Source organism: Pinus tabuliformis, chromosome Q (genome assembly GCF_031772625.1).
Source record: "Pinus tabuliformis cultivar Carrire ecotype Pingquan chromosome Q, CPIR1, whole genome shotgun sequence".
In the NCBI taxonomy this organism is placed as follows: Eukaryota; Viridiplantae; Streptophyta; class Pinopsida; order Pinales; family Pinaceae; genus Pinus; species Pinus tabuliformis.
Genome location: NC_142296.1, coordinates 1224882148 through 1225170505, shown reverse-complemented (window position 1 = coordinate 1225170505; position 288358 = coordinate 1224882148). Strand labels below are relative to the sequence as shown.

Below are 288358 nucleotides of genomic sequence, written 5' to 3'. Positions count from 1 at the left end.
CTTTTTGAAAAACGGGCTCTAATATCACCTGTCACGCCCCTATCCTGGCGATAGTTTTTCAACCACTCATAGGCAGGTGTGACACCGTTGTACTTTTTCTTTTCACCAATACTCAAGCACACAGACTACGCCTACTTCAACACTTAACCAATTTCTTCACTAAGTGTTATCACAATGCAGCAGAAATAACATTATCATTCATCTTCTTCAATTATCTTCAATTACACATATGCAGCAGAATCAAATAACACAAGTATACATGCATTTAACTTGGGATGGGCAACTCTCAGTTAAGTCTGCCCAACAATATATAAAATCTTGAAATAATGTACAAGTACAATATTTTACAAGTTTTCCCATGTCCGTGCAACCATCTACACACCTTGCCAAATTCACCCAACAATCGTGCCCCAGGTCGTGCAACACTGCCACCCGTCCACACTATCTCTATGGGAAACCCCAAAATTGTCTTGCCCAAAATGGTCGTGCAACACCCTAGCGTTCAGACTTTCCCAACTCTCCCGTTCAATCGTGCCCAACCCATCGTTCAACATCGCTCAGGCATTGTCGTTCAACTCGCCGATGCTTTCATTCAGTTGTGCCAAAGTCCGCCCATTTACTGTCATGCAGCACTACCACATTGGAACATGTTTTTCCCGACTCTGCTCAGTTCACCATGCAGCCTTGCCCATCGGGCATGCACATTTCCCAGGCCAGTGCCTGTGACACTGCCTGCCTGCACCCCTGCTTACCTAAGTTGCATGCGAAATTGACTCCTGATCCAACCTGCGACCTGACTTATGTCCTTCGCCTTCAATTTTGTTCTTCCCTTGCTCTTTGATTTGTTTTATGTTATGTGGAGCGAGTTGCTTGGATGCCTAACTCCTCCAACTCATCTCTAATATATACGCTTCTCTCTGAACACACTTCACCCAAAAGACATCTCGTTTTGGCTGCCCATGGGTCGGCCCGCCCATCTCTATGTTCGGTCAACCTATCCACCCATTACAATACGTCCATTATGCTATGAACCGTCGTGTCCATGGGTTGGCTCGCCCACCGTGAAACCAACCTTACCACGTCGGACATCGCTCAACTCGTTCATCGCACTTGCACACCGGTCGCCCACCGCTCGACTCGCCTCACCGGTCACCCGTCGCATGTTTTTTCACCAGTCGCCCATCGCACAACTCGCTCATCGGTCACCCATCGCATGACTCGCCCACCGGTCACTCGAACACGGTCGCTTGTCACAATGGGTGGGCACTTTCCCAACACGGGTGCCCCCGCTATACAATTTTTTTCACCCATCGCACTTAATCGAATGCCACTCCAATTCGTCTGCAACGTGCGCGCTCCACCTGAGTCGATCCAACACAGGCGCCCATCACACACGGATGCGCCCGCTACAACCCAGTCACACGATTCTCGACTCGTAGTCTTGGCACTAGGCGTGTTGACATCAATGACAAAGGGGGAGATTGTTGAATATGTTGTCATTAGTGTCAAAGTGAGAGCAGGTGTTGGATGTCGAGGAGGTGTAGGATGTTAAGTTTGTGTAGGATGTTGAGGAGGTGTAGGATGTTGAGCAGGTACATGATGTCATCTTTGATGTACTCAGTATGCTAGTTGTTGTAGATGAAATGATGCAGTGATCAAACCCTATCTCTAAGGTTTGGTTTCCTTGGACGATGGACATACCCCACACTTGTTGATGATTTTTAATTAGCAGATCATTGAATTTATCTTAGAAACCCTTTCCATCAAATTCCCCTTATCATGTTTATTCCATTAATGTGTGGGTCGTCTCACGTGCCTTCACCATTTGAAAGATATGCATGGTCAAAGTTGGAGCACCCTAATTATGGTAAAAAAACCCATAGTGTGATGACATGATAATACATCATTAGTTCATGGACTCAGAGGAATATCACCTTGGTTGAAGGAATAATTATTGAAAGGATTTTCATTATGTTTTAAGCATAAAGTGTGGACGGTATCAAATTATTAAAACCGTGAAGGGTTTTGGCTCGAAATTTAAATATTTTGAAATTCAAATTAAAGTTAAAATTTCAAATATTCCCTCCTAACTTGGAAGTCGGCCTCACAAAAACACTCTCCACGAATCTTTATAAAAGCCTTGTCTCTCTCTCAAATCAAATAAGCAAAAATGCTTATCTAAAGTAAGAAGCACTGAAATAATTATGCGGCCAATGGAGTTCTGATTTGATTCTCTGGCTAATATTTGATATAGGTCTTTTGGTTTATATTCTTAAACTGGGGATTTGTTGGGATAAATTTGAAAATTTTCGGCTCTTTGAAGACTAACTTGAAGTCAAATTCTCAAGCAGTTTATTTTTTGTGGCTTTGTGGAAGAAGGGACTACACACCATAAGTATCTCTGCGGCTAGGGCATCTTGAGAACATATGAACTCAAATTTGTGGAACCCCTCCAAGACATTTTTCTTCTACGTCATTTTCTGGGCTAGATCTCTGATCTGAAGCCATTTTGGGCATCATAACGTCTAAAAATTAAGGTCAACATTTTGGGCTCTTCGAACTAATGATCTGAACCTATGGCATATTACAAATCCAAACTACCTATTCTTCTCATCAAGGAGTTGATTTCCTGAAGTCGGGCTCCGCTCCATAGGAAATACATTGAACGCAAACCTTAAAGCAAGTAAAATTCGTTGATTAACAATGATACTATATATATATCCTTAATCTAGAACGTGTTTGTTTTCTTGAGGGCTTGTGTGCATGGTTTCGTTGGATATTTTGTGGCAATGTTGCGGCCCTGTTTAAGCTGGAAGTATTGAATGAATATTTTGTGGGTTCCATCTCTAAAATGAATTACAGTTGTGTGAAATTGAAAGATTTAATCACGCGAGTGCACCATGTCGTGGTTGGGGCAGTTGGCTTTTGCACCCTAGCCACATTCGATTCCTGCCAAAGGTCATTTGTTTCGGTGATGCTCTTCACGCTTCGGCGATGTTATATCTGCTGGCTTCGGCCACATATGTTGTATGTTGATGATGCTTTTCACGCTTCGGCGATATGTATATTTGCTGGCTTCGGCCTCATATATTGTATGTTGATTCTTCAGCGGGGATTCTCTCCCCCACTAAAAAAGAAATTGAAAGATTTAAAGTGAATACATTTTCGGAATATGAAGATGTTGATTTTCAGGTATTTTTGTGTGCTTTTTATTAGTATTCTATTATTTATCGGAGTTATATGTTATGGTATTATTGAACTAATGGGACTAAGAGTCATGAGCGACTGGGATGGTCATTTATTTATGGATTTTTCTGAGTTGTCTAATGTAGCTTATGAAATGTAAAAACTTTTATCTAATACAAGTATTGGTTTTTTTCTTCTGGAAAAAAACAAAAACAAAAAACCACAACTCTAGAAGGGCACTGAAGAAGTATCTCAGACTTATTGAAAACCTTTGCACAGTTAAAAATTTGGTTAAGAAATTTTATTCTGCAATAATTATTTTACTCTGAATGATTGATATGATTGCACGTAATATGGTAAACAAGTAATGTGTAGAAACCTGAATTGAACACATACCTGTAGCTGTAATAAAGTATGGTGATTCATAGCAGAAGTTTGAGGATAGTCTGGAACTGATCTCACCTTGGTAAAACTCTGTTTGACAATGAACTATTATGGATTTGACAGTGATCTCCATAGACATGTCTGTATGATTGATTTTCTTGCATAACAATGATATACTTGACAACAACATTAATTCTATATGGAAAATGACAGTGACCTTTATGTATTGTGTGACCCATGGCTAGGTAATGAGAGACCGCCAGTGACAGTAGTGTGCAAAAACTAGGGTGGTTGTATGATGCAGTAATATTTATGCATTACCGTGAAATGTATATTGTTGAAGGTTGTTGTCAACATCTTATGTTAGGTGCAGTGACCTTGAAATAACCTTGATGACAGTCTATGGCAGAGTGTTCACATTATGATAGTGTGTACTGTAGCCCTTAAATAATAGATTGCTTGGATTCATAAGTCCTAGCCTTGAGATTGAGAAGAATTGAGTTGGTATTAGAACACTAAAGATGGTGGTATTGTTATCTTTGTTTGATGACAAATAAGCTACAGAGGCATGCATATGTTGAGAAGTATGTTATGACAGAGATAATCAAGATTTTAGAGGAGTCATCTTGAACATCAGTATGAAGCAGCCTTGAAAGGACCAATGAGAAAGATGTATAGTCAACATTGTCAAGACAGAGGTACTTTGTGGCCTACAACTGTGTAGTAAAGTAGCATTGAATGTATCATCGTGTTGATGGTGTTGGACCCGCCAACATGTCAAGGGGATCTCCCTAGTAAGAAGTCCCAATTAGACCTCAGACCGTTCAGTGTAGGAGTCCCAACACTAGGTCGTAAGGTAATGCCTTGACCGTGATGTCGCACAGAGGCAAGTAAGATAACTCTGTCAGTAGCAAGGGTGTGACCACTGCAGTGAATCAAATAAGATGAATGAGAGGTTCTAACACATGGGGGGGAGATGAGTGCGCCCCTTAGCAACCTGTAGCAGTACTTAGCTGAGAAGGGGACACACAAGCGAAGATGCATCACAAGCTGGAAAGAATATCAATCGACAATCCAAAGTGATGGTTAAACCAATACCACATTTGCAACAAGGTTCATATAATTGCACACGAAGCAGTTCATACACAAATATGTAAGTTAAACAACATATATTGCTAAGCAACCAGAGCATCCAACTGCAATAACAACATATGCATGAAAATGTGTTGGCTCTTTTTTTATTAGAGATTTTTCGGCGAAAATCACATGGAATACCATTTGTCGACGCGTTTCGAACCAACTAGTGTTGGCTCTTATTATATAAAGAAGTGTAAGTCCCAATCATACAATATATCTATTTAAACCTACTAGCCCCAACATTGAAGCGTTATAGCCACGTCCGCCTGCTCCTCCAAAGAGATGAACTAGCTTCGTGCAGTGGAGAAGCCAAGGCATGTTACAATATTGTCCAAGCTTTCTCTAAGATAGTCTTATCAGAAGCTTGGTTGACCAAAATTCTATACAATGAGTTATGAGGGACTATTTATAGAAAAGGGTGGGGTGGCCCTCAGTGTTTTTAAAACCGGAACTGGTGACCGGACCGGTCCACCTAATGAACCGGTTTAACCACCAGAATCGGTCTAATCGCAACTGGTTTGGTCTAAACGAACCAATTTTAGAAAAATACATTAAATAATTAATTTTTAATGAAAAAACTATTTTTAAGATTTAAAACCATGATTCCAAGCCAATAGAGACAAAATATGCAAAGATTTCTCATTTATATACCATATAAAGGTGAATATATCAAAATGGCACCGAGTGCAATACATATCATCAACAAAATACATAAGCAATGAGGCTCTAAATGGCCTCTAGAGTGCAAAAACAAAGCCTACAAACTATGGGGCCAGTGGCCTACTACAAGACTCAAGTCTACATATATGATAATACTATAATAGTGATCAACATTATCACTTGAAACTTCCTATGAGTCATCATGATCAAACTCAGTTGGTTGAGTCTCGACTCCCAAACTTTGCAGTTACAAACTTCTCTATTGGTTCAGTGACTTGAGTCTCAAACTTCTGAAGGTATTCTGCCCTAATATGCCCTATTATTTCATTTGGTGCTCCACATGGCCTTACATGGCCTCCTATCCCAGCCAAGTGTTACTTGAACCTGTTAATACCTCCTCCTTGAATGGATTTTTGGCAATATTTGCAAATCATTTTGCCATCAATCATATCACAATGAGCCCACGTAGTATCTCTGGCTTTTGGAGGCATGATGACTACTACTTAGCTTAAACTTTGATGTTCCACTACTCCAGTAAAAACTCAACACTCTCCAAGCTCCCAAGCAAACTCACCATTACAATGCATATGTACCCATGTGAACGCAATGGCTTGAGCAAGCCAAACTAGACATCACTCTGACTTAGACAACTATAGAAGTCCAACTACTCAACATCCTCATGTTGATAAATAGTAACATATTGATGCCAAGCTCTATAGTCTATGATAGTGTCTGTGTGTTCCGTAGTGACATCCATCTGAAAACTGACCTTCACCTCCATAGAATATGGGTACACTGCTCAGGCTCCTCTGTCTAACTCATCTGAAAGCATGCGCATCATTGTCTTCAATGTGGTTGGACCAGCAACATACTTGTGCATGATGTCTGCACTAATAGGCAAGTTTGGGCTGGTGGCGATGCGCATCAACTCATTGAAGTACGAGTCAAGCTCTAGTCAGACCTTCTTCTTGGTCTTCGCCTGGGTGAGAGTCCCAAGTGATGGGATCGCATGTGTGTGCACCACAACATCCATGCTCTTGAATACTCGTGCATGGGAAGCCTATATGCTAGTGATGAGTTGTGGGAGGTCCTCATAGTTCCAGATCTAACTCTAGATATGTGATTTCAGCTTGACCACATTTGGTCTCATCATATTTGGCAAGTGAAGTGGGGCTCCCTTGTACTTCATTGTCCATTTTTGCATGTCATCAACAGCAGCATGTATGTTCATCAAGATGTGTGCTCTCCTAGCACATCGTTGCTTCCATCTGTTGAGATGGACAACTGCCTTGTGCACGGTACCAAACTTGGAGTACAATGCTTGCATAATGGTGTCAAGGGACAATATTTCATCTAGTATTGCCTTATTCAATTCATCTCGAGCAGACATTGTCACCAAGTCTCCTTGCTTGACCATCTGTAGTTCCTTCGCCATTCGCTCATTATCAGCTATAAGAAAATGAACACTTGAGCTAGTGGCTTCGGCATACACTCTGGTTGCATCGGCCAAAGCAGTTGGATGCTTGCACACATGAGTCGTGATCACTCGTTCTTTAACTTGTGCAGGAGATGTTTGATCCTCCGGAGTTGACACTCTATGAGACTGCACAACTCTATGTTGGGATTCATCAAACGAGATGTTGTGCATCTCTTCTTCCGACTGATCACCAAGGATCTCAATGCCTCCTTGGTCATCTGAGACTTGTTCTTCTTCTAGATGCATTAAAGCGGGTGATTCGACCTCTTTGTGGTGAGGCATGAGGTCGGTGTCCTATTCCAACTCCTGCTACTCCATGTCTGCATCCAACTGTTGAGGTGCATGTTCTATGTCATAAGCAAAGTCTTGACCCTAAGACGGTTCACCCTATTTGCATGATGCCAGCTGTTTAGATGAATCAATTACTTGTATGGGAATTGCTTCGTCTGTTTGCACATGATGTGCCCCTGCTGTATCTGTTGCTTCTGCGCTTCCCTCTCTTGTTTGCGCAGCTCTTGTTCCTTTCGGAGTTTCTCTATCAGCGCATTCAACTCCTTCTCTGCTTCTTCCATTCTCTTCTTTTCCTTCTTCCTTTGTGTGATTCGCTTGTCACGTTGCTGCCTCTTTTCCTCTATAGCCATAGCTACTTTCTCTACAAGTGGATCTGCTCGAAACTTGCAGCTTTGCTCCTCCTCCATGCGATCAACAATCTTCCTCTTCCCTTTGTCACACAATGGTATGCTTGGTTCTGTTGTCACCGTTGCAACTGCTGGTGCTCTCCGTGATGCTGCTTCACATTGCTTTGCTAACCACTCCACAACGAATCTGACCTGTTCATTAGGACTGGAGAAATTGTAACAATATCTCCATGGGTCCTCCTCGGCCCAATGAAATGCCCCGTAGATCCAGTTGAATTGAACTCTTGTGCAGTGATCCTTCACAATGCAATGTGGGTCATACGGATTGTAGCTTCGGAGGTCGAATGGGTACTTCTTCATTAGTTCTGCGTCGACATCCACTTGTTTGATACTTCAGATCTCATATAACCCAATCCACAACGGAAGAGTGGGCCAAAGTGCCTTCTTCTTTCGCTGCAATCTAGCTGTCAATCTTGTTGAGATGTGATAGGCTACTTCCTGCATGACAAGTACGTCCAAAGCAAACTTTGGTAGAACATGCGGAGGCTTCTCCGCACTGAACATTCAAATGAAAGTGTCAGACGATGAGGCATACCAATCTGCAATACTTATCAATGCCTTCATTGCTTCCTCTAACATGCAGGGTGGATCTTGTTCGAATATCATCTTGTACAAAGGGACAAGAAAATGATCAGACAACCGTGTGATTACTCCTTTGAAGCTACATTCGAACAACAACTTGAAATATGTGTTCACAACAGTCTCCACCGATGACCATGCCCACTCCAAGCCCAGGAACTCATGTCGGGCACAGACTACATCTAGGATGTAGGCGGACATGTAAATCTCTACATGCATACCTCTGGGTGACTGTCGAGCCTTCATGACTTGCTCCTTCAGCTGATGAGCCAGTATGCCAGACCAATTACATGGTCTTCTTTCTCTAGCCACTTGGTCCAGTGCAAATACCCAACTTTGTGGGAAGGTTTTCGTGCTTGCTTATCCATACAATCGACAAGGAACTATGATCAAGTATTGGTACGCCTTCTTCAATATCTTTGTCTTGTAGGTTTGATTGGGTGTCATCCTCAAACGAGCTAGGTCCTTTACCCAATCCTTCAAAATGTCTCTGGAGTTAGCACTGTTGTTGGGTAAGTTGAATGGAGTTTCCATGATAGTCACGAGCTTTGACATCTGATACATCTCATCATAATCTTGTTCCTAGAAGGTCACAAGCTTCATCCCACTAACACTACTCAAGGTCATTGTCTCGGGATCAGTGTGAGAGATGATCTAGTGTATCATGTTGGCGCATGGGAACACGAGATATTTGCATGCAATTCGGTACAAGCCGGACTTGTGAATGTTCACGTACACTTGAAGGTTTTTGAGGTCTTCCCCAAAAGTTCTTGCAAATGTTTCATTGACTTCTTGCCACTTCAGTTTGATCTCCTTGTCTAGATACAACTTTGTATCTTCATAGAAAGACAGACTAGAGGACATTTGCTCAGCTACTGCTCCAACTGCATTTCCATCAGTGTCCTGGCATCCTGTCCTCTTGGAAGCCATTGAGATAGATGAACACCTGAAATATCTAGAGACAAGAAACATGCATGGTAAGAAATTTGTGAGCGAAAACAAAGAAAATTCCAGGGAATGACACAACACATACCTGGTAAACTAATGAGCAAGATTGGACAATTTATTTTGGGAGGCTAGGTGAATGGCTACCAGAACTACACAAAAGGAAGTTTGGGTTGTCTGGGAGGCGTGACTAGCTGCTAGATATGCGTAATCTAGACTGGTTGCTGGCTATTGGGATTGCGCAATGTGTAATTCCAGCTGGGAAGGACTGCAGGCCGAGGGACTAATTTGCGCAATTTCTTAGGCCAGCAATCACTGTCCTCCAGAAATGCGCAAAACAGTCTTGGAGGCTAGTGCTGGGAAAAAATGCACATTTTTTGAGAGGAAGGCAAAGCCTTCCTTCCCCAGATTGCGCAATGCAATCTCAGTGAGGCAGACTTTGGGCTAAGGTTGGCCCGACTCGCCAATGGGAAACTGAAAGAAAATAAGACAGTGAATGCATGGCGACACTAAGTGATAGAAAAATTGATTGAAAGTGCATTCAAAACATGAATGAAAGATTCAGCAAACAGATCAACATGCATGTGGGTGAAGCAGTTTTCCAGTTGGGCGAACGTTCATGCAAAACAGTTTCATGCATGCGACAGTAGTGAGATAGCAACGAAAACTAAAACAGAGTTAGGACAAGCTAGTACACATGTAACCGACAGCAAGCATTCAAATAAATCAAGAAAACAACACTCATACAAGCGAATACACAAAAAGCAACAAAAATGCTGAAAAAGACAAGTTGAGATCACTTACTCGTGAATAGCTGAGCCGGATGTGTCGAAGAGTCTTGGATGTGTTGTGGGATTTCAGAGCTCCAAGATCGATGTGAAAGAATGAGCTTTGATGCATTGAATAAATAAGTTTGGGCTCATGACGTGCATGCCACAAATCTAGGAAAAAGCAACACTTGGAGGGAAACTTCTAAAACAACTTTGCATGTAACCCCCGGCTGCTAAAAATAGCTCCCTGAATCATGGGATTCCTTTTGCATGTTGCCTTTTTCTATTCTAGGAAGAAAAAGTCATGCATGCATGCATGTCAAGTTTCCTTGGTCCCGGGTGGAACTGGTCAACTGGACTGCTCATGCATGCATCTACTCAACTACTTGACGAAAATGCGCATTTCTGGCTGGGAGCTAGGCTGAATTCCCAGGAGGTTTGCACAATTTCTAGGTAGAGCAGTTGACTGCTGCCCAGATTTGCACAAATTCTGGGCTAAGCAACACTGCTGGGGAAATTTGTGCAATTTTTGTTGGGAGCGTTAGCTGGCAGAATTGCGCAATTATGGAGCCCAGCAGGCTTCCAGAGAGAATTGCACAATTTCTTGAGGGAAGGTTGTTTGCCCTCCAGAAATGCGCAATTTTCATTGGGAATTTTCTCAGCCTGCAGCTGGACCAAGTCTGGGTGAACAGCCTGTGAGGGGAATGCATTCAGTTGTGCTCAACAGGCTACCTTTGTGCATGAAAAGCATTAAAGCTTGTGTACTAGACGAAGCAAGACAAAGTGTTATGAAATGTTGGTAGGGAGGATCCAAAACGGGCTAAGGCAAAATTTTGGAGGGTGGTTGTAGACGCTACAACACATCGCCATAAGTTTACATCAACACATTTGTCAAGTATTTCATCTTCCAGTAAGAATTTATTCTACAAAGGTTGGAGCAGTACTAAAAAGGGTTAATAATTTGAAAAGGGAGTAAGGTACTTACGTGTTGTCACCTTTTATAATATGGAAAAAGCACTTTTCATGATGGTTTGAAGATAGGGTTTTATAGGAAACTTCATTGAGCATTCAAAAACTATAACATGCAATGACATCAACATTTTGGAGACTTAATAGTGTGATATGACAACAAACCCTATTCTATAGCAGTGATCTATATAATAGTGAAGCAAATCACAAAATATAGTTGTTGCAGTGATACCAATGACAACATTCCTGATGCATGGCTAGGGTGTGTTGACAGTGCTGGACCCACCAACATTTAGGGGATCTCCTATGAAGTCCCAACTAGACCTCATGTCGTTTGGTGTAGGAGTCCCATCCAGTATGATGGTCTGGTTGCCATTATCTTAAAGGTTTGCCTTAGCCCTTCCTTGTCAGCACATGAGAGTGGTCTTCTTTGTCTTTGAACAGCGAGGTTCACGTGCCTGGTGAGTGCTTAGTGTTACTTGTGTCAAGGTTCTTTCACCGCAGAGGGAGAGGGTGAATGTGAGTCTCAAGCCGAAAGGGAATAGTCCTAAGTTTATCAGAGACACACAACACAACAGGACATGCGCAGCTTTTGGTGGAGTAGTCCACACGGATGCAGTAGTCACAAACACACAGTGAATGGATAGCATGTACAACACCCAACAGAGTAGTCCACACAAGTGTGATGGTTATTATAACAATTTTTGGGAATGGTTATGTCGAGTGTCTATCGGGATAGCCCACACGGGCGAGACAATGTTAACAATTTATACAACACATTTTTGTAAGCATATGTATTAGAACAACCAAAATAGTTCAATTGTTTTAACATAGGTTAAAGAAACATGAATTATAAGTGTCCAAAGAATAGTCTTACAAACAAATACAATACATGTGTGAAAACATGCTGGCATGTTATCAAGTTTCTGAATTAAGCCAAAGTTCGAAAACACATCGATACACCATACATCACTAACCTTGATAGCGGGGCATTGGAGCCACTGTTCACTCCTAAAAGAAAAGACTACAGACTCTCAAGGCTATGTGGGAGGAGCCAAGGTGAAAAGTATTTTGCATGTACAAATGAGGGGTATTTATAGCCAAGGGTAAAACTGGCCCTTATGATTGTTCAACTTCCCTCATGACTGTTTGATTTACATGAGTCTTCAAATTTACATGACTCTTCATATTTACATGTGGGTCTCTTAGACTTCCACGTTACATTCCATTGATTACAACAGTGTGGCCCACAACAGTGATGTGGTTGAGATGACTCATGACATGACTTGACACGACAGAGCTAGTATGTTCATGTTGTTGTTGGTGTGCATGTTGAGTTGCAGTGTTGCTAAGTGATGGATGTGCTCTTGGTGTATCATAGCTTCACCTCTGCATGGCAAGGTGTGCGAAGGATTCGATGGTCTTGGTTTTCGCTTGATGTTGCATTTGCACGTCGCTCCTTCGCTTATACTTTGGCATGCTCCATGCATTCATCCATTCGCAAATAAATCTCCTCCCATGAATTCCTTTTTCATCCGTTCGTGAAACAATCTCCTCGCATGCACTCCTTGTTCATTTTGTCCATCGTCGCGTCATGTCTCATCCATGTACCTGTATCTAAATCACTCATGACGAGACGACATCAAATCCAGAAATCTCCTAGTCTACCATGATGCATTTTCGTTCACTTTCGGATATAGGTGACTGGGAGAGTGGACAAGGATCTGAAACTGCGCAAGACAGATTTCAAGACAGGAAGCGGGCTCCAAGCACTGTTCATGAAAATTGTGCAGAGGTCACTAGGAGGCTAAGATGGGCAATCTGGATCGACAGTGATTGTCCACAGGATCTGAATCGGCTGGAGGGAAGATCTACGCAATTTTTTGAGGGAGACAGTGTAGGCAGCAGAGGGAGACTGGCAGTGAAAACTACACAATTTCTCCAGGAAGTTGGCAGCGGGTTGCAGGAGGCTGCTTGGAAAAATTGCACAATTTTTCTAGGGAGCTGGTAGCAGCCTACGGGAGGCTGATGGAAAAAAATGTGCAATGATGGGAGGCTAGCCTGCTGGACATCCTTGCACAGTTTCTGAGTTCAGCGGGATGCTGGGCAGTTGGGGGACTGGCCATGAAAATTGTGTAATTTTCTAGGTGAGCAGCAGGTCGACTGACTAGGTGATTGGCTAGAAAAAATGGAAATTTTTTAGGGCAGTGCAGTGACGGACATAGGATGTCTATCCGGCATGTCTATGCAGTTTCTTCAGTTAGTTGAAGGGGGCATGTTTGGCAGCTTCTACGCAATTTTTTGGAGTGAGGCCCGGGGTCACTGCCTGGTCAAACTCTCTGGCTGACCAGCTGGAGGATCAGTTGATGTGCTTGTGGGCAGCGCAGATTGAAATGGCTTGCTAGGAAACTTTTGCACTGTTTTGGGTGACAGTTGGTCGAGTCAATTCTAGGATTGCGCTGTGCAGACTGCCTGGTAGGTAGCCTCAAGATTTGCGCAATTCTAGACAACAGTACATTATCACTCAGAGATGAAACTGCGCAATGCAGCTCAGCGGATGTTTGGCTGTTGGAGGATGGTATGGTCAATAGAGTTTCAACAAAATGGCCAAGTGTGTGAACGAGTGACTTTGTACATGCATGACCTTGCGAACACACACTCAACATAACTTGACGACAAGACACCTCGAACCATCAAGACAACATACACTCAGTGTGATTGACCAATGGTGTGAGTGACAAGCGCAACACTTGTGATAGATCATTGAATGAAAACGATGATGCTTGCGCGATAGTGCATACAACTTCGTGTGTGAGTGTGATGAATGTTTACATAGTGGACACAACTTGTACACATGAAGGTGGACCTTATGCATGGCCAGAACATGATTGCAAGATTGATATTGTGACCAATATGTAAAAAGATGTCTGATGAATGGTAAAGAGAGGAGGGTGCAAAGACTCAACATGGACTCACGAGATGAGCCCAAGTGCTTGCAAACATCAAGAAAAAACCCAAGGAAGGCTCTGAAATTGGATGCAGGCCAAAAGTTTGGAGGGTGTTGCAGCCGCTACAACAGGGTGATACATAACAATGAAAATAAGTATATTTTGGTTATAGAGTAATTTTGTTGAAAACTTGGCAGGGCACTGTTAAGATGCTATGAGTCATATTATTGTAGTGGTACAATAGTAATGCTTTGAGCATATGACAATGCTATATTGTAAACAATGATCTTGCATTTGCAGAGGACCCATGTACATGTGCAGAGTTTGTGGCTGAGTGATCCATGACAGTGACACATTGTGTACAACAGTGACCCTTGGTATATGATAGCCACGTGACATAACACTAACCTTGATGATAACAGTAAACAATGGTGAAATACAGTAAGTGTGGACAATGGCAACAACAATAGCAATAATGAGTGTGGATAGTGATAGCAATAACAACGACAATAGTGAATGTGAACTATAGTAGCAACAATAGTGCTGGATGGTAGCAATGGTGGCAACAACAATAATGGTGGACAACAATAGTAGCAGTGGACAACAATAGCATTGAAGTGCAGTGACCGAAGGTGTAGCTCGATTGTAGTTGGGACATTATCCCTAGTAGGGGATCCCAAACCATAGTAGGGATCATATGCTTCCTTCTACATTTTCCTGTAAAACCCTTGGGGAGTCTTGTACTTCCTTCCAGATTTATATGGTAAATTTGTATGCACATCATATACAACACAAAATTTGGTTGAGATAAATCTTTTGGGTATTGTCTATTGATGTGATAATGACTTGTATGTTTATTTTATTTCTCTCGATGTTTAAAAGGTTAAACAATTGTGAAAAATAAGGGAAATATTGATTCACCCCCTTCTCAATATTTCCAACAAATATATTGAGGCATTCTTGCTATTTCTGTTGATTTCGTTGAATATCATTTAGGAAAGAAATGATGTCATTCATGTCTTCATGTTTTTCTCTTAAAACTCTTCTTAACAGGGTCTTTATCGGTCAATGGAGAGTTACATAACGCATGTACTTGTTCCTTCTTCCCTTGGTGTGGGTAGGGTTAGGAAGCCAACAAGTGTAACAACGCTGGTGAAAATTCCATATAAAAATATATAAATACCATGGATGATGGGACTCGTATTCCAAGCTGAATGTTGGGAAAGACATCCTAGGGGTGTTCATTTGGTTTTTTATGGCTAAGGAAATTGGAAAATGTAATGGCTAAGGCTTTGGAAAGGAAAAATGGGTTTTAGCACATTTATTTATGAAAATAATGGAAATTAGGAGAAAAATGAGGTGAAAGGTCAAAGGTTGCATGTGAGGAGGAAATTGAAGGAAAATAATGGAAAATTAAGGAAATAAGGGCCTCGATAATAAAAAGGCTTCTGAGGATCAGTTGGCAAGCTTGGTCAGTGAGGCTTGATCAGTTTAACTTTGGAGCTCTCTCATTATTCTCTCTCTCTCTCTCATACTCTTGGACACTTAGATTTTTCTTGGAGCACTTTGGCATTGGAGCAAGAAAGGAAAAGAAGGAAAGAGGAAGCAAAGTTCAAGCAGGCAAAGGTAGGATCAAGCAGCTACAATAGGCTTCATTGCAGGTATCGATTTCCATGTGTATTTTCCTTGCTATATTTGGCATGCATGGGATTGCATGTGTTTCTTTTCTACCATGTCATGGGTTTTTCCAGGTGTTGCATGGGATAGCATGTGTTTCTTTTCTACCATGGCATGGGTTTTGCCAGGTGTGAGTATTTTTAGCCTAGCCTTGACATTTCCTGATAGCTTTGATGAGATGGGTTTTCTCATGCCGTTTATGTGGGATGGTCGAATTGGATTTGAAGTTGAGTGGGGTGGATCTTCGAATTGAAAAACACATGGTGGTAGTGGTCCCTGAACCAGACTGAGGATGCACGAAGCCACTGGCCTAGTAACCCCAGAACTAGATTGAGGATGCACGAAGCCACTGACCTAGTAACCCATGAACCAGACTAAGGATGCACAAAGACACTGACCTAGTAACCCCTGAACCAGACTGTGGGTTGCGGTAAAGCCAAATTGTGTGCCTAGGAATCCTTGTCGGTGAATGGCAGGATATACGGTAAAACTAAGAGGTGGGTTTTCTCTCCTTTGGGCCTAGTGATTCTGGGATGGAATGCATGATAAAGCTTGGAGAGTATGTCTCGGTGGAGGGCCTGGTGATCATTGGATCAGACTGCGGATGCATGGTAAAGTCTGAGATACTAGGAGGCACTCAAATTCCTCATGGTGTAGGCGGAGAACTCCGATGGCATCCAGATTGATTGGCGTTTTTTATGTGTTCTATGAGTCCCACATTCATGCTTAGAATATGGCACAGGGGTGATTGGTTGAAGAGAGACTTGGCTCAGCGAATATATGGTCGGGTGGAACATGGTAGTCCCATCACTAGTTGGTTCATTGCATTGATTAATTAGAAATTCATTCCATTGATTTTCATGTGTAAATTTATTGGTGTATATATGGATTTTGATGGTTGATATGTTTATTGTATTTTTGTTCCTATTGTGTTGGTTATATGCACATTTTATGACAACAACTACGTATGGATCTAAAAAAAAATTTCCTTGTATATGAATGGATAATGTGTCTATGGCCTAATAGATGAATATGCAGCAAATGACATGAGGGAACAATAGCTTATGGCGATTCTCATATAAGTATGAGATCTCTACACTTAATTTCTTTTGTTTACACCTGTAGGTTACATGTCGATGATATGTTTGACAAAATGTCTGACATGGTTAGTAGGGGTTTGCTTAAGGTCTTGTTGATCTTATTGCTTTTCATCATTGTTTCCCTATACTTTTATTGATTTCAATCTTTCATTCCATTCTAGGTAGTGGCCTGGGCTCTAGGCCTGAGAAAGTGGCTTAAATCTCGGGGTCGCTGGCACAAAACTGGAAAGTTTGGTCCACAGTCGTTGGTATGAAATCCTATGAGAGCGTCTTTAGGTCTCTGGTCGCTCCCTTGCCTATAGCATGAGAGCAACTATGGCCTCAGAGGTCCAGAACAATAGTGGGACCTAGGGTCATAATGTCTGAGTGGTTGACTTGTCTCCTGAGGGTTCTGTTGATGACTGTGTGTGATGTTTCTTCGATTCCACTTCCTTAAGGTCACATAGGAGGTTGAATATGATCATAGTAGCCTCTTGTCTCATGTTTACCCCGGTTGGCATAGTTACTTGGGTGGATGTAGGAGGAGGGTGTTACAAAGTGGTATCAGAGCATGGCTCAACTCTCAGACTGAATGGGTTGAATGTGTTAGTCATGCATGCATGTTAGTTGCATGTGTGTCTCCTACGCTTGCATTTCATGTGCTTGTTGCATTTGCTTTATGGTTGATTAGGGTTCTAGAAGAATTTGATATTTATTTCATGAAATGTATTTGTCATGAGTACGTGACTAATTGCATATGGTTATATGTCACTTATAGGTTGATTTTATGTTGCCTACTTACATCCTTGTATGTTAGGTTACATTCTTGAATATTTGGATTGCATGTATCAGTGTTGTAGGTTGATTACAAGATGGGAACGGTAATCAAGAAAATGTAAGGTAAATGGATCTAAGGTGTCAGATGCCTTGGCTATGTTGGGACTGTTGTTCTCAATATTGCACAGGTGTTGCATGAATAAAGGAAGTTCTCTTAACCTTGACCTTATAATATCTGGAAATTTTTTTGAGGTCATGATTATGTTTATGTTTATATATGAATACATGTAGGTATGTATGTATGTCATGTCTAACAGGGTCGTCATGGATCATGGTGGTTTAATGCTAATGTTTATATGCATATCATTGTCTACCAGGATCATGATTCTTTTATGCTAATGCTTATATGTACATATGAATGTATGTATGACATTGAATGACAAGATCATTATTATTTTAGGATGTATGTATGTGTACATGTATCTATGTCACTGTCTGACAGGTCATTAGGAATCATTGTCGTGGAGGAATGATTTCTTATACAAGAGAATGGCATGACAAGGTTCTTGGTCTTATGGGAATCAAATGGGAAGAGTAGTCATGAGAAGTATATGAGGACAATATCATGTGAATATGAACTTGTATTGTATGCTTGTATTATGCCTATGTTTATGTTATGAAAGGTAATTTGGAAGGATACATCAGCGAAATGAAAGCAGTGTGGTCTGCAGCATGTTGGATAAGCATGAATAAGACACTGGAAGCAAGGTTTCTTGGTAAGGACAGTGTGGTTTCAAATGTGTGGTATTATTGTTGAGCATATGTTGTACATGTTGTACATGTCGTACATGTTGCATCTGTGATGACTGTGTGCATGCGGTATGGTGCATATGTAGTGTGTGTACATGTTGATTATGTAATGTTATGTACATGGTGTAGTACATATAGTGTTGTATGAATGTTGCATATTTAGTGTTGGGCATAGATGGTGCTATGTACATTTTGGATATGCGGTATTGTGTACACATTGTATTGTGTGCATGATGGATATGCGGTGTTGTGTGCATATGTTGTTCTTCACATGTTGGATATGGAGTGATGTGTACAGATGATGCTATGTACATGTTGGAAATGTAGTGCTATGTAAAAGTGGTGTTGCGATCATGTTGTACATGTGGTGCTATGTACATATGGTGTGGTGTGCATGATTTTACAAGTGGTGTTGTGTGCATGTGGTGTTGTGTACATGTTGTACAAGTGGTGTTGTGTGCAGGTAGTGCTGTGTACAAGTTTTGCATGTGGTGGTGTGTACATGTGGTGTCGCATGCATATTGTGTGTGTGGTACTATGTACATGTGGTATTGTGTACACGTTGTATAGTGGTGCAGTGTACATATGGCATTTTGTACACATTATGCAGGTGTCATTTACATGTGATGTTGTGCACACGTTATGCAGGTGGTGCTTGGTACATCTGGTACTAATGTACGTGTAGGATTGAGTGCATGTCATACATGTTGTGTTGCAGGCATACAGTACTATGTATGTCCATTGTGTAGTCATGGTATTGTGACATATGCATTCCTTGTGTTTCACTCTAGACACGTATTTGTGTTATGTTTTACATCAAGTGCAGGTGCATGTATTATGTTGTACACCAGATGTAGGCATATGTATTTTGTTGTGTTGTACATTGGGTGTAGGTGTATGAGTTTTGTTGTATACCGGGTGTACGTGTGTGCATTTTGTGGCGTCACACGTTGTGTGCAGATGAATGTCTTATGATGTACATTGTGCACATATACTTATATACACTAGGTGTAGGTGTATGTGTTGTATGTCAGGTATAGGTGCACATGTTGCATGGTGTGTGTGGTTGTATGTATGTGATGCACATTATGCGTATGTGCACCTAGTGGAGGAGAAGGCACTGGTGTTTGTTGGGTATGACAACCGATACAGTGTGTGTACAAAAGAAAAAAGGTAGAAGTAAGGATCGATGAAGGATACGTATCGGTATTGTATTTTAGTTTTACTATACATATGATTTATGATTATGATATATGATGATTACATGTGAATTATGATTTTGGTTTATGGTGGTTACATGTGATTTATGATTTTGATCTATGATGGTTATGTTTTGAGCTAACTTGATGTGATGTTTTATACATGATGCTAGTTTGACTTGTCATGACAGGAAGTAAACAAGATTGCAAGTGTACCTTATTGACGAGCTACCAATGAGGTATGATTTGAAGTTATTTCAATTTATTTTGAATCTAATGGAAGTTATGTGCTTGGTATAGGAATAATGGAAATGCCTGGTTGAGTGGTTAAAATCAACTGCAAGAATCAGCAGCAACAATGAAAAGAATTGGAATATGCAGCAGTATGTTGGTAAAGCACTTCAAGAATAGGGCCATTGTGGGACACTGGTACCCAATTGTGTCCATTGATTTCCATGAGCATGCTATGACCGGTATGATGGTTTTGATGCAGGTATATGCCTTGGTTTTTGTATCTTGTGATGCGAGGAAGTCTTGCCAAGGGATTGACTACCCGGGATAGGGGTGCCAACGGAGCTTGGAAGGTGAGTGACTGCATGGAAGGGTTGATCGGATTGTCCGAGGGACTATGTAGCAGAGAAGGGAAGGTCAGGAATGGATTTGTTTTAGTCATAAGCATTTCCATCTGGAATCAGATGCACATTGGGAATGCGCCCTGGAACAATGAGCCGATAACTGTTCACTGAGAGGACAAGTGGCACAGGTTTGCAACGCTATACATTGGATGCATCTTTCAATATGGAAGTAGATTCTAGACTTCCTAGGAATGAGGTGAATTCTAGTACTACTTTGAGGGTGGAGATGTGAGCCTATGGATTCCCTTGTTGATTGATATGAGCATCGTATCCTTTATTTGCTGGTTTAGAAAATGTGTGTTGGTACCATCCCATGACCTCCTTTTTCCTCCTAAAACATATCATTTGCCTACTTCTTTTCATCATATATCTCTTAGATTCCTTGAAAATTGATTAGTTAATAGTCCTATAGTTATTAAAATGCATTGAAATTGATTTAGGAGTTTTATGTTAAAGAATTAGAAGTTTTTGGTAAAATGGTTACAGGAAGTTCCAACATCCTGTAATTGGCTCATTGTTTGACATGTGGCACAACAGCTAGGCTAGAGCGAAAGGTAGGGATGAAAAGTAGAATGTCCAAGCATGGACGAATACCTATCCTACAGCAGAATCGACCCTCCTACATGCGCGGTCAACACAGGTCAAAGTATGGCATACTGGCGACAAAGGCAACAACAACAGAGCATTCTAAATTGATTTAGTTTTTGTTCCTTTTTGAAATCAGTTTAGGATGGAAACATTTTAAAAATCTCGACATGGTAAAAGCGGCAACAGCCATATCATGAATGTACATTCGTTTTCGAAATGTAAGGGTTGTAAAAAAACATATGTAAATACAGTCCTGTGTAATCAATATATGGGTAATCGTTGTATCATTTGAAACAGAGTTTGAACTTAATATCAAGAACACAGTTACAGTCACGATCCTTGTCTTGTTGCGTTGATTTGATAACCGGTTGAACACAGTCCAGTATACCTCTGGAACGCGGACGGGCCCTGCGTTAAACTGGTATACTGTCATTTCCTTTTTATTCGCAACTTAGGGTATTACATGACATGCACAGTAATTAAGATTGGTTTCCGATTTCAATAGTTAAGATTGGTTGTTGATTTCAATCGAATGCATATGGTTTGTGTTTGTGATAATGCTTGAACAGTCCATCACTGAGATCGTGAATCGTATCCTGTAAGGGATTCGATCCCTTTGTTGTCTTTTAAAGCAATGTCATGAACTTTGTTTTCATTTCAAAATCTGTTTATGATCTCTGTATATTTTTATCTTGTATGAATATTAGTGAATGCTGAGTATTTGCTAAACAAGGGTTTTATGTATAATGTCTCTGTAAGGAGATTGAAATCTTGGTTTGCAGTGATACACAGTGTTTAATTTGGTAAATGAATTTAATGACAGTGTTTGTAATAAGGTATATTAGCAGAGTGACATAAGTGTTTGGATGATAGGTAACATACCCCAATCTTCCGTAAAGAAGTTCTGTGACCTACATCATAACCACTTAGCTAATAATCCTTTATGTCTATATACTTTAGACGCATGCCTCTAAGCTTACGCATCCTGGTCGATAATAAATATGGTCTAGTCTAGTACCCTAGATAGAACACTACATTTTGGCGCCGTTGCTGGGGTGGCGTACTTAAAGGATTCAAAAAAAAAAATTCAATACACAAAAATAAACAAAAACACAGTTAGAAATCATGTTCATTTATGCCTAGATTTAGAGACAGTCAGGGTAGATTTGTAAAAACCCCCCACCATCTAAAAGCTAACCCATCATCATCAGGAGCAGACTCTCTAGGGAATACAACACCAGCTGAGGAAGTCATCCAAGCATTAGAAGAAAAACAAAAGTCACGACAGAGACTTACCCTCATTGAAAGGCAAACTTTATTCACACATAAATCGCAGAAGAAGCACTTTCCTAGATCTTCCACACAAGGAGAAAGTAGCACAGTGACCGAACAATCTTTCTTTAATCTCCTCTATCAAACAAGTGACACTGACACAGAGAGACCTATTAGAATGGCTGAGGAAGGAGCTGGATCAGTACCACATCAAGGACAGGGAGATGAAGAGGAGTCAACTTTTAAGTTTCCTATACATGAACCACAGGAAGATGATGAGATCAAAATGAAAAACATACCCCCATCCGTGCTACCAAACTTCTATGGTATGGCTTCAGAAGATCCAGACTCATTCTTGTTTGAGTTTGACATTGTATGTCGAACATATGGCTATATAGATGATGCTCATAGGCTTAGACTATTCCCAGCGACATTAAAGGCATCAGCCTTAAGATGGTTCATGAGGCTTGGTGAGCATGCTATAGTTGATTGGGATGGCATGAGGAGAATATTTCTAAGGAAATATCAGCCTTATTGCAGATCCAAAGATTCTAAAGATGATATCTTTAGAATGAGCCAGCAAGAGGATGAAACCTTAGAGGAATATTTAGAACGGTTTGTCTACAACTTACAAAATCTAAACACCGAACTATGCCTCTTGATCTGATCCGCACAATATTCTTGAAAGGTATCCGAGAGGAATACATGGATGATCTTAACTTGATGGGAAAAGGTGACATTTCTGCCTTACCCTTTGAAGAAATCGTTGAGTTGTGCGAAAATTATTCAAGGAGTAAAGTTAAAATGGGAAAGAGAACCCTGTCATCCAAAGTCACAAAATCTGCCTCTGCAAGTGTCACAAGGGCTGAAATAGGGAATCTTTTAGAAGAGTTTAAAATAGATCTGTTAAGCACCCTAGGGAACCAAATTGACACTTTAAAAGCTAAGAAGAAACAAGAAGATGAAGATCAGATAATGGCTATCTTCTGCCCAAAATGCCGGAAGAAACATGCATTAAAAGACTGCCCTCTAGAAAACATCCAAGTTTGTGCTTTCTGTACTGAACATCATGATATGTTTAACTGTCCTAAAGTTAAGGTTTTGCAGAACTGTAATATGGCAGCCAATATAGAGATGGAAAACGTGTATTACATGGGCACAAAGCGACCATGGCAGCCAAGGCCAGCACCTCAAGGTATGTTTCCAAATCAAAATTTTCAATTTCCTATAAATGATCAAATGTATGCACAAAACTCATGGAATGTACCCATGCCATGGCAGCACCAAAACCAACCACAACACCAATGGAGACCATCTCAACAGTACTCTCAATCTTATCATACATATCCTCAATCATACCCACCATACTCACAACCATATCAACAATACCAATAGCCGTATTCATCACATTCTCAACCATATCAGCAGTATCCTCAGCAAGTTGTTTATCAGCCCCAGCCTCCTCAACAAGCACTGCCTGCTCCTCCACCAATAAATCCACCACGACTGCAATTTCCAGCTAACTCACAACCTACCAGACCCACTCAAATTCCTGCTCAAACTGTCCCAAATCCAAATAATAGAGCAGAGAGGCCAGCCTACAATGTAGAAGAGGGAACCTCATATTCCACACTGCCTTTGCAAAATATTAACTTGAGGTCTGGTAGGGTACTCCACAAAGATTCTCCAATAACAGATAAGCAAGAAGAAAACACAGAAAATGAAAATGAAATGACAAATCAAAGAAAACCAAACAATGATACCAAAGATAAACAGATGCAACCACTGCATCCACCTTTTCCAGACCGATTGGTCCAAATAAAACCTCCACTGTCTATACCACAGTTTGATGTCTTAGATGAACTCAAGAATGTCTACATAAAAATTCCACTGCTGCAAGCTATAAAAGACATTCCCATCTATACTAAGGCCATCAAAGACATATGTCTCAAGAAGCCTGCTAGAAAAAGGATTGATCCTCAAACCATTCATGTCATAGGACATTTAGCAGGCCTTATGACCAATACCATCTCCATGGAAAAGTATGTTGATCCTGGCATTCCCAAAGTGACCACCATCATTAACAACATACAAATTCCAAACACTTTGATAGATCTTGGGGCCGCAATCAATGTCATGACTCTTGAAACCATGAGAACACTCCAGCTCATAAATTTGCAACATACAACGATTGTTCTAGAACTAGCTGATAGGTCTAAAGTGATTCCTGAAGGGATTTTGGAGGACATAATTGTCTCACTGGACTCTTGGGAGTATCCAGTGGATTTCTTAGTTCTTCAACCCAAATCCAATTTAGGAGGGCACCCTATCATCCTTGGTAGACCATGGTTAGTGACTGCTGATGCATTCATAGGATGTCAATCGGACAACATGATCATTTCAAGAGGGACCGAAAGAAAACAACTCACCCTTTATCCATCGGCACAATCACCAGCAGTAACACACAATTTGTGGCTTGATGATAAATTTAATGATAAAGAAGAAGTACAAACTGTTTTTAGCATTGACCAAATCTATGATTTCCAAGAACAAGACAATAATGATTTGGTAGAATTATTCCTTTCTCAACCTGATATGTCCGAAAATTTGAGAAATGAACATATCATGCTGTAGATGTACTTTTGGCCCAAAACTTTCAGGAAACATGCACCATTCAATCTTTGAAAACCACATTTCACGACATTTTTCCAGTTCAATCCATCACCAACACACAGAGTCAGATCATAGAGATTAGTCCAGGGAAAACTCTGAACATAGGCAATCACCTAGACTCATCTCAGCAAGAGAAATTGATTCGACTCTTGAGAAAATAACAAAAAGCCTTTGCTTGGGACTACACCGATATGCATGGGATTCACCCCGACACATGCACTCACCATATCTATACAGATAGCATCGTTAAACCAGTGAGGCAACCACAGAGAAGAATGAACCCCATGCTCCAAGATATTGTCAGAGAAGAATTTCAAAAACTTTTGAGAGTTAATTTTATATATCCTATTTCTGACAGTCAGTGGGTATCCCCATTGGTTATAGTGCCCAAGAAAAATGGTAAGTGGTGCATTTGTGTTGATTACAGACAGTTGAACAAAGCAACGCTCAAAGATTATTTCCCACTACCATTTATTGACCAAGTGTTAGACACCCTAGCTGGCAAATCATCATTTTCTTTTCTTGATGGTTTCAGTGGCTACAACCAGATCAGGATAGCCTCCGAAGACCAGGACAAAACCACATTCACCTGTCCTTGGGGCACTTATGCTTACAATGTTTTTCCATTTGGACTTTGCAACGCTCCAGCTACATTTCAGAGAGCTGTGTTAGCTATTTTCGCTGATTTAATTCATGATTGTGTTGAAGTTTACATGGATGATTTTTCAGTATATGGCAATTCATTTGAACATGCATTAGAAAACCTTGAGAGAGTTTTGAAAAGATGTATTGAAGCTAATCTGTCCCTCAGCAATGAAAAGTGCTTTATGATGTTAAACGAAGGGATAGTGTTAGGCCACTATATTTCTTTTCAAGGCATCAAGGTTGACCCAGCAAAGATCCAGATCATTGCTGATTTGCCAATTCCACAGAATCAGAGAGAGGTAAGAAGTTTCCTTGGGTATGCAAGCTATTACAGAAGATTTATTGAACATTTTAGTAAAATAGCTTTACCTTTGTTTAAACTTCTAACCAAAGATGTACTTTTCAACTGGAATGAGAACTGTCAACAAGCATTCGAACAACTCAAAAAGAAGTTATCAACCGCACCAGTCTTGAGAGGGCCTAATTGGAGCCTACCATTTCATATCTTCACAGATGCATCTAACACCGCAGTGGGTGCCTCATTAGGCCAAAAAGAGGAATCTTGTAATTATGCCATTTATTTCATTAGCAAAAATCTAACACCTGCAGAGTTAAACTACACAGTCACAGAAAAGGAAACACTTGCTATCATATATGCTGTGAATAAATTCCGACATTACATAACTGGTTATGAAGTCTTTGTACATACTGATCATTCTGCCATTAGACATTTAATGAATAAACCAATAACTAGTGGCAGAGTTACCAGATGGTTATTATTGTTACAGGAATTTAACATCACAGTGTTAGATAGACCAGACAAAGAGAACCAGGTGGCCGATTTTCTTTCTAGACTGCAAAATCCAGGTGAGGTTGTTCCGGTTGAAGATTCTTTTCCAGATGAAAATCTATTTGCAATTTCCATAGTAACTCCTTGGTATGCTGATTTGGCCAATTATTTGTCTACAGGAAGGACACCTCCACACTTTACTGCAAAGGAAAAGAAGAGACTAGTCAAACAAAGTGCTAGATATTCATGGCTTAATGGCGATTTATTTTACACTGGTTATGATATGATCATTAGAATATGTGTAAGAAATGATGAGGTAATTGATATTTTAAAATCTTGCCATGATGAACCGTGTGGTGGGCATTTTGCAGCTAAGCGGACAACATTCAAAGTTCTTACTCTTGGATACTACTGGCCATCCATTTTCAAGGATGCCAAGAAGTATGTAAAGAGTTGTGACAGCTGCCAAAGAATGGGCAGGCCAACAGCTACAGATGAGATGCCCCTTCAGCCCCAAGTTCACCTAGAGCCATTTGACAAATGGGCTCTAGACTTTATAGGACCCATTAACCCAACCTCCAATGGTAAGAAGTACATCTTAGTATGTACTGATTACGTCACAAAGTGGGCTGAAGCAAAAGCACTGGTTAGAGCCACCGAACACGCAGTAGTAAATTTCCTTTTTGAAGAGATTTTTGTGAGGTATGGAGTACCAAGGGAAATTGTGACTGATCAAGGTACTCAATTCACCTCAAAGCCAGTGAAGGACATCATAGACAAATACCAAATCAAGCATAGGAAAAGTACCCCTTACCATCCACAGGCCAATGGGCAGGTGGAATCCACAAACAAAACCTTGGAAGGGATCATTACTAAAACTGTTGCAATGAACAGGAAGAATTGGGAAGAGAAGCTCAAAGATGCACTCTGGGCTTACAGAATTACGTGGAAAGATACTACAGGATTTACACCATATCAATTGGTGTACGGCAAAGAGGTAATGCTTCCTATTGAGTTTCAAATACATACTTTTAAACTGGCTGCAGATTTGCAAATTGACTTGGACCAAGCACAACAAGAAAGAATTCAGCAGTTGAACCAGCTAGATGAAATGAGGCAGCAAGCAGAGGAAACCACAATCCTCATGCAAAAACAAAGGAAGCAGTGGCATGATGCACATATCAAGAAGAAGCAGTTCAAGGAAGGTGACTAGGCTTTACTTTTTGACTCTAAATTCAGAGATCATAAAGCCAAGTTTACCACCCATTGGATGGGCCCATACCAAATTGTTCAGGCTTACGACAATGGTTCAGTCAAGCTCAAAACTATTGATGGAGAAGGCCATTCCTTTACTGTCAATGGTCATCGCCTGAAACTATACACTAAGCCCATCAGCAAGCAAGATTTTCTCCAAACAATATCTCAACAAAGAGAGGTTGAGATACTGCAGCCCTCAGCTGCAATATCACTGCCTTAGTTCATTTCCTTTCAATTTCAGAGTCAAAAAGAAAAAAAATAAAATAATAATAATAATAATAATAATATAAAATAAAAACTAAAAAAATATATATATATAAATAAATAAAAACATATAAAAACTTATGGGTTAGATGTGAAAACCAGCCTCTGGCACACTCTAACCCCGAATTCTTACTTGAAAACCAATTCATTGGCGGGTAAGAATTCTCTTTCTTTTGTTCACTGTTTGATTTATCAACTCAATAATGACTTGAGGACAAGTCAAAACTTTAGTGGGGGAGAGCAGCATCAGCATTTTGTTCTTTTATCTCTCCATTGTAAATTCTTAAAGATTTCTTATCCTATCTCTTCACTGTAAATTTCCAAAGCAGCTTGTTCCAGCATTCCAGACTTCAATAAATAAGTTGTTTTGTCATTGTTTTATCTCAGAGGGACCTGGTTATAAACATTATGCAGGGGGACCTGTTCTGTCCAGAAGACCATGCTATCAACACCAGCAGTAATGGGACCTGTTTAAGACACATCAAAGGGACCTGTTAAGAAAATGTTACTTCAGGGTTACTTCAACAAAGCTTCATTCACAGGTTGTTGGGCACTAAGACTCCATCAAATACCCAGGCTCAAGGAACCTGTATACATATAAGGAGCTACATGAACATCTTCAAATCTTTCTCAAGGGACCTGTTGCATTCAATCTTTCTCAAGGGACCTGTTGCATTCAATCTTTCTCAGGGGACCTGTTACAACAAGCAAAAGAATAGTCAAAAGAGACTAGTCCTACTCAGCATGTCAATACAACAACAACCAACAAAAGAGTAATATGTTTCTTATTCTTAACATTTAATTTCTTAGATTAATTTTTAATGTAAATTTAATGACTATGACTGTTATGATCGATTTCAAGGACACCTACATTTTCCATCATCCCTTATCCCACTGATTCTTATCATTTTTCATACTTCAACCTATTCATACCTCTAAACCCATTACCAACACATCAACCTTGTTATGCTAAATGCATCCTACAGCCATACCAACATCTTCCATTTGACCGAATGCCAACCGAAACAGGACACGTGGTGGATTGTGTTTTTAAAAAATAAAGGGGAAAGAAACAAATGTAAAGCGGCCTATTCATTGTATTCCACACGGCCGAATTATGACTCCACCACCCGACGTAGCCAAATGATTCAGAGGACTCCCTGAAATCATACCCCAGTATTGCATATACGCCTTCAGCGCTCCTATGATGACATCTATACAAGCGGTACAACACTCCTCTGTTCTAAAAGAATGAATACGCTATGAAGTAAGTGCAGTGGTTATTCCACCATCATTCTCAGTTATTTCACGCTGGCAGTTAACTCCCGTGACTTCCACAGTAAGGATTGAAAGCAGTAAGCGCCACAAGAGAGAAATATAGCCATTTGGGTTCGACTTACACAGTGAGGATTGAAAGCAGTGAGCGCCACAAAAAGGGAAATATAACCATTCGGTTTCGACTCCCACCAAAGTCACAAGACAGTCAACCGAGCATCATATTGGAGCGACACCACCAGGTAACAAATTGAAATTTCTTTGTTGAAATTGCAAGACATAAACAGAGAAGAGTTAGGGCACGACCCTCTGCCAAGATGACTAATAGGGTCGAACCGAGCATGTTTGACAACTCTCAATATCATGAAGATTGCATTTCCATTCTCAGAGAGATACAGTGGTTACCCTTTTTAGAAAAATTTCATGGAAGTAATGAAGAGGTTACCAAACAATTTGCTTTCACATTCAATGGAGAGAAAGCCCTGATAGGTAACTTCTCATTCAGGGTTTCAGAAGACACTATAGCCCAGTCAATAGGGATTAGCCCAGAAGGGGAGAAGTACTTTAAAACAAAGCAATTTAAAGAGAAATCGTGGACGCAGTTTATGTCTAGATCCAGAGTCTCATCAGTTAACTGGAAGAAAGGTGTTCCAAGAAGTTGGTTGATGCATCCCTGGGATGAGATGGTCTATATCCTTCAAAAATTCATAACCTGCGAAGGCCGTTACAGTATTGTCTATCTATACCATATTAAATTACTGCTCCACTTGAAAAGACAATGTGTTATCAGTCTACCATATTTTCTATTACAAAGCCTAACTAAGATGTCGAAGACCATTCAAAAGCAGAAGGGAAATGAAGACAAGAGCCTATACCACTTTGGCTTAATTAAAATTCTTATTGAGCATGAATTGCAGAGAAGAGGGAAAATGTGGAAGGAGTTCTTAGCTGCTAACCAAATTAGAGATGAGGAAGACAAAGAAGAATTGCAGGAGGACTCAGGGTTCATGAAGGATATTGATGAAGAAATCCCAGTATCCAAAGCCAGCAAGGCACCTCTACCTGTGAGCAGCATAAGGACTAGGAAAATGAGAAAGGAAGATGCTAAGAGGGCAGAACAAGATAAAATTTTCACCACTTACTCACGAAGAACAAGGAGGACACCAAAAGCCCAGTTACAAGAAGACCAGCTTGAATCCAATGCACCTATACCAATGGATGTTGAGAGTGGTGACCACTCACCACCAGGGCCAGGAGTTGATATAGAGGTAGAAAGCAATAACAGGCAGGAAAAAGGTTCACCACCTCCCATTAAGAGACAGAAGAAATTGGAGAAACAAATTGAAAAATTAAAGGAAGAGCTCATGGAGGCTAATATGCTAGAAAAAGTTATCAAGAAAGAAAATGAAATGCTCCGAGCGCAGAGTAAAGAAACTCAAAAGAAGAATGAAAAGTTAAGGGAGAGAATCAGTGAACTGGAGGCTGAGCAAACGGATATTTGTAATTGGGCCACTAAGTGGTACAATCAGAAGAAGACCCTCAAAGAAAAATACAAAAGATTAAAGCAGGAGCTCAAGGGTCAGAAAGATACCCAGGTGAAAAAGAATGTGGACACATTGCTAAAGGCAGCAGAGATCCAGGCAGGGACAGAGTTCAAGGGAAGCACTTCGGGGTTAGCATGAGGACATGCTAATTCCTTAAGTCGGGGAGAGATGTTGGTACCATCCCATGACCTCCTTTTTCCTCCTAAAACATATCATTTGCCTACTTCTTTTCATCATATATCTCTTAGATTCCTTGAAAATTGATTAGTTAATAGTCCTATAGTTATTAAAATGCATTGAAATTGATTTAGGGTTTTATGTTAAAGAATTAGAAGTTTTTGGTAAAATGGTTACAGGAAGTTCCAACATCCTGTAATTGGCTCATTGTTTGACATGTGGCACAACAGTTAGGCTAGAGCGAAAGGTAGGGATGAAAAGTAGAATGTCCAAGCATGGACGAATACCTATCCTACAGCAGAATCGACCCTCCTACATGCGCGGTCAACACAGGTCAAAGTATGGCATATTGGCGACAAAGGCAGTAACAGCAGAGCATTTTAAATTGATTTAGTTTTTGTTCCTTTTTGAAATCAGTTTAGGATGGAAACATTTTAAAAATCTCGACATGGTAAAAGCGGCAACAGCCATATCATGAATGTACATTCGTTTTCGAAATGTAAGGGTTGTAAAAAAACATATGTAAATACAGTCTTGTGTAATCAATATATGGGTAATCGTTGTATCATTTGAAACAGAGTTTGAACTTAATATCAAGAACACAGTTACAGTCACGATCCTTGTCTTGTTGCATTGATTTAATAACCGGTTGAACACAGTCCAGTATACCTCTGGAACGTGGACGGGCCCTGCGTTAAACTGGTATACTGTCATTTCCTTTTTATTCGCAACTTAGGGTATTAAATGACATGCACAGTAATTAAGATTGGTTTCCGATTTCAATAGTTAAGATTGGTTGTTGATTTCAATCGAATGCATATGGTTTGTGTTTGTGATAATGCTTGAACAGTCCATCACTGAGATCGTGAATCGTATCCTGTAAGGGATTCGATCCCTTTGTTGTCTTTTAAAGCAATGTCATGAACTTTGTTTTCATTTCAAAATCTGTTTATGATCTCTGTATATTTTTATCTTGTATGAATATTAGTGAATGCTGAGTATTTGCTAAACAAGGGTTTTATGTATAATGTCTCTGTAAGGAGATTGAAATCTTGGTTTGCAGTGATACACAGTGTTTAATTTGGTAAATGAATTTAATGACAGTGTTGTAATCAGGTATATTAGCAGAGTGACCTAAGTGTTTGGATGATAGGTAACATACCCCAATCTTCCGTAAAGAAGTTCTGTGACCTACATCATAACCACTTAGCTAATAATCCTTTATGTCTATATACTTTAGACGCATGCCTCTAAGCTTACGCATCCTGGTCGATAATAAATATGGTCTAGTCTAGTACCCTAGATAGAACACTACAATGTGTATATGTGATTATTGTAAATATTGTAATGAGTTGTTATAAAGCTCCACTATGTGGTATGTTGTCATGTTGTCATGATGTTTTGTTTTAGCAAATGGTCATTGTAAATACTACAACGAGCTATGTTATAAAACTCCATGGGAAATATGTTTTGTTTTCGGCAATCTTGTTGGTTATAGGTGTCATTGAAAACCAAGGACAGTGTTCCCCCAAGGGGGAGGGTTCTGTAACAACCCTCGTGAAAATTCCATGTAAAAATATATAAATATAATGGATGATGGGACACGTATTCCAAGTTGAATAGTGGACAATACATCCTAGTGGGTGTTCATTTGGTTGTTTATGGCCAAGGAAATTGGCAAAGGCAATGGCTAAGGCTTTGGAAAGGAAAAATGGCATTTTTGGCACATTTATTTATGAATATAGTGAAAATTAGGAGAAAAAGGAGGTGAAAGGTCATAGACTGCATGTGAGGAGGAAATTGAAGGAAAATAATGGAAAATGAAGGAAATATGGGCCTCATTAATAAAAAGGATTATGAGGATCATTTGGAAAGCTTGGTCAGTGAGGCTTGATCAATTTATCTTTGGAGCTCTCTCATTATTCTCTCTCTCTCATACTCTTGGACACTTAGAGTTTTCTTGGAGGACTTTGGCATTGGAGCAAGAAAGGAAAAGAAGGCAAGAGGAAGAAAAGTTCAAGTAGGGAAAGGCATGATCAAGAACCTACAATAGGCTTTATTGTAGGTATCGACTTGCATGCGTATTTTCCTTTCTAGATTTGGCATGCATGGGATTGCATGTGTTTCTTTTCTACCATGGCATGGGTTTTTCTAGGTGTGATAGTATTTTCAGCGTAGCCTTGTCATTTCCTGATAGCTTTGATGAGATGGGTTCTCTCATGCGTTTTATGTGGGATGGTCAGATTGGATTCCAGGTTGAGTGGGGTGGATCTACGAATTGAAAAACACATGATGGTAGTGGTCCCTGAAGTGGATAGAGGATGCACGAAACCACTGTCCTAGTAACCCCTGAACTGGACTATGGGTTATGGTAAAGCCAAATTGTGTGCCTCGGTGGGCCTAGGAATCCTTACCGGTGAATGGTGGGATATACGATAAACCCAACAGGTGAATTTTATCTCCGTTGGGCCTAGTGATTCTAGGATGGAATGCACGGTAAAGTTTGAGAGACTATGAGGCACTCAAATTCCTCGGTGAGGCTTGATCAGTTTAGCTTTGGAGCTCTCTCATTATTCTCTCTCTCTCTCATACTCTTGGACACTTAGAGTTTTCTTGGAGCACTTTGGCATTGGAGCAAGAAAGGTAAAGAAGGAAAGAGGAAGCAAAGTTCAAGCAAGGAAAGGAAGGATCAAGAAGCTACAATAGGCTTCATTGCAGGTATCAACTTGCATGCATATTTTCCTTGCTAGATTTGGCATGCATGGGATTGCATGTGTTTCTTTTCTACCATGGAATGGGTTTTGCCAGGTGTTGCATGGGATAGCATGTGTTTGTTTCTACCATGGCATGGGTTTTGCCGGGTGTGAGTATTTTCAGCCTAGCCTTGCCATTTCCTAATAGCTTTGATGAGATGGGTTCTCTTATGTGGTTTATGTGGGATGGCGGGATTGGATTTGAAGTTGAGTGGGGTGGATCTCCGAATTGATAAACACATGGTGGTAGTAGTCCCTGAACCGGATTGAGGATGCATGAAGCCACTTGATTAGTAACCCCTGAACCAGACTGTGGTTGCAATAAAGCCAGATTTTGTGCCTCGGTGGGCCTAGGAATCCTTGTTGGTGAATGGCGAGATATACAATAAAGCCAAGAGGTGCATTTTCTCTCCATTCGGCCTAGTGATTCCAGGATCGAATGCACGGTAAATCTTGGAGAGTATGTCTCACTGTAGGGCCTAATGATCCTTGGATTGGACTGCGGATGCATTATAAAGCCTAAAAGACTAGGAGGCACTCAAATTCCTCACGGTGTAGGCGGAGAACTCCGGCGGCATCCACATTGATTGGTGTTTTTGATGTGTTCTATGAGTCCCACGTTCATGCTTGGAATATGGAAAGGGGGTGATTGGCTGAAGAGAGACTTGGCTCAACTAATCTATGGTTGGGTGGGACATGGTAGTCCCATCACCGATTGGTTCATTGCATTGATTAATGAGAAATTCATTCCATTGATTTTCATGTGTAAATTTACTAGTGTATATATGGATTTTGATGGCTGATATGTTTATTGTATTTTTGTTCCTATTATGCTAGTTATATACACATTTTATGACAAAAACTATGTATGGCTCTCAGCATGTTTTCCTTGTATATGAATGGATAATGTGTCTATGACCTAATATATGAATATGAAACAAATGACATGAGGGAACAATATCTAATAGCGATTCTCAGATAAGTATGGGATCCCTAGACTTAATTAGGTTGTTTACACCTATAGGTTACATGTCGATGATATGTTTGACAAAATGCCTGTCATGGCTAGTAGGGGTCTGGTTAAGGTCTTGTTGAGCTTATTGCTTTTGCATCATTTTTTCCCTGTAATTTGATTGATTTCAAGCTTTCATTCCATTCTGGGGAGTGGCCAGGGCTCTAGGCCTGAGAAAGTGGCTTAAATCTCTGGGTCGTTGGCATAGAATTGGCAAGTTTGGTCCACAGTTGTTGTGTTCGCTCCCTTACCCATGGCATGCGAGCAATTATGGCCTTAGAGGTCCAGAACAATAGTGGGACCCAGGGACAAGTTGTCTGAGTGGTTGACTTGTCTCCTGAGGGTTTTATTGATGATTGCATGGCTGTGTGTAATGTTCGTCGATTCCACTTCCTTAAGGTCACATAGGAGGTCGAATCTGATCATAGTAGCCTCTTGTCTCATGTTTACCTCAATTGGCATAGTTACTTGGGTGGATGTGGGAGGAGGGTGTTACAACAAGAAACCTCCTCCAGTAGCTAAAAATATGAGTAACCCTATCGTTCTTAGGAAACATGATTGTCAAGCCTCTAAATATCCCCTCGAGTACTTGGAGAGGTAGATGGATAGTAAGTAGGTTCAAGCTCTTGGATCTATGATTGGACCCGTCAACGACTTTTCTAGCCACTATCACCAGCCCCACAACGCCCATGCATCCTTTGATGTGACATGAGGTCAACACTGAACATTGAAGAAATACAAATCCATAAACAATAAATCCTCTAACTTCCACAACCCCAATCAGAGGTCGACCCCTCATAAATTAACAACAAAGTAAAATAAAAGGGATAGACTAATTCCCTCAGGAGCACCTTTGACTAAAGATCAATTACACCTTAGAGGTTTCCACATGGACTCAAAGAAAGACAACATAATGTTGGACGGTAGCAAGCTAGCCCACCAAATAAGTCACCAGGAGGGAGCACCCAATGCCCATTTGGGAGGACATAAATCCTTGAAAATGAAACAAATCCCCCAGACTTAAATGGTAAGACCAACAATGAGCACCTTAAAAAATCTTATACCAAAGCCCATGATGAACCAGGATGAGATAGACACCAAGGGGATTAATACATAAGGCCCAGAGAAAAATGTTATCATTTTAATGCAGGGAAGAGGAACCATGGTTGGGACAATTAGAGACCTCAAGTCTGAATTATGTCCTGCGCAACCTAACTAACCATCAAAGAGCTTTCCACAAAATCTATCTTCCAAATTTCTACCATGACCTACTACTTGACTTACAACTTCCCCCACTTCCCAGAGAACCAGGGAACTATCAATACAATTCTTCACCCTCTCAGCAAGATCTTTAACATATGAATTTAAAACAAGAAAGTCACCCTCTACCTTTTGAATCTTGGATTGCTTGTTAGAATGGCACAAGGCTACAAGACACTGAAAGAGAGAGGAAAATCCCACCCTCATTATGGAAAAAAGAAACATAGGGCTTAAAAGGCCGCCTCTCTGTTAGGAAACCACAGATGAATAATCCGGAGTTCGGCTAGCCATTGCAAACAATATAATCCTTCACAAGTTCCATGCATGGGGTCGTAGGCCACACCACTCCCTCTTAAATGTCTTGAAAGTGGTTGGTGTGGAAAGCGCCCCACTTCCTATCACATTTACCACCTATCTAGCCACCTCCCATTAGGGAAAATTTAAAAATAAGATTTAAAAAATATCTAAGTAATCTTTATCTTTTTTAAAATCCAATTAACCAATTATAAATTTAAAAATAATGTAAATCATCATCACCAAAATTTTCTTTCATATGTATAAACATTTTTATTTCAATTCATATATGCTAGCATAGATCCATCTTAAACCATGATCTACTTAGTGCCGAGAAATATATGATCTCTTAAGACGCAAACCTCTTTTTGAATTCAAAACTAGAGGAAATGTTTGCACAGTGCATATTGAGAAATTTGGTTCTTGTCAATACTTAGCAATCCATAATTAAGATGGATCTATTTTGGTTTTTAATAATATTATCTATTATACCTGCCGCAAGCATGTTATTACACATTCAATTTTTCCTTTGACTATCTATTAGTTTGTCTTTGACCAACAATTTATGCCACTTATCCATATTTTAACATTGAGAATTCATTTTTTGATATTTTTTTATTATTATTTAAATTATTTATTTGTAAGGTGATTGGTTGATGTCTTATTATGGGCTCTTTAGTAACTTCCATTTCTTTTAGTTACTAATTTTTTATTTTTTGTTTTATTTCTTTCTATTTATTTATTTTTTTCATTTTTCTATTATTTCCATGAATTATAGTTTTTTTAGATGACAATCTAGAAAAATATGTTTAAAAAACTTTTTCTAATAATAATTGTTTTTAGTTTTATTACTTTTTAATTTGCCTTGTATTATTTTTTTGTCTTTTTCTATGATTTTTTTAAGATGAAAAATTTTAAAGTGGAAAAAATAATTAAAAAATATTTTCCCAATATTTTTTTAGTTTTCTTACTTTTTAATTTGACTTATATTTTTTTTTGTCTTTTTCTATTTTTTTTTATCTATTTTCAATTCCAATTACATTAATCATATAAATATTTAAAAAATAAATAAATAAATCTTGTTTACACATAGCTTTTATAATTAATAACTAATTATCAAGGTTTTAGAATGTTGTGAACATTTCTTTCCTAAGCTTTTATAATTAATAACTAATTATCAAGGTTTTAGAATGTTGTGAACATTTCTTTCCTAATTTTATTAAGAAAGTTTTATTGATATATAGTTACTAATTTTTAAGATCTCGTGAGCATTTTATTCCAAAATTTGTTTTATTTAAACATAGTTTTTATATTTTTTTCCTCCAAGTATATAAAAATCTGAAGAAATTGATCTTATAACAAAAAATTGAATTCAATAAGTTTTTTGTTTTTTGTTTTTTTGTTTTTTTGTTTTTTGTTTTTTTCAGTGTCTGTGATTAATGTCTATTATTTTCATAGGTCAAAGGATTTGAAACTGGAGCTGAGATATTATTAGGATCCCACTTTAAAGTTCCATATTCATGTCGTTGGAGATTGTTCAACATTTATTGGGAGGTTAGTGTTCAATTTCTCATCTGCTTGTTAAAGTTGTTTTATCTTCTTCCCTCGAATCAAATGCAGAGGATTGGTCACAGTGACCATGCAAAAGTTTAATGTGTGAATTTTGTTAAAGTGGTTTAATCTACTGCAACTTTATTCCTGATTTTATTCAAAGTGACTCGCAAATTCAATCAATTTAGTACTAAATCACAAATCGTAAACAAACTTATAATATTTAGAAAAAAATTAAAAATGGCTAATGATATATTTTTATTTAAACAATTATTATTACGAATTATTCATAAATATTAATTAGCATGTATTTACAATTTAATTTAATACAAAATCACAATTTATAAATCATCTCAACTCAATTTTTCTCCGCAAAAGAAAGAGACATAATATGGGTGATAATAATAAAAAATGTTAGGATATTCCCACGTCTTCACTACCACAAACACAATTGCATTCAACTCTATATCAATCATGCTCAATTTCCATAAATTTTGTGGGAGACAATTGGTTGTACAAAACTAGTTTCTTGTAATTGACATCTCATTGAGTAGAAATTAAGTTTCTCCATATCAATTTGAACCAAACACTGCCAAAAAAATAAAGTCATAAAACTTCATTACTACCAATGAGGTAGGGCGCTCACCAAAAAGCGACATGTTAGCACAACATTTTCAGTTTCATTTCTATTTTTTTTTATGAAGTCTTTAATTGATCATCTCACACTATGTGAGCAGTTCATACTCCAATTAGTTATATTTAAAATAAGTGGTAGGTACTAGCTATTACATAGCACTTGTATTTATTTCATGTGATATGTAAAGCATTGATGATATAAATAGATAGATAAATATATAAATTAGACCAAAAGAAAGTTTATTATAAATATTGATTTTTTTATAAATTTATTAATTTAATTTAATTTTAAGTTTATGAAATATAATAGTTGTTAATATGAATCATAATTTTAATTTATATGGCCAAATGAATCTTAATTTATAGCTATTATTTATAATATATATATATATATATATATATATATATATATATATTTCACATTTTTATATTTAAAATTATTTTTATTTTTAGTTGTGTTTATTAATTTTATTTTACTTTATTTTATTTATTTTTTATTGTGGTTCACGAACATTGAGTGGCCGCTACATCCACGAGAAAATCTGGATTGATCAACCTAAAGAGATCTATCTATCCGCCGACCAAACTAGCAAGGCCTAACCCAAAGGGCGTCGAGGAGATTTGACCCCATGACCTCTTGATTGGCAACGTACTTAGCAATAGAAAATCGACAAACTAAGCTATCCCTTGGGACTAGTTTATTAATTAAATTTATTAAGTTTTTATATGTATATTTATTATTTGTTCTGAAATATTATAGTTATGAACTAAGTCATTGGGTTAGGCAAATGAAATTGATTACATTTGGAGTTTGCCTAATTTCATTTCTAGGCAAATTTATTAGATGAGGCTTGCAAATCTCAAGTCGGGCATTCTATTGAAACTTGTTTCAATTTCATTATGAAATCACAAGAAATTCAGGCTAAAACTTACTCGCTTTAAAAAAATCCAAGTTGCCTTCACTAATTAAATGTTGTCTCTCAATGTCAAACTTGACAACGAGGGAGAGACCAGTACAGGTTAAGTTAGTTTCGAGAGGATGTTGAGAGTCGTGTTGTTAATTTACATAAAACACATTTTTTTAATAATATTTTTCATTTCTATTTGTTTATCTTTATCTTCACAATTTTGATATGTTAATTTTTTATTTATACCATACACACTTAAATTATATAAATTTATATATTTATAAATAGTTATAATAGAAGTGTAATATTTCAATAAAATATAAAAGTTAAATATCTAAAAGGAACATATTCAAATTAAAAAAATATTTTAGTCTTTAATTTTTGTCATTTATTATTATTATTTGTAATTAAAACTTTTTATATTATCAAAATAGCTCAAAGATACATGGTTGTTACATCTATCCATCTAAGTGGATCTATATTTTCTCGAGCGAATATAAGAGTACCCATAGCCCAAAATTCTCTGTTAACCCCAAATAGCAAGAAAGCACAAATCATCTAACTAGTCCATATTACAAAAAAAGTCATTTTTGTTGGGCTGCCAAAGCTAGTAACAAGAATAATAGGAAGCATAAACATCATTCCAAATCATAGGAGGAGATGGAAGCAGGGTCCTTGGCACTCGATCACAAGGGATGTGTCCTTCCACGTGCCAACCTTTCATCCATCATGTCCAAAGTTAAGCGTTGGTTCCTCAACATCCTATTGATGTCCTCCAAAGAAGTGAACACATTATATTATTCCACTTGTTTGTCCTTTAGGACTATGCTAAGCATCTCCTTCATTTTCTAGTGAATGGCTACTAAGTTTAAGTACTGATTTTTTCGTCCTCTGGTATGACCACAATCTAGAACCCAAGTAGAAACCTCATCCAGAATCTCACAGTTCGAGTGGGATTGTCTTTCTTCCCCTGCTAGTGTTTCCAGTTTTCTGCTTTCCCTCCATATCTCAAGAGGAACAATGTTAAAATAGTTGGCAACGGAGTCCTGAGTGAAGAGCCTGGCACTTAGTTGGCCTTGTGGGATGCTTCTCCCACCCTTACTCCTGCAATGCATTAACTGTTTGGAAGGTATGGTTGCCAAATGGGGGTCACACCTACACCAATAGGTGAAGCGTCCATGGCCTAGAAAGGAGCAAGAGAAAAAAATAGATGATGCACTAGTGGGAATCGACCCACAAAAACATAATCATATGTAACACCCCTCTGTTGTATGTAAAACTCTGCTGCTATCATGTTAGACCTAAGCTAAGACTTATTTGTAATACAAAATCTAGGTATGAGGTGTAACAATGAAAGTAAATAATTTAGTATTAAATAAATAAAGGTAAATTAATCACTTGGAAAACAAGACACCAAGAGATGAGATTCTTGCCAAAATCCCATTGGTGAATGGGAATGGATAATTCTTTCATGATAAGACTTCTATATAGATTCTAGATAATCTTAATGGATGGTAGATAAATATCCATTAACTTACTTAGTTGGAGAAAGATTCTAAGTTTAAGAAAAACATAAAAGCCTTGCGGGAGAGAAAGGCAAGCTTTTATGGGAAAAGCCTCGCGAGAGAGAAAGGCGATCTTTTCTGGAAAAAACCTAAGAAAATGGATAAAAATATCCACTTAAAAGAGGGACACCGCTAAAGGAAACCATATCATGAAAGAGGGTATTAAATACCCATTGAAGAGATCAACAAGAGGTAGTTGATCCATGGCAAGAACTCTCAGCTCGGGGTGAACTGGAGGAAGTCAGTTCTAGGTTGGGTGGTGGTGCTTGATTTTCCAAGTGACATTCTTTCAATTACTTTGGTCTGATTCAATTGCATGGGATGTATTGTATGTTTTCTCCTCACTCTTTATGTTGTCAAATCTCTCAGCATGTGTATATTTTCATGTGTTATCTTGTTTATGAGAATGATTGAATACTTATGCATGTGACCACTATTGAATATAAATTAAATCAAAGTGTAAATTTAGTAATGGGAGCATAATAGGTGGTTATTAATATTGGGTCAAGGAGGTATGTGACAAATGGTATTGGAGCTCTAAGTTCAAACATTGCGGCCTATGAGCCAATCCACCTCTGTAAGATATGAATGAGTTGTAGGTCCTAAACTAGGTCCTACACAAATAAGAAGTTTCAATGAAGGGTTCAGTTATAAATTGCTATAAGAAAAACATTCCAGAATCCATAAAGGTTGAAATTAAATCTTAAAATGATTTATTGGAGGAGGACGTTGAAGAAATAACATATATATATATATATATATATATATATATATATATATATATATACATTGATTACTTGCAATCAAAGGTAATTTTAAACTATTGAAATTATGGATTTTGAAAGAGCTAATTTAAGGTTGATATTTTAATGAGGAGTGAAATCTTCTATATTGCTTGTCAAGCATGTAACTAATTGTTTTTCCAATTGCATAAAGGGATCAATTAAAAACAAAGCAGTCCATCGGATCATTAGATATTTAATTAGAAGGGAATAACTAAACAATTAGAAGGGAGGAGGACGTTGAAGAAATAACATATATATATATATATATATATATATATATATATATATTGATTACTTGCAATCAAAGGTAATTTTGAACTACTAAAATTATGGATTTTGAAAGAGCTAAAGGTTGATATTTTAATGAGGAGTGAAATCTTCTATATTGCTTGTCAAGCATGTAACTAATTGTTTTTCCAATTGCATAAAGGGATCAATTAAAAACAAAGTAGTCCATCAGATCACTAGATATTTAATTAGAAGGGAATAACTAACCCTAGCCATTGTGTCATGAAGGCTACAAGTTCAATGATCTTTGTGGTTTTCATTCTTCATATGGCATCGCTATGCTCAAAGAAAAATATGTGACTCGCTTTATGGGTTGTAATTATGTCTTTAAGGTTTGCAATGGTATAGTCGGTGGCTCATGTTATCTATGCTACACATTATGCATCGTGGGTTGAATTCCATCCACTGAGGCTCGTTTTAGCTATGATACATATTATTCACTATGTGTCATGTTGCATAAGATATATGTCAGTAATATTATTGATTATGATAGTAGAACTACAATCATGATATATGGAAGTACTAGCTACAGGGTAGCTATGATAACATAAGCATGGTTTGGGTGATTATATGATAGACACTTGGAAGTGATATTGTTATGACTTGATTGGTTATATTTTCCTCGACCCAAATCTTAGGACTTGATCTTGAAAAGAGCGGAACTGATCTCACTTCCCCTAGGATGGACGGGGTAATTTGTCCAAGAGGATTCACCAAGAAAAGAGGAGTTATTAAGGGTAGTAGTATTTTACCTCTTGATCTTGAAATTGGCTCCATCTACTCGCTGTGAGAAAACAAACAACTTTCTTTATTAAGCTAGGTCACTAGTTGGAATTCTCTTTATTGGTACTTCATGGTAGCAGGGGAGGATGGGTTCCATAATACTTTTCTTTAATTCTCAAGAAGTAAGAGCGTGAGTCACAGGCTATATACAAGTTGCAAGTAGAATGTAAGTAGTGATAGAACGCGCTACAAAGGAAATTGATACAATTTTGACATTCGCCTTAAGCTTTATTTTTCAATCTTCATGCTCAGTCTTCCTTTACTTAAGTTATCTTCTACGCATAAGTATTTGTGGGTGGTAAGGCATTTGAAATGGAGACAAAGCCTCAACAAAGCCTGATTGATTCGCCTCGCAGGTTTCAAGTCATTTTATACTTCCACCAATTTTCTTTTAAGAGATCGTGTTTCAAGTGATTATGTATTGTCACCAATCCTCATTCACCTATAATAAATTGAGTGAATGACTCTGAGCGGTAAGCCTTGCCAAAACCCAACACCATTGAGCTCGGAGGCACGCTCAGTTAGGACAACCTTAGGAAGCAGGTGTTTTTATAGATTTAAAACATAACAACACCTTCCCAATTGGAATTGACAGAGAAAAGAACTTAAGGATTGTTGTTTCCTTTCGATCTGCAAGGTCAACTGCTGGCTTCGTTTCATGTTGACTACTGCTCAATTTGAAATGTCATTATTTTGCATGCTTATCCGTTGATATGGAGGTTTATCGAGTTACGCATCAGAGTAGACCCATTTCAAAAACAAATCAAGGCTACAAAGTCTTCTAGGGATGCATTTCGTGGATAACACTTATCCTTACATACACGTGGATAACACTTATTCTTATCCTTACTTGACGTTTATCCTTATCGATTGGTAGTTCTCAATATATCTCTGCATGGTCATGATGTCAGCGTTGTGCTTCTTTTAGGATGTTTCTGGGTAGTTCCATTCTTAAGAACAATTCAATTGCAGTAAGTATCCAGCAACATTCCAGGGAGGTTGATGTGTCATGGTGGATCCTTAATAGCTGCCAAGGAGATTTTACTCACCTGGCAATACATTTTTTTAAATTTAACGAAGTCAAAGGTTTATGTTGATGAGAAACTATTCTGATGGTTTTCCCCTACTTCCAAACTATGAATTATGTTCTTTATACAATTGCATGCATTGTGATTTTTCTGCAATCAACTTCACCACAAGATGTGGCAGGCATGTATACACAAATCGACATTTTTTGGCATGGAAATAATGGTGGGAGTCCTCGACCAGGATATCCAGTCGCTCGCCAGCAGTACAGATGCTACAAACCAATGGTTCAACACCAACATTCAACCACACTATCCCCTAACGTAAAACGCATACATCTCATTAGGCAACGATATTATGTACGATGATCTGATTAGTGGTTTGTTACTCTTACTTGCCATACAAAATTTGTATGTTGCCATTCAAGAAGCTAGTTTGGACAACCAAATTAGTATGACTTTCCTTAGCACTTCTTACCCTCCCTCTGTCGGTGCTATGATGACCCCTGGGTGTGGTGTCAGGGATGTCGAACTGCATGGTTAGTTTTCAATAACATTCCATAATAGATAATAAGGACATGGAGCTTTGACCTCGAGCCCAACAAGTTGTATTGAGAATAGTTTCCTCATGGATAGTTAAACCCGCAAAGGCTTAAGCAACTATGATAGTGTATGCGTAGAAAGGCCAGCATAACTCACAGCCTAGGTTGGGAAAGCATTTGTAAAGTTCTAAGAGGCCTCAGTTGACGAGAAATAGCACAGTACCGAAAAGGGGATAATTTTCAATGAAAATATGCCCATTGAATCTGGTAAGACTCTCTCAGAGGTTATTCATGACCAGGTTTGTGGTTATTTAGTTACATAAATACAATGATGTACACATTTTATTCTCTCCGTAATAAATAACAGTGCAGGTCAAAACATTCATAGCTTGTTGAATATATGTATGCCACAATTGATATTGGTAGTTTTAGGTGCACAATCATTCAATTATTGTATGTATTGATGAGGACTGCGCTGCACATATCTCATTTTGTACACATTAATGTGTGGGAAACATTAAAACATGTAGAAATTGAGTGACATATATACTAAGGGTTGTTGCAATACTGTTATATTGAATTTGCATCTACGGATAAACACATTTTCCCTAGGTGGATAGCTACACCTAGAATAACAGAAAGAAAGAGTTTAACCTTTTCCTAAGATATATAGATAAGACAAGAGACCTACTTGTTATCTTTCGCTTCCCTTTGTCTCCTTTGAATTGTTCCCGTCGCTCATTCTTGAACTGAATCCGTTCGATCAGTACCTCCATTCATAAACAGAGGACAAAAAACCAATCAAAACAAACAATCTATCTATTATAAGCAAATGTAATCAAAAGCATTTACACATATAATCATCATACATAAAGACAATAATATGGGAAAAGGTGTAAACAAATTTATTAAAAGTAGAAGGAAGAGTTACAACTAAAGAAGTTTGATCCCATGTCACTCATCCAGCTTGAGTTCCATCCTTCATCACATCAAAAGCACACCACTCCAGTAGCATAACATTACTTGATTATGATCTCAAACCTCAAACCAGTAGTATTTCCTTACAATAGTCAAAGTCCAACCCCTGATCACTATGATGAGTGCTCAATTTATAGGGAAATGGAGGTGTTTTTGTCATAAATGAGGGTATTGAATGGCCTTCCAAAATTGGAGTTCGTTTCCATGAAGCGAGGGATGAGAGGATAGGAGGTTAATTGATCCATAGCCTATCCAAATTCGACCTCATAGGATGAGATAAGAGTTGGGCATCCTTCTAGAATGCTCTAGAATTAGAGAATATTCCCAGAATCTAACATGAATTTCACTCATTCTCACCCAATGTAGGTCAAAGAGGACCTAAGTGCACTACAGTGTAGGCCTAAATGGGCCTACCTGCATTGTAGCACAGTTACCCCTGACCAAGGCTACGCTGATCTCCCAAGAAGGCATTTCAGGAGGGTTTCAAGCCAAGAAACTTTCATGAATAGAAGGATTCAATGTGCTGACTTGTCTAGGGCATGTAACAACTGAATTAGGGTTTGATGAGCCCTAATTGTACTGATCTGAATGTCAGGAGTGATGTGCCCAAATAGACCTGTAATAGTTGCCCCCTAAAGCATGAAGTCGAAAATGATAATGTCGAGTGATATGCTTTACGATGTGATGGGGAGGATCTGAAGTGGACGGTGACCTGCATCGATTACAATACATAATATCATGATATTTTGGATTTTTCATGAATTGTTGAGGGAAGGCATACCCATTCTTAGCATATAAACTTTTCATTAGATGTACATAAATTAGATAGTCATCTATAGATATAGATCCATGATAGGATGACCATCTGTGTAAAGCCATCGTACAAATGATTTAGTACTTTCCTGAAATCGCAACCCGGATGGATGAAACTAGATCTGGGGTCTTCTATCTCGTCCATTCGTTCACTAAAGTACAAGCCTAACCATGTGAATATGTGATCTGAAGTCAAATATGGGAAGACATCGTCTGGTTACCAGCCAATGATGTAAGCTGTTAACACACGCGAGAGAAATCACCAATAATGATAATGATCCTCAAGGTATTGCAGTACATTTTGCATGGTGTGAATAGATGTTTTGATGTCGAACACCATACAAAGTCTTTCGTTCGAAGGCCAATGTTGTCAACCTATCGCCGGAAGTGAGAAACTTGCCATTGATGTATGCAAGCCCTAAGGTACTAAAAGGGTGTTTCTAAGTCTACTTCTTGGATAATGTGTTGATACCAACAAGAAGTGACTCATCGCATGAGGGCCTTGATGTATACCACATCAATGAAATGAAATGAGTGTAATGATGTTGGAGACAGAATGTGACTGACGACACAAGGTTCAGGAATGGCGGTCATGAAAATGAAGGTTTATGAGTATTTCAAAGGATGAGTTTTACTGAATGACTTCTCTTGAACATGTCAGCGACACTAAATGAATTGGCAGCGTTAACCCAAAACCAAAGTGATGGATGGTATGATAACCATCAAGCAAATAACCTAACCCAAATAGTCACAGAGATGAAGTGAAAGTGTCATGTTCAACAGAGACTTGTTACCATAAAATGATTTATCCCTTTTCCCATTTTCCCCAGTCGTTGTTGACCAGTACCTCTTTATTTTTTAACAAGCTTGAGGAGGATAACATATGCTTATTGTATAATTCCACCCTTCGGGTCAATTCATCGCTATGTGATGTTTTAACAAGTCTAGCGAAGGTGAAACTTGGTCTTGTCATGATGGAAAAGTTTGTTGCTATTTGATATTTTAACGAGTTTAACGACAATGAGAACTCAGTGCTTTTCATGTTTAGAGAGTTTGAAAAAGGACAAAAAGAAAACTCCACAAGTTCTTTTTCATAAGTTTGTCTCTCAAGTCTGAAAAAGCATAAAATAATACAAGAGAGAACCTATTGACCATGTTCGATCAACGTATTCCTTTTTTGTAAGTAATCTATCTCAGTCTGGAAAAGGGTTAAACTTATACTGAGTAGATGTTGTTTCCAATCTGTTAATGAGCTGAAAAGGACAAGCGCTCGACAATCTTTTCATATTTCGAGAGTCTAAAAAGAGCTTAAAGAGGACTCCGCTTTGAGGAACGAGTGGTGTTTAGGATAGCAACTGGTTCCAGTGATGTTGGAACTTCTCAAAACATGTTGATTTATGTGAAGAGGCTGGCTAATAAGACCACTCATTGCAACTGTTCCTCAAAAATGGTAAAACAACCAAGTGAAAGTGTATGATCGACCAAGCAGATAGTGATGATGGAAGGAGGAAAACCAAGGCTCATCTGATGGAAGAGGCTGGTAGAATGGCAATCACGAGGGTTAAAATGGAGATGGGCTCATTTTTTACACAAGCTTGAACCATAGGGAACTATGCTTGGATTCAGTTTCATGTTTACACAAGCTTGAAACGAAAAAATATGCTTGGATTCAGTTTACATGCCCCAGCATGATGACTCGATTCTAGGTGAATGCCCCCCAAGCTTCATTACATTCTCCTAAGTAGACTAATCATGGCTATCAGGTGGATGGAATGAAGGTTCATTTACGAGATCAAGCGAAAGACTCAATTGGGATTTTACGAGATCTAATCAAAGACTCAAATTGGAACTTTTCTCCAGGGGACCTTATTTCATTTTTTAATGAGCTTGACACAAGACAAGGAACTCTGCTCCGATTCCTTGTTTAATTTTTTAACAAGCTTGACACAAGACAAGGAACTCTGCTCTGGGACTTGTTTCATTTTTTAATGAGGCTGACACAGTAAAAGAACTATCCCCATGTTCCATGTTTCATTTTTTTTAACGAGCTTGACACAATACAAGGAACTACGCTCATGCTCTTTGTTTCATTTTTTAACGCGGTTGACACAAGACCATGAACTATCCTCATACCCTTTGTTTCATTTTTTAACGAGTTTGACACAAGACCAGGAACTATCCTCATATTCCTTGTTCACAACCCATAAGAAGTCATGGCTTCCAATAGGTTCTCATCGGATGGGGGAACAATGCTCTGGAAGGGATACCTAGCAAGGAATCCATCAAAGAGATCTGGTTCCAATGCCCCCAATACATGATGCACAACATCACATAATTCATCGTCATTTGATGTAGGCATGGAGCGGGTTGCCACATAATTGACCCGTGGCAGGGAAGATACCATTGGGACAAAAATACCATTAAGGGAATATCGTTGACTGGAATCCATATTTGGGTCAGGAAATGAAAGCTGGTCAATGGTGACAAATTTTGCCTTCATGCGGGAAACAGATCACTCGAAAGAGTGTTGAAACAATAGCTCCCATGTCATAAACATAGTCGTGCCCAAGAAGTAAATTGTAATCTAAAGGGCTTGGGACTACCATCACATTGAGATAAACAATTTTTCCTCCCAAAGTAATAGGCAACTGAGGAAGGATCCCTAATGGTTGACTGGTTCCTCTGTTAAAAGCCAACAGATTTTGGGTAACAAGCACAAGTGGTGGCGAACCGAGCGCTTGCCAAGCAGTGGAGGAAAGGATACTCACAGATGCACCTTCATCTATAATAGTGCCAGATACAATCATATTATAAACCTATACTATGATCTGGAAAGGCACATAAGAAGGAATACGACATCTTGCCAATCGATTCTAATCAAAGGAAGTGACCAGACTACTTGGAGGGGGTACCGTAAGAATGGGATAATTACCCCCTTGAGTTACGAGAATGGGAGGATTTTCCTCCTGTCTTGATGGAACAAGAGGGTTGCCCCCAAGCTCATTGGAATCTGAAGAAATGAAAAGAACCTGAGTGGTATCATACTCACTCTCTATGGGAAAGGTACGATTAATTGAAGGTGAAATTGGGTCAACTGTTTCCTCGACCTATGATTGGTCAGGTATAGACACATAGGATTCACATTCAGAGAGTGGGTTTGACTGACGGTTGATTTGGGTCAGTCACTTTATCAACTAGTGAAGGATTAAGGGAGAGTCTCCTGTAACCAGATGGAAGTTGCTGCGGAGAAGTAGGACGGTTATCCAACACTTTTTGGGCTTCATCTAGATAGGGACAAAGGTGAATGGGGTGATTCCCTTCGCATAACCTACAGGGAAACTTAACTTTACCGTCATTTCCATGAACTTTACTACCACTAGTTGATGATGTGTCACCAGCATGATCTCCAGAAGTTGATGACACAAGATGATGTGAACGAGAAGACCATTCTTCTAAGATCTGAGGAATACTAGAACAATTTCGAAGAAGATGGTCTCCCGTACAAAGTTTGCAAGGATATCAAAGTTTGTGAGGCTTATTGGACAATTTCTCATCAAAAATTGCATTCGAAGCAATGGTTGCTTGGTTCGCCCCTGTTGAATTTTCTTCTTCTTCTTCTTCTTCTTCTTCCCTTCCTTCTTCTTCTTATCCACCTGGTTACTAGTGTCAATACTTTAACCAAGCGAAGAGGAAGAAGGGGAGGAAGAAACAACTGATGAAGAAGGTAAAGGGTCAACTTTAGGATCAACTGGAGGTTGATTTTGTCCAGGTGGAGGAATATTTGGTTGCGGGGCCAAGGAGGTTGAGAAAAACCATACTGGGAAGCCTATGGTAAGTCCCGGAAGGGACAATGTAGCCATATAAGGAGCACCAATATTTCCAAAAGGAGGAAAAGGACTAAGATTCCCATCAAAAGGAATTCCTTGATCGATGGCCTCCGGGGTTGTTGCCATATGTCTCAACCTAAGATCAACTAAGGAGTGACGTGGAGGATGTTATCCATGATCAATTAATTTATTTTAATCAAAATAACATAACAAAACAAAATAAAAGAGGGATAATATAGGAAAAAGGATTACCAAGTAACTGTGAATTGTAATATACTACCTCAGTAAACCAAGGACTTAACATATGTGCAGGAAATCTCCCCGAATGTTGTGTTCGGTGTATCATAGTGTACAAGGTGGCCGACTTGGTTACCTAAGGATGGATAGCAACCTAATGCAGTCCTCCCATATATACCTGAAATTACGTGGAGGCTCAATCCGTGTTAGCATTGTCTAATGCGAAACTGCACAGTGAGAGCATTCCTTTATACTTTTCGTACTATAACATTGTCGTATATACTTGAAGTTACGTGGATGAGCTACGATATACTTACGTACGTTGAATGAGGTATCACACTTGGAATGTATCACAGACAAGTTAGTGATAATTGCTATGTTTTACGACATCGGAACACGTCTCTAGCCTAGACCTCTAAATGTTATGTGTTAAGTTACAATGCTCCATTAGGTTAATTTAGATAAATTTTAAGTTGATATTCTTAAGAATTTGCCTTTCAAGGTTCACCATGTGATGTATGTTTGCAATTCCTAGAATGCAACTAACATGAGAAACATTATTTCATTCAATTAACAATGAAAACCGTAGCTAGTAAGGGATAGAGAAATCAGATCTTTGACAAAGAGCAAAGAGCACACCTAATGCAATTTCCCTAGCTATTCCTATCAAGCATTCACAAACTAAAATATGCACAATTCAAGTTTTTCTTTTCAGTCACTTTAGTGTTTAGATGAAAAAAAAGGAACTATATGCACAAACAATCAACCAATACTTTTCATAAGAAACGAAGATTTTATGATAGTTTCTTTTTCAAAGAAATGAAGACTTTACGACACTTCCTTTTTAGAAAATACTAATCGATATAAAATAACCTTGAAAATGAATTGATAATGATAAAGAAATCCCATAAGAAACACTAAACAATCAAGTTCAAAGTAGGGCTAGGAGAGAAACTTCAAATTGGTGTCAGAACCATAGAGAACATTGGTCTTTCAACAAACAAAAATAGAAGCAACTTTGGAAGAATCAAACCAAAGGTGGGTTTTTTAGCCGAAGAGGGATCAACACAGACCAAAGTGGGAGAGATTGCACTGTAGAGAACTGTATCTAAGCCAAGGGTGCACCGCAGTGCACTGTCCCCTGACCAAGACTTGCACTGGTGCTAGAGAGTCAAATCAAGAGACATCTAAGCACAATGTTTTGACTAAAAGCACTTCAAAATGACTAAAATAGATCAATAAAGTGAAGAAAAGTATACTAGGGTGTAATATGATGAGGATAAGCCACCAGAAATGATAGTCGCTTCCCACTATGGTCGCCAATTTGTTATATGGAATTTGCATCTACGAATAAACACATTTTCCTAGGTGGGTAGCTACACTTAGAACAATAGAAAGAAATAGTTTAACCTTTTCCTATGATAGATAGATAAGACACGAGACCTATTTTTTATCTTTCACTTCCCTTTGTCTCTTTGAATTGTTCTCATCACTCCTTCTCAAACTAAATCCGCTCGATCACTACCTGCAATCATAAACAAGGACAAAACCAATCAAAGAAAACAATCTATCTACTATAAGAAAATGGAATCGAAAGCATTTACACATATAATCATCATACATAAAGACAAGAATATGGGAAAAGGTGTAAACAACTTTATTAAAAGTAGAAGGAAGAGTTACAACCAAAGAAGTCTGATCCCATGTCACTCATCCAGCTTGAGTTCCATCCTTCATCACACCAAAATCACACCACTCCAGCAACATAACATTACTTGATTATGATCTCAAACCTCAAACCAACAGTATTTCCTTACAATATTCAAAGTCCAACCCCTGATCACTATGATGAGTGCTCAATTTATAGGGAAATGGAGGTGGTTTTGTCATAAATGAGGGTATTGAATGGCCTTCCAAAATTGGAGTTAGTTTCCATGGAGCAAGGGATGAGAGGATAGGAGGTTAATTGATCCATAGCCTATCCAAAGTCAACCTCATAGGATGAGATAAGAGCTGGGCATCCTTCTAGAATTCTCTAGAATCATATAATATTCCCAAAATCCAATGTGAATTTCGCTCATTCTCACCTAGCACAGGTCAAAGAGGGCCCAAGGGCACTACATTGCAGGCCTGAATGGACCTACCTGCATTGCAGCGCAGTTACCCCTGACCAAGGCTGCACTTATCTCCCAAGAAGGCATTTCAGGAGGGTTTCAGGCCAGGAAACTTTCATGAATGGAAGGATTTAATGTGATGACTTGTCTAGGGCATGTAACAACTGAATTTGAGTTTGATAAGCCCTAATTGTACTGATCTGAATGTTAGGAGTGATGTGCCCAAATAGACCTGTAACAAATAATTAATTACAATTTCTTTGATGGCAACGATATTGTTTTCAGATTATTCTGCATGATAATTTTAAGCATTCATTACGTAGAAATGAGATTAAATGAGGGATGTACAAAATGTGAATAAACGAACTCCATAGACGAGTGAGTATAGCTATGTGAGCTATTTTCTTTTTATGCATAAAGCATCTCATAAGTATATGAGTACTTTCTCCTTGGAGTTAATAATTTACATTATGCTTGAAGGATGTATGTTTATCCTTCATGTTGCATACGATGAGTGGATACTATCCCAAACTCATGATGTGATTACATGCATGTGCTTACATATATGTATGGCTCGCATGTATGGCTCATTTGTGTGGTTATAATGAGCTGCATTTGTATGCTTACCTACATGGATGGCTCAAAATTCTCACTAATTACCATGATTTAAAAATTAAAGATACTCGAACTTGATGGTTATAGTCAAGTGTGGTGAATGAACAAATTGGATTTAATCCTTGCACTTTAACTTGAATTTCTCAAGTCTAAGTATGGTATTTCATACACCATGGTGGATAGCTATAGTAGCATTGTGGGGAGGAGAAAACCGAAAAAGTTATATGGGAATAAATAATTTTGCAATATGGTTAAATAACATAAAACCTTGCAGTGTTGTAATGCAAAGAAATAACAAACAATTAACATGTTGATTATTTTTAATAAGTAGAAATGGTTAACCATCAATTGGTCACTTTTTTATTGTGCCTACTTATTGAGTGATATGAAGATTAAATTTTTTATATGTTGTGGAAGTTTTTCCAAAACTTAAACTATTGTTGAATGCTCTTGTGAGGGCACAAAGACTCTATACCATGATTTAAAATTGTTTTAAGATACTTACACATGATAGACCTAGTTTTATATGTTCATAGTAGAGTGGAAGGAATGAACAAATGTGTAATAATTGTAAAGTATGGTTATTGCAATGAAAGTTTTGATGATGGGTTTTTGTGGTGGGGTCATCATGGTTTATAAATATGAATGTAAGTGTTGAAAGGAGTAATGGTGGATAAAGAAGGTTGAATACTATGTTTAATTGTGTGCCAATAGGTCTCTTTTTCCATACTATCATCATATTACTTTACTCATATTAAAATTAAATTATTAGTTGTATGATTGCTAAGAAAGGACATAGCTTAATAAAATACAAACTAATGTTGGTAAGGATAGTACAGTCAATGACATAACTTAATGGAATAAAGTTTATTCTTATAGAGATCCTAAGAAAGGATGAAAAATGAAGGGAAAAAATGTTGAACTATTATGAGGTAACTGGCAAACAAAAATAGATAAAATAGACAACACGAGGAAAGATTAAAATAAAAGTATATAGATGGAATCTATATAAGTCATAGGAAATAAGTTCATGACATTCTATCAAAAGTATCTGAAATCGATGGTTAATTAATGGGTTTCCAACCTAGAACAGATTCTGAAGGTTTTATGTACATGAAATTCCCATGAAATATCATTAAGCTCATGAAAGACAGGTCTCTGTATGTGGTATGAGACTATGGATTTTTTAAAATTGTCTTTCAATTTAATATTTTGTGCATCTACATGTAATGATGCAGTTCATTTTGATGTGGTTGTGGCCACTGGTTGAACCGTTAACTCACCCTTATGGGGAAAATGCTTCAAATATACACTACTGAAAGAAACTAAACCTTAGCAGGTCATTATTCAGACATTCAGTAGCAACATGCATAATTAATTAGACATGCATAGTTTGGAACCTACAGGTTTCTTTTGAGTAAATCAATTTCTCAATAATTGTAGCTAAGAGGCATCTAGATTGAACTAGGGTCAAAGTTGTGAAGTATATGCACACATGAATACAACTCACTGTATACATGTTGAAGAAGACATTATACATTAATAATTTTATGACCTTCATAAGTAGGTCAATGGGATTGGCACCCAAAATTACATCTAGTGTAAATACATAATAGGAGTGTAAAAGAAGCTCCTAGTGCTTCTCGATTAATAGTAGTAAGACAATATTAAATACAAGCTCAAGGGAACATTTTCAAGTTCACTCAAATTCCAATATGTAAATTATTGCAACTCAAAGTTCACAATCTTGATGTGCATATCCATCTAGATATAGATGGGGTTCTATTAATATCACACAAATAGGAACCTTTCAAATCTACAACAAGAAGAAGATGCTTCCAATAGAATGATTATAGATCTTACAAATGTACTTCTTGTGGGAAGTGATAAGATAAAAATGATTTGTGCTTCTACTATATATATATATATATATATATATATATATATCTAAAGTATACATGCTTTACGAAAATAGAAATGACAAACATATTAGATATGGTGGTTCTCAATGCATTTCAAGTAGAAATAGAGCAATTCAGAGCAGCCTAATGAATAACAAGAATTGTACACTAGATTCGGAACAAGTTTGTCTGAATTAATACACAAATTCTTGGTAAACCCAAAAGGTTTCGCATTAATACAACTTATGATGATCTAAGGATCTTATGCTAGTAGTAAAATAATACATGCACCAAGTAAGGTGTGACATATAAAAGGTTCTAGAAGAGAGGGAATAACAAACCATGCAACAACTCATGGTTAAATCAATAGGATGCTTTAACCATATTGGATGGCTAAGTGGTACTAGTAAGCGAAATGGTTGTGTACAAAGATAATTGGTTTCAATAAAATGATATCTAGCAACCTATTCAAATTAATTGACAATCGTACAATCTGAGATGCATATTTTACCATTATTTCCTATCAAGCAATTTTGGAGAAGTCTGCCTGTCAGATTGCATTGATAGTGTTGTCTAGTTCTGAATATGACAACATAAGCCTAAAATCTAACATAACTTCCCTGTACGGAGGGGAAACATGGAAGGAGATCTGTCTTCTCAAAATCCTGAGGACAAAAATTGAAAGGAGAATTGTGGACCTGCAATTTCTAGTATTTATTTTCAGGTCGCAATTCTCTTCTCTCTATTCTTTCTGATTTGCCCTGATGATGGACCCCCTTTGGGGTTTGAAACGTTGGCAGAATGAACTGAAAACTGTGGATAATCCGGATCATGAATCAAAAAACTTCCACAGAAGCCTAAAATCTAACATAACTTCCCTGTACGGAGGGGAAACATGGAAGGAGATCTGTCTTCTCGAAATCCTGAGGACAAAAATTGAAAGGAGAATTGCGGACCTGCAATTTCCAGTATTTATTTTCAGGTCGCAATTCTCTTCTCTCTATTCTTTCTGATTTGTCCTGATGATGGACCCCCTTTGGGGTTTGAAACGTTGGCAGAATGAACTGAAAACTGTGGATAATCCGGATCATGAATCAAAAAACTTCCACAGAAGCCTAAAATCTAACATAACAATGATTGCATAAACTATTTATTTTAATGAAATTGATAATTGATAAATGAGTAATATTCTCTTGTTTTACAAGGGTGATTTAATGTTTAAGGTGAGGTGTAAAAATGTAAATGACCTAGATTCACCCCCTTGTACACTTAGTGCCTAAAAACTTAGAGGGCATGGCATTGAAAGCATTGTAACCCTCATTCATGACTCACGTATAGGAGGCATATGTACTTGCATATTGATTATTCGATTGAATTCGGATATACACTAAATTATTCGTGGTCAACAAGTGCTCATATGGCATAATTATATTATGTGTGGTGTACTTTGAAATACCAAACAATTATTTTCTTGGCTAAAGACAAGGTTAAGGTTGATAAACTTCAAATAACACATTGAAGTCCACACTAGACTAACTATCATAGTCAATAGTCTATTTTATGATTAAGCGGAGGTCATATTCCATTGTTAGTAAAACCTTGTCTAAGGGACAAATTCAATCCCAAAATCTCAAAGTTATTGGTATCGTAAATTTGTATTATGCATAATTAGACAATGTGGTTTTATTAGACAAAGCCTTGCAACAGCTCTCAAATCCCCGCCCAGGGCCAGAAAGCCCTAGGCCAAAGCAGGCCAGGCGAACAGCATATATAATCCTACTCAAAATTGTACCACTAGACTTTTGAAAACCAAACCTGACTAACATGACTAACATTGGACTACACCCTAAAATCTAGCTAACAGCTAACGTCTAACTTAAACGGATGTTATCGAAGTTTCGTGTTAAGACACCGTTTGTTTATGAACGTTATCCGTTAATTTTATTTCCCATTAACTGAAAATTTCTTGCAACCACAAGATACATGTAGAGGATTAGCTAAATAAAAGCACTTGAATACTTTGAAATAAAAAATTCCAGTTATGCTCTGGTTGCAAAAGTTGAACAGGTCCATGAATTCCTTACTTTCCAAGCTGCAAACCAAGCATGGTTTGATTGGACTTGCTTAAAGGTAGTGTGAATAAATAAATGAAATTTTTACATTGACCTGATGTTATGATAATAATACTAACATTGTTGAAAATATGTGGATCATGTATATGTCGTGCATATGAGGCTATGGACATTGAGTATTGTGTACACATTGTACAGGTAGTACTGTGTACATGTGGTACAGATGGTACTAGTGTGGATGCAAGTATTGCATGATGTTGGATGACATGGATAGTTGTATGTGTGTAATGCACACTATGTGTGTGATGTACATATGGTTGAGGAGAAGGCACTGGGTGATTGCTTGGTGGGGAAACCGATCCAGAATGCGTATAGAGGCAAGACAAAGGTGGAAACTAAGGATTGATTAAAGGATAAGTATCGGTATTTTGTTTCAGTTCTAGTATACATGTGATTTATGATTCTAATCTATAATGATTGCATGTGATCTATGATTGGGGTTATGATGGTTACATATGGTTTATGATGTTGATGGTTATGTTTTGAGCTAACCAGATGTGATATTTTATACATGTTGATTGGTCAAATGTGCTAGTTTGACTTGTTGCAACTAATGCAGGGAAACTGCAGGAAGCAAGTGTTCGACAAGAACAAAAATGCATTGGAAGAGCATGCATTTCTTCCTATTATTTAAATACAATGAAAATGAGGAATCATAGTTAACTAGCGGGAAACATTAACCCGTAGTTACTCATATAGTAGTACTGTTATATCAAGTTATGATACTAACTTTGGTAACAAAATTGAGTTTTTTTCATCTGAAGTCTCTCACAAAATTGATTGAAACAAATGTTACAGGTAGCAATGGAAGGAGATTTACTAGTAGAACTCCTTTGTAACCTATATATCGAAAGATCTGATTCAGGTGGCAAGGCCACGAGAACCTGTAAATTTAGAAATATCTACCTGAGAATGAGGAAATAAATTGTAAGATGTAGTACTACACCGAGGACGGTGTAAATTTAAGGGGGGAAGTATGTAACACCCCTCCGTTGTATGTAACACTTTGTTGCTATCATGTCGGACCTAAGCTAAGACTGAGTTGTAATAGAAAAGCTAGGTCTGAGGTGTAACAATGAAAGTAAATAATTTAGTATTAAATAAATAAAGGTAAATTAATCACTTGGAAAACGAGACACCAAGAGATGAGATTCTTGCCAAAATCCCATTGGTGAATGGGAATGGATAATTCTTTCATGATAATACTTCTAGATAAAATTATAGATAAGATTAATGGATGGGAGATAAATATCCATTAGGTTAATTAGTTGGAGAAATATGTTAAGTTTAAGAAAAACATAAAAGTGTTGCGGGAGAGAAAGGCAAGCTTTTATGGGAAAAGCCTCGCGGGAGAGAAAGGTGAGATTTTCTGGAAAAGACCTAGGCAAATGGATAAAAATAACCACTTAAAAGAGGGACGTCGCTAAAGGAAACCATATCTTGAAAGAGGGTATTAAATACCCATTAAAGAGATCAACAATCGAAGAAACTCTCGGCTCGAGGGTGAACTAGAGGAAGACAATTCTAGGTTGGGTAGCGGTGCTCGATTTTCCAAGTGACATTCTTTCAGTTACTTTGGTCTGATTCAATTGCATGGCATGTACTGTATGTTTGCTCCTCACTCCTTATGTTGTCGAATCTCTCAGCATATGTTATAGTTGCATGTGTTATCTTGTTTATGAGAATGATTGAATATGTATGCATGTGACCACTATTGAATATAAATTAGATCAAAGTGTAAATTTAGTGATGGGAGCATAATAGGTGGTTATTAATATTGGGTCAAAGAGGTGTGTGACATCATCACTATACCACATATGCCAAACCAAACTATGTGAGAGAACCCCACACTCAGACAACATAGAGCCCGCTTCACTCGAAATAGAAACCCTCGTCCCTAGAAAATTTAACTAGATACAAAGACACAAACCAACTAGAAAACCAATATTACCAAATTTACACAGACCCAAATTAGACCAGGAGGGTGGGAGAGAATTAATCCAATTGCATATACTCATCATGAGAGACCACCAGACAAAAATGTGGCAAGATGGGGGTCTGCATGCAGATGCATGTTGGGGGTGGCACGTGCCCCCTACTCATTAATTCACATCATGTCACAAGGTGGTGGGCTCAACCCCCAACACACCCTCTTGAACATTGTGTACACACGTCGAGGAGCCATTTATTATTTTTAATATATATATGTATATATGTGTGTGTGTGTGTGTGTGTGTGTTTTATTTATTCAATAAAATATAAAAATTAAATATATAAATGAAATATATGTAAATTAAAACAATATTTAAATCTTTAGATTTTGTTGTCATTCATTATTTTTGAATATATATATATATGCTAATTTTTTATAGCTTTGAGGGTTAGTTCAATTGTTGAGTCCTCGTCATTAAATAACATTTTCTATTGATAAGTCACATGTTCAATTCTCTTGACACTCTCAGGGTTAGGATCTGTGGTTGAGTCAGTAGGAAGTGATCCCTTCAAGTGGATTTGTCTCGTACAAATATTCCATGGATGTAGTGGTCACCAATCTTCGATATCCGTGAACCACATAGGAATATATAAATATGTGTGTGTGTGTGTGTGTTATTTTTTATTTATACCATACATACTTAAAACACATAAATTTATATATTTATAATAGTTATAATAGAAATGTAATATTTCAATAAAATATAAAAATTAATTATATTAAAGAAACATATGTATATTAAAAATATATTTTAGTCTTTCAATTTTGTTGTCATTTATTATTTTTGAATATATGTGTGTTAATTTTTAATTATACCATATAAACTTAAATCACATAAATTTATGTATTTATAAACAATTATAATAGAAGTGTAATATTTCAATAAAATATAAAAATTAAATATATAAAAAAACATATGAAACTTAGAAAAATATTTTAATGTTTAAATTTTGTTGTCATTTTCCTCGATCAGGGTGCTTGAACACATGTAAAAAGGGATTGGGAAAGGTGCCCACCACCCCATCACCTCTCGTTGCAATTAAGAGAGGGGGAGTGGGGGGTGGCATGTCCTGCCCCTCCCATGTAGGTTGTTGTTGATGGTGTTAGAACCGCCAACATTCAGGGGATCTCCCCGGTATGAATTCCAAACTAGCTCTCACACTATTTGGTGTAGGAGTCCCATCCGGTATGATGGCATGGTTGTCATTATCTTAGAGATTTACCTTAGCTCTTGTTGTTCAGCACATGAGAGTGTTATGCTTGTCTTCAAAAAATGAGGTGAGTATGCCTGGTAAGTGTGTAATGTAACTTGTGTCTGGGTTCTCTTACTATAAAGGGGAGAGAGTAAAGTGAGCCTCTAGATGAGAGGTAGTAGTACTACCTAGGGAGAGACACATGCAAACCAACAAGGGTCTCTCCAGCATCCAGCGGAGTAGTCCACAGCAGACGTGACAGTCGTTAAAACCAAAGTACAAAGGAAAACATGTACACCATCTAACAGAGTAGTCCACATGGAGAGCACTGTCATTATAACCAATAAACAAGAATGGATTGTCTAATGTCCAGCAGAGTAGTCCACACGAATGAGACAATAGTGATAAATAATACAACACATCTTCAACAATGTAAGTACTAAAATAACCAAAGTAGTTCAACTATCTTAGTACAGGTTAAGCAAACATGCATTACAAATGTTTAAAGAGTAGTCTTACAAACATCTACAAAACATGTGTGAAAACGTGTTGGCCTTAACAGGCTTCTGAATTAAGCAAAAGTCCCAAGACACATTTGTACACCATACATCACTAGTCCTAGTAGTGGGACATTGGAGCCACTCCTCACTCCTCAAAGAACATACTACAAACTCTCAAGGCTATGTGGGAGGAGCTAAGGTGAAAATTCCTTGCTCATACAATGGGAGGGGTATATATAGCCAAGGGTGATGCTTGACCCTTATGACTCTTGGACTACCCTCATGATTTTTCAAATTCCCATGACTTTTCAACTGACATGACTCTTCGACTTCTTTTGTGTGTCCATTTGAATTCACTTTACATTACATTCAGTTACAATGGATATGGCCCATAATGTGATGTAGCCAAGACAACTCATGACACAACTCGACACGAAACTACTGACATGTATTGGCTAACTGTGGTGTCCATGTCAAGATATTATGTTATTGAGTGATGGATGTACTCTTGGTGTGATTTGTCTTCTCCTCCACATGGCATAGTGTTGCGAGGTCTTCGATGGTATTAGTCATGCTTGATGATTCAATGCATGTGTTCCTTTCACTTGTTGCTTAATATACATGGTACGTCGGTCCAACTGCAAGCAAGTCTTCTAGCATGTGGGCTCCTTCTTCATCCTATTCGTCGTATCACCATGATCTGCCAGTGTACCTGTTCCTGTAATTCACTCATGATGGGACGACATCAAATCCAAAACCTCCTAGTCTAGCATGATGCATTGTTCTCGTGTTTTGGGTGATAGGGAGGGAGGACAACTCATTGAGACATCGCAAAGCGCAGCTCAAGCTGGAATGAGGAATTTCAGGAGGATAGCTTGCACTGTTAGGAAAAACTGTGCAGTGACCATCGGGAGGCATATTTGCATAGTGAAAGTCACCAGTGTCAGCTGCAAGGTGGGACCCTGAGGGGGGAGACCTCTACACAGTTTCTAGAGGGAAGACAGAGCGGGGCTGCAAAGGGAAAATTGGGCAGTTCTGCACAGTTTCTAAGAGTAGTGCATGATAAGGCTGCAAGGGACCTGTTGAGCCTGACTACACAGCCTTGGAGAACAGTGTAGGACAGGTAGTAGGGGAACTTCTAAACATGTTTGTGCAATTTTTGAAGGCAGTGCAGAGCAAGGTAGCAGAGGGTCAACTGGACAGTTTTGCGCAATTTCTGAGAACAGTGTAGAGCAAGGCAGCAGAGGACCAGTTGGGCATGTCTGTGCAATTTTGGAGAATAGTGCAGACCCAGGTCTCAGAACAGTGTAGGCTTCTGGAAGGTAAGAAGGAGGCATGATAATGTGCTTGAGAAATGCGTAGTTCAATTTGGTCATGGAGGCAGACATGCTTCTCACCTTCGTGATTGCACAATGTAGCTGACCTCAGGGAAAACCTCAAGCATTGCATAGTTCCAAGGAGTAGAGTAGGGTCACTAAGGGCTGATACTACACATTGTAGCTCAGTCGGGGTCCGGTGGAAGAGGATTGTCTGGTCGGACAGATTTTCAGGAAAATGGCTAAGTGTCGAAAGTAAGTGAACTTGTGTGGACTTGACATTGTGATCATAGACTTAGCATACTTGATGACATGACAACATGTACCACTAGGACAATAAGACAAAACATGCCTTCGGTGAGACTATCTTACTGCTAAGAGTGACAAGCGCGACACTTGAGATAGACCTTCGGATGACCATGACGACACTTGCACGACAATGCTTACAACTTTGTGTGTGAGTGTGATGGGTGTTCACATAGTGAAGATAACCCAAACACACAAATACAAACCTTCAAACTTGCAATAACAAGATCACAAGCATGACAAAGAAATCAACATGCTAAAAGACGACCGCTGGTCAAACAAGCAAAAGTTGAAAAAGACTGCACAAGAGCTCATGGGGTGAGCTCGAGCATTTGCAACCATAAATGTAAAAACCAAGGAAGGCTCTAAACTTTGGATGCAAGCCAAAATTTTGGAGGATGTTGCAGTCGCTACTACCGACACACTGGTTGGATACTAGCTTCTCTATTTTGGTTTACTGATCCAGGTGGATGTTGGTGGCCACCCACCTATCCCATTTGGACCCCCACAACTGTCTCTTTTAGTTTTTTTTAGTTTCCTTAATTATAGCGCAGTTTACTATTTTTAGCAGTTTTTCGGGTCCTAAACTTTCGGAGCCGTTTTGAGGCCCTAAACGACATTTTTTTGGGGAAATCTACCTTCGTGATTTTTTGGATAAAAAATTGCCTTTTTCGTCGTAGTCCTCAGAGAGATCTTTCCAACGAGCTATCATGCGCGTCAAACGGAGATCGTATGCCAAAGTTACGACCCCGGGAAGTTGATGTACCAATTTACCCAAACAGGGCCCATAGTTTGGCGTTTCATCTTCTAGGGTTAGGTTTTGGAATGTTAAGGGTTTTCCATTGTTTCTCAATAATAAATAGGCCTTCGAGCCTCATTATAACACAGTTCGAAACAGTTCAGAGGCATGTAGCCGACACATCTCTTCTCAGAGATAAGCTACCATCGCCCTAGCTGGGTTATTTATATTTGTAAGCATATTTCAGTATTCTCCATTAATGAAATGAAGTATTATTTCTGCTGCATCTCTGTTTTTATGGTTATCACATCTCTGTATTTATGGTTATCTCTGTAATCTATTGCGTTCCTGCTTAAATCCGAATCAGTGGTATCAGAGCAGTCTACTTTTTCTCTGTTTTTCTTTGCATGTCCCCAACGAGGTCGGGATATAAGGAGTTAGGGCTTGAATTGGTCGAACCTTTGCAAGACCAGCCTCGCAAATCTCGACGACCTCCCATGGAGGATGAGAAGAAATACGAGGGGGCAGGAGATCCTATCAGAATCTTGCTCGAAGAAGCCCTCGAGCGGCAAAGGAACGCGATGATGGATAGCTTTGTGCAGATCCTTCAGCGGCTACCCAGAGGCAACGCATCGGCTTCCAACAGCTACTCTGGAAACGCCACACCGTTTAAGGTACAAGTTAATTTTGAAATCCCCATCTTCGAGGGTCAAATAGACGCAGATGCCGTAGATAAATGGTTAAATCTGCTAGATGGGTATTTTTCTGTTCATGAATTTTCAAGTCAGGAAAAGATTGTTTTCACTCTTCTCAAAGCAGCCCCCCACGTCAAGGACTGGTGGGAACATAGTGCGAGTAGAAGGATGAAAGTACAGGCTCACTATTTTCAGCCGCCCCCACTTGGAATGACTTCCAGGATGCCATCAAGGAGCAGTACTACCCTGTCAAAAGCTATGAGGACAAATACATCAAATGGACCACACTGCGGCAGGGACGAGACCAAGATGTACCAGAGTTCACAAATATTTTTCATACCCTTCGCACACAGTTGGGTATCAAAGATTTTGAGCTGCATCTGGTACTCAAATACCGCGGCTGCCTACACAGATACATCCAGGAAGAGATGGAGTTCTTGAACATCTTCTCACTCGGCACAGCATACCGATACGCTGTCAAAATCGAGCAAAAGTTCAAACAGAAGAAGCGAGACTTTGGATCTGCAAATCCGAATCCCAAAGGACAAAGCCAAGGCAGGGTGACCCAAGACAACCCCTCTAAGCTGCAAGAAAAGAATAACACCACGAAGCCGAAGAAGGACATAGGAAAGTGGTGTGAGTTCCACAAGAGTCCCACTCATAACACAAGTGAGTGTCGGACCAAGCAGTCGCTGGTGGCCGAGTTGAAGGCTTTCGAATCAGATGCATGTTCTGACTCTGAGCCGGAACCCGGCAAGGGCGATGGCAAAGGGAAGCAAATCATTGATGCGGATCCTAGTGCCACTGTTGCCACTGCCAAGATCCAGAAGAATGAGCCCGAAGAGCCAGAGGAGGGGGAACGTCTTTTCCACTCACAAATGTGGGTGAAGGGTTCGCCGCTACAATTCATTGTCGATAGTGGCAGCCAAAAGAACCTTGTTTCAGCAGAGGTCGTGAAGCGGTTGGGCCTACCAACTACGCCACACCCACAACCGTACAGTATCGGGTGGCTTCATGAAGGACGAGATCTCAAATTTCACCAGCAGTGCCGCCTTCCCTACAACATCAAGCCCTTCATAGATGAGGTATTGTGTGATGTTACACCTCTAGATGTTTGTGATGTACTATTAGGCCAGCCATACTTGTGGAGGCGACATGCTGTGTATGAGTCAAGGCCTCGCGCTGTCATTATTTCTTTGGATAATTCATTATACAGGATACCAGAGGTAGCTCCACCTACCACCACCTCTTTGATCACTGCTAAGAAAGGCAGCAAGCTCATCTCACAGACTAGGAAATTTATTTTATGTCTGGTTCGCTCCCAAAGTAAGGGGAAGATCGTTGCTACATCCATGACCCCCGCAAAGGGTTCCTCCACGCAGCAGCAACAACATAGGGATACAGTCATGACAGAACACAGAAACAACTTCTCCTTACCCAGAGGGGTACCACACAAGTTTCAGGTGGGCGAAAAAGTTTGGTTACATTTGCAGAGAGAACGCCTTATGAGAACCCATCAGAAACTCAGACCGCTTCGACATGGTCCTTACACCAGTAACAAGGCTGTGAGCAACAATGCTTTGAAGCACAACATTCCTCCATTCCTTTGCTTGCACCGATTGTTCAATGTGGACCATCGCCGACCATGCTTCCCACCATTTCTGGACACATCAGAGATTGCATAACAGCTCACTGGAGACCCAGCTCAGCAGAAGCTTCCTCATCTCAAGGAGGAACTCAACGCAATGGGGACCATTGCTTCCTAAGGGGGGAGGAATGATCCAGGTGAATTTTTGTGGCCACCCACCTATCCCATTTGGACCCCCACAACTATCTCTTTCAGTTTTTTTCAGTTTCCTTAATTATAGCGCAGTTTACTATTTTTAGCAGTTTTTCGAGTCCTAAACTTCCGGAGCCGTTTTGAGGCCCTAAACGACGTTTTTTGGGAAATTTACCTTCGCGATATTTTAGGTAAAAAATCGTATTTTCCGTCGTAGTCCTCGGAGAGATCTTTCCAACGGGCTATCATACGCGTCAAACGGAGATGGTATGCCAAAGTCATGACCCCGGGAAGTTGATGTAACAATTTACCCAAACGGGGCCCATAGTTTGGTGTTTCATCTTCTAGGGTTAGGTTTTGGAATGTTAAGGGTTTTCCATTGTTTCTCAATAATAAATAGGCCTTTGAGCCTCATTGTAAACACAGTTCGAAACAGTTCAGAGGCATGTAGCCGACACATCTCTTCTCAGAGATAAGCTACCATTGCCCTAGCTGGGTTATTTCTATTTGTAAGCATATTTCAGTATTCTCCATTAATGAAATGAAGTATTATTTCCATTGCATCTTTGTTTTTATGGTTATCGCATCTCTGTATTTATGGTTATCTCTGTAATCTATTGCGTTCCTACTTAAATCCGGATCATTTACTTTTAGTGTAGGGCCTTGGCCTTTTGGGGAGTATTGATTCGTTGTGTAGATCACTTCAGCTTCCCCGCTAACCCCATAGACAGACATGATTCACCTTGTACCAACTCAGTTGAACACAACATAAAATTTAGCCAGATCACAATGTTTCAAATCGGGAAGGGTAATTTGAATTGCGAGCTTAAGATTTTCAGAGTATAGTTTTTCATCTCTTGTGTTGCTCCACTACCAGCAGGCCTGGACAGTACCCCGACAGAGTCACGCAGGAACACAAGCATTTATCCACTACTAACGAGCTTGGATAGTACCCCGGTGGAGTTGCTTGCTTCACCTCTCTGTGTAGGAAGCCTTTCTCTTCTTTCGCCTTTGTTATTTTTTGAAAGAGGACTGTGCATAGGCACTTATTTATTTTTGGGGCAGAAGAGGGATCCCGACTTATTAAGAGTATAAGAGGTTGTTCCTTCAGAGAAGCATGTAAAGACCTCTAATTCAGGTTTTCTCGTTTAGATTTTCCCCTTCTCCATTTCTACTAGTTGGATAAGATTGAACACACAGAGCAAAAAACTGAGTATAGGCATGAGGTTTCCTAGACTGGACACAGGTTCATGGTTTGACCAAAAATTTCCTTACAAACAGATCGTATTTTCCATCAAGACTTCATCGGCCAAAAGTTACAACCAAGCACAAAGAAGATGGACACAAGACTGGCCAAGCGCTGCAGTGTCACAAGAATCTTTGAACTTCAGCCACATACACATTCAGAAGCTAGAATGTAGTGCGAAACATCACTTATTTACAAAACAAAGCAAAGAACAAAACAACAAAGCAAAGAAAAATAGCAAAGCAAAGAACATAAGAGCAATGAAAGGAGTATGTACATAGTGTGGTTCACGACCTTAGATAATTGAAAATAATATTTTAAGTCTTCACCATTGAGAGGGAGAGTGCCAATCTTCCCATCAAGTGATTGTAAATGATATGTGTGTTGGCCAAGATTCTCGTGAATAGTGAATGGGCCAATCCACAGGGACTGAAACTTCATGTGTTTGCCTTTGTCTTCGTGGGGTTTATCCCACTTCAAGACTAAGTCACCCACAGTGAAGTTGGTACTCCCTGTAGACTTTCTATTGAACCATCTCTTGATACAGTTCTAGTGAAGTGTAAACTTTTCTTTTTATTTCACCCTTTCTTCTTGTAGCTTGTGTAATGTGTCCATCCTACATTGAACTAATAGACACGACTTGCCTTGGGATTCTTGGGACAACTGGAGAGTAGGCAAGTAGATATTTGGCAGGAGGATGGCTTCTTTTCCGTATACCAGGAAGTAGGGGGAGGTATTCAGAGAGGGTTTGGGTGTGACTTGGTCATCCCATAGAGCATTCACCATAGCAAAATTCTAGTTCCGTTGTTCAAAGTAAATGGCCTTTTTTATGATGTGGATAAGATTTTTGTTTGTGGACTTGGCAAGACCATTTCCCTATGGGTAGTAGTTAGCAGAATGCTTTAACACAATACCATTTTGCAATGCAAAGTCATAAAGCTTTAACGAAGAAAAGTACGTTTCATTGTCAAAAACAAGTGATACAGGAATTCCAAACCTCGAGATGATGTTCTGCCTTAGGAAGCTAATGAATTCTGGTCATTCACTTGTTTTAACGAAATTGCTTCTGTCCACCGCATAAAGTAATTTGTGGAAGTTATGATGTAGCGGTGTTGTGACGAATGTGGGAAAATCTCCCCAATGATGTCCAAACCCCACCGTTGGAATGGTTCATCCACTGCAACAGGCTGTAGCAGGGCTGCTGACCTTCGTTTTCTACCAGCACATCTCTGACAGACCAAACACTTGCGGGCATAGGCATGTGCATCTTTGAATAATATAGGCCAGTAGAAACCGGCCTGCATGACCTTGTGCATTATTGTGTTTCCCATGAAGTGACCCCCGGCTAGTCCATCATGGAGATCACGTAACACCCTTTCTGAATCTTGTGTGTCCAGGCACCTAAGAAAAATGTCATTGTGATGCTTTCTGTAAATCACTCCATGCACCAATTAGTAAGATAAATATTTGGGTCGGAGTGCCCTCTTCTACCGCATAGAGAAGTGAGAGGGCATGGTGCCATGCTCAAGGTATTAACGCACATCTACATACCAAGAGTTTTCGTGCAAAGTGGGAGAGGCTCGCTGAACATTATACATTTAAATTTCTTTCTCCCAACTGACGAGCTCTTCTGCTTCCTCTTGTGCATGTACTACTTTCTCTCTTTGTCTGCAAAGACCGTGACCCTTTATGGTGTGAACTGGCTTGATGTCAAGATCATATTCTTGTAATCCTGTCATCCAATTCGCCCTTCTCTCACCAACTCTTGCTGAACGAGCAGTGATCTAACTACTGGGTGTGGCACAAAGACAATGCAATGATTTTCAAGAAGTACGGTTTGAAGTGTTTAACCGCCTTGTATACTACGTATGCTTGATTGTCCACGACGGGATAATTTAGTTCAGGTCCTTGCAAGATCGCACTAATGAAAGATATGGGTTGTTCATTGTTTAGATCGTCTTTCTGAGTAAGTACATTAGCGAGTGAAGTTTCAGAAGCAAACGTGTAGAGCAAGAAATCCTTGTTGAAGTTTGGGTTGTACAGTGCAGGCGCCTTTGCTATAGCTTGCTTAATCTAGGCGAATTCTTCCTTTTCCCTTTCCCCCCAACTGTACATTGTGTCCTTCTTGGTCATATCTTGAATGGGTTTGACAATATGCGCATAATAAGAGATGAACTTTCTGAGGAAGTTGATCTTCCTCGTGAAGGACTGCATAGCTTTCTTGTTTACGAGGTAAGGAATCTTCATGATGATTCAAACTTTCTCCAGATCTTCCTTGATCCCACTCTTGGTAATGATGTGCTTAAGGAGTTTACCCTCAGACACTGCTAAGACACTCTTCTTGGGATTCAAGGATATCATGTACTTCCGACATCGCTCAAATATTTTCTTAAGATGGTGCAAGTGGTCTAACAGTTGTCTAGAGAAGATCGTCACGTCGTCAAGGTATACCACTACGTTAAGTCTGATGAGGCCGTGGAAATCAATTTCCATTGCACGCCTACATTTACCAACCCAAACAACATATTACAGTAAGCAAATGTAGCTCACTTGGTAAGGAATGTTGTCTTCAGTCTGTCAGGCTCTCCTACCAGAACCTGATTATATCCTGAGAAACTATCTAGCAAAGAGAACATCTTTGCTCCAGATACTATCTACAATATGTGTTCCATTGGCGACACTAGGTAGCTATCTTTGTCCGAGGGATGGTTAATATTTCAGAAATCAATGCACAGGTGTATCTCCCAGAATTATTTTTTGATAGGGACTAAATTTGAAACCCACGTGGAATGACAAACCTTGTAAATGATCCGAGCATCCAATAACTTAGTCAATTATTTTTGTATGAGGAGCTCAAGTGATGGATGCACTTTCCTTAGCTTCTGCTAAAAAGGCTTAGCTCCTTCTTTGATTGGAATGGCGTGCTAGATTATTCACGTGTCATATGTTTTCAAGTCATCGTATGTCCATGCGAACACATCACGGTACTATCTGAATAGGCAGAAAAAAGCTTGCCGCTCTTGTGGTGTGCATGTATTGAGATTCACAAACTTTGGATATTTGTCTGTTCGAAGATTGATCTGTTTGTACAACATTGTTGAATTGTGGGTTTTGGCTTTCACAGGCCCCTGAAAGCGGTTTTGCGGGTCATACAGCTTTTTGAGTGATACCACACCCTTGGGGATGAGGTTTCCTTTACGACCTGTGCTCTTCAGAGACTTCTCATGCTCATCTTCATCTATCGTTGTGTCTTTGAAGATGTCAATGTTAGCCATGAAATGAAGTATTTGTTGGTCATCATAAAAAACACGTAAATTAGTGATGTTATCAGGGACAAATGGCTTATACAAAATTTCAACTGAAAATCTATCCCTCAATGGTGTCATCCTAGCAGCTGCATTCGCCAGAGCATCTGCAACTACGTTACACATTCTTGGTACATAAATAATATTGAAATCTTGGAAGTTAGAGATAAGTCACCATACCTCTTGTTGATAACTCTTAAGACAGGGTGACACACAGTGTATAGTGTTATGTACCTAATGCACCACAATCTCTGAGTCACCTACCACTTTTAGCACAACAACGTTGAGGCTGATGGCTTTTTGTAAGCCCAAAACGAGTGCTTCATACTCGGCGGTGTTGTTTGTGCACTCGAACTCCAAGCGGCTAGAGACTAAATGTTTCCTTTGCAATGAGTCTGTCAAAACACAACCGGCTCCAAAGCCCTCCTGTGTCTTGGATCTGTCAAAGTATAAGGTCCACATATTATCTATACAAGGACCACTTGCCACACTAGTACTACTATCTCTACTGCTATTACTGTTACAATCTACTGTACAGGTTTCATTTTTTCCAGTTGGGAAAGGAAGGAGACCCAACTATGTGTCTAGTGGGGTGGGGGCTGGCTGTGCAAGATAACACCCCAACTATGTTTCCAGAAAGCAATTGTCGAACATGAGTTCTGCGAAAGCCAACGGTTCATTTTGACCATCCAAGGGAGTCACGTTGTGTTTCATGTATCTTTCCGACAACACCCAGATCTAGTTGTTTCTGCCCTTGTGCAAAATCCATAAGTGTGACCAATCCATAACAAAGTATCCTTGCAGTTTGCTACACCAGTCTCTGCTGAAAAGTAAGCCATATGCTTCTGGGATGTCCACAATCACAATATTAATGCATTGATGAACTCGTCTGTCGAACGATAACCTGATGATCACATCCCAGAGTTCATCAATGGCCGGCACACATGTTCTGTCAAGATGGATGATCTGCGCAGTTGTGCTACTCCATTGAGAATTGATTCTCTTAGCAATAGAGAGTGGCATGACATTGACCGACGCGCTAGAATCAATTGAACAGTTGTGGACATTGAAGTTGAATATTTTGAATGACAACAAAAATGGTGGGCAGAGTGAATTCGCTTCCTCCATACAGAGCATGTTAAGCATGGATACGAGTGAGTCAAGAGACTTACTTGGTCCCTTGCTTGAAGAGTCCACATTGCCTGTGGCGGTTTTCCCCAGTGTGCGCAAAAGAATATCTCGCTGACCCGTAATCTTAGTTAACTCATACAGAGATATGTTGGCACGAGTCTTTTTCATGTCTTCAACAATGTTGTAGTCCAAAGTGGGAAGATTCACTGAGATGTCCAGGGATAGACTTGTGTTCATGTTGTCTGGTGGGTTGCTCTTGTCTTTGCTACTCACGGACATACATTTTGATGTGGTTGAATTCCCAGACTTGCCATGAGTTTTTTGTGTTGAGTTGACTGATGGATCAACTACTCTGAGAAGATGTTGTCTTATTTCTTCTTTAGGTATCTCAAACACAGTGGGCTCCCCTAAAGTTCTCAAGTTGTATCGATTGTTTTTATTTGGGGTTGGACGGTCGCTCAGAGGCTCCTTCTCAGTGGTCGTCTATTTGGGCAGTGCAAGCGCATTGATACATGTTGATTACATGCCCAACACTTGGAGCTTCATTAGATGCAACAACTTCTTCTTCATCTTCATCCTTAGGTTGAGCCTACTCACTGGCCACGAATTGGTCAGTCAACTGTGTAGCCAGAGTGCTCATTCCTTGGTTCCATCCTGGGCAAGTCTTCTCTGAATGTCATTCGCTATGGAACTTATAGTAATGATCTATCGTGATCGCATCTAGATTGAGCACAAGGTTAGAGCTCTGCGCAGATTTGTTCGGGTGGCTACTGCTGTTGCCTGAAGTCATATTCTTCCTCTGAACGAACTTGGGAGGGAAATTGTTCACGATTGTCTTGCTCATCCATTGTTTGAGTTTCAAAACTTCGGTTGTTAAGGATTTGACGAGATGAGTAAGGCTCTCAATTTCACTTGCTTCCTTTTCCTTCACCTTACTCACAATGGTCTGATACCTCCTGACTGTATCTTTGGAGTCCTTAGATGATTCATCATCTAAAATGACTCTGATATCGTTTATGTATTTATCCACAACAATTGCTTCTTGGAAATTTTCCAATAGTGTTGGTTTCACAGCTCGCTTAATGAACTGCGCAATGTTGGTTGGCAGTGCAGATGTGTAGTAGTCAATAGTGATGGAGTCGTGAGGTTTGGTGTCTGTTGTGAACTTGTTCAAGATACGGTTAAACCTCTGGTTGAAATCTTTTACTTTTTCTTTCTAGTCCATCTTGAGACTACCCAACTCTTTTAGCAACATGGCGCAGGTTTTATCTTCAACAAACTTCTCAAGGAAAATTCTCTTAAACACCCCCTAGTTCTGAATGGAGTTCACAGGAAGGTTGTGGTACCATACAACTACTTTTCCATCCAAGGTACATGGAAATAGTCTACATGCAACGTCGTCATAACATACCTCGAGTGTTTGCAGATGTAGGTAAAATGTGTCTAAGTGATCTTCTGCCTTCACTGTCTTGTCAAGGTCATACTTTGTTAACAACTTCTCTATGTTTCTTGGCATCTTGTGCAAGACACCTGGGAATGATAATGGGCCCTCGGTCATCCATTCCACATTTTGGTTAACCATGTTGTCCTCTTATTCATCATCCTCCTCTTCTTTTGAATCTGACAATTCTACCTCTGAATTTGTTGGTTCGTCTTCGCCTCCGACTCCTCCACTGCCTCCCCCTCCGCCTCCTCCACCAGAACTTGAGCCCAAGAGTAAAATGTTATCTTCTTCTCCCTCTCAGAAGACTAGAGGTTCTTCTTCATTTTCAACATATTTTGCTAGCTCTTCAAGAGTGGTGAGGATTGCTTCTTCCACAGATGAGACAACCACTCTTATGGGGGTAGTCTTTTTCTTCTTTTCCAAATAGGGCAGAGTGTGCACTCCTGGAATCAATCCAACAACTTTATCAAACTGACGAGTGATGGGAAGAACAACGCGAATGTGCTGATACGAGATTTCTTGTTCAAGTCTGGGAGGTGAGGAATAACCAACTTCAAAGTTGTGCGTAGGGGAGAGGGAGTGCATGTTACTGCCTTGACCAGATGATAGATGAGTAGGGTTGGTAGGACATTCAGCCATAAACTATTGGCAACCCTCCTTCTAGCGCCATAAATGTTGACGGTGCTGAACCTGCCAACATTCAGGGGATCTCCCATGTACGAAGTCCTAACTAGACCTCACACCATTTGGTGTAGGAGTCCCATTTGGTACAATGGCCCGGTTGCCATTATCTTAGAGATTTGTCTTAGCTCTTGTTGTTCAGCACATGAGAGTGTTATGCTTGTATCTTCAAAAAGTGAGGTGACTATGCCTGCTGAGTGTGTAATGTAACTTGTGTCCAGGTTATTTTATTGTAAAGGGGAGAGATTAAACTGAGCCTCTAGACGAGAGGTAGTAGTACCACCCAGGGAGAAAGAGACACAAACCAACAAGGCTCTATCCAACATCCATCGAAGTATTCCAAAACAGATGTGGCAGTCATTAAAACCAAAGTGCAAGGGAAAACACGTACACCATCTAGTAGAGTAGTCCACACGAAGGTGACCATCGTTAAAACCAATAAACAAGAATGGTTTGTCTAATGTCCAACAGAGTAGTCCACACAGACAAGCCAATAGCGATAAACAATACAACACATCTTCAACAATGTAAGTACTAAAATAACCAAAGTAGTTCAACTATCTTAGTACAGGTTAAGAAAACATGGATTACAAATGTTTAAAGAGTAGTCTTACAGGCTTCCAAATTAAGCAAAAGTCCCAAGACACATCTATACACCATACATCACTAGTCCCAGTAGTGGGACATTGGAGCCACTCCTCACTCCTCAAAGAACATACTATAGAATCTCAAGGCTATGCGGGAAGAGCCAAGGTGAAAAGTCCTTGCTCATACAATGGGAGGGGTATATATAGCCAAGGGTGATGCTTGACCCTTGTGACTCTTGGACGACCCTCGTGACTGTTCAAATTCCCATGACTTTTCAATTGACATGACTCTTCAACTTCTGGTGTGTGTCCATTGAACTTCACTTTATATTACATTCAGTTACAATGGATATGGCCCATAATGGTGATGTCACCAAGACGGCCAATGACACAACTCGACATGACATTGTTGACATGTACTGGCTGACTGTGGTGTCCATGTCAAGATGATGTGCTGCTGAGTGATGGATGTACTCAAGGTGTGCTTTTTCTTCTCCTTCGCATGGCATAGTGTTGCGGGGTCTTTGATGGTCATGGTCTTGGTCTTGCTTGATGGTTCAATGCATGTGTTCCTTTCGCTTGTTGCTTGATATGCTTGGTACATTTGTCCAGATGCAAGCAAGTCTTCTAGCATGTGCGCTAATTCTTCATCCTGTTCATCGTCTCGCCATGATCTACCAGTGTACTTGTTCCTGCAATTCACTCATGGAGGGACAAAATCAAATCCAAAACCTCCTAGTCTAGCATGATGCATTGTTCTCGTGTTCCAGGTGATAGGGAGGGAGGAAAACTCACTGAGACAATGCAGAGTGCAACTCAGGCTGGGATGAGGAATTCCAGGAGGACAACCTGCACTATGAGGAAAAATTGTGCAGTGACCACTGGGAGGTAGAATTGCGCAGTGGAAGTTTCCAATGTCAACAGCGAGGTGGGACCTTTAGAGGGGCACCTTTGCGCAGTTTCTAGAGGGAAGACACAACGAGGTTGCAAAGGGACAACTAGGCAGTTCTGTGCAGTTTCTAAGAGAAGTGTTGGACAGGGATGCAAGGGACCTGCTAAGCCTGACTGCGCAGTCTTGGAGAATAGTGCAGCACAGGGAGTAGGGGAAGTGCTAAACATGTCTAAGAAATTTTTAAAGGCAGCGTAGAGCAAGGAATCAGAGGATCAGTTGGGTAGTTCTGCACAATTTTTGAGAACAATGCAGAGTAAGGCAGCGGAGGACCAACTGGGAATGTCTGCACAGTTTTGGAGAACAGTGTAGACCCAGGTCTCAAAGTAGTGCAGGCTTCCAATAGGCTAGAACGAGGCATGATGACTGTGCTTGAGAAATGTGCAGTTTAGTTTGGTCATGGAGGCAGTTTCTGCGCAATTCTGGGAGGCAGACAAGTTGCTCACCTTCGAGATTTTGTAGTGTAGCTGACCTGGGGGACAACCTCAAGCACTGTGTAGTTCCTAGTAGCTAAGCAGGGTCAGTGAGGGCTGAGACTACGTAGTGCAGCTCAGTCGGGGTTCGGTGGAAGAGGGTTGTCTGATTGGACAGATTTTCAAGAAAATGGCTAAGTGTTGAAAGCAAGTGAACTTATGCGGGCTTTACATTGTGATCATACACTTAGAATACTTGACGACAAGACAACACGAACCACTAGGACAACAAGGCAAAACATGCCTTCGGTGAGACTATCTTAGATATGAAAGTGACAAATGCGACACTTGAGATAGACCTTCGAATGAATGTGACGACACTTGCGCGACAATGCTTAAAACTTTGTGTGTGACTGCGATGGGCGTTCACATAGCAAAGAAAACCTAAACACACAAAGACAAACCTTCAAACTCGCTAGAATAAGATCACAACCATGACAAAGCAATCAACATGCTGAAAGACGACCGCTGGTCAAACAAGCAAAAGTTGAAAAAGACTTCACAAGAGCTCATGGGGTGAGCTCGAGCATTTTCAACCATCAAAGGAAAAACCAAGGAAGGCTCTGAAATTTGGATGCAAGCCAAAATTTTGGAGGGGGTTGCAACCGCTATTTTTTTTCTCAATACGCCTTAGCTTGCAATGATCATGAGTGGAGTTGGTAATTTATGTTCTAGTGGGAGTGCACTCCCACCACAAGTGGGAATGAATTTCCCTTTGGCCTTCTCTGAAGAGTTTGATGGTTGGAATATGGAGTGACATGATTTTTCCTAGCGGGAGCGTCGCTTTCCTCTAGAGTTGTAGAGGCAATGACCCAGGCTGGTCTTTTGCTTTCTCCACTTCTAGAGTCAGAGACTGAATGCCAAGTGTTTGGAGTTGTAGATAGGCATGTTGTATGTGTGTCTAGAATGCTAAAGGAATTGTTAAGGGGGTTAGTATGGAGGTTTTTGTCTATCTCTAGGGACTGCATCAACGCCTTTACTCCACTATATGGTCATGGTTTTCGTTGACTCCGGGTTTCTTATGCAGCGTTAGGCAGGTAACAATTTTTTCCTACTCCTTGATTTCTATGGGGTTTTACTCATTGTTGCTCTGGTTACTTTTGTTTTGGCTCCTACTTTATCCTCATTGCTTTCTTGTTAATTGTGACTCCTAATTCGTGTTATGTTAGTATCTCCTGTACTAAATTCTAAGTATGGTTTTGTCCCTTTCTTAAGAGATGTATTGTCGCTTTTGTATCTTTGCCCCTCAACCTGGCTTGGATAAGTTTCCCTCCTTCTGCTGCTACATGGTTACTTGGGGTCTAGTCCAAGTTGACTCTCAGGGTGTTTGTTATTGTTTGTTTTGTCACGACTTTTGGGGGAACTTGGTGCATCTACAGGAATTTCTGTTGTCGATTTGTTGTTGACTGGGCATTGATTACTTGGATCTTTCTTGGAAGTGTTGGTAGTGGCCTCAAATGCTGCATTTGGTGGTGTCCACTTTCGGTCATAATTCTTAGATAAAGGATGTGTAGCCACAAAGTGACTGGTGGGCATGGCTAGCAAGGTCATTAGGGCACTTAGTCTTAAGCCCAAGAAGTGGCAACAATTTATAATTTTGTGATATCTCCTAGCATTCATAAGGAGTTTCATCATCTTGAGACAAATGTTAATAATGATCATCAAGCCTATTCAAATACAAAAATCTTGACGAAGGTCTCCCATTAGCTTGCTGACCCTAGTCATACCAGGGGAAGGAATCAATACATGCAATCCAATACCTTGCATTTGTAGTTGAAGACCCTGTTAGGCTGAGTACTAAAGGAGAAGCATGAAGACAGGAATGATATCATTTCATTCTTGAATGATATCTCGAGGATACATCACCACTAGAGGTATTGCTTAGAGAGATTGGATGCTCCCTTCGCCCACCTAGGGAGTCATCTCCAATGTGAATCTAAGCCTTCTGCACTAGCTGGAACAAGTGCAAGGACCCTTCTCCTGTGATATAAGTTGACTCCTGAGTTTATTATGATGTTTTTTCTGTATGTTTTCTAGTAGTTGGTTTGTGATAAGACATCGCTTTGAGCAACAACAATACTTTATTATGGTTACTCTATTTAGTTTGACATCAACCAATAAATCTGGTTTCCCCTATGGCAGATTGAGGTATTTTTTTGACACTTGGTTATCATAACATATTAGTGATGTAATTTGAAATAGAAAGGTAATATAAAAAATCAATTTTAAAAAAATTATTATAATTTATTATTTATCATTTTTGAATATATATGTTAATTTTTTATTTATATCATACTATTGAAATTATATAAGTTTATATATTTTTTAAAAAGTGTAGTATTTCAATAAAATAAAAAATAAATAATATATAAACTGAATATATGTAAACTAAAAAAATATTTTAATCTTTAAATTTTACTATCATTTAATATATATAAACAATTATACGAGAAGTACAATATTTAAATATAATATAAAAGTTAAAAGTTAAATATATAAAACAACATATGTATATTAAAAAAATCTTTTAAGGTTTAAATTTTTGTTATTATTTATTACTTTTGAATATATATATATATATATATATATATATATATATATATGTTAATTTTTTATTTAAATTATATAAGAATTTAAATTCATATATTTATAAACCATTATAATAAAAATATAATATTTTAATTATATATATTTGCAAAGAAGAAAAAAATGACGATAATTCTTTGCTTTATGTATAAAAGAGAATATTTTTTAGTTTATATATATATATATATAATAACAATTTTCAGTATATTAAATTTAATATCCAATTTTATTTTTAAAATTTCAACTATTAATTTTTTTTTTTTTCTTCCAACTTTAAAATTATCCAATTTAAACAAGATGATTTAAATTATAGATATGAATTATTATTATTTGAATTTATTATATATTATAATTTTTCTTTTAATCATTTTTATATAATTTTATTAATAAAAATAAAATAAAATTGATTTATTATTATTTTTAATTAAATTAATATTATATTATATTATTATTTGTTTTAATATTTTATTTTATATATACTATATTTCATATTAAATAGATATTTAAATATTTATACTCATTTATTAATACAATATCTCTTTCTATTTAACTATAAAAAAAACCTCTCAACATAATAATTAATATATAATAATTTTTATTTTATTTTACCATTTTATTACTCTAATAAATTCTTTAACTTGAAGCACATTTACAATACAATATCTCTTTCTATTAAACTATAAAAAAACCCTCTCAACATAATAATTAATATATAATAATTTTTATTTTATTTTACCCTTTTATTACTCTAATAAATTCTTTAACCTGAAGCACATTTACAATAATTAATATATAATAAAATTTATTTTATTTTACCATTTTATTACTCTAATAAATTCTTTAACCTGAAGCACATTTACAATAGGTTTAGTTTATTCAAAATATGCAAAGTCCAACCTTCCATAAACGTATCGTTTTGCGTGTGAAGTTTTTTGGTTTTGTTTTTATTTTTATTTTTTTCTCAAACAAAACAACAATAACTCTACAACTTTTTAAAATTATACATCATTAGAAATATGGTTTTAAAATATTAAATATTTCTTAAAATATTAACTCTACTGATCTTAAAGTATCCGAGGACATAGTTTGGGTCAATCTGAGCACAAAATCGAACGGAAGATGAAAAAAACTACGAGGAACCAAAAGTATATGGAAGTCAAAAGTGAAGATATCCTCACATCGCAGGAACATTGGTGGGCTTTCCAAATTCCTAAATTGATAATGTTTTCGAAGCGAATGTCTAGCGCCTTGTGAATCTCTATCTGCACATCCGGAGGAACAAAACGGGGGGTCGCTCGTTTTGGCGAAAACACCAAGATTTTCTGGATGCCATGCACCCCTAAGACTATGCATCAGCCTTGCTGTTACTATTTTAAAGCAGTGGGCAACGAGCAAAGACTGATCCGTACTCTGTTGAGTTCTGCATTTATTACAGACAATGGAGATCCATTGGCAGATGCTGGTGTTGCTACTGGTGGCGACTCGAACTCTTGCCATCGTTGACCTGCGGAGGCAAAAGGAGGTCTCTACTTCAGCAGCTCAAGCAACCACAGACGAGGTAAATCTGTCTCGCTCTCAAGACAATCCATTGATATTTTTTGAGGTTACAAAACCCGTTGAGCTTCCCAAGGAGAAGCCATGCTCTGTCCAACTGGTACACCACGATTTTGGGTTCACGTATGGTCTGCCTCCAGTTTTAGTAGAGTATACGCCACCCCCAAATTGTCAGAAGAATTGGACGAAAGTGGTGATGGAGTGGAAGGCAACGTGTAAGGGGAGGCAGTTTGACCGTATTGCAGGCGTGTGGTTGGGTGGAGTGGAGATCCTCCGCACTTGTACAGCAGAACCCACTAAGAATGGAATTGAATGGATCATTCAGAAGGATATTACTAAGTTTTCTTCATTGTTAGATAAGCCTCAAATCCTTAAAGTCCAGCTTAATAACGTAGTTGATAAGACTTATACTGGGGTTTATCATGTCAATATAACATTTCATTTTTACGGAGATGATGGGAAAAAAGGGTTAGATAACCCAGGGTTTGCAGATCTGATTCTGCCCATTTCGCTTCCTAGTTCTCAGATTGGGGGATCCTGGTTTCAGATAGAAAATGCGTCTGATGTGCAGTCGAAGTCGTTGCAACTACCGCCTAACGCTTACAAGGCAGTTTTGGAGATTTTTGTTTCATTCCATCAAGATGATGAGTTCTGGTACTCCAATCCCCCCAATGTGTATATTGAGGCAAATAATTTGACTGGTATAGCTGGTAATGGGTCTTTTAGGGAAGTGGTGGCCTTTATCGATGCGATCCTTGTAGGTGCTGTGTGGCCTTTTCCTGTGGTTCATACAGGAGGGATCAATCCACTGTTCTGGCGTCCTGTTACTGGTATTGGGTCATTTGATCTGCCCAGCTATGAGATTGAGGTTACACCCTTTTTGGGGAAACTGTTGGATGGAAAAGAGCACACATTCGGTTTCCTCGTGACCGATGCTCTGGATGTTTGGTTTGTAGATGCGAATTTGCACCTGTGGCTTGATAAGAACTCTAGCAGTGCAATCAGAGGGCAATTGATTGGATACGAGGAGCCGAATTTGGAGTTTTCTCTTGTGTCAAACTTCCAAGGGTTGAATGGATCATTTCACACATCTGCGAATAGGAGAATCTCTTCCTCTGGTTGGGTAGAATCCTCTCATGGAAAGCTCACTACTCATACTTCGCAAGAGTTCAAGTATGATAATTTAATGACTTTTAAAAGAAATGGAGATGTACAGATTGTGCAGCAAACAATAACAACCAATAGGAAGGTTATTGTAGAGGCAGCCACAGGAATAGTATTATCCTCTAAAGTTGATGCCTCTTTCCCCTTATATTTGAATTCTGCATATGTGAACGAAGGAAATGACACTTCTATGGTGATAGCAAATATTTCAAATGCATTTAATAAAGATGTATCCATTGTTGCCCCTACTGGTAGCTCCTTCAGCTCTCTGAATAATACTCAAAATGCAGGGGGCTATATGATCATCAAGAACAACCTAGTCCAAAGTGGGTTAGGAAGCACACAAGAGATGTATAATTATATAAGCACTGAAGGTTGCTATTCCAGGGAAGTTAGTGTAACCAACTATACATTTCGTTCAGACTCAGCAGACACTTTCTGTGGCAACAAATCCTAATCTTGTGAGAGATGGTTTGTTTCTTCCAACATCATGCCACATGCAAATTAGTTTCCTTTTCTTCTACTATTTTATTCAAGTGCAAATGGTAATTGATTGTCACAGTTTATAAACTAGCATTAGTTTTCTTACTTACATTCTATCCATCTTATAATATGTTAAGACCACTTTATTTCTATGAGAAATCTCGGAAGGAGAAACATCGAATAATATTGACTCTTAACATTTACATTTTTATGCTTTTGTCTCTGAAATTGGTGGATAAAACTGAAATAGTATAAATATTTTAAATTTGAATCACCATTTAGATCAGAATGCAAGGAGTTCATTTTCCGAAACATCGAATAATATTGACTCTTAACATTTACATCTTTATGCTTTTGCCTCTGAAATTGGTGGATAAAACTGAAATAGTATAATATTATAAATTTGAATCACCATTTAGATCAGAATTCAAGGAGTTCATTATGACTGATAATGATGATAGTACAAATTCATGGTAGAGTTCAACATGTACATAATGTTGAATTTATTAACTCCTTGCTTTATAGAGTATTTATTCACACAAGAAGGTTATGGTTTGTTATTGTTTTGGTCATTATATTGTTGAGTGTGTCTCCGTACAAATGATTTTCTTGTATGTTTTAGGAGGTTGTCGGATCCTAGTTGAATGACATATTTTCTTTAACAAGATTTTTCTCAATTTGAGTTGTTGAAAGGTTGAAAGAATTTCTTGACCTCTCTCTCTTTAGTTAGAAAGTGGTTTTTGATATGATGTTATATAAAATATGTAATATTGTTTGGTGAATAGATGACGCAGACTCAGTTTGGTCAGAAACAACGTCTTCTGTTTTGTTAGTTAACATGGTATAAAAGCCAATATGTGTTTGATTCTCTCACGAGAGAAGGTTGTGATCATGGCTTTTCATGATTGTAGATTTTGGGAGGTGTGGTAGGCCTAGAAACTTGAAGTTTTCTGTACATTTAGGAAGAGTTCATCAAGAAGTTGAATTTGCTTCCTCCATACGGAGCGCATTGAGCGCAAATGCGAGTGAGTCGGGAGACTTACCTGGTCCATTGCTAGAAGAGGCAACATTGCCTGTGGAGTTTGCCCCAGTGTGCACAAAAGAATATCCCATTGAACCGTGATATTAGTTAACTCATACAAAGATATGTTCGGACGGGTCTTTTTCATGTCTTCAACAATGTTATAGTCCAGAGCGGGAAGACTCAACGAGATTTCTGAGGGTAGACTTGTGTTTGTGTTATCTAGTGGGATGCTCTTGTCTTTGTTGCTCACAGACATACCTTTTGACGTAGCTATCTTCCCGGACTTGCTCTGAGTTTTTTGTGTTGAGTTGAACGACGGATCAACTACTCTGAGCAGATGTTTTCTTATTTTTTATTTTGGTATGTCAAACACAGTGGGCCCCCCTGAACTTCTCAAGTTGCATCGATTGTTTTTCTTTGGGGTCGGACGATCGCTCTGAGGCTCCTTCTCGGTGGTTGTCTGCTGGGCAGTGTGAATGCATTGATACATATTGATTACATGCCCAACACTTGGAGTTTCATCAGATGCAACAACTTCTTCTTCATCTTCATCCTCAAACCGAGCCTGCTCATTGGTCGTGAATTGGTCGGTCAACTGTGTAGCCAGAGCGCTCATTCCTTGGTTCCATCCTGGGCAAGTCTTCTTTGAATGTCGTTCGCAATGGAACTTGCCGTAATAAACTGTCATGATCGCATCCAGATTGAGCACAAGATTAGATCTCTGCACAGATTTGGCCGAGTGGCTACTACAGCTGCCTGAAGTCATATTCTTCCTCTACGCGAACTTGGGAGGCCTACTGCTCACGATTGTCTCGCTCATCTATTGTTTGAGTTAGGAAACTTTGGTTGTTAAGGATTTGATGAGATGAGTAAGGCTCTCAATTTCACTTGCTTCCTTTTCCTTCGCTTTATTCACAATGGTTTGAGACCCCCTGACTGTGTCTTTGGAGTCCTTAGCTGATTCGTCATCTACAATGACTCCGATAACGTGTAGGTCTTTCTCCACAACAATTGCCTCTTAGTGATTTTCTAATATTGTTGGTTTCGCAACTCGCTTGACGAACTGCGCAATGTTGGTCGACAATGAACACGTGTAGTAGTCAATAGTGATGGAGTTGTGAGGTTTGGTGTTTGTTGTGAACTTGTTCAAGATACGGTTAAACCTCTGGTTGAAATCTTTGACTTTTTCTTTCTGCTCCATCTTGAGACTACCCAACTCTTTTAGCAACATGGCGGGGGTTTTGTCTTCAACAAACTTCTCAAGGAAAATTCTCTTGAACACCCCCCAATTTTGAATGGAGTTCATAGGAAGGCTATGGTACCATACAACTGCTCTGCCATCCAAGGTACATGGAAACAATCTACATGCAACGTTGCCATAATGTACCTCAAGTGTTTGCAGATGTAGGTAAAACATGTCTAAATGATCTTCCGCCTTCACTGTATTGAAAGGGTCATACTTCGTTAAAAATTTCTCTGCGTGTCTTGGCATATTGTGTAAGACACTTGGGAATGGCAATGGGCCCTAGGTCATCCATTCCAAATTTTGGTCAGCCATGTTGTCCTCTTCTTCATCCTCCTCCTCTTCTTCTGAATCTGATGGTTCTACCTCTGAATCTGTTGGTTCATCTCCACCTCTGCATCCTATGATGCCTTCCCCTCTGCCTCCTTTGTCGAAACCTGAGCCCAAGAGTAAAATGTTATCTTCTTCTCCCTCTTGGAAGACTGGAGGTTCCTCTTCGTTTTCAACATCTTTTTCCAACTCTTCAAGAGTGGCGATGATTGCTTCTTCCACAAATGAGACTACCACTCCTATGGGGGTAGTATTTTGCTTCTTTTGCGATTAGGGAAGAGTGTGCACTCCTGGAATCAGTCCAAAAGCTTTAGAAAACTAACAGGTGATGGGACAAACAACGTGGATGTGTTGATATGAGATTTCTTGTTCGGGTATGGGAGGTGAGGAATAACCAACTTCAAAGTTGCAAGTAGGGGAGAAGGAGTGTGTGTTACTACCTTGAACAGATGATAGATGAGTGGGGTTGGTAGGAAATTCAACCATAAACTATTGGTGACCCCTCTTCTAGCACCAGAAATGTTGACGATGTTGGATCCACTAACATTTAGGGGGTCTCCCTGGTATGAAGTCCCAACTAGACCTCATACCGTTTGGTCTAGGAGTCCCATTTGGTATGATGGCCCGATTTCCATTATCTTAGAGATTTGCCTTAGCTCTTGTTGTTCAACACATGAGAGTGTTATGCTTGTATCTTCAAAAAGCGAGGTGAGTATACCTGGTGAGTGCGTAATGTAACTTGTGTCCGGGTTCTCTTACTGTAAAGGGGAGAGAGTAAAGTGAGCCTCTAGATGAGAGGTAGTAGTACCACCCAAGGAGAGATAGACACGAACCAAAAAGGGTCTGTCCAACATCTAGCGGAGTAGTCCACAATGGATGTGGCAATCGTTAAAACCAAAGTGCAAGGGAAAACACGTACACCATCCAGTAGACTAGTCCACGCAGAGGTGACGGTTGTTATAACCAATAAACAAGAATGGTTTGTCGAATGTCCAACAAAGTATTCCACACGGACGAGACAACATTGATAAACAATACAACACATCTTCAACAATGTAAGTACTAAAATAATTAAAGTAGTTCAACTATCTTAGTACAGTTTAAGCAAACATGCATTACAAATGTTTAAGGAATAGTCTTACAAACATCTACAAAACATGTGTGAAAACGTGCTTGCCTTAACAGGCTTTTGAATTAAGCAAAAGTCCCAAGACACATCTATACACCATACATCACTAGTCCCAATAGTGGGACATTAGAGCCACTCCTCGCTCCTCAACAAATAGACTACAGATTCTCAAGGCTATGTGGGAGGAGCCAAGGTGAAAATTCCTTGCTCATACAATGGGGGGGGGTATATATAGCCAAGGGTGATGCTTGACCCTTGCGACTCTTAGCCTACCCTCGTGGCTATTCAACTTCCCATGGCTTTTCAACTAACATGACTCTTCGACTTCTTGTGTGTGTCCATTGGACTTCACTTTACATTACATTCAATTACAATAGATATGGCCCATAATGGTGATGTGGCCAAGACAACTCATGACTCATTATCTTGGTGTGCTTTGTCTTCTCCTCCGCATGGCATAGTGCTGCGGGGTCTTCGATGGTCTTGGTCTTGCTTGATAGTTCAATGCAAGTGCTCCTTTCACTTGTTGCTTGATATGCTTGGTACATGTAATAAAAGTTGATAAAGGAAAAATAAGACCATGGTTAAGGGACACTTATTCCAAGTTGAATGTTAGGCAAAGATATCCTAGTGGGCATCATTGGATGTGTGTTTTGGCTAAGGAAAATTGGCAAAGGCATTAAAAGGAAAAAAGGCATTTTGGCACATTTATTTATGAAAATAAAGGAATTAGGAGAAAAGGAAGGTAAAAGGTCACAGGTTGCATGTGAGGAGGGAATTGAAGGAAAATAATGGAAAATGAAGAAATTAGAGGCCTCATGCATAAAAAGGATTTTGAGAACCAGTTCATGGCTTTTGTCAAGTTCAAGTTTGGAGCTCTCTCATTATTCTCTCTCTCTCACTCTCTTGGTCACTTAGATTTTTCTTAGAGAACTCTAGTTTGGAGCAAAGGAAAGGGAAAGCAAGCAAAGGAAAGGAAAATCAAGGAAAGGAAAGCAGGATCAAGCAGCTTCGACAGGAATACTTGCAGGTAACCTTTTGTATGTGTGATTTCCTAGCTAGTTTGGACATGCATGGCTTTACATGTTAGTGTATGGTTCTCTTGCTATTGGTGGCATGGTTTTTTCGGGTATGACAGTGGATTTCAGCCTAGCCTAGCCTTTTTATAGATGCCATGGTATGTTGGGATGTTTATTTCGGTTTTTGAGCTTCGGTTTGCTAGATGGAATTCAGAATATGGGGCAGAGGTGGTCTCAAAGTTCGTTCCCAAAGGCCTAGGAATCTCTTGACTAGTTTTGGTGGGATACACAATAAAGCTTGAGGGAGAAGTCTCGGTTTAGGGCCTAGTGATCCGGGTTTGGATTGCAGTAAAGCTTGAGAGACAAGGAGACGAAAATTTCCTCAAGAATAGTGTTGGATTTCAGATGGCATTCCAATTTTTGTTTGGTTGTGATTGGAGCACCGGTTTTGGTGTGATCACGGTTTAATGAGGGTGGATGTGGTTTAACCTCTGGATTCCCTTGGTTGTTCTTGGATTGGTTGTTCTATTAGATCCCACATTCATGCTTGGAATATAGCACGAGGGTGACTGGCTGAAAGAGAGATTTGGTTCAACCATGTCTATGGTCAGGTGGTACATGGAAGTCCCAAACTTGGTCGGATTTGCAAATGATTAATAAAATCTAAGTTCTCTTACTCTTGCACTGATTTATATGTGGATTTAATGGCTGCCATATCTCTGATATTTATATGGTTTTATGCTGGTTATAAGCATGGTTGAATGACTGGTTTATGTCATGGTTATTTCATGTATTTACTTGTATATGTTAAATGGATGGATGAAAGACCTAATTGATGATGTAGTAGTTCAATGGAGAAGGGAGTGGTTCTTCTGGTTATGTTTCATAAGTTGTTTAAGTCGTTTATGCTCTGTCTTGTATCTTAAACCTGTAGGTTGCATTGATGCCAAGTGTTTGACATAATGTCAGTCCTGGTTGGGGATGCTCGGGCCTAGTCTCAAGGGTTATTTTTGATTGATCAACATTGTTATTATGTCTTTGATGAATTCCAGAAGTTACAACAAGTTCTAGGCAAAGGCCAAGATTTTGGGCTAGAAAAGTGGCTTAAATCCTGAGGTCGCTGGCACATAAATGTCAATTCTGGTCACAGTCACTGGCAAGCAGGCCTGTGAGAGCGACTTTAGGTTGCTGGCCCCTCCCTTGCCCATAGCATGAGAGTGACTATGGCCTAAGAGTTGAAGAATAATAGTGGGACCCAGGGACATGCTGTCTGAGTGGCTGATTCTCTTGAGGGTTCTATTGATGATGTTGGATGACTATATGTGATGTTCCGTCAATTCCACTTCCTTAAGGTGAAATAGGAGGTCAAATCTGATTGTAGTAGCATCTCTCCTCATGTTTACCCCAGTTGGCATGGTTACTTTGGGTAGACCGGTGAGGGGTTGTTACAAAGCAAGTCCTCTAGCATGTGCGCTCCTTCTTCATCTCGTTCATCATCTCGCCATGATCTACTAGTGTACATGTTCCTGCAATTCACTCATGACAGGATGACATCAAATCTAAAACCTCCTAGTCTAGCATGATGCATTGTTCTCGTGTTTCGGGTGACAGGGAGGGAGGACAACTCACTGAGACAACACAGAGTGCAACTCAGGATGGAATGAGGAATTCCGGGAGGATAGCCTACACTGTCGGGACAAACTGTGCAGTGATCACTGGGAGGCAAAACTGCGTAGTGAAAGTCACCAATGTCACCTGCAAGGTGGGACCCTGAGGGGGGACACCTCTTGTAGTTTTTAAAGGGAAGATAGAGTGGGGCTGTAGAGGGACAACTGTGCAGTTCTGCACACTTTCTAAGAGCAGCGCAGGACCGGGTTGCAAGGGACCTGCTGAGCCTAACTGCGCAGTCTTGGAGAACAATGCAATATAGGCAGCATGGGAACTGCTAAACATGTTTGTGCAATTTCTGAAGGTAGTGCAAAGCAAGGCAACAGAGGGTCAGCTGGGTAGTTCTACGCAATTTCTGAGAACAATGTAGAGCAAGGCAACAGAGGACTAGCTAGGCATGTTTGTGCATTTTTGGAGAATAGTGCAGACCCAGGTCTCAGAGAAGTGCAGGCTTTCGACATGCAAGAAAGAGGCATGATGGTTGTTCTTGAGAAATGCGTAGTTTAGTTTGGTCATGGAGTCAGTTTCTGTGCAATTATGGGAGGTAGACATGCTGCTCACCTTCGGGATTGCACAGTGCAACTGCCCTGGGGAACAACCTCAAACAATGCGCAGTTCCAGGCAGCAGATCAAGGTCACTGAGGGATGAGACTGCGCAATACAACTCAGTTGGGGTTCAGTGGAAGAGGGTTGCCTGGTCAGATAAATTTTCAAGAAAATGGCTAAGTGTCGAAAGGAAGTGAACTTGTGCGAACTTGACATTGTGATAATACACTTAACATACTTGACGACGAGACAACACAGCCCACTAGGACAAGAAGACAAAACATGCCTTCAGTGAGACTATCTTAGCTTTGAGAGCGACGCGCGTGACACTTGAGATAGACCTTTGAACGACCCTGACGACACTTGCGTGATAGTGCTTACAATTTTGTGTGTGAGTGCGACGGGTGTTCACATAGCGAAGACAACTCAAACACACAAAGAAAAACCTTCAAACTCGCCATAATAAGATCACAAGCATGACAAAGCAATCAACATGCCGAAAGATGACTGTTGGCCAAATAAGCAAAATTTGAAAAAGACTTCACAAGAGCTCATGGGGTGAGCTTGAGTGTTTGCAACCATCAAAGAAAAAACCAAGGAAGGCTTCAAAATTTGGATGCAAGCCAAAATTTTGGAGTGTGTTGCAGCCGCTACAACAATTGTATGTAAAATTTACTCTTCCATGGTTTGACAATCTGTTTTCTTAATACGCCTCAACTTGCAATGATCCTGAGTGGAGTTGGTTATTTATGTTCCAGTGGGAGTGCACTCCCACCACATGTGGAATGAATTCCCCTCTGGCCTTCTCTGAAGAGTTTGATGACTGGAATATGGAGTGACACATGATTTTTCCTAGTGGGAGGGCTTCTTGCCTCTAGAGTTGTAGAGGCAATGACCCAGGATGGACTTTTGCTTCCTTTGCTTCTGGAGTCAGACACTGAGTGTCAGGTGTTTGGAGTTATAGATGGGAATGTTGTATGTGTGCCTAGAATGATAAATGAATTTCTAAGGAGGTTAGCATGGAGGTTTCAGTCTATCTCTAGGGTTTGCATCAATGCCTTTACTCTACTATATGGTCATGGTTTTCGTTGACTTCGGGTTTCTTATGCAGTGTTAGGCGGGAACAAATTTTTCCTACTCCTTGATTTCTATGGGGTTTTACTCATTGGTGCTCTGGTTACTTTTGTTGTGGCTCCTACTTTATCCTCATTGCTTTCTTGTTAATCATGGCCCCTAATTCGTGTTATGCTAGTATCTCTTGGACTAAATTCTAAGTATGGTTTTGTCCCTTCCTTGAGAGATGTATTGCGGCTTTTGTATCTCTGTTCTTTCACCCCTCAACCTGGCTTGGATAAATGTCCCTCCTGCTGCTGCTACATGGTTACTTGGGGTCTAATCTAGGTTGAATCTCTGGGTGTTTGTTATTGTTTGCTTTGTCACGACTTTTAGGGGAACTTGGTGCATCTACATGAATTTTTGTTGTCGCTTTGTTGTTGATTGGGCATTGATTACTTGGGTATTTCGTGGAAGTGTTGGTAGTGGCCTCAAACGCTGCATTTGGCGGTGTCCACTTCCGATCATAATGCTCAGGTAAAGGATGTGTAGCCACTGAGGGATTGGTGGGCATGGCTAGCAAGGTCATTAGGTCACTTACTCCTAGGCCCAAGAAGTGGCAACGATTTATAATTTTGTGATATCTCCTAGCATTAAAAGGAGATTCATCAACTTGAGACAAATGTTAATCATGATCATCAGGGCTATTAAGATACAAAAATCTTGACAGAGGTCTCCCATTGGCTTGCTGACCCTAGTCATACCAGGGGAAGGAACCAATACATGCACTCCAATTCCTTGCATTTGTAGTTGAAGACCCTGTTCGGTCGAGTACTAAAGGAGAAGCATGAAGACATGAATGCTATCATTTCATTCTTGAATGATATCTCGAGGATACGACACCACTAGAGGTATTTCTTGGAGAGATTAGATGTTCCCTTGGCCCACCTAGGGAGTCATCTCCAATGTGAATCTAAGCCTTCTGCACTAGCTGGAACAAGTGCAAGGACCCTGCTCCTGTGATATAATTTGACTCCTGAGTTTATTATGATGTTTTTTCTGTATGCTTTCTAGTAGTTGGTTTGTGATAGGACACCACTTTGACCAACAACAATACTTTATTGTGGTTGCTCTATTTAGTTTGACATCGACCAATAAATTTGGTTTCCCCTATGGATTGAGGTCTTTTTTAACACTTGGTTATCTTAACATATTAGTGATGTAATTTGAAATATAAAGGTAATACAAAAAAAACAATTAAAAAAAATTATTGTCATTTATTATTTTTGAATATATATATATATATATATATGTTAATTTTTTATTTATATCATACATATTTAAATTACATATATTTATGTATTTTTAAAGAAAGGTAATGTTTCAATAAAAGTATAAAAATTAATATATGTAAATTAAAAAATATTTTAATCTTTAAATTTCAAATTTTATTGTCATATATATATATAAGCGTTATAAGGGTTATTGTAGAAGTATAATATTTCAATAAAATATATAAAATAACATATGTACATTAAAAAATTCTTTTAATGTTTAAATTTATGTTGTTATTTATTACTTTTGAATATATGTGTTAATTTTTTATTTATATTATTTAAATTTAAATTATATAAATTTATATATTTATAAACAATTATAATAAAATATATATATATATATATATGTTGGGTCCCTATAATACTAGTAATTACCCCATTACTATTGTAGTTGCATCCCTTATTAATATTGTTGTGCCCCTATTATCCCTATATTGTTATTACTGTGCCCCATAGAATCTCTCTATTGTTATTTTTGTGGCTTTATATTATTATTGTTAGGTCGACTGGGTTATATTATGACTCCTTAGACTCCTATATATAGAAAGGAGGTTTTGTCATTTGAATCGTAGAAGAATTGTTCATTTATGTAATGTAAAGGAGGTTGCCCCCTCGAAGAGACTGAATTCTAAGGCGTTGATCTATCTTTTCTATCTTTTCTTGAGCTGGTTTCATAACATTTGGTATCAGAGCTTTGGATTCTAGGGTTTCGCTGCTCCAAACAGGTCATCGTGGCATTTTCGCTATAACTTTTTTTTTGCGACGTTTCAGAAGTTGCAAAAAAAACCATTTGAGAAGAAATCGCGCTGAACCTCGGGTCCGAATTTCAGAGTTTTTCGCACTATATTTGCGGAGATATGATCTGAGGAAGTTGGTTTTTTTTGCAGACTCCTAAATTACATTCCAAACAGGTGACCTGGGGAAAATAGTCATAACTTTCTCTCTGGGGATCAGATTGAAATTTCGTAAGAAGGTACAGAAAGATGACGGACTGTAGTTTCTTGTATGCATTTTTCAGATCCAAAGGTCGAAACAGTGACTCGTGGCACATCGTACAAGTTCGCTCTACTGAACTAGTATATAATCAAGTCACTGTGGGAGATTTTACATAACTCTTCCTTGGAGAATCCAATTTGGGTCAGACTTGAGGCATTGGAAAGAGGACACAGAGGGCTACTGCAAGTCACAAATTTAGAACTAGATGATCGAAAAGTACAAAGATACATCAGAGACAATATCGAGCTCCCACAAAGTGAAAAATGTGTGTAGATTTTCTTAAATTTTTGCTTAAGCTTGGTTTGAAAATTTATTTTGAAGGAATTCAAAGGGCATAGTAGAGCATTATTATCGGTAACTGATGCCTCGAGGAAAGAAAATGCAAACACCTAGTAAGGAACCTGAAAGCTCTAACATGACTTATGAAGAAGAGGAAAAAATGCTACATGATATATCAAAATTACAAGAACAAGTGCAACAAATGTTACTATCACAAAAGCTAATAGAAGCTAAGATAAATGGCATGGAAGCTAGGATGGACAACTTGAAGATAGATTTGAACACAAATTTGAAGACATGCATGGCATATTTGAAGACAGATTTGACAAATTTTCTACAGGAAATACTTACCAATGGTGAAAAGGTAGTAAAGGAAACTCATGATGCGAACAAAAGAAATGTTAATCATGATTTCTTAGACTCTAATGTGGGATCGAAAACCCACCATATTCCAAAAATCGATATGAGGAAGTTTGATGGCAAAGATCCCGCAACATGGATATTACAAATGGAGCAATTTTTCGATCTCAATAATGTGAAAAACACACAAAAGGTACGTATGACAACTTTATATTTGGAACCAAATCAGTTTGTATGGTATCAATGGCTTTGCTCTCGTAAACAATTTATCACTTGGGAAATTTTTACGGAAGAATTGATAGCACATTATGAGGATACAAAAAACAACACTTTTTTTAGCCAATTGATAAGTCTCAAACAGAAGGGTTCAATAATGGAGCACATTGAGGAGTTCCAAAAATTGAACATAAGGGTAAAAGATATTCCAGAGGAGCATAGGATTGATGTGTTCATAGGGTCTTTAAAGGATAATATCCAACATGATGTTTGCCTTTGGGAACCTGATTCATTAGATAAGGCATTCAGGTTAGCAAGAAAAATGGAAAGCAAAATTATGGCAACCAAGAAGCATACCACTCTCAACTATAAAGATGGAAGTGTGGTTGCTCCTAGTCTTCCACAACCTATAAGGTTGACACCACAACAATTGGAAGAAAAAAGAGCAAAAGGGCTTTGTTACAGTTGTGATAGCAAATACACTAAAGGTCATAAGTGTGCTGAGAAGAAATTATTCTACATAGATTGTGAAGAGGAAGAAGAAAAAGAGCAAGAAAGGTCAAAAGAAGAGGATATACTCCAGGAACAAAGCCTAGATAAAAAAGAAATGAATCCGACCATATCTTGTAATGCATTGGCGGGAATTACCACTCCTCAAACCATCAAGATAGAATGACAAATCAAGAAGAAAAAGGTACTAGTGTTGATTGATTCAGGAAGTACCCACAATTTTATTCATTGTAAGGTAGCAAAAGAATTGAATTGCTTCTTATACCCAGCACCAGAGTGTCAAGTGATGGTTGCAAATGGAGGAAAAATAAATTGCTCTGGAAAGTGCCATAATATCAAGCTATTGATGGGAGAATATGTATTGACTAGCCCAATGCTTTCCATTCCAATGGGAGGTGCTGATGTTGTACTAGGAGTACAATGGCTACAATCCTTGGGTACAATAGCTTTCAATTTTCAAGAACTTTTCATGAAATTTTCCATGGAAGGAAAGGAAGTTGAATTAAGGGGTATTGCAGGGAAACCGAGAAAGATAATTAGCTCTAATGGTATGACAAAGCTTCTAAAAAAAGAACAAAGGGGTGTAATTGCACAATTATGTTCGCTAGATGTTTCCACATTGCAATCATCTATTTCTCCAGATCTCCAAAAAGTCTTGGACAATCATTCCAAGGTATTTGAGACTCCCAAAGGTCTCCCACCTATTCGTGATCATGATCATGCTATTCATTTGATTCCAGGAAGTGTTCCTCCAAACATCAGGCCGTACAGATATCCCTATGCCCAAAAGAGTGAAATTGAACGTATGGTTGCAGAAATGCTAGAGGCTGGTATAATTCAACCGAGTCAAAGTTCTTTCTCTGCTCCAGTAGTATTAGTGCACAAGAAGGATGGATCATGGCGCATGTTTCCGGATTAAAGATAAGTTTCCCATTCCCGTCATTGATGAATTACTGGATGAATTGCATGGATCAATTTACTTCACCAAGTTGGATCTTCGTTCAGGATATCATCAAATTAGAATGAAGACTGAAGACATTACGAAAACAACATTTAGAACTCATGAGGGTCATTATGAATTTTTGGTCATGCCTTTTGGCCTTACCAATGCACCTTCAACATTTCAAGGTTTGATGAATTCCATTTTCAAACCATTCCTTAGAAAATTTGTGTTAGTATTTTTTGATGATATACTAATCTACAACAAGTCTTGGAAGGATCATGTTGAACATGTTGACAGGGTGCTACAACTATTGGAGGAGAAACAATTATATGCAAAAAGATCCAAATGTTTCTTTGGAATGCAAGAGGTGGAATATCTGGGTCATATTGTATCTCATGAAGGAGTTAAGGTAGACCCTAGCAAAATTAAAGCCATTAAGGAATGGAAAATCCCCACATCCATAAAGCATCTGCGAGGATTTCTCGGGTTGACAGGGTATTATCGCAAGTTTGTTAAGAATTATGGGAGAATAGCAGCACCTCTAACAACATTATTGAAGAAAGATGCATTTTCATGGACTCCAGAAGCAACAAAGGCCTTCGAACATCTTAAAGAGGCAATGTGCCAAGCACCGGTCTTAGCTACACTGGACTTCACAAAAACCTTTATTGTGGAATGCAATGCTTCAGGAAATGGAATTGGTGTTGTTTTAATGCAAGATGAAAGACCCATTGCTTTTGAAAGTCGTCCAATCAAGGGAAAGTTTTTACACAAAGCTATTTATGAGAAGGAAATGTTGGCAATACTCCATGCACTTAAGAAATGACGACCCTACCTAATGGGAAGACACTTCAAGGTAAAAACGGATCATGATAGCCTTAAATACTTTTTAGAACAAAGATTATCCTCTGAAGAGCAACAAAAGTGGGTCACAAAGATGTTGGGTTATGACTTTGAAATCATCTACAAAAAAGGGAAGCAAAATGTGGTGGCAGATGCACTCTCAAGAAAGGATGAGGATGTGGAAGCATTGTTGTGCGCCATTTCTATTATCCAACCAGATTGGATAAACGAAGCAAGGGAGGAATGGAAGAATGACGAAGAAGTATGGGCACTTATTTGAAAGTTACAACAAGATTCCAGTACGTCTGATACATTTAGCTGGCAAAATGATTCTTTATGGTACAAAGATCGCTTATACCTCTGTAAGAATTCCCAACTAAAACAAAAGATTCTTATGGAATTGCACACTTCTCCCTTAGGAGGGCACTCAGGATTTTTAAAAACTTACCACAGGGTTAAGAAGGAATTTTTTTGGGATGGCCTTAAATTGGATATTCAAAAATTTGTGGCGAAATGTTTGGTTTGCCAACAAAATAAAGTTGAAACAATTAAGACACCGGGTCTATTACAACCTTTATCCATTCCAAGCCAACATTGGGAGGAGGTTTCAATGGATTTTATCACAGGTTTACCCAAGTCTGAGGGAAAGAGTGTCATCATGGTGGTAGTTGACAGACTTACCAAGTATGCACACTTTTGTGCATTATCACATCCATTTAAAGCCAGTACGGTTTCTACTGCATTTATGGAAACAATTCAAAAGCTACATGGAAACCCAAAGATTATTGTAAGTGACAGAGATCCCATTTTCACTGGACATTTTTGGACAGAATTATTTTCTTGTCTTGGTACTCAGTTAGCTCATAGCTCATCTTATCATCCTCAATCTGATGGGCAAACTGAGATAGTAAACAAATGTTTGGAAGGATATCTTCGTTGCTTTGTATCTGATAAATAGACACAATGGGTCAAATGGTTGCCTCTGGCTGAATGGTGGTATAACACTTCCTTCTATACAGCAACAAAAATGACCCCATTTATGGCACTTTATGGATATCAGCCACCATCCATCACATCATATTTAAGAGAAAATCCTAAGGTTCAAGCAGTGGAACATCACATCGAACATCAACAAGTCCTCCAACTCTTAAAGGATAACCTCGTGTTGGCACAGAATAGAATGAAACAACAGGCAGATCAACATCGCAGCGAAAGAAGTTTTGATGTAGGTGATTGGGTATTCCTACGGCTACAACCATATAAGCAAATGTCCCTCAAGCAAGCTAAGAAGGATAATAAATTATCACCAAAGTATTATGGTCCGTACAAGGTGTTGCAAAAGATTGGTACTATGGCATACAAATTGGAGCTTCCTGCAGCTTCTCGATTGCACCCAGTTTTCCATGTTTCATGTTTAAATAAGGTTATAGGCGACAAGCTCCCAGTTCAAACAATATTGCCAGAACTTGACGAGGAAGGAAAAATTATATTGGAACCGGAAGCAGTCACAGAAACAAGAACTCGACAGCTACGAAATCGATCAATTTCAGAGTATCTTATCAAGTGGAAGAACTTATCCGCCGAAGATTCCACATGGGAGGATGAGAATTTTATACAGAAGCATCCAGAACTACTCAAGTGTTGAGGACAACACTTTTTTTGAAGGAGAGGGGCATGTTGGGTCCCTATAATACTAGTAATTACCCCATTACTATTGTAGTTGCATCCCTTATTAATATTGTTGTGCCCCTATTATCCCCATATTGTTATTACTGTGCCCCATAGAATCCCTCTATTGTTATTTTTGTGGCTTTATATTATTATTGTTAGGTCGGCTGGGTTATATTGTGACTCCTTAGACTCCTATATATAGAAATGAGGTTTTGTCATTTGAATCATAGAAGAATTGTTCATTTATGTAATGTAAAGGAGGTTGCCCCCTCGAAGAGGCTGAATTCTAAGGCGTTGATCTATCTTTTCTTGAGCTGGTTTCATAACAATATATATATATATATATATATATATATATATATATATTAACAATTCTCAATTTTTGAATTTAGACTTCTTGAAGTGGCTAGGCCCATTGCTAGGATTGACCCTTTTCATCATCGTAAATTTAGGATTGAAAAGAGGCCTGTTAATTTGAATAGGAACGATCGCTGGAGTATCAGCATATACTGGATTCCTACTCTTTCTTCCTCTATATATATATATATATATATATTGCTCCTAATTTTTTTTTTCTAAGTAAAGGCTAATTCTATTAATAAAAGGAAAATATAGTTACATGGAGGTCAAGACCTCATAGGAAGCCGACGCTGTCCAACAGAACTGACAAACTATCCCCGGGTTGAGATAACTAGATACAAAAGACCTAGAAGCCATACATACAAAAACACTGGCCATAATGGTAAACAACAGTACAGATCAGAGGAGAGCTGTAGCCATAATATTTTCTGTGCTGCCCGGATAACCATATGCAAAACTGAAAGACCAAAGGCCTGATAAACTTGCCGAGCCAAGACCTGATAAAAAGCATATTGACAGAATATCTGATAAACTTGCCGAGCCAAGACCTGATACAAAACACATTAACAAAAGCCAGAATAACACAACACATAGGATAAAAGAACCAGAAGGGAAACTGCGACATCGGACGAGGTCCCGGAGGCATCAAGCATCTGTCAGAGGGTCCTGAGCATCCTTCTCCACCCGGCAAGGAATGCCCATCCACGAGTCATCAACATTGTCCTCAGCACCTGTACCGCTGCCACCTGGAGGAGCTGCCAAGCGCTGATTGCCATCGGGGGGGTTCGCCGGATTAACAGAAGCCGAAATATCCTGAGTATTGTCTTCTGGAGGCTTGAGGACATCAGGGACACTCCCCTCAGCCTGCAACTCACCACAATCGAACACAATGCCCACATCTTCTCCCTGGAGCTCGCTATCATCCTGAGACTGCGAAGTTGAGGTATGCACAGAGACACTAGGCCTAGCTTCTTCCTCAGCCAAAATTACAGTGATGCTGGCCGAGAGAACCGGTCTGTTGAGACGACTATGGAATTTGAAGCGGGTGGTTTGGAACGAATTGTGCGGGAAAGGCTTGCCATGATCAGAGGGTGGGGAAGCCGAAGCCAAAGGGATAATATTCTGGGGAGCAGGCTGAGAACGCCCACGGTTTCCACTGCTGCCTCCACGGCGAGAGCAACCACGGCGATGCACCATTGTCAAGGGAACGAAGTAACCTAAAGGAGATGAAGAACAAGGCCAGACAGAGCAGGTTCGAAGGTAAGAAAGCCAAATAAAGGTCTTACACCAGACATGCAACCAAGCTACCAGAGCGATACGAGGATGCAGGGACAGAGACAAGTTGATGAAGGGAGACCCGATGGGAATGACAGCTGATACAACCAACGAAGCCATAAATAAAACAACCTGCGAAGAGTCTCGAACAGGGAGCGCATTCAATTCCGAATGCTTGATGATCTGCAGGTACCATATATAATCCATTTTCATCCGCGGGAGGATTTTGGAGGCTGTGCGGATTTGCCAGCTGCAGGTCCAGATGCTGGCTTGACATAAACCTTCATTGATTATGACTTTAAAGCACCCGCATCTGGGTATATATTGCTCCTAATTATTTAATTTATAATATTCTAATTATTAGTTAATATTTAGGTCTGAACCTATTAATACTAATAGTTATGAAGATATTATATATAATAATAAGGTTATAAGGGGATGAATTTTTTTTTTCAACATTATTATTTTTAATATATATATTTTTTTAATTTTACTATTTAATATTATTACTAATTATTTTTAAAATAATATTTATCCTCTTAATTATTTAATTTATAATAATTCAAAATTTAGTTATTCATTAATATTTAGGCCTAAACCTATTATTATTAATAATTATGAAGATATTATATACAATAATTAGGTTATAAGGGGATATAAATAAAAATTAATTCATTTATTTATTTATTATTATTATTATATTTTTTTAAACTGCTTGGTTTATTATATTATTTTATTAGAATCCCAATTAATATTATTTGAGATTTTTTTTTTAATAAGAGTTTAATTCAATAAATTCCCTTAATGGAAACAGGTGATTACTCCCCCAAAGAAGGATACAAGTTTATCCAATCTAGGAAAGGATGGGCAAATCCAGAGTGGTGGGCCAAACATATTTGGAAGCTAAAATGCCCTGCTAAGGCTAGACTCTTTCTCTGGTGTCTCCTTAGAAGGAAAGTTCCTACTTGGGACATCATCCAGGCTAGATTCATGTATGGCCCGGGAAGGTGCTCCCTCTGTAAAGCAGCAGAGGATTCTATAACCCATCTGTTCTTACAATGTCCGGAAACTGTAAAAATCTGGAGGGAGGTTGAAAAGCTGATGAACAAAAAGTTTCAATGGGGAAATGGGAATCTGGATGAGGCCTGGTCAAACTGGTGGCAGCACTATCCGGACGGGAACCTAAGGAATCTCCCACCCATCATTTGCTGGGGAGTCTGGCTTGCTAGAAACAGATCTATTTTTCAAGACAAGGATACACAGGCCTCCATCATAGCCATCCAAGCAGTATCCATTTACGCTTCCATCCCAGAACCTGAAGAAAAAAGACCTCAAAACCATGCCAAAATTGTCCAAATCAAAGAAGGTATTCCTTGGGCGTTCTTTGATGGTGCTTCCCAAAATAACTCAGCAGGTGCAGGCATTGTTATTCACATCAATGCTCATCACACCCTCAAAGCTTCTATCGGTCTGGGGTCTGGTACAAATAACTTCGCCGAACTTTCAGCCTTAAGACTGCTCCTATGTTGGCTCATCCAAAGGAACACCTTCACTATTCAGATCTTTGGAGACTCTCTCAACGTTATTAACTGGGTCAATGGAAAAAGTACTTGCAAAAATCTATTATTGAAACCCATGCTTCAGGAAATACAGGTTTTAAAATCATCCTTTAACACTTTCTCCATATGCCATATCTACAGGGACAGCAATGATGACGCGGACAAGCTTTCTAAGGAAGGTTTGCAGCAAGTTCTGGGAGGGTGGAAAATAGTTGAAGTCTGTCAAGGACAGACAGTTACATCAGTTGTGCCGCCATATAATTAACTTTTCAGCTGCTGTTTTTGCTTTATGTTTATTAGCCTTTATATATTTTTTGCATAGACTTCATCACACAGACTTTTTACTTTTACAAAACTCGTTTACATATATTTTTTTTGTGGGTTGTTTTCCTCACTGTTGAGGAGGCTCAAAGGTTGATCGGAATGTCTGTATACTCTGCTGTTTTGATCTGTCTCTCAAGACGAGTTCATCATGGGTTAGCTGTTGCAACAGCTGTCTTTTATAGCAAATCTGCTCTGATTTCTGTGTTTCATCAAACAGAAAGGAGACTTTTTGTGTTTTGTATGCTTGGTTCAGCAAGCAGCTACTTACGGAAATGCTCAGCATCTGCAATGTAACTTTTTATTCTCTTAATAAAAAGTTCGCTTTTTCTTCGGAAAAAAAATAAAATAAATTCCCTTAATCTTCTTTTTCAAAACCTAATTTCTAATTTCTAACTTTAGTCAAACTAGCTGTTACTCCCTAACGGCTAGTTAGCAACTCTTTACATCTATTTATTACAATGCCTCGATCTAGTTCCTCATCTTGTCCTGAAAATAAACCACACTGGCTCGTTCGAAATACTTGGACGAGAATATCTCTTATGTGATTTTTAGCGAAAGATACTGTTAAAGTTCTCAATTTTTTTAGTATGTCAAACTTAATATCAAATTTTATTTTCAAAATTTCAACTATTAAATTTATTTTTTTCTTTCTATTTTTAAAGTTATCTAAATTAAAGATGATATAAATTATAGATATGAATTATTATTATTTAAATTTATTTTAATGTAATATATATATATATATATATTATAATTTTTCCAAAAAAATAGTTTATAATTTTATTAATAAAAACAAAATCAAATTGATTTATTATTATTTTTAATTAAACTAATATTTAATTTTATTATTGTTATTAAATTTAATATTTCATTTTATAAAAAACCTCTCCACATAATAATTAATATATAATAATTTTTATTTTATTTTACCATTTTATTAATCTAATAAATAAATTCAAGTTATTTTACCATTTTATTAATCTAATAAATATAATAATTTTTATTTTATTTTACCATTTTATTAATCTAATAAATAAATTCTTTTAACTTGAAACACATTTACAATGTGTTTCTTTTATTCAAAATCATGCAAAGTCCAACCTTCCATAAACCTTCGGTAAAGATATCGTTTTCTGTGTAAAATGGTATTTTTTCCTATCAAAACAACTATAACTTTACAACTTTTGAAAATTATACATCATTAAAATTATGGTTTAAAAAATCGAATATTTCTTAAAATTTAAACTCTACTCATCTAAAAGTATCCGAGGACATAGTTTGGGTCAATCTGAGCACAAAATCGAACAGAAAATGAAAAAAGCTCCCAGGAACCAAAAGTATATTGAAGTCAAAAGTGAAGATATCCTCACATCGCAGGAACATTTATGGGCCTTCCAAATTCCTAAACTAGTAATGTTTTCGAAGCGAATGTTAGTGCCCGTGTGAACCTCGATCTGCAGATCCGAGGAACAAAACGGGGGGTCGCTTGTTTTGGCGAAAACGCCAAGATTTTCTGAATGCCATGCACCCCTAAGACTGCATTTATTATAGACAATGGAGATCCATTGGCAGATGCTGGTGTTGCTACTGGTGGCGACTCGAACTCTTGCCATCGTTGACCTGCGGAGGCAAAAGGAGGTCTCTACTTCAGCAACTCAAGCACCCACAGACGAGGTAAATCTGTCTCGCTCTCAAGACAATCCATTGATATTTTTTGAGGTTACAAAACCCATTGAGCTTCCCAAGGCGAAACCATGCTCTGTCCAACTGTTACACCACGATTTTGGGTTCACGTATGGTCTGCCTCCAGTTTTAGTAGAGTATACGCCACCCCCAAATTGTCAGAAGAATTGGACGAAAGTGGTGATGGAGTGGAAGGCAACGTGTAAGGGGAGGCAGTATGACCGAATTGCAGGCGTGTGGTTGGGAGGAGTGGAGATCCTCCGCACTTGTACAGCAGAACCCACTAAGAATGGGATTGAATGGATCATTCACAAGGATATTACTAAATTTTCTTCATTGTTAGATAATCCTCAAATCCTTGAAGTCCAGCTTAATAACGTAGTTGATAAGACTTATACTGGAGTTTATCATGTCAATATAACATTTCATTTTTATGGAGATGATGGGAAAAAAGGGTTAGATAACCCAGGGTTTGCAGATCTGATTCTGCCCATTTCGCTTCCTAGTTCTCAGATTGGGGGATCCTGGTTTCAGATAGAAAATGCGTCTGATGTGCAGTCGAAGTCGTTGCAACTACCGCCTAACGCTTACAAGGCAGTTTTGGAGATTTTTGTTTCATTCCATCAAGATGATGAGTTCTGGTACTCCAATCCCCCCAATGTGTATCTTGAGGCAAATAATTTGACTGGTACAGCTGGTAATGGGCCTTTTAGGGAAGTGGTGGCCTTTATCGATGGGATCCTTGTAGGTGCTGTGTGGCCTTTTCCTGTGGTTCATACAGGAGGGATCAATCCACTGTTCTGGCGTCCTGTTACTGGTATTGGGTCATTTGATCTGCCCAGCTATGAGATTGAGGTTACACCCTTTTTGGGGAAACTGTTGGATGGAAAAGAGCACACATTCGGTTTCCGCGTGACCGATGCTCTGGATGTTTGGTTTGTAGATGCGAATTTGCACCTGTGGCTTGATGAGAACTCTAGCAGTGCAATCAGAGGGCAATTGATTGGACACGAGGAGCCGAATTTGGAGTTTTCTCTTGTGTCAAACTTCGAAGGGTTAGATGGATCATTTCGCACATCTGCGAATAGGAGAATCTCTTCCTCTGGTTGGGTAGAATCCTCTCATGGAAAGCTCACTACTCATACTTCGCAAGAGTTCAAGTATGATAATTTAATGACTTTTAAAAGAAATGGAGATGTACAGATTGTGCAGCAAACAATAGCAACCAATAGGAAGGTTATTGTAGAGGCAGCCACAGGAATAGTATTATCCTGTAAAGTTGATGCCTTTTTCCCCTTATATTTGAATTCTGCAGATGTGAACGAAGGAAATGACACTACTATGGCGATAGCAAATATTTCAAATGCATTTAATAAAGATGTATCCATTGTTGCCCCTACTGGTAGCTTCTTCAGCTCTCTGAATAATACTCAAAATGCAGGGGGCTATATGATCATCAAGGACAACCTAGTCCAAAGTGGGTTAGGAAGCACTCAAGAGACGTACAATTATATAAGCACTGAAGGTTGCTATTCCAGGGAAGTTAGTGTAAGCAACTATACATTTCTTTCAGACTCAGCAGACACTTTCTGTGGCAACACATCCTAATCTTGTGAGAGATAGTTTGTTTCTTCCAACATCATGCCACATGCAAATTCGTTTCCTTTTCTTCTACTATTTTATTCAAGTGCAAATGGTAATTGATTGTCACAGTTTATAAACTAGCATTAGTTTTCTTCGGCAACATTAACTTACATTCTATCCATCGTATAATATGTTAAGATCACTTTATTTCTATGAGAAATCTCGGAAGGAGAAACATCGAATAATATTGACTCTTAACATTTACATTTTTATGCTTTTGTCTCTGAAATTGGTGGATAAAACTGAAATAGTATAAATATTTTAAATTTGAATCACCATTTAGATCAGAATTCAAGGAGTTCATTTTCCGAAACATCTAATAATATTGACTCTTAACATTTACATCTTTATGCTTTTGTCTCTGAAATTGGTGGATAAAACTGAAATAGTATAAATATTTTAAATTTGAATCACCATTTAGATCAGAGTTCAAGGAGTTCATGATTCATAATGATGATAGTACAAATTCATGGTAGAGTTCAACATGTACATAATGTTGAATTTATTAACTCCTTGTTTTATGGAGTATTTATTCATACTAGAAGGTTATGGTTTGTTATTATGTTTGTCATTATAATGTTGAGTATGTCTCTATACAAATAATTTTCTTGTATGTTTTAGGAGGTTGTCGGATCTTAGTTGGATGACATATTTTTTCTAACAAGATTTTTCGCAACTTGAGTTGTTGAAAGAATTTCTCTCTCTCTCTCTCTCTCTCTTTTTGTTAAGCTTGGCAGGTCCATCCATTTTCTATTATATATTAGGCAAATTTACACCACACAGATTGACCGGGTGGCCTCAACTTGCCCCGAGGGAAAACCAAGTCTGTTGGCCACCGGTCAGCGTTATAACTTATAAGCCATCCAAAAACAAAATTGCTTCAATCTTTCTAGCCAAGCTAGATAAGTCTCAATCTCATGTCCAAATACTACATAACTGTAAAAACTAGCATATGCAACAGGAAACTTAAAAGCTAACTGCATAAACAAAAACTATGCATGAAGAGTCTAGTCTTTCTACTCTTTCTGCTCATCTGAGACAGAGGCTACAGGAGCAAGATCTTCAGCAGTCGCCCCTGGCATTCCATACAGCTCCAGGATGCAAGGGATGTGGCAGTCGATTCGATCCATCCTGATGTCCTGTTTGTGCAACTGGAAGAGGATTTTTTCCATGTCTTTTTTATAGTTTGGCAAGCCCTGCACTGTTACCGCCATCCCCACAGAGATTTGTTCCATCGCTTTTCCAAGAAGACTTTTCATTAAGAAATACAAATAAAGGGTGTGTTTAAACTAAGTAATTCTACCACGGTATTCCCTGGATCTGGGACCAACGTCCTCCAATTGTTGATCTCTTCCTCTGATTCACTTTCCTGCTTAATCTCCGCTTCCCAGTCTTCAATCAACTTCCGAATTCCTGCATCCGTCTCATCTCGGTATGCCGTTGTTGCCTCTGCTATGAGGTGCTCGACAGGCTTATGACCCCTACGAGCTTCCGACGTGCTCGACCCCTTGTTTGCCCAGTGGGCCGGGCCTCTCCTACGACGTCCTCTCCCTACTCGAGCCATAACCTGTGCAGTGACGCCTTGTGAATAGCCAAACGAAGTTAGGTTCGTCAAACCTTGCTCATCATCCCATCTTTGCTGTTCATACAATGCCTCTCTTCCATACTTCTCCACCTGAGAGTTAAGGTAGCCCAGAGCCCGTAGGTGGCCAAGGGAATTGGGTTTCTGACTCTTCTCCCGAGGCTCCTCATAGTACCCCTCCCCCTTGCTATGGTTCAATTGCTGGTCGTCCCGTTGCATCTGGAACCAAGCCCTCAGGCCCGTCTAGAGCCTAGCACGACACCTGCATTTATACCTGCTTTCTGCACCCTCAGCCAGCAGATGCCAGCCATGGCTTTGCTTGCCCCTCTGCCCAGAATGCCACCTAGGATCCCTAGCTTTGCCCTCAATACCATGCAGGTGCCCAGTTTCCCAAGGGTTTCTTGGCGTCCTACTGCCATGGCTGAATTCCCTGCCCCCTGCCCTCAACTCTTTCGTTCCTCTCTCTTCAGCTCCTAGCCCCTCAGGAATGGCAAACCCACTATCCCCTATTCCCCTGGTCTGAGAAACTAGAAATGGGCCCGCGTATCTTCTTAGCTCACAATTGCCAATTCCGCTACCAAGGTTTTGGTTCGATTGGGATAGAAACAGAAAGCAGAACCAGGCCATGGCACACCCTTTCCTCCTCCAGTGCATCCCATACAAAGCAACTCCCTATTGAGATGGTCGCTTGCCCCTCCCTTTCCCCAACAGAACCCCAACCAGATCATGGAATTGATACAAGAGCGGGACCAAATTACATATCGGGAATCCGTTTCTTGTCCGCAACCAAGGTTCCTTGCTTGCCTTCGCCCCTCCCCAGCTCTGAGTCACCTCCCATCTCCACAGCTGCTCTCTCTTACCCTGCACGTCGAATGCCTTAACCTTCTCCGCCACCCTTCCTTATTCCTTCCTTCACCACCTTGCCAACTCACTGTCCATGCATTCATACTGAAGGACACCGCACCCCTTGCCTTGAGCATGTGGGGGACGGCGGTTGTTATGACCTTCATACTGCCCATATCACATCCCAGCCCGGCTTCTCTAACGTCGACCCGCATCCCGATCGGGAGCTTGACCTCTCTCTCTTTAGTTAGAAAGTGGGTTTTGATATGATGTTGTATAAAATATGTAATACTGTTTGATAAATAGATGAGGCAGACTCAGTTTCGTCGGAAACAATGTCTTCTGTTCTGTTAGTTAACATGGTATAAAAGCCAATATGTGCTTGATTCTCTCACGAGAGAAGGCTGTGATCATGGCTTTTCATGATTGTAGATTTTGGGAGGTGCGGTAGGCCTAGAAACTTGAAGTTTTCTGTACATTTGGGTAGAGTTCATCAAGAAGTTGAATAAACCATGTACTTGAAGGAGATGCTACTAGATTGATAATTACAATGGTTAGGTAATCATGTATTCTGGTGGATGGTTGTTTTTTATATAGATACCGACAATTTGATCATATCTACATGATTAATGTACGAGATGCAAATCCTTGGTTGGACCAGATATAAAACTTGTTGAGGAGGAAGTTTTTCCATTCATGGTGGAACATTTGTTGCAGAGGACTAGATGATGATCATGAGAATTTTAGGAGGTTGTTGGATCTCAGTTGGATAAGATTGTTTCTAACCGGATAATGAATGGTGGGAGCTTTGACAGAATTTCTAAACCTCTCTCTTTAGTTAAGAAATGGTTTGATATGATGTTGTATAAATTTGTAATATTATTTCTCCTATATTATATAATCTGAAGTAGGCATATGCAAACATTACTGTATACCTGCTCCACTGACCAGTATGAGCCTTTTTTCCTTTTTACCATAAAACCGAGCTCTATCCTACAGCATACTTCCCTTTAACTGGAACCGTGGAAACATTTGTCCACAAAAACTGCAGCAAAATAACGGAGGTAGATATATAGGGGTGTTCTATGAGGTATATAGCGGTTGCTTATTGATTATTTCCCTTGAGAGTAACAAGGCAAACATGGTTTATTTTAAAATTTCCTACTCAAGAATTTGCCTTCTATCATGTTCTAATTTCTTTGCTAAATGATACTTTTTACAGCTTTAAGAACAGCAAAGATCTTGCTGGCAAAGCTTAAATCCAGTTTTGGTGGGCGAGGAAATGCAAATTTGCACACTAAATAAATATTTCTTTCTGCAAAAGTTGTTTACCAGTAAGAGGAATGCGTAACCAAGCTATCTATACAAAAGAAAGATTGCAGAAATAGCTATCTACTACTCCTTTTCATCTTTATCCATTCAAACACAGCAGTATGGGCTGAAGATAATACCATTATACCACCAATCTGGAAGGCATAATTGATTTCCTTTGGATCGTTTCTGCATTATCACCCCTTCATATTGATTGGTAATTTTAATCAGAAAGTACAACTTTTTTTTTTCATTTCGATGTTCGACTCTTTCGACACAATTTGTTAGCACGAACTTAATATGAATGATTTAGATTATCAAAACAATATAGCAAGTTATAGTACCCACATAGCTGATTTAAACTTTTACGAGAGAGTACGTATAGTTCGTTTGTCATTATAGCTTTCATTCATTCTTCATTACTGCAGAGTAGCCATTATTTTCATTACAACTACCAGAAATTATCGGCATATACTAGACAAAGGACACTGGATAAGACTTTAAAATTGGGTAGAAAAATCTCATCGATTCATAAAGTTAGAAAATAACTTTCCGTCCTTGCACATCTCATTTTTTCATCAATTCACTAGCGCACATCAACATGTTCAATGCTGCTGCTAATGAAATGAGTAATGCCCTGCTAAAAACTAATTACTAAATCATCGTCACATAATGTCAGCTTTGTAACTGCTCAGCTACATTATAGATGGATCTTGGAGGACAATAACCCTGGAGAATGGATAGAACAGAAATATACTGGCAAACTCGGGAGCAGGAACCTATATTGGGGAGGATTAGTATATATAAAGGGGCACAATTAACCTTTAAAGTCTGTTGCTCATCCATTCATGAAGAGCTAGCACATGTAGGCGTATTGTGTCACGAGTGAAACGTTGCAACAATGCAGATTGATGATAATTTAGAAGAAATTTGTTGTCTCAGTAATTTATAACATTCATTGAATTCTCATGAGGTTGTCAATGTTTGCATGCCTGAATGTAATACTCTTTAAATCCATTACATCGGTATCAATGCCCAGGTTTTAAAAGCCAAGTAGTTACTATAAAATTCATTTCGCCCAAGCTGACTGGACAATCTTACAAATGTAGAGGCACAAGAGAGTGACATGTTTTTGTAACTGTTTGCACAAATTGTACAAGACGATATAGAGGAAAAGAAGGAAAAAAAAAGGAAAGAATATTATCAGACGAGTAAGGGATTACAGATGTGGAGCTGGTAAGGATCGGGTATTGAGGTTGCAGAACTATGCCATAAAGCTCTTATGTGAACTCTGCTATAATTCATCATATATTAAAGTTAAGAGAGTTTCAGCTACAACACTAGTAAATGCATCCGATAGATCTAAATGAGAACTGTCATTAGGAAGAATGAAATATAAGCTCTCTCACCAAATTTTAGTATCTTGGCTTTTGCTGAATCTATATTTAAATATTTGTTAAAATAGAGAAATCAAATTTTAGTATCTTGGCTTTTGCTGAATCTATATTTAAATATTTGTTAAAATAGAGAAATCAAAATCTAGTAAAAGGTAAACACGTGCAGCCAAGAGGTAAATGAAAAGTGTGGTCACTTATATAGTGGAAATAAAGAAATTTGTAATGATTTGTTTTGTCCAAGAAAAAAGGTTTTGGATGTTGACAGTTTCACCGGTGGAGATGATCTTCACATAGCAAAATTGGAACTTAGGTTCACAGAACATCTCATATTTAATAATTGTCCAGAAAAATAGTTATATGATAAGTGTGCTTCTTGCAAACTATTTAACATTATTACTGTCATCATTAACCAACTGACAGTCATCATTAACCAACTGTGGGGTTGCAGGGGTGGTTGTGCTTTTATGTACCAGGTAAAAAACCTAACACCACGTTAATTGATGGCTCTACTAGGAATCACAAAGTTTTCAAGTAGTTCACTTAAAGTTTGGATGGAAAGAGGTTTTAAAACCTTTACAACTCAATTATTTCAGAGATATTTCAAGATAAAGCTATTTTTTTGGATTTTCAATGTGATTTTAGATCTGGGGTAAACACTATATTTGTATTTGCAGCCATAGGTTTTACAAAATTGCTATAAGATGTTATGAAGCTGAAATTACATAATTGACCAAAAAAATTATAATTATTTCATTACAATTTTTAATTATAAAATAATTTTATAATTGAGTGAAAAGTTCATAATGGATTGATGAAAGCTCATATTTCAGCATGGAACTTGAGCAAAAGAATCATTATGAGTTGGAAAAAAATTGTATTTAAGCATGAAACTTGTGCATGCCTTGTAATTGCTTAAGCTCACATGTGATCAAATTTATCTCAATCTCCTCAAAGATTATATAAAAGGGAGCCAACCTAAGGGAAGAGGGCATCACATGGAAAAACATCTCTATGTTGTTAATTGGAGCATGATCACTTGGTCTTGAGTTGCTATAGATTGTTGAGTGTTGGGCATCAATATAGTGTGACTAAAGCCTAGGTGTGAGCTTTCCCTACCTTCTTATTATGATACATGGATTGGTCATGCTTGTTCAACAGGTTGAGCTCGTGGCTAAGGAGAATAGTTCCAAGCCTTAGATCTAGAAGTACGATAACAAATCTCAATGCAACAATCATCTATTGATGTTATCTCAATTCCTTTAATAAAAATCTACACTCTTTTCCCCGAAAAATCTCCTATGTTCTTAGATTTAATTTGTATCTTGAATATGATTTTGTGGATCAAAATAGGTTTGAGCCATTAGAGTAGAACTTAATCATGCAATATTTCATTTGTAATGTTATAAGGCCATGAGAAAGGTGCTTCTTGTCTTATTATTGTGTAGGTGACTGAGTGGAGCATCATCATTAGAATTGGATCGAGAAGAGTTTAGTGGATAAGTTGGCCAATTGTTGGATCTAAGGTATGTTTCCCTTTCATCTCTAATTTGCTTACGAAATTATGTGATTAGCTTGATGAGAAAAGTAGTGATCTATTTTGTTGTCTATCATTGGCTTGTATCTAGCCAATAAGGGGACTTGTTTATCCATAATATCGTTGGCGTATATCCAGCCAATGAGTGGATTTGTTTATCCATAGATGAATCTCTACAACATAATTGACAACTTCATTGGGGATAACCAAAGATTAGATAGTCAAAATTTGAAACTCTCTATGAAGAAATTTGTTGTAGACTCGAGTTCCTCTTGAAAAAATAGGAAGTTCAAAAACACAAATTGTCCAAATCGAAGTTTGAGATGTGGATTATATCATTGATTTAAAATTAGATGTGAAAACTTTATCTTGTGGACTTGTATACACTTTTCCCTTACAGATAAAGTGTGTACATGTTTCTTTTCCTCGCAATAACTGCGTGTACACACTTCTTGGCTTCATAGAAGGAGCATGTATTTTGCATACCTTTATTTTGCATTTTCCCCCTTCTTTCTTGCCTTTTAGTTTGTTTTTTTTTACATACATTTGAGAGGTTAATATCTACATTGAGTTTCCATCCTTTTGTCCTTTATCGATTACATTTAGGATAAATTCTAAGAAAAAAGGGTAAAAAACTTCATTTTGTTTTTCTCTTTTCCTCTGCATTTGTGATTTCTTATTAAAGTTGTAATATTGAAATTGGTTTGAGATCTAAAATTTCATGAGGAATTTGATTTGGTGGTTTTCATCTGTGAAGTAATTGTTGCATTAATTGTTTCAATTTGTGTATAATTTCTAAGAAAAAAGGGTAAAAAACCTCATTTTGTTTTTCTCTTTTCCTCTGCATTTGTGATTTCTTATTGAAGTTGCAATATTGAAATTGGTTTGAGATCTAAAATTTCAAGAGGAATTTGATTTGGTGGTTTTCATTTGTGAAGTAATTGTTGCATTAATTGTTTCAATTTGTGAAAAATAGGAAAATACCTTCTAGCTCCCTTCCATGGTTAGAATTCATTGAAAGGAAATGAAATTGCATTTTTGTGTATCTTTAGTGTCTTGCTTAATTCTTTGGATTGAAAGAGTCAAGAACATCATGATGTCCACTTCATAACTTTGAGTAAACACCAAACCTAAAAAGAAGCGTCGATTTAAAATGAAGTATACATTTTCGTTCGAGGAAATGCACATTAGTTTACGGTCTAGGGCCTTAGTGTGGGATTGGAGAGTAAACTCTCTAAGGCCACAAAATTGAAGTAGGAAATGACTAAAGAGAGATAACTCTATTAGTAGCAAGGAATTATTGTGGGTAAATCATATCTTGCACATGTCAAGTAATATGGTCAAGTTGAGCAAGTGGAACATGTTACCCCTCTTCGCTTGTTTGGTAGAACTGTTGCATGTATGGGGGTTTTGGATTAAAGTGGCAAGTCCTTGCGATGACACCATTTTTCTCGAAAGCTTTGTGTTGAAGAACAATCTTGACCATTACTGTATCGTATGCCCATATGCATAGTCTTTGACCCACTACTATTCCCTCCAAATTTTGATTGTGAAATGGTAAACTTAGTGGCTTTTCCTAGGGCATCACACAAGTGATTGCATGTGGGAAGTACTAATGATACCTGGCACATACACATAATCTACATTTTAGCTCCCTTGGAGGTTGGTTGTCTTCACTAAGATACTCACAACTTGAGTGCTTGTTGTTGGAAGGTTAACATAACTATCTCTCACACCTCTGCTAGTAGTCTTGGGCCCTCATCATCCCAGATTAGTTTTTTAGAAGGTTCATTTCACCACTAGTGGATAGTCTACTAGAGCTTGTATATTTGCTAGGGTGTGCTCTATGTTTGGTTATGTCTAGTTGGCCTTAGGTTGTTGTTTTCTTTTGTTAAAACACATCTTTCATTATGGCTGACCAACGTCTTTCCTGTTTTCATAGACAATAGTATTTGAGACTCACTCATCAGATTCAAAGGAGACTAAAATGTGGATATTGAAGTTGTTGAAAAGAGTCCTCCAACCAATTTCACCCCTCTTTTGACTGAGACTTTAGACCCTTTACTTGTTAGGTTGAGTAGACCTCATTTTGGTGATCATTTTTCATTGTTTAGTACTTCTTACATGATGTCATCTAGTATGGGAGGACTTATTTGCACATCCCTAATGTGATTGGAGGAGTTAATGACCACCTCCATTTCGCTAGTTAATGGGACAACTATTTCCACTTCTATGCCTCAAACATCAGGTGCTCCCATCTGGGGAATGTTGTTGGTCATATCACTTCCTTCCACAAGATTGCCAATCTTTAGTATGCCCATTGTTAACATATTAATGATTGTATTTGGATGGAATTTTCATCTTGGGTTTAGTCTTGTAGTTAGCTTTTCTGCCAATCCTGGGTGTAGGAATATCCCTAGGGGTAGTAGTATGGGGGGGTCTATGATTCCATCAAAACCACAAGGTCCGTCTTTAATGCCATAGGATCTATTTTCCAATGCAAAGTTACTTTTCTTGGTGAATTTGAATTCACTGAATCTATTTAGGCTGAAAAATGACCCCATTAAGCACAAACTCATATGGCTAAAATTACCCACGAAATTCCCAATTGACATACCCAATTTTGATGGAAAGTCTGGGGAAGATCCTTCCATGCATGTCATGACCTACCATTTACAGTGTTCAACTAACTCATTGGTGGACAATAGAATTAGGTTGTCTTTACTAGAAAATCTTGATAGGTAACATCATGGAGTGGTGCTTTCAATAATTGGGTGCTTCATTCAATGATTTTTCATCTTTGGTGATGTCAGTTTTGATACATTTCCAACTTGCAATATGATATGAGATTTTAATATAGCTTTTGATGTCTTCACATTAGAGTATTTCCACACATATCCTTGATCATATCCATGAATGGAAACAATGACCTAGATCTATCAGAGTTGATATTTTGGATCAAGTCCTAGGGGATTGGCTAGTGAAGTCACTATTACCTCCAATTGCCAAGGATTTGGTTATGTCAAGGGTTGTAATTGAAGGCAGGTGACTCTGCATGCTCAATATTTATATTTGTTTTATTTTCAATTTGGCAGGTTATATAATATAATCCTACATGATCCTAGGCTGTCAATGGACTCATCCAAACCTACGTCACAACCACTTGCCAATAGCATGGTTGGCTCCACTTTCCATGCTTCTATTGGTCAATTAATATGTCAAATGGGTCAAATGACCATATTCTCTAATGTACCTTCAACCATGTTTGTATCACAAAATGCCACAATCCCTACTTAGACCTTGGACATTCATTTGTGCAATCCACAGATTTGAAGAATGATTAACAACTTGGAGGAGAAAAGAAAAGTGCAAAGAATAATTCTAATCCTAGGCAAGGGACTAACCCTAATCAAAATGTTGAGGTGAGAGACATTAAATAGAAGAATAAACTAAAGTTTCTATGCAATCTTAGCAATGGAGACCATATTACTTTTCAATGTCCTCAGATGGAAGATATTAATTGATACTTATCCTAATAGGGAGTCCAACATCAACTACCATTCCAACAAATTCTTTTCCTTGTAGCAACAACAAGCCGTTCATCTTCATAAGGGGGGCACATAGGCCAATCCCTCGCAAAGGGGGATTGTCACGAATGCCAATGTATACATGTCTGACCAAGGAGTCAATAGTTAGATTAGAGCTTGTAATTAAGAGATTTCTAAGAGTGGCCCCACTAATAGGTTTTTATCTTCATCTCAGTGTGGTTTTCCTCTGGAAATAGTTCTTAACTTCTTTTCCCACCCAAGGGTGTTTTATGAAGGTCTATGCATAACTTGAATGTCCGAGCTAGTCACAATTATACTATTGTTGAGGATATAGTTCAAGCACCATGTGTTATGTCTCCCTTGAGGTCTTTCAAAACCATCTGATGTAGCATAAAGCATTGTTGACTACAATTGGTGCATTTGATCTTGCAAATATATGTTTAATTACATTTGGCATTGACCAAAGTTTCTCTAGGTTCCTCCACCTGACAACTTTCCATATACAAGTATATTCATAGGGGACAACGATCTTTAACTGTGTTGTTAATGAAGGAGCCTCCACTTGCATTATGTTTTTGTCATGTTGGAGAGCTTTAGGTTCTCTAGAGATTGTCTAATCAAACACCATGTTGAAAGTGTTTTACTACTATATTTTTGAGTTCCATGTAATCATTTCCCCCTTTCTTGTTGAGTTAGGTGGAAATACTATATGAAATGAAGTAGTTGATATCCCTTTGACTATAATATTTTGTTAGGGCATAGTTGGTTTTATGTGATGCCCACCATTGTGTTCTTGGTATTTGGAGTCCTTTGCTTTCTTCATGAAGGAAAAATGGTCAGTATTGATCAATTAGCCTATAATATGCCAAATTCCAGAAGTATCATTGGTATGGGCATTCCATTCAATAGTGGTTCCATGGGTGCTTACAATAGTATGATGCGAGTATGTTTAAATACTCATCGTTGATGGGTACACTCCCCATACCTCCACCCTTCATTGCTTCCAACTTTGCTCCTATCTATATGATGACTTTGGGTGGTATTAAATCATAAGGTTTTTCCTCAACTTCTAGTGTGGTTTCATCTAACTTCTTAGTTGTCAATTAGGACCCTTGGGCAGTGCCTCATCCTTAAGAAGTAGAATCATTTGGATTGAGCATGTTGTTGAGTGTGGAAGAGATTTCTTATTGCGCAATACAGTTGGCAACAACCAATGCTGATTAAAATATCCGTCATGATATGAGATATGATCAGTTCACAGTGCCCATTCCTGCCCTCAACCCTCCTAGTTACGTGATTTGTTGGATATCGAGTTTCCTTCAAATCCATGACTATGGTTGATAAAGACGATGGGAATATATGCATCATTTCCCACCCTTTCTTCTCGAGTTGGAATAGTTAGAGGTTGACATGAAAAGCATTATTTGATGTAGAGATTTCTAGTGGTACCAATGCCGCATCTTTGCACATGATGGGTATGCAGGAAGTATTTTGGTGAACATTGGTGAACATGTTGAATAATATACCTCTTGAACTCTCCTTGAAACTTGTCCCTTTTGATCACCCTTTGATTAGAGCAAGTTTTTTTTTTTTTTGCTCTTCTGTTATAAAATTCAACCTTTATAGTGCTCATTTGAAAGACTTTTCAGATGCATTTTCTTGGGCATCAAGTGAAATGCTAATACTTAACCTGCATGTGGCTAGGATTCCTTTTTTGGAATTCATCATTAAATTTTCCATTCTATTCCATGCTAAAGATGAATGCCTTGTATCTTTAGCCTGTCTTGATGGGCATTAACGAGGAGTTGCAATGACTCTTATTCTAACCATGTTTTTCCTCTAGTTGTTTTTGACAGTAATTTGGTTCTAGTTCATGACCATAATCATGTTATGATCAAAACATGAAATTGAAACTTGCATGACATGGTGTGCCATATGATGCCAACAAGGACCACGAGTTCATTGATTATGAAAATAATCCTTGGCTCGATTCTTGCAAGGGGTTCTACCTAAAGAAGTATTATGCGTAAGCAATTCAATGTTTTTCTTTGTACCATATTCTATTTTTAGGGTTTTTGTTTTTAAAACTTTGTATTGCTGAGCATGTGATGTTATTAGAGGTTTATGTTAGATTTGTTAACTTTTGGACTACGATTGTCAATCATGTGTACAAGGATTTGGATACATTCTTTTTACTATTTTCTATGCGATCTTCCGTGAACGTTGAGGTATGCGTTTCATTTAGAATATAGTGATAAGTATTTCCTCACATTCAAATCTTGCATTATTAGCCATCATTTGTGCGAACATTATGCCTTAGGTTCAACCCTACTAAGATATGGTGTTGGCCCTCTTTTTTGTTGCACATCGTAGCTTGTGTGGTAGTGTCTACTCTTCATGGGATGCCTTAGTTAGCATACTTATCTTGCAATTTGGTACCCATGCTACATTGTAAGTACTAGAAGCCCTGTTTTGCTTTTCCATGACTTAAAAGTTGAAACTTCCTGCTTCTCCCTTTTTTATTTGGCCATCTCCTCAAGGGATTCTCATTAACTTTTTTGGTTTATGGTTTCATGTGTTGGAAATATTATCGTCGATAATGTCAAAGACAAAGGGAGACTACTTATGTCCAAGATAAAGATTGTTGGAAATATTGTTTTTAGACTTTTGATGCCCCATTTGGATACCCTACCTTTGAAGGAATTTATATTCTAATTACTTAGCTTGAATGCCAGCATAGGATATATGGTTGGATATTTTTTTTCTAATATCTTTCCAATGTTATATGGTACTCCCTCTAATTCAATAGAAATGAATAGATATGAAATATTTTGTGTGGATGACCCAACCAAAGTACAAGTAGGGCGACCCAACCAGTTTTACAAGTCACCTCATAAGTGGATATAAAACATTATAAATAAAAAGGCATGTGAGTGCATTTGAATATAATCCAAGTAAGAAGAGAGGTTATGTCACAAAAGGAGGTGAGGAATAATTTTTGGGGTGATTCTTGGAGTCTAAAAGTGGAAGAAAAAATGTGATTGATGGTGTGAACGAGCCATCTTGGAGTTTTCGCTACAAATTTTTCTTCTGGGATGTTTCAGAATTTGAAACTTGGAGGATATAGATAGAAGATCTTCATGTACTTGTGGTTCAAATTTCAGAACCTAGTTTGCTATAATTTCAAAGATATGGACTAAGGAAGTTAGGCTTCCTAAATGCTCATCAAATAGCCCAGCTTGGCATTTTCTCTGTAACATTTCTTTTGGGATGTTTTGGAACGTGAAACTTGGAGGATACAAAGAGAAGATCATCAAGTAATTGTGATTAAAATTTCAGATCTTGGTTTGCTATGACTTCAGAGATATCCTTTAAGGACGTTAGGCCTCTTTAATGCTTCTAAAATTTAAATCGGCTAGTTTGGTATTTTCACTATAATTTTTCTTTTGAGATGTTTCAGAGCGCGAATCTTGGAGAATACATATAGAAGATATTCATGTACATGCAACTAAAATTTCATACCTCGGTTTGCTATAATTTTGGAGATATTGTCCAAGGAAGTTAGGCTTTTTGAATGCTCATAAAATCTACTTCAAACAAGTCAGCTTGGTATTTTCGCTATAACTTTCTTTCTATGATGTTTCAAAATTTGAAATTTGAAGGAGACAAGGAAGAGATCTCAGGGTACTTGTAGTATAACTTTAAGACGTTGTTTCATTATAATTTTGGAGATATGATCTAAGAAAATTAGTGTTCTTGAATGTTCCTAAATCAATCTTCAAATGAGTCAAGTTGACCTTTCGCTATAAGTTTTTTTTGAGATGTTTCAGAGTGTGAAATCTGGAGGGGTCAAAGAAGATATATCCAGGTACATGTGGTAGAAATTCCATAACCAAATTTGGAACATTGGATATGTGGCATGTTATGTAAGTTCATTTTTGGGAAGAAGCCAAGAGCAACAAGTTTTGGGAAAAGTTGACTCGATGAAGGAAGAAGCAACATGTATACCTGATGAAGGTAGAAGCAGTAGGAAGACTTGGTGAAAGCAAAAGAAGATAACAGACATTGTGAAGAAGCAAGTATATTCGATGAAGTAGGTTGGTATCTACAAATATTTGCAGCAGTGGGAATTGATGTCTCATGTAAGTTGGTGCCTATAAATCTTGCAACAATGGAGATTGGTGTCTCTTGTAGGTTGGTGCCTACATAGTAACAGAGGGGATTAATGTCTCTTGTAGGTTGATGCTTACAAAACAACAAATGGGATTGGTGTTTTTTGTAGGTTGGTGTCGTTAAAGCACAAGAGAGGATTAGTGTCTCCTATAGTTTGGTGCCTACAAAACAAAAGAGGGGATTGGTGTTTCATGTAGATTGGTGCCTACAAAACTACAAAGGGGATTGGTGTTTCCTGTAGGTTGGTGTCTTTAAAGCACAAGAGAGGATTGGTGTCTCATATAGGTTGGTGTGTAAAAAAAAAATATAAAATTGGATTTTCATGTAGATTGGTGTCTACAAAACTACAGAGGGGATTGATGTCTCATGTAGGTTGGTGCCTACAAGATCTTTCATATAATGAAAGTTTGTGTTTTTCTCCTATAAGGGTTTCCACGTATATCTTGAATTACTTGTTCAGTTTATGAGCTTGATGTTTTATGATGTTTGAATAGATTTAAATAAGTAAAAATTGTCATTATATTAATTGAACCCTCCTTTTAGTATGATCATGAATCAAACATTTGGTACCAGATCAGGTCCCTTCAGAAGTAATCTAGCTGCTGGAAGGAATATCTCAGAGGGACCATGGCTATTCATGAAGGTTCAATTAAAGCTTCTATGTTTGATGGATCAAACTATGCCTTCTGGAAGATAAGTATGAAGGCATATCTGATGACTCTTGATGTTGATGTCTGAAAATCTATAGTAGATGATAGGAAGAATGATAAGCATAATGCAAAGGTCATGAGTGCCATCTTGAGTGGCCTATCAAAATCATACTTTGCAGGGTGATTCATTGTAATACAACAAAAGAGATATGGTATAAGTTGCAAAACACCTATGAAGTTTTAAAATTGGCAACTAGGGACAAATCCCACTTTGGACAACTCATTTGATGAAGATGATGATTGCATTGAATTCCTCTTTTCGAGAGGATCAAAATCGACCTAAAGATCATCAAATTTGGACAAGGAAAAGTATATTTTTGAATTCTAAGCCCACATGTGTATATTTGATCAGGTCGACCCTAAAGCAAGTTGGACACCCTTGGAAGGCTATAAATACAAGTGACATCAACCTCATTTGGACATCATTATGAGACATTCTTCTATTCTCTTTCTTGTTTTTGTCTCGCATAGGTCTGAGGCAAATCCACAGAAGAATGGTTTCGCAGGAAAGTGAAATTGCAAGGTTCGAAGATCACATCACTATTTTAGGGTTTTCAGCCTCGACCACAGACATGTCACAGAGAGATCTCGGCTACACTTTCTCGCTGACCGACTCATCTGTGCAACTAAAGCTTTTCAGTCACTCGCACAACGTGTTCTCCATGCGATTGGAAGCTAGGGTTTGGTTTTTCAGTTGTCCGAAGTTTTCGCTTGTTGACCACAATGTTTGATAGTTGACTATAGACAGTGATAGTTCATTATAGGCTTTTGAATCAGGGCTTTGAGTATGAACATGGTTAGGTTCATCTCATGGATGTTGTTTAGTTGATTTTGATGGTTAGGTTTATGGTTGAAGATATGGATCATTGTACTCTCTTTTGCTAAATCATTCAATGACAATCTATTAAGAAGAAGAATTTGAAAGGGTTTTCCCCATAGTGGGTTTTTCCCATAGTGGGTTTTTCCCTGGTCTTCAACCAATCTTGGTGTCTCTATGTGTAAATGATTTTCTTCTATTCTTCCTTTATGTTCCACTTAATTGATGATGATGATATTGCTCTTTCTACATAGTTTCATATGTTATTGAATAATGATGTAAATCAGAATAATGTTATGATGTTATGGGGTGAATTTAATGTGTAAATGACGAATTGCAATGATCAAAGCAAGGAACAATATAGCTCTAAGAAAAACTAACATGGTATCAGATTTGGGTTGAAGAAAATTCATGAAGATCACCCTTATGATGACACCATTGATGGAAGCAAGAGAGGATGGAGGAGACCTAAAATAATTCTAGGGTTTGAAGTGTTAGCCTCCTGCTGCAGCAGGTTAATCATCTTTCATGATCGACATTTTTACATGCCAAATATGTCATACTTTGCTTGCTGCAATGCTCCATATTTGATACAGATGGCCAGAGAAGTATCCGTGAAAGTGAGCTAATCTAAATGCCACTGCTTTGTTCCAGTCCTGATGAGTAATCCATTTTGATCAGTTTTCAAGCATGGGAAGGCCAAACAGCTTAATCTTGGCCTCCCTAGTTTTGCTCCTTAACCATCCTCCCAATGCTTTGGACCCCTTCCAAAGCATAAAATCCTTCTTCCTATGCATTCAACCCTCCATCACCCATGTTTTAACCTTTTCAAGGCTCAAAACCCTCATTCATACTTTCGGACCCCTTCCGAAGTATTAGAAATCCCTCATTTTCCCCATAAAACCCTTTTCCCATATATAAAAACCCCCTCCGATTTGATATTCCCCATCTCCGATGCATAATATCCTTCCTCCAATCGGAGAAGCCATCTTCCGATCACATTATGCCTTGGCCGAATCATAAAATATGCTTCCGATCCCATGTTCCTCCCCTCCGACGCGAAATCGCTGTCGAAGGTCGCAGCAACCATGAATTGGCCCTTTTATAGCCTCCCCGACGCGATGTAGCGATTAGATCGCAACCGTCCAATCTAATCGCTCATCCGACGGTCCATATGAAGTCGCTTGCCCCCATATATCGCATCGCTTATAAACAATATCGCAGCGCCCATTCCTCCTCCGATCGCCGATGCGATATCGGCGATCGCGCCATCGCAATCCACATACGCATATAGCCCTCCGCCCCGCCGATAGCGATATCCTCGACATAACCCCAGCCGTCCGATCGCCCCGCCAATCTAACGGTCCAGATCACGTCGCAGCCTTCGTTTATCGCTGATCATATATATATGTATGACCCCTCGCTCCCCCACCGATGCGATATTGCGACTTCGTCGCAGCCGTTGGATCTGCCTTCGCGCGATCCAACGGCCCGCGTTCAATCTTCCCTATTTTCTTCAATATTGGTCGCTCCCACCTGGAAAAGCAGCCATTCCCTGTGTAAAGTGGTTTTTGCCCACCTATGAGGTTAAAAAGGCTTTTTCTTCATATTTTTGATTCGGCGCCCGCTCGCACTTCAGCAGCAAAGGTACCAGGTCATTTTCTTCATCGATTTTCATCGCCTCCATGCGGAAAAGCTCCAGACATCAAGTTTAAGGCCTCAAGCACAGTTATCATTGTGCGGATCTTCCGCCATTTTTGCAATATTCCTCATTTTTTATGATATTTGGATCGGCCAAGCGCCGAAACACTTCTAAAGCCCGCGGAAAAGCAACAAAAGCGCAGCAGCAGTTATATTTTGCCTTTTTAGTGATAAAGCAAGGGTGATTAGCCGAATAAGGAGTATCAGTGGAGAAAAGTCCATCAATTCAGCGTTAAAGTGTATTAGTCCAGTTAAAGTGTATCGGTTCAAGCAAAACATTAAAGTGTATCAGTGGAGCAGTAAAGCCACAACAAAGGAGCATTTAAGAGGATCCAACAAAGTCAAAGAGTATCAGAGCAGGAGTTAAAGCCATTAAAGGCCAAATCTGATCACAGTTAAGGAAAGCAGAGCCGAATAAAAGCAGCAGTTCAGGAATAAAGAGCAGTCATTGTAAAATGGACAGCACAGAGCCTAAAGGACGCCCATAGTCTCATGTTTTGAATGCTGCTGCCTCATGCGCAGCCTTAGATGGATATTTTGAGATGCCAGCTGGCCCAGCGCAGCTGTTAGATAGATATTTTATTGCATTTATGTTCAGTAGAAGGTAGCTAGATCATAGTTATTGCCACAAATCTTCCCTGAGATCTGTTTTGTAGATATTTTTGGATATTTTCTCTATTTAAACCACCCTCTATTATGAAAAAAGGGTTGGTTGGTTGTTTTTCTCATTCTAGACTTGCGCTGTAAGCCTGAGAGTTTCTATAATCAAAGATTGCTGGAATATTTGCTTCTGAACTGGCTGGTTGTGGTTTTAATGGCTGAAGAGCTTAATATGGAATTCTCGTGCTTCCTCATGGTTCAATAAGTCTTTCTTATCTCTGTTTTCAGTTTCTATGTGTCTATATCATCTATGTATCATGACCTAAGTTGCAGAAAGAAAGAATAGCTCAGATGTTACTTAACCGTACTCTGTGCTCAATTTCTGTGATTCTTTTATGTTTTCTTCTGAATTAGTGATGAATATGCATACTTAATTGATCATGTTTAAGCTATTTCTCTCATTTCTGAATGCTGTCTAGGAATTCTTCATTGCTCCTATTTAGCCTTCATCCACTTTCCCTCTTTGGCTGGATGAGAGATCCTTAATTGCCTCTCATCCCCTAACCTCCATTTCATCCTTGTTCCAGCATTTAACATTGTGCCATGTGTAGCTATCCTGCTCTGTATTCCCCTCTTCTGCCAAATAAAACACACCCTTCAGTTCACATTCATTGACTCCATGCCCAATGGTCTGAATTTCTCATCCTTTGCATGCCAACTCTGTCTGAAGCATCAACCATCCCACCAAATTTAAAACAAACTCATGCACTCATATCTAGCCTAAAATCACCCCTAAACAAAGCTAAATCATAAAGAGAGAGCCCTCTCTGACTGCAGGTAGGCTAGGACCTGCAGTCCAAAGATTGGTTTGTGGTTACCTCGGCCGTATTCCATTAGGAGTCAAAGGGAACAACCTGAGTGATAACATGAAGGAAACCCTAAGGAATTTGGTTATTAGGGTTTGATGGATACTACAAGGTTAGGGTTTGGAAGAAACCTTGGTTTATGGAAAATATTTGAGATATGAAATTTAGAAACCCTAGCATGACTAATGTGAAGATGTTCAAGCACTTGTGTCAGATTTGATGAAGCCCTAGATGGGATAGTCTCTATTAGGCTTGGTTGCTGATAAAGTTGGTTGAAATATTGAAGGCAACATTATTATATAGACAATGGATAGTGATGGCTCTTGAACACTGGTTCAAGAGGGAGATGACCATCTCTCATTGAAGATAAGTACCTTTCGATTTGTGGTGATCCTTTATGTCTTTACTTTTGTTTTTACTTATGGATCTAATTATTGTTACTTTCTGCATTTATATTTGAGTATTTGGATGCTTCTAACCTCCTGATGAGTTGTGATAAGTGGATCCTTCTTGAGGATCATGGCTAGTGCAGGAAGAGAAGAGCTAGCATCGGAAAAAGTAAAGAGGCACTTGATAAAAATGTGACAAAATTCTACAGTTGCTGATGTAAAATAAGAAGGTGCACAAGTATCTAAACACTACAAGGTATGGTGTTGTTTTAATGTTATGTTTCAGTTGCAATATTGATGGCAAGGTAAGCCCTAAGACATGATGAGTATATCTCCTTCACAAATGGATCTTGTATACATATGGAAGGAAGTTTGATTTATGATACCTATGATGAAATGATGCACTTGGTAGTGAACAAGTATCTTATCTTAGACATGATGAATTTTTTGATTCTAACAATTTACTTAATATTGATCTTTGATATATTGGTATACTTGATGTTTGGCTAATATCAATCATTTTGGATATCTTGATCCCATAAAGAAGGCTTGCACATTGATTTTTATATATGGCAACTTGATTCTATTGATAATGTTTGTGATAAGCATGATAACGATGATGATAGAAATGCAACAATGAGATTGATATTCAAGATCTTTTGTTGACCGTGGTTGAGTTTTGATGTGCCTAGTAATTATGACATATGATCAAATTGAATGCCTTGACTTGATGGATTGAGTTATGTGACAAAGAAGTAATGTTATGATCATGATTCTTGAAGTATACTCTTATTAGCTATTTGACACTAACCCTTGATGAAAGATTGATGTCATGATGTAATGGTGAAGTAGCTGATGCTAACATGATATGGCCATGATAAATATGGGATATAGTCCATGAAGGGCCTTAAAAATCCACAAGGAAGGGATAATGATAATGACAAGATTGTGGTTCTTAAGGTGGCTAAAGGAGGAGCCACTGTTGTTTTGAATAAAGATGATTACATTCATAAAATGAATGAGCATCTAAATTGTGGTAGTTATAAGAGACTTAACTCCAACCCCATTCCCAAGGTTATAAAAGAGGTCAAGAAAGAAATTTTGGAGTCCAATCTTGATGATAAAATAAAAAAGAGGTTAATTCCTTCCTGTGAGGTTATCCCTAGAATTTATGGGTTGCCAAAAATCCACAAGGAAGGGGTCCCTCTTAGACCAATAGTCAACACCATTGGGTCCCCCACTTATGAATTAGCTAAATATGTTGCTAAGATCCTTAAACCTCTTGTTGGAAACACATATTCTTTTATTAAAGACTCCAATGATTTTGTAAAGCTTATAAAAAATGAGAGGGTTGATAAAGATGACATTCTTGTGAGTTTTGACGTAGTGTCCTTATTTACTAAGATTCCCTTGGATGAGGTTTTTTATGTTATAAAAGAAGTCACTGATCCAGAAACAATGAAACTTGCAGAGATTTGTTTGCGTTCCACTTTTTTCAGTTTCCAAGGAGGTTATTATGAGCAGATATCTGGGGTTGCAATGGGATCACCCCTCTCACCAATTGTCGCTAATTTATACATGGAGTACTTTGAGAAGAAAACGCTTGACTCATACCCTTTGAAACCAGCTTGGTGGAAGAGATTTGTTGATGACACCAACATAAAGTGGACTCATGGTAGGGTAGAGCTTGAGAAGTTTTTCAATCATCTTAACTCTATCTCATTTGAAATTAAGTTTACTATGGAGCTTGAAGAAAACAATAACATTTCTTTTTTAGATGTCCTTGTTATTATAAAGGAGGATGGTACTTTAGGACATCAAGTCTTTAGGAAGAAAACCCACATTGAAAGCTATCTTCATGCTGAATCTTACCACCATCCAACCCAAAAATTTGGTGTCCTTAACACTCTTGCTGTTAGGGCCCTTAGAATATCTGACTCTGATCACCTTAATGAAGAAATTGAGCACTTGACCTCTGTATTTAAGAGTATAGGATACAAGGATAAGGATATTAAGAAAGTTATAAAGAGAGATGAAGGAAAGGTCCTCTCTAAGGGCCCTCAAGCTAAATGTGGTAAAGTATTCCTTCCTTTCATTCAAGGAGTTACAGATAAGATCACAAAGATTTTAGGAAAGAAGGACATATTCACTCAGTTTACAACATCTGGAACGATTAAGCAAAGAATGAGGTCTGTTAAGGATTGCATTGATCATCAACAGCTTAAGGGAGTTTATAAGATTGATTGTTCTTGTGGCAGAAGTTATATTGGAGAGACCAAATGCTCTTTAAAACAAGACTAAAAGAGCACGAAGCCGACATTAAGAATGGAAGATCGCACACCTCAGCCCTTGCTGAACACTCCTCAAAGACCAAGCATCATGTTTGTCTAGAAAATGCCAAAATTATCGCTAGGGAGGAGCACTATCAAAGGAGGAAAATCAGAGAAGCCCTTGAAATTATGAAATATCCACACAATCTAAACAAAGATGGTGGGAGTGAGATCAATGGAAATTGGCTTCCCCTGATTAGACATATCAGCTCTTCAAGGTCTGCTTCAGAGATATAGTATCCCAGGTATAACTTTCTTTCCTTTCCTTATCTTGAATTTCTTAAAAAAATTTAGCTCCTTCATTAGCATCATTAACACTATTTATATAAAAACTTTATCTCCTTCATTAACATCATTAACACTATTTATATAAAAAATTGAGCTTTAGTTTCTTATTAATTTATTAGCTAGTTGTTTATTTATTTTATTTATGATTAATAATTATTTATTCATAATAATAATTATTTATTTATTACAAATAAATAATTAATTATTATTAATGGGTGAATTAAGTAATTATTAATGGTATGTTATTATTTGTTTCTAATTCTTGTTTATTGTTTATGATCTTTTAACCTTAATCATTTTATTAAATGTTTTATTAGTAAATAAATAAATAAATGTAAATGAATATAAATGAATGAATGAATTATTAGTTATTATTATTAATTATTTATAATAGTCCATTTGGGGTAGTTCAAATTTTGTGCTATCCCCTAATTGCAGTGAGAAATTGGACATGATGAAGATATAGTCCTACCAAACTTACAAAATAAAAATTTATAATAAAAGTTATGTATTTATTTCATAAATAAATAATTATTCATAAATACATAAATCATTTATTATTAATAATAGTTAATTATTATTACTTATTTATTTGATTGATATTATTAAGCTATTTATTTCATTTGTTATGAATTAATTTAGGTTTTTGTAATTGTGTAATTTTAGCATTTTAGTTGGTTTTTTTAATAATTTATGTTCATTCATTATTTATTCAGTAGGCATTTATGAAAGTTTTAGAAGCGATATCGAGGTCAAGCAAGGTTGCCCACTGTCTCCTACCCTTTTTGGTTTATATATTGACAAGCCTGAGGAGTGGTTAAATTCACAAGGGGGTGATGGTATCTATTTGTGCACGTTTGTTATAAGGCTTTTTTTGTATGCAAATGACCTTATTCTGAGTGCTAAATCGGCTCTTGGTTTGCAAGAGATCTTACTATCCCTTGAGAATTTTTGTAGAAGTGTGGGGATGCAAGTCAATATCAACAAAACAAAAGTAGTGGTCTTCTCTAAGAAAAGAAAACATAACCAGCGTAAGTTCTACTTTGAAGGCAACATTTTGAAAGAAGTTGCGGATTACAAATACCTCGGAATTGATTTCAACAAAAATCTAAGCTGGAATGATTGTAGAAAGAAAAGAACTTTGGGGGGTTGGAAAACATTTTATGCTTTTCAAAATAGGTGTAGAGAGGCAAAGTTATGGGACTGGAAGACCACTCAAACTCTTTTTGGGCTTCTAGTGATTCCGGTGATTCTCTATGGTTGTGAACTGTGGGCTAGCAGTACCTCCGACATGCAGTGGAGACAAATTGAGAAAATTCAGAAGCATTTGATTACAAACAAATTTAAGATTAAAAGTGCAGTTCCTTATGATATCTTGTTAAGTGAAATAGGGACTGCTCTTATTGAAGCAATTGCTATGGTGTGAGTCATAAGGTATTTAAAAAAAATTGAGCAAATGGAAGAGGGTAGATGGCCTAACGTTGTCTTTAATGATAGATTGTGCAAGAGCAAAAAAAATTGGATGCAGTAAAATAACAAATGGTTTAGTAAATGGGGTATTTGCTTGAACGCGTGTCCCATAAACAACAAAGAGATAAAAGCTTTTGTTATGGAAAAGTTCCACAAACGTACTTGAGATAAGGAACTAGGAAGAAAGAAAAATTACTATATTGAAGTGTTTAATCCACTCATAATCATCAACCAAAAGCATACATAGAGGCCAATATCTCTTGGAGAGCCAAAATTCTTATTGCTCAGTTAAGGACTAATTCTCATCAACTCCGTTGTGAAAGAGGGTGCTGGAAAAGGCCAAAGGAAGTGTGGGAGGAAAGGGTATGCATTTTTTGTTCTTCCAGAAAAGTGGAAACAGAAAAACATTTCATTTTAGAATGTGAGGCCTTCAAAGACAACAGGGAAAGTTATGCAAATAGGATGCCAGCTAGCTCTTGGGATAATCTATTTAACGAGTGGTTTGTCAAGAAGCTGGGAGAATTTGTTGTGAAGATTCATAGAAAAAGGGCCAAATACATCAAGCAGAATCTGTCCCATAGGCTATCTGTCAGGCCAGGTTAGCTCAGAAATTAATGAGCGCAAGAAAACAACTGGATGATTTTATTCATTAGACTATTATTATTTATACATTTACAAAATGGATCAGTTCATCTTCTAGATGACTGTCCGGCTTCACCTCATCCGTTTCGGATTAGGTGTCAACATTCCCCCCTTAATCTGAAGGGATGTTGGTGAGTCCAAGCATCGTTCTGAATCTTTCAAGCTTTTCTCTTCCAAGCGCTTTGGTGAAGATGTCTGCAATTTGCTCGTTAGTGGAACAATGACGGAGATGGATTGTTTTGGCCTCAACATGATGTCGGATCAGATGATATTTAGTATTGATGTGTTTAGTACGATCATGCAACTTTGGGTTCTTGGCCAACTTTATTGCAGAGGTGTTATCAATCATGAGTGGAGTAGATTGTATTTGTTTTACTTGCAAATCTTCAAGAATTTTCCTGAGCCACACAATTTCTTTCGTTGCTTCAGCTGCTGCCACGTATTCTGCTTCTGTTGTGGAATCTGCTGGTACTGATTGTTTGCGTGATCTCCAGGAGACAGCTCCCGATCCAAGACTCATAACATATCCTGAAGTAGATACCCCAGTTTCTTTGTCTCCATCGAAGTCTGAATCAGAGTATCCAATCAAGTTGAAGTCGTCCACCTGTGTATACTTGATTCCAAGGTCTTGAGTTCCCTTCAAGTACCTTAGAACTCTTTTTGCAGCAGACCAATGTCCCTCACAAGGCTTTTGCATAAACCTGGAGAGGATTCCAACAGCAAATGAAATGTCTGGTCTGGTAGTAGTGAGGTAGATGAGACTTCCTACAAGCTGTCTATACTTTGTTGCATCCTCAAATTCCTTTCCTTCAATAGATGTGAGCTTCAAGTTTTGTTCCATTGGAGTAGAAAGGGGATTGCACTCTGTCATGCCAAATCTGTTTAACAAATCTCCAATGTATTTCTTTTGAGAAAGAAATATGGACTTTGGATGTTGGGTTACTTCAATGCCAAGATAGTAATGAACATAGCCCAAATCAGTCATTTCAAAAATTTTTCCTAATTCTTTCTTTATGGATGCAATATAGCTTTCATTGTTCCCTGTCATTAAGAGATCATCTACATATACCACAAGATATACAACTGTTTTGCCAACTTTCTTGACAAATAAAGTTGCATCATCAAGATCAAAATGTTTGAAGTTGAGTTTCAGAAGATGCTCAGATAGTTTTTCATACCAGGCTCGTGGTGCTTGTTTGAGGCCATACAAGGACTTCACAAGTTTGCATACTTTGTGTTCATGTCCTTTCACAACAAATCCTTCAGGCTGGGACATAAAAACATTCTCTTTTAGATCTCCATTCAAGAATGCAGTTTTTACATCCATTTGATGGACTTTCCAACCGTTCTGAGCAGCTAGTGCAAAGAGTGTCCGGATGGTGGCCCATTTTGCTGTGGGAGCAAAAGTTTCCTCATAATCGACCCCTTCCTTCTGTGCAAAACCTTTTGCCACAAGCCTGGCTTTGTGCTTGTCAAGTGAGCCATCAGCTTTGTACTTGTTCTTGTAGACCCACTTGCAGCCAATTGGTTTGGTTCCAAATGGAGGATCAACCAGCTTCCAAGTGCCATTCTTTATGAGGGCATCATACTCCTTCTGCATCACTTCTTTCCATTCATCATGAGAAGCAGCTTCTTTGAAGGAAGTTGGTTCAAAATCTGTAGACAAGTTCAATTCACAATCATAAGTAACATCCATATCAACAGGTGAAATAGAGTTATCTACATCACCTCCATCTTGTCGGTTTGAATTTCTGGTTCCTGTTTTTCCAATTTCATCAGGATGAACACTTTCAAGTGTCTTTGTCAGCCACTTTGGGGGACCTTTCTGAGATGGTCCAGGCTGTTCTGTTGATTGAGTTGGGTCTGAATCAAGATTGAGTCTCCCAATTCTATCAATTACATCACTTAAAGCATCATCCGTTGTTGGAGTGTCATGCAGGGGAGATTGTTGTTCAGAAGGAGATTCCACATGTTGATCTAGTATAGGAATCCCCCTTCAAGATGTGGAATCTGATTATCAAACTCTTGGAATGATTTCGGTTTTGTGAATCTATCCAAGCGATCAAGTTGCCGCTCAACAACACTGTCAGATTTGGATGATTCAAGAAAAATGACATCTCTAGATAAAACAAACTTTTTATTTACTTCATCATAAAGGCGGTATGCTTTAGATGTGTTTGAATACCCCAGGAAGATACACTTACGACTTCTAGCACCAAGTTTGTTTCTATGTACCTTTGGTATTAAAGCATAACAGGTGGAACCAAATATCCTGAGATGTTTTACCGAAGGAACATGTCCATACCACAATTCATAAGGAGTCTTGTTTCTTATAGCACTAGATGGACATCTATTCTTTATATATGCAGCACATAGAACAGCATCAGCCCAAAACATTGTCTTTACATTTTTGAAGAAAAGCATGGATCGTACCATATTCAAAATTGTTCTGTTCATTCTTTCAGCTACACCATTCTGTTGAGGATTATAAGGCACAGTTGTTTGATGTTTAATCCCATGTTGGCGAAGATAGTGTTCAAATTCATTTGATGTATATTCTTTTCCATTATCAGTGCGAATAGACCCAATATGAGATTGTGCATCATTTTCAATCCACTTATGAAAATTCTTGAATGTTTGAAAAGCATCAGATCTGTTCTTCAATAAGTAAACCCAACACATTCTGGTGTAATCATCAATAAATGTCATGATATATTTATTTCCATTTGCAGAAGAAACAGGCATTGGACCACATAAATCTGAATGAATAAGTTCAAGCTTCCTATGTGCTCTTGAATGTGAATCATGAAAAGACTGTTTGCTGTGCTTTCCTAGAATGCAAGCATCACATTGTTTATGTTTTCTAGGAATTGTAGGCAAACCAGCAACACCATTTTTCTTCAACAAGCGGAGACTATCATAGTTTAAATGTCCAAATCTAGCATGCCATAATAAACTTGATGGAAGTGCACCTTCTTCATGATGAGAAATATATGAGAAATGTTGTGCATGAGCAGAGGTTCCTTGCAGTTTAAGGAGTCTTTCTTCTTCTATACCCCTCATGACAAGTGAGTGGTCAGATGCCTTTCTTACCTCAAGCTTGCCATCAAACATGTGAATGGAGTGACCTTGCTGGCGGATGTGGACCAGGGACAACAAGTTTCTCTTCAGCTGTGGGAGATATAGAACATGATCCAGAAGAAAGTCTGGAAGACCAGGCAGTTTAAGCCTGATTGTGCCAAGCCCTGATGGCTTGATTTTTGACTGATCTGCAAAGTATACTGCTCCATCAACATTGTCAGTGAAATCTTCAAAGAAATCTCTCCTATAAGTCATATGACAGGTTGCTCCTGAATCAAGCAACCAGTCATTTTTCGAAGAAGCAAGTGAAGCATTAAACAAATCTTCATTTACTCCAATGTTACATTGTGCCTCAATATAGTGAGCGGATTCAGGTGCTTTACCTTTGTCTGAGTCATCAGTTTTACCTTTCTGCTGGTTTCTTCTCTGCTCAACCTTGTCCCATGGTAGCTTGCATGTAGAAGCATCATGTGATCCATTTCGTTTGCAGCGAATGCAATGCAGATCTGCCTTTTCTGCTTGGGAATGTCTGCCCCCCCTGCCTCTGAAGTATCTTCCTCTTCCTCTTCGTCCACCTCTTCCTCTTGTAGAATCTTGAGCAGGATGCTTTTCTTTATGAGCAAGGCAAACAGTCTCTTCAGAAGATTCAGGGACTGTTTTCTTTCCAAAGGCTTTCTCTCTTTCAGCAAACTTTTTCACAAGAGTGTCAAAGGTTATATCTTTAAGATTTCCATTTGCTTGTAAAGACTCAAGATAGTTAGAGTAGGTAGGATAGAGTGCTTTGAGAAAGGCAATAAGAGAGATATCCAGCTCAACCTTAGTGGATTTAATATCATGCACTATAGACTTTATTTCAGATGCAAGAGAAAGAGGATCATTATTTTTCAGTTCAAGAGTGAAGAGTTTAATCATGAGCTGAACAACTTCAAGTGCAGAATGTGTATCATAGAGTTCTTTCAGCTTTTGTAAAGCTTCAAAGGCAGTGGAATAGGATGAAATATGATGACTTACTTCCTCACTTACGGATGCTGCGATCAATGCAAAGGCTTTGCTGTTCTTGTTTTCCCAAATGGCGAGTTCTTTGTCTGATGTGGGCTGCACAGGGTCTCTGTCTTCTTCTCCGACACACACACCTTTCCACAACTCATTGTAGATGAGGGTGTGTTTTACCATCCGAGACCATTCAGAATAGTTCTCCTTGCCAGTGAGAACTATTCCGACCATTGAAATGATTGAATGCATTCTGTAAAAATATCTCTGCCAAAAAAACTTGTGTTGATAGAAAAAAAAAATTCTGCTGAGAAAAAAAATCCTTATGTGATAGCCTTATGCATTTTATTTTTCTTCTAACATTTCATCAGCATATATATATCAGTGTTCAACATATATCACTGTTCAACAGAGAAAAAGAAAGCGCTCATATGTATCTTCAACATATATCACTGTTCAACAGAGAAAAAGAGAGCGCTCATATGTATCTTCAACATATATCACTGTTCAACAGAGAAAAAGAAAGCGCTCATATGTATCTTCAACATATATCACTGTTCAACAGAGAAAAAGAGAGCGCTCATATGTATCTCTGTTTTGAAAAAAAAAAGAGAGGGCACTCCAAGAAGAAAGTCGTCACCACAGGCACTCCACTGATGAAAACAAGTACAAAATATAAAAATGAGATGGCGACTGCATTATCATTATCAGCCACGTTATAGTGCCACGGCAGAGACTCATTATTACAGCGAGCACAATGCAAAGCATGGTCATTGTCACTGCATTATTTCTCACAAAATGTCTAGAAACTTTTTGACTTCAATCACAGAGAATGCTCCAAAATTTACCGTAAACAAAAAGCCTGGAATGCTACAATATCAACATATACCAAATAAGAATTGTTCTCAGCTGGATGCCCCCACCGAATACATGTTCCAACGCCAAGATAAGACTTGTGTGTAACCAGATATCCCACCGAACGCAATTTCAACCAAGACTGAAGTGAGTGCTCTGAATCGAAGACGCTGTGAAGCAAAAAGGCGGATAAACAACTCAGAAAATCTTACGTGCAAACCCAACATCCGAGGGATACACTGAACGTGGACTCTATATATAGAAAACCTCGGAGCCGTGTACGAGTATAGACTGGTAATCTATTTGCAGTAGCAATTAGGATTGGCCTCAGGCCTCGCTAATTTGAATTTGGGAAATTTGACGTGGTCTCAATGAAACGAAAACTCGCTATACTGCTACTGCTTCTAAATCGACTGAGGATTTTTACTTTGAACAAGTTTAATATTCCTTTAAAATCTGTTTCGAATAATTCAAATACATTCAGAATGCCACACAGGTATGGACATGCTACAGGGTGTATAATCATGTAAATGGGAGCAATGTAAAGAAGATGCTACAGAAAATGGAGCTTCAACGCAGCGTTCCAGGGAATACATGAACGCATCAACTCAGGTAAAAAAAAACGCACATCAATTACTCATAGTCTGAGAGCGCAGTACTCATGGTCTGAGGGCGCAGTCTCTGGCAGTCAGAGAGCGCAGCGAATTCAGGTAAAGGCAGAGGCAGAGCCAGGGAATCACGCCAGAGCAGCTCTCAAGACAGGAGTTACTCTATTTCTGGAGCCTGGGACCTGTGCTCTGGTACCATGTCAGGCCAGGTTAGCTCAGAAATTAATGAGCGCAAGAAAACAACTGGATGATTTTATTCATTAGACTATTATTATTTATACATTTACAAAACGGATCAGTTCATCTTCTAGATGACTGTCCGGCTTCACCTCATCCGTTTCGGATTAGGTGTCAACACTATCTTTAGCCTTGTGGGTGTTAAAATAATTTCTTTCTTTCTTTTTTAGCTGGTTTGACTCTTTTTTCAATCACTCATTTTTATCTTGAAAATGGATTTTTTTTGAAATTGGAAACGTCAATAAAATATATACAATTCTGTGAATAATCCTAACAATCTTTTTCCAAAAAATTTTACTAGAATTGATTTATTATTTTTTAATTAAACTAATATTATGTTTTATTATTATTATTTGATTTAATGTTTCATTTTATATATGCTACTTTTCATATTAAACTAATATTTAAATGTTTATACTCATTTAACAATACAATATCTCCTTCCTATTAAACTATAATTTTTTTTCAACATAATAATTAATATATAATAATTTTTATTTTATTTTAAGATTTTTTTAATCCAATAAATTCGTTAACTGAACACATTTACAATATGTTTCTTTTATTCAAAATCGTGCAAAGTCCAACCTTCAATAAATATGTCATTTTCTGTGTAGAGATATATTTTTTTCCAATGAAAGAAGCTATAACTCTACAATTCTTAAAATTATACATCATTTACACATTTACAATATGTTTTTTTTATTGAAAATCTTGGTAAGTCCAACCTTCAATATCGTTTTCTGTGTAGAGATATATTTTTTCCAAGGAAAGAAATTATGACTTTATAATTTTTTAAAATTATACATCATTTTTTTTAAACGGCGCAGTATTCAATATCATCTAATTAGGATGAGGTTCAAATTATAATTTTACAATTTTTAAAATTATGCATTATTTTTTGTTTAATATATTACGGTGATTGGGATGAGGAATTAAACTAAATGTCTTAACAAAATACCAAATCACCATTTATCCAAAACTCAAAAAACTAAAATTACACCTCATTAAAATTATAATTTTAAAAAATTAAATATTTTTTGAAATTTAAACTCTACTGATCGAAAAGAAAATGAAAAAGCCTACGAGGAACCAAGAGCATACTGAAGTGAGTGATAAGGAAAAGTGTAAAAAAAATGAAAAAGCCTACGAGGAACCAAGAGCATACTGAAGTCAGTGATAAGGAAAAGTGTAAAAATATGACTGTTACTCTAAAGTGAAAATATCCTCACATCGCAGGAACGTTGGTGGGCATTCCAAATTCCTAAATTGGTAATGTCTTCGAAGCGAATGTCTAGTGCCCTTGTGAACCTCTCTCTGCACATCCCGGAGGAACGAAACGGCGGTTGCTCGGTTGGGCGAAAACGCCAAGATTTTCTAGATGCCATGCACCCCTAAGGCTATGCATCAGCCTTGCTGTGTCTATGTTAAAGCAGTGGGCAAGGAGCAAAAACTGATCCGTACTCTGTTGAGTTCTGCATTTATTACAGACAATGGAGATCCATTGGCAGATGCTGATGCTGCTACTGGTGGCGACTCGAACTCTTGCCATCGTTGACCTGCGGAGGCTAAAGGAGGTCTCTACTTCAGCAGCTCAAGCACCCACAGGCGAGGTAAATCTGTCTCGCTCTCAAGACAATCCATTGCTATTTTTTGAGGTTACAAAACCCATTGAGCTTCCCAAGGAGAAGCCATGCTCTGTCCAACTGTTACACCACGATTTTGGGTTCACGTATGGTCTGCCTCCAGTTTTAGTAGAGTATACGCCACCCCCAAATTGTCAGAAGAATTGGACGAAAGTGGTGATGGAGTGGAAAGCAACGTGTAAGGGGACGCAGTATGACCGAATTGCAGGCGTGTGGTTGAGTGGAGTGGAGATCCTCCGCACTTGTACAGCAGAACCCACTAAGAATGGGATTGAATGGATCATTCAGAAGGATATTACTAAGTTTTCTTCATTGTTAGATAAGCCTCAAATCCTTGAAGTCCAGCTTAATAACGTAGTTGATAAGACTTATACTGGGGTTTATCATGTCAATATAACATTTCATTTTTATGGAGATTATGGGAAAAACGGGTTAGATAACCCAGGGTTTGCAGATCTGATTCTGCCCATTTCGCTTCCTAGTTCTCAGATTGGGGGGTCCTGGTTTCAGATAGAAAATGCGTCTGATGTGCAGTCGAAGTCGTTGCAACTACCGCCTAACGCTTACAAGGCAGTTTTGGAGATTTTTGTTTCATTCCATCAACATGATGAGTTCTGGTACTCCAATCCCCCCAATGTGTATATTGAGGCAAATAATTTGACTGGTACAGCTGGTAATGGGCCTTTTAGGGAAGTGGTGGCCTTTATCGATGGGGTCCTTGTAGGTGCTGTGTGGCCTTTTCCTGTGGTTTATACAGGAGGGATCAATCCACTGTTCTGGCGTCCTGTTACTGGTATTGGGTCATTTGATCTACCCAGCTATGAGATTGAGGTTACACCCTTTTTGGGGAAACTGTTGGATGGAAAAGAGCACATATTCGGTTTCCGCGTTACCGATGCTCTGGATGTTTGGTTTGTAGATGCGAATTTGCACCTGTGGCTTGATGAGAACTCTAGCAGTGCAACCAGAGGGCAATTGATTGTACACGAGGAGCCAAATTTGGAGTTTTCCCTTGTGTCAAACTTCGAAGGGTTGGATGGATCATTTCGCACATCTGCGATTAGGAGAATCCTTTCCTCTGGTTGGGTAGAATCTTCTCATGGAAAGCTCACTACTCATACTTCGCAAGAGTTCAAGTATGATAATTTAATGACTTTTCAAAGAAATGGAGATGTACAGATTGTGCAGCAAACAATAGCAACCAATAGAAAGGTTATTGTAGAGGCAGCCACAGGAATAGTATTATCCTCTATAGTTGATGCCTTTTTCCCCTTATATTTCAATTCTGCAGATGTGAACGAAGGAAATGACACTTCTATGGCGATAGCGAATATTTCAAATGCATTTAATAAAGATGTATCGATTGTTGCCCCTTCTGGTAGCTTCTTCAGCTCTCTGAATAATACTCAAAATGCGGCGGGCTATATGATCATCAAGAACAACCTAGTTCAAAGTGGGTTAGGAAGCACTCAAGAGGTGTACATTTATCAAAGCACTGAAGGTTGCTATTCCAGGGAAGTTAGTGTAAGCAACTATACATTTCTTTCAGACTCAGCAGACACTTTCTGTGGCAACACATCCTAATCTTGTGAGAGATGGTTTGCTTCTTCCAACATCTTGCCACATGCAAATTAGTTTCCTTTTCTTTTACTATTTTATTCAAGTGCAAATGGTAATTGATTGTCACAGTTTATAAACTAGCATTAGTTTTCTTCGGCAACATTAACTTACATTCTATCCATCATATAATATGTTAAGATCACTTTATTTCTATGAGAAATCTAGTAAGGAGAAACATCGAATAATATTGACTCTTAACATTTACATTTTTATGCTTTTGTCTCCGAAATTGGTGGATAAAACTGAAATAGTATAAATATTTTAAATTTGAATCACCATTTAGATCAGAATTCAAGGAGTTCATTTTCCAAAACATCGAATAATATTGACTCTTAACATTTACATCTTTATGCTTTTGTCTCTGAAATCGGTGGATAAAACTGAAATCGTATAAATATTTTAAAAATCAGAATTCAATGAGCTCATGACTCATAATGATGATAGTACAAATTCATGATAGAGTTCAACATGTACATAATGTTGAATTTATTAACTCGTTTTATGGAGTATTTATTCATACAAGAAGGTTATGGTTTGTTATTGTTTTGGTCATTATAATGTTGAGTGTGTTTCCATACAAATGATTTTCTTGTATGTTTTAGGAGGTTGTCGGATCTTAGTTGGATGACATATTTTCTTTAAGAAGATTTTTCCCAACTTGAGTTGTTGAAAGGTTGAAAGAATTTCTTGACCTTTCTCTCCTTAGTTAGAAAGTGGTTTTTGATATGATGTTGTATAAAATATGTAATATTGTTTGATGAATAGATGAGGCAGACTCAGTTTGACCTCTACCTCTTTAGTTAGAAAGTGATTTTTGATATGATGTTGTATAAAATATGTAATATTGTTTGATGAATAGATGAGGCAGACTCAGTTTGGTCGGAAACAATGTCTTCTGTTCTGTTAGTTAACATGGTATAAAAGTCAATATGTGCTTGATTCTCTCACGAGAGAAGGCTGTGATCATGGCTTTTCATGATTGTAGATTTCGGGAGGTGTGGTAGGCCTAGAAAGTTGAAGTTTTCTGTATATTTAGGTAGAGTTCATCAAGAAATTGAATAAACCATGTACTTGAAAGACATGCTGCTAGATTGACAATTATAATGGTTAGGTAACATGTACAAGTACATGCTGCTAGATTGACAATTATAATGGTTAGGTAACATGTACAAGTACATGCTGCTAGATTGACAATTATAATGGTTAGGTAACATGTATTTTGGTGGATGGTTGTTTTTTTAATATAGATACCGACAATTTAATGATATCTTCAAGATTAAGGTACGAGATGCAAATCCTTGGTTGGACTAGATATAACACTAGTTGAGCAGGAAGTTTTTCCATTCATGATGGAATATTTGTTGCAGAGCAGTAGATGATGACCATGAGAATTTTAAGAGGTTGTTGGATCTCAGTTCGATAAGATTGTTTCTAACCGGAGGATGAATGGTCGGAGGTTTGACAGAATTTCTAAACCTCTCTCTTTAGTTAAGAAATGGTTTGAACTTTGATATGATGTTGTATAAATTTGTAATATTATTTCTCCTATTTTATAGAATCTGAAGTAGGCATATGCAACCATTACTGGATACCTGGTCCACTGACAATTATGAGCCTTTTTTCCTTTTTACTATAAAACCGATCTCTATCCTACAGCATACTTCTCTTTAACTGGAACCGTGGAAACGTTTGTCCACAAAAACTGCAGCAAAATAACGGAGGTAGATATAAGGGGTGTTCTGTGAGGTCTATAGCGGTTGCTTATTGATTATTTCCATTGAGAGTAAGAAGGCAAACATGGTTAATTTTTTCAAATTTTCTTCTCAAGAATTTGCCTACTATTATGTTCTAATTTCTTTGCTAAATGATACTTTTTACAGATTTAAGAACAGCAAAAATCTTGCTGGCAATGCTGAAATCCAGTTTTTGTGGGCGAGGAAATGCAAATTTGCACTCTAAATAAATATTTCTTTCTGCAAAAGTTGTTTACCAGTAAGAGGAATGCATAACCAAGCTATCTATACAAAAGAAAGATTGCAGAAATAGCTATCTACTACTCCTTTTCATCTTTTTCCATTCAAACACAGCAGTATGGGCTGAAGATAATACCATTATACTACCAATCCGGAAGGCATAATTGATTCACTTTGGATCGTTTTCTGCATTAGCACCCCTTCATATTGATTGGTATTTTAATCAGAAAGTACAACTATTTTTTCATTTCGATGCTCGACTCTTTCAAGAAAATTTGTTAGCACGAACTTAATATGAATTATTTAGATTTTCAAACCAAGATAGCTAAGTTATATAGTGCACACATAACTGATTTAAGCTTTTACGAGAGTGAGTAGGTATAGTTCATTTGTCATTATAGCTTTCATTCATTCTTCCTTACTGCAGAGTAGCCATTATTTTCATTACAACTACCAGAAATAAGCATCATATACTAGACAAAGGACACTGTGATAAGACTCTAATGTTGGGTAGAAAAACCTCATCGATTTGTAAAGTTAGAAAACAATTTTCTATCCTTGCACATCTCATTTTTTATCAATTCACTAGCGCACATCTATATGATCAGTGCTGCTGCTAATGAAATGAGTAATGGCTTGCTCAAAACTAAGTACTAAATCATTGTCACATAATGGCAGCTTTGCAACTGCTCAGCTACATTATAGATGTATCGTGGAGGACAATAGGCCTTGGAGAATGTATAGTAACAGAAATATACTGGCACACTCGGGAGCAGAACCTATATTGGGGAGGATTAGTATATATAAAGGGGCACAATTAACCTTTAAAGTTTGTTGCTCATCCATTCATGAAGAGCTAGCACATGTAAGCGTATTGTGTCACGAGTGAAGCGCTGCAACAATGCAGATTGATGATAATTTAAGAAATTTGTTGTCTCAGTAATTTATAACATTCATTAAATTCCCTTGAGGTTGTCAATGTTTGCATGCCTGAATGTAATACTCTTTAAATCCATTACATCGGTATCAATGCCCAGGTTTTAAAAGGCAAGTAGTAACTTATAAAATTCATTTCGCCCAAGTTGACTGGACAATCTCACAAATGTAGAAGCACAAGAGAGTAACATGTTTTTGTAACTGTTTGCACAAATTGTACAAGACAAGATAGAGGAAAAGAAGGAAAAAAAAGTGAAGGATGATCTCAGACGAGTAAGGGATTACAGATGTGGAGCCGGTAACGATCGGTATTGGGGTTGTAGAACCATGCCATAAAACTCTTATGTGAATTCTGCTATAAATCATCATATATTAAAGCTAAGAGATAGTTTCATCTACAACACCAGTAAATGCATCCTATAGATTTAAATGAGAAGGGTCATTAGCAAGAATGGAATATCAACTCTTTTACTAAATTTAGTATCATGGCTTTTGCTGCTTGAACCTGTATTTAAATATTTGTCAAAATAGAGAAATCAAAATCAAAATCCAGTAAGAGGTATACACATGCAGCCAAGAGGTAAATAAAAAGTGTGGTCAATTATATAGTGGAAATAAAGGAACTTTTAATGATTTGTTTTGTCCAAGAAAAAAAGGTTTTGGATGTTGAAAGTTTCACCAGTGCAGATGATCTTCACATAACAAAATTGGGACTTAAGTTCACAGAGCATCTCATATTTAAATAATTGTCCAGAAAAATAGTTATCGGACAAGTATGCTTCTTGCAAACTATTTAACATTATCCATGTCATCATTAACCAACTGTGGGGTTGCAGGGGTGGTTGTGCTTTTATGTGCAATGAGAAAGAAACCCTGACACCACGTTAATTGATGGCTCTACTAGGAATCACAAAGTTTTCAAGTAGTTCACATAATAATTTGGATGGAAAGAGGTTTGAAAACCTTTACAGCTCAATTATTTCAAAGATATTTCAAGATAAATCTTCTTCTTCCTTTTTTTTTTTTTTGGCTTTTCAATGTGATTTTAGATTGGGGGATAATCATTATATTTGTATCTGTGGCCGTAGGTTTTACAAAGTTGGTATAAGATGTTATGAAGCTGAAATTATATAATTGAGTATAATAGGTTTTACAAAGTTGGTATAAGATGTTATGAAGCTGAAATTACATAATTGAGTAAAAAATTCATAATTATTTCAACACAATTTTATAATTATAAAATAATTTCATAAATGAGCAAAAAGTTCATAATGGGTTGGCCAAAGCTCATATTTGAGGAGCAAAAGAATCGTTGTGAGTTGGAAAAAACTTGTATTTGAGCATGAAACTTGTAGGTTTTACAAAGTTGTTATAAGATGTTATGAACTTGAAATTACATAATTGAGTAAAAAATTCATAATTATTTCATCACAATTTTATTATAAAATAATTTCATAAATGAGCAAAAAGTTCATAATGGGTTGGCCAGAGCTCATATTTGAGCATGGAACTTGAGCAAAACAATCGTTGTGAGTTGGAAAAAACTTGTATTTGAGCATGAAACTTGTGCATGGCCTGTAATTGCTTAGCTCACATGTGATGAAGCTTATCTCAACCTCCTCAAAGATTATATAAGATGGAGGCAAGCTAAGGGAAGATGGCATCACAAGGAAAAACATCTCAATGCTGGTAATTGGAGTATGATCACTTGGTCTTGAGTTGCTGCAGATTGTCGAGCGTTGGGCATCAATATAGTGTGACTAAAGCCTAGGCGTGATCTTTCCCTACCTTCTTATAATGATACATGGATTGGTCATGCTTGTTCAACAGGTTGAGCTTGTGGCTAAGGAGAATAGTTCCAAGCCTTAGATCTAGGAGTATGATAACAAATCTCAAGACAACAATCATCTATTGATGTGATCTCAATTCCTTTAATATAAATCTACACTCTTTTCCCCAAAAAATCTCCTATGTTCCTAGATTTAGTTTGTATATGGAATATAATTTTGTGGATCAAAATAGGTTTGATCTATTAGAGTAGAACTTAATCATGCAATATTTCATTTGTAATGTTATAAGGGCATGAGAAAGGTGCTTCTTGTCTTATTGTTATGTAGGTGATTGAGTGGAGCATCATCGTTAGAGTTGGAATAGAAGAGTTTAGTGGATAAGTTGGACAATTGTTGGATCTAAGGTATGTTTCCCATTCATCTCTAATTTGGTTATGAAATTATGTGATCAGCTTGAGGAGAAAAGGAGTGATCTATATTGTTGTCTATCATTGGTTTGTATCTAGCCAATAAGGGGATTTGTTTATCCATAATATCATTGGCTTAAATCTAGCCAATGAGTGGATTTGTTCATCCATAGATGAATCTCTACAACATAATTTACAACTTCAGTAGGGATAACCAAAGATTAGATAGTCAAAATTTGAAACTCTCTATGAAGAAATTCATTGTAGATTTGTGTTCCTCTTGAAAAATTAGCTAAGTTAAAAAACATAGATTGTCCAAATCAAAGTTTGAGATGTGGATTTTATCATTGATTTAAAATTAGATGTGAAAACTTTACTTTCTATAGGACTTGTATACACTTTTCCCTTACAGATAAAGTGTGTACATGTTCCTTCTCCTCACAATAACTGCATGTGCACACTTCTTGGCTTCACAGAAGGAGCATGTACTTCTTGTAGTTCTCTATTTTGCATTTCCCCCCCTTCTTTCCTGCCTTTCAGTTTGTTTTTTTTCCTACATTCAAGAGCTTAACGTCTACATTGAGTAGAGTTTCCATCCTTTTGTCCTTTATCAATTGCATTTAGGATAATTTCTAAGAAAAAAGGGTAAAAAACATCATTTTGTTTTTCTCTTTTCCTTTGCATTTGTGATTTCTTATGAAAGTTGCATTGTTGAAATTGGTTTGAGATCTAAAATTTCATGAGCAATTTGATTTGGTAATCTTCATTTGTGAAGTAATTGTTGCATCAATTGTTTCAATTTGTGAAAAATAAGAAAAGACCCTCTATCTCCCTTCCATGGTTAGAATTCATTGAAAGGAAATGAAAATGCATTTTTGTGTATCTTTAGTTTCTTGCTTAATTATTTGGATTGAAAGAGTCAAGAACATCATGAAGTCCACTTCATAGCTTTGAGTAAACACCAAACATAAAAAGAAGAATTGATTTAAAATGAAGTATACATTTTCTTTTGAGGAAACACACATTAGTTTAGGGCCTTGGTGTGGGATTGGAGAGTAAACTCTCTAAGGCCACAAAATTGAAGTAGGAAATGACTAAAGAGAGATAACTCTATTAGTAGCAAGGAATGATTGTGGGTTAAGCACATCTTGCACATGTCAAACAATATGGTTAAGATGAGCAAGTGGAACATATTTCCCCTCTTCACTTGTTTAGTAGAACGGTTGCATGTGTTGAATTTTTGAGCAACTAGGGAGAAATTTCTCCCTAGAAATCACTTTATGTGGTTAACCCCTTTCACCCTTGAAGCGAATTATTTCTCAAGAGAAAATTATTTAAAAAATGTTTTATAAAGCAATTAGACATGTGCAAAATGAAATCACTTAAGTTATCTAATTCGAATGGGTCACTGTTAATTTTAGATAACAATGGTATGTTCTATGCTTTAACACAATTTACTTCAATGTTCCTCATCAACCCAATGACAATTTCCAATTATTTCCAGTAGCAATCACATTAACTTAAACACATTGATAATAAATGTGGATATAACATAAAAACATTAGCAGAAGATAAGCCAAGACAAGAGGACACAAGATTTGGCAGATGCCAGGGAAAATCCCCAATGTGGGGAAAACGCTTTGATCAAATCTTCTTATTATTATTCAATAGTTCAGCAGAGAGAGAGAGAGAGTACACATATCAAATTTACTTGCCCAAAACAACCTTGTCAAAATCAACAGTCAACAACAATCAACTGCAACCCTAACCAGAAAGTCAATGTTGGTCAAAGCAGCTCCAAAATGTCCTCCAAGCAGCTCGGTTAACAATAGTCCAATTCGGCCTTTTAGGAGAGTCAAAGTTAGCCCAAAATAGTTTGGTCAAACCCAGTCAAAGGAGAGAGAAATATAGTTGTAATTTCTGCGATCAAATATGAAGTCAATGCTGGTCAAACTATCCCAAACTCTTTGATTTCTGTGCCAATAAATGCGGCCTCCAAAGATCGAAATTTTGCCTTGAAAACTGAAGTCAATGGAGGTCAAATGAGCCCTAGTCAACACTGGTATGTTTTCTTGAAATTTGGCCCGTTCTGTTCCAAAATAATTAGACCTTCTGCCACACGTGCAAAGAAGAGAGAGGCTCTCCAGGCTATAGAAACCAATCAAGAGAAGAGAGAGATGTGCGATGTGATAATTGATGTCCAAATGAGGAGAGAGGCCACTCCTATTTATACAATTCGTTGAGGGTGTGGAGACACATTTATTGGGCTTTATTTGACTGAGGTCGACCTTGACAATTTGTGCATGAGAGAGAATAAATTCAAAATTCCATTTTTGCTTGTTAGAATGAGATGATCTTTATATCAAAATTGGACCACTCGAAAAGAGGAATCCAATGCAATAATCATCTCCATCATATGAGTTGTCATAAGGTGGAATTTGTCCCTAGTTGCCAATTTTAATACTCCCTCTCAACTAGTGAGAATTCCACCTGCCAATCCATCTATCATCATCATGCCATCCTGTCATCATGAACCATATCTGTCATCACTGTTATGCTCTACTCTGTTTTGCTGAACCATTAAGTAATAATGAAGAAGAAGTGATCGAGAGTGAATCATAAGATCATACCACTCTCCACTGACAAAAGTCAGTCCTTAATCCCAGATCAAGTTGTTGAACACCGTGTATCCTAGTCATAGGGAGTGCGACAGTACACGATGTGTCCATCGGTAGTGCTATGGTCCCTAACCATCTTTTCCAAACTTATTGGCCAGATGAGAGGTACTTCCCATGAGTCCCAGACTCCATGGGTAGGATGTGTGCTGGGGCATTGACAGGAGAAGGTGAACCACTCATCTTGCTCATATGCCATAAGAGAAGGTGAACCACTCATCCTATGCATATGTCAATCATAGGGGAAGGTGAATCACTCACCGTACATTCATGTGTTCGCAATGGTAGGGGAAGGTGAACCACTCATCCTACACACATGTCAACCATCATGGGGTATCATAGGGGAAGATGAACCACTCACCCTGTATCTAGCGCACCACTAGGGGAAGGTGAACCACTCACCCTATGGTCACTCATAGCTCCAAGAAGTACCCCAAACCCCCAGGAGCTCCTAGAGCTCAGTGTCCAACTCATACGGGACCCTCATAGGAGAGTTGTTCCACAACTCCAAGTCTCTCTCGGAAGGTTAAGAATTTGACATTTCTCAAAGGCTTCGTGAGAATGTTTGCGACCTGCTCATCTGTTTTAATGTGTTGGAGCCTTATTTCTCCCTGTTGTACCATATCCCAGATAAAGTGGTGCCTGATATCAATGTGCTTGGAGCAGCCGTGAAACACATGATTCTCTGCTAGGCGAATCCCACTCTGATTTGTCACAAAAGATCATGGTGGTATCCAGTACGTGCTCAAATAGGTCATTGAAGAGCTTCCTCAACCAAATAACTTCAAAACAGGCCATACTTGTAGTAATGTATTAAACCTCGGTGGTGCTTAAAGCAACCAATTTCTGCTTCCTGCTCATCCAATATATTGAAGCAGGCTCCAAAGAGAAGCAACACCTAAACGTGCTCTTATGATCCACCACACTACCAACTCAGTGAACATCTAAATATCCATATAGCCTCAAGTTCCGGATATTGTATCTCAATCCATAGTGGATTGTGCCCCGGAGATATATCAAGAGATTCTTAGCAACAATCCAACGAATGTGATGAGGTTCGACCATAAATTGACCCAACGCATTCACAACGAAGCATATGTCAGGATGGGAGTTGACCAAGAACACCAGGGCCCCCACAAGTTGACGATACTTAGAAGGGTTCGCTAATCCGGGCCCAACAACACTTCCACATAGCTTCTTGAAGTTGAGTTCCATCTGGGTAGATACAGACTTGCAGTCCACCATTCCACATCTCTCAAGTAGCTTCACAATGTATTTTCCTTGGGAAAGCAAAATCTCACCTGGCTTTTGCCAGACCTCCAGCCCTAGGAAGTAGTACATCATTCCTAGATCCTTCATCTTGAATTTGGAAGCCAACTCCCTCTTGCATTGATGAATGAGAGGGTCATCACCTGTCAAAAAGTGTTCATCCACATAAAGGACCAAAATGAGAGTCTTTTCCTTTTCAACCTTGAAGTATAGGTTCGGGTTAGCATCGCTCCTTGTAAATCCCATCTTCATAAGATAACTATCAATCCTCTCATACCAAGCCCTAGAGCCTTACTTCAACCCATAGAGGGCTTTCCTCAACCTGCATACATGTGTCTTTCGATCTTTAACTTCGAACCCCTTGGGTTGTTCTACATAGACTTCGTCCTTAAGCGAGCCATGCAAGAAGGCATTTTTGACATCCATTTGGTGAAGTCTCCATCCTTGCGAGGCAACAAGGGCTATGATTGAAGAAATGGTGGTATATCGGGAAACCGGTGCAAATATCTCATCATAGTCTACTACTTCCTTTTGAAAGAAGCCTTGAGCAACAAATCTGGCTTTGAAATTTTTAGCACTCCCGCTCCACGTTTGATTTTGTAGAGCCATTTTGAAGTGACCACTGACTTGTCCTTGGGTCTAGGAACCACGTCTCAGACATCATTCTTCATGATGGGGTCATACTCCTCGTTAATCGCATCCTTCCAAACTTGGTGTTTCACGACTTCTTCGAATGTACAAGGCTCAGATTGTACAATGGTACTCATGATAGCTAAGTACCCTTGGTACTTGTTCGACATCTTGCTTTCACGAAATGTCCCCCTCGGTGCAATATGTTTCTCAACATCTTCAAGAGTATCTCTGAGCTACAAAGGTCTTTTTCTTGAAGCAGCAGGCTCACTAGGAGGTGGATAAATGGGATCCATCAGACCTTCAACATCGGACATCAGATCATTAATCGGAGGTTCATCCTGCTTTCCTCCATCATCATCATTATTGTCCTTCCTAGGGATAGGAAGATCTCAGACTTTCCTAAGGGCATAATCTTCAACTGGGTCATTAGCATCATCAACCGGCACATTCACGGGTTTTCCCACTCGATCTGCTCGAACTGACTCAGATGCAGCTAGCATTGCCGTTGGTGGTTATCGAAATGAAGTGGGCTCTGCTACTACTCCTCGAAGGGACGGATGCAGGGACTCCAACGGGTGGAAGTGACCTCATGACTTATCTCCACTTCCCTTTGACCAGCCACATAAATTCTATATGCCTTTGAAGTTTCATTGTAGCCCACAAACAATCCTTTCTTCCCAGATGCATCTAGTTTGTTTATTCTCTTTCGACACACGAAGATATATGGGACAACCAAAAATTCTAAAATGAGAAACATCTAGTTTCTTACCGGTGAAAACTTCTTCGGGTGTCTTGAAGTCCAATGCTTGATGTGGGCATCTATTTTGAACATACACAACGGTGTTGGCAACTTCTCCCCATAAGAACTTTGGTAGGCCTTGGTTATGAAGCATGACACCTGTGGCTTCTATGATAGTTCGATTTTTCCTTTTGGAAACACCATTTTGTTCAGGAGTATATGCAGTAGTGGTCTCCCTCTTAATGCCAGCTTTTCTACAATAGTCATTGAATTCATTTGACTCATATTTGATCCCATTATCGGTCTTCAATATTTTGATTTTCTTCCCTGTTTGATTCTCAACCAAGGCTTTGAAAGGGCAAAACCATTTGAACACTTCGTCCTTCTTCTTTAAGAAATAGATCCACGTTTTGCGAGAGAAGTCATCAATAAAAATAACATAGTACAAATATCCACCCAAAGATGTCACGAGAAACATACTTGATATATCAGAATGAACCAATTGAAGATTTTCGGTAGAGAGTTTCACTTGAAGGGAATAGTCCCCTTGTATGTTTTCCAACTTCACAACTCTGACAAATACCTTCATGATCTAAGTTAAATTCGGGCATACCTGTGACCATCTTCCTTACATAAGGTAAGGCTTTGAAATGAAGGTGAGAAAATCTCCGGTGCCATAATTTGGATTGAAGAGGAGTATCACAAGTGATTGCTCCCAACGGACTTCCTCCAACCTAATAGAGACCTTCAACTTAGAATCCAAGAGTGAATGCATATCTTGGGTACCTTGCCAAACATGAACCTTTACATCAATGAATGTCACCTTGAAACCTTTATCTTCCATTGCAAAAATAGAGACCATATTATTTTTTCAAATTAGGTACATACAACAATTCTTGTAAATGAAGGATTTGACCTTGATTTAAGTGAAGTCTTCTAATAAAAATCGAATGGGCCCTGTCTCCTCCAAAATTAGCCCCCAAAATGTAGAAATTAATCATGTTCCAAAATAATTTAGGAAGGGACATTACAAATTTTGTCTTATTTGTGCCCTCACCACCGCCTCTTTTCCGGATACATTAGATCATTGGTTGATTGATAGTGGTTCCTCAAGGAACTTCACAGGGTACAAAGAAGCTCTCTCAAACTTGATTGAAAAGAAACAAATATTGAGATTATACTTGGGGACAATGCCACTTATCCCGTGAAAGGAACTGGAGATTGGGCACACGTGGGTAGTGGAGACTCAACCATTGGAACTATTCCTTGCTGGGAGAAATAAGGAAAGTGTTATTGGAGGTGATTGCTAATTTCTAGATTGTTTTAGCAGGATTTTGTTGGTGTATTGACAAGCAGTGTGCTTCAACAGTTTTGGAGGGTGTAGGGATTTTTGGGGGTCGATTTTGGAAGATCAAAACCATTTTTGGGTTTTGCCGGAGGAGACTATAAATAATTTTGCAAAATTTTCTGAGCACTAGAGGTGGGGTATTCAACCATATCTTTGCAGCAGACAATGCAAAATTGTTGGGGACTGCGTAGTGAAACAATTGGTCAGTTGATTGTAGCTCCAGATTGGCATTGCTTTACCTGGGCTTTGCTCCGCTTTCCTTTGAGGCAAGCCCATGTGCATTCCTTCCATATTTTGTACTCTTGCACTGGTTTATAATAAAATGGCTTAGTTGCTTCCATATTTTATGATTGTTATGGGTTTGTTCTAATTGTTTTGAAATTTCTGTGGTGAAAAATTGTTATTTGCTTGCATATTATTGTTTTTCCTATTTTGGAACATTACAGTGGTATTAGATCTCAGATCTTGGCTCAGCCGTGGGGGAATTTCCTATGAGTGAGGAGGACAGACAAAATATTACCTACAGGAGGCAAAGGCACTAGAGCAGGGAGAGGGAGCTAGAGATCACTCTAGACACGGACGACCATGGGAAGGCAGTGATAGGAAAAGGCATGGGGGAGCCCAAGAGCAGAGAGGAAATTTCCTTTGACAGTCTCTTGAAGGCCTTAAGTGATTTGGCAAAGGGGTAGAAGGATATGTTAGATGAGACTGAAATGCAGAATCGTGAGCGAAGCACTCACCGAGATTTCCTATTTGGAGAGACTTTGGGAGCCTCTCAACAGTTTGACCACCCTTCACCTGCTGTGCAACCACCATCCTCTAGTGGACCAACTAGCGCCATGATACCTTCTTTCCTATCTTTGGCAATAGGTGAACTAGGAGGAGTTGATGATCAATCGCTTATGGGAGAGCATTTCAGGGAGTGGCAGTCCATGGGAGCAGACTTCAGAGAAGCACTATCTTTTAGAGATTTTTGCCATCACAAGCAAAATGATAAGGGGAGGAGCTATGGAGGCCATGTCATGTAGAACTATGAGTTGCAGCGCACCATTGGGAAGATGTACTTCCCCACATATGATGGCACCATCAAGTGCACAACACATGTTTGGGTGGAGAAGTTGGACACCTATTTCCAGCTCAACAAGATGACAGAGGTACAGGCCATTAAAATGACCACTTTGCATTTGGAGGGGGAGGTCCACGACTAGTGATTTCATGGCTTTTCCACTCTAGGGCATGCCATCATGACCTCTTATGAGGATTTCACATGGAGAGTAGTGAAGCGTTTCGATCGGAGGGATCCGAAGGCTCACTTTAGGGAGTTGACCCAGCTCAGGTAGGCATGACATCCAGAGCATTATATTTTGGAGTTCTTGAGGGTCTTGGTCATGGTACTGGATTTTTCAGATGCTAGGCGAGTATACACATTTGTAGAGGGGATGATGGAGCCACTGCATGAACTGGTGAAGTCACACAGATCCTCTAATCTACTGGAAGTTGTGACTTTTACGAGAGATTTGCAGGGGGCCATCCCCAAGACCCGGGCACCCTTTCCACCACGCACTCCCTACCCTCAAAAGGTAAGTGACACTGGACCACCCCCATCATAGAGAGCAGCCCAAGGGCGAGGGCAGCTAGACGATGAGACCAGGAGAGACCTCAGGAGGAGGAAGTTGTGTTTTATATGTCAGGAGCCATGGGCACCAGGCCATCGGTGGACAATGGGAAAGGCCCACTATATCTAGGTCTTCTCAGACAGTGATCAAGAGGACGAGGTGGAGTTGGAGTATGGTGGGGGAGACAACGAGGGTCCGACATAGATGGGACCACCACCACCATCACCACATGATGGAGCACATTTTGCAGCATTCGGGGGGTCCTAGCCTCTTTGTGCAGGGTTCCCAATTTTTTTACCATGAGGATCAGAGGCACAATGCAGGGGCAACGTGTCTTAGTCTTGGTAGACACTGGGGAAACCCATAATTTTATTGATGCTCAAATGGTCCAAAGGAGAGGCATCACCACTGCAGAGTTTGAGGGGTTCTCAGTTCTGGTACTAGGAGACAAAACTATGCAGTGCACTCGATATGTCCCCGCTTTGATAGTGATCATAGGGAACTATACGATGACTGAGCATTTCTTCATGGTGGATGTACTAGACACTAATGTGGTGATGGGTGTCCAACGGTTGTATTCCCTTGGCCGAGTTACCACTGACTCGAGGAAGCTAGAGATAGAGTTTACCAGACTGAATGGTAAACTAGTAGTTCTTCGGGGCATGCATTCATATCCTCCACAGGAACTCTCGACCCACAGGATGGAGGTTGATTTGAGGCATGGGGATAGACATGCTGTGACATCCATACATATAGGCTATACGGGACATATATCCGGAAGTTTTTAGAGATATACCACCAGGGCAACCACCTAATAGGGGGTTTGAGAACACTATAGAGTTGGACCCTGGTGTGTAGGCAGTCATTACTACACCCTATAGGCATCCCAAAGCATATAAGGATGAGATTGAGAGGGCCATCAGGGAGTTATTGGTGTTGGGCCACATCAGACTGAGTTCCAGTCCATTTGCTTCTTTAATCGTGATGGTGAAGAGGGATGGGACACTATGCATGTGCATTGACTACAAGGCACTCAACAAGAAGACATTGAAGAATCAATATCCCATTCCGCATATTGATGAGTTGATGGATGAGCTTAGAGGAGCCAAATACTTCTCTAAGATAGATTTGTGGTATGGGTATCATCAGATTCAGATGAGGGAGCAAGATATCCCGAAGACAACTTTTAGGTGTCATTATAGGCATTTCGAGTTCTTGGCCATGCCCTTTGGGTTGACCAATGCACTTGCTACCTTTCAGTCATGCATGAACAATGTGTTTAGAGGTTAACTGAGGATATTTGTGTTGGTATTCTTTGATGATATCTTGATCTACAACAGGATGTGGGAGGAGCACTTGCAACATCTAGAGGCGGTGTTACGTATCTTGGAGGAGGAGCAGTTCTATGCCAAGATGTCCAAGTGCGAGTGTGGGCCAACGAAGATGCTCTACTTGGAACACATCATAGGCAAAGATGGGGTCAAGGTGCATGAGGAGAAGATCAGGGCCATTCGGGATTGGCCAGTGCCTAGAGATGTGACAACACTGAGAGGGTTCTTGGGCATCTGAACTTTTTATCGAAAGTTCGTTAAGGGCTTCTCATAGTTGGTAGCACCCCTCACTAATCTGACTATGAAGGGGGATTTTGCGTGGACAGATGGAGGTCAAACAACATTTGATCGCCTCAAGGAGGTGATGAGTTGTTGCACAGTATTAACACTCCCAGAATTCACACAACCCTTCACATTGGAGTGTGATGCATCGGGTGAGGGGATTAGGGAAGTTTTGTCCCAAGGTGGGCACCCCATTGCTTTCGAGAGCCGAAAGCTCCTACCTCATGAGAAGTCGTATTCCATATATGACACAGATGTTGGCCATAATGCGTGCATTGGCCAAGTTTTGGTAGTACCTGGTGGGTAGCGGGTTTCGAGTGAAGACATATCACAACCGTCTTTGCCACTTCATGGGGAAACAAGGCCTCAATGATAGACAACAGAGATGGGTCAGCAAGGTGCAGGTCTATGATTTTGATATTGAGTATGTGTAGGGGAAGCACAATGTGGTAGCCGATGCACTATCTAGGAGACCCGCAGGACTTTCACTCATGAGCATTTGCCATGACTGGAAGGCACAACTATTAGTGGAGTACTCCAAGGATCGTCGGGCATGCAAGATCTTGGAGGTCAGTTATACAGATGAGCGGTACCAGGTGATGGACAAGGTTATATACTACAAGGGACACATATTTTTGGTTCCAGGGTCATAGTTGAGAGAGTGTATTCTTCATGCAGCTCATGATTCCCCTTTGTTTAGGCACTAGGGATTCAAGAAGACCTACATGGCAGTGAGAGAGCACTTCACTTGGAAGGGCCTCAAGGGGGACGTATTGAGATATGTGCAGGAGTGTGAGGCTTGTCAGAGGAACAAGGGGGAGTTGACCCATCCAACAAGATTGTTGCAACCTCTCCCATTCCTGAGGGGAAATGGGAGAGTATCTCTATGGACTTCATCATGGGGTTTTCCTCGGTCCAGGGGAAGGATTGAATTTTTGTGGTGGTCGATCGACTGACCAAGTATGCACATTTCTTTGCCATTTTGACGTAATGTTCAACTTCTCAGGTGGCAGATTTGTTCTTTATTGAGGGATTTCGCCTGCATGGACTCCCTGAGACTATAGTCAGTGACTAAGACAACTGATTTATGGGGGGGTTCTGGTAGGATCTTTTCAGGTTAGTGGGCATAGAGCTCACCCTGAGCACCAATTACCATCCACAGACCGACGACCAGATGGAGAGGGTAAGCAAATGGCTAGAGGGTTATCTTAGGAACTATGTGACAGGGCAGGAGAGGGCATGGATTCGATGGTTGTACTTGGGGGAGTACTGCTACAACACCACAAATAATATGTTCATTGGTATGTCTCCTTTCCGTGCTCTATATGGCTATGCTGCTTTATCTTTTGCTGACATCATTTCTGGATACATTCGGGCCCTAAGGCCAAAGACTGGATCCTAGAGAGCCAAGACATCCTCAAGGCTCTTAAGGATAATTTGCTGACAACCCATAATCAAAAGAAGATATATGCTGACAGGCATCGGGTTGAGAGGCATTTTGAGGAGGGGGACTTGGTGTACCTTCGATTGCAACCATACCGACAGTCCACTTTGAAACAGAAGAGGGCCGAAAAACTGCAACCACAATTTTATGGGTCCTACAGGGTGATTAGGAGGGTGGGAGAGGTAGCTTATGAGTTGGAGCTACCACCCAGGAGCAATATCCATAATATTTTCCATGTTTCGTGCCTTAAGAGGGTGTTGGGGCAGCAAGTTACAACAGTTGTGGATTTGCCTCCAATTGATGATGAGGGGCATTCAATTTTGGAACCGGAAGCCATCTTGGAGACCAGGGAAAGGAAGCTCAGAAGCAGGACAATCAGATAATACTTGGTGCGTTGGAAGAGCTTATCGGATGAGGATGCTACTTGGGAGGACGAGCATATACTTAAGCATCCAACACTGAAGTTGCTTGGGGAAAAGCAACATTTGGGAGGGGAGGACTGTAATGTCCGTTCCTAAATTATTTTGGAACACGATTAATTTCTACATTTTGGGGGCCAATTTTGGAGGAGATGGGGCCCATTTGATTTTTATTAGAAGACTTTGGAGTTAGAAGTAAGTTATTTTGGTTTTGTTATTAACACTTGGGGCCACCCACACAAGGAAATACGCACTCCCTAAGCCAATGGTTCGAAATGAATGAGAGGGAAAGTTAAAGGCTTATTGAGGGACCCATGAAGGAGGGAAAAAAGAAGGAAAAAGGCTCTGTGAAATCTATAAAAGGAAGGCAACACTCTTCATTTGACATCTTTGGTATATCCAATTTTTTCTTAGTTGCTCGAGCTGCTTAGCCTAATCACTCACTCTTTAGCACGAGTTCTCCAAGAGGAGAACTCACCCTTTCTTCGGGGGACTTCGAGTGCCACCCTAGAGAGGTTCATCCATAATCTTCCGGAGGTGATTTTCAGTGTGGTTTCCAACATTTGTGTTCAATGTCTCTAGGTGGTGCATATTTTTGGAGGACGCAGTGGGAGAAACCCAGTTGAGATATTTTGTATTCTTCAGGGGATCTATTGTTGAGAGAAATTTCGGAAGAGAATATCTGGTGATTTGTTGCCATTTGGGTGAGTTTTTGGGCTGGAGGATAGAGCTTTCTTCAGTGGGGATTTCACAGTTCCTGGGGCCAGCGCAGAAGGAAGAGATTGGGCACATGTGGGTAGTGGAGACTCAACCATTGTAGCTGTTCCAAACTGGGAGAAATAACGAAAGTGTTAGTGGAGGTGATTGTTACTTTTTTGAAGTGTTTGAGGAGGATTTTGCTGGTGTATTAAGAAGCAATGTGCTTCAACAATTTTGGAGGGCGTAGGGATTTTTGGGGGTCGATTTTGTAAGGTCAAAATCAGGCCAAACCATTTATGGGTTTGTGTTGGTTTTTCCCGAGGAGCCTAGACATAATTTTGCAGAATTTTCTGAGCATCAGAGGTGGGGTTTTCAACCATATCTTTGATGCAGACAATGCAAAATTGTTGGGGACTACATAGTGCAGTGGTTGGTCAGTTGATTGTAGCTTGAGATTGTCATTGCTTCACCTGGGCTTTGCTCTGCTTTCTTTTGAGGCAAGCCCATGTGCATTCCTTCCATATATTGTACTCTTCCACCAGTTTATAATAAAATGGCTCAACTAATTCCATATTTTATGATTGTTATGGGTGTGTTCTAATTGTTTTGAAATTTCTGTGGTGAAAAATTGTTATTTGCTTGCATACCACTATTTTTCCTAGTATGGAACATTACAAAATTCCTTTTGTTTTTCGCCAACGTTAACTTCTTCATACCTAGACTTTCTCGAGTGCTTGGGAGGACGACCATTTCCATTTCGAGCAGTGGGAGCATTCCTCTTTCCTATGTTGTTGAACTTGTTGTTCCTTTGATTGGCATTTCCGTTGAAGTTGTTATTATGGTTGTCATCATCTCTTGGAGTATCCTTCTCGTGAGGACACTCTCTAGCAAAGTGGCCAAACTTGTTACAATTGAAGCATCTTCCTTTTCTTCCTTCTTTGAATTCCGACTTGAACCCTAGACCTTGTTTTCTAGGACCAACATTGTTCTTCTTCTTAGCATGAGTGGAGAAAGCGGTAGGATTGTTTCCATTGGAGGGCTTGTTTTTTTCCATCATCCTTATTTCTTCTTGAGTGCATCTAGCCAATAATTCATCAAACCTTGGAATCCTGCCATTTTTGAGGATGGTAGTGTTGAACACATCCCATTCTCTTGTAAGGCCTCCATGTGCAATAAGAGTGAGCTCACTGTCACCAATGACTTCTCCAATAGATAGGAGATCATTCTTGATCTCGGTAATCCTCATGAAGTAGGGTTGAATGGATTCACCTATATCCATCTTGATGTCTTTCAACTTGTTCTTGAGAAAGAAAACTTAATTTGCATTATTTACTTTGAAAATCCCAACTAGCTTGTCATAAATTTCTTTAGATGTTTCCAAATCAGAAATATAAGCAACCAAAGGCTTGTGAATAGAATCAACAATAATTTCTTAACTTTAACCTCACATTTCTTGTACTTTGTTTGTGTAGTTGCATATGCATTTGAAGGAGGCTCCACTACTCTTCCTTTGACATAGTCCATGGCATCATTTTCTTCCAATGTCAAATCTAGAGATATCTTCTATGCATGGTAGTCGGATTTGTCCTTAAGCTTGTCCTCTGATTTGAATTAATATGTAGTCTTCATTGGGACTTGTTCCAAGTTCTTGTCCAACAAATTCCCTTAGTGATTGCTTTTCCTCACTCTTGCTTGGGCTTTGTCTTCACCCGAGCTCTGATACCATGTTAATTTTAGATAACAATGGTATGTTCTATGCTTTAGCACAATTTACTTCAATGTTCCTTATCAACCCACAGACAATTTCCAATTATTTCCAATAGAAATCACGTTAACTTAAACACATTGATAGTAAATGCAGATAGAATATAAAAACATGTTCAAAAGACAAGCCAAGATAAGAGGACACAAGATTTGGTGGATGCCAGAGAAAAACTCCAGTGTGGAGAACCCTTTGATCAAATCTTCTTATTATTATTCAATAGTTCAGCAGAGAGAGAGAGAGAGTGCAAATATCAAATTTACTTGCCCAAAACAACCCTGTCAAAATCAACAGTCAACTACAGCCCTAACCAAAAATTCAATGCTAGTCAAAGCAACACCAAAATGTCCTCCAAGCAGATCGATCCACAACAGTCCAATTCAGCCTTCTAAGAGAGTCAAAGTCAGCTCAAAACAGTTCGGTCAAACCCAGTCAAAGGAGAGAGAAATACTAGCCAAATCTGAAGTCAACCTAAAGTCAATGTTGGTCAAACTCCTCGATTTATGTGCCAATAAATGTGGCCTCTAAAGATCAAAATTTTGCCTTGAAAACCAAAGTCAACTGAGGTCAAATGAACCCAGTCAACATTGGTCTGTTTATCTAAAATTCGGCTTGTTTTGTCCTACTAGAAGAATTTGACACCCTGCCACATGCGCGAATAAGAGAGAGGTTGTCTCCAAGTTGTACAAACCAATCAAGAGAGGAGAGAGAGATGTGTGATGTGATGATTGATGTCCAAATGAGGAGAGATGCCACTCCTATTTATACATTTCGTTGAGGGTATGGAGACACATCTATTGGCCTTTCTTTCACTGACGCTGAGCTTGACAATTTGTGCATGAGAGAGAATAAATCCAAATTTCCATTTTTGTGTGTCAGAATGAGATGATCTTTATATCAAACTTGGACCTCTCGAAAAGAGGAAGCCAATGCAATAATCATCTCCATCATATGATATTTCATAAGGTGGAATTTGGCCCTAGTTGCCAATTTTAATAATTACTCTAGGAGCTTCCAAAACACTTAATTTGAGGAAGGGATTTTGCCTCAAAGATTTCTATATATTGAAGAGAAGCCTTTATTTGCAACACATCTAGTTCTCTCTCTCTCACTTTGGTGATCTAGCTCTCACATTGATGATCAAGCCTTCACATTTGTAATTCATCTCTCTTATTATCAATAGTAGATCTATTACAGATTTGCAGATCTCTTATCATCATTGGCAGATCTCTTATTAGCAGTAATAGATCTATTGCAAATCCCTTATCATCATTGGAAGATCTCTTATTATCAATAGCAAATATATTGCATATTTGCATATCTATTATCATCATTGACAAATATCTTATTATCAATTGCAAAACTCTTATTATCATTGGGAGATTTCTTATTATCAGTAGTGGATATCTTATTATCAATAGGAGATCTATTGCAGATTTGTAGATCTCTAATCATTATTGGAAAATATATTGTTTGGCAGATCTATTGTTTGACAAATCTATTATCTGGTAGATCTATTGTTTGGAAAATCTATTATCTCGCAGATCTATTGTTTGGCAATTCTATTATCTGGTAGATCTATCGTTTGGCAGATCTATTGACAAATCTTAGAACTCTCGTTCAGCTCTCACACCAATGGTTTCTGATTTTGTTATTTGTTGTTGTTAACGCTCTCACTCCAAAGAAGTATTATTACAGTTGGTATTTCTCTCACACCAGAAGTATTTAGCTCTTGTATCGATCTCCCTCCAGAGATATTCTATTCTTGATATTTCTTTCGCACTAGAGTTTGATTGTTGGTATATTTCCCTCACTTCAGTAGCATTTTGATCTTGCATTTGGAGAATATTGCTCTTAGTATTTAGCTCTCGTACGTGTGCACTTTGTTCACACACTTGTGTCTACTGCTCTTGCTTTGGAAGCCTTTGGAGGCTTGTGGTGGTATTTTGAAGCTGTCATATTAAAAAGGGTTGTTACTACTATTATTTGCAAAAGGGATTTTTTACTCTGAATCTCTATTGAACATTTGAAGAAGATCTACTAGAAGAGAATTTTAAAAAGGGTTTTCCCCCATAGTGGAGTTTTCCCCTTGTCTTGGACCAAATCCCGTGTCTTGCTATTTATTCATTGTCTTCTATGGTTTATGATATCAGAAATAAAATTTTAAATCTACAAAATTTAACATGGTATTAGAGTTGTGGTGAAGATATGATCAAGAACAGTAAGCTTAAGGCAATTATCTGCTGAAAGACCTTATTTGCTGCTCAAAATACAACAATAGATTAATTCAGATGGCTACATCCTTCTTCAACGACAACGGAAATTTGATAGGGGCTTCAAATTATGCTGCTTGGAAACTCATACTAGACACCAACTTGGATGGAGAAGATGTTCTAGAGTATGCCTAAGGACGTGTACCCCAACCTCCTGAACAGGTCCTATTGCTGCTAAAGCAAGATATAATAAAGGTGAAATCAAAGGCTGCAAAATTATCATTGATTCTTCGAAAGACCATTTTCTTACCTGTATCTCCAAACTGAAGACATATAAGGAAACACATGACAAGATTGTTGGCATGTTTGAAGCCCAAAATATGAATCACATCCTTTACCTGAAGAAACAACTCAAATATATCAATCTAAATAAGGGAGAATCTATTCAGTCTTATTTGATAAGGATTGCTGAAATCAAGGACCAAATTTTGTCTGCTGGCGAGCCCTTGTCTGATAAGGAATTGGTACACATAACCCTTGATGGACTTCCTACAACTTAGGAAGTATTCATTACTACTATCAACAATAACAATGTTCTTCCAACTTTTGATGAATTGATCGAAAGATGCAAGTAGGAAGAATCAAGGATGATTTCAAGGGGAGGAATTCAAAGATATGAAGAAGGAGAACCATCTGCCCTCGCTGCACAAGAAAAGAAGAAGAAAGGAAAGGGAAAATCTTCTAATCCAAAGTCCAAACCCAAGTTTTTTGAGAAGAGCATGAGGAATGTTGAATGCTTCAACTATAACAAGCATGGGAACTATGCTTGAGATTTTCCAAAAATAAGATCCTCTTATAATCATAGGATTAACAACAACTAAAATAATCAGTGTCCTGATTGAAAAATGATGAATTATGGAGGAAGAAGATATGAAGGAAGAAGCAATGCTCGTAAAGATTGTTATCAAGAGCCTCGACCTCAAAAGAGATACAAAAATACAAGGTATGAAAATAATGCTGCTGCTTCTCAATTTGAGTACTTTTCGATTTCAACTTTGTTTAGTGCTTCTCCTCCAAATTCTTTAGATCACTGGTTAGTGGATAGTGGTGCCTCTAGGCACTTCTTTGGTTATAAAGAAGTCCTCTCTAATTTGGTTGTGAGGGAGTCTGGTTTAAACATTATCCTTGGAGATAACACTACATACCTTGTAAATGCGTTTGGTTTAGTTTCTTTTCATTTGGATATTGGAGAAACTATTCATCTTCAAGATGTTTTATATGTACCTGGTCTAAAGAAAAACCTTGTATCTATATATGCTCTAGAAGACAGAGGAATGAAGGTGGCTTTTATAAAAGGAAAGGTGTTAACCTATCCAGAGCAAACAAACATGAAAAATGATTTTACCCTTGGATCGAGAGTCGAAGGGCTTTACAAGGTAAATGGGAGACCTATTAAAGCTATGGCTGAAGAATGAAATTTCAACTATATCAAGTTATGGCACCGCATATTTTCTCATCTTCATTATAAGGCACTGCCTAAAATCAAGAAGATGGTTTATGGAATGCCATAAATCCAATCAAAACATTATGGTGTTTTCCCTGGTTGTGAAATTGGAAAGAAAACGAGAGGGCCTTTTCCCTATAGTAGTACCAAATCTCATGACATCCTGCATCGAATTCATTCAGATTTGTGTGGACCTACGTCAGTGACATTCATAGGTGGATATTTATATTATATCCCCTTTGTGGATGATTTCTCTAGAAAAACATGGATATACTTTATAAAGCACAAAGATGAAGCCTTCGATATGTTTAAAAATTTCAAAGCATTGATTGAAAACCAAACTAGAAATAAAATCAAAGTCTTCAGATTAGATAATGGAGGAGAATTCATTTCAAATGAATTCATTGACTTTTGTAGAGAATCCGATATCAATAAAGAGATCATTGTACCATATAATCCTAAATAGAATGGTGTGGCGGAAAGAAAGAATAGAACTATCATGGAGGTTTCTCGTGCCATGCTACATGATTAGAATGTGCCAAAGTTCCTATGTGGAGAAGCTATCAACACTGCTGTATATGTATAGAACATGACTCCTCGTCGAGCATTATATGACAAGATTCTTGAAGAAGTATTCACAGGCAAGAAACTTGATGTTAGTCATTTAAGGATCTTTGGTTGTCCTGTTTATTTTCATGTACCAAAATAAAAAAGGAACAAGCTTGAGGCTTCAGGTGAGAAAGTATGTTTGTGGGCTATTGTGAAGATTCTAAAGCATTTAGAATTTATATACTTGGTCAAAGAACAATAGACTTCAACAAAGATGTAACATTTGATAAAGATGAAACTCTTGAAAAAGTAAGAATTAGCCCTCCTTCTATCTCTTCTAAAGAAAAAAATGATGATGCAGATCCCTCTACGCATGAACCTGATCTTGAGGACCTAGATGAATCTGTTGAGCCTATGGATCCATTAAATCCTCCTTCTTATATGAAAAGGCCTCTATGGCTTCATGATACTCTATAGGATGCTAAAACACATTGTTAATTTTAGGCAAAATGGTATGTTCTATGCTTTAGAGCAATTTTACTTCAATTTCTTTAATAGCCCAATATCAATATTCAGATTTGGAATCACATCAACATGATAGTAAAATGCAGATAGAACATAAATATAAACATTAGAAGACAAGAGGACACAAGATATGGCACCAGTTAGGGACAAACCCCAATGTGGGGAAAGCCTTGATCAAATATTCTTATAGTCTTCAATAGTTCAACAGAGAGAGATAGTACAATTTACACATTTGATATTTTGTAACAATAGTAAGAGAGCCCTAACCAAAATGGTCAACGTTGGTCAACATGGAAGATTTGACCCTCAATAATTTGGTCAACTTCAGTCAACTTTGGCCTCCAAACAACAAGATGAATCAACCCTAAAAACAACCCAAAACAGTCTAGTCAAACTTGGTCAAACAACCAACTCTATGGTCATCCCTAGCTGTAGTCAACACTGGTCAAAGTCAACATTTGACCTCGATTTTGGTGCCTAGAAATGCAGCCTTCCAAACAGAAATATCTCACCCAAAAACGTAGTCAAACATGTCAACGCTGCTGGCCAATGCATGGTCAAACTGTCCAAAAATTCGGTCTCTTGAAATTTCATGCTGCGTGGAGAGAGAGAGGCCCAGAAATCCATACCCAATCAATGAGGAGAGAGAGAGAGAGAAGTGTGAAGATGAGTGTGTCCAAATGAGGCTAAGGCATCATGTATTTATAGCAAACATTAAGGATGAATAGACATGACTGTTGGGCTTCTAAGCCTACATAAGTTTGCTAGTCGACCTTGACAATTTGTCCATATTAGATATCAATTTTGGGATTCAATTGCGTTAAGTAGGTCATTCACGTATGACCATTTCCATGAGAGGTAATCATAACTTACTAATTTCTCATGATATTTGAATATTTCACTTAGCACTCATTGCATCGGGTGATGCACACAGGGTTGAAGAAGTGGGATTGAAACTAGTGAAATGAATCACATAGCGTCAATCATCACTTCCGGGGCTTGCACCCGGTAACTAGGACTTCTCGGGAGGTCACCCATCCCAGATCGCCTCTAGCTCAAGCGCGCTTAACTGTGGAGTTTTCCCGACAATCAAGCCCACTTAGCTTGCTACTCCATTTGCAAAACCTTAGCAAGTATTGTGCCTCATGAACCATTCAAGTAAAGATCCCTTCACTCTTTTTGAATTTAAGTATTAGGGGGTTTACGCAGTGCATTATATTAGATATCAATTTTGGGATTCAACTGTGTTAAGTAAGTCATTCACGTATGACCATTTCCATGAGAGGTAGTCATAACTGACTAATTTCTCATGATTTTTGAATAGTTCACTTAGCACTCATTGCATCGGGTGATGCTCACAGGGGTGAAGAAGTGGGATTGAATCTAGTGAAATGAATCACATAGCATAAATCATCACTTCCGGGGCTTGCACCTGGTAACTAGGACTTCCCGGGAGGTCACCCATCCCAGATCGCCTTTGGCTCAAACGCGCTTAACTGTGGAGTTTTCCTCACAATCAAGCCCACTTAGCTTGCTACCCCATTTGCAAAACCTTAGCAAGTATTGTGCCTCATGAACCATTCAAGTAGAGATCCCTTCACTCTTTTTGAATTTAAGTATTAGGGGGTTTACGCAGTGCATTATATTAGATATCAATTTTGGGATTCAACTATGTTAAGTAAGTCATTCACGTATGACCATTTCCATGAGAGTTAGTCATAACTGACTAATTTCTCATGATTTTTTAATAGTTCACTTAGCACTCATTGCATTGGGTGATGCTCACAGGGGTGAAGAATTTGTCCATAATCAAAATAAATTCATAGCTTCATTTGTACATGTCAGAATCAGATGATCTCTAGATCAATCCTACACCTCTCAAAGATAGGAATCCAAGAAAAATATCAGTTGTCATAAATAAGATGACCCTATTAGCTCTGCTACATATTTTTGATATTTTGAGGATCAGAAATAAAATCGGTCCTTGGTTATGTTCAAAGGAGGCCTATAATGGTTACCCTCACCTTTTCCTTTACCCCACTCATCCTCTTCTCATCTCCTTTTTCCATGCCTTTGTTGAAAAACCATATAAGCCCCTTTTCTTAAGCCCCGGGCGTTAACACACAAAACCCCATAAAACCATGCCCGTGGGATTCCACGCCTCCATAAACTCTCCACCTATAACCTCCGCTGTTGATTGCCGCGTCCAATCCAACGGTTCTTCGTCACATCCGATGGAAAATCGCGCATCCAGATCCTTGCTGTCTGATCATTTCCACCGTGATTGGACGACATTCGCTCTCCCCGCGCCCACAAAGTAACAATGTGTTAACGCGCAATGGAGAGTGGTTTTCCCCTCTCCTCCGCCGCCATGCGTCACGCGCTGTATGGCATCACACACCATTGTCCTTTTACCACCCAGCATCTGAAGGTGGTGCGATCAAAACCACTTACCGCACGGTCCTCTGCCCTCGCCCATTAACCGTCGTGCGCTTCCGTCGCCCGACGACCATTGGATCTGCCCGCCTGTGATCCAATGGCCCACAATCATCCCGCTCCTGCCTCCTCCGATATCCCTGTTGACTCATCCTAGCCGTCTATCCTCCCAATCCAACGGCCCGTCTAGCTCCTCCGTCTTGCTCGTACACTCATCTTGAAGTTCGCATCTCTTAACTATTCCGTGCTTCCGAAGGACGAAGGTGATCAGTCCACCAGTACCCGGTGCATTTGCTCCTCAACCACCATATTCAACAAACAGTATGGCCGAGGAGGAAAAGGACGAAGCACGAACATATAACTCTAACAGTTATGGAGCTTCATCCTATACGGCACTCCAACTGCCCGAGAGGACAACAAAGCACAGGAAAAAGATCAGATTCATCCACTATAGCAAGCAAACGCACTCAGAAGCTCCATTAGGCAACTAAATGCGGTCGGCGGTCAATTATGACCCCTCCATATTTAGAATGGCCGAGTGCCTTTGTATTAAAACTCTATATATACCCAGAAACAAGATGTAATCAGGGTTGATGGTTGTTGTTTTGACGTAAGGTTCAACTTCTGGAGACTGTGACTATTTTGATACTTGCAGCATCTCGTCTTCATTTTCAGCTAATACAAGCTTCTTTTGTTGTTGGTTGCTCACTTTTAATTCTTCTTCTGTTCCAAGATTTTCCTTATATGCTATATTTCTAAGCTTTTGATGTTTAGCATTAGAGAAGTTGTCATCCTATCTCTGTGTTAAAGTCTTGTATGTATTAGTGGATGAGCTATCCAGGTTTCTTTTCACCTAGTGCCAGAGAGCTTTCATCCTGTCTGTGCATAGGGAATTAGATTTGCAGACTTATTTACTGGTTGCAGCCGGCCATCACATGGTCTTGTGCATCTATTGGTGTGGTCAGTATTTCCCATATTCACCCAATCCTTAAATTGTGAGTAACTGGTAGTCTAAAGCCTTGTAGTCTGGGGGTGTTCACGCATGTCTGGAGTTAAACAAAGTAGAAGTGGTTATCTGGCTTGAACAAGCATCATTCCTTCCATTCATCCATATGCAACAATAAGTTGAATTTATATGTTCACGAGCATCTCTGAGCTACAACCTAGGAGAGTTTCTTGGGGTGATAACATTAATTGGCACCATTGTTGGGGAGAGGATATTGAAGCTCAGCTTCCCTGGGAGAACGACACAGTTCCAGCTTTTGATGATAGACAAAGTCTGGACACATTTCTGGTTGTAATCATCTATCTGGCGACTCTACTGGAGAACCAACCTAGTGGCGACTCCACATTACAGTTCTGGCTCAGTTTGTGAGGCATACCCGGAGAAATCCTCAGAAATCACCAGCTGACCTAGTGCCTGACCCTGAGAAGATTGCTAAGCAAAGGAAAACATCACAGAAAGGAGCATCAGGATCAGGTAAGTCTAAAAAATCTTATGTATCTCTGCAAGAGAAGATTATAGCTGAGGATATACAGTTTGAAGATTTAGAGCCTAGCATTGTTAGTGAAGAAATACCTTCAGAGATTCATAAAGCTCCTTGTTCATCTAGTTCCCCTTTGGATCTCAGTCCAAAGAAAGCCTCCCATACACTCCCTCATACTCCTTTGTTTCTGTCATCCATTTCACTGCTCCCTACTGTTCAAACTGCCAGTATCCTTCCACCTACCCCAGTCATGGCAGGCCAGCAAGCACCCACAAAGATGGAAAGAATCATAGCTGCTAGGTATGGACCCCTGGTCTTGCCTGTCCCTTTGAATGCCATGCTTGCAGGAGAGTATCAGAAATATATGCCTAAGTTCACTGGTACAGAGGGAGTAACAACTGAAGAACACCTTGAGTCTTTTTATAGTTATGCTGATAACCTAGATATTAGTGAAGACGATGTGTGGATGAGGGTGTTTGTCCAGAGCCTTGATGGAGAGGCCAGAAAGTGGTTCAAAGAATTTACCCCTAGGTCCATAGCAGACATTGAAGCCTTAGACGATGTATTCTTGAAGCATTGGGGAGATAAGAAAGACCTGCTCTATTACCATACAGAGTTTGGGAACCTTAAGAGGGAGAATGGAGAATCATTGCCTGATTTTAATAAAAGATTCAATCGTATGTATAGTAAGATACCAGCGAAAGTAAAACCTACCCCCACCTTTGCCAAACTCACTTATGCCAACGCTTTTGACTCCGATTTCTGCCTACTTTTAAGAGAAAGAAGATGTGCCACTCTAGCTGAAATGCAAGATGTAGCTCTAGAGGTGGAATCGAATATCATGGCTGTAGAAAAGCTCAAAATTCATGCTGATAGAAGGCAGAGAGGTGAGGCTTCTTCTTCCTCTGCTTCATCTTCAGAGCCTAAATTAGACAAAATGACTAAAATGATAGAGTCATTGGCTACTGAGATATCTAAGCTGAAGGTTGAGCAGAGCTCTGGAAAGGCAAGGCTTCCAAACACATTTGCTCCAAGAAACCCAAACCCATTCAGAAGAGCAAATGAACAGTTGCAGATCATTCAGAAGGGTAAAGAAGCTAATGAAGAACAAAGAGTGAAGGCTCCCTTCCAAAACGTAGTCATGGAAGAGGAGCAGTTTGAAGAAGAGGATGAAATTCATTGCATGGAAGATAAGGGCAGTGCTGCTTTCTTGACATTGGCTGCCTATGAAGAATCATTACTCCAAGACCAAACCAGTCAAGAGTGGGACAGAGAGGCTGTTCTGCAGACTGGTGAACAGCAAAGATATAATCTGAGGTCAAAAGGAAACAATGTCAAGGAGAATCTTGCCCAAAGAGCTGCTGTCCCAACAGAGCAACAGAATATTAGACAGAAGAAGCCAACAACTGATCCAGTCATCCTCAAAGCACCAGCTCAAGAGGTAAGAGGTCCTGACAAGTCTCCTTCCCCTTTCAGCTTTGAATCAGAAGTCCAGAAGTTAAAAATATCTGTGCCTCTGATAGAACTTGTAAAGAGTGAAGTTTTTAGAAAGCCTATCCTTGATGCTCTTGAGCTAAAAGCCTCACCAGCCTCTACTGACTATGTCAATTTGCAAGATGATAAGCCTGCAATTGTGCTTAGCCCAATGATCGAACCTGCTGATAATAGCTCCCCATCGTTCTATGTCTCCTTGACCATTCATGATAAAACCCTCCATAACTGCTTGCTAGACACAGGGGCCAGCCACAATTTGATGCCTAAAGTTGTCATGGAAGAGTTAGGACTTGATATCACTAGACCATATCATGGTTTATTCTCATTTGATTCAAGAAAGGTAAAATGCCTACGATTAATCAAAGACCTAGTTGTTACCCTAACTCAGCTGCCCATGAAGAGCATGATGATGGACATTGTGGTAGCAGATGTCCCTCCCAAGTTTGGCATGTTTCTATCTAGAGGGTGGATTAAGAGACTAAGTGGGACATTACAAAATGATTTATCTTATGCCACTGTTCCAGTCTTTGGGGGAGAAAGCAAGAGATTGTACAGAGAAGCACAACTGGCCTATATCATTAGTGATGAGAAGAATCCTTCTAATCATCCCATTTATGCTGTGGACACCAATTTTGGAGCATGTATCCTCCAAATTGAAGAATCCCAGAAGGCCTCATTGCAGCTCAAGAAACCAATAATTCAGGCCGAGGGAGAGCAAGGAAGTCAGATTGGGAAATGTTCTTTGATGGAGCATGTTCCAGGGAAACTGCAGGAGCAGGGGTGGTGTTGATTTCTCCAAAACAAGAAAGCACACATCTGTCTTTTAAGCTGGCTTTCCAAGTCACCAACAATATAACAGAGTATGAGGCTCTGATATTGGGCCTTAACGCAGCTAAAGACAGAGAAATCAGAAACATAAAGGTGTTTGGAGATGCTGATCTTATCATTCAACAAGTGAACAAAACATTCCAAGAAAAGCACCCAAGGATGAAAGCATATAGAGATGAGGTATGGAGACTCAAAGATTCTTTTGATAGTTTTTGTATCTCATATATCCCTAGAGTCAAAAATCAGCTTGCTGATTCCCTTGCTGTGTCTGCTAGCATGTTTATCCCTCCCATGCCTCCCAGACTAGTTTATGAAGTTCAAATGAAATATAGACCATCCTTGCCTAATAATGTCCAGCATTGGAAAGTTTTCAAGGATGATGATGAGGTAAATAGGTTTCTTCAAGTCATTGATGAATTCTCCAAAATGCAAATTGACCAGGAGAATGAAGCCTTGGAAGAAAATCCCTAGTCCCAGCTTAGAAACAAAATTGGAAAAAACAACATTGTCCAACTGCCCAACAATCACATACCTAAAGGCCTAGTCCCTTTAGAAAAGCTATTTGACCAGAATGACGTGCATTATAAAGTTTCCAAAAAAGAAGGCCAATCTGCAGTCCATAGGCATAATATAGGGAGTCCAGAGCATCCAAGATATATAAATCTATCCACTCATTTGTCTACTGCCCAAAGTTTTGAGTACTACAATTTAATGAAACAATTTGCTGATGTTTTTGCCTGGGAATATAGTGACCTGAAAACATATGACAAAAAGATCATCCAACACAAAATCCCTTTAGAGAAAGACACCATTCCTTTCAAGCAGAAACTAAGACCAATAAATCCTTTGCTCCTCCCGCTGATTGAAAAAGAAATCAAGAAATTACTGGATGCCAAGATCATAGTCCCTCTCAGATATTCAAAATGGGTAGCCAACTTGGTAGTGGTGAGGAAGAAGAGTGGAGAAATCAGGGCCTGAGTTGATTTCAGAAACTTGAACAAATGCTCTAATAAAGACAATTACCCTTTACCCAAGATGGAGCATTTGCTGCAGAAAGTCGCAGGAGCCAAGGTAATGTCTTTCCTGGATGGTTTTTCAGGGTATAACCATGTTACTGTACATCTAGATGATCAAGAGAAGACTGCATTCACCACCCCTTAGGGCACTTTTATGTATTCTAAGATGCCTTTTGGGTTGATGAACGCTGGAGCCACCTTTTAGAGAGCTATGGATATAGCATTTGTAGGAGAGAAGGATAAGTTTGTCCTTGTCTACCTAGATGATATAACAGTGTACTCCAGCAACCATCAAGACCATTTACAACATTTAAAGCAAGTGTTCCTGAAGTGCAGAAGGTTTGGGATTTTAGTCAATCCTAAGAATTCACAGTTGCTTTGGAAGAAGGCAAGTTGTTAGGACATGTTGTTTCTGCTGCAGGTGTCAAAATTGACCCAGAAAGAGTAAGAGCAATACAAACCTTGTCTGTCCCAAGATCAAAGAAGGATATCCAGTCCTTTCTGGGCAAGATAAATTTTGTAAGGAGGTTTATCCCAAATTTTGCAGAACTTGTAAAACACATTACCTCCATGTTGAAAAAGGGGTCAGAAATCAAATGGACTAATGCAGCAAGAAAATATTTTGAATCCATCAAAAGGGCTATTATGGAAGCTCCTACTTTAATCAGCCCAGATTACAGCAAGGAATTCCATATATTTTCATTTGCCTCTGATGACACCCTTGCAACAGTTTTGATGCAAGAAGATGAGGAAGGCTCAGAGCATCCAGTGGCATTTTTCAGCAAAACTTTAAGGGATGTTGAGCTGAGGTATGATATCATTGAAAAACAAGCATATGCTCTTATAAAATCTTTGAAAGCCTTCAGGATTTACATTCTGCATTCCAAGATAATTGCATATGTGCCCTCTGCTTCAATAAAAGATGTCCTAATGCAGCCTGATGCTGATGGAAGAAGGGCTAAATGGATTGCAAAACTTATTGAATTTAACATAGAACTGAAGCCCACTAAGCTTGTCAAAGGTCAGGGCCTTGCCAGATTGATGGTCGAAGAAAACTGTAGAATGCTGGACATAAATCTCACAAGCACGGTCTCAGAAGATGGACAGGCAGCAGGAGAAACAACTGAACCAGGGAAAAATCAGTCATTGGCAGAAAATATAGCTTCTTGTGAATGGTATTCTGCCATGGCTCAATTCTTGCTGAAGCTAGAAATTCCTCCAGGCCTTAGTTCAAGCCAAGCTCGAACTATCAAGCTCAGGGCATCCAAATATTGCATTCATGAAAACTTGCTCTACTGGAGGGACCCCTCTGGAATTATTTTGAGGTGTTTGGACAAAGAACAATCCATGGAAGTGATGCAGCAGTTTCATTCCAGCATATGTGGAGGACATCATTATTGGAAAACTACAACCCACAAAATCCTCAGAGCTGGGTACTATTGGCCCACCTTATTTTCTGATGTCTTTTCATTTGTTAAATCTTGTGACAGGTGCCAAAGATTTGAAGGGAAGCAACACTTGAAGTCCCTGCCCTTAAAACCCATACATGCTAGTGGCCCTTTTCAGCAGTGGGGCTTGGATTTCATTGGAGAAATCAATCCACATTCCAGTGGCCAACACAGATGGATATTAGTAGCCACAGATTACTTCACTAAATGGATTGAAGCAATCCCTACCAGAAAGGCCGATCACCATGTGGTCATGAAATTCTTAGCAAAGAATATCTTCACCAGATTTCGCTGTCCACATAAATTGGTTACAGACAATGCAACAGCCTTCAGGGCAAAAGAATTAGTGGACATGTGTGACTCAATGGGCATTAAGCTAGTTCATTCCACCTCATACTACCCTCAAGGAAATGGTCTAGCAGAATCTTCCAACAAGAGCCTGATAAGGATAATTAAAACGTTGTTGGAAGACAACAAAAAGAATTGGGATTCTAAGCTCAAGTATGCACTATGGGCTGACAGAGTAACCACCAAGAAATCCACAAGGAATTCTCCATTCAAGCTGGTATATGGCACTGAGGTTGTATTCCCAATTCAGTTAACCCTCCCTGTGGCAAAATTCTTGCAAGAAGAGCAGAATGAGGAAGAAGACATGGCAAAAAGGATCACCGATTTAGCAGAGGTACATAAAATCAGAGAATAGCTGGTTGAGAAGTCTGCAGCACATTAAGAGAAAATCAAGGAAGCTTTTGACAGGAGGACAAAAGCAGACAATTTTCAGGTTGGAGACTTGGTTCTTAAGTGGGATGCACTGAAATAGAAGAAGGGCAATCATGGGAAGTTTGATGCTCTATGGACAAGGCCTTTTATCATTTCTCATATCCAAGGGAACAATACTTTCATACTGCAAAGTATGGAAGGGAAGGCCGTTTTTTATGGCCATGTTAATGGCCGATTTTTGAAAGTTTATGTTGTTTAAGGTCTTCCGACCTTAAAAGTTGTAAATATGTTGTTTTATTAGTTTTAGTATAGGCTTGATTAGACTCCATGCCCAATGGAACACTAGGAAATTTTGTTCATCTGGTTTTGACAGGTAAGGCATTGGTCTGCAGTTCTTGAGACCTCACAGGGATCCAACGACCCACGATCATCCCGCTCCCGCCTCCTCCAATATCCCCGTTGACTCATCCTAGCTGTCTATCCTCCCAATCCAACGGCCTGTCCAGCTCCTCTGTCTTGCTCATACACTCGCCATGCAGTCCGCGTCTCTTAACTGTTTCGTGCTTCTGAAGGACGAAGGTGATCAGTCCACCAGTACCCGGTGCATTTGCTCCTCAACCACCATATTCAACAAACAGTATGGCCGAGGAGGAAAAGGATGAAGCATGAACAGATAACTCTAACATTTATGGAGCTTCATCCTATATGGCACTCCAACTGCCCGAGAGGACAACAGAGCGCAGGAAAAAGATCAGATTCATCCACTACAACAAGCAAACGCATTCAGAAGCTCCATTAGGCAACTAAATGCAGTCGGTGGTCAATTATGCCCTCCATACTTAGAATGGCCGAGTGCCTTTGTATTAAAACTCTATATACACCCAGAAACAAGATGTAATCATGGTTGATGGTTGTTGTTTTGATGTAAGGTTCAAATTCTGGAGACTGTGACTATTTTGATACTTGCAGCGTCTCGTCTTCATTTTAAGCTAATACAAGCTTCTTTTGCTGTTGGTTTCTCACTTTTCATTCTTTTTCTGTTCCAAGCTGTGCCTTATATGTTATATTTATGATCTCTTGATGTTTAGCATTAGAGAAGCTGTCATCCTATCCCTGTGTTAAAGTCTTGTATGTATCAGTGAATGAGCTATCCAGGTTTCTTTTCACCTAGTTCCAGAGAGCTGTCATCCTGTTTGTGCATAGGAAATTAGATTTGCAAACTTCTTTAATGGTTGCAGCCGGACATCACATGGTCTTGTGCATCTGCTGGTGTGGTCAGTATTCCCCATATTCACCCAATCCTTAAACTGTGAGTAACTAGTGGTCTAAAGCCTTGTAGTCTGGGGGCGTTCACGCATGTCTGGAGTTAAACAAAGTAGAAGTGGTTATCTGGCTTGAACAAGCATCATTCCTTCCATTCATCCATCTGCAACAATAAGTTGAATTTATATGTTCCCGAGCATCTATGAGCTACAACCTAGGAGAGTTTCTTAGGGTGATAACAGAGCCACGTGGAGTTTGGCCCTAGTTGCCAATTTTAACACATACTGCTCCCAGGGGCACTTTTAGAGAAAGCAAGAAGCCTAGCCGATATCAAAACTATGTCGTTGCTATGATTTCTATCATACAGAGTGAACCTTAATCATTTGAAGAAGAGAAAAAAGCACCAAGTATTGAAGGATGCCATGACAAAAGAATATCAATCCCTTATGAAAATTGATGTATGGGAAGTTGTTCCTAGACCTTAGGGAAAACCAATTGTGAATTCGGAGTGGTTTTCAAAATAAAACATGGCATGGATGGTTGTATTGAAAAATATAAATCAAGGTTTATGGCTTGAGGATTCTCTCAGAAAGAGGGAATTGATTACGAAGACATCTTTGCTTTTGTTTATCACTATACCACCATTCACTCTATTATTGCTTTAGCTGCTAGTCAAGGGTGGACTCTCCATCAGATGGATGTCAAGACAAATTTCTCCATGGTGCTCTTTAGGAGGAAGTATATGTTGAAAAACCTCAAGGATTTGAGGTACATGACAAAAGAACCCATGTATGCAAATTGAAGAAAGCACTCTATGGCTTAAAGAAAGCTCCCAGAGCTTGGTATTCTCACATTTACATCTAGTTAGTAAAGTTGGGATTCACGAGGAGAAGAGTTGATCCAAACCATTACTTCAAAGTTGTACAGGGTATGCCCTTGATTTTTGTATTATATGTTGGTGATCTATTTTTTACACGTAATGAAATTTTGATGATTCATTGTAAGGGGAACTTGCCTCTAAATTTGAAATGAAAGACCTTGGGATGATGCACTTCTTTTTGGGCCAAGAGGTATGGCAGAGACCTGGCCAAATTATTCTCTCCCAAAGAAAGCATGTTGTAAATCTATTGGAAAGTTTTGGAATGGTGGAGTGCAAATCCATGGGCATTCCCATGGAGCTGAACTTCAAGAAACTCTATGGTGATGAAGTTGGACCTGATTTATCTGATCCATCTGAGTATCGTTATTTGATTGGAGCATTGATGTTCCTAGTTACTTGTTTTGATATTTGCTATGCTATAAACACCTTGAGTCAATTAATGACCAATCCTTTACATAATCAATGGGTTGCTGCTAAGCATGTGCTTAGGTATTTGCATGGGACAATTAATTTTGGTCTTCGATACACTGTTGAAAACATAAAGTTGCATGGTTAAACTAATGCTGATTGGGTAGGCAACATTGTGGACAAGAAAATCACTTCAGGATGTTGTTTCAGTTTGGGATCTGCCATGATCTCTTGGATGAGCAGGAAACAAAAACAATTGCTCTCAGTTCCACAGAAGCTGAGTATATTGCTGCTAGCTTAGCTAGTTGTGAAGCTGGTTGGTTAAGAAAACTCTTTGGAGAGTTATTTGAGCAAGTCTTGGATACTACAACGATATTTTGTGATAATATGAGTGGGATCCAATTGTCTGAGAATCCTGTATTTCATTACATATATAAGCACATTGAAATCATATATCATTTCATTATAGACATGGTACAGAGAGGAGTAATGAGACTCCACCATATTCAGATTGATGAGCAGATTGCTGGTACACTTACCAAAGCACTATTGAAGAAGAAATTTCTAGTCTTTTGAGATATGCTTGGATTAAGGGATGTACCTCTTCTGTGTTCGAGACCCAACTAATCAAGAAAACTGAGATGTGTGCTCTTCCTGCCTGGTTGAGATCCCAGGGATGAGAAATTGAGCTAGTGATCTCTTGGGGATGAGGGATCTCCAATCATGAGTATGCCCTAGTCATGCATCTTGTTTCCCACCCATATGGGCAATGGGTGCTGGCTACTTGAGATCATATGGTGATCCTTACCAGTCATGGTAAGCTGTATTTCACTTAAGTATAAAGATGTTGGTGTTCTTGAACAACATGGATTCTTAGCCTTTGAAATGAGCTATTATGGATTCTCAGCCTTTGAACCAAGCTATTGTGGATTCTTAGCCTTTGAGTTGAGCTATTGTGGATTCATAGCCTTCGAGCTAAGCTATTGTGGATTCTTAGCCTATGTGTTGAGCTATTATTGTTTCTTAGTCTTATTGACTTAGCATAATTCATTCTGGGTGGTAGCATGAGTCTACCCGATGGTATTTGTTTTGGGTTGTAGCATGTAACTCCTTGATGCCAGGTGGAAGCATTTTGCTCCCCAATGATTATTTGGACCAGGTTAAAGCTTGAGGCTCCCTGGTGAAGATTTCTCATCCTTTGATCTTGGATTCAGGGTGGTAGCAGTAGCTCTCCTGCCATGATTATTCTTCTTTAGATTTGAGAATGTTCAGCATGAGTCATGATGATTTGACAAGTACAACTATTTTGGCTTTATTGATGGAAATTCCTCCCAAGGTTGAGAGGGAGTGTTGAATTTTTGAGCAACTAGGGAGAAATTTCCTTAGAAATCACTTTATGTGGTTAACCATTTCCACTCTTGGAGCAAATTATTTCTTGAGAGATAATTATTTCAAAAATATTTTATAAAGCAATTAGACATGTGCAAAATAAATTCATGCAAGTTATCTAAATTGAATGGATCACTCTAAGCGCTTCCAAAACACTTAATTTGAGGAATGGATTTTGCCTCAAATATTTCTATATATTGAAGAGAAGCCTTCATTTACAACACATCGAGTTCTCTCTCTCTCTCGCTTTGGTGATCTGACTCTCACATTGATGATCAAGCCCTCGTATCAGTAATTTATATCTCTTATTATCAGTAGCAAATCTCTTATTATCAGTAGAAGATCTATTGGAGATTTACATATCTCTTATCATCATTGGAAAATCTCTTATTATCAGTAGAAAATCTCTTATTATCAGTAGTTAATCTATTGCAGATTTGCAAATCTCTTATCATCATTGACATATATCTTGTTATCAGTAGAAGTTCTATTGCAGATTTGCAGATCTTTTATCATCATTGGAAAATCTCTTATTATTAGTAGCATATCTATTGCATATTTGTAGATATCTTATCATCATTGGCAGATCTACTGTTTGGTAGATCTATTGTTTGGTAGATCTATCGTTTGGCAGATCTATTGACAAATCTCAAAACTCACGTTCAGCTCTCGCACCAGTGGTTTCTTCTTTTGTTATTTTTTTGTTGTTAATGCTCTTGCTCCAAAGAAGTATTATTGCAATTGGTATTTCTCTCACACTATGATTAGTTAGCTCTTGTATTGGTCTTGCTCCAGAGATATTCTATTCTTGATATTGCTTTCGCACCAGAGTTTGATTTTTGGTATATTTCCAGCACTTCAGTAGCATTTTGATCTTGCACTTGGAGAATATTTCTCTTAGTATTTAGCTCTCGTACTTGTGCACTTTGTTCACGCACTTGTGTAAACTGCTCGTGTTTTGGAAGTCTTTGGAGGCTTGTGGTGGTATTTTGAAGCTATCATATTAAAAAGGGTTGTTACTATTGTTATTTGTAAAAGGGATTTTGTACTTTGATTATGTATCTTTGTTGAACATTTGAAGACGATCTAATAGAAGAGAATTTTAAAAAGGGTTTTCCCCCATAGTGGGGTTTTTTCTTGGTCTTGGACCAAATCTTGTGTCTTGTTGTTCATTGAATGTCTTCTATGGTTTATGATCTCAAAAATTAAATTTTAAATTTGTGAAATTTAACAACATGTACGGGGGTTTTGGATTGAAGTGGCAAGTCCTTGCAGTGACACCACTTTTCTCTAAAGCTTTGTGTTGAAGAACACTCTGACCATTCTTGTATCCTATGCCCATATGCATAGTCTTTGACCCACTACTATTCCCTCCAACTTTTGATTGTGACGTGGTAAACTTAGTGGTTTTTCCTAGGGCATCACACAAGTGATTGCATGTGGGAAGTACTAATGGTACATAACACAAACACATAATCTACATTTGAGCTCCCTTGGAGGTTGCTTGTATTCACTAAGATACTTGCATCTTGGGTGCTTTTTGTGTGGAGGTTAACATAACTATCTCTCACACCTCTGCTAGTTAGTCTTTGGCCCTCATAATGCCAGATCAGTTTTTTAGAAGGTCCATTTCACTACTAGTGGCTTGTCTACTAGAGATTGTAGATTTGATGGGGTGTACTCTATGTTTGATTATGTCTAGTTGGCCTTAGGTTGTTGTTTTCTTTTGTTAAAACATATCTTTCATTATGGTTTACCAACCCCTTTGTTGTTTTCATAGGCAACAGTATCTGAGACTACTCATCAGACTCAAAGGAGACTAAATATGTAGATATTGAAGTTGTTTACAAGAGTCCTCCAACCAAATTTACCCCTCTTTTGGCTGAGACTTTAGACCCTTTACTTGTTAGATTGAGTGGACCTCATTTTGGTGATCATTTTTCGTTCATGAGTACTTCTTACATGATGTCAGACATTAGCTGGCCATCTAGTATGGAAGGACTTATTTTCACATCCCTAATGTGATTGGAGGAGTTAATGACCAACTCCATTCCGATATTTAATGGGACAACTATTTCCATTTCTATGCCTCAAACATTAGTTGCTCCCATTTGGGGAATGTTGCCAATCTTTAGTATGCCCATTGTTAACATATTAATGATTGTATTTGGATTCATTTTCATTGGGGTCAAAGCCTTGGTTTTATTGTTAGGAGTGGGTTCTCACCTATTTTTGGTAAACCTATAGCTAGTCTGGCTGTTCTAATGTTAATTATTTTTGGTTGGAATTTTCATCTTGGGTTTGGTCTTGTAGGTAGCTTTTATACCAATGTTGGGTGCAGGAATATCCCTAGGGGTAGTAGTATGGGGGGATATAAGATTCCATCAAAACCACAAGGTTCGTCTTTAATTCCCTATGATCTATTTTCCAACACAAAGTTACTTTTCTTGGTGAATTTGAATTTACTAAATCTATTTAGGTTGAAAAATGACCCCATTAAGCATTAACTCATATGGCTAAAATTACCCACAAAATTCCTAGTTGACATACCTAAGTTTGATGGAAAGTCTCCGGAATATCCTTCCATGCATGTCACGACCTACCATTCATGGTGTTCAACTAACTCATTGGTGGACAATAGAATTAGGTTGTGTCTTTACTAGAGAATCTTGATAAGTAACATTGTGGAGTGGTGCTTCCAATTATTGGGTGCTTTATTCAATGATTTTTCATCCTTGGTGATGTCAATTTTGACACATTTCCAACTTTCAATATGATATGAGATTGTGTTCTAGCGGCTACAACCACCCTCCAAAATATTGCCTACACTTCGTTTTGGAGCCTCCCTTCTAAATATTAGCAACTGATCTCGCACTGACCCAAGTACTTGTGCTTTGATTGAGCCTCATCCTTTGTATCATGGCTTGTGTTTTCTTACTTGGTTTACTGTCTAACCCACAAGCCGATCTCTTCAATTGGTTTTCACCTAGTTCCAGGCTTTCCTTAGTGAACTGCACAATCCTAGAGGGAAACCAACTTTTCTCTCGGGAATTGCACAGTCCAAGCTGATAGTGAGCCTTCAGCTCCAAAATTGTGCGGAGCTAGTTGATAGCCAACCTTCAGCTCCAAAATTGTGCAGAGCTAGTTGATAGCCAACCTTCAGCCGGGGAACTGTGCAGAGCATGAGAGGCAGCCCAGATCCACTCAGCCCAGAAACTACGCAGAAGCTTCTTGCTCAAAAGTTGCTCAGTGCATGAGCAAGTGAGTTGCCCAGTCCTTCCCAGAACTACACAATCTCTCTAGGAAATGAATTGCAACTTTTCCTGAAAAAGAAAAAAACAAAAATAGAAAGAGCATTCGTAGAAAATAGGGATCTTTTTTTAGCAGCCCGAAGAAGGCACTTGAGTTATTTTGGCAACTGCCGCCAAGTGTCACTTTTTCCTTGATTTTTGGCCTTTGCATCATAAACCCTAAATCGACCAAATCTATTTGATCGATGCTGCCAGAGCTCGTTTTCACATTCGATCTTGGAGCTCTAGTATTCTCGAGGAGATCAAGGAGCCTTTGATGCGATCGTCGTCGCTTTTCTGGGTAAGTCTTTTTTTTTTGTTGCTTTTGTTTGTTTAGCAAAAGAGAGTGTTGTTTCACTCGCTTTGTTGAACAACCGCTGAAGTTTTAACTTGTTTTAGATTGTAGAAGTGTTGTTTTAAGTTTTGCATTGTCTTTCCCAAGTATTGCATGCATTACCCAGTGTTTGCACTAACAACCACCATTGCAGCGACTCTCTCCACATGCTTTGTTTTCCTTTAGTTTTATTGATTCTTGCACTTGTTTCACTTACATCATCATCACTCAATCAGATCTACACTCAACATCACATCATCCTTCATATCTACTCGATTTCATACTCCCCTTGGGAAGATCTGGGCTTCCCTTACCCAGATCTCGTTTTCACTAGCATACACTGCGCATTCTGGGAGCTCAAGGCCTTGACCTTGGCTTCTGGAATTGCACAAAGGCTGCATAGGCCTGGCTCCAACTGCGCACTAGATAGTTCCAAGAGCCAACCCCAAGAATTGGCCACTAAGACTGTGCAATGCGTAGTCTCTCTTGGCCTGTGCCCAAACTGAACTGCGCATTGCGAAGTTCCATTCAGAAAGAACTCCCCACTGACTGCTAGGACTGTGCAATGCGGAGTTCCAACAGGCAGTCAGTCACCTCTGTGAACTAGGATTGCACAGTCCCTCTCAACATTAACCTAGTTTTTTGCTTGGTCTAGTCTTGAAAATGCTTTTGGTTTTAAGAAAACATTTGCATGCCATGAGTTCCCTCTTTGTCTCCAGGTACAACAATTGTTGAGCATCTCTCAAGTAGTTACAATTAACATCGCCTCCAAGAGAGCTGCATCAAAGGATACTATCGAGTGTAGTACTGGGGAAGTAGTTGAGCAGGTGACAACTAAATTGCCAGTTTATGCAGACACTCAGTTGTTCATTGAGAAGAGAATGAAGTTGACATGGAAGAAAATCAAGGATACTTTTTCAGAGGACTTCAAGGAAGACTTAGAGGATTGACAAGTTTATATCAGTATCCATCAGTCAGGCTTATACAAGGTTGCATGCAGGTACCCCGCCTTCCCATGTGCATACATCATCTGCTGGATTGTCTCACAGACAGATCTAGAGACTATGACATTGAGCAGTGCTAGCTGGATAGAGGTTGCAACTATCATTTACCTCAGCCGATGAATCGCATGGATACACTCTTCTATGCCACCCATAGCTTTGTGAACACTATAGGTATTTTCAAGAGTTGGGTGAAATAGCTGTCAAATTTAAGGAAGACACCCAATCATGTTTACAAGACGAAGTCGCTCAGGAAGGCCTACCAGTTCTTGATCATCTTTGCATACTGATTATATGGTCAGAAGAGCACAAAGACCTTTCTTGAAGGTTGGGTAGTTGTGTTGGACCAGTTGGTGAGTGATGGAAGGCCATTCAATTGGTAGGACTTGTTGGATCTTCAGTTGAAAGTCCATGTGACTAACGCCTGGAATCCACCCAAGGATGAGCAAGCAAGATTCTACATATCTGCATACTTACTGGATGCAATCTGTGCCCAACAACAATTTCCTCGCATGAACTGGACATGGACACCGAAAGAGATTGCCATCAACATTTATTGCAAGTTGCTTTCCGACTGCAGCTATCGAGGAGTAATGGAACGGTCGACTAACCATTTCATCATCTCGTTGTACAAGTTGATCTTTGAGCAGGATCCACCTTGCATGTCCCAAGAAGCGATAGAGGCGATACTCAACATCGCTGATTGGTATACCTCACCCGGGGGCACCTTCATCAAAGTGTTTGGCAGAGAGAAGCCTCTGCATGTTCTACCATGGTATGCCACAAATAATTTGGTCATGCAAGAGGTCTCATATGACCTCTCCATAGGTTTATCAGCAAGATTGCACAGGAAGAAGAAGGCACCATGGCCCACTATTCCTTTATAGATCAGATTGTACAAAATTTAGAGCTTGAAAGATGCAAATGCCGAAGCTAAGGAGATATTGAAGTTCGAGTTCCGCACTAAGGACTTTAATTCGTATGATCCCCATGATATTTGTAAGAACCACTATGTGAAGGTATATTATCCATGGATCCATGGGAAATTTCACTGGCATGAGGAGGACCCTTGGAGATACTGTTACAATGACTCCAATCTCCACGAGTTGGCCAATATGGCCACAATTTGGAAGGTTGCTCTGTAGGAAGCAACAATGCAGTAGGCAACAACAACAATAGAAATAAGTAGAAATCCATCGTAGGACAAGGGCAAGAGGAAGATTTCCAAGAACCTAGAGGCAGAGCAAAGATAAAAGATGAGAGCATATCTTATCTTGGAGAAAGCATCTTTAGCAGCGGAGGTAAAGAGGGAGAAACGACTAAAGAGAGTAGAGCGAAGGAAGAGAGAAAAGCAAAGGTTGCAAGAAGCAAAACTAAAGTTGCAAAAAACAACGAACAATTTGAAGGAAGAGGAAGAGGTGAGAAGGAGAGAAAGGGAAGAGAAGCAGAAACAAGAGGAAGAATAAAGGCAAGGTGCGATGATAGAGCAAACAACGCCCATATAGGTTGAGAAGTCAGAACAACCGACAATTGAAGAAGAGGGTGAACAGATGCAGGATCAGGAATTTTCTCAGTAGATTGGGCAACTGATTGAAGTAACAGACATGGAGTTGGGGTGGGAGCTAAAAAATGAAGACATTGACCTCATGCCGAGAGCACCCGAGGCCACTTCTCAGTCTCCACCACCTCCAGTGTCAGAACTAGTCCCGAGTGAGCAAGGAGAGATTATTCTCCTTGATGATGATCCGATGATGGATGTGTACAAACTACCATTTGACGAGTTTCAAAAAAAGATTGTACATGTGCAGAGGAAGAAATTTCTGGATGATAACGTGTCACCTGTATTCATGAAGGAAAGGGTGATAGTGCCAAATGTCAGAAAGCAACCAGTTTCCCTTGTCGATGCCACCTTGGTTTATGTAGGAGCCAAGAATGAGCAAATGGAAAATAACTTGCAGGCGGTCAGGCAAGAGGCAGAACAATACAAAGAGCAAAGCACAATTTCCGTAATGGAAAAAATGAGGAAAACAATGCTTGCTGAAGTATCAACACTTGAGACTACCATGCGGAAGCTCTATGACGAAATCATCACCGTGCATAAAGCAGTTAGCCGTCTGCATGGATTACAACAATGGAGCAAAGGGTTTGTTCGAACTCTCAAGAACATACATGATGCCATCACACATGTGCAAGAGTGGACAATGCAGTATAAAGGGGCCTTGCTTCACTTGACGAAGATGATGAAGCCACAGGCAGAGCTAGTCAAAGAAAAGGTCTGGATGTTGATCCAAAACTATGAGAAGCTCGCCCCATTTATCACCAGCATACAAGCCTCATATGCACGGTTGTACAAGAGTTTGGATGTCATGGTGAGAACACACAAGATCCAGTCCATCAATTCCCTCACCGAAGCTAAATGCAAGAACCAAGTTCGGCTAGAGATCAAAAGGTACATGTAGCAGATAAGGAGAGAGGCCACCAGAGATGATTTAAAGATGAGCTCTCAAAACATGCATAAGTACATTGGTGTTCTTGTTATGGTCAACACCATGCTGCACATGCTCAGGACAAGTTTGTTATGAAACCAACTCACAAAAAGATAGAAAATATAGATCAATGACTTAAAAATTAGCCTCTTCAAGGGGAAACCTCCTTTACATTACACAAATGAACAATTATTGAATGATACAAATGACAAGACCTCCTTTCTATATATATGAGTCTAAGGGGTCCCATATAATCAGGGCCTACATAACAATAATATTGTAGGGGCACAACAATATCAGCAGTGGGCTTCTATGGGGCATAATAATAACAACATGGGGACTATATGGGCACAATAATACAATAAATGGGTTGCACTAATAACAATAAGGGGTTACACTAGTAGTATAGGGACCTAACATGCCCCTCTCCTTAAAAAAGTGTTGTCCTCAACGCTTGAGTAGTTTTGGATGCTTGTGAATAAAATTATCGTCCTCCCATGTGGAATCTTCAGCGGGTAGGTTCTTCCACTTGATGAGATACTTGAAATTGATCGATTTCGTAGCTGTCGGGTTCTTGTTTCCGTGATTTCTTAAGGTTCCAATATGATTTTTCCTTCCTCGTCAAGTTGTGACAATATTGTTTGAACTCGGAGCTTGTCACCTATAACCTTCTTCAAGCATGAAACATGGAAAACTGGGGGCACTCAGGAAGATGCAGGGAGCTCCAATTTGTATGCCATGGTACCAATATTTTGCAACAGCTTGTAAGGACCATAGTACTTTGGTGATAATTTATTATCCTTCTTAGCTTGCTTGAGGGACATTTGTTTGTATGGTTGTATTTGTAAAAATACCCAGTCACCTATATCAAAATTTCTTTCGCTGCGATGTTGATCTGCTTGTTGTTTCATTCGATTCTTCGCGAAAGTGAGGTTATCCTATTTCTTCTTGATATGTCCTTCTATCATGAGAGTTTGAGGAGTGGTAATTCTTGCAAATGCATTACAAGATATGTTTGGCTTCATTTATTCTTTATCTGGGGTTGGTTCCTGGTGTATATCCTCTTCTTTTGACGTTTCTTGACCCTTTTCTTCCTCCTCTTCACAATCAATGCAAAATAATTTATTCTCAGCACACTTATGACCTTTAGTGTATTTTCTATCACAATTGAAACAAAGCCCTTTTGCTCTTTTTTCTTCTAATTGTTGTGGTGTCAACCTTGTAGGTTGTGGAAGGTTAGGGTAACAACACTTCCATCTTTATAGTTGTGAGTGGTAGGCTTCCTTGTTTCCATAATTTTGCTTTCAATTTTTCTTTCTAGCCTGAATACCTTCTCTAATGAATCAGGTTCCCAAAGACGAACCTCATGTTGAATGTTACCCTTTAAAGTCCCTATGAAGACATCAATCCTCTGCTTTTCTGGAATATCATTTACCCTTATATTCAATTTTTGGAAGTCCTAAATGTGCTCTGCCATTGAACCCTTTTGTTTGAGATTTATCAATTGGCTAAAGAAGGTGTTGCTCTTTGTATCCTCATATTAATGTATCATTTCCTTCGTGAAAATTGACCAAGATAAGTGGTTTACAAGAACAAAGTCCTTTATACCATAAAAATTGATTCGGTTCTAAATATAAAGATGCAATACGTACCTTTTGTAATAGTTGCACATCATGTAGATCAAAATATTTCTCCATCTGTAGTATCCATGTTATGGGATCCTTGCCATCAAACTTCCTCTTATCGATATTTGGAATATGGTGGGTCTTCAATTCAATGTTAGGTTCTATGAAATCATGATTAACATTTATTTTTTTGTCATCATGAATTTCCTCTACTACCTTTTCGTCATTATGAGGCCTTTCTTGTAGCATCTTTGTGCCACCTTCCTTCAAACCTTCCATGTATTTCTTCATATCTTCCATGCCTTTCTTCAAATATTTTTCTAGGACACATATTGAACTATTTGTCTTAACTTCAATCACATTCTTCAAATCATCCATCCAATTTTGCTTACTAGGTGTTTCTGTTTTCTTGATTCGAGTAATTATTTTTCTCTCTTTTAGGAGCTCAATATTTAAACGACTGTAACTCTGTAATTTCAAAGCTTCAAGTTCTGAAATTTTGGCCCATGGTAGCCCTCTGAGCCCTCTTTCTAATCCCACTAGTTTGATCAATATTGGATTCTTTAATAAAGAGTTATGCCAAATCGCCCACGATGACCTGATTATAGACTGGTTTAGTAGAGAGGAATTGTATGATTTGCCACATCTCACTGTTTCAACCTTCAGACCTAAAATGAATACATAGAAAATTGTAGTTCGTTCTCTTTCTGTAACTTCTTATGAAATTTCAATCTGATGCTCAGAGAGAAATTTATGACAATTTTCCCAAGGTCACCTGTTTGGAATGTAATTATGAATCTGCAAAAACCCTAAATATCTTGGACCATATCTCCAAAAGTATAGCGAAAAAAGATCTGAAATTCGGGTCCGAGCTTCAGCAAGATTTCAAATCAAATGGGTTTTAATTTTAGAGTCTGAAACTTCGTAGAAAAACAATTATAGCAAAAATTCCATGATGACCTGTTTGAGATTGAAATCTGGAGCTTGAAAAAACCCTAACTTCCTCAGATCATATCTCCGAACATATAGCGAGACAAGATTTGAAATTCAGACCCAAGGTTCAGAATGATTTCATCTCAAATGGGTTTTTTTTTAGCTTCTGAAACATTGTATAGAAAATGTTATAGAGAAAATTCCACGATGACTTGTTTGGAGCAGCGAAACCTTAGAATCCAAAGCTCTGAGACCAAATGTTATGTGACCAACTCACAAAAAGATAGATCAATGACTTAAAAATCAGCCTCTTCGACGGGGCAACCTCCTTTACATTACACAAATGAACAATTATTGGATGATACAAATGACAAGCCCTCCTTTCTATATATAGGAGTCGTAAGGGGTCCCAATATAATCAGAGCCTACATAACAATAATATTGTAGGGGCACAACAATAACAATAGTGGTCTTCTATGGGGCATAATAATAACAACATGGGAACTATATGGGCACAATAATACAATAAGGGGGTTGCACTAATAACAATAAGGGGTTACACTAGTAGTATAGGGACCTAACAGAGTTGGACACAGGTTCCAAGACCATATACCCAGAAGCTATGGAGGCAAGAGTCTTCTATCAGAAAGACACCATCAAGCAGTTTGGGGACATCATCGCACAATACCAAGCTTGGCATCAGTACGTGACTGACAAGCATCAAGATGAGGTTTCCGAGTTGGTATTTCCCCAAACATCAGAGTCATAGTGTTTTGTCTTGTTATGCTGTCTCTAGCCTATTTTGTCTCACATGGGTACATGTGGAAAATGTAATATTATTTGTAAGTATGTTGTAAGTGAAATTCCAAGTGTCATTAGTGGAATGTGAAAGGTCATGAGTTATTTGTAAAGAAGTTGAAGAGTCATGAGGGTAGTCAAAGAGTCACAAAGGGGAATGCCAAGGGTCACCCCACCCTTTGTTATAAATAGAAATTCATAATTCATAGAACAAACTTTTGGGAGCCAAGATTTTGGCTAGGTTTAGGTTTAGAAAAGGCTTAGGAGTATTGTGACGAGCCTTGGCTTCTCCACAATGCAGGGCGAGTATACTTCTTTGGAGGAGCAGGTGTTGTTGACTGTAATGTTCCACTATTGGGGCTAGTGCCTATCAATAGTGTATGTATGGATGGAACTTTCACTTATAATAATAATAACAGATCCAACACGATTTCATGCATATGTTGTTATTATAGTTGGACTATTTTGGTTGCTTTAAAAATGTATGTTGTTTAACTTACACATTTACTTGTGAAATAATTTTTATGCAATTATATGAATTTTTTTGAATGCATGTTGTTGGATTAACCCATCACTTTAATTTGTGGACTATTCCGCATTTTAGTTTGTGATGTCATTCGCTCGTGTATTCCTTTCAGGCTGCGTACTATTACAGGTTTCGAAGGGGCACACTTCCTTTTCCCCTCCATGTGTTAGAACCCCCATGCATCTCACTTGACTCGTTGCAAGGTCACACACTTGCTTCAACCCAAGGTTATCATACTTATCTCTGCGCGCTACCGCGGTCAAAGAATTACACTACCACCCACTGCTGAGACTCCTACTCCAAATGGTGAGATCTAGTTGGGATTTCTTACGGGGAGATCCCCTTAAATGTTGGTGGGTCCAGTACCATCAACATTTTTGGCGCTAGAAGGAGGCCCAAATGAAAAGTTTAGCCCTTGAAGTCTGTTTTGAATTTCTGCACATCATTCATGACTTACGTCCTAATAAAAACCCTGACATGTTTTTTTCATGCTGTTGATTTCGATGTGTCGGTGGATGTCGTAGATGACTTGTCCAAATACAAATTCAGTGGCGATAATGGAACACCCCTGTTTAGGCACGTAATTGCCTTTGGTGGATTTTGTGACAGACATGATGTCCCCTCGGATGACATTGCCTGTGGGTTGTTCGCTTCATGTTCGAAGGGCACATCAATCAATGGTGTCAATCATTGCCCGCAACCTCTATACACTCTTATGATCATATGCTTAAAGAATTATTTCGTGCTTTCATTTTCTATGACTGTAAATCACTTCATCGAAAAATTTTAAAATTATGAAAAGCACCTGACGAATCACTTGAGAAATTTCATGATTGTTTCCTTCACTGTTGTTATGAATTTCCTAAAGATGAAGTTGACTGGAAATTTTTGGAGGGAGGATTTCAACATCTTGTTCACATCTCTGAGAATCGACGCAAGTTAGAAACTTTTGACTCTCTCCCAACATACCTCGGTGTTAGAGCTTCTAAATCTGAGATGGCTAAAATTAATGTCCCAAGTCCCCAAGTGACTCTAGCTCTACAGGTCGAGATGGGAGAAGTTGTGAATCCACTTGTTGATCTATCACCATCTCCTCCTACCCCACCTACTCAAGATTTCTGTGCAGATTTGGACTGCAAACCTGATGGTTTTCACGCGATTTCATCTGCTCAGCCTCCGTCCACTGGTTCCTTTGATCCTATGGATTTTGGTGTGATGTGTTCATCCATTCCGGATTCCACATGTGATGTTCACAAGGATCAAGTTTTGGATGCAGTTGGTGTTGAGAAACCAACCTACGCTATCATTTTTTATGAGTATTTGTGGGAGTCTGAACAAAAATATGCGGTGAAGGATGACCTCATTTCCGCACCTCATCCGCTTCTTTCAGACATCTTCCACACAATTGCCATCTCTGTCCCATCTTGTGAAAATTCATCCCCATATGTTTCCACTTCCGATCATTCACAAAACACGTGGGATGTCAGTGTTTCATTTGATTGCAGAGAGGACAAATCTATCTTCCCGGATCCACACAATCTCTCATCTTATATTTTAGGAAACTTAGAGGGTGAAAATTATTGTTTTTCATTGCCCCCTCTTCATGATTCGTCAGATCATGTGGATGTTGTTGCCCATCTTGAATTTTTTGGTCGGGGCTATCGTGATCTTTTCACTCATTCATTTGATCACAATTCGGATTTAGCTACTGTTGATCTTTCTAAGCCATTAGTCTTTGATGATTCATCTTCTGATGAAGTGGAAACCCTTCAAGCTGTCGATGCAATTCAACCTGAGCTGATGGTTATGTCAGGTTCTTGTAGCCTTGAGGCTAGTTCCACTTCCGATCAGAAATCTGTTCAATCTCCCCCGACTCCTCAACACTCCCTTGTTCACATTGAAAATCAATCCATTTCACAGTTTTCGCATCCTCCACCCGAATCACACGATCCTATTGCTCATGCATTGGAGGAGTCATATGTAGCAAGCACTGTTATGAAACGAAAGTTTTATTCTTTCTTCATGTTTGCTCGTTTGTCAAGTTTGAAGGTGTGTACATGCTTGTCTCCCACATGCAATGTGATATGACACCATTATACATTTGCAGAGTGCCTTTCATATTCAATATTTTCTTTTATGTGGATGCATTCAAGCTTCAAACAATTTGGTTTGCATTGTTTTATCTTTCTTCCCTCTTGGTTTGCTTGAATGTCTTTCTCATCAATCATGTTATTATGCTCTTGACCTACAAGAAGATACCAGAATACCAAATATGCGAAGGAATATACCCAGAATGCAAAACAATAAGTAATAATAGCAAGTATTTTATTATTCAGAAAGGAAAGCAATGTTCACTTGCCTCTTCGAGGGGGCAACCTCCAATAGAGCTGGGCTCAATTACAAAATAAGACATGATGCCCCTCGAGGGGAGTCTCTATCCTTTATATAGGATTCATACATGCAATACCATAGGTCAATACCACGGTTCTTATTAATACAATCTATCTAATACCATGGCCCATTTGCAACTAACTGTGGTCCCTTCTTTAAATGCGGGCAACCACTTACAATTATTAATATGGGCTTTATTGACTCTTTACTTAATTAAAACTATGACTCGATCCTATTACATAAATAAGGGGGTTAGGGTTGGACCCTAACATGCCCTCCCCCATAAGAATAGCCTTGTCCTCAAGGCTTAAGCTGCAGAAACTGCTGAATGACAGTGGCTGGTTCCCAAGTCGCATCTTCCGAAGAGGTGTCTTTCCACTTGATGAGGACTTGATCTCGCGGCCACGCAGGTGCCGTTCTCGTGTGTCAAGAACCTATTCAGGTTGGAGCCAGATTGAACCTTCTTCATCCAATTCAGGTACACTGGTTTGAATTCGGCAATGGTTCCCAATCACTTTCTTGAGGCATGAGACATGGAAGACTGGATGGATTTTTGTAGTGGGTGGAAAAGCTAGCTTGAAGGCTACTTCTCCAATGCACTGAACTATTTGATACGGTCCGTAGAATTTTGGAGATAATTTCTGACAACCCTTGTCTTTGAGTGATGTTTGCTTATATGGTTGCAGACTCAAAATTGGTTGCAGGCTACTTCTCCAATGCGTTGAAGTACTTGATACGGTCCGTAGAATTTTGGAGATAATTTCTGACAACCCTTGTCTTTGAGTGATGTTTTCTTATATAGTTGTAGCCTTGAAATTGGCGTTTTGAACGATGTTGTTCCGCCTGTTGCTTCATGCGGTTTTGAGCTTGATGGAGATTCTCTCTGAGGTGGGCCAGCATGGTTGTGCGGTTCTATAGGAGTTGATCCATTACTTGTACCTTCGAGCATCCCTTGATATAAGAAGCAGGTGAAGGAGGGAGTTGACCATAAACTGCTTCATATGGAGTCATTTTGGTGGTGGCATGATAGTTGGTGTTATACCACCATTCGGCTAGAGGTAACCACTGTACCCATAGATGTTTCTTTTTTGAAGTGAAACACCTAAGGTAGGTCTCTAGACATTTGTTGACTACTTCAGTTTCACGATCAGTTTAGGGATGATATGAAGTACTGAGTTGTAGTTGGGTACCTTGTACCCTGAAGAGTTCCTGCCAAAAGTCACTGGTGAAGATCGGGTCACAATCAGACACAATGGAAGTGGGCATGCTATGCAATTTGAAGATCTGGTCCATGAAAGATTGAGCTACCAAAGTCGGTGTAAAAGGGTGGGGTAGGGCGCAAAAATGAGCATACTTAAAAAGTCTATCAAAAACCACCATAATGAATGACTTGTTGCCTGACTTCAGAAGACCCGTAATGAAGTCCATAGAAACTTTCTGTCCAGATTGAGGCTGAGATGGGCAATGGCTGTAATGTGCTTGGGGATTTGACTATTTCTCCTTTGTGGTGCTGACAGACGTCGCACTCAGCTGCAAAAGTAAGAATGTCCTTTTTCATTCCTGTCCAAAAGAATGAACGTCGAGTGTGAGCATAAGTCTTTTGAAAGCCTGAATGGCCTACAGTGGGAGATGAGTGTAACTTCGCCAAAATGTGACTTTTGAGAGTGGATGTTGGTGATACCATGACTCTTTCCTTGTAGCGAAGAATCTCATCCTGCCAAGAGTAGCCCGCTGTGGAATTTGGATCCGCTTGCAATTTATTAATGAGTTGGGAGAGCAAAGGATGTGAAAACCATTCCTTGCGAGTCTCTTCAAACCATTCTAGAATGGGAAAGGAGATTGCGAGCAGGGTGCTTTCCTCAAATTGCCGTGATAATGCATCTGCTACGACATTTTCACGCCCTTTCTTGTAAATTATCTCATAATCATATCCCATCATTTTGGTGAGCCATTTATTTTGTTGTGGCAAGGATAGGCCTTGCTCCAAAAAATATTTAAGGCTTTGATGGGCTATGCGGATTTGGAAACGCCACCCCAATAAGTATGGTCGCTAGGTATCTACTGCATGTAAGATGGCCGTCATCTCCTTCTCATAGGTAGATTGTCCCAGATTTGTCCCACTTAGTTGTTGGCTAGTGAAGGCCAAGGGTTGACCTTCCTGGATTAAGACTACCCCAATACCTGTACCTGAAGCATCACATTCAATCACAAAAGATTTGGTCAAGTCGGGTAGTGTTAATACGGGAATGGAACACATGGCATGTTTGAGAGCTATAAATGCTTGTTGCGCTTCATCATTCCAGAGAAATGAGTTTTTCTTGAGGAGGTGAGTGAGGGGTCTAACAATGCGACCATAATTGCAGACAAATTTGCGATAGTAGCCCGTGAGATCCAAAATCCTCTCAAGCTCTTCAAGGTCTTTGGTTGAGGCCAATCCTGCATTGCCTGGATCTTTTTGGGTCGACCCTAACACCTTCACGGCCCACAATGTGGCCCAAATACTCAAATTCTTCCATGCCAAAAGAGCACTTAGACATCTTGACAAATAATTTATGCTTTCGGAGCAATTGCAAGAGCAGATCTACATGCTGCAGATGTGTGGCCTAGGTGCAGCTGTAGATGAGGATGCATCAAAGAAAACAAGGACAATTTTTTTGAGATATGGTTTGAGCAGGTGGTTCATGAGGCTCTGAAAAGTGGATGGGGCATTACAAAGACCAAATGGCATGACCAAGAACTCATAATGGCCTTCATGAGTTCAAAAAGTAGTCTTTGGAATGTCTACTTCTTTCATGTGAATTTGGTGATAGCCCGAGTGAAGGTCGAGCTTAGTAAAGAATTGAGCCCCATTTAGTTCATCCAGCGAATCATCGACAACCGAGATGGGAAATTTATCTTTGACCATCAACTTGTTGAGGGCCCTAAAGTCTAGACACATATGCCATTCCCCATCTTTCTTGAGCACCATGACCATAGGTGATGAATAATGACTAATTATAGGACGAATGATGCCTGCTTCCAAGAGTTCCTTGATGATTTTTTCAATTACATTCTTTTGGGGGAACGAATATCTATATGGGCACACATTTGGTGGTTGGGCCTTGGGACCAAAGTAACGCTATGATCATGTTCCCCTCTCGAGGGTGGAAGCTCATGAGGCTTGTCAAAGATTGGCAGATGGTTGTTTAAGATTTGTTGCATCTCAGGATGAATATGAAGAGAAGTGGGTTCGAAGGCTTGGATGGCATTAAATTGGGCTATAACTCCATGGTGGCCCTTTTTTAACATTTTTTCCATCCTATGTGAGCTAATGATAGAGGGATCACCCGCTTGGAGTCCGCGGAGGGTATGTGTGTGGTTGTTTTGCTTAAAGCTCATACATAACTCCTGGAAATCCATTGTGATTGGGCCGAGTGTGCGGAGCCATTCAACACCCAAGACAATGTCACACCCTCCCATGTGTATGGAAAACATGTGGGTTTTTTAACTGATAATCCCCATTTGAAGTTTGACATTTTCACAACGGCCTTCACATTTCATTGTCCCCCCATCAGCAATTTGGACCTGGAAGTTAGAGACTGCTCTGACAAAACAATGCACTGCTTCCGCGACTCTTTGATGGATAAAGTTATGCGTACTGCCACTATCAATCAAGATTACTACTGGGAGATGCTTAATAAAACCTCTGATTTTGAGAGTTTGGGGAGAAGAAATCCCTGCCAAAGCATGAAGTGAGATAACTGGTTCTTCAGGTACATTTTCCAACTGGTTGTCCTCATCTTCCTCCTCTGGTTCCTCAAGTGGTGGGGCTTCCTCCGATGAAATGTGATCAGTAGCATTAATTTGAAAGAATTTGGGCTCCTTGCATTTATGCCCGGGGGAGTAGTTCTCATCACAGTAGTAACACAATCCTTGCTTTCTTCTTTCCGCCATTTCCGTTGGGGACACCTTTTGAACCTTGAGTGTTTGGGTAATGCTTTGAGCCTGGGTGGGGCGACCCTTGGCTATGAAATTTGGGCAATTGGATTGGGCCGCTAACGCACGTTCCACTTCACAAACTATCTTGCAAGCATCCAGCCATGAGGTTGGGTGTTGTAGTCGGACGTGGGCTTGTATGGCTTCTTTGAGACCACTGAGAAAACATTCCAAGTAGAACTGATCGTGTAGACCTCCTGTGTGGAAGGCTAAGGCTTCAAAGGCTGTAATATATTCGTTCACTGTTCCTTTCTGTCAGAGCTTAGTGAGACGACCTAAAAATTTAGATTCATGGTCAAAGCAATCTGTAAGAGATTTTGCGAATGTCTGCCAAGTCACGGGCCTTCCATAGCAATGTTGATGCCACTGCCACCATTGCCATCTTTCATTGTCCAAATACATGATACCCACACTAAGCTGAGTCGCATCATCTCTGATGTGATTCAGTGTGAGATATTGCTCCATTTGTGCTAGCCATGTGGCCGGATGAGAGCCATCAAATTTATACATGTCTAGCTTGAGTGGTCGCGTCTGGGACTGTTGGTGGTTGCCAAAGAGGTGAAGAGAATGGCTAGACTCGACCTCAATGTTTTCATTGAAAGCATATGCCTCCGAGTGTTCCTCCGACTTTCCCTTTGCTAGTGTGTCAGCGAAGGTCTTGAGAAACGACAATACTGCGTCCAACTTTGTTTCAAGGGTGTCGATCTTCTCATTGGCCATAGCTTGAGCTCTAGTTTGTACCATGCACCGATCCGGTGCACTTTAAAATTTGGAACCGCTCGTAATTTTTGACACTAACAAGTGAATGGTACCACCTTGCTCGGCTCGTCGACCCGATTCTTATGGGCTAAGTCTCCTATAAGCGTCTTGGAAGGGTCTCTGGTTTTTTGTTTTTTTTTTTTTTTTTTTTATTACTCCGAAAGGAGTTTTACTCCTCGCTTAGGAATACTACAGTAGCCGAATCCCAGAAAAGTCAATTCTGCCCAATGTCCTGCAAGAATCGTGCCCAAGTATAGGGGCCCACACAAATAGTCTGATCTGTTGGCTCCCTCAACTGCAAAGTATGAGTAGGAATGTGGTAGTGATCGAACCCCGGTTGCTAGATCTAAATGGCGGATCTGATAAATCTGATTGGCGGATATAATAGATCTGAATGGCGGAACTGATTGTTGTGGCTGCGACAGAACCCCACCTGCTATATCTGATCTGGCAAAGATGATGCGTGATCTAAAGAGAGACCCGGGAACTATGGTCTCAAGGAGTGTCAAGTGCTACAGATCGCAATATACATAAGGGTTTGACAGTAGTACTCGGCCCAATCTTTCAGGGCACTAACCAAGGAGGATCAACCATACCCTTAGCCGTACAACCTGACTACCCTATCGTACGTGCGAGTAATCTCCCTGAGTGTTGTTCTCGGTGTACTGTAGCAGCAAGATGGCCGACGGTTTATCTATGGCGAGGTTTCAAGAGAGCCTAGGGGGCTTTCGATATACCCAGAGGGTATTTGGAATACAGTCCGTGTGCGGTTCTGTCTAATGTGCTACTACTCGAAGGGGTACCCACAGGGGTTACAAGGGAGTCCAACAAGGGTGACCACCTCTTGTCTTTCCTGCGTGCATGCCTCCCCAAATCCGCAGGTTTATGCGCTCAACGACGGATCCTGTGGTTTGAAGACGCTGGAACACGTCTCTAGCCAATTATTTTTTTTTTTTTGCTAAAAATGGAGATCCTACTAGCCCTGGAAAGTGCTGTGATACCCCTTATTATGCTCTTGACCTGCAAGAAGATACCAGAATACCAAATATGCGAAGAAATATACCTAGAACGCAGAACAATAAGAAATTACAACAAGTATTTTATTATTCAGAAAGGAAAGCAATGTTCACTTGCCTCTTCGAGGGGGCAACCTCAAATAGAGTTGGGCTCAATTACAAAATAAGACACAATTCCCCTCGAGGGGAGTCTCTATCCTTTATATAGGATTCATACATGCAATACCATGGGTCAATACCATGGTTCTGATTAATACCATTTATCTAATACCATGGCTCATTTGCAACTAACTGTGGTCCCTTCTTTAAATGCAGATCAACCACTTACAATTATTAATATGGGCTTTATTGACTCTTTACTTAACTAAAACTATACCTCGATCCTATTACATAAATAAGGGGGTTAGGGTTGGACCCTAACACATGTGGCCGCCTACATGGGTCAACCAATGCACTGGTGGCTACATTGGAAATTTCACTTCACGTGAGTTGGCCCATGCTCTTCTTAGCTTAGGGGTAGGAGTAGTGTTTTCTTTCTTGTTTTGTTTTCTTTGTTTTACTTTTGTCTTGCTTCTTTCCTTTGTTTTTTTTCTTTTGCACCCAAAGGTTAGTTTCCGCATGAAATTGTGTTTGAATTCTTAGACAAGCAAGGTGAAATACAAGAGGAACTTGTACAACTATCAACACTTGGTTATCTGTCTATTCCCTCTCTTTATGAGAATCTATCATTTATTCTAGTCGATAACACCCTGATGGGAAATACGTTCCTTTAGAGAGAATCACGGCTAAATTGTGACGCTTGCACTCTTAACTAGTACCACCTACTCTAATCAGTGTTCTATTTTTGGTTAACCCTTGTCAACCCAGTCAAGTAGAGTAAGGAGAGGGGGAAAACCTTAACAAGTATTTAAGAGGTATATATAAGCATCCTTCTCTGAAGGGACAACCTCTTTTTCTCTTAATAAGTTGGGATCCCTCTTTTGCCTCATGAAATAAATAAGTGCCTATGCATAATTCTTTGAAAAATGAAATAATAATAATAATAATAAAATAAAGGCGAAAGAAGAGAAAGAATTCTTGCGTAGAGAGGTGAACAAAGTAACTCCGTTAGGGTACTGTCCAGGATCACTGGTAGCGGAGAAAAACTTGTGTTCCTGAAGTGACTCTGTCGAAGTACTGTCTAGGTTTGCTGGCAGCAGAGTAACACCAGAGATGAAACTAAAATCTTCATAGTTTGTATTAATTGTGCATTTATATACCCCTCATCCCCACTTGAAACAAATCAGTTTACTTGGCTTGGTATGTGTGCTGCCGATAAAGAGAATGGTAGGGACTACAACTCTAACTCAAGCTAGTGAAGAAGGAATGACAATCGAAGAATCAAACAATACTTTCGAAAGAGTTAGACTCGCTTTACATGAGACAAGGTCCATACAGAGAGTTGGAGTTCTACTAGTGTGTCACCAATGTTGTAGCGGCTACAACCACCCTCCAAAATATTGCCTACACTTTGTTTTAGAGCCTCCCTCCTAAATATTAGCAGCTGATCTCACACTAACCTAGGTAATTGTGCTTTGATTGAGCCTCATCCTTTGTATCATGGCTTGTGTTTTCTTACTTGGTTTATTGTCTAACCCACAAGTCGATGCCTTCACTTGGTTTCACCCAATTCCAGGCTTGCCTTGGTGAATTACGCAATCTTGGAGGGCAACTAACATTGCTCTTGGGAATTGCAGAGTCCAAGATGACAGTGAGCCTTCAGCTCTAAAATTGCGCAAAGCTAGTTGATAGCCAACCTTCAGCTGGGAAACTGGGTAGAGCATGAGAGGCAACCTAGAGCCACTCAACCCATAAACTACGCAGAAGCTTCTTGCTCAGAAAATTACTTCCTATTATTGTGTAATCTCTTTGGGAAATGCATGGAAACTTTTCCAGAAAAAGAAAAAACAAAAAGTGAAAGAGAATCCCTAGAAAATATGGATCTATTTTTAGCAACCTGAAGAAGGCACTTGAGTTGTTTTGAAACTACTGCCAAGTGTCACTTTTTCCTTGATTTTTTGCCTTCACGTCATAAACCCCAAATTGACCAAATCTATTTAATCGACACTGCCAGAGTTCATTTTCACATTTGATCTTGGAGCTCTGGCATTCCCGAGGAGATGAAGGAACCTTCGGTGCAATCGTCGTCGCTTTTCCACGTAAGTCTTGTTGTTTTTTCGATTTCTTTTGTTTTCTTAGCTTGTGAGAGTGTTGTTTCACTCGTTTTGTTGAACGAAAGCTGGTGTTTTAACTTTTTTTTATCTTGTAGAAGTGTTGTTTTAATTTTTGTATTCCCTTTCCCAAGTGTCGCATGAATTACTCAGTTTTTTCACTAATGGTTGTTGTTGTGGTGACTCTCTCCACATGCTTCGTTTTCCTTCAGTTTGATTTATTCTTGCACTTGTTTCACTTGCATGCATCATCACTCAGTCATATGTGCACTCAACATCACAACATCCTTCAGATCTACTCGATTTCATACTCCCCTTGGGCAGATCTTGGCTTCCCTTGCCCGGATCGCATTTTCACCAGCGTGCACTGCACATTCTGGGAGCTCAAGGCCTTTGCCTTGGCTTCTGGAATTGTGGCGAGGCTGCTTAAGCTTTGGCTTATCGAATTGCACAAAGGTTAGCTAGGCCTGGCTCCAACTACGCAATGTGCAGTTCCAAGAGCCATCCCCAAGCCTTGGCCACTAAGATTGCGCAATGCACAGTCTCTCTTGGCCTGTGCCCAGACTGAACTAGGCATTGCAAAGTTACAGTGAGCAAGACCTCCCTACTGACTACTGAGACTGTGCAATGTGTAGTTCCAATAGACAATCACTCACCTCTGTGAACCAAGATTACGCAATCCCTTCTAGCATTACCCCATTTTTTCTTGGTTTGGTCTTGAAGTTGCTTTTGGTTTTAAGCTAACATTTGCATGCCAGGAGTGTCCTCTGTGTCTCTAGGTATAAAGGTTCTTGAGCATCTCTCAAGAAATTATAGTTAACATGGCCTCCAAGAGAGCTGCATCAAAGGATTCCCAGGAAGCAATTGAGCAGGTGTTAGTTAAATTTCCAGTTTATGCAGACACTCAGTTGTTCATTGAGAAGGGCATGAAGTTGACATCGCAACAAATCAAGGATACTTTTGTAGAGGAATTATAGGAAGACTTAGAGGATTGGAAATTTTATATCGGTCAGGCTTATAAAAGGTTGCATGTAGGTACCCTGCCTTCCCATGTGCGAACATCATTCATTGGATTGTCTCACAAATAGATCTAGTGACTATGACATTGAGCAATGCCAGCGGGATAAAGCTTGCCACCTTCAGGGCGGAGAACTATCAACAGATGTATAATTTACATCAAATGGTGAACCGCGTGGATACTCTCTTCTATGCCACCCATAGCTTTGTTTTCCTTCAGTTTGATTGATTCCTGCACTTGTTTCACTTGCATGCATCATCACTCAGTCATATTTGCACTCAGCATCACACCATCCTTTAGATTTACTCGATTGCATACTCCCCTTGGGTAGATCTTGGCTTCCCTTGCCTGGATCTCGTTTCACCAGCATGCACTGCACATTCTGGGAGCTCAAGGCCTTGGCCTTGGCTTCTGGAATTGTGCAGAGGCTACCTAGGCCTTGGCTTATCGAATTGAACAAAGGCTAGCTAGGCTTGGCTCCAACTACGCAATGTGCAGTTCCAGGAGCCATCCCCAAGCCTTGGCCACTGAGATTGCATAATGCATATCTCTCCTGGCCTGTGCACAGACTGAACTGCGCATTGCGAAGTTCCAGTCAGCAAGACCTCCCCACTGACTACTGAGACTGTGCAATGTACAGTTCCAATAGACAGTCAGTCACCTCTGTGAACCAGGATTACGCAATCCCTCCTAGCATTAACCCATTTTTTTCTTGGTCTAGTCTTGAAGTTACTTTTGGTTTTAAGCTAACATTTGCATGCCATGAGTGTCCTCTCTGTCTCTAGGTATAAAGGTTGTTGAACATCTCTCAAGAAATTATAGTTAACATGGCCTCCAAGAGAGTTGCATCAAAGGATACCCGAGAAGCAATTGATCAGGTGTTAGTTAACTTTCCAGTTTATGCAGACACTCAGTTGTTCATTGATAAGGGCATGAAGTTGACATCGCAACAAATCAAGGATACTTTTGTAGAGGAATTCGAGGAAGACTTAGAGGATTGGAAGTTTTATATCAATATTCATCGGTCAGGCTTATACAAGGTTGCATGCAGGTACCCCGCCTTCCCATGTGCGAACATCATTCGTTGGATTGTCTCACACACAGATCTAGTGACTATGAAATTGAGAAATGCCAGTGGGATAAAGCTTGCCACCTTCAGGGCGGAGAACTATCAACAGATGTATAATTTACGTCAAACGGTGAACCGCATGGATACTCTCTTCTATGCCACCCATAGCTTTGTGAACACTAGAGATATTGTCAAGCACTATGTGAAAGAGATGTCAAAGTCTAGGTAGACACCCAATCATGTTTACAAGACGAAGTCTCTCAGGAAGGCCTACCGGTTCTTGATAATCTTTGCATGTCGATTATACGGTCAAGTGAGACAAAGACCTTTCTTGAAGGTTGGGTAGTTGTGTTGGACCAGTTAGCGAGTGATGAAAAACCATTCAACTGGTCGGACTTGTTTGCTCTTCAGTTGAAAGTCCATGTGACTAACGCCCATAATCCACCCAAGGATGAACAAGCAAGATTCTACATGTTCGCATACTTACTAGATGAAATCTTTGCCCAACAACATTTTCTTGGCATGAGATGGACATGGATACTGAAAGAGACTTCCGTCAACATTTATTGCAAGTTGCTTTTCGACTACAGCTACTGAGGATTTATGGCGAGGTTGACTGACCATTTCATCATCTCATTGTACAAGCTAATCTTTGAGCATGATCCACCTTGCATGTCCCAAGAAGCAATGGAGGCGATACTCAACATTGCAAATTCGTATGCCTCACACGGTGGCACCGTCATCAAAGTGTTTGGCAGAGAGAAGCCTCCGCATGTTCTACCAAGGTATGCCATGGAGAATTTGGTCACGCAAGAGGTCTCATATCACCTCTCCACAGGGTTATCAACATGACTGCACATGAAGAAGAAGGCACCATGGCTCGCTCTTCCTTTGCATACTAGGTTGTACTAGATTAAGAGCTTGAAAGATGCAAATGCGGAAGCTAAGGAGATATTGAAGTTCAAGTTCGACACCAAGGACTTTAATCCATATGATCCCCATGACATTTGCAAGAACCACTGTCCGAAGGTATAATATCCATGGATCCATGAGACATTTCACTGGCACGAGGAGGACCCTTGGAGATACTGTTACAATGACTCCAAGCTCCACGAGCCATTAGTATAGCCACAACTTGGAAGGATGCTCTGCATGCAACAACATAAACAGATGCAATAAGCACTAAGCCAGTGCAGGACAAGGGTAAGAGGAAGATTTCTGAGAACCCAGAGACAAAGAAAAGCTACAAGATGGGAGCAGATCCTATCTTGGAGAAAGTAGCTTTGGCAGCAGAGGCAAAGAGGGATCAACGACTAAATAGAGCATAACGAAGGAAGAGATAAAAGAAAAGGCTACAAGAAGTAGGACTATAGTTGTAGGAAACATAGAAGAAGTTGAAGGAAGATTAAGAGATGAGAAGGAGAGAAAGGGAAGAGAAGAAAAAAGAGGAGGAAGAAGAAAGGCAAGGCGCGATGACAGAGAAAACAATGCCCATACAGGTTGAGGATCCAGAACAACCGACAACTGAAGAAGAAGGTGAACAAATGTAGCATCGAGAGATTGCTCAGCAGATTGAGAAATTGATTGAATTAATAGACATGGATTTGGGGTAGGGGCCACAGAATGAAGACACTGACCTCATGCCGAGAGTACCCGAGGTCACCTCTCAGTCTCCACCACCTCCAGTGTGAGAACCAGTCTCGTGCGAGCAAGGAGAGGTTTTTCTCCTTGATGATGATCCAGTGATGGATGTGTACAATCTATCATTTGACCAGTTGTAGAAGAAGATTGTACAAGCGCGGAGGAAGCACTTTACAGATGATCACGCATCACCTGCCTTCATGAAGGAGGGTGATAGTGCCATATGTCAGAAAGCATCCAATTTCCCTTGCCGATGCCACCTTGGCTTATGCGGGAGCCACGGTCTCAAATGTTAAGCCCCCGTTAGCTGAAAATGAACAAATGGCAAAGAACCTGCAGGCGGTGAGGCAAGAGGCATAACAATACAAAGAGCAGAGCACAATTTCCACGATGGTAGAAATGAGGAAAGACATACTTGCTGAAGTAGCAACACTTGAGAATACCATGCAGAAGCTTTATGACGGATTTTCCACCGTGCATAAACAAGTTGTTCGTGTGCATGGCCACACCAATAGAGAAAAGAGTTTGTTCGAGCTCTCAAGAGCATACATGATGACATCACCCATGTGAAAAAGTGGACAATGCGGTACAAAGGGGCCTCACTTCACTTGACGAAGATGATGAAGCCACAGCCAGAGCTAGACAAAGCAAAGGTCAAAATTTTGATATAGAACTATGAGCAACTCGCCCCGTTTGTCACCAGCATAAAATCCTATATGCATGTTTGTACAAGGGTTTGGATGTCATGGTGTGTAGATTTTTACTTGTAGATTCAACAGATTATGTGATATGCTAAAACAAAAGGCAATAATCTACTCTACTCTTCAACGGAAACCAAAATTGATCAATAAAAAAAATAAGCAGAAAATGAAGAATTTTAATCGCACATAACACAATATTTCTCTAGGGAAAGCAACTGCTAAAAACCCTGACTATCTATATTGCATTAACTAGAATATCTGAGAGGGAAATACAATGCTTGTTCAACCCGAACAATTCCTGCACTAGTACAATCTATCTCTCTCCCTCACAAGCCAACTCAAGCCAACACTTAGCCAATTCTACTCCCTGTCAAGCCCCTACTTCCTTGTGAAATTCCTAAGAAAATTAGACAGTATTTAATTGGGAAACCCATTCTCCATAACTACGCAATACATCCATATGCCCTCAACTGATTGCATGCACCATATGTACAACTTAGAAAATTTTACAACTAATAGTACACTATCCTGAACTCTAATCTCAATTGGGTCTTCCTCTGAACTGACATGCATGAGTTATTTATGATTGAATCTTTAGTTAATTGGTGTGGCACTGAGGATGCACTGGTGCACTACCCCACTACTAGACCTCCTACTAGTTCCTCCATTGGTTAGAACTAGGTTAATTAACTATAACTTAGTTAGACTAGTTATCTAATTACAACTCAAAAGAACTCAACCTAGGCCCTTAAAATTTAGGGAACACTCTACATGAATCTAGATAGACTTCCAACTATTACAAGTTGCTATGAGAATATAATTTCAATTTAATTCATAATTTAATTCAAGGACAAATTAAATTGGAATTTCTTGTTGCTATTTTTAACACTCCCTCTCAAGAAGAAAGGGACTATCTGCTACCTCGATCTTGTCGTTGTGAAACTCGAATTTGAATCTTGACAAAGCCTTTGTCAAAATATTTGCATCCTGCTCCTCTATGGGAATGTACTCCAACAACATAATTCTCCTCTGCGCACGATCTCGAGGATGATGGTACTGGATATCAATATGCTTGGGTTGATCATGAAAAACTGGATTTCAGAGAGTTTGATACAACTCCGATTGTCACAGTAAATCATAGTTAGATCCGTTTGCTTACCAAACAAACCAACCAGAATCTTCCTCATCAGATAACCTCACGAGCTGTTTGACTAGCAACCATGTACTTTGCTTCTGTTGAACTGAGTGCAACTGATCTCTGTTTCATGCTATACCAAGAAATAACTGCTGATCCAATATTAAAGATCCCTCCTGATGTTCTCTTCCATTTGGATGGACTCCCTACCTAATTTGCATTGGTGAAGCCTTGAAGCTTCACTCCCTCTGTTTGTTTGTACCATAAACCATACTGAGTAGTGCCTCTGAGGTATCTCAACACATGTTTTGTTGCCTTCCAATACAATTTGGTCGACTTAACCATTGCTTGAATAAGGTGGTTAACTGCATTACACATGTCCAGTCTTGTGTTCACTAAATACATGAGTGAACCCACAAGTTGCCTGTAAATAGTAGCTTCCACTACTTCACCGAAAGTAGCATCCTCTTTTCACCAGTTACCTTCTAGAGGAGTCTCCATGGGTTTACTGCTCTCCATGTGGAACCTTTTGAGTATCTCGTTGGCATACTTGCCCTGAGAGACAAAGAGTTCCTCATCACCTTGCCATACTTCCATACCCCAAAAGTAGTGCATGAGCTCCAAGTCCTTCATTTCGAACTCTCTTGCAAGATCCTCTTTGCGAGACTTGATCAACTTATCATCACCTGTTAGAATCCAATCGCTGACATATAAAATAATAATCAACAATTTACCTTCAACCACATTATGGTAAAGGTTTGCATCTGCTTCAATTTTGGTGAATCCCAACCCGGTGAAATAACTATCAATCCTTGTGTACCAAGCACGGGGTGCTTGTTTCAACGCATACAATGCTCACTTGAGTCGGCACACATGCGACTCTTTGTTGATGGTCTCAAAACCTTTAGGGTGCTCAATATACACCTCTTCCTCAATCATTCTGTTGGGGAATGTTGTGTTTACATCCATCTGATGTATCTTCCAACCCATCTGCACTGACAGTGCCAAAATGGATCAGATTAATGAGTACCTTGCAATAGGATAACAATTCTCATCGTAATCAATCCCCTCCACCTGAGAAAGACCTTTGGCCACAAACCTAGCCTTGTGTTTCTCCACACTACCATCCGCTGCTTACTTTACCTTGTAAAGCCATCTGGAACTCATCACTGACTTGTCTGTTGGTCTTGGGACCACATCCCAAACACTGTTCCTGACAATGGAGTCATACTCCTCAACCATGGCATCAACCCAAACTGGTTTCTGCACTGCTTCCTCAAAAGAGGATGGCCCAATCTCTACACATTCGATCATCAGAGCCATGTAGCTAGTGTACCTCTTCAGTGACCTCCTCTGTTCACGCTGTGATGTGGGTGATCCCACATTCTCTCTAGCATTATGAAATAACCTATCAGCCTCTTTGATGCACTTTCTCCCATCTCTGGAAGACTCTACAAGAGTGGGTGTCTCCACTTCCTCCTCCTCTGCATGTGGCTACTCCACATCATCCTGATGATCCTCCTTAGGAGCTAAGAGCTCCTCAACCACATGCAGTTGTAGCTCCCTCTCAAGGGAACATCTCATGGCCTTCTCTTCATCGAATTTTACATCCCTGTGAACCACTGTCACGTTGTTGGTCAATAGGTACACATGATAGTTGTGAGGTGTATCAGTCTACCCCACAAATATCCCCAAATCTGTTGTTGGCTCAAGCTTCTTCCATGCATCTTTGGTTACATGGAAGTAGACTGCTGAACCAAAAATCCTGAAGTGTCCCACATCTGGTTTCTTCCTTGAAAAAGCCTCTTTTGGTGTACTCATCCCAAGAATTCGATGAGGGTTTCTGTTCTGCAAATAAATAACTATGTTGCATGCCTCAAGCCATAAGTGTAGTGGTAGGCCCTGATCATGCAACATTGCCTGTTCCGCTCCCACACTACTCATGTTCTTCCTCTCAGCCACACCATTTTGCTGTGGGTTATGAGGTGCTATCAACTCTCATTGAATGCCTTTCTGATGCACAAATGTTTTTGAACTCATTCGACACATACTCTCCACCGTTATCACTGATGAGACTTCTTACTAGTATCTTTCTCGACTAGTGCTTTAAATTCAAAAAAAAATTCAAAATTTTGATCTTTCTTATGCATGAAGAAGATCCAGCACTTACGAGAAAAATAATCAACAAATATACCATAATACATGTGCTTGGCCGTCGATGCTGTCGAGAACGATCCACACACATCTGAGTGAACTCAATCTAGGATCGCCTGTGCTCGACTGTCTTTATGATGAAAGGAAGCCTTGGTGTACTTTCCCAATGTACACCCTTTGCATGTGTCTACTTACTCAAGTGTACCCTGGGAAGACCAGTAGAAATTTGCTGCATGATCTTCAAAGAACCATGGTGCAAGTGACCCAACCTCCTATGCCACAACTCACCGATGTCTCGACTCTTCACCTTCTCTGCTTTCATGCTCAAGACATCACAATATTCTACCTCCAACTTGTAGAGATTCTTCACTCGAACCCCTATCCTCTTCACCTGTCCTGTGGCTATGTGAGGAAGGAACATCTTTCTCGTACTAAAGATCACATCATAGCCTCTATCCTCCAACATGGAAACAAATACCAAGTTCTTCTTCAAACCAGAAACATACATCACATCTCGCAAAGTGAAGGGAGAAATCAAATCCCTCTGAAAGGTAATTGTACCAATCCAGGTAGCACTATACCTCCCATCATCATCCATCTAGATATGCATCTGGAGATCCTTCTCCTTCAAGTTACTTAAGAGCTATTTGTTACCAGTCTTGTGGAAAGAAGCTCCACTATCCAGGTACCATACACTAGCCATCATCGATGACACCACAAAAACGATGAGGGTAAAGTCCAGTTTGAATTGTGAGGCAAGAGCCTCACCTTCTGTTCCTCCTAAGGGCTTCTTACCAACCTTCTTGAGCAGACACTTTGTGGAAAAATGTCCTAGCTCGTGACAATGAAAGCACTTGACTTTCGACATGTCCTTCTTCTTGCCGCCTTGACAAGAATTTGATTTGGAATGGGATGACTTCCCCTTCCCTTTCTTTGCCTTACCCTCTAAGGCACAATTCTCCTCATCATCAGTCTTTGATGATGATTCGTCTCTGGTGTTCTGCCAAATCTCTTCCTGTACCAAATTGGACCACAACCGCTCCCAATCTGGTAGCTTCTCCCTCCCATTAACTGAGTCCTGGTAACTATGCCAACTCTCGGGAAGTCCTAAAAGATCTACACTCACCATATCGTCTTCGGCAACAGTAATATCAATACTTCCAAGCTCATCTCGACAATGGATGAACTTGGTCAAGTACTTCGGAATTGAGTCACCCTTCTCTATCTTGATCTCTCTGAGTTTGTCCTTCAGTGCTAACTTCCTATGGTCACTGCTATTTTGAAACAGGTCTGTCAATGGCTTCCACATTGCAGATGGAGTGTCCTTATCGTGGAGACTCGAGACAATGTGATCTCGAACTCCTTCCAGGATAATCCTTCTCGCTTTTTCCACACACTTTCTCCATTCAACCAGATCTTTAGCATCAGATGTTGGAGGCTTAGAAATGCCATGTTCTATGAATTCCTTAAGGCCATTATCCTCCAGCACTGCCTCCATCCTATCCTTCCAAGCTCTGTAATTCGAGTTGCCCTCCAAGGCATACTCAAGTCTCAAACTGTAGAAAACCATATTGTTGATTCTGAAATATGAACTGCAAATTTGATTTCACTTGCACAACAAACTCAAATTCTCCTCTTCTATACTGTCTTAAGCTCCGATACCATGTAGATTTTTACTTGTAGATTAAAAAACTTACGTGATATGCTAAAACACAAGATAAGAATATACTATACTCTTCATATGGAAACCAAAATTGATCGATAAAAACAATAAGCAAAAAATCAAGGATTTCAATCGCGCATAACACAATATTTCTCTGGGGAAAGCAACTGCTAAAAACCCCGACTATTTATATTGCATTAACCAGAAGTTCTGAGAAGAAAATACAATGCTTGTTCAACCTGAACAATTCCTGCACTAGTACAATCTATCTGTTTACTTCACAAGCTAGCTTAAGACAACACTTAGCCAATTCTGCTGCCTGTCAAGCCCCTACTTCCTTGCGCAATTCCTGAGTGAATTAGCCTGTATTTAATTGGGAAATCCACTCTCCATAACTGCGCAATCCATCCATAGGCCCTCAACTGATTGCATGCACCGTATGTACAACTCGAAAAATTATACAACTGATAGTACATTGCTCCTGAACTCTAATCTCAACTGGGTCTTCCTTTTAATTGACATGCATGGATTATTTATGAGTGAGTCTTTAGTTAACTGGTGTGACTCTGAGGATGCACTAGTGCACTACCCCACTACTAGACCTCTTACTAGTTCCTCCAACAACTAGAACTACTTTAACCATCTATAACTGAGTTAGACTGAGTTATCTAATTACAACTCAAAATAACTCAACCTGGGCCCCTAAAATTTAGGGATCACTCTACATGACTCTACATAGACTTCCAAGTCGAATTTGATAAGTCAATTAAGTCAATTTAACTTAATCAACTATTACAAGTTGTTATGAGAATAGAATTTCGATTTAATTCACAATTTAATTCAAGGACAAATTAAATTGGAATTTCTTGTTGCTATTTTTAACATGGTGAGAACGCATAGGATCCTGTCAATTGGTTCCCTCACCGAAGTTGAAAACTACAACTAAGTTTGGCTAGAGATCGACAAGTACATGGAGTAGTTAAGGCGAGAGGCCACCAAGGATGACTTGGAGCTAAGTGCACAAAACATGCAGAAGTACATTGGTGGTCCTGTTATGGTCAACACCATGCTGCATATGCTTCAGGATGAGTTGGACACAGGTTCCAAGACCATATACCTAGAAGCTATGGAGACAAGAGTTCGCTATCAGAAAGACACCATCAAGCAGTTTGGGGACATCATCGCATAGTAATAAGCTTGGCATCAATTTGTGACCGAGAAGCATCAAGTGGAGGTTGCGAGTTGGTATTTCCCCAAACTCCAGAGTCATAGTGTTTTGTCTTGTTAGGCTGTCTCTAGCCTATTTTGTCTCACATGGGTACATGTGGAAAATGTAATATTATTTGTAAATATGTTGTAAGTGAAATTCCAAGTGTTATTAGCGAAATGTGAAAGGTCATGAGTTATTTGTAAAGAAGTTGAAGAGTCATGAGGGTAGTTAAAGAGTCACAAAAGGGAATGTCAAGGGTCACCCTACACTTTGTTATAAATAGAACCTCATAACTCATAGAAAAAACTTTTTGGAGCCAAGTTTTTGGCTAGGCTTAGGCTTAGAAAAGGCTTGGGAGTATTGTGACGAGCCTTATTTTCTCCACAATGTAGAGTGAGTATACTTCTTTGGAGGAGTAGGTGTTCCTGACTGTAATGTTCCACTATTGGGACTAGTGGCTGTTAATGGTGTATGTATGGATGAAACTTTCTCTTATAATAGTAATAACAAAGCCAACACGCTTTCATGCATATGTTGTTATTGTAGTTGGACTATTTTGGTTTCTTTAGCAATGTATGTTGTTTAACTTATGCATTTGTTTATGAACTACTTTGTATGCAATTGTATGAATATTGTTGAATGTGTGTTGTTGGATTAACCACCACTTTAATTTGTGAACTATTTCGCATTTTAGCTTGTGATGTCATTTTGCTCGTGTGTTCCTTTCAGGTTGTGTACTATTATAGGCTTATAAGGGGCACACTTCATTTTCCCCTCTATGTGTTAGAACCCTCATACATCTCACTTGACTCGTTGCAAGGTCACACACTTGCTTCAACCCAAAGTTATCATGCTTATCTCTATGCGCTACCGCAGTCAAGGCATTACACTACCACCCACTGCTGGGACTCCTCCTTCAAATGACCTGAGGTCTTGTTGGGATTCCTTACCGGGGAGATCCCCTTGAATGTTGGCGGATCCAACATCGTCAACAAATTGTAATATAACTTTTGATATCCTTACGTTAGATTATTTCCACACATATCTTTGATCATATCCTTGAATGGAAATAACGACCTAGGTTCATTAGAGTTGAGATTTTGGATCAAGTCCTAGTGGATTGGATTGTGAAGTCACTATTACCTTGAATTGCCAAGGATGTGGCTATGTCAGGGGTTGTAATTGAAGAGCATGTGACTCTACATGCTCAATATTTAGATTTTTAAATTTTAAATTTTGCATGTTATATGATATAATCCTACATGATCCTAGGCTATCAATGGACTCATCTAAACATACCTCAGGATCACATGCCAATAGCATCATTGGATCCACTTTCCATGCTTCTATTGGTCAATTAACATTTCCAACTTTCAATATGATATGGGATTGTAATATAGCTATTGATGTCTTTACATTAGAGTATTTCCACACATATCTTTGATCATATCCATGAATGGAAACAATAACCTAGGTTCATCAAAGTTGAGATTTTGGATCAAGTCCTAGTGGATTGGCTAGTGAAGTCACTATTACCTCCAATTGCCAAGGATGTGGCTATGTCAGGGGTTGTAATTGAAGATTAGGTGGCTCCGCATGCTCAATATTTAGATTTGTTTTATTTTCAATTTGGCATGTTATATGATTTAATCCTACATGATCCTAGGCTATCAATGGACTCATCCAAACCTACCTCACAACCACATGCCAATAGCATGGTTGGCTCCACTTTCCATGCTTCTATTAGTTAATTAACAAGTCAAATGGGTCAAATGACCATATTCTCTAAGGCACCTTCAACTGTGTTTGTATCACAAAATGCCACAATCCCTACTTAGACCTTCAACATTCCTTTTGTGTATTCCACAAATTTGAAGAATGATTAACAACTTGGATGAAAAAAGAAAAGCACAAAGAAGAATTCTAATCATAAGCAAGGGGTTGCCCCTAATCAAAATTTTGAGGTGAGAGGCATTAAATAGAAGAATAAACTAAAGTTTCCATGCATGATTTGCAATTGAGACCATATTACTTATTAATGTCCTCAAATGGAAGATATTAATTGATACTTATCCTAATAGGCAGTCCAACATCAACCTACCATACTGACAAATTATTTTCCTTGTAGCAACAACAAACCGTCCAACTCCATAAGGGGGAAACATAGGCCAATCCCTCACAAGGGGGGATTGTCATGAATGCCATTATATACATGTCTAACCAAGGAGTCAATAGTTAGATTAGAGCTTGTAATTAAAAGATTTCTAAGAGTGGCCCCACTAATAGGGATCTATCTTCATCTCAGTGTGGTGTTCCTTTGCGGATAGTTCTTAACTTCTTTGCCCATCCAAGTGTGTTTTATGAAGATTTATGCATAACTTGAATGTTCGAGATACTCACAATTACACTATTGTTGAGGATATAACTCAAGCACCATGTGTTATGTCTACCCTTGAGGTCTTTCAAAACCATTCAATGTACCATAAAGCATTGTTGACTACAATTGGTGCATTTGATCTCACAGATATATGTTTAATTACATTTGGCATTGACCAAAGTTACCCTAGGCTCCTCCACCTAACAACTCTCCAGATACAAGTATCTTCGTAGGGGACAATGATCTTTAACTGTGTTGTTAATGAAGGAGCCTCCACTTGCAGTATGTTTTTGTCATATTGGAGAGCTTTAGGTTCTCTAGAGATTGTCTAATCGAACACCATGTTGAAAGTGTTTTACCACTATATTTTTGAGTGCCATGCAATCATTGCCCCCTTTCTTGTTGGGTTAGGTGGAAGTACTATTTCAATTGAAGTAGTTGATATCCCTCTGACTATAATATTTTGTTAGGGCATAGTTGGTTTTATGTGATGACCACCATTGTGTTCTCGGTCTTTGGATCCCTTTGCTTTCTTCATGAAGGAAAAATGGTTAGTATTGATCAATTAGCCTATAATATGCCAAATTCTAGAAGTATCATTGGTATGGGCATTCCATTCAATAGTGGTTCCATGAGTGCTTGCAATAGTATGATGCAAGCATGTTTAAATACTCAATGTTGATGGGTACATTCCCCATACCTCTACCATTCATTGCTTTCAACTCTTTCACCCCTCCATATCTATGTCTCCCTATCTCTCTCTCTTCCCCTTCTTTCCCTATCTCTATCCTCTCCTTTTCTCTCTCTTCCCTCGTCTCCTCTCTCCCTCATTTCGTGTTCATCTCTTCCTTCTCACTCCCCCTCTCTCCACCTCTATCTCTCAATGTCTTTGTTCTCCCCCCTCTCTTTCCCCCTCCAAATCCATCTATCTCTCCCTCCCTCTCTCCCTTTCTCTCCCCCCTCCTCTCTCTCTTCCTTCCTCTCTCTCTCTCTCTCTCCCTTCCTCTCTCTTTCTCTCTCTCCCACCTCTGCTTCTCTCCCCCCCTCCATCTCACTCTCTCCATGTCTCTTAAATCCTATCCCATTGTACTGTATTTAAGAAAGTATCTAAATTAAAAAAAAAATACTTGCTTGTAAAACATTAAACCTATATTTTGGATCAATCATGTAAAAAAATAGAATAATAAAAAACTTAAAAGATCATGCACTATCTTTTCTCTATCATTGTTAGTCACTTTGCTTTCTTTCTTTGCTTGAATGCTTAGTTAAGATGCATCTATCCTAGTTCTTTATAATATTATTTATATATATAAAGTTCACATATGTATATATAAAAGTATTATAATATTTAATTTTATTAAAACCTTGATTTAATATCTATGGGAATATTTTTAGTAGTCGTGAGGATAGAGATATCTAGGGTTTAGATATACTCAAAAGTAATTATAATCTTTTTGCTTTTAGATTTAATTAAAAAATATTATAAAATTAAAATATTTATAAAATATTTTGATTGTGAAATAAGTTACTATTTTTGGGCATGTGGTATTGATAAGCCATGGTATTGGCCCATGGTATTGTAACAAAATAATTAAAAGCTTAGATCCATAACATATAATCAAAAGCCTAGATGACCCATGGTATTGATAAATCATTGTATTGGCCCATGGTATTATGATTTTCTTTTATTTAAAAAAACACTTCTTAATTTTATTGATAAAAACAAAATTAAAACATAACATATTAAATTTTATTATTTTTATTACTTGGCTCAAACAGAAGGACTAAAGAGAACATGGAAGATTGTATTGTTTTTTTAAGTTATTGTTGTTATTATTAGTTATAATATAGCCTGCAAATGTTGACATACAATCTTTCTTACATTACATCTAACACATACACATATAGCCTATATGGGTTGTAGAGCACCTCTTAGAGCAAAAATGTCATAAAATTAAATTAAAATAAAATATTTATAAAATGTTTTGATCGTGAAATAAGTTATGGTTTTTGGGCATGTGATATTGATAAACCATAGCACTGGCCAATGATATTCTAACAAAATAATTAAAAACTTAGATCTATAAAATATAAACAAAAGCCTAAATTCATAACATATAATAAAAACTTAGATAACCCATAATATTAATAAATTAATATTATGGTACTATGATTTTCTTTTATCTTAAAAAAAAAAATGTTTTGAAAATTTTAACACATGAGCGTGAGTATCGAGAGGTAAGTTATACTAAATAAATTAAAATCAAATAATAAAAAGTTCCCTTCTATACTTAAAATCTTCCCTATCAAAATCTCAACCACTAGGTTACATCTCAACCAAATCCTGAAAACTTTGTCTACCAAGATCTCAACCACGACACGTGATCGACAATTCACATTTTCTCTTATAACTTAGAAATGAATTTCGAATGTTCAATCCGGATTCATAATTTATTTGTAAAAATAGAAAGGGCAGCTATGGCGACATTTTCTTCTGAATATGGATTCATCGGTAGACTCTGTTTAGTTTCCATTTGTTACAGACGTTGGTCTCTGGTGATGATACTTGTGGCGACTCGAACTCTTGCCATTGTCGACATTCGCAAACATAAGGAGGTCTCCACTTCATCAGCAGTTCAAGCAGGCACATACCAGGCAAGTCAGTCTGGAACTCATGACCATCCATTGCTATATTTCGAGGTTACAAAACCCATTAAGCTTCCGAAGGAAAAGCCCTGCTCTGTGCAAGTCTTACAGCGCGATTTTGGGTTCACATATGGTGAGCCTCCAGTGTTAGTAGAGTTTAGCTCACCCCCAAAATGTCAGAAGAATTGGAGGAAAGTGGTGATGGAATGGAAGGCAACGTGTAGGGGGAGGCAGTTTGATCGAATTGCAGGCGTGTGGTTGAGTGGAGTGGAGATCCTTCGAACGTGCACAGCAGAGCCGACTCCCAGAGGAATTGAATGGATTGTTCTCAAGGATATTACTAGGTATTCTTCATTGTTACATAAGCCCCAAACCCTTGAAATTCAACTTAATAACGTAGTTAATACGATTTATACTGGGGTTTATCATGTGAATATAACATTTCATTTTTATGGGGGTAATGACAAAGAAGGGTTTGATAACCCAGGGTTTGCAGATGTCATTCTGCCTATTTCGTTGCCTAGTTCTCAGATTGGGGGAGCCTGGTTTCAAATAAATTCGTCTGATGTGCATTCAAAGTCGTTGCAAATACCACCTAATGCTTACAAGGCAGTTTTGGAGATTTTTGTTTCTTTCCATTCTAGTGATGAGTCCTGGTACTCCAATCCCCCCAATGAGTATATTGAGTCAAACAATTTGAGTAGCACACCTGGTAATGGGCCTTTTAGAGAGGTAATGGTTTTCGTCGATGGGATCCTTGTAGGTGCTGTGTGGCCTTTTCCTGTCGTTTACACAGGAGGGATGAATCCACTGTTCTGGCGCCCTGTTACTGGTATTGGGTCATTTGATCTGCCCAGCTATGATATTGAGGTTACACCCTTTTTGGGTAAACTGTTGGATGGAAAAGAACACACATTCGGTTTTGGCGTGACCAATGCTCTGGATGTCTGGTTTGTAGATGGAAATTTGCACCTGTGGCTTGATGAGAAATCTAGCAGTCCAATCACAGGGCGATTGATTGAGCATAAGGAACCCATTTTGGAGTTGTCTGCTGTGTCAAACTTCAAAGGGTTGGAGGGATCATTTCACACATCTGCAAATAGGAAGATCTCTTCCTCTGGCTGGGTAGAATCCTCTCATGGAATGCTCATTACTCATACTTGGCAAGAGTTCAAGTTTGATAATTTAATCACTTTTAAAAGAAATGCAGATGTACAGATTGTGCATCAAGCAATAACAACCAACAGGAAGGTTATTGTGGAGACTGCCAAAGGAATAATATTATCTTCTAAGACTGATACCTTTTTCCCCTTGTATATGGATGTTGCTAATGTGGACAAAGGAAATGGTACATATATGGAGATGGCAAATTTCACAAATGCATTTAATAAATATGTATCCATTGATGTCCCTACTGGTAGCTTTTTCAGCTTTGTGAATAATACTCAAGATGCAGAGGGCTATATTGTTGTCAAAAACAATTTAGTTCAGAGTGGGCTGGGAAGCACCCAAGAGTTGTATAATTATCAAAGTACTGAAGGTTGCTATTCCAGGACAGTGAGTGTAAGTAACTATACTTTTCTCTCAGACTCTGAAGACAACCTTTGTGTCAACAGAGACTAATCTGTAAGAGATGGTTGCTTACTTCCAATGTCAGGGCAAACCATGCTAACCAGGTTATTTTTCTTCTATCTTCTATTATTTCATTCATATGCAAATGGTAATTTATCACATTTTATGAACCGCTCATAGTTTCTTTTGAAACATTAAGTTACATTTCATCCCTCATAATATATATTAACATTATTTCATTTATGTGAGAACTCCAAAGGATAAACATTGTGAAACATTGACTGGACTCTTTAAGTTGTGGTCCTAAAAATTATAGCTAGTCTTGTTACAGCTAGTCTCGTGGACGTTAACTTTTTATTCATTTATTTATTTAAATTTTAATGCTTTTGTCTCTAAAATTAGTTAGATAATACTAAAATAATACAGAAATTTTAAATTCCACTTATCTAAAATCACCTTTATTTAATCCTTTTGTCTCTAAAATTAGTTAGATAATACTAAAATAGTACAGAAATTTTAAATTCCAATTACCTAAAATTACCTTTACCAGCAGGATAAAGAAGGTACATAAATACAAAGGTACAGAAGGTATTTATGAAGAGGGTACATAAATACAAACCCATGGTAAGTTCAAACTGTACAGAAGACAGGTTTGTCATTTTTATATCAAAACATAAGACTGTACTTAACATTTAGCAATTTAGGGTTTCTGGGATTTGGAAGTCCGATTAATTTTAATTTGCATTTACTGTGGCATTGATGAATTTCATCTGTTTTTATTTTTCAAATATTTTTGAGTATTCAATATTTATTTTTATTGATACGAAGGTAGATAAAATAATACGTGTTTTTTTTTTAATTGAAATAAATATTAGTGTAGATTTATTTGAATTTGGATTTATCAAGTGTGAAGGGGATTGAATTTTTGGAAATGTAATTTTTTTTCTTTTTATTGTAAAATTTGAAAAAAATTTGCATTTAAGAGATTTAACCCCTTATAACTTAATAAATCTAGCTTAATATGGATCGATTTTGATTTTTTTTATATATCTATCTGTATGTGTGTATATTAGAATTTTTTTTTGGGTCCATTGTTTTATATAATCTATTCATTATTGATATTAAAATATTTTACTGAACATAAGCATTGAAATTTTTTTTTTGGGTCCATACGTGCTACTTGGTTGATCCTGCCAGTAGTCATATGCTTGTCTCAAAGATTAAGCCATGCATGTCTAAGTATGAACTAATTCAGACTGTGAAACTGCGGATGGCTCATTAAATCAGTTATAGTTTTTTTTTGATGGTACCATACTACTCGGATTGTCACATTAAAATGTTTTTGTGTTATTAATATATTCTTAAATACATATCTTATATTGTAAAGTATATCTCTCTTTTTATATATTTAATACTTCTTTCTCTATTTATCTATATATATATATATATATAAATTCCATCTTAAATTTCTTTTTAAACATTTACTTTGCACTTCTGTAATAATAAGTGATTATTTTAATTCAAGTTAACATAAAATTATTTTATATAAATAGGTATTAAATTTATTTATTTATTTATTGTTAACATTATTTATATGAAATTGATATTGAAATATATCTTTGTATATTTCAATATTTTGTTAAAGGCTTGTATTAAAATATTAAAAAAAATAGAAAACTTACATGGCTCAATGAAATATACCATGATAGTAACAAAAACTGCAAATTCTTCAACTAAAGGAGTTAGAAATTTTGGTAACTATCTAAGTATTCCAGATTCCTCATTAACTCTTAGATAGAATCTTCATCATTACATAGAGTAATTTTAGTAAGGAATAGTGAGTTACATAATCATTAACAACCACTGTTGTAGCATATTAATATAAATTTTCTAAGATAATCTTGCATCATTTTCATAATTCCTTTAACTAGATTAGTTAATCACATATTTGATATTATAAATATCACATCATGCAAGGAGTTATCGTAATCAAACTGACACAATAAGTAATCACATCATTGAACACCGATATACCCTAGAAACTCCGTAGGGTGAAAACCAACAAACATTTAATTTTATTATTAGACGCTCGTGAGGGTGTTCACCCCTCACTCAATAGCTCATAAAAGAGTCCATCCCTTAACCACTGTCATAAAATTCTACAAGGAAATATTATTTAAATACAACATATCTAGCTAAAAACTATTACAATCATCGTGATATTATTTACTCACAAATCTTCAATCTTTATATCTTTGTGGCCTAGTGGTCCCATCAGTGGACTATCTTGCAGCTCACGCTCGTTTGCATAGACCATTAGTTCTTTATCTGCCACAATGTTAACCATAATCTATCCTTGCACAAGTCACCATCCTTTCCTACCATTGTTGTCGTCAGCAAACATGATATCATGATTACATAGAGTATTATGAACCAATAATTAATTTTTAATAGTGATTCTTCAACATCTATTCATGTGCATACATGAAACGTAAGTAAAATATCACAACATGCTTCTTCTAACAATACTACTCATGCATTAATTATAAGCAAAACTATGTCAAAATAAATACCACATTACTATGATCCTTCTTGCACAAGCACATGTTCTTCTCTAAAGGAAAACCATTGTAACCATCCATTTTCATTTAAAGGATATTGGCAACTTAACTTTGTTTTCCATGCATGTAATTAGATAAAAACTTATTCAAAGAAAGTTAGTGTTGGCACGTAAATGACAACAGGGAAGAGACCCTGGATTCAGGCACAAGGGGCCAACAAGGCTCCATTGTAGTCTATGGCAACGCTGACATTTTCACCTCACCCGGAGGGGCAAGGAGTCTTACTCGAGGTGTGTCACGACCGAAGTTAGATGGGGCGAAGAGGGTATCAAGGAAGTTGCAAATAACAAACATCAATAGCTCATAACACTCAACCCTCTGTAATATCCAAGCATGTTATTCTACTCATATCATCACAGGAAACTACCCGGCTAATGATCATTCATTTAAAATTTTAAATAACCCACAAGAAACACAACAATACAATATGGATCCCAAACTGCTTCTTTCATTAACTGAAATATAAGAGAGTACATAACAGATTACAAAAGGCTCGAAGCCTGTTCATCAAATACACAAAGAGCACAACTATAAAGAATGGTCATAGCCAGAGCAGAGGACAATCCTCGCCTTTTTGCAAATGAGCAGACTCTTTGGATCCTGTCCTCGCTCGTCTGCTTCATCACCAACCACTTCCTCGTGCTATCTTCTGCCTTTTATCTTTTGCTCTGCATTCCCTATGCCAATTCTACTCGACTGACTCTGCCCTTGGTTGCCTTCTATCTTCCCTTGCTCGGTTGCTCTTGCTCTCTTCTGCCACCTTGCCGCAACTACTCGTTCACTCTTAGTTCCTGCCCCTTTCCTTGGATGTCAGCTTCGTAACCCTAACCATTGTCCCTGCCACCTGTTCTTGGCCTTCCTTCCCACAAAAACCCAAAATTCAAAACGAAGGCCCCAACAGGTTGTAGGAAAGGTATAGACGTAAGTTCCTAAGATAGAACACCAAATGATACCACTCACAAACAGATCACATATCAATACACCAGTATTCTTGACGTGGTTAAAACCCTCAAAGAGGGAAACAATCCACGGTCTGAGCCAACGTGACCACTTCAGGCAATTTATTAATAAAAGAATGAAAATTTATATAAGCTTCTCTCATGAACGGTCACCCTACAAATGACCCTCCATGCTCTTTAAATAGAGATCATGGACCAATCGGGTGTTAAGCCATGGATCAAGTGTCGGTAATACTGAGGAGAGAATGAACCGTCAGATCACTTCATGTCTAGAACATATCGTGACCGTTAGATTGTAAGTTACAAAAGTACATAGTAAAGAAACACACTTTACCTAACTCTATACTAGTCCAAGTTATACTTAACTATTTCTTATGTGTCGGAATATCCTAGCATCCCCCCTTAAGAACAACTTGGGATATGATTGAAGGACGTACAAATATGGCACAATAGGAGAAGGAAGGAGGCATTAGAGCCTATCCCCCCTTAGTGACAACTTCCTAAACTCCAACCATAAAGCGAAGTTTAGTAAACTTCGCCTCTGTGAGGGCCTTTGTAAAGATGTCTGCAACTTGATCATCGGTTGAACAATATTTCACTTCAAGAACATGGTCATGAATGAGCTTTCCGATGAAGTGCATGTGTAGTTCAATGTGTTTTCTGCGTTGATGTTGGACTGGATCTTTGCATAGTTGAATGGCACTTTGATTATCACACCAAAGTGTAGTCGGATGCTGCTGCTGAAAGCCAAACTCTGACAGGATTTGACGAAGCCACATGACTTCCTTACTAGCTTCTATGGTGCCACGATACTCTGCTTCTGCTGAAGAAAGAGAAATGGCACTTTGTTTCTTGCAAGCCCATGTAATAGGTCCAGAACCAAGAGTGAAGACATAACCTGCAGTAGACTTCCTATCATCAGGGTCGCCAACCCAATCAAAATCAGTGAAACCAACCAATAAAGGAGATGCTTCTACACTGTAATGAATCCCAAATTGAACTGTACCTCAAACATAACGAAGTATTCTTTTAGCCGCTTTCCAATGACTTTCATGTGGGTTTTGCATAAACCGAGCAATAAGGCCAACAACAAAGGAAAGGTCAGGACGGGTATGAGCCAGATTTAAAAGTTTTCCTACAATCTGACGGTATAAGGTAGCATCAACTTCAGGGGAAGTACAAGTGACTGAAAGTTTGGCTCCAGATTGAAAGGGAGAAGGGCTAGCTTACAGTCTTCCATGTTAAAGTGGCATAGAAGATTACATGCATACTTGGACTGGGAAAGTGAAATACCTTCCTTGGATTGCAAGACTTGAAAACCAAGAAAATAATGCAAGTGTCCTAAGTGTGTCATTTCAAACTACTTTTTAATGCTGGACTTCACATGGTTTATAAGGTTGGGATCACTACCAATAAGCATAAGATCATCAAAGTAAAGAACAAGAATGATAAGAGACTTACCCACTTTCTTGGTGTAGACAATATTGTCAGAATGACACCTAGAAAAACCAGTATCTAAAAGAAAGATATCCATTTTGGCACACCAAGCCTAAGGGGCTTGCTTGAGACCATAAATGGATTTTTTAAGCCGACATACAAGGCTTGAGTCTGTTTGTATAAAGCCATGAAGTTGTTCCATATAGATTTCTTCATGCAAGTCCCCATGCAAAAAGGCAGATTTAACATCCATATGATGGACTTCCCATTTGAAAGAGGCAGTAAGGGAAAGAACAAGACAGATAGAGTTCATTTTGGCAACAGGGGAGAAGGTTTTAGTATAGTCAATGCCTTCAACTTGTGAAAAACCCTTAGCAACAAGACGAGCTTTATGTTTATCAACTTTTCCATCTAGTCCATATTTCGTGAATCTGTAAACCCATTTGCATCTAACAAGTTTTCGTTCCTTTGGAAGAGGAACAAGATCCCATGTATCATTTGTCAAGAATGAATGATATTCTTTATTCATAGTTGCGTCCTAATCTGGATGGCCTGAAGCTTCTGCAAAGGTGTCAGGATCACAATTTGCTGAAGCTTGAGGCAGTAAAGAAGAGGCTCTATCGAACTGAGAACGTGTATGTCACTGATCTGTAGGATCACTTGCAAGAGCACCCACTGCATCCCAAGTAGCACAGACCCATTTTGGAAGCTGAGGAGCTAAAGGAGGATCCTGAGAAGGTGGGGGAGGATTGTCATCCTTGTTGTCATCATCTGAAGAAGAAATATTTTCAGAAGTAGAAGGGATAGAGAGAGGTGGCACATCCGCCGAACTAGGCTCGTAGGCTGATATATTTTCAACAAACATTACATCTGTTCTAATGATAACATTTTTGGACTGAAGTGGAATAAGTCTATATCTTTTGACATCTTCAGAATATCCAACAAAAATAAAATTTTCACTCTTAGGTTCTAAAGCTTTATGTTTCTCATCTAGAATATGGGCCCATGCTTCACTTCCAAAAACATGAAAGTTACTTACATATGGTTCAATTGAGCTCCATGCTTCTTCTGGAGTGATATTCTTTAAAACCTTAGTAGGAGTGCGATTTACTATGTAATTTGCACAGTTAATTGCTTCTGCCCAAAAATTAAGACTAAGTCCTTTAGATTGAAGCATACAATTAGCCATTTCCTTTAAGGTGTGATTATTCTTTTTAGCTACACCATTTTGTTGTGAATTATATGGAACAATATTTTGCATTTGAATTCCATGCTCAGTGCAAAAATTGATGAATTTGTTGTTAACATATTCTCCGCCATTATCAGATCTTAGCTTAAGAATGTGCTTTCCAGATTGTTTCTCAACAAAGGCCTTAAAGGCCAAGAATATGTTAAATACTTCACTCTTGAGTTTCAAGAAGTATACCCACGTGCGTCTGGAGAAATCATCAATGAAAGTTAAGAAATACTTGTAGCCAGAGAATGAAACCACTGGAAGTGGACCACATAAATCACTATGCAAAAGTTGTAAAGGGATTGAGGCATGCCAAGAGGCACGTTTTTCAAAACATCTCGATGATGTTTTTCGAGTACACATCCGAAACAAACACCATCTTTGCAAGATATAATAGGAAGACCTGTCACCATATTTTTTTTACATAGATTTTGAAGGGAGTGATAGTTTAAGTGACCAAATCGCTCATGCCAAAGTTTGCTCATTTCATCATTATTAGCAACAAATACCGAGGGAAGAGTTAATGACCCAAAGTTGTTAAAATTATACAACCTTGTAGAATCATCAGCAATGCCAATAGATAAAACCTATTTAGGATCTCTTAGGTCCTTAATTACAACATCGTGAGGTGAAAATTCAACAGTTTTACCTTCACCTGAATGAATTATCTGATATACAGATAAAAGGTTGCAGGATAAGGTTGGAACACATAATACATCATTAAATTGACCATTGTCTAAATGAACAGTTCTAGTCCCTACAACACTAAGAGATCTATCATCACCAACATATATATTTTTGGTGTTATAATCATTTCAAGAAGAAAACATGGCTTTGTTTTTGGCCATGTGATAAGAAACTCCAGAATCAATGAGCCACTCATGAGAATGAGAAGAAGAAGATACATTTAGTGCATAAACAGACCGAGATGCTTGACAACCACATGCAAAAAGTGTTATTCTTGAAGATGAAGTTGAAGTTGAAGTTGAAGAGTGCTCCAAATGGATGTTATGCTTTTTCATTGCTGCTTCCAAGGCTTCCATCTTTTTAAAGCATTTGGATTCTAAGTGGCCATCTCGATTACAAAAGTTGCAATTTCTATCAGTCTTCTTCCCTTTGTTTGTATTTGCCTTATCATTTCGTTGAATTGATTTTTCATTTTGAGGCTGAAATTGCTTAGGACCCTTGTTTGGTTTAGGACCATTCTTTTTAGGATACTGCTTCTTAGGATTCTTTGAATTTGGTTGTTGCTGTGCGGCTAAGGCTTTCTTAGAAGAGTTTCCAACATTAAGAAGACCAAGATGTAAGAGTTTTTCTTGTTCTCTTATTAAAGAATCACAAAAGGCATCAAAAGAGAGGGACTTGTAGTCTTGTCCATGAGAAATGAAGGTTTCTCTAGTAGAATGGAAGGTGGAAACAAACACAGAGTAGGTTAGTCCCAACTTAGTAAGAATGGAATAGATAAGACTACCATCTTCTTTTTTAACTTTAACACCTTCCAAGAGAAGTCTAAGGGTCTTGAACTTGGACAAAAAATCTTCAATGGAAGAAAAATTATTGGGGTCAAATGTAAGCAACTCATTTTCGAGTTGATGGGATCTAATTTCATTTTTAATTCCCAAAACTTTAGTGAAATGTTTCATTGCTTCATTAGGGGTATCAAGTTCTGCGATATGGAATCTAAGGTTTGGAGAAATAAACATCCCTATTAACCCACGTGCTTGATCTTGCCTATTTTCCCATTTGGCTGCCTTATCTTCATCTTTAGGTTTAGTTTCTTGGCCTGAGGCTATTCTGTAAAGACATTTACTTCTAAGTAAATCCACAATATAGGATCACCATTGGAAGTAGTTGGTGCTGTCAAGAATAACTTGGCATGAACTTTCCATTTTAACAAAAACTAAAGATGTAGATGCTGAAACTAAGTGTTTCAATGGAAAGATTTCAAAAAATTAAGCTAATTAAAAAAAACAGCTTTGAAAACAGCTTCCGGATGAAGAAGTTATGTCTTTTTGAAGAAAAGTTGTTGAAGATGTTGACGAAGTACGTGAATGTGCGGAAGTGAATGATAATGTTATATCTAAACCCCCACCCGGCCGCCCCCACCACCCCTTCCAAACTTAATCGAATTAGCTCACTTTAAAAAAGATTTTATGTGACCCACTTTTATAAATAACACACATTTCATTAAAATTGGAAATTTTTTATTACAAGGACATTACTAGAATTGAGTTCTTTGGTTATTTTGAAATTCTAGATCTACTATTTAATTCCCAATTTAATGAAATACATGTTAAATAAGTGAAAGTCACTTTTACAATGGTACTTTATGAGCTACTCACTAAATTGTAACTTAAATAAAAGATAAAGAGACTTTAGAATTATAAGTGACTCACTTTTTAAAATGAATGAGAATACTTTTACATAAAGTAACTTTAAAACATAAGTTACATGTGGTTTTTGAAAAAGTAACTCAACAAAAAGAAAAACTTGAACCCAAACCTCTATTCTCATAAAGTAATTTTGGACCATGTGAGTTAGTTTAAAAGGTTAGTAATTTTTTGAAAAGAAGAAGGATTTTTTTTTTTTTTTTAAATCATTGAAGCTTTGGGGTGCGTGCTTACTTGAAAAAACTCTTTTTACCTACAAAACAAAAAACCACATAATCCAACATGGATATGCAAAAAAAACCAAACCTTATGGTTTGATGTTAGCTTTCGCCGGAAACTAAATACTTTCCTCAATGTTTCTGATTTTTCGAGATCACACTAAGGCGCAACGGAAAAGAGCATACGCATGAGAAAAATCTTTCATTTCTGTTTTTGATTTTCCCAGATCACACACAGTTGCGGGGCAAAGAGCATACACATAAATGAAAGGTATAGATCCGGTAATAAAAAACAGAAAGCTAAATAAACCGAAATAAATAGAGAGATCAATAAATACAACTGCAAATAAAGACTGTATACCTCAAGATCTTAAAAATGATGTAGCTAGGGCTACCAGAAACCTTTTCACATGAAACGAAAGGGGTTCCTCATTAGAACATATGCTCCTAACACAATAGAGCAGTCCTCTCGGCCTGAAAGAAGTTATAAACAATAGATCTGGGAAATGATAGTCAGATGTAGTTGTACCGGCTTCGGATTTGGATCACCAACGGTGCGACCCTCAAATAAATTTGATACCATGTAGGAAAGGTATAGACGTAAGTTCCTTAGACAGAACACCAAAGGACACCACTCAAAAACAGATCACAGATCAATACACCAGTATTCTTGATGTGGGTAAAACCCTCAAAGAGGGAAACAGTCCACGGCCTGAGCCAACGCGGCCACTTCAGGCAATTTATTAATAAAATAATGAAAATTTACGTAAGATTCTCTCATGAACGGTCACTCTACAAATGACCCTCCATGCTCTTTAAATAGAGATCATGGACCAATCGGGTGTTAAGCCACGAATTAAGTGTCGGTAATACCAAGGAGAGAATGAGCCGTCGTATCACTTCATGTCTAGAACATATCGTGACCGTTGGATTGTAAGTTACAAAAGTACATAGTAAAGAAACACACTTTACTTAACTTTGTACTAGACCAAGTTATACTTAACTATTTCCTATGTGTCGGAATATCCTAACACAGGCCTCGACCACAATTCTTTGACTCGTCCCCGAGTCAATCTATCTCGAGCACTGTCGACTCTGTTGTTGTTCTTGGTGGTGCCTCTGTCGTTATTGCTTGCTGCTGTGTTGGTTCTTCTTCTTGTGGGGCTTCTGCTTCTGGCTGTGTTGGTCCTGCTTCGTGCGGTGCTGCTTCTGCTACACTTTGGCCTTCTTTTTCAAATGAAGGCCCCAACTCAGGTACTGCGACAATTGTCTCATGGCGGAAGCGGTTATAGTAATCCAATGCAGTTTTCCAGGTGCCTGTGATGGTGTCGACCTTCTAGAGAAATCCGGCTGCTGTGGTGGAGTTCGGTTGATCGGGCCAGATGTTATGCAGGGTGCTCCAATGTTCTTCTACCTCGTCGCATACTTCTTGCAGAGCAATAACATGCCTATGGGCCAATGGCCTAAGATCATGAATTTTCTTTTTAGTCTAGGCCAATTCCTCCTCAATTTGTTGCACCCTAGCCTCGAGGGAGGCAATCTCTTCATCAATCTGCTTTAGCTAGTCCTTGTCTCTACAGTCCCTGCTGTCAGCAAGGCGTTGTTGGAGTTGTTGGCGAAGTGGATACATTGGCTGGTTTTTCAGGGCCAAGCTCACTGACCAATTGTGGGCTTGCTCCATTAGCACACCTCCGTCTGTCAGGGCATCAATGAGTGAAGCTTTCAGTGTGGCGGCAATGTTGAGTTTCTGCTCGATATCCGCGATGTAGCCAGTAGACAAATTGGGGAACGTTGATCTCACAGCATCTAAACTCTTCTTCAACTCCTTGGTGGTAGCCATAAGGCTCATGCATGTTGCCTGAATGTGGTCGCAATATTCGACCAATGTGCATGCAGAAAAATCCTTAGGGGCTTCAATGACTAAATCATACACAATTGGCCAAAGGGCTTGCAGTTTTGATGTCGCCTGCTCGACCTGTGATTGCAGCTCTTGATTAGCTTGTCAGAGCTGATCTCGCTCCGCCATGTTAATGAAAAGTTGTTGCTTCAGCTGCTCGTGTTTGGTAACAAGGTCGTTGTGGATTTTTTAATCCCTTTGTGCTTCCTTTTGGATGAACTTGAACAACTGTATAAAGGACCAGTGCTGAAGGTTCTCAGGCTGCATTGTGGATGGGTCTGGGAAATTGCTTTGCAGGGGTTGGCCGCTAACAATAGATTTTTCGAAGTGGCCTTGGGGACAGGTTGCAGGTTGCGTGGTTTCAACAAACTAAGGAGTGGGAGGGATAATGATCGGGTTTGGAACAACTAGGAAATTTATCGGAAATGAGGCCTCAAACGGTTCGATCCCGGTGGAGTGTGGTTGTGAGGTGAGTGGCTCCTGTCTCGGCAGTGGGCCTGATGCTAGCAATAGGGATATCATGGATGTTTGGACATTTGTTTGGCCTTCACCCCCAGTGAGCGACATGGTGGACTAGACAACCAAATCGACTTCCATTTCTTCAGTGGCTATGCAGGTGCCTGGGGGGATGGTGTCAGACAGGGTCGCGAAGGTAGAAGCTGTATGAGGGATGGATCTCGTGACCCAGGTGAAACAATAGAGGTGGATGGTGGGGTTTATTCGACAATTGGGGAGGCTGATGTTGGCTAGAGTCCATCGCCGGTGAGGTCAACAACAAGCACGACAAGCATGGTCTTTTTCTTCTTGGCTGTGGATACCTTGGTACCTTTGGGCTACCTGGGCTTGGGTATTGTTGGATGTGACTGTGCTTGGGGGTCGCGAGGGGGGATAGCCACAACTAGGGGAGTAGTAATGATTGGATTGAACAAGGTAAACCCTTGAAAAGCAACAAACTGGGGAGTCGTACCTGATGAGCCTGTGAAGATTTCAAGGGTCTGCTCAAGGGAACTCATCTAATTATGCATTTGACAGACCATCGACTGAAAGTCTTACTCCACTCCCCTCTTCCTGTTGCTTCCGGCCGCATCTCCTGTCAGAGGTTGCGGTTGCGGTTTCATGCCCCCGAACAAATATTTGTATTGGCCATCTTTGATTTCACAGGCGACCCCTGGCCACGACCCGACCTCCGTGTGGAATGCCCCTTCTTCTAGTGTAAACTTTTGTGGCCTCATTTGAAAAGTCTCTAGGTGGACACATTGTGGCCTGAGGTAAGTTTGGCCATGTGTCACCCCAAACCAAATTTCTTGCGAGTAGTTATCAAGCAATCCCTTGGGGATTCTTTCTGCTGCCCTCACGACCGCGAGCATCTTCTTGTACCAGTCACTAAAGGCTGCCTCGTTGATCTCTTTGATGCTGGGATCCCCAGATGTTCTCCACGGTGTGTATCTGAGCGCTAGTGGTTGTTCATTTGTGATTTCTGCCAAGTCCCTCCCTGTTGGCGGACACCATTTCCACATCACCAAGGTCATGATCAAATACCCAAAAATGAAAATTCTGCTTCATCTGTAGACATTCTTGCATGCTTCAAATAACTCATTTAGCAGGATTGCAGACCAATTGAGCAAAACCCCTTCAGAACACTGTTTCACAACTGATATGGTGTCCGAAGTACACTCATTCCTGGAGAAATGCCACATCATTTTCCTGGCAATGATATAGCAGGTGAATCTCATATGGTTTTTGTTGATTAAATCTAACTTAGTGCCCTTGCCGCTATGCTTGGTGTTATACTTGCTGTAATAGTCATTGTCTGCTTTCTTGGAACATTGTCGAGACTGCATTTCCTGTTGTTGATAATCTAGTGAGGCATTGAATGTCATCCACATGGATTGGATATTCCTTGTCTAACCAGAGCGAACCACCATGCATCCTACTCACTAGAAGTTTGGTGCATTGCATTGCAACAAAAGACGTTCTGAAGACTAGTAGACTCCTCAAATTGATCAACGTTGACTGCTGAAGTCCCCGAAATGCTACCTTGATCTTCGTCGCCTTGGTGCCATCACCCTTCGTAACTTCTTCTGTATACACTTGTCGCTTGAGCACTGGGAATTGGAAGCAATCTGAGAGGTCGTTGTCTACCAACGTCGTCTTGTCGTATTTCCCATATAATGTTTCTAAAACAACAATTCACTCATCTAATTTGTCTTTAGAAACTGATATTGGTGTCTTCTTTATTTTGCAGCGTCATTGATAAAAAACATATACAGGTGGTTGATATCGAATGCTTGGGCGACGTTGTTGAGATTAAAACCGGGACTTGAACAATTTTGCCACCTGAGTTGGAAATTCTGAAACTTCTTTCATAGCCATGCAAATTAAGTAGACCAACTTCGACACAACGTTTCTGACTAGACTCACCAATTAATTACTACGACAACTTTCCCTATGCAGACTTAATCGTGTTAATCTACCGCCGACTGATCTAGACCTGACTTGGATGACATATCATGGAAAAAAATACAAAGTGGAGTAGATGGGTAATAATGTGACCGTAATGGCGGACATTTATTAGTTAATTCTTTCCATAACGGGAAAAGATTCTACAAAAATTTACCTGACAGAGGTATTATTGCCTAATTATTACCGAAAAGACTCTAAGTATGGGGGATAAGACTTGTGAAACATGTGACTGACCTCCCTGACCACAGTCGGTTGCGGTGTGGTGGCATAGGTGCTGCAACTAAACTAACATGCAAGTTTTATTATATTGGAAGTAAAGAAATAAATGGACTGACTGCTTGACTGAATTATTCCTACTGACTCTAAACCTACCTATGGGCCCTTTTCAGAGACCCCATCAATTAGAAAATTGGGTGTTGAGTTGGTGGAAAGGCTTCAAGCGTGCACCATTCACCCATCCTAGTATCAATATTTTGTCTAGTTGCGTGAGCTTCACTGCTCCGGACTCCCTGATTTCCGCGACTATGAACATACCTAACCAATGCATCTGCAACTTGCCCGGGAACTTCTGGAACTTGCTGTCATACAATAAAACTTGCCCTCCGACTATGAAATATTTTTTCTTAATGTGCCTGTCAGGCCATGCCTTTTGTTTTCTTTGCTCAACGGACTGGTGGAATTCGGTTAGAAATCTGGCTTCATCTAATTCCATCAACTCCTCCAAGCACTTCTGTAGCGATGCATCGTCTGTCATCTTTGTAGCTTGAGAAATGAAGATGCTCGGTACTGCAAATTCAGCCGGTACCATGACTTCCCATCCATATACCAACTGGAAATTTGTTTTCTTGTGTGATCTCTTTACTGTCGTTCTGTTCGCCCGTAGCATGGTTAGTACATGCTCATCCCAATCATCTCGATTCACCGGAGATATCTTTGTTAGTCCCTTTTCAAGTATCTTGTTAAAGGCTTCGACCGTCCCATTAGCTTGAAGATGGTATGGGCTGCTCTTATGATGTTGGACTAGGAAATTCTGCATGAGAGATGCAACTATTTCATTTATAAAATGAGTTCCTTGGTCACTCATCAGGCTTTTTGGGTACCCAAACCTTGATATGATGTTTTCAAAAATGAACCTCGCGGCTATGTCTATTGTACAATGTTTCACTGGTGCCGTCTCTGTACATTGTGTGAGATACTCGGTAGATGTGATAATATATCATGCTTGAGAATGTCGCATCGGCAGATTGATCAGACCGATGAAATCAATTGTCCACTTCTCAAAGATTTGTACTGCACATACATGATGTAATGGTAACTCATCATGATGCAACGATTTGCCAACTCTCTGACATACATCACACCCTTTCACATACTCTTAGCATCCTTGTAGAGTGTAGGCCACCGTAACCTTGCTTGCAAAACCTTCCTTGCCGTTGCTTTTCTTCCGACATGTCCTCCCACAACTCTAGAGTGGCACTCTTGCCTTTCATTTTGGAGGAGACACCATTGCAAGACCTGATTGAGGCTAAGCTTATATAAATGTCTTGCGATATACTGATTGTCAGCCACTCACACCACCATGTGTCTCTTCTGCGTTGCCGTATATCCCTCCGGACATTGCCTTGTGGCTAGGAAAGCTGCGATTCCTTCCAAGTAATCTAGTATTGATCTAGCTGATCCAAGGGCTCTTATGCATCGACACTTCAATTCTTCATTCTTCCCTTTACTTTGTTTTTATGCCGTTTCTTCAGTGTTCTTATGTGGGTTCAGGTTTCTTCCAGGTTTTCGGTCTTTAGATGTTATGCATCACAACTTCCTCTTGAGCTTAACTCCACATGCTCTTAACACAATCACTCCTAAATATCGACTGTGATCCTTCGAATGGATTCAAGCGATCCATTACGATTCTTCATATCACTTCTTCTCTATGTTATGCTCGAACTCCACATGCAACCTCTGTTACACAGAACTTACTCTAGTTCACACACAGATTATAACCAAATTACTCCATACACACATAAACTCAGAATCGATGTGTTTGTATTTATAAACAGGTATTTACACATGAACTCTCTCCTTGGCCTGATCTTTTGTATCAGTGGCCTCTGTTTTGCTAACTACCGTAGGCTTACAATCAAACCTCTAACTCACAACCTCTAACTATCTAACCAGCTAACTATCTAACTTGACTAACTTTTCCTCTGCCTTTTTGGCTTACATTTATACAAAAGGATTGTATAACCAATTCCTAGTTTAGATCCATAAACTTCTCAACAAAATCCTAAAATCTCATCTTTATCCCTAAGGATCCTATTTAATCCACAAATCAAGAAACCAACTCCTAATATAAGATTTACAACTGATTCTCAAATCTCTCAACTATCCTAAATCTATCATGTTTTCCAACATTTGAGAACATTTACAAATATGCCTCATTATACTTAATTAATCCCTATTCTCATTAAAATCACTCAAAACGTTAATAATTACATTAATTCAACACTTAGGAACCAACTTCCTTAAAACACAAGACCCCCCTATGTCTACTAAAATACAATGATTCTTCTGAGCTGAATGCTCCTGCATCAGACTCCCAAAGTAGAAAATATTCATGATCTCCTGATCATGTGTCTTCATATGTTGATAGAAAACCTCCAGGGTCCCAAACTTTAGTTTGTAGTTGTCTGAATGCTCTGCACCTTTGCTATTGTTGTATGTCTGCTGTCTTCTGTTTCATCTTCCTCTCCTTGTCAATCAGGTTCAAGTTCTGATTGATCATCCTTCCTGCTGTCATTTCCCTCATCCTGGACTATTTCATCATCAACTACCATAATTCTTCAATCTCCATCTCCAGCACATCCTTGGGCTGGTACATACTCTACCACTTAATGTTACCTCTTTCTCTTCATTTCAGGTTGTTGCTATTGTTCACTAACTCTTCAAACTGTTGTTCTTCTCTTTGAAGTTGTCGAATTCTTACTCTTACTCTTACTTTTTCTGCCTTCCTTTCATCCTTACCCTCTTTCATGATTATCTCTTTCTGCATTGAATCCTGACTTTTCAGCGTTCTCTCCAGCAATTGAACATCTTTGTTCCAAGGATTAAATTCTTCCACAAAATCCACTTCCATCATCTTTACTTGGCTGCTCATCTGTGCCAAATTTCCTCCAGCTTCTGCAACTAAACCTGCACTCACAAAACAATTGTTAACATCAAAAACATAAGGCCTCAGTGCCTCTTCTTCCTTTGGCAACAATTCAGTATGCTGCTCTGCTTTCTCCTCTTCTATCAGCACATCAGTATGCTGATTCAACCTCTTTAAATAATTCTCTAATGTACTCTCAAGACTATTAGTTAGTCTTCCCTCCACATCATCTATTCTAATGATGTCTTTCTGATCTTGTCCAATATAGTGAACTCCTTCCTCTGCAATCACACTGTCATACTATGAATTTACCAGCAAATACTCCAGCAATTCAATTTCTCCGTTACATTTCATAAGTACTTCATCATTACTTATGGTTCCTGCATTTATACAAAAATTATCAGTTTGAAAATTACAAGGTTCAACAGTTTCAACTGTTGCTTCACATATCAGTTCTTCAGACTGAATTTCATCTCCTTTCACAAGAAATTTTTCCTGTGTTGTCATAGCTTCAAACATCAATGTATTACTAAATTCTTTCTTCTACAATAATTCACTGCTTTTCTCATTCAAGAGACATTCTCCATCATTCTTTACTTCAGAGTTTTTATCTTCTAAAATATACTCTTCCATACTTTTGACAGCTTCAAAAGATTGCTCATCCTTTGCAAAACCTGTAATCACATCAAAATTATTAGATTCAACAATATAAGGTTTTACATTCTCCTGCTAGTCTGCATTTGTCCAGCAGTTCAGAAAATCATCAATAATTCCTTCTTCTTCACGCAGAACTTCACCCTGCTCTGGTTCACAAATGGAAACTTCCATTTCCAACTCAGCTTCTATGAGTTTTTCCATCAACCACTTTACTTGCTTTTGTTGTAGCCTTCTCTGTAACTTATGCCACTTTACTGCCCTTTTCCTCAAGACACAACCTTGTCTCTGGCTTTCCTCTAGTATCCTCCTTAATGCATCGAGTTGTTCTTTTATCTCTGCAATTTCCTTGTCAAGCTCCTCTTGACTCATTCTCTTGCCATTTGCCTTGGCATCCTCCTTCTTCAATTTTATTCTGTTGTGGTCTTCCTCAGAACCTCTGCTATGACTATCAGTAGTCATTTCCTCCTTCTCTATCTTCATGAGCTCCTTACTCACTTACTATGAGCTGCACTAAAGCCTCTGCAATAGCAAGTCCTCCCTGCTGCCGCTTACCTCACCAAGATTTCCCTTATACTTGGTCTTTTGGCAAGCCCTTGGTTCTCTATCTCTGGAACATCTTTTGAGCACTTCTCTCTGCTCCTTCTAGGATTCAACTCATCTGCACCTTTTAAGAACACAACTATCCTCTTGTATTTCAATCACAATGAAATACTTGGTTTTGACCACCTCTTCTTTCACTTAGAAAGTCTTATCAACTTCCTTCATTACTTAGCAATTCTACCCACATCCTCTTTGGAATTGCCTTTGTGAGCTACAACAATACCTCTGCAGTAACAAGTCTCCTTCTTGCTACATACGCCTCACTAAGCTTCTCTCCTCTAAGCTCAGTCTTTTGGCATCTCTCTGGTTCTTTCTTCTGGAACCAATTGAGCACTCCTTGCTCTAGGTTGCTGCAATCTTATCACCTTCTTATGTTGCTACCTGTGCATCAATATAAACACCACACACTCTCCAATCTTCAAATAAAATTAAAATAAAAACATATCATCTTACCTTCAAGACCTCTGCATGATCTTGTTCTACCATTCACCTACACTTTGAATGGATTGTCCTCTGTTTCTTTTGCATCTGCAATTATTCCAATATTCCGCTATACTTTATCTCTGTGTGCCTACCGTCTGTCAGATTAGGATTTGATCCCCCTTGCCTGCTTTCATCACCATTCACCTATATACACACCTTCAAAACATAATTCTGTTCTAAATTTTCTCAAAGAAATTTCCACACAGAATTTCTTTGTACTGCTCTGATACCACTTGATGCCGGGCTAAGCCGACAATACCCACATTGTGCAATTAAAATTGCATGTCACTAGTCCTAGGCCTTAATCACCTGATCCATGGTGAAAACCTTCTCAAATAAAGGTTTAATGTTCTTAATTAAGTTTTATGCGGAAACGTTATATTTGACTAACCACAGTTTGACCCTTAATTAATCCTTTCCATCAGGACTTTATACACCCTCATAAACTTCTGTTAATCTTTATGCCCCACGCATATTAACCAAACCCCACTCTTAACTTTGGTTATATTCGAACTTAACCCAGAAAACATTTATCCGCTTTCTTTTTATTATAATTCTTATATAATAGAAATACACATAAAACACACGTAAGCCTTACCTTTCCGCCAATCCACGACCTTTGCACATTTTCTGATGCTCTACCTTTATCGCATTCAGCCTCCACCGTTGATTCCACTTCATCAAAACAACGACTGTCACGTCGTATCACCACTTAAACCCGTTCATCCGCCGGAACTCAAATTACTTAACTCGCGTTGATAAACTTCTCGGGTCTGCTCAGGCCTAAGCCTTATCGGCATCAATCTCTGCCATTTATCTCACCCTTCAATCCGACGGTTGATGATACACCCGAGCATCGTACATCGCAAATCACATTTTCTTAAGGCCAAAGTTCATCCACTCATGAAATATTGCAATGTGAAACTAATTGGCGATCCTCCATCGTTGATCAAAGCACACTTGATCCAACAGTTAACAACAATATTGGGTGAGGCACTTACACAAAGATTACCCATCTGATAAAGCGGTTTTGCTCTCTCCTCCGACGTGCTACGTGTCGACTGCTAAATGGAATCGAGTGACTACCCCGAATTACGACTTACCACTTTTTCTCCACCCAATAAACAACTTTCGCTTATAAACCCGTCTTTCTTCCTTGACTATTGTATGAGCTGATTGGCGCGCGATGACCGTTAGATATAAGAGGCCATCAAATCTATGGTTTGCAGGACTTCAACTAGCACACATTTTAAAATGGCCTTAACCCCCACAGTTGACTGTGATCTAAGAGGTTGAATATGAGATCGATGGCTAGGAGTGAGTGTGGGACTTCAGCCACGATCAAGGAAACCCGTACTCTCCTACCCCCGCAGTTGTTGATCACCATCAATCTAACAGATCTATCAATCTGACGATCCAGATCTATTCCTCCGCCATTCTTCTTCCACCATTAATATCCATCGATCTAACGGATCTGTTGATCTGACGATCCAGATCAATTTCCGCGATTCACCTTCCGCAAGCACTTGGGTTTGATCTCCGCCGTTCATTTCTTGACTCCATTCTACGCGACTTAATCCTGGCCGCTTATTGCAAACAATCTCATCCGTTGATCTAGTTGATCCAATGGCTCCTATGCATCGACACTTCACTTCTTCGTTCTTCCCTTTACTTCGTTTTTATGTCATTTCTTCAGTGTTCTTCTGTGGGTTTGGGTTTCTTCTAGGGTTTCGGTCTTTAGATGTCCTGCATCACAACTTCCTCCTGAGCTTAACTCCACATGCTCTTAACACAGTCACTCCTGAATCTCGACTATGATCCTTTGAATGGATTCAAGCGATCCATTACGATCCTTCATATCACTTATTCTCTGTGTTATGCTCGAACTCCACATGCAACCTCTGTTACACAGAACTTACTCTAGTTCACACAAAGATTATAACTAAATTACTCCATACACACACATAAACTCAGAATTGAGTTGTTTGTATTTATAAATAGGTATTTACACATGAACTCTCTCCTTGGCCTGATCTTCTGTATCAGTGGCCTCTGTTTTTCTAACTACCTGTAGGCTTACAATCAAACCTCTAACTCACAACCTCTAACTATCTAACCAGCTAACTATCTAACTTGACTAACTTTTCCTTTGCCTTTTTGGCTTACATTTATACAAAAGGATTGTATAACCAATTCCTGGTTTAGATCCATAAAATTCTCAACAAAATCCTAAAATCTCATCTTTATCCCTAAGTATCCTTTTTAATCCACAAATCAAGAAACCAACTCCTAATCTAAAATTTACAACTGATTCTCAAATATCTCAACTATCCTGAATCTCTCATGTTATCCAACATTCGAGAACATTTACAAATATGCCTCACTATACTTAATTAATCCCTATTCTCATTAAAATCACTCAAAACCTTAATAATTACATTAATTCAACACTTAGGAACCAACTTCCTTAAAACACAAGACCCCCCTATGTCTACTAGAATACAATGATTCTTCTGAGCTGAATGCTCTTGCATCAGAAGGGGGAAATTGTCTTTTCAAAGATTGATCTGCGAACTGGATATCATCAGTTATGCATAAAGGATGAGGATATACATAAGAAAAATTTTAGAATGAGGTATGGTCATTATGAGTTCGTGGTATTACCTTTTGGACTCACTAATGCACCTGCGACTTTCATGTGTCTCATGAATAGCATGCTCCATAAGTACCTTGACCAGTTTGTGTTAGTCTTCATTGATGATATCTTAGTGTATTCTAAAAATGAGGAGGAACACCAAGAGCATCTTAGATTGGTGTTGCAAACACTCAGGGAGCATCAAATTTATGCAAAGAGTAGTAAGTGTGAGTTCTATAAACCCAAAATCTAGTATTTAGGACACATCATCTCCAAAGAGGGAGTATCAGTGGACCTGGCGAAAGTTAAATCCATTATGAATTGGCCAATACCAAAATATGTATCAACAATTAATTCCTTCTGGGGATTTTTGGGTACTCCCAAAGATTTGTGTAGGGGTTTTCAAAGTTAGCCTACCCCATTACCTCTTTACAGAAGAAGGGGGTGAAGTTTGAATGGACAGACAAATTCCAGGAGAGTTTTAATAAATTAAAGAAAATGCTGACAACAACCCCTATCTTAAAGATAATAGACCCAAACAAGGAGTTTACAGTGTCCACTAATGCTTACCTAGAAGGACTCAGGGGTGTGCTACTTCATGACAATGATGTTATAGCCTGTGCGTCAAGAAAAATGAGAAAACATGAACAAAATAATGTTGTTTATGACCTGGAGCTAGCTGCGGTAATCCATGCCTTGAAAATGTGGAGGAATTATTTGTTGGGAAATAATTTTGTGTTGGTAACTGATCATATCAACTTAAAGTACTTCTTTAGTCAACTTGATCTAAATTCCAAACAGGAAAGATGGTTAGCTTTCCTTAGCGGGTTTGAAATGGAAATAAAACACATTAAGGGAAAAGAGAATAAAATTGTTGATGCACAAAGTATATATTCTCATTCTTTGATATATTCTCATTCTTTGATTGTAAGTGTAGAAGGCAGTGTGAAGACATATTTTGAAGAACATATATAGTCAGCAATGCAACAAGACCTAGGTTATCTAGTAATGCATCTGAAAATAAAGCTGGGAGAAACCTTGGGGAATGCTCTAAACTCAAAATGTCTAATTATATATCATAATAGGAATGACAAAGGGAAGCTAATCATTTATGTAGAGCCCAGTGCCACGTGGACACCACCAAGATCTAGAAGAAAGAGCTTGAAGATCCAGAGGAGGGGGAATGCCTCTTCCACTCACAAATGTGGGTGAAGGGTTCTTCGCTGTAGTTCATTATCAACAACGGGAGCCAAAAGAACCTCATTTCAGTAGAGGTTGTGAAGCGGATTGACCTACCAACTACAACACATCTGTGGTCATAGACCGTTGGGTGGCTTCACCAAGGATGAGATCCCCTTGTAAACCATTAATGTCGCCTTCCCTATAGCATCAAGCACTTCATGGATGAGGTACTGTGTGATGTTTATCCTCTTGAAGTTTGTGATGTATTATTAGGACAACCATACTTGTGGAAGTAGCATGATGTATATGAGTCTAGACCTCGCTATGTGATTATTACTTTGGGAAAGAAGTTGTACAGGATACCGAAAGTAGTCCCGCCTACTGCCATCTCTTAGATCACTACAAAGAATTGCAGTAAGAGCATTTCACAAACCAAGAAATTTGTTTTTCTCAGGATTCTCCCTCAGGGTAAGAAGAAGATTATGGCCATGATTTCCAGATAGGGCTCCTCTGCACAACAAGAATAGATGGAAAAGGTCATGGAGGAGTACATGGACATTTTATCTTCACCTACGAGGGTGCCTTTACACTGTTAGGTAAATCACTCTATCTATCTAACCCTGGGCGCGTCACTACCCACTGGACCAATCTATCGATTCTCTGTTCTAGAGAACGATGGGATCAAGAGGAAGATTCAAAAGTTGTTACAGAAAAGGCACATCAGGCCAAACTCACCACCTTGTGGGAGCCTGATTGTATTGGTATAGAAGAAGGATGGGACCTGGAGACTCTATATTGACTATCAGGCACTGAACAAGATCACTGTAAAAAATAGGTACCCAATTCCACAGATTGATTACCTTCTGCACCAGCTCAAGGGGGCCAAATATTTCAACAAGATTGATTTGAATAATGGGTATCACCAGGTTCCTATCGAACCCTTGTATGTGTGGAAAACTGCCTTCAAATTGAAGGAGGGCCTTTTCGAATGGTTGGTGATACCTTTTGGGTTGACGAATTCCCCCGCAACCTTCATGAGATTGATGGATGAAATCTTGCAATCTTTCACCAATGCATTCATGGTGGTGTATTTAGATGAAATCTAGATCTTTGACCAGAGTTGGGAAGAGCACCTCCACCATTGTCATACACCCAAGTTTAAGCGCTATATATATATATATATATATATATAAAACATATATATATATATATATATATATATATATATATATATATATATATATATATATATATATATATATATATATATATATATATAAAACATATATATATATATATATATATATATATATATATATATATATATATATATATATATATATATATATATATATATAAAACATATATATATATATATATATATATATATATATATATATATATATATAAAACATACTCATCTACAAGAATTTCGTATGTAAGATCCATACCATTTCATCGGAATATCCTACCCCACCACATCCCTAAGGGTCGAGCTTCCATTTTTGCTCAACACATTACTGTTTCATTTAGTTTATTATCGTTAATTGTTTGATGATATTACCATGACCCTTTGTTTTAGGTGTTGGTTTAGATTTTATTCCACCTTGGAATACGAGGTCTCAATGAAACATGCTTCATATAACTGATTGTGCTACTATATTTCTTGGTATAATAAACCCTAATTGAGATAGGTTGGTACCATGGTATTATTGAATCTCACGCCTTGTCCTTACCAAGTTCAAATGGTGCACATGGGATTGGATCGATGGCCTAATCCATTGAATACACGTGTACCCTGTCCATGTGAAGTTCACTAGGGTTTGAAAACTCCATCTGCACAAATGGTGGGATGATATTTTAGTAGATTGACGGTGGTTGTTGCTCCATCGAAACCCTAACCTCATCCATTACGCCAGTTTAGATTACATTCATCGTTTCCATGTATGATCTGGTTATTAATGCCATGGATGGTCTAGAAATTTCACTTGGAACTAGGGCATGTGCTTCCCAGAGAATGACAATAGAGCCATGGGTTGATCTATGGTAAGGAATCCAATCACACCACTACCAGGTATGTTTGTTCATAGGTGGACTGTGTTATTATGGTTAACCTTATTCTACTAACTGTGCGGTTGCTATGATTCACACCTTTTCTATTTCCCTTCATTCTCGTTGTAAAATTTAATGTAGGGCTTATTTTCATTCATTTATGTCAGATTGATAGTCTCATACCTAGGTTTGCTACTCAAGTGTACCACTGCAAGTTTAAATGTTTCAGGTGTGCCCTCTTTGTTCCTATGGGCGCGCCATATTTGTTTTAGAAATTTCAGAAGTTACACAAGAGGTATGTTTTCTCCTAGTATGTCTGATGGTGGTTCAATTGTAGTGGAAAATAATCTCGACTTTCTTTTTCGCCTAACTCTAATATTTTTTTTTTGTAGAACTACTACATATTTCTGCTAAAGTACTGCATCCTCATTTATGGGTTATTTGATTTCATCATTATTCTCCGTGAACTCAGGCTCCCTTCAAGAAGTGAGGGATTATGACCTTTGCATCCCAGGGTTTACGCCACTTCTCCCTTTAATAGGCGAGGGTAAGAAATGATCCATATTAATTTTTTTTTACCAATACTTCAAACTTAGGACATATTTACCTGTATCCTCCTATCATGGCCTCTTAACACCTTATATCTTCCTTTTGTGTGTTCGAGTGTTCAAGGCAACATCAAATTTTCCCCAATACAGGTAAACTCTTCAGACATCAAAAATGGTTTTTTTTTTCTCAAATTGTTCCTTATTTTCTCACGCATGGGGTTCCATATGACTTTATATTTCATCGCGTTCCTTTTTTTTTAAGAATAATTCTATGGTTCTTGGTTATTTGTATGAGCCCCCATGTTCTTCTTGGCTTTCCACTATATTTTCTTTCCTCTTAATTACAAATTCACCTATAGTGACTAATGTCACAAGAATCTTATCGTTTTAATGTCACCTTGGTGTTGCAAGTACAATAAATCTACTCTATGGAGGGTCATGCTGGCCCTTCTTGTTCCTATTTTGCCACTTTAATTTTCTAAAGGCTTACAATAGACTTTGTTTCTCTTGTTCTGGCCCCTGTATATATATATATATATATATATATATATATATATATATATATATATAGGGGCAAGAACAAGAGAAACAAAGTCTGTTGGATTCTACTAGCCACTCGCCATCTAATGTATCTCCCTCCTAATGGCTACATGTGGGAGTATATTTATGGTTTTTGTTTCAGGTATTGCAGTCGCTGCCCCATCATTTTCTATAATTACGTGATTTAGTTAATTTTGTAATGTGAATTATTTACGCCATTTCCTGTTGCTTGGAAGGTAGTAAGATAACTTATTGACCCTATGCATCAACAGGGAATTGCTAGAAGGAAATTCACTTATTGTCATTTCTGTTTGTTGTCTAAGTCTGTTACCTTGGTCCTTCGGAATTTATGCTAAACTGCAAGTGAGGATTGAAGAATTGGGTCTCGGCATTCTTCTTTTAAGTCTCACTCTTTTACGAGTAATTTTTATCCTTTTAGGCTACCTTGTATAGCTTGATAGATTCAAATGGTTAAGGGTTCAAATCCATGGACTTCTATTATATACTCTATATATATTTTTTAACACGACAAACTTGTAAATATATGCCAATTTCGTATGAATGCCCATGACATTAGCCAGTACATGTTTGGTTCAATGATTGGAAATTCTGTCTAGTATCTTTTGAACAATATGGGACTTTCTAATATTGATTATTGTATTAGAATCTTCTGACAAAAAAAAGGTATTTATAATCGTACTAGATATTAATGCATATCTCGTTTCGCTACTGGTTACATCTTCTATTCCTCAGTTTAAATTCTTTTCTTTTTAGTTCTTATCTGGTTCATTCTGTTATATGTACATGAATTTCAATGCTGGTTGGGTGATTGAATCAGTTCAGGGTATCCTTCCTAAAAATTTCTGTGTGGATGTACATCTACTCAAAGAAACATGTATCTTGATTCCTACTGTGTACCCGTGTTTCACATAACCTCCGACCATCATAGCATATGAAATTATGTTTCTCTCGTGCATTTGATCGAAACTATGTAAGTGTCCACCACGCGTCCACACTTGAGATACATGTTAACAAACATGTTATGTAAAAGCTTGTCGGTTGTAAGTCCAAGTCCACTATGCTTGATGTGAGCATGGATTCGCTTGCCACATGTTATGGCTTTCCTCTGAACATAACCCTGCAAGAGAGAAACGTATGTAGAAGAGTTTATAGAGTTATTCGTGGTAGGCAGAAATGGTCGCCCTATTTCCGTGGTGTTGGGATATGGCTGAGAAGTGGACTGTTTGTCTTATTGTTGGCTTGTATGTTATGAGTTTTGATAGTGGCCAATCCACGTTGTAGGTGAAGGCCGAAACTAACTAAGAAACCTATTTCATAAGCTCATCATGGTTCTCACAGGAAGTCTCCCATCTAGTGCTCTACGAAAGCATCATCAATTCGTTTGTTCGAACCATAATGAATCCTTTTAGGGGTTTGGGTAGGTTTGGGTTCTAATCCATTGGTATTGTTCATAGCTGATCCAGTTAATCAATAACCTTTCTACAGTGAAATATTTTATTCATGAAATCAACACTTTTATTCTAGAGTTTGACTCAACTAGCTATCTAAGATTAATATTACCAATATTTGCACATGTACGACTTGTATGCATTTGTATAAAGTATAAGATCGGTAATTACTTATGCCAACTTACATTCTACTACATATGACAACATAGCCATAATTCTAACCGAAAATATTAAATATTTCAACACAAAGCATCAAATACATAATTAGTTTGAATAAAATCACAGAGCACATAATAAGATTGAATAAAAAAAATCATCAGTGGAGTACTTGGAAGTTCACACCTGCTCACCACCCAACCTAGAATTGTTTTCTTCATTTCACCCCAAGTTGATAATTCTTTTGTCGGAAATCAACTCCCCTCTTGATCCCCTTCTCAAGTATTAAATACCTATCTTTCATGATAAGGTTTCCTTTTAGCGGTGTCCCAATTTTGTGGATATTCTCATCCACTTGCCTAGGATTTTTTGATAAAATCTCGCCTTTCTCTCCCGCGATGATTTGTTTTTCCCAAGCTTAGCATCTTTCTTTAGCTAATAAACTTAATGGATATTTATCTCCCATCCATTAAGCTTATCTAGATTTTTTTTTTTTCTAGAAATTTTATCATGAAAGAATTATCCATTCCCATTCACCAATGGGATTTTATTTGGCAAGAGTCTCATTTCTAAGTGTCTCGTTTCCAAGTACATAGGTTCCACTTATTATTTATTATTGAATATTCATTTACATAATATTTTTCATGGATTTTCCACCATTCTATGCAATGCAATTCAGTCTTACCCAAGGGGTATTCTAAGAATGGAGGGGTATTAAAACCATATTCGAGAGGTCATCCAAACCCTGCGACAACACAAGATTTGTGTGAATTTGGAGAAATGCACTTTTGGCATAACCTAGGTTCAGTATTTGGGGTACATCATTGATGAGAAGGGTGTGCATGTGGACCCAGCCAAGATACAAGTAATTTTGGATTGACCAACCCCAACCACTCTAACAGAGCTCTGCATGTTTCTAGGTATTGCCAATTTCTATCACAGGTTCATGTTGGGGTTCTCTCATATCACTTAGCCTTTAAGTCAAGTCACTAAGGGCAGAGCAAAAGAAAATTTATTTTGGTCCGAAACCCAACAAAAGGCATTTTCCGAGTTGAAGCATTGCCTCTACTCTGCACCTGTGCTCACATTACTAGACCTGCAACAACCATTTGAGATTGAGACAGATGCCTCTGACTATGCTATTGGTGCATTCCTTAGGAGGGGCAGAGAGTGGCTTACCACAGTGAGACACTTTCAAACACAGTTCGAAAGTATCCCTCCTATGACAAATAAGTGTATTCCATTGTGCAGGTCTATCATCAATGGAAGCATTACATTGTGGAAAAGGAAACGGTCATCCATGTAGGAATTTACAGGGTAAGTTCCTCAGAAAGAATACCAAAAGGACACCGCTCACAACCAGATCTCAAATCAATACACCAGTATTTTTGACGTGGTTAAAACCCTCAGAGTGCAAGGAGGGAAACAGTCCACGGCCTGTCCCAACGTGGGTACAGACAATTTATTAATCAAAGAATGAAAATTTACATAAGCTTCTCTCATGCACGGATTACCCGAACAATGACCCTCCATGCGCTTTAAATAGAACTCATGGACCAATCGGGTGTCAAGCCACGGATCAAGTGTCGGTAATACCGAGGTGAGAGTGAACCGTCGGATCACTACATATCGTGACCGTCGGATTGTAAGTTACAAAATGTACAACGGTAAAGAAACACACTTTACCTAACTCTAACCTAACTCTATACTAGACCAAGTTGAACTTAACTATATCCTATGTGTCGGAATATCCTAACATCCCCCCTTAAGAACAACTTGGGATAGGATTGAAGGATTTACAAATATGACACAATAGGAGAAGGAAGGAGGCACTAGAGCCTATCCCCCCTTAGTGACAACTTCCTGAACTCCAAGCATATATCGAAGTTTAGTGAACTTCGCCTCTGTGAGAGCCTTTGTGAAGATGTCTGCAACCTGATCATCTGTTGGACAATATTGCACTTCAAGAACATGGTCATGAATGAGCTTTCTGATGAAGTGCATGTGTAGTTCAATGTGTTTGCTGCGCTGATGCTGGACTGGATCTTTGCATAGCTGAATGGCACTTTGATTATCACACCAAAGTGTGGTTGGATGCTGCTGCTCAAAGCCAAACTCTGATAGGATCTGACGAAGCCACAAGGCTTCCTTACTAGCTTCCACGGCACCACGATACTCTGCTTCTGCTGACGAAAGAGAAATGGCAGCCTGTTTCTTACAAGCCCATGTAATAGGTCCTGAACCAAGAGTGAAGACATAACCGGCAGTAGACTTCCGATCATCAAGGTCACCAGCCCAATCAGAATCAGTGAAACCAACTAACAGAGGAGCTGCTTTGGCACTGTAATGAATCCCAAACTGTACTGTACCTCGAACATAACGAAGTATTCTTTTAGCTGCTTTCCAATGACTTTCACGGGGGTTTTGCATAAAACGAGCAACAAGGCCAACAGCAAAGGAAAGATCAGGACGAGTATGGGTTAAATACAAGAGTTTTCCGACAAGTTGACGGTATAAGGTAGCATCAACTTCAGGAGAAGTACAAGAGACTGAAAGTTTGACTCCAGACTGAAAGGGAGAAGGGGCTGGCTTACAGTCTTCCATGTGAAAATGACGAAGAATATCACAAGCATACTTGGACTGGGAAAGGAAAATACCCTCTTGGGATTGCAAGACTTGAAGACCGAGAAAATAGTGTAAGTGTCCTAAGTCTGTCATTTCAAATTTCTTTTTAAGGCTGGACTTCACATGGTTTATAAGGTTGGGATCACTACCAGTAAGAATAAGATCATCAACATAAAGAACAAGGATGATGAGAGAGTTGCCCACTTTCTTGGTGTAGACAGTATTGTCAGAATGACACCTAGAAAAGCCAGATTCTAAAAGAAAGCTATCCATTTTGGCATACCAAGCTCGAGGAGCTTGCTTGAGGCCATAAAGGGATTTCTTAAGTCGACAAACGAGGCTGGAGTCTGTTTGTATGAAGCCAATGGGTTGTTCCATATAGATTTCTTCCTGCAAGTCCCCATGCAAGAAGGCAGATTTAACATCCATTTGATGGACTTCCCATTTTAAAGAGGCAGCAAGGGAAAGAACAAGGCGGATAGAGTTCATTTTGGCAACTGGAGAGAAGGTTTCAGTGTAGTCAATGCCTTCAACCTGTGAAAAGCCCTTAGCAACTAGACGAGCTTTATGTTTATCAACTTTCCCATCTGGTCCATACTTGGTTCTGTAAACCCATTTGCATCTAACAAGTTTGCGTCCCTTTGGTAGAGGAACAAGATCCCATGTATCATTTGTCATCAATGAATGATATTCTTCATTCATAGCTGTTTCCCAATGTGGATGGCCTGAAGCTTCTGCAAAAGTGTCAGGATCATGATTTACTGGAGCTTGAGCCAGTAAAGAAGAGGCTCTTTCAAACTGAGAACGTGTACGTCGCTGATCTGTAGGATCACCGGCAAGATCACCTGCTGCATCCCGAGTAGCACGGACCCATCTTGGAAGTTGAGGATCCTGAGAAGGTGGGGAAGGATTATCATCCTCGCTTTCATCATCAGAAGAAGAAATGTTTTCAAAGATAGAAGAGATAGGAAGAGGTGGCACATCCGCCGGACTAGGCTCGCAGGCCGATTTATTTTCATCAAATTTTACATCTCTTCTAATGATAACATTTTTGGACTTAAATGGAATAAGTCTATAGCCTTTTACATCTTCAGAATATCCAACAAAAGTACATTTCTCACTCTTAGGTTCTAAGGCTTTATGCTTTTCATCTGGAATATGGGCCCATGCTTCACTTCCAAACACACGAAAGTGACTTACATCTGGTTTAATGGAACTCCAAGCTTCTTCTGGAGTGATATTCTCTAGAACCTTAGTAGGAGTGCGATTGATTATATAATTTGCACAATTAATTGCTTCGGCCCAAAAACTAAGACTGAGTCCTTTAGATTGCAGCATACAATTAGCCATTTCCTTTAAGGTGCGATTTTTCCTTTCAGCTACACCATTTTGTTGTGGAGTGTATGGAACAGTATGTTGCATTTGAATTCCATTTTCGGTGCAAAAGTTGATGAATGCATTTTTAACATATTCTCCACCATTATCAGTTCTTAGCTTAAGAATTTGATGTCCAGATTGTTTTTCAACGAATGCTTTGAAGGCCAAAAAGGTGGTAAATACTTCGCTCTTGAGTTTTAAGAAGTATACCCAAGTGCGTCTGGAGAAATCATCAATGAAAGTTAAGAAGTACTTGCAGCCAGAGAATGAAGCAACAGGAAGAGGACCACATAAATCACTGTGCACAAGCTGTAAAGGGGCTGAGGCGTGCCAAGAGGCACGTTTGTCAAAACTGTCCCGATGATGTTTTCCGAGTACACATCCGGAACAAACACCATCTTTGCAAGATACCATAGGAAGACCTGTCACCATATTTTCTTTACATAGATGCTGAAGGGAGCGATAGTTTAAGTGACCATACCGCTCATGCCAAAGTTTGCTCACTTCATCATTATGAGCAACAAATACTGAGGGAAGATGGGATGACCCAAAGTTGTGAAACTTATACAACCTTTTGGAATCATCAGCAAGACCAGTAGCTAGAATCTGTTTAGGATCTTTTAGATCCTTGATTACAACATCATGAGGTGAAAATTCAACAATTTTACCTTCACCTGAATGAGTTATCTGATAGACAGATAGAAGGTTGCAGGATAAGTTTGGAACACATAATACATCATTGAACTGACCATTGTCTAGATGAACAGTTCCAGTCCCTACAACATTAAGAGATCTATCATCACCAACATATATATTTTTGGTGTTACAATCATTTAAAGAAGAAAACATGGCTTGGTTTTTGGCCATGTGACAAGAGGCTCCAGAATCAATGAGCCACTCATGAGAATGAGAAGAAGAAGAAGATACATTTAATGCATAACCAGACTGAGATGATTGACGATGACATGCAGAAAATGCCGTTCCGGAAGTTGAAGTTGAAGTAGGCTCCAGATGGATGTTATGTTTCTTCATTGCGGCTTCCAAGGCTTCCATCTTCTTAAAGCATTTAGATTCTAAGTGGCCATCTCGATTACAAAAGTTACAATGTCTGTCAGTCTTCTTCCATTTGTTTTTATTGGTCTTGTCATATTGCTGAAATGATCTTTCATCTTGAGGCTGAGTTGGTTTAGGACCATTCCTTTGAGGATAAGACTTCTTAGGATTCTTTGAATTTGGTTGCTGCTGGGCGGCTAACGCTTTCGAGGAAGAGTTTCCAAGATTAAGAAGACCAAGGTGTAAGAGTTTTTCTTGTTCTCTTATTAAGGAATCACAAAAGGAGTCAAAGGAAGGGGGCTTGTAGTCTTTGCCTTGACAAATGAAAGCTTCCCTGGTAGAATGGAAAGTGGAAACAAATACAGAGTAGGCTGGTCCCAACTTAGTAAGGATGGAATAAATAAGGTTACCATCTTCTTTCTTAACTTTAACACCTTCCAAGAGATATCTAAGGGTCTTGAATTTGGACAAGAAATCTTCAATGCAAGAAAAATTATTAGGATCCAAAGTAAGCAACTCATTCTCAAGTTGATGGGCTCTAATTTCATTTTTAATCCCAAAAACTTTAGCAAGTTTTTCTAATGCTTCATGAGGAGTTTCAATTTCTGCAATGTGGAATCTAAGATCAGGAGAAACAGACATTCCTATCAAACCACGTGCTTGATCTTGTCGATTTTCCCATTTTTCGGCCTTGTCTTCATCTTTGGGTTTCTTCTCTTGGTCTGTGGCTATTCTGAAGAGACCTTTACTTCTAAGTAAATCTCCCATGTAGGCTACCCATTGGAAGTAGTTAGTGCTGTCAAGAATGACTTGGCATGGACTTTCCATTTTTTGAAAAACAACTGAAGCTGAAGATGCTGAAAGTAAGTGGTCCAATGGATAGATCTCGAAAAAATAGGCGGTTTTAAAAAAAACGGCTCTGAAAAAGGCTTCCGGATGAAGAAGTTATGGCTTTTTGAAAAAAAATTGTTGACGTTGCCGGCAAAGTGCGCGAATGTGCGGGAATGAAAAAATCCGCCCCCACAAAATGGAGACTTGAACCCAAGACCTCTACTCTCTTAAAAGGTCTTTGAACCAATTGATCTATACAAAATATTTGAGAGAGAGAGAGAGAGAGAGAGAGAGAGAGAGGGGGGGGGGGGGGGCCCTCGATTTGCGTGCTTGCCTTGGGAAGACTCTTTTCCCCTACAAAACACAAAACACAAAACCCAACACGAATATCCAAAGAAAAACGAACCTTACGGCTCGAAGTTAGCTTTAGCCAAAAAACTAGAAATTTTAAAAAAAAATCTCAAAGTTAGCTTTTAGCCGAAAAACTAAATATTTTTCTCAATGTTTCTGATTTTCCGAGATCACACTAAGGTGCAGGGAAAAGAGCATACGCATGAGAAAAATCCTTTCTTTCTGTTTCTGATTTGCCCAGATCGCACAGAGTCGCAGGGCAAAGAGCATACGCAGAAATGAAAGGTATAGATCCGGAAAAAAAAAAGGCTAAATAAACCGAAACCGAAATAAGCAGAGAGAAAATGACAGTAAACTGCAAAAAAAACACTGTATACCTCCCGATCTGAAAAATGACGCAGCTAGGGCTACCGGAAACCTTTTCGCGTGAAACGAAAGGGGTTCCTCACTGAAACAGATGCTCCGAACGCAACAGAGCAGTCCTCTCGGCCCGAAAGCAGTCAGAAACAGCAGATCTAGGAAACGACAGCCGCATGCAGTTCTACCGGCTTCAGATTTGGATCACCAACGGACGCGGCCCTCAAATAGCTCTGATACCATGTAGGAATTTACAGGGTAAGTTCCTCAGAAAGAATACCAAAAGGACACCGCTCACAACCAGATCTCAAATCAATACACCAGTATTTTTGACGTGGTTAAAACCCTCAGAGTGCAAGGAGGGAAACAGTCCACGGCCTGTCCCAACGTGGGTACAGACAATTTATTAATCAAAGAATGAAAATTTACATAAGCTTCTCTCATGCACGGATTACCCGAACAATGACCCTCCATGCGCTTTAAATAGAACTCATGGACCAATCGGGTGTCAAGCCACGGATCAAGTGTCGGTAATACCGAGGTGAGAGTGAACCGTCGGATCACTACATATCGTGACCGTCGGATTGTAAGTTACAAAATGTACAACGGTAAAGAAACACACTTTACCTAACTCTAACCTAACTCTATACTAGACCAAGTTGAACTTAACTATATCCTATGTGTCGGAATATCCTAACAATCCACATAGACCATTGACCCTTGTAGCTCATATAAACACAAGGGAAGTTGAAGAACGATCGCCATCAGAAATGGTCCACATACCTACAAAAGTTCCATTTAAGCATTAAGTACAAGAATGAAAACACCAATACTGTTGTAGACTACCTCATTCAACCACTAGTCATGGCCCTAATTAATGTGCACGACTCCTGTGGGCACGAAACTTCGAGGTGGCCACATATTTATAAGAGAAACTCAAAATAAGGTATCACATACTAGAAACTCCTCGAAGGTAAGGAAGTTCCAAATTTTCACCTCCAAGATGCACTGTGATGCCACCTCGAACACATCTGTGTTCCTTCAAGTGAGCTTGCCAAGATGATTTGGTAGGCACACTATTGTTGGGTCGATGGGCATTTCAGAGTAGAGAAAATAATGGCAGTACTGCAGAAGTATTTTTATTGGCTGAATCTTCATTAGGATACTGGGAAATACAGTTTGATCCTGTAGGTTTTAACCTCGTACAGAAATTACCTGCATACGAATTATAAAACACAGAAAATAAATAATGTGAAAGTAGAACACATAAAACACATATACATAGAGATTTTCCCCTGGATCCCAAAACCGGGACTACCAGCTTGATTTTTCATTACGTTCCTTTCAATGTTATAATACATATTTATACATGCTGAAGCATCCAATACCATAGACCGAAAACCATTGTGTCCAATACCATGGACCGAAAACCATCGCGTCCAAAAGACATGTGCAAAAATCATGCACAAAACCATAGGTGGGTCCGCCCAACCTAACATAGGGTCCAAAACCAAAATTTTCCGGGGCGCTGCCCCGGACTCCATAAAGTGGGGTTACGGGTGCCCCTCAAACCCCCTGTTAACTATGTGGAAAGAATATAACACAAACCAACATTCTCCCACTTGTTGTTTTCTTTCCACAGGGGGCCACAAGAGAGCTTAGTCATTTTTCCAGCCTTGAAATTCCCATTGTCTCTCTACACCAAGAGAATTTCTCAGAGCTCACAGATTTTGTTAATGCATCTGCAGTATTCTTCAAAGTGTCTACCTTTACTAGCAACACCTTTTTGTCTTCTATCATATCCCTCACAAAGTGATACTGAACATCAATGTGCTTTGTCTTTGAATGATATGCAAGGTTCTTTGCCAAGAAAATTGCACTTTGGCTGTCACATTCTATCCTTATAGCTTCCTTTACTAACTCCATACTTGAACACAATCTCTGCAACCAAACTGCTTCCTTACTTGCATGAGTGGCTGCCATGTATTCTGCCTCTGTAGTTGACAATGCCACTACAGATTGTTTCTTACTCATCCAACTGACTGCACCTCCAAATAGGTTAAACACATACTCACTTATAGATATTCTCTGATCCAGATCTCTAGCCCAGTTTGCATCAACAAAGCTATGAATATCCAACACTCTGTCCAATCCTGGTCTTCCTTGGTTGCACAAACCATAATCACTAGTGCCACGCAAATACTTGAAAATCCGCTTCACTGCTGTCCAGTGCTCCTTCCCTGCTTTTGACATAAACCTGCTCAATACTCCCACTGCGTGTGCAATGTCTGGTCTAGTACAGACCATTGCATACATCAGGCTACCGACTGCACTTGCATATGGAACACGGGACATGTCCTCTTCCTCTTCTTGTGTCTTGGGACACTGTTAAGTAGATAACCTCACACCTACAGGAATAGGAACCTTCACCGTTTACTATCCTGCATATTAAACCTCTGTAATATTGTCTCGACATACTTCCTCTGGTTTAACCAGAGCTTCCTCTTTGCCCGATCTCTTTTAATTTCCATGCCCAAAATATAGGTTGCAGCACTAAGATCTTTCATGTCGAATTTGGAGGACAATTGGGTCTTCAAATCCTGGATAACTTCTTTGTCATTTCCAACCAACAACATATCATCCACATAAAAGACCAGATAGATAACACGGTCACCAATTAGTTTAAAATACACACAGTGATATGCTTTGCTTTGGTGAAGCCAATTTCCCGTATTCATGTATCAAAATTTTGATACCACATCCTTGGTGATTGTTTTAACCCATATAGAAACTTCTTTAACTTACATACCAGTTTTTTCTTACCCTTCGCTGCAAAGCCTTCAGGTTGCTTCATGTAGATCTCCTCTTCCAGATCCCTGTGAAGAAATGATGTCTTCACATCCATCTGTTCTACCTCAAAATCAAAAGCAGCAACAACAGATAAAAGTAATCTAATAGAAGTAACCTTGGCAAGAGGAGAAAAATTATCACCAAAATCAATTCCCGGCACTTGGGAATAATCTTTTTCTACCAACAGAGCTTTGCATTTATCCACTTTTCCTTCTGCATTTGTCTTCTTTTTGAACACCCATTTGCTACCAATGGGTTTCCTTCCAGCCGGCAACTCCACCAGATCCCAAGCCTTATTTTTGTGCAAAGACGCCATTTCATCAACCATGGCCTCTTTCCAGAGTTTTCCATCCTCTGAATCCACTACTTCCTTCACAGTTTTGGGATCATCATCAGTAACAGACAAAGCAAAATTTGAACAGAAAGCAGATGGACTATACCTTTCTGGCTGCCTTCTTTCTTGAACTAATCTTCTCACAGTCAGAGTTTGTGCCTCTTCATCTTCTGATTCCTCCTTTGCTGTAGAGTCTGATTCTTCCTCCTTTAGCTCAAACTCTAGCTTCTCAGGTTCCTTTGGTTGGACTTCATGTTTAATAACATCTTTCACCTCTCTGAACACCACATCTCGGCTATACATAACCTTCTTTGTTACTGGGTTCCAAAGCTTATAATCGTTTAAACCAACCTTATACCCAATAAAGATGCACTTTTCAGATTTACTATCCAACTTTGTTCTTTTCTCCTTTGGAACATGTACATATGCATCACATCCAAATACCCTCAGATGTGAAAGAGAGGGTTTCTTACCAGTCCATACCTCTTGAGGAGTCTTATCCTCTAACGCTGATGAAGGTGACCTATTGACTAGGTAACATGCAGTATCCACCACCTCTGCCTAGAATTCCTGTCCAAACCTGGCACCACTGAGCATGCTTCTTTCGCTTTCCATCAACATCTTATTCATTCTTTCTGCAACTCCATTCTATTGAGATGTATATGGAGTAGTCTTCTGTCGTGTTATACCACACTTCTTACATAATTCTTCAAATTCCTTACTGCAAAACTCTCCACCGTTATCTGTCTTCAGCACCTTTATCTTCTTCTCTGTCTGGTTTTCCACCAGAGCCTTAAATTCTTTAAACCTGTCAAAGACTTCAGATTTCTTCTTAAGGAGATATATCCATGTATTCCTTGAGAAGTCATCTATAAATGATACATAGTACATAGACTTACCCAGTGATGGAACCTTCACAGGTCCAAACACATCACTGTGCACAAGTTCTAATATCTGTTTCGCCCTCTTACTACTAGAGGGGAAACTCACCCAATTCTGCTTCCCATATAGACAATTTTCACAAAAATCAAAATCTAGAGGACTATTACTCATACCTTCTACCACACCTTTACCATGAAGTATCTGAAGGCCCTTTTCTCCAATATGTCCAAGCCTTTGATGCCATAGCATGGTCTTCTCTCTAGAGACCACTAGATTTTCTGCTCCACTTTCAGGAAGCACAGAACTATTGCACCCATCAATAACAGTGCTACCTTGCAGCTTATACAGAGTTTCAATCTGAACTCCCCGCATCAATGCCAGTGCTCCCCAAACCATCTTGCAGGTATCCTTCTCGAACACTGTTTTTACACTTGCATCATCTAGCTTACTAACAGAAATCAGATTTCTGGCTAATGTAGGAATATGCAGAACACCCAGAAGTGTTCTAACCCTTCCACCTTGCATTTTCAACTTTACCTTTCCACGACCAATGATTCTAGCCTTCCTATCATCCCCTAAGAAGACATTACCACCATCATAGTTCTTATACTCACAAAACCACTCTCTATGGGGAGTGAAGTGAAAGGATGCACCTAAGTCAATCAACCATGCTTCATGATCTACATGTGTACTTGAAGAAGCCAAGTACACATCCCCACCTTCATTTGAGGTGGTTTTCGCCTTTGCAGAAGGATCCTCATCAGATCCCTTTCCTTTGTCAGGAGCTTTAGATTTACAGTCTCTTTTGAAGTGGCCTTCCTTTCCGCATTTCCAGCACACCACCTTTACAGGTTTTCCTGGAGATTTAGATCTCCCACTTGATGACTTATTTTTGTTTATATTCTGGGACCGTCCTTGTACAGACAAGGCATCACCATTTTGGCTCTCCATATTTTTCCGTCTCATCTCCTCCGTCAGCAAGGCTGAGACTATTTCATCAAACTGCAAAGCAGTTGCATTGCTACCTATTGCAATAACCAGACTATCCCATGAATCTGGTAGAGAACACAACAAACTGATGCACTTATCTTCATCTGAAATTTTAATATCAACAGATGCTAATTGACTTACCACAGTATTAAATGTGTTCAGATGCTTTGTCACCGAGTCTCCATCTTTAATCTTCAGGTTATACAACTTTTTCCGCAGGAACAATTTATTCATCAGAGACTTAGATTGGTACAAAGTCCCTAACTTGTCCCACAAAGAATTTGTAAGGCTCATAAAAATTCATAACTAGTCTTAGAACCAACAAAACATCATTTTAATGAACCGGAAGAAATAACCATTTCAACTCAATGGACTTACCTGGTACTTTCTGGACCGTCGTGACCAAAGAAACTCAAGAAATGCAAAAAATCCCACATATATAGCCATACGTAACGATTGCATGTATATCATGGTCTAGAACTCCATGAACGTAAAAGGCTGCATATAGAATTGCTTTATATCAGGTTTAGGAAAAATAAGGAATCCAAAATTAATAATAATAATAAGGTATATAAGTTCAAATATTTTTACATTCAATTCTAGTGAAATTTGTGGGTTTTTTTGGTGAGGTATGTTACCGTTAGTTTTTTTAAAAGGTGTTTTATAGCTCGTGAAATTTGAGTTTTTCTGGTGAGGTAGGTTATGGTTAGGCTTTTTTAAGAGGTGATTAGTTATTTTTACATTCGTTAGGTTTTTTTTAGAGGTGTTTTATAGCTTGTGAAATTTGAGTTTTTTTGGTGAGGTAGGTTATGGTTAGGTTTTTTTAAGAGGTGATTAGTTTTTTGAGGTGTTTTATAGTTCATGAAATGTTGTTAAAATAGTAAAATAATAATTTAAATTAATAAATTAAAAATAGTAATAAAAAAAGAAATTAGTATGAATCATAATTAAAACACTTTAATTTGTATCTTAATTTTACATAATTGGACATGATAAGAAATATTATTATTGATATTACATTATATGTATTTCATTTTAAGTTGAGTTTACTCTATATTACATTATATGTATTTCATTCTAAGTTGAGTTTACATGTGATATTTAAAACAAAAACATATTAATAGTAATAACAATAACATAACTATATATCTATTTTATATAGAGAAAAATAAAACAATTGAAATTTAAAAAATTCTTATATTTTTACTTTCCATAGCTAGAGAGGGTAAAAGACTTTAACATAAAACATATAAATGAGAAAAATTGAGAGAATTATTATCCCATTAATAGTTTCTTTCTAAATCCATTTATGAGATATTTGTAATTCTTTCAATGCTTAATATATATTCAATATATAATATTTTAGAAATTATTAATAATAAAAATAATTAAATGTATGCATATAAGAAGAAAATATGAGGCAACACGTTTTATCATTTTAATGTGGGGAATTTGAATTATAAATACAATATTTGAATGTCAACTATATATATATTATACCATCATGGATCCATCTTAACTCCAAATATACCAAGGGTCTAGAGGAATCAAATCTCCTTTTACTCTAAAATCAAATCTCCTTTTACTCTAAAATATGTGTCAAGAGATTTGATCCCTCCAAATGCTTGGTAGGTTGTGATTTAAGATGAATATTATATATATTGTAAAAATATTAATGTTTTTTTAGATTATATATAAAAAATAAAATTTTAAAATTAAAATATTTTTTATTTTACACAAGTTTCTTTTATAATGGTTGTCATATATATATATATATATATATATAAATTAATGAAATATTACACTTTTATTATAATAATTTATAAATATACAATTTAAATTTGTATAAATAAAAAATTAAGAACATTATTTAAATATTATTATTTTTGTGATATAGATATGTTTATTTTATATAGTTCATTTTATATTTTTGAAATATTATATTTTATAAATATATATAAATTGTTTATATATATATGAAAGATTACATTTTCTATATATATTAAGATAACTATTTAAGTTTACATATTTTAAGTGAATATGTTATAAATGAAAATTTCCATGGTTGGTTTATATTTTTAACTTTAATATATTAATGAGACATTATATGTTTATTATGATTATTATAAATATATAAATTTTTATAATTTAAGTATTTATGGTATTAATTAAAAATCCTATCTCATACACATATATATTAAAAATTAATAAATAATAACAAAATTAATTTTTTTTAATGTGTATATATTTTATACATATATTTAACTTTTATATTTTATTGAAATATTACACTTTTATTATAATTGCTTATAATATATAAATTTATATAATTTAAATATGTATGATATAAAAAAAACTAACATATATATATAAAATGGAAAAATTACAATTCTACTATAATTATATGTAAAATTTTATAATATAAATGTGTATGATGTAAAAAAACTAACAACAAAATTAAAAAATTAAAAAATTTTATATTTATATATATATGTATATATGTTTCTTTTCATATATTATTAAAATATTAAACTTTTATATATATATATATATATATATATATATATTCTAAAGAATAAAATAATTTTTTAATTTACACATATTAATTTCATATATTAAATTTTTATATATTATTAAAATATTACACTTCTTTTATAATTATTATAAATATATAAATCTATTTAATTTATATATTTCTATATCAAATTTTAAAAACTAAAATTATACACATATATATAAATTCAATTTTTAAAATTTAAAATATTAATTATATATATTAAATTGTTTTTAAAATTTAAAATCTACTCACAATGATCCAAAAATATTACAATACAAAATTTGGGTCAAACTGAACACAAATTCTAATCTAATAATATACTTGGATACAATAACCCAAACTACATTGAAATCAATTATCATGAAAAGTGTAAAGTATGATTGTTACTGTAAATGAAGATATTCTCACAGGAACATCGGTGGTAGACCAGATCCCTAAATTGGCAAAGTCCTTCCAAATTTTTAAATTGGTAATGTATGGATACTGCATCTACCAATATTAAATATTTTACACTCATTGACATTATATAATTAATATATAATAATTTTTATAAAATTTATTTTATTTTACTCTATTATTAACCTAATGAGTTCTCTAACTAATAAATTTAAGAAATTTTCTCATCATAATAATTAATACATAATAATCTTTATAAAATATATTTTATTTTACCCTTTTGTTAAACTACTAAATTCGCTAACATAAAAACATGTTTGAAATTTGTTTTTTTAATTCAAAACCACGCTAAATCTAATTTTGATTAAATATACCTTTTTTTGTGTAAAGATTCGTTCAAAAAAAACTATAACTTTTCACAATTTAGAATTACAATTACAGATCGATAAAATTATATTTTTTAAAAATTTAAACGTAATTGAAAAGTATTACTATGATTCCATGATTCCGTGCACTCCTAAGAGCTAAGTCACTGCATTCGTCCTAAATCTCCCACGAATCTCGAATCCAGCGAATCTGACATAATTTGGTTTGGATTCGTGTCCAAATCATATGACACGTTGTGTTCTTTTCCGACAAGTCGAATCCGAGGTTGTGTCACGATTTTAAAAGTGTGTCGCGATTTAGGGAAACGTGTCCTGTTCATGGTAATGTTAAATTTTAAAGTAAAAGGATGAAAATTAAGATACTTTTACTTAAATTTTTAACATTACCATGAAATGACTCAGGATGTTTGAGAGTGGTTCCGAACCCATTGGATTTCATATGGAGAAAGTAGAATTCTAGATTTCATTCAAAATCCAGCAGACTTATCAGTTTTTGAGCACCAATCCCTCTATGTACCTTGATGTTAGTGACATTGATTGTCGAACCACTGTATCATGACTCCCCTAAAAATGTACGCATCACTCAAACAAATTCTTGACTTTACATGTTATGCTTGTTCTATCTTATGTTAATGCTTAAAGGGTGATATTAATGACAAAGATCCCTATACAGATACAGAGGTAATGACAAAGATACCTCTGGATATTAATGCTTAGAGGGTGATATTAATGACAAAGATCCTGATTTTCCAACAAGACTAAAAAATTAGACATTTCTCGTGGCAAGAGAGCCAAACATAAGAAATAGATAATAGATTGACATGTATTTGAATTTTGTATGTACTATGCATGCTAATAGCTATAGATGACGATCTATGTTTGAAATCAATAAATTTGTATCATTAATTAAAATTTGTGTAAGAAATATGATAATATCTAATTTTTAATATATATATATATATATATATATATATATATAATGTGCCCTAACATGCCCGGATTAGCGTGTCGGAATCCGACACCACGAATGTCGAATCCTACGTGTCCCGAATCCCCGTGTCAAGTGACTTAACCTAAGAGTATAAATCAGACTTGCTGCTTCTATCGGGGCAAGAAACAAAGATTGATCAATATTCTGTGTTGAATTCTGCATTTATTACATACAATGGAGATCCATTGTCATATGCTAGTGGTCTATACAGGAGCTTTCAATCCATTATACTGGCAGCCTGTTACGGGTATTGGGTCATTTGATCTGCCCAGCTATGAGATTGAGGTTACACCCTTTTTGGGGAATCTGTTGGATGGAAAAGAGTAGACATTGAGTTCCACGTGAGCAATGCTTGGGACGTTTGGTATGTAGATGAGAATTTGCACCTGTGGATTGATTGGAAGTCTAGTTGTGTCACAGGGCAATTGATTGGACACGAGCAACCATATGTCTATTGGGTTAGATTTTAATGGTTCACAAACCCTATCTGTGAGGAGGAATATCAATTCCTCTGGCTGGGTAGAATCTTCTCATGGAAAGCTTTTTACTTCGCAATTTTTCCAGTTTTATAATTTCATGACTACTACTGGAGATGTGGATCAAACAATAGTAACCAATAGCGAGGTTATTGTAGCTGCAGCGACGGGAATAGTATTATCCTCTAACGTTGACGTCTTTTTTTCCCGTAATAATGGATTCTTCTCCGAGAATTTCAAATGCATTTAATAAAAATGTATCCGTTGTTTCCCGGCTGGTAACTTCTCCAGCTCTCTGAATAATACTCAAAATGTAAAAAATGTATCCGTTGTTTCCCGGCTGGTAACTTCTCCAGCTCTCTGAATAATACTCAAAATGTATGGGCCAATACGAGCATCAACACCCAACAGATATACAATTATCAAAGCACTGAAGGTTGCTTTTCCTGGGAAGTTAACATAACAAACTTAGAAATTGTTTCAAACTCAACTGACACTTCTTGTGGCGAGCCATCCTAATCTAGCGAGAGATTGTTTGTTTCTTCCACCTATATGCCACCTGCAAATTAGTTTCCTTTCTTCTACTATTTTATTCATGGGTAAATTGTAAACGATTGTCATAGTTTATAAACCAGCAACAATTTTATTTGTAGTGTGAACTTACATTTCATCCATCGTATAATAGGTTAAGATCACTTTATTTCTATGAGAAATCATGGAAGGAGAAATTTTGAATAATATTGACTATTGGTATTTACATCTTTATGCTTTTGTCTCTGAAATTAGTGGATAAAATTGAAATAGTATAAATATTTCACTTTTAAATGATCATCTTCATCTGAATTCAAAGTGTTCATGACTCATAATGATGATAGTCCAAATTTATGGTAGATTTCAACAATTTTATATGTTTAATTTATTGATTCTTACTTGTTTTATGGAGTATTTATTCATTTAAGAGGTTATTGTTTGTTATTTGGTTTGTTATAGTGTTTTTACACTAATAATTTTTTATTTTTTTATTTTTATTTATTTATTTATTTTATGTTTTAAGAGCTTGTATATCTATGACAAATTTTTTAGGAGCAAGATTTTTCTCATCTTATGTTTTGTTTGGTTGGTTGATATGGTATCAAATTCAATATGGGCTTGACTCTCTCACAAGAGAAAGGTGTGATCATGACTTGGACATGCTACTAGATTGACTATTATAGTGGTTAAGTAAGTGTTTATTTCTACTAGATAGTTGTCTCTATCTGTAGATGTTGACAATTTGATGATATCTACATGATTAAGGTATGAGATAAAAGTAACAGGTTGGACTAGACAGATTTAGAACTTGTTGAGCAAGAGGTTTTTCTATTCAGGGTGGAACACTTGTTGCAGAGCAGTAGATGATGATGAAGAATTGACTTCAAGATATTAAAACATGTATTCATTAAGTGGGAGTGTTGGAACTATTAATTAGTACTTAAGTGATGGATCATTATATGATACTTAATATCATAGTAATGGACTATGGTTTCTTCTTATAATGTTCAATGTGGTTTTTCTATTCAGGGTGGAACATTTGTTGCAGAGTAGTAGATGATGATGAAGAATTGATTTGAAAGATATTAAAACATGTATTCATTAAGTGGGAGTGTTGAAACTATTAAATAGTACTTAAATGATGGATCATTATATGATACTTAATATCATAGTAGTAGACTATGGTTTCTTTTTATAATGTTCAATGTGATGTAGAGTTTGTGTCTACTTAAGTAGCATTCTCATGTGTTTCTAGAAGTTTGTTGGATCTAAGTTGGATCATAGATTTTCTCCAACAAGATTGTTTCTAAATCTCTGTTTCTAATTAAATAATAATTTAATACAATATTATATAAATTTGAAATATCTTTAGATGAAAATATCAAAGAGATATGCTTTTAGTATAGGGAAACAATGCCTTTTCTCCAATTTTTAATATCTTTTTATTTTTATCCTTGAAATTGCTAAAAAATAATGAAAAGCATAAAGATTTTAAATTTAAATAACATTTTACTTATGAATTCCAGGTAAGCAATTTCTTAACATCTAGAAATTTACAGTTGATGGGATTTGGAATTTATTTGGAAGTTAGATTAATTTTATTTTTTTATATACGATAACGTCATTGAAACTCGAATTTCACCAATGAGGGTTGCTCCTATCTTATATAATCTGAAGTAGGCATTGCAACCAATAATATATATCTATTCTCGAATTTCACCGATGAAAGTTTCTCCTATCTTATATAATCTGAAGTAGGCATTGCAACCAATAATATATATCTATTCTTTTGAGACGCCTTTTTTTCTTTTACTATAAAACCAATCTCTATGCTATATTATACTTTAATTTAAGTGGAACCATGGAAACATTTGTAAAAAAAAACTACAACAAAATAACTAAGGTAGATATACAAGGTGGTTAGTTATTAATTGTTTCTCTGGACAGTAATATGGTAAACATAATTAATTATTTGAATTTCCTATTTAAAATGTGTCTTTCAATTATGTTCTATTTTCATTGTTAAATGATACATTTTCTAATTTTAATAATAAGGAAAAAATCCTTTTGTCAATATTATTATGTTCTAACTTTATTGTTAAATAATATATTTTTAATAATAGTAAAAAAAATTTGGTAGATATGAAGTCCAATTTTGGTGAGAAAAAAGATCCAAATTTTCAGATTAAATAAAGAAATTGGTGGGTAAGGAGATGCAATTTTTCACACCAAATAAATATTTCTTTCTGCAAAAAAATGTTTATGAATGAGAAGAATACATAACCAAGTACCATGTACAAAGAAAGAAAGCAGAGATAAGTAGAGATAGCTATCTACTGGGCCTTTGCATATTTATCCATTAAAACCTATAAGATAGTAGTATGGGATAAAACAATATCACCTATCTGGAAGACCTAAATGACTCACTTTGGATAGTTTTTTGCATCAGTACCACTTCATATTGATTGGTAATTTAATTACTAAGTAAAATTTTTTCTCTTTCATTTAGATGCTTGACTCCTTCAAAACAATTTGTTAGCAGAAACTTAATATGAATTTTTTAGATTTTCAAGCCAAGATATCAATTTATAGTAACCACTTAGCTAATTTAAAATTTTAAGATAGTAGGTATATTTACTTGGTCATTATAACTTTAATTTATTCTTCTAACTGGCCATTATTTTTCATCACTACTACTAAATAATTAGCATACACTAGAGAAATGAAACTGTGATAAGACTAGGTAGAAGAACCTCATCAATTCATCAATTTAGAAAATGACTTTCCATCCTTGTACATTTCATTTTTTTGTGAATTGACTAGTGCACATAAAGATTTTCTTTGTTGCTAACCCTAGGATGTATATTATTTGGTGATAGATTGCTAGACCATCAAGATTCCCCTAATAATATAGATTTCTTCTAGAACTATGACACTTGTATTTACATGAGAAATTTACTATTTCTAATTTTATACAATTTTTATGTCACTAAATCCACTCCCCTTTGGAAAATTCCATGACCCCTCTTAGGCAAAGATTACAAGGTTAATTCTAGGGATATTATTCAATAGTTTACATTGCCACCTTGGTTGGGTTTTAGCTAAGGGTCTAATAATATTATGTTATCTTTTTTCCTGGGGATTGGGAATTCTGAGGACAAACTTGTGCATTTTATGTTGTGTTGGTTCTTTTAATCTTACCTTAGTAAATTTATCTCTCTCTAGTAATTTTAACATGCTATCCGTCCAAGCATTCACTTGGAATCTCTAGTGGTGGTGGCCTCATCTTGTGAGTTATTAATGAGAATGCCATTACTGACAATCTGTCTTCCAAATACTAGGATTCTTATGAGTTCTGGAGGTTGGATTTATTGTTTCTGCAGAGAGGGTGTTGATGGATGACTTTTTTATGCTTCATTGACAAACCCCTAGAATCTCATAGGGCATGTGACATAATGAGACTAAGCCTGGTCTTAATGCCCTTATTTGTGTTGAAATTAATTTATTTACAAGACTATTTACAATAAAAGAAAATATGAACAATATGGTAGAGATTTATGAGAAAGTAAAACATGTACAAAATGTAACAACAATGAAATAAAAATATGAATAGATCAACTAAAAAAGGTAATTTTATGAGCATATTTAGAGAGATACCATGGCATACACATGTGTGTAACAAATCATAAAATATAACTCATAAAGAGTAAAATAACATTCAACATAAGTTGTTCATATATATATAAGTTTCAAAATAACATACTTTGTAAAAGTGGCTAAAAAATGACTGATTTTATTGATAGAAAGTGGGTACAACTTCTTATTCTGCTTGTTCTTGGGACAAATGCTTACCAAAACTTAATTGAAAAGTGTCTAGAAATAAAGGACTTTCACATAGACATAGATGACTAAAATAGAGTAAAACAATGTTGAAAATACTCTGGGACCATTATGATATGATAAATTCAACAAATATCCCTATAAAAATTCAACTATTAGCATTGATATTAAGAAACGAGAGATTCTACTGGCATAGAGAAACACACGAAAGTGAAATATATCTTGAAAATGCCATAGAAGAAAGAGATAAGCCTACTATTCTCCTTTTCCCATCAAATAAATTAGCCTCTTGTTGGAAATGTTGGAAATGATGTCAAATGGTCATGGTCATTGAGCATGCATATGCGTTATGTTAATTTTAACGATGTATGGTGAGTTCACTTAATGTTGATGAGGTGGTTGGTTTCTCAAGGCTAATTGTGTTGATTTCTTGATGTACAAAGGATGATCAAAATGATGTGCAAGACAATGTCAATTAAGTGATGTGATGTACAAAGGATTTGATTATTACATTGATGATTGATTTGTTATTTATCCTTCAAACAAAATGAAGCCATAATGGCACATGAGAGTTGAAGAACAATGTTTAGAGAACTTGATAATTTCATTAAATATTATATGTTGAATTTACATCTCAAGCCATATAGTGGCATCATTATTGTTGCCTTATATTATTTCAAATTTTATTAAGATTACAAAACTATCAGATTGAATTTTAGATTTGGAAATGAAAAGCCATATCAAGAATAGCTCTAGAAGACAAAGTGATAACTTTCCAATTTGAATTCCTACATGGAATACTGTGACATCCCCTAGTTAATATTTCTGTCATGTAAATAATTGAAATTATTCCTCGTAAATATTTTTCTCATGTAAATATTTGAAATTATTTCAAATGGCTCAGAGACGGACACCAATTCCATTGCTTGAGGGATTTATTTTTTTAAATATTGATCCTTATTGGTTGAGTGGGATGACTATGCCATAAATTAACTAAAAGAAGAAGGACAGGGCTAGGTTTCCTTTAACTCTAGCCATCAGGAATAATATGACAAAAATATTAAGGAAGCATGGGTCGCGTGGTCTAAGAGGTTGACTATTGGGTAATCGTGGAAAAGAAGGGGAATTTAGTTTGTTGGAAAAATGGGGAGGAGGAGATTTAGACATGTATCTCCCATTGATACATGTGTACTTTCTCTCTCTTGAACACACAAATCATATGCAGAGAGGAGGGTATTTCTCAACATGAAGAAGTTGTGGAAAGATCCAAGAGAATGTAGGTCCTCAAGTTGTGTTACTAAGCACTAGAGAGAGTTAATGCCAACTATAGAACAATCGTAAAAGCTTGTTGACAAGAATCATCACATAAAAATGTGAGCCTTGCCTCTACTAGATGAAGGCAATATGACGTGGTGGCATCATGTTTTAGCTATGTTATTGGTAAAAATCCATAAGAAGCACTCCATCTTAAGCTTTGGAATTCGTCTTGGGGGTGATAGTTGCATGTAAGACTTAGCTATAGTTCTCTATGGTTGGGTGGAGAGTTAAATTCCCACTCTTAGTTGCTAGAACTTTTGTGAGATAAGTATAACCTTATGTTTATGCTTGCGATTACAATATTGCCTCTATTTCTTTTATCAAGAGATCATCATGCTAATGTTAAGGAGTGTTGGTGATGAATCCTAGTATCACAACAAGACTTTTGACACTCCAAAGGCTACCAGCTTTAATTATCAACTCAGGTTCGTACACACTTAAGAGGTAACTGTGATGTATGCACAATAGCTCAAGTTATACTCATGATACCTTCAAGCAATGGGCTAGATCAAGGCATGCAAAGATGACTCTTTTAGCTAGCTTAAGTAAGGGAATTTCATGGAAAGTATAGTTCTACTCTAACTACAGGAATGAAAACAATTAGTCTACTTGCAAAAAAGAAAAATCCCATTAATCAAATGTAAAGTTTGAGCCGAGTTGTAGGAATTTAAAGGGTATGCTACTTGCAGGAATGAAAAGTACTTGTCTATTTACATAATGTAAACCTTGTGCTAGTTTCAAGAATGTGAATCATTAGCCTAATTGCAGAATGTGAAAAGTTCCTTTGAAAAGAAACTAAAGCTATGCAAGAACAACACTTTTGTAATTGAAATCCTAAGACCATGAATTCAAGAAATAGGACTAATATACTTTACATTGGAAAATCACCATCTTAATCATTGTGTTCAAAGGGACTTGTGTACAATAACAAAAATCATATGCATTTGATGAGAAAATCATCATTATCGTTCAATTTAGAAATCTGTCATCTAATCCTAACTGCAAAACTGTGCTTGCAATGAGAAGAAGGCAGGTTCAAAGTAGTCTTGAGTCTTCCTCAATCATGGATTTAGATCCTATGGGTCATTATTCAAGCCTAAGGGACAAAAAAAAGCTTTTGGAGAAAATATGGTCAATTTCAGGGACTACTACAAAATTTTTATAGGATGCTACAAGATCATTATAGGATGCTACAAGATCATTATAGGATGCTACAAGATCATTATATGATGCTACAAGAATGCCCTGTTTTGCTACAATATTGATTCCGTGGCAATCTCGAGAGTGGAAAATGTGGTTTGGAGGTTAGGAATTGTAGGTAAGGGTAATGAGGGTCGTGTGAGAAATTTTCCAAGCCTAGTACCTCTCAAAGGCCCATCTTGCACAAAACAAATGCACACAATGTCCCTCAAATAACCTAGAAACACGGTATTGGTGGTAGAATTTTGAGGGTAGTGTGGGATGAAAAGGAAGGGGTTGATGATGATAGGGGGAATGTAGGATGAGTATGCCAACCATACAAGCCATTGATAGAACCTAAACACCAACACCAATCCCCTTTTTGTACTCAAACTCATAATAAAATTGTAGCAAAACAAACTAAGAAAGGATGAGTTAAATTTTATGAAATGAAACAAAGGAGGACTTTATTTCATTGAGAACCAATTCACCTCTCAACATGCATCTAACCAACATACATGTGTTGACAAGGTTAATCCTCTCTACAGACAGAGATAATCCCTCTAGCCCAATGAGTGGGTCTAGCAACTAAAGTGACAATCAACTAGACATCTTCCTAGGTTATAATTGAAAAGTAGAATGAAATAGATGACCTACATCATTCTGATGCTATTATAATTTCCTTTGTTGAGGGCCTCGAACTGCTTGTGTCACATACTTATTCCTGCTTATTTTAGTGCTTGTGTACCTGCAAAAGTGATCAAGAGACAACAAAGCATGCCAAAACCAATAGAATATCCAATAACAACCTACTTAAATGATCAAGGAAGGCTAAGCTAATAAATACATGAACATATATATTTTGAGAAGATGAACCAACAGTTGTATAGTATTTAAGGAATAAAGGGAAGCTTACAACCATAGTCGTGATGCTGAAAGGCTCTCCTTGAGTGGTAATCCAAGTCCAAGCCAAGAAAATCTCCAAATGCTCCTTCTCCAAGTCTAATTAATAGCCTCTAGGCACAAGCTTAGTGTAGGGGTGAAAATGGACATAGACCAACCATTTGGGAATGGGAGAGGAGGAATCTATAGGCTGGGAGAGGAATTTAGGACTTCTCCAAAGATAGGAGAATGCCCACATCTCAAGGAAGTAACTCGTAGGGATAAGACAAAGAGGTCAAGTTAGGAGGATTCGACCTCATCTATGCAAAACGACCTCCAGCTCGCCACTCTGGAAGCTTCTAGATCATGAAGCTTATCATCTCCTTTGGAAAATTACCTTTTTGGGATCATCACGGGTATTAAAGGGAACATAGCGATGCCATCATGGGTAATACATAGTACAACATGTGACCATCATTTTTTTAAGCTTCATGAGAGTGATGACTCTTGTTTTAGGGTTTTAAGAGTTATTTCTTCAGGGAAAGCTCAAGACATTTTCGAAATGAATTCTTAGGAGGGATCTGAGTTGTATACGTGGATGAGTATACTGTATAATGGTCATGTTTCGAGCAGTTCAGGTTATGTCATAAGGAGGTGCAAGAAGTGTGACAAAATACTGTGTAACAGATGCCCCCTAAAGCATGAAGGTAGAAAAAGGAGTGACGACTGAGATGCTATATACGCTCTTGTAAGGACGAGGACACGCACTATGATGAGACCTACAAATAAAGGACGCATATACATATACCTATTTGATATCAAGACATGAACCAACGGCATGGACACAACCATCTAGATGATGAAGACTATATGAAAATATCCATGGTATGGGCGTAGCCATCCAGATAATGAGGATTGTCATAAATATAAAGTCCCACAGTATGGTCACAACCATCCATATAGTAGAAACATGTGTACAATAATAAATGACATATAACTCCATGAAGCCTGAGTCGTAATAGACAAGACTCAGGATCTTGTGCTCCATCCCGACCTGATTAATGTGCGAATCCTAACATGCGAATAAATGTGTTGAAGTCGAACATTCTAGAAAACCACTTGATTACTGGCCAATGATGTGGACCGTTAATAGGTACGAGAGAAACCACCAATAATGAAAATGGATCTCAAGGTACAATAGTACAATCCGTGAATGTGGTAATGAAGTCAAGGTTGAACACTTTTGGAATCACCTGATCGAAAGCCAATAATGAAGACCTGTCGTCGGATGTGAAGAACTGGCCATTAGGGCATGCCAGCTCTAAGGTACCGAAAGGTAGTTTCTAAGTCATCTTCTTGGATAATGAGCAGAAGTCGACAGGAAGTGACCCATTGAAGGAGTGAAATGATGAATCCCCCACCATCGACACAAAACAAGGAATAAAGTGGAATAATATTCAGGAATGTAGTAATTAATCAAACAATGTATAGGTAAATAACTACAGATTGGACTTCTCTTGAACATTATTGACACGACTCCAGAGTGTGGCAACATCTGACTCGACATAAGACTAAAGGCCATGATGACAGAATGGAATAGTCAAATGAGAGTCAAAATGGATCACCCAAACTTGCGTGGACAAGTGACTAAGTGAGGATATCCCAAACTTGACACGAGAACAGAAGAGAGTCATGTTCAAGAGTGACATGCTACCCATACAAAGGTTGTATCATCTTCATTTCCCCTCACTATTTCTAGCGAGTACCCCAATTATGTTTATCACAAGCTTGAATGGGATATCATATGCTTGTCATGTAAGTTCATTATTCGAATGAATCCATCCTAGTAAGTTCTACGAACCCTAGGAAGGAGAAGCTCGGTCTCATCATGGTGACGAGTCTTTCGTCGTAAAGATTTAATGAGTTCGACATAAGAATAACTCGATATCTTTTTCATATTTAGAGAGTTTGAAAAAGAAACAAAAAAGAAAACTCCATCATGTCCCAAGTCATAATCTGTCCCTCGAATCCAAAAAGGTAGAAAACGATATCCGCGGGAACCTCTTGACCATGTCGACCAAGATGTACCTATTTCTTAAATAGTGAATCTCATCCCAAAAAAGGGGAAAACATATACTGAAATGACATCGATTCATTTACTTTAACGAGTTCCAAATGGCAAGTACTCGACAATATTTTCAATTTTGAGAGTCAGAAAAGAGCTCAAAGATGACGCAAGGGGGGTTCCTTTTTCGTTTATTTAATGAGTCTGAAAAAGAGATAAAATAAAACTCACGAGAATCGGTCAATAATGATCACTGTTCACTTGGAAGGTTCCTGTAACTACATAAGAAACACACCCATCACTGATATCGAGAGAAAATATTAAAATATTATGAAAATATCAACAAAAATGACTTTCAAAACTTATAAATAGTCAAATGTAATTTTATTTTTTACCACTTTACCAAAGTGAGATCTGAAAGTCCATTTTGTGCCCTAATTCTCTTGACTTTCCAGTGCCTGTGATGGGAGATCCAGAGTACTGTTTCACAAACCATCTGCAATAGGTAAGAGGCCCATCCCTGCTCTTGCATTTTATCACTTTTTTATTCATTTTAAATGATGAATTTTATGCTATAAGGGAGAATTTCAAATTGTTAGGATGCCAACAACCATCATGGGTATGGTCATCAGACCCGTGATGATCGCGCTTGAGCCCAAAGGCTCACACAATGTCATCACATTGTTTGTAAAAATAGGCGCGATGGCACTGAGGGAAGATTTTTAGGAGAAAAAGCTATCCTTTTAAGAAAAAATTGATGATTTTGATCCATGAAAAAGGCATTAATAAGTATTAAATGATGTTTTGTAGGAGATCATGGTCTGGGAGTGGAAAGAAAGAGGCCATGCGGCCAAAGGCTTCCAAGTAGCTCAGGATCCTGAATGCATAAATGCTCTGAGGAATTACGAGCTGTTAAAATTCTTCAGGACTACAGGGTTAAGGGATGAGATGGAATTGATTCCCTATCTAATTAGTCACTGGGATGTATATTGAGAGATCTTCATCATAAAAGGTCAGGAACTAGAACTAGAGGAGATAGATATGTACTTCATCATGGGATTGTCCTAATGAGGGGAAGCAGTCCAACTCTTTGGATCTCACCAAGGAGGTGAAAGTATAAGGGCTCTAGTCCAGAGGCATTGTCCTGGTGTCGAAATGACCAATGAAGGTAAGGTGAAGATAGAGAAAATCACCAAAAACCTCGTCTTAAGAAATATTTTGTTCACTATGGTGCATGTAGCCAACACGCAAGCCTTTCATGAGGCTTCAAAATCCCATTTCCAATATGCTATCGCATGTTTGACCCCCACCATCTTCAACTGGTGTGGAGGCCTTTTGGAAAACATGAAGCGACAACTGACCAAGGGGAAGCATGGAAACCTAAAGAAATTTAGGTTTGGTTCTATATTGGTGACCTTATTTTTAGAGCGAGTGCCCCTATTCTAGTATCAGTGGGCAGAGGTACTAGATCCTGCCCCCGAGATCCGAGACTCGTGCGATGGAGTCAACTCATGCCTCGAGGAGGAACAGGTCAGCACATGCATTACCCACCACAATTTTTCATTTGGCTAGAACGTCAACTACTCATGGTGGACGACTACACTTATGCTGGCACAAATTTCATTTAGGATCCAGATCTACCTCTACCACCAAGAGAATAGTGGAGCGATGTAGGTAAAAACTTGTTTTTTGGATTTTTTCAAGTTTTATGATTTTTTGTAAAAGTGTAAATTGAGACTCGACTTGTGATAAATGTGCAGATGTGGGACTAGAGAGACCACCAGGAATTTCGATAGTAGCATGGTGAGTTGCAAATCAAATATTGGGCACAAACTACGAGGAAGGCGAAGACCCCTTTGCTGAGATTGAGCGCAATATGGCGGCGATAACTCGTGGAGTCCTAGAGTATGCCACTATTGATGATGTTCCACTACGTTGGAAGAGACACACAGTGGGAGTCTCTCCGAGACTGCGTCGGATGTTAGGCCGAGTGATCAAAGCGGTCTCATGCTATCATGAGCACCATGCAGGCTGATAATCTATCTAGGTATTTTACACATTTTGTAGGCTTTGAAAGCCAAGTGTCCTAGAACACTCTATTTTTTGATATTTTGATGTAAACACTCTGGCAGACGTGATATATATATATATATATATATATATATATATATATATATATATATATATATATATATATATATATATATATATATATCTATATCTATATCTATATCTATATCTATATCTATATCTATATCTATATCTATATCTATATCTATATCTATATCTATATCTATATATATATATATATATATATATATATATATATATATATATATGCATGTTTTATTTCCTACTTATGTGTCCATAACATGATCAATTTTATAAATGACGCAAATGCCTATCAAGAACAAAATTTGCTAATGCATCTGTTAATGTATTTAAATTACGTGGAATATGTTGATATGTAATGAAATCAAAATTTCTTTCCAGCAATCTAACACATAGATACATATGCAATATTTGTGGATTTTTCACTGAGTAGTGATTGTTTAATTGTAACACAATGAGCTGTGAATCCAACTTGACAACTAAATCCCTAATGCCAAGAGCAACTGCTTTTGACAAGAGTTCAATAACTGCACTATATTCAACAATATTATTGGTTGTTCAACCAAGGCAGATACCTTGTAAGTTAATCAACTTGCCATTAGGGTCATATAGTACCCATGCTGCGGAAGGCAGATTCCATGCGCTATTACAAGCACCATCATCAAAACCAACATAATGTCTTGAGGACATATGCAAACCGAGTAGAACATAAGGTAAGTAGAAAAAACATGTCTACAAAGAAAACAAACACACCAAAAATAAAAATCGCACACCAACGAATTAACACACTAATGTACAAAAGTTATTACACAAATTTCACATATAGTACTTATTGAGATAGAACCCATTACGGGGTTGTAATAATGCATTTCCCTCATAATCACATAGCTCATAGGCACCTTTTTGTAAGACACGCTTGATGATGTAGGGCTCGTGCCACATGGGTTCAAACTTTCCTGCTCGCAATTTATCGTTGGCTTGATCGTAAAGAAGGACCAAGTCGCCTTCAGCAAAATTGTGAGGAGAAATGGTTTGGTCAAAATGAGCTTTGACCCATTTCTTTTGATCTTCGATGACCATCGAAGCAATGTGATGAGTCTCGTCAAGCCTCTCATGTTACATTAGTCGCTCCTCTTCAGGTGAGGTATTCGAAAGAAGTTTGATAGCTAGCTTAAGTGAGGGGATTTTGCATTCGATTGGAAGAGTTTCCTCTAAACCATACACCAGCTAGAATGGAGTGAATCCAGTGGCTGTCTTAGTAGAATTTCTGTAAGCCAAGAGAGTTGAGAATAACATTAAATTCCAATCTCTTTTGTGCTTCCCAACGGTTCATTGAAGCATAGTAATCAAAACTTTATTAACTGCCTCAAGTTGGCCATTGACCTATGGATAATAAGGAGTCGACCTATCATGTCAAAGGCCCAACTGAGAAGTTAGCTCTGCCATCATGTGTTGACAAAAATGTCATCCATGATCAGTCACGATAGCTTGAGGAACACCAAAACGTGCTATGACATGGTTAAAACAAAACTGAGCAGCAGTAATACCATCAACATTATAAGTAGGCATCGCCTCGGCCCATTTAGTAAAATAGTCGATGATGACAATTATATAACCATGCCTTCTGGCTAAGCGAGGGGTACATGTCATGAAATCAATGCCCCATTTAGAAAATGGGCCAATGGTAATTACTAGGTGTAGGGGTGCGAGTGGGGCACGCTGATTATTGTTGAAAATCTAGCATTCATGGCATTTTTGGCCAGCTAGAATGCAATCCTTAAAGATAGAAGGCCAGAAATAATCGACGTGGAGTATTTTCTGAGCAGTGGCATATCCAAACATATGACCACCATAGGCACCAGAGTGGCAATCATTTAAGATCCTCTCAACCTCTTCAAGGGTGATACACCTGCAAAGAATAGAGTCCACATCGACATGATACAATGTATCACTGAGGATCTGACAGGGTTGGGATTGATGCCGAATGCGGTGTCAATCAGATTGGGAGAACTTAGATTGGAAGGTTTGGGTTTTGAGATAAAAAATAATATCTCCATACCATGGTTCAAGAGTGTTGATTAGAAATAGAGTTTCGTCGGGTATCTGCTTAGTAAAATAAGCTGATGTGCTTGCAGATAGAAAAGCATAAATCCACTTAACAAGTGGAGTGTTATACGGGATGAAGTCCCATAACTATTGAATGCATTTACCTGCTCGGCTCTGTCCTTTTTCTTCTCAGCCTTACTATCTCTTGAATGCGGTTGTTGAAGAACTACTGTAATCAGTAAGAAAGACTGGTTATCTTCATCCTTCGGGAGCACAAAACAATCAAAGGTCACGTACTGCATGGCAGGTGGATGAACTGGTCAGAGGAACAAGGTTGGCCATTGGATTGAGCAGATGGACGGCGGGTATGGCTTGGCGGAAGGTATCGGGAGGACGTAGGGCAAGACGATCGTGAGCCATTGGATCTTGGGTGGGCAGATCCAACGGTCATCAGGTGGAGGAGACGCGCCGGGGTTAACGGCTGGGGAAAGCGGTTTCGACAACGGGTGGTATTGATCGCACCGTTGTGGACCATTGGGTGGTAAAGGTATAGGGGTGCGCGATTCCATTCAGATGGTGATGCGTGGCGGTGGGGTACGGGCGAAACTGCTTTTCATCACGAGTTATCGCGTCGTTGATTTGCGGCTTCAGGAGGAACGAATGCCGTTGGATCATGTGGTAGGTGATCGGACGACAGGGTCTAACCACGTGGGTTTCGTTTGATGTGATAGGGAAACATTGGATCGGGGGTGGCAGAGAGCGGCGGTTAAGGTCACGATAGAGGGTTTGTGAAGGCGTGCAGTTATATGGGGTTTTTGTAAGGTTTTAACACCTGTGGCTTAAGAGTGAGGGTGCTTATTATGATTTTTAATCAAGAAGCATGTGTAAAGGAGATGAGAGGGGAATGGGCGAGGAAATGGCGAAGGGTGAGGATATCCGGTGCAGGCCTTTTCTGAGCAAAGCCAAGGACCGAGCTTACTTCTGCTCCTCGAACATCAGCAACATGTAGCAGGGCTAACATTGGCTCCTTCTGGGCATGAGATCCTCCTTGTGAGGTCTCAAGAACTGCAGATCATTGCTTTTCCTGTGAAATCCAAATTAGCAAAATTTCCTAGTGTCCCATTGGGCATGGAGTCTAACTGAGCTTATACTAAAACTGATAAAATAACATATTCACAAATTTAAGGCCAAAATACCTTAAGCAATATAAATTTTTAGGAAATGCCCATTAACTAGGCCATCAAAAACTGTCTCCCCTCCCATACTTTGCAGTATGAAAGTATTTTTCCCCTGGATATGAGAAATGATAAAAGGCCCTGTCCAAAAAGCATCGAATTTCCCATGGTTGCCTTTCTTCTCTTTCAGTGCACCCCACATAAGAACTAAGTCCCCAACCTGAAAATTATCTGTTTTGGCCTTTCTGTCAAAAGCTTCCTTGATCTTCTTTTGATGTGCTGCAAACTTCTCAACCAACTATTCTATGATTTGATGTACCTCTACTAAATCATTGATCCTTTTTGCCATGTCTTCTTCCTCATTCTACCCTTCTTGTAGGAACTTTGCCACAGGGATAGTCATCTGTATTGGAAATACAGCTTCAGTGCCATATACCAGCTTAAAAGGAGAATTCCCTGTGGATTTTTTGGTGGTCACTTTGTCAACCCACAATGCATACTTGAGCTTAGAATCCCAATTATTTTTTTTGTCTTCCAATAGCTTTTTAATTATCCTTATCAGGCTTTTGTTGGAAGATTCTGCTAGACCATTTCCTTGAGGGTAATATGAGGTGGAATGAACCAGCTTAATGCCCATTGAGTCACACATGTCCACCAATTCTTTTGCCCTGAAGGTTGCTGCATTGTCTGTGATCAATTTATGTGGACAACCAAATCTGGTGAAGATATTCTCTATTAAGAACCTCATGACCACATGATGATCAGCCTTTCGGAAAGGGATTGCTTTAATCCATTTAGTGAAGTAATCAATGGCTACTAAGATCCATCTGTGTTGGCCACTGGAATGTGGATTGATTTCCCCAATGAAATCCAAGCCCCATTGCTGAAAAGGGCCACTAGCATGTATAGGTTTCAAGGGCAGGGACTTCAATTGCCACTTTCCTTCAAATCTTTAGCAGATGTCACAAGATTTAACAAATGAAAAGACATCAGCAAACAAGGTAGGCCAATAGTACCCAACTCTGAGGATTTTATGGGCCGTATTTTTCCAATAGTGGTGTCCTCCACATATGCTGGAATGGAACTGCCGCATGACTTCAATGGATTTTTCTTTGTCCAGACACCTCAAAAGGATTCCAGAGGGGTCCCTCCAATAGAGCAGGTTTTCATGAATGCAATATTTGGCTGCCCTAAGCTTAATAGTTTTAGCTTGGCTTGAGCTAAGGCCTGGAGGAATTTTAAGCTTCAGCAAAATTTGAGGTATTGTAGAGTACTAATCACAAGAAGCCAAGTTTTCTGCCAATGACTGTCCTTTCCCTGGTTCAGCTGCTTCTTCTTCTATCTGACCATTTTTTGAAATTGTGCCTATGTGATTTATGTCCAATGTTCTGCAATTTTCTTCAACCAACAATTTGGCAAGGCCTTGACCTCTGAAAATATTGGTGGGCTTCAGTTCTATGTTAAATTCAATCAGTTTTGCAATCCATTTAGCCCTTCTTCCATCAGAATCAGGCTACATTAGAACATCTTTTATTGAAGCAGAGGGTACATATGCAATTATCTTGGAATGTAGAATGTAGATTCTGAAAGCTTTCAAAGACTTGATAAGAGCATATGCCTGTTTTTCAATGATATCATAGTTCAGCTCAACATCCATTAATGTTTTGCTGAAAAAGTCTACTGGATGTTCTGAACCTTCCTCGTCTGCTTGCAATAAAACTGGTGCAAGGGTGTCATTAGAAGCAAATGAAAATATATGGAACACCTTGCTGTAATCTAGACTGCTTAAAATAGGGGCTTCCATAATGGCTTTCTTAATGGAATCAAAGGATCTTCGTGCTGCATCAGTCCATTTGATCTCTGACCCCTTTCTTAACATGGAGGTAATGTGCTTTACAAGTTCTGCAAAATTTGGGATAAACCTCCTTACAAAATTTATCCTGCCCAGAAAGGATTGAATGTCTTTCTTTGATCTTGGAACAGACAAAGTCTGTATTGCTCTTACTCTTTCTGAGTCAATTCGGACACCTGTAGCAGAAACAATATGTCCTAACAGCTTGCCCTCTTCTAAAGCAAACTGTGACTTTTTAGGATTGACTAAAATCCTGAACCTTTTGCACTTTAGGAACACTTTCTTCAAATGCTATAAATGGTCTTGATGGCTGCTGGAGTATACTGTTATATCATCAATGTAAACAAGGAAAAATGTATCCTTCTCTCCCACAAATGCTATATCCATAACTCTCTGAAAGGTGGCTCCAGCATTCATCAATCCAATAGGCATCTTGGAATACATAAAATTGCCCCGAGGAGTGGTGAATGTAGTCTTCTCTTGGTCATATGGATGTACAACAACCTGATTATACCCTGAAAATCCGTCCAGGAAAGACATTACTTTGGCCCCTGAGACTTCTGCAGCAAATGTTCCATCTTGGGTAAAGGATAATTGTCTTTTTTAGAACATTTGTTTAAGTTTCTGAAATCAACGCAGAACCTGATTTCTCCACTTTTCTTCCTTACCACTACCAAATTGGCTACCCAATTTGAATATCTGAGAGGGATCATGATTTTTGCAGCTAGTAATTTCTTGATTTCTTTCTCAATTAAAGGAAGGAGAAAAGGTTTTATTGGTCTCAGCTTCTGCTTTAAAGGGATGGTGTCTTTCTCTAAAGGAATTTTATGCTGGATGATCTTTTTGTCATATGTTTTCAGGTCACTATATTCCCAGGTGAAGACATCAGCAAATTGCTCCATTAAATTGCAATATTCAGCACTCTGGGAAGTAGACAAATGGGTGGACAGATTTATATATCTTGGTTTTCCTGGACTCCCTATATCATGCTTACAGACTACAGATTGGTCTTCTTTTTGGGCAGCCTTGTGAGGCACATCATTTTGTTCAAACATCTTTTCTAATGGAACTAGCCCCTTAGGTATATGATTGTTGGGCAGTTGGACAATGCTATCTTTACCAATTCCGTTTCTAAGCCGGGATTGGGGATTTTCTTCCAAGGCTTCATTCTCTTGGTCAATTTTCATTTCAGAAAATTCATCAATGACTTGTAGAAACCTATTCACTTCATCATCATCTTCAAAAACTTTCCAATGCTGGACATTATCAGGGAAGGATGGTCTATATTTCATTTGAATTTCATAAACTAGTCTGGAAGGCATGGGAGGGATAAACATGCTAGCAGACACATCAAGGGAATCGGCAAGCTGATTTTTTACTCTAGGGATATATGAGATACAAAAATTATCAAAAGAATCTTTGAGTCTCCATACATCATCTCTGTATGCTTTCAACCTTGGGTGCTTTGCTTGGAATGTTTTATTCACTTGCTGAATGATAAGATCAGCATCTCCAAACACCTTTATGTTCTTGATTCCTCTGTCTTTAGCTGCATTGAGACCCAATATGAGAGCCTCATACTCTGCTATATTGTTAGTAACTTGAATTTCCAACTTAAAAGACAGATGTGTGCTTTCTTGTTTTGGAGATATCAGCACCACCCCTACTCCTGCAGTCTCCCTAGAACATGCTCCGTCAAAGAACATTTCCCAAAATAGATTTCCTTGCTTTTCCTTGGCCTGGACTACTGGTTTCTTGATCTGCATTGAGGCTTTATGGGATTCTTCAATTTGGATAATACAAGCTCCAAAATCAATGTCCACGACATATATGGGATGATTAGAAGGGTTCCCCTCATCACTGATGATGTAGGCCAGCTGTGCTTCTTTGTACATTCTCCTGCTTTCCCCTCCAAAAACTAGGACAATGGCATAGGATAAATCATTCTGTAATGTCCCACCTAGTCTCTTGATCCACCCTTTGGACAGCAACATGCCAAACTTAGGAGGGACATATGCTACCACAATATCCATAATCATGCTCTTCATGGGAAATTGAGTGAGGGTAATGGCCAGGTCTTTGATCAATCCTAGACATTTTACCTTCCTTGAATCAAATGAGAATAAATCATGGTATGGTATGGTGATATCAAGGCCTAACTCTTCCATGATAGCTTTTGGCATCAGATTGTGGTTGGCCCTGTGTCTAACAGGCAATTGTGGAGGATTTTGTCATGAATGGTCAAGGAGACATAAAATGACGGAGAATTATCATCAGCAGGTTCAGTCGTCGGGCTAAGCACAACTGCAGGCTTATCATCTTGCAAATTGACATAGTCAGTGGGGGTTTGTGAGGCTTGCAGCTCAAGAGCATCAAGGATAGGCCTTATAAAAGCTTCGCTCTTCACTTGCTCTATCAGAGGTACATATATTTTTAACTTTTGGACTTCTCACTCAAAACTAAACGGGGAAGGGGACTTATCAAGACCTCTTACCTCTTGAGTTGGTGCTTTGAGGATGACTGGATTAGCTATTGGTCTCTTCTGTCTGATATTCTGTTGCTATGTTTGGACAACAGCTCTTTGGGCAGGGTTCTCCTTGACATTGTTTGCTTTTGACCTCAGATTATATCTTTGTTTCTCACCAGTATGTAAGACAGCCTCTCTGTCCCACTCCTGACTGGTTTGGTCCTACAACAATGATTCTTCATATGCAGCCGATGTTAAAAATAAAACACTTCCTTTATCTTCCATGTAATGGATTTCGTCCTCTTCTTCAAATTGCTCTTCCTCCATGACTACATTCTGGAAAGGAGCCTTAACCTTCTGTTCTTGATTTGCTTCTTTACCCCTTTGAATGATTTGTAATTTTTCATTTTCTCTTCTAAATGGATTTGGGTTTCTTGGAGCAAATGTGTTTGGAAGCCTTGCTTTCCCAGTGCTCTGCTCAACTTTCAGCTTAGATATCTTGGCAGCCAATGACTCTATCATTTTAGTCATATTATCTAATTTGGGTTCTGAAGATGAAGCAGAGGGAGAAGAAGCCTCACCTCTTTTCCTTCTTCTATCAGCATGACTTTTAAGCTTTTCTGCAGCCATAATATTTGATTCCACCTCCAAGGCTGCATATTGCATGTCAGCTAGAGTGGCACATATTCTTTCTCTCAAAAGCAGGCAAAAGTCAGAGTCAAAAGCATTAGCATAAGTGAGCTTGGCAGAGGTGGGGGTAGGCTTTACTTCAGCTGGTATCTTACTATACATATGATTGAATCTTTTATTAAAATCAGGCAATGATTCCCCATTTTCCCTCTTTAGGTTTCCAAACTCTGTATGGTAATAGAGAAGATATTTCCTATCCCCCCATTGTTTCAGGAATGTATCATCCAATGCTTCAATGTCTGCTATAGACCTATGGGGAAATTCTCTGAACCACTTTCTAGCCTCTCCATCAAGGCTCTGGACAAACACTCTCATCCAAACATCATCTTCACTGATATCTAAGTTATCAGCATAACTATAAAAAGACTCAAGGTGTTCTTCAGCTGTTACTCCCTCTGTGCCAGTGAATTTAGGCATATACTTCTGGTATTCTCCTGCAGGCATGGCATTCAAAGGAATAGGCAAGACCAGGGGTCCATACCTAGCAGCTATGATTCTTTCCATCTTCGTGGGAGCTTGTTGACCCGCCATGACTGGGATAGGTGGAAGGGTACTGGAAGATTGGATGGTAGGGAGCAGTGAAATAGATGGTAGAGATAAAGGAATATGAGGGACTGTATGGGATACTTTCTTTGGACTGAGATCCAAAGGGGAATTAAACGAACAAGGAGCTTTATGAGTCTCTAAGGGTATATCTTCACTAACAATGGTAGGTTCTATATCTTCAAAATGTACATTCTCAGCTACTAGCCTTTCATGTGGAGATTCATAAGATTTTTTGGGCTTACCTGATCCTGATGCTTCCTTCTGGGATGTTTTCTTCTGCTTAACAATCTTCTCAAGGTCAGACACTGGGTCAGCTGGTGATTTTTGAGGATTTCTCCGGGTATGCCTCACAAACTGAGCCAGAACTATAATGTGGAGTCGCCACTAGGTTGGTTCTCCAGTAGAGCCACCAGATAGATGATTACAACCAGAAATGTGTCCAGACTTTGTCTATCATCAAAGCTGGATCTGTGTCATTCTCCCAGGGAAGTTGAGCTTCAACCTCCTCTCCCCGGAAACAACGCCAATCAATGTTATCACCCCAAGAAACTCTCCTTGGTTGTAGCTCAGAGATGATCGGGAACATTACAAACTCAACTTAATGCTGGAAATGGTTGAATGGAAGAGATGATGCTTGTTCAAGCCAAATAACCACTTCTACTTTGCTTGACTCCAGACATGCGTGAACACCCCCAGACTACAAGGCTTTAGACCACCAATTACTCACAGTTCAGAGATTGGGTGAACATGGAGAATACTGACCACACCAGCAGATGCACAAGACCTTGTGATGGCCAGTTGCAACCAGTAAAGAGGTCTGCAAATCTAATTCCCTAGTGTACAGACAGGATGACAACTCTCTGTCACTAAGTGAAAAGAAACCTGAATAACACATTCACTGATACATGCAAGATTCAAACACAGAGGTAGGATGATAGCTCCTCTAATGTTATACATCAAGAGTTTAGGAAGATTGCATATCAGGCACAGCTTGGAATAGAATGGGAATGGAAAGTGAGCAATTAGTAGCAAAAGAAGCTTGTATTATCTGAAAATGAAGATGAGACACTGCAAGTATCAAAGCAGTTACAGTCTCCAGAAGTTGAACCTTACATCAAAACAACAACCATCAACCCTGATTACATCTTGTTTCTGGGTATATATAGAGTTCCATTACAAAGGCACTCGACCATTCTAAGTATGGAGGGGCCATAATTGATCACCAACCGCTTTAACTACCTGATGGAGTTTCTGGTGCAATTTGCCTAATTTAGTGAATGATTTGATCTTCTCGGCTGCTCTGCTGTCCTTCTCGGGCAGGTGGAGTGTTATATGGGATGAAGTCCCATAACTATTGAATGCATTTACCTGCTCAGCTTTGTCCTTTCTCTTCTCGGCCTTACTATCTCTTGAATGCGATTGTTGAGGAATTACTGCAATCAATACCGAAGACTGGTTATCTTCGTCCTTCGGGAGCACAGAACAATCAAAGGTCACGTACTGCATGGTAGGTGGAAGAACTGGTTGGAGGAACAAGGTTGGTCATTGGATTGAGCAGATGGACAGCGGGTATGGCTTGGCGAAAGGTATCGGGAGGACATAGGGCAAGATGATCGTGAGCCATTGGATCTTGGGTGGGCAGATCCAAAGGTCATCGGGTGGAGGATACGCGCCGGGGTTAATGGTTGGGGAAAGTGGTTTCGGCAGTGGGTGGTATTGATCGCACCGTTGTGGACCGTCAAGCGGTAAAGGTACAGGAGTGCGCAATTCCATTCAGACGGTGACGCGCGACGGTGGGGTACGGGCGAAACTGCTTTTCATCGTGAGTTATCAAGCTGTTGATTTGTGGCTGCAGGAGGAACGAATGCCATTGGATCACGTGGTAGGTGATTGGACGGTAGGGTCTAACCGCGCAGGTTTCATTTGATGTGACAGGGAAACATGGCATCGGGGGTGGTGGAGAGCGGCGGTTAAGGTCACGGTAGAGGGTTTGTGAAGGCGTGCGGTTATATGGGGTTTTTGTAAGGTTTTAACACCCGTGGCTTAAGAGTGAGGGTGCTTATTATGATTTTTAACCGAGAAGCATGTGTAAAGGAGATAAGAGGGGAATGGGTGAGGAAATGGAGAAGGGTGAGGATATCCGATGTAGGCCTTTTCTGAGAAAAACCAAGGACAGAGCTTACTTCTGCTCCTCGAACATCAGCAACATGTAGCAGGGCTAACAAGTAACCTAGGGACAAATAAAGGTCATTTTATGTTGATCGGCGGGTGAAATGTTAATCTGGTTATAGCCAGAAAAACCATCCATGAATGAGAAAATCTCACTCCGAGCGCATTCGTTGATGATTTGATTGATACATGGAGTAGGATAATTGTCCTTAGGACATGTGTGATTGATATCGTGGTAATTAACAAAAACGTGTATCCTGCCCTACTTTTTGGTAACAGGGACAATATTGGACACCCAATTCGTCAATGGAATAGGATAAATAAAACCTGCTTTTAAAAGCTTCTCTACTTTTGCTTTAATAGCAGTAGCGTTTCGAGTGTGCATAGGGTGAAGCCGTTGTCGAACAGGATTAGAACTAGGATAAGTTAGAATATCATGCACCACTATTGCTAGATCGATACCAGGTATTTCCTCATATGACCAAGCGAATACATCTCAGAATTGTTTAAAAAGTTGAGTGTAAATCTTGATCTCATCTAGAGAACATGAAACCCCAATATGAATGTTTTCAATAGTTATAGGTTTAATGTAAACGTCAAGAGGCACAGTAGCAGTGATGTTCCCCATATTACCCTCCAACAAGACCTCATGTACCAGGACAAGTGTCTGAAGTTGAGGCGTGGGATAGTGAGAAATAGACGCTTCAAGACAGGAAGGCATCTCATCGAGGCTAGGAAGAAAAGAAGAATGATGATGTAGACTGTTCCATGGAGTTTCATCAGAGAAATGACCTTAACGATACCCTTGTTAGTGGGGAATGTCTCGTTCAAAGGATCCAGAGAATCCCAAGAACCAAGCCAAGGAGATGGCACATAAGTGTCCAAGTCAGACTGAAAACAGTATGAATTTCTGTAGCAGCAATCGAAGCCAAGATAGTTTCTTGATAATTTTCCTCCAATGGACTGAAAGGCATAACATTTCCAAATAAATCAATTTGATCTGTGGTAGGGATAATCTAAGGATCTATAGAGACCAAGATCATATTGACTGAATGAACATTCGGAGGCGGGAGAGTAAAAGTACCCATTAAGGTAGAGTCTTTGAAGAGACCTGCCCCCACACTCTCATAAGGAATTTCAATGTTTCCAGCGTAAGGGACGTTGACGTTCGATGAACCAGAAGAAAAGAAGGACAGTTGATCAACAGTGACAATTTTTACTTCATGAGGAAAACGAAGCACGCGAAACAAAGAAGACACCACACAAAACATATTGTGGGTCTAGCTTCACTCGAGAAGAAGATTGTAGTTGAGATTTGCATCTACAACTTCTACTTCTAATTGAACAGTCTTTCCTTCTAACATAATCGGCAATTTCATGAGAATACCATAAGGATGTGAGCCTCTATTGTCAAAGGCTTCCAAGGTGTTCAAAGACTGGTATCGAGAAGGAGAGCCAAGGGCTTTCCAACATGAAACAAACATGATGCAGGTGGAAGCACCTTCATCAATAACCATCCGATGAATCATCTTTCCTTTGATAAGGACCTATATCAGAAATGAAATCTGATGAGGAAGACGAGGCATGTGGTTTTCTAGATCGAAAGTAATCAAACTCAAATCAGAAGGATCAATAGCACCTATGGGAGACAACAATGGCTTCCACTGCGTTGGACTAGATTGGAGAACCTCCAAGGCAGACATTGTCAAAGGTTCCTGAGCTAAATACTTAATAATATTGTAATGTTACGCAGCTCTAGAATTCAGATTAAAAGATGATTTCCGAAGAACACCTTTGGGAGGTGGTCGGATGATGGACTCACTGTTAGGGTGCTCAATATGGAGTAGACCATAACTAGATGGAGTAGAAGTAGAAGGAATATTGGTAACTTCTTTCACCATCGTCTGCTTAGGCATGGTTTGATAGTCCTTAGTTTGAGTAGCGATCAAGATAGGTGATGAACCTTGCATCATGAACACTTGGGAACCTAAGGAAGCAAAGGACTACAGTTGGTCTACCAGCTGCGTCTGCTGAGATGGAAATGATTCTTTTAAGATAACCGGAGTCCCTTTCAACAAGCGATTAAATTCATAACATCAGGGACAATCCTTATTGTAATGATCCTCCTCACAGACAAGGCAAGGGTATTTCAGATTTCTTTTAGAAACATCATCAACAGATAATTTAGGAGGGCCCTGTTTTTGGGCATTGGTATTGGCCTTACCTTTTCCCTTATTTTTACCCTTAGAGGCCTTTTCTGCTGTGGCATACTAGACAACATGTATCTTAGAGGTTTTACCATGATCGAATGAATTTTTTGAGGGATTGTTAGAACCAGTGTTTGAGACAGATTTTTTCTTCAAAGAAGCTTTCGTGGAAGTCTAAGACACTGAACCAATCACACCGTTAACAGGTGGTGTATGAGGAGACTTTGATGTTGTCAATTCTGATGATGGTCTCGGAGCATCAGGTAACATCTTGTACAATGTGCCAGATTGCGAATAGACCAAGTCTAAATACTGGGCATGGGCAATAACTTGCTCTTCAGTAACACATCCACCCATAGCTATGTCTTTAGCAATCTTGTTAACAAATGATTTTTTGAACCATTATGTCAACAACTCATCAACAAACTTAAATTTCATGAGGCGATGCTGACGTATCCATTCATGGATATGATCGGAAATGTTGGTCGCGGTGTCTTGCTTAAGGGGTGTAAGCAAATGAGTGCCACTTTCATATCGAATTGGAAATTGGAAATGAGTAAGGAAAACCATAGCCAAAGAGTTGAAGTCAATGTAAGTACCTTGAGGCAACTCGATATACCATTTAGCGACAACACCTATGATATTTCTTTGAAAGAGTTGAAAACATATAGAATCATCAATATACGAATTGGAGGAGCACCATAGGTGATATGTCATCACATGGGCTTGCAGGTCCTCCTTAGCTTTTCCCTAAAATTTGGGCCAATCACTCGAAATTTTCATTAGAATTGGAGACCAGTAAGGCAAATGAAGAATGAGATCATTCGTGAGCCTCGAGACATCAGGCAGTTCCAACGTAGTGAAGAAAGGTAATTGCGTGTTAAACGGTATATATGGCCTTTGAGGAGACCCAAACTGCAGAGTCCATCCTCACTGGTAAGGATTTTTCCCCCACAGTGGAGGATTTTGTCCATATGGGACCTGATTTTGTCCCCACTGAGGGTTCCCTTGACCGTAAGGTGGATTTGGTCTAGGGTAGGCTTGATATTGTCCTACCATAGGCCACTAATAAGCATTGTATGCAATATACGGGTTATAAGGTTGTTGAACCTATTGACCTTAGATGTAAGGAGATTGACCCTGCTATTGCAGGGGTTGACCTTGGCCTTGCAAAGTCTAACCTTGTTGATATGCATATAAAGCTTGCTGCTGCCAAGGTTGACCTTGTTGCTACAAAGGATGACTTTGTTGCTGTAAAGGTTGACCTTGCTGCTGCAAAGGTTGGCCTTGCAAAGACAAAAGCTGAGAAGACCGTTGAACAAACTGAGTTTGCGGCTGCAAAGGTTGTTGCTACTGTGGAAAAGGTTGCCCCTATTGCTATAACAATTTCCCTTGGTACTACAATGCTTGCCCTTACTGCTGCAAAGATTTCCCTTTCTGCTATGAAGGTTTCCCTTGTTGCTACAATGGTTGTCCTAATTGTTGCGAGGGTAGATATATAGTTCCTTTGGTTATACCCAGAGGGTATTGATATTTCCCAAATTGAATCTATCCATATCCACCAGGAATAGCAATTGACCAGGTTGGACATAAGCTCCTACTTGAGGAATGTAAGACGGATTAATCAAGGCTTCCAAACCATATGGAACATAAGCCTATTGGAGTGATATCTGAGCCATGTAAGGATACTAATATTGGATGTTACTTGACTTGGATGGATCAACAGGGTTAGGAATAGTATCATAACAAGGTTGATTAACTCCAACCATGTGAGTTTGTAATCCACTCATATTGGTTTTTCCTGACACAAGAGGAGTATTCGGATCTTGCCGCCCAGGCAGTGGCACATTACATCTACTTGATGGAGGGGTAGAAGAACTTACCGAAACCTGACCTGAAACAGTCAGTTGAATTGGAAGGTTTGGTTGAAACGACAATACAGGTTGTGATGGAATGGTAGGTTGAATAGGAACTGAGGTGACTGCAGTTTGTACAGAAGTTTGAGAGGTTGTGTTCAGAATGAATAGACTTGATGTAGGCATATCATTGAAAGACCAAATGGGGTTTTGATACAATGATGAGGTACTAGGAGTACTCGAAACTAACTGAGATAAGGTGGTATAACCATGTGGCAGCATGTGTCCACTAGTTTCAAGAAAGGTGAGAGATGAGACTCTTACTATATAAGGAAAGCCTTATGGAGGAAATTCATATCCTTTCTCATCATCCACATCAGGAGTATGGGTAGAGAAAACTTCCGAATGATCCGAAGAAGAGGTTGGGATTTCATCTTTTGACTCCATAGATGGAAACAATTAGTGTCGAGGAAAGTGAGATGTACAAGGAGATAACTCCAAAGGAATACTAGGCCAATCTTAAGGATTGTAAGGATGTGTTGTGGCCACCAACAACCCCCCTCTTTGTTTGGTATTAGCGATAACACCAAGCAAATGGGGACCCTTAATAAAAATCCAAAAAAAACATTTTATCAAAATTTTTGTATTTTAACTCCCTAAAGCTGTATCGCATCGCGAGAAGAGAGTGAAACGTTTTCCTATGCGCATAATAAGCTGCGAAGAAGCGACGCGAAATTCATCGCATCGCATATATTGTGAAGCACTCTTAAATGAAAAACTTAAGGAATCTCCGACGGCCGATATGCGACGTCGCATATCGCAACATCGCATAAGCAGCACACAATGATTGGATGACTAAGCGCGATTTGCGATTCGCGATCTGCGATATTGCGATCTGCGATGTTGCGATCTGCGATGAATGCGATCATCAATTCCTGCGATGACACATCTTGACGACGCGATCCTCGATACTGCGATGCGAGTCGCAGAAATCACCCATCGCAAAATTTCCTCGACACAGTATTCAAGGAAAGCTGTCTGTAGACCAAAATTGGGCGCGCGCCTTAAAAGAAATTAATGATTGTACGCCAAAGTATCCAAGAAGGATTGTGTTGTGTTTTTCGAAGAGTCAGTTCATTATGGGTGTCATGATTATGCATTCATTAGAGCTTAAAGCTTTCATGTCAATATTTTCATCATTACTCTTTTCCTTTGCGTAAACTGTAAGACAGCAAATAACATAAAGCAATGTGCAGGAAACATCTAAGGAAAAGGGGAAAGCGTCAATACTCAGAGAACAGAGAAGAGATGCCTTCACAAACGGATGCCGCATGCAATAGGACCACAGATTCCAGAGTATCACTCAACAAATACTGATGTCAATAGGCTATCTACAACTCAGAGTCAAAGGCGCACAAAAGCAACATGTTTACAAAAGATCCTGAAGCTTAGACTGGGTAAAGCAAAAAGAAAAAGGAGCTAAAGAAGGAAAACGCACCAGAAAAGCCCGGAACAAAGAACAGAGGCAGTTTTCAATACAGAAAATTGTTCAGAGAGAAAAGTCCCTAACTTATTCAGTCATTCGCAAGGCCGGAAACCGAAATAGCAAAAGTAGAATCAGTTTGAGAGAAATTTGGGTTATTACCAAGTATACACATAGTGAATACACCAAGCCAGAGGAAGATTTTCGAAAATATCTTCTAGTTTGCCAGAAAGCGGCGCCAACGCTTGTTATTTCTATTTTCGTGGCTCAAACGAAAGGAGAAGATGACCAGCCGAATCTTCCCAGGCGAATGTTGCATTGCTTACAACACTAAAGAGCAAATACAGAAACGGTTAGAAATTAGATTCAATTTTTAGAAATAAATTTGCTTTGGTAGAAGGGCGGTCATTTAAAACCATGTCCTAAATTTATGTAATTAAGATTAATTAGTTAGCAGTATTTAAACCCTTCTCAGGCATTTGGAGAAGGGTCCAGAAATTTGTCAAAAAACTTGTCCTTAGAACATGCACTTTTGCACCCTCGGAGGGGGTTTTTGATGAATGGATGGATCGAGATTTATCAATGTTTGCATTTGATGTCTGCTACTGATGTTGCACTTTTGTACTCTTAGTAGATGTTAGAACAAGTAGAGATAAATCATTGTTGCTTGAAGCTTATGAGTGGAACCAGTCATAAATGGTACTTTTATCTCTTGACCATTTTTGCTTATATTCTTAAAGTGATATACAGTTTTCAGTTGTTTATATGTTAATGCATGAATGTGTGGGTTACCATTTGGCACTTCTGTACGGTGGAGTCATTTATTTGTGTTTGATATATGAATAACTTATTATGCAATATGCTGTTCACAACTGTTTTGCTTAACTTTTTATGCAGAGTGGTTTATCTTAATTGATTTCTATTCTTATGATAGCTGAATGATCTTTATTACCAGTTATTGTTCGAAATCTCTTTAGATCGCATAATAGAAGAAATACACCCCGGGTTAGCGTAGATTAGATGTGTTGTTTCTCATTAGATTACAATAGCATAGAGTTAGTTTAGAAGTTTGAATTAAATTAGCTTTAAATACTCCTAGATCAGCATCATCCAACTCTACACACACACACACCCCTTAGATTGGGAAACTGGTCCCATTATCCCCAGTCGGACCCGCTATACCAAACGGATAAGGAGCTGCCAACCAAGGTCCGGACCGGGTGGGTATCCCCCTTGTTGTCGACCCGATTTTCGGGGCTTCAACATATTTGGCGCTAGAAGGAGGGCCCGAACTATGAATGGCACCTAAATCAAAATCTAAATACCATTCTGAGAGTAAATCGCCCTCATCAACTCCCCCGACTTCCCCAATATGTTTAAATCCAGAGTCAGAAGTCGCTCGAGTATCAACCGCTGCTACATACCCTAATATTTCAGACCAATTTACCATTGAACCCCCTGAAGTTCAAACTCTGATTCGCAAACTCCAGGGATTTTCTATTTTTACACAGAGGTCTGATAAATCTCAAAGCAGCGTGACTTCGCAGTACAATCCTGCTCATCCCCTGACCAGATTAAAGAGTGAAAAATTTGGCATCCAGCCAACTGAATTCCCTCTCCCCACCAGGAAAAGAGCAAGGAAAACACCTCCAGAGTCTGACAGTGAGACTCTTTCATCTACGTCATCCATTTCAACTCCCTCACCACGAAGTCAGCCACCCACATTCCAAACCACTCATCCATCTTCCACAACCCATCCTCTTCAATCATCAAAGATCATAATATCTTCATCTTCCCAACATCAAGGATCATCCTCTACACTTTCATTTACTAGCAGCTCAACGATGGCCCAGTCTCCATGGAACAATCCTGGGGCAGTTTTAATGTCTCCACCCCTGAGCCAAATACCGGCCCATCCTGAGAAATGGCTACCCAAATTCAATCCAGAAGCAGGCATGCTAGCTGAAGAGCATATAAATAATTTCATGCTTTCTATCAATCTCAACGGAGTTACCAACGAGGATGCTGTTGTCCGGCTTTTTCCCTATACAATGCAAGGAACAACCGGGTCATGGTACTTTTCATTACCTTCCGGGTCTATCACAAGTTGGGACATTTTTCAAAGTCAATTCCTTACCAAGTTTGGTGATGACAGATCAACGACGACGTTAATCAATGACCTATCCAATCTTAAAGCCGAGGCTAGAGAACCCATCAAAGATTTCAATTTACGGTTCAATAAAATCCTCAACAAATTCCCTCTGCTTCCCAACCCAGCGAAGAAGTAAGATGTGAATGGTATATTACGGCCTTACCATCAAACTTGGCAATCTTCATGGATAGGGCAAATAAGACAACCTTAGTTGAAAACTTGACAGAGGCGATAGCAGTAGAGAAACACGTAGTAGCCCTGGAAAAAATATCTGTGATAGAGGAACGTAAATCTAAGAAAGTCTCCTTCAAGGAAGACCCCAAGAAGAAACAAACGAAAGATCCTTTCGATTTGGAAGGATTACAAAAAGTGTTAAAAACCATGTCCAATGAGATGATTGACATAAAAAAACAAGTAGCAGAAACTTCTTCAAAAAAGCCCTACAGAGCTTTTAAAAGAAGCCCTTCAATGGATGTGAAACCACCCAACGCTATCTCAAACGTCGAATCCGAAGAAGAAGAAGAAGAAGAGAATACCACTGAAGGGCAGACCGATGACGAAGAAGTTGTGGAACTACAAGGAATGTGGGATTTCATCCTCCCGCAAGAAGAAGATCAAGAAGCATTTCCGGTTAGCACACGAAGCAAAAATCAACTTGATCCTCCCCAAACTACCCCTAAGCAGAAGGGCGCAAGCCCTGCAGCAAAAGATAAAGTCGCAACAAAGAAAACGACCGCTAAAGCGACTCAATCTAGCCCAGTCCAATCAGATCAAACACCTCCATCAAGAACACTGATTGTGTCGGATGAAATGGAGTACAATATTATTGATGACATGAAAAAGACTAGGGCTAATATCACTCTTTATGAATTGAGCAAATTGAAACATCAACAGAAGATAATGATGAAAGAATTACATGCCGTGCCTACTACATCTTTGCCTACAGCTATAGCTTCCCATAACATGGGAAGACCTCCAACCAACACGATCAATAAAGTTGACCCAAATGACATCGCCTTGATTGGAGGAAGATCAAGGTCTCACACTCCCCCTTTTCTTCTCACTTATGAAATTTTCAATAAAAATGTGCACAATTGTTTGGTAGATTCTGGTGCTTCAACGAATATTTTACCCAGATCAATATGTGCCAAGTTGAATGTTCAACCACAAAAATCCGCAGTGCGCATAGTTCAGCTTGATCGATCTCAAGTCGAAGTGATCGGTGAACTTAATCAAGTGACCATAAGATTGTCATCTAACTCGAAGGTATGTCAGGTTATTGACATTCTAGTAGCTGATATCCCAGAATTCTATGGCTTGATTCTTAGCAGGGATTGGTCTGAAAAACTCCATGGATACTTCTCAACCGACTGGTCGCACATGTGGTTACCCTACAATGGTAAACCGAATCAAATAAAGGTTGAACGAGAGTTACACCAAAAGTACATAGTAACGGAATTGGAGGGAGAAAATGAAGCAATAGCATACAACAGCAGTATCATAGGCAATTACTCGGTAGATTCTTTCCTCGGCAATTTCAATGCTCATACCTCACCTTACTTAGAAATTTCAGTTTTGTCCCAAGTCGAAATTTTTTCCCAAACTGATAATTCAAAGTGCGTTAATTTTTTAGATAGACTTGTAAATACATCTTTGTTTTGGAAATTATATTTTGATGGCTCTAAATCTAACGAGGGAGCAGGAACAGGATGCGTTCTGATTAGCCCAGAGGGAAATAAGACCATGCTTACGTGCAGACTTGAATTCGATTGCACAAACAATACAGCGGAATACGAGGCCTTGGTGCAAGGCCTATACAAAGCAATCGGGTTGAACGTTAAGTACCTTCAAGTCTTCGGAGACTCTGAGATTGTCGTCAAACAGGTACATAACACTGTACATTGCCTATCAGGTCATTTGAAACACTATCAATCTTTAGTACAAGATCTAATTGCACATTTCATAGCATTCGATATTTCGTCAATCCCAAGACTCCAAAATGCGAGCGCAGACCTGTTAGCTAATGTAGCCTCTAGACTAATTCCCTCCGAAGATTTTAGTCCAGATGGATTCTCAATAGAATTAATCTTTAGACCGTCCATCCCTAACAACATTACAAACTGGAGAGTATTCAATGACGATCCTGACATTGTAAATTTCCTCACTTCTGAAGGATCCTACTCCAATCAAATAGTTGACGAAGACCATCATGATCGACAAATACAACAAAATAACACTGATAATGCTATACCTAAATCGGTGGTTAAGTTAGAAGACTTATATGATTTGAAAAGTCGGTTTAAAAGGTCTACCAATTCTAAGCTCTACAGTTCAACTTTGAACTACGAATTAGTAAACCTAGGGACTGATGATAAACCGCAAAACGTTAATCTAGGCCACGGCCTAGCCCCCAAAGAAAAATTAGCGTATATCCGTCTTTTGAGACAATACAAAAATGTTTTTGCCTGGAATTACGATGAGCTGAAGACATACGACACTTCTATCATTCAACATACTATCCCTATGATTGACAATGAAAAACCTGTCCAACAGAAACTCAGAAAAATCCACCCCAATTTAGAAAATCAGATAAAAACTGAGCTAAATAAGTTATTGAGAGCCAGAATAATTTTCCCCGTCAGACATTCCAAATGGGTCTCCAATATGGTACCCGTTAGAAAGAAAAACGGAGATATTAGAATCTGTATCGATTTTCAGAATCTCAACAAAGCCTGTCAAAAAGACAATTTTCCCCTCCCACCTATGGAGCAGATATTACAGGCAGTAGTAGGCTCAGAATTAATGTCTTTTTTGGATGGATTTTT

At 38.7% G+C, this 288358-nt stretch overlaps 3 protein-coding genes across 3 annotated transcripts; all 3 read left to right on the top strand.

Moving 5' to 3' along the window:
- Positions 1–78525: 78525 nt before the first annotated feature.
- Positions 78526–102783, top strand: LOC149224204 (uncharacterized). Its single transcript, XM_089388115.1, has 2 exons — positions 78526–80527; positions 100796–102783. Exons 1-2 carry the CDS (start codon positions 78797–78799, stop codon positions 102533–102535), a joined length of 3471 nt encoding a protein of 1156 aa, XP_089244241.1. The 5' UTR covers positions 78526–78796; the 3' UTR covers positions 102536–102783.
- Positions 102784–122939: 20156 nt separating this feature from the next.
- Positions 122940–124343, top strand: LOC149224203 (uncharacterized). Its single transcript, XM_089388114.1, has one exon. The coding sequence runs from the start codon at positions 122940–122942 to the stop codon at positions 124341–124343; it is 1404 nt and encodes a 467-aa protein (XP_089244240.1).
- Positions 124344–133692: 9349 nt separating this feature from the next.
- LOC149224202 (uncharacterized) lies at positions 133693–212061 on the top strand. Its single transcript, XM_089388113.1, has 2 exons — positions 133693–135767; positions 209999–212061. The coding sequence occupies exons 1-2, from the start codon at positions 134037–134039 to the stop codon at positions 211871–211873; spliced, it is 3606 nt and encodes a 1201-aa protein (XP_089244239.1). The 5' UTR covers positions 133693–134036; the 3' UTR covers positions 211874–212061.
- Positions 212062–288358: the final 76297 nt, after the last annotated feature.

Bases quoted from the DNA above. Each gene is read 5' to 3' on its own strand.
- LOC149224203 (XM_089388114.1), top strand. From the start codon at position 122,940: ATGAAGGGCCTTAAAAATCCACAAGGAAGGGATAATGATAATGACAAG.
- LOC149224202 (XM_089388113.1), top strand. From the start codon at position 134,037: ATGGAGATCCATTGGCAGATGCTGATGCTGCTACTGGTGGCGACTCGA. The intron at 135,768-209,998 runs TCCTAATCTTGT...TGATCGACAATT, and splicing joins ACACTTTCTGTGGCAACACA to CACATTTTCTCTTATAACTT.
- LOC149224204 (XM_089388115.1), top strand. From the start codon at position 78,797: ATGGAGATCCATTGGCAGATGCTGGTGTTGCTACTGGTGGCGACTCGA. The intron at 80,528-100,795 runs TCCTAATCTTGT...CATTTATTATAG, and splicing joins ACACTTTCTGTGGCAACAAA to ACAATGGAGATCCATTGGCA.